Here is a 252,067-nt window from a genome sequence, read left to right on the forward strand (position 1 = left end):
GGAGCTTCCAGTATAATAGAGGAGGCAAGTAGAAATAAACTGCCAAAGTTAAAATATAAAAGACAATAATGTCATTTCTCACAAGTGCTCACTCTGAGGAAAGCACTGAATAAAGCATTAAGGTTACTTCTTCAGATCCATTCCCTGACCTTCAGGAGGCTCACAGTCTAAGGCGGGGGAAATAATACTGCTACTAATAGTATTTGTTACACACTTACTGTGTGACAAGCATTGTTCTAAGGACTAGGGTTGGTTCAAGACATCCAGGTTGGACAAAGTTCCTGTCAGTCAATCAGCGCTTACTGTATGCGGAGCACAGTACGGAGCAGTTGGGAGAGTACAATTTAACCATATATTAGACACATTCCCGTCCACCACAAGCTTACGGGTCACATAACAGGATTAGAACCCAGCTCCTCTGATTTCAAGGCCCATAACCTTTCCACTAGGCCCTGCTGTGGTATTTGTTAAGTGTTACTACATGTGCTAAGGGTTGGGGTAGATATAATGCAATTAGATCTGGGCCCATCTCTGTCCAACATGTGGCTAACAATCTTAGGCGAGAGGCAGAGAAGATATTTAATCCCCATTTTACAGAAAAGGAAACTGAGACACAGAAAAGCCAAGTGATGACAGATGTTCAGGAAAAGTAATAATTGGATAAATACCTCAAAGCCAATAAATCAGCTAGAGCAACAGTGAGCTGCAGGACATTAATCTTGAGAAGAACTATTTTCAGGCTCTTCACCAGCACTGTACTATTACCTGGAATCAGTAAGCGATGGGTACAGACGGGTGCCATCCTACTCTTGAGTTTCCAATACTACCTTTAAATTTCAGGGATATAATAATAATAATTGTGGTATTTGTTAGTGTTGGTATTTGTTAAGCATTTACTATGTGCCAAACACCGTTCTAAGCGCTGGGGTAGATACAAGATAATCAGGTTGTCCCACGTGGGACTCACAGTCTTCATCCACATTTTACAGATGAGGTAACTGAGGCTCAGAGAAGTGAAGTGACTTGCCCAAGGTCACACAGCAGACGAGTGGCGGAGCTGGGATTAGAACCCACGGCCTCTGGCTCCCAAGCCGTGCTCTTTTCACTAAGCCACGCTGCTTCTTTAAAAATCAATAATCTAATAATCTTTTTCTATAATCAAAGGAGTTATCAAAGGTTATTTAAATACTATATTAAATCAAAATCACGTTAACCCATTTTTTATGACGTTCTATGGAACTGACAGCTTCCACAACCTAGGACACAAGCATAGTGATCAAGGCTACAGAGAACTGAAATTTAGGGCTGGAAAAGATAGCCATGGCCATAAAACACATTCAGTAATAATAATGTTGGTATTTGTTAAGCGCTTACTATGTGCCGAGCATTATTCTAAGGGCTGGGGTAGATACAACTGCCGAAACCATATTGATGGCAAAGAGCTGTCACTAACATACGTGATGGTTACCCAGTTCAGGAGCAGCGTGGCCTAGTGGAAAAGCATGGGCCTGGGAGTCAGAGGACCTGGGTCCTAAAACTGGCTCTGCCACTAGCCTGCTGCGTGACCTTGGACAAGTCACTTAATACCTGTTCTCCCTCCTCTTTGGCCTGAAAGCCCCATGACGGACAATGACTGTATCCAGCCTGGTTAACTTGTATCTGCCTCAGAACTTAGAAAAGTGCTGAAAATATAGTAAGCCATTAACAAACTCCATTATTATTATTAATATTACTAATTACTACTACAATAATAATGCCTCTGTGTCGATCACAGTGCTCAAAGTAGACATGTCACAACCTATTATATCCTCTGGACCTACCAGGAGGCATCTCTTGACCTGGGAGAGGAACCTGCTAAGATATTTGGAGCCCAGGAATAAACTGCACCACAAGGAACTGAGTTCGACTAAATATTGGTAAACGTTAGGAGTGAACATCAGACAAATAGAGGGACTACATCAACTGCACCTCAGCAAGACCCCTCTGATGTCAGTCACGACGTCACACTGCCAGGATCTGAGCCACAGGAAGGAAATGGGGAAAAGAATTATAGAAATTCCTACTTTCCATCTCCTCCTCACAGAGCTCTGGCTCCACACTGAGCTAGGGCACTTTTCCATTCAGGGCACAAGGTCGTGATGCTCGGAGGCAGGAAGGCCCACTCTGTTCCTCTCTCAAAGAGCTAATCGGTATCCCAGAGAGGGGACCCGGGAGCTAGAATTCCTCAGCTGTCCTCACCCGGTTTAAGATATTAAAGGCAGGGTGCTCTGTGTTGAAATAACTCGTAGGGTGTCCCCAGCTACCAGAGGCTCTGTGTGAGATGCTCAGTCCAAAGTGTCAAAGAGAAGTAGCATGGCCTACTGGATAGAGTACGGGGTTGGAAGTCAGAAGGATCTGACTTCTAATCCCGGCTTTACCACTCGTCTGCGGTGGGATCTCGGGCAAGTCGCTTCACTTTCCTGTGCCTCGGTCACCTCGACCGTAAAATGGGAATAAAGACTATGAGCCTCATGGGGGACATGGACCGTATCCAACCTCATTATCTTGTATAACCTCTGTGCTTAGTACAGCACCTAACACACAGTGAGTGCTTAACAAATTCCATTAAAAAAAAAGTGACCAAATATGTCATTTTGGAAGAGATGGTCAAGAATATTTGGAAACTGCCTCCCCAACTCTACTGTGGTCATCAGGACAGATTAAAGTCCTGCTTTTAGCTAAAGGAGCAGACACAGTGACAACTGTGGCAAGGAACCTGGCCTCTGCCCTTTCAGCAGCCAGGAGGCCAGAGTGGAGGAGTCCACAAATGCAATAAAGTTGTGACCGTGGTGCGGCTTTCTTGCTGCTGATGGCAATTTCTCAGGTAATTTCTGCTGTGACTTTCACGGAGCTGTTGTCATGAGAAAAATGATCTCAGAAGCTGAAGAGGGAACCCAAAAGCAGCATGCCAGCAACAGGGAAGGTTGCCCATTTTTTTACCTGGTATTTAAGTGCTTACTATTTTTTTAACTGGTATTTAAGTGCTTACTATTTGCCAGACACCATACTAAGGGCTGGGGTATATACAAAATAATAATAATAATGTTGGTATTTGTTAAGCGCTTACTATGTGCAGAGCACTGTTCTAAGCGCTGGGGTAGATACAGGGTAATCAGGTTATCCCACATGAGGCTCACAGTCTTAATCCCCATTTTACAGATGAGGGAACTGAGGCACAGAGAAGTTAAGTGACCTGCCCACAGTCACACATAATGAAGTTGGACACAGTCCATGTCCCCCATGGGGCTCACAGCCATTATCTCCATTTTACAGATGAAATAACAGGCACAGAGATGTTAAGTGACTCGTCCAAGGTCACACAACAGACAAGTGGCAGATATGGGATTAGAACACAGATCCTATGACTCCCAGGTCCTTGTTCTTCCCACCAGGGCTCACTGCAATAACTATCTCTGCTACTCCACCTGCTCCAATGAAACCCAAGCAGTGACTGCAGGAGGGAGCAAGGAGGGAGCAAGGAGGCAGTAAGGAGGGAGCAAGGCCACCCACTGCCTGCTGCTTCTTTCCCATCGTGGCCAGTTGCCCTCCCCCGAATCTGCTCTCCCTGATTCTGACTTGGAGCGCAGTTCCTCTAGCACCACAAACCCAGGAAGAAAAGAGTCCAGAATTGGCAACAAACCACTATATCTCAACAGCTTCAGGTTTCTTGAGTAGGACTAGGACTATGGTTGCCACCTGTGGGAGAAGGGGACGGGGGAGAAGGGGACGGAGGAGAAGCAGCCTCACCCTGGCTCTTGGCTGAACCGAGAAGATTTCTCTGAATGAGTGCTGTAGACGTGCATGTGAGGGCTTTGTGGGCCTGGGTTTGTACTTCCATTCATTCATTCATTCAATAGTATTTACTGAGCGCTTGCTATGTGCAGAGCACTGTACTAAGTGCTTGGAATGTACAAATCTGTAACAGATAGAGACAGTCCCTGCCCTTTGACGGGCTTACAGTCTAATCGGGGGAGACGGACAGACAAGAACAACAGCAGTAAATAGAATCAAGGTGATGTACATCTCATTTAGCAAAATAAATAGGGTAAAGAAAATATATACAGTTGAGCGGACGAGTACAGTGCTGAGGGGATGGGAAGGGAGAGGGGGAGGAGCAGAGGGAAAGGGGGGAAAAGAGGACTTAGCTGAGGAGAGGTGAAGGGGGGGTGGTGGGGGAGCAGAGGGAGCAGAAGGAAAAGGGGGGCTCAGTCTGGGAAGGCCTCTTGGAGGAGGTGAGCTTCCATTCCCTCTGCTTGTCTCGGTCCGCTGCTCCTTATCAACCCTCCTAACCTTATTCTTGTTCGACGGCATAAGACCAGGCCACCTTATTCTTCCTCTTAACTTTCCCACCCGAGTCAACCCCACTACGACTTGACCTGTCCCAGAATCCCACAGTTCTGGTCTCAGCTTTGACTCTCCACACTCTCTCGCTAAATCCTGACAGTTTCTCCTCCACATTATTTCCCAGATCCTCCCCATCCTCCCCACCCAGATGGCGAATAATAATAAGAAGAATGGTATTTGTTAACCGCTTACTATGTAGTAGCAGCATGGCTCAGTGGAACAAGCACGGACTTGGGAGTCAGAGTTCATGGGTTCGAATCCCGGATCTGCACTTGTCAGCTGTGTCTGTGGGCAAGTCACTTCACTTCTCTGTGCCTCAGTTACCTCATCTGGAAAATGGGGATTAAGACTGTGAGCCTCACGTGGGACAACCTAATTACCCTGTATCTACCCCAGCTCTTAGAACAGTTCTCTGCACATAGTAAGCGCTTAACAAATACCAACATTATTATTATGTGCCAAGCCCTGTTCTAAGTGCTGGGGTAGATATAAAGTAATCAGGTTATTCCACATGGGGTTCACAGTCTTAATCCCCATTTTACAGATGAGGTAACTAAGGCCCAGAGAAGTTAAGTGGCTTGCCCAAGGTCACAGAGGCTACAAATGGCGGAGCCGGGATTAGAACCCCTGACCTTCTGCCTCCCAGGCCCATGCTCTATCCGCTATGCCATGCTGCTTCTTGAATGGATAATAATAAGCATTCACTATGTGCCATTCATTCATTCATTCAATAGTATTTATTGAGCACTTACTATGTGCAGAGCACTGTACTAAGCACTTGGAATGTACAAGTGGACAACAGATAGAGACAATCCCTGCCCATTGACGGGCTCACAGTTTAATCGGGGGAGGCAGATGTGCAACAACAAGACAACTTAATCACGATTAATAGAATCAAGGAGATATACACCTCTTAACAAAATAAATAGGGTAATAAATATATATACAAATGAGCACAGTGCTGAGGGGAGGGGAAAGGAGAGGGAGAGGAGCTGAGGGAAAGGGGTCAAAGGAGGCTTAGCTGAGGGGAGGTGAAGGAGGGAACGGGGGGAGCAGAGGACGGAGGGTGGGCAGAGAGGGAGCAGAGGGAGCTGTTCATTCCCTATTACCATCTCTCTTCTTCTGGGGAAATTACCTCCCATGAACCTCTCCCCTCTTCAGTCTACATGGCCTTCTGCTGCATAGACTATTTTTGCAAAACGTCATTTTGCACACATTTCTCAAAAACCTCCAATCGGTACTGATTTTCCTCTGCATCAAGCAGAAACGTTTTAGTCTCCCAGGTCTCTCCTCATCCTTCAGTTGGTCTCTTTACCCATCCCTCCCCAGTTCATGTTCCCCTCTCATCCCAGAGTAGTTCACTCTCACAGGGCCCAGTCCAACCATTCGGTCATGCCCTTCACCTTACCTGGTACCGTCTCGCCTTTCTAATCCCCCACCCCTTAGACCCTCCCCATGTCTACCAGCCTTCTGAAAACCAACTTCCTTCAGGCTGCCTTCTCCAGTTATTTCCACCACCCCAGGCCACGTCAACCCAACAACCGCTGTTAGCAATCCTTGACATTTAAGTATATATTACTTTACATAGACTACTTGATTTTTCCCCTCGTTTATTCATCTATTTGTCGTTCCGTACTTCAATTATTAACAACTGTAGTTTTGTTCTCCCTCCTGATCCCTCCATTTGTAAATAATTTGGGTCTGGATGTTTCCCCATTCAGATGAGACATTTCTTGAGGGCAGGGACTGCTTCTTTCATTTTTATTATACTCTCCCGAGCATTTAGTAGAGTCTTCTGCACGCTGTAAGTACTCAGTAAACATACTGAGGACAACATCCCTGACTACCTCTATTCTGCCTCCTTTCCACTCTTTTTCTTCCCATTAATCTCTGATTATTAGCCCCCTCCCATGGAAGGCCTCCCCCTGTCCCTACAACTCAAAAAATATAGTGGTTTGATCTTACTCCCTCTGGGATGCAGTCAGTGGGCCTCATCCCTTTATCATCAAGTCTAAGTTGAACAGAGAAAACCAAGTTTTGTAAGGGAACAAAGCTCTCCACAAAATAAAACAGTCTGCCAAAAGGATCTGGTTTGGCTAATCAGACAGTTTTAGGTCTGCTAGCTTGTTTTTGTGGTGCCATACAGACCCAGCCCTAGGTCCATGGGGAACTGGTCAGAGATCTTTTAATAGATTCTTTTATTGCCCATTTCTCTAATTCCCCAGAATTATTTGACTTTAAAACACCTAGAGATTCTTAAGGGCCTAGGACATGCTAAGTCTTATTATTACCACTCACATACTACTATGGTACTTTCAACGCATAGTGGAATCGGAGATAATTACATCGTGTGCTTATATAAAGCTCTTTGCCTCAAAAATAAAATAACACTAACAAATGTTATTTGTCAGCCCCCGTAGAATTCCAGAGGTATGTAAATGTCGGGTATTTGGATCAAAATAGCGACTAGAGACAGAGTGCTAACAGCAAGTTGTTCAAGCCCGCAGGAAATTGCATCTGAGCTGGGCTAGGAGGACAGAACTCCTGCTCTCCACTCTTAATGCGTGAGCCCCTTAACCAGGCTGCCTCTCTGGAGAACTCCTAATCACACTCACGTGAGTGGTTCAGTCCAGTTCTCATTTTGATGTCTATTTGGCAGCCTTTAGTATATAGAGTTAGCAGCCTGAATCTGGCTATTGTGGCTGCTAGTAGATGGCCCCACAGATCCCAGGAGTGGTTTAGAACTGGCTCCTCTGAAGGGTTTTCCCTGCCCACTCCCCCCACCCCCACCCTCCTCCGACCCCACTAACAAGAAACCAAAAATCGAGTGGAACGAGGAGATGGAATCCCGCTCCCCCATTCAAAGCAGTCCATCCAAGTCAGGAAACAATCTAGGGGAATCTTCAGTATGATTGACCACACTGAATTGCTTATCTGTTGCCGAATTGAACTTTTCGAGCGCTTAGTACAGTGTTCTGCACACAGTAAGCGCTCAATAAATACGAGTGAATGAATGAGTGAATGAATAAACAGAAGATTAAATACTCTCAAACCTCACACTTGCCAATTTGCAAATCCCCCAAAATATTTAAATGCTGCTTCCAATACCAACACCTATTAAGATAAACATCTTTCCATTTCTTTTTTCCTGTTTGGACCATAGGAAACCTGCAAATTAAACATATACAGGCACTGAGGCAACAAGGCAGGCAATATCCAGCTAAGAAATTCTATAAAAAAAAAAGGTAGCGAAGGAAAAAAAAATCATCCTTTGATGAAATAATTGCTTCTGCTGTTATTTTTTGCTATTGCTTCAGAAATGTTCTCTCTCTCTCTCTCGCTCTTCCTTTCTTGTCCCTATAGTGAGGTGCCCTGCTGTTGTGCAGATGAAAGGTCCAGTCTCTTTAAAATTTCATGCAGGGCTCTTCACAACATCACAGCTTTAAAGGCCCATGGCAAATTCAACATATTGTAACACTTGATGGAAGTAGATATAAAAATTACATTCAAAATATATCGTTCAACCACTGCGTTTTTGGAACTACATATATGTACGTGTGTTTGTATGTTTACCGTGGCTCGGTGATCCATCCTACATTCCTGATGATAGAAAATATTCGAAGATAGAAAAAAATACACGTAGGGTGAATAATGGGATTGAGGGAGTTCCAGTGACATCATGGTAGCCAGACTGAAAATCTAATCTTCAGAGATTAGATGAGGACTTTGAGGTGTAGACATTGTTTTATTCATATTTCTCTGATTTATTTTAGAGAGCTGAAAAATATTCAAAACATATCCAAAAATTCAAGAAAAATACAGTTTTAATAACCTCACATATGTCATATAGCCCTCTGCCCTGAGCCCACTTGAATATTAAATTTTTTATAAGTCTGTTAGAGAAACCCAGAAAGTGCAGGGGAAAACGTTCTGGTGTTTGAGTGTTGTTGCTTTAATTTACAATCTGATTTCAATGAAGTTGAGAGCTGTGGGACTACAAAGGTTGAATGGATGTGAAGTGGGATTGTAATGAGATTATTTTGCTAATTATCATTTAGTGCACTTGAGTTCAAAGGAACAGTTTTATCATTCTAATTCATAGGTCCAGCATAACCGTCATTAATTACAAATTTAAGACCCAACCTGAAGTCTCTGGTACCGCAGCGCGGTTTATAGGGTGCTATTTAGCAGACATTAAAATGAAGCTGCTTAAGCCACACCAGATCAGAGTGGCCTACGTGGAATCTCGAATGGTGCCAACACCTATCACCCCATTCCAGCTGTGGATACTGTTCACAGAGAAGCAGCGTGACTTAGTGGAAAGAACCCGGGCTTGGGAGTCAGAGGTCGGGAGTTCCAATCCCAACTCTGCCACTTGTCAGCTGTGTGGCCTTGGGCAAGTCACTCAACTTCTCTGTGCCTCAGGTACCTCATCTGTAAAATGGAGATGAAGACTGTGAGCCCCGCGTGGGGCGACCTGATAACCTTGAATCTAACCCAGCGCTTCGAATGGTGCTTGGCACATAGTAAGTGCTTAACAAATACCATTGCCATTATTATTATTATATAGGTTTTGAAATGGCGTGCTTTTCTTGAGTGCCAAACTCAAAAATATTTTTTGCTCATAAGGAAGTGGAATAAGCATTACTTTCATGGCAGCGTCTTGCTTACTCTAAGTCCTTCCGTTATCCTAGATTCCAAGCCAGCTAAAGTTAAACATGACTTCCATCCAAGAACTGCTCCACCACTTATACTGTGGTGCAAAACCATTCTTCAGCTTTGAAGATGATTCTACTGATAGTGAGCCACACCTGAATGAACAGGTATAGCTACACTGCTTATGTTTAGGGGTTGTGACTAAGTCCCCTAACTTCTCTGTGCCTCAGTTCTCTCATCTGTAAAATGGGGATTAAGACTGTGAGCCCCACGTGGGACAACCTGATTACCTTGTATCCCCCCTAGCGCTTAGAACAGTGCTTGGCACATAGTAAGCGCTTAACAAATACCATCATCATCAACTTCATTATTATTATTACTAACTGTACTAAGTATTATTATTACTGAACTGTACTTTTCCTAATTCTTGGTGCAGTGTTCTGCACACAGTAAGCATTCAGTAAATACCACCGCTTAATTAGAGGAGAATGGCCTTTTTTCTACTCTGCACACATATAGATTCATGCATTCATTCATTCAATAGTATTTATTGAGCGCTTACTATGTGCAGAGCACTGTACTAAGCGCTTGGAATGTACAAATCGGTAACAGATAAAGACCGTCCCTGCCCTTTGACGGGCTTACAGTCTAATCGGGATTGACCGCCTTGAGCAGATGGGGGTTGTTTTGATTCTGCTTCTTGGACACATAAATTACTGAAAGACTTCGTTCAGATAGAATGGCCACTCGTTGATTACCTCAAACCAACTACCACCCTCCACCAGTGATGCCTCCCAGAAGTTCACAGCTCTCCTATGCCTCATTAAAAGCACATCTCCAACAGGCTTTCCCTGATTAAACCCAGATTTCCTCTTTTCCCACTCCCATATTACCCGTGTTCTTGAATTTGAACCCTTTATTCACCCCTTCCTCAGCCCCAAAGCACTGTGTCCTTATCTGTAATTTATTTGTTTATATTTATGCCTGTCTCTCCCTCTAGACTGTAACCTTGTTGCAGGCAGGAAAGGTGTCTACCAACTCTCTTGTACTTTTTAAAACTCTTAGTATGTGCTGGACACCCAGGAAGCGATAAGTACAATTGATTGATTGATATATGAATGGATGAGATCCCAAAACAATGAGCGTGGAGTACGATGAGCAGAGAACTTAGATCAGAGTGTTGTGGAGCACACAGAGGGTATAAAGAGGACAAAGGATGTGTAAAGGAAACTGAGGAGTGGTCAGAGAGATAAGAGAATCAGGCGATAACAAAGTTAATCAAATCAAGGCCAGAGAGTTTCTAGGAGGAGGAAGTTGTCAGTGTCCAATGCAGACAAGAGGACAAGAAAGAATAGGAGGATAAAGCTGATTAGGCTGTCTATAGGTCCATTAAAAGTCAGCGCCCTACCCAGTGACAGCTTTCAGCTCTGCAGTGCTAATTAAAATCTTTGGCTGGGACTATGGTTTTTCTGGTGAAGGCTGATTCAGAACCTCAGATTTCTTCAGGCCTAATCAGGAGGCCATAAGGCCATAAGTGTACAATAATTCATGATCAAATGCCCACATTCTCTTATGTGTTGCTTTCATAGCACAATCATCTGCATACATCAGCTTTTGGATCAATATCCCAAATTAAGAAAAAGATAAGTAAAGAGAAGAGGGGCTTTTTAAGGAGAAGTCATGTCACTACCCCCATCTGCAAGTTTGAGTCCCCTGAATATATCTTCGGGACCAAGATTGAAAAACTGTATCTATTCATCCAAACACACACACACTTCCCCTATTTACAGACATGCTCAGACCAACACATCCAGGCCTGTATTTTAGAGGAAAAAAACTCTGCCTATTCGCATTTCTTTCCTTGACATTTAAAGACAAGTTTAGTGAGCTGCATTGATAAACCTTTTTCAACAAGCATTTGGCAATTCATTTCATTTATTCAATGTCAGGTGAATTCTGCACCCATATCTATAGTCAGGCAATCATGGAGAGCTGGCAGATTTTATCACCCAAGTGTTCTGACTCTTTTTCTAAATCTCTCTTGACTGGTGTTAATACATACATTAACATTAAAGGTTTAGGGTCCAAGCTAATCTAAGTGTAACACGGAAAAGAATATCGTTTGACACTTAGAGGGAAAATATTCAGGTACAAATCACTTATGCAACACTATAATTAAATTAGTAACATAATAGTTGTTATTTGTTCAAAACTGCCCTTTAAACTAATCAGATTAATTAAAAGAACTCACAACAAGAACATCATGGAAGTGGCATATACCACTGTGTCACTCCAGGAGGAGGAAAAAATCAAAATCTTCTGCTGGATGAAGAGAAATCCAGGATTATTTTATTCTAAATCAAAGAAAGGGTATTTAGGTTATTCTTTTAACCTACTTGAGCATAATGATCCTTCATATTAATCATACCGTTTAATAGAGCATTATTATTAATTAGACATGTCATTGCTTAAGGCAGAAAATTATTAGAAGGTAAAAGTAAAAGATCTGAATTCCAATGGAATAGAACTGATCGTTTCATCTCAAGTATTGTGTATCTTCGGCGGCTTTAATTCACTCAAAAGTCGCTCGCAGCCTAACCAGATGTTATTTAGTGATAGTGCAGTTTACTACTCCAAAATATGAATGTATAAAAGTAGTATGGCTTTATAAAGGGGATATATTTTACTAACTTCTTTATAATTGATGGCATTTCTCTTAGTGGGTTTGGAGAAGGATGAATTCAAAATTATTTGGGTTTTCCCTCCACCAAAATCTCCTTCCTCTGGGCGGCCTATATATGATATTTAAAATTGATATGAGCAAGAGGGGTTTTTTGGACCATTCACTAATAAAATATGAATTTGAAGGCAGGGTGTCTGAAGGACTAAAAATTAGACTGAAGCCTCAGGGGCTAAGAGTACTACTCTCAATCCAACCATTAATTTGCTCAAAGACTGGGAAAATGACTTTAATCTCCCTCCACCTCAATTTCCCCTTTAGTAGAATGAGGACAGAGAGGGTGAAGCACTCTTGATAAATTAGGCAGCTTCCTGGAATGGTGCTGGACAGTGATGTCTCAGGAGCTGGGTTGGTCATCAAGAGTACAGAGTGACCCAGGACCGGGCAGCAAATTTAGGGACCAAAAAGACCCTGAAAAAAATACCTGAAGATTCAAATGGTCCAGGATCCCACGGGACAGAAAGGTCACTACAATTTCTCTTCCCTAGCCCCCTCCAACCTACCTCAATAAATTCCCAAACAAAGCAGCACAGTAGGGAATATAACCGGATCTGTATCTGATATAGATATTTTTGATATTTTGATCAACTTTAAAAATATCTCTTGACCCTCAAAGACGGGCTTGGTAGGCTGGTTAGAGTCTTTTTCCCCCACAAACAGTTGGTCTGAGGAGAGGGGGAATTGAGGCTTACTGCTTCTGATTCAGATAACTTCCTTTTTCTGAGTTAGCGTCACCATTGCTCAGCTTTAAAGGTAGCCTGTTCTGCTGTTGACAGTTACCTGGCTCCAACATGGATTTTGTAGGTGACCTTAAACAGGTTGTACCTCAAGTTCCCTCACCTGTTAAAAGGGAATGAATAAACCCATAAGAATGATAGGTCGCAGGTATGTTAGGAGGGCTCCTGAAGTAACTCAGGAAATGATCTTGAGCAGTGCGAAATAGGGCAGACATATCAAATACAACCTATACACTCTAATGTGTATATTTATTTCTCTAATTCTATTTATTTATATTGATGCTATTTATGCCTGTCTACTTGTTTTGTTTTGTTGTCTGTCTCCTCCCTTCTAGACTGTGAGTCTGTTGTTGGGTAGGGATTGTCTCTATTTATTGCCAAATTGTACTTTCCAAGCATTTAGTACAGTGCTCTGCACACAGTAAGCGTGCAATAAATACAAATGAATGAATGAATAACGCACTAATGTACTGACAGATTTGGGTATTGCAGAGGTTGATCAAATTCCATCAGATGGCAGGTTATTTCCTCCTTTCTGACCAGGATTACTCATCTGAAATAACAGCATTCACGTCAGAGATCTCTCTATCTTATTCAAAAAGCAGGTAAACTATTCTGGAGGAAATCATCACAGAGATAACAACGATAATGATGGAATTTAAGCACTTACTCTGTGTCAAGCACTGCCGTAAGCGCTGAGGTAGATACAAACTAATCAGGTTGGATACACTCTGCTAAGGAAGGTCTAGCCATTTCTTACCCCACCCAATTCAAATGGAGAGTCAGAAAATCCAAGTTCGAAAATTGAGAACTGCATAATAGTCTATCTTCCTGAGACCTTCAGTTTCTGCCTACTTTGTACAAATTTAAAAGAGAACTGAATTTTCAGCAAACTGGATTCATTTTTATAGCTACCTTGAAAATCGTTTTACTATGGAATTCATACACTTCCAGTATAAGAAGTTCTCCCAGACAAAAGTTGCCAAAGCAGGTACTAAAGAAATATTTTCTGGGGTTGATGATTGTAACCACAGACTACCCACCCCTGTCCATTCTGTTACAAAACTCCCCCCTCCCTCTACACAAAAAAAGTCCACTCTTCCATTAAAATGCTTGCCTTTAAACCAGAAAGACAAGTGATTTTATAATCTGTCAAGAGAGGAGAAAAACAAAATAGAAAGAGAGTTTCTAGCAGGGGTGTCATTTCCAGAGACAGAATCCTAGTTTGGGTCCACAGTTATCAGGAGGGAGCTTTTCTCCCTGTGAGTTAGCCCCTTCATGGCATCTTCAGAGTCCTAATTTGTCTTTATTTGCACATCAACATATCAGATCTTAGCTTAATTTTTAAGAAAGTCAAATAGAAAACACAAAATTATTTTTAAAGATCCCGAAACTGCTCTTGAAAAGGTAATCACCATCAAAGCTAAGAAGAGCAAGATGTAGGGGTTACTAACTGTATCCACGGTTTTTTTGTTCTGTTTTTTTGTTTTATGGTATTTGTTGAGTGCTTACTATGTGCCAGACACTGTACTTAGGCGCTGGGGTAGATCAGGTTGGACACAGAACCTGACCCACATAGGGCTCACAGTCTTAATCCCCATTTTTCAGATGAGGTAACTGCAGCACGGAGAAGTTAAGTAACTTTCCTTAGGTAACACAGCAGACAAATGGGGGGATCTGGGATTAGAACCCAGGTCTTTCTAAATCTCAGGCCTGTGCTCTATCCTTGCCGTTTCTCTGCAGGGCTGTGATAAACCCCTTTGGGTCTGGGGCTAATATGTTTTGCAGGACCCTCCATGTGATACCTGATATCAATATATACTGTGCAAGTGTTGAAATTAGAGGCATCTCCCCTACTTAACTGAGCAGTTATACAGCAAGGAACCTCCACCATTCCCACATTGCCTTCCCTTGTCATCTCCCATTCCAGTGGGAACCGCCCACGTGTGTCTAGGCTCCAGGCATCACTCCCATTAACAATCTTTAATCCCCCATCAATTGCTTTCTCGAGGCACAGCTGGTCTGCCTTCTTCTGGGGTGGCTGCTGTGACTTCCTCCCAGCCAAGAGTTTTAAGACAGGGGAAGGGGAGGACAGGACAGGACAAGACGGGACAGGTCAAAGAGTGATCCTCTGCCCCCTCCTCTCTCCCGGCGGGTCTGGGGGTGGTTTTTCCTTCCCAATTTGCTGCAGCCGAGCCAGGGTCTCCGGAGCTCGGTTGCCCAGGGCTACAAGCTGAAGTTCCCACACAGCTCACGCAAGCTGTACCTGACAATAAACCAGAGTGGTGGGAAAGGACTTACGCCACGGGAGTGGGGGGGGGGGGGGGGGGTGATGGGGAGAGGGTGTGTCCACATTTGCGGGAGTTTTGGTGAAGCCTGGATTGGCAGTGGCAATTTTTGTGGCTGGAGGCCATATTATAGGATGTTCGGAGATTCCCAATCTCCTGGAGCCCTTGCGTTAATCCCGCCCTGAACGGTTGGCTTGGAGGAATGAAAGGAAGGGACAGCACTTCTGTGACGTAAGCCCCCAACCCTCACTCTTCCCTGTCTTTTTAGGAAAGATTCACCAGATGGGGTAAGTGGCTCGTGGTATGAAATAACGGCCCACCCCTTAACCCCAAGCCTGTCCTGGTTGTTTAGTGACAACTTGCAATCTAAATACTGTGGAATACTATCCGCTTTTCCCTTAAATTTTGAGGACAAAAAAGATGTTCATTTAAAGTTGGGTCTTTCCCTTCACCTGGGGTCCCTATCTCTATATCTGAATAGCATTCCCAACAAACAACGAAATGAAAGACATGATAGAGCTTTTCAAACTTATTCCTATCGATGGGCCATATATGCAGTGATACGTTTATATATGGGCTGTGCTTTTAAAACAGAAAATTACTAATAAATACTTTTATTGAAAAATTGGTCCCCTCACACATCAATGGAAAAAAGGAAATTACTTGGGGGAAGAGAATTATTTTCTCCCTGATGGGGGCTTCCATGGAGCAGGACCAGCAGTCTAAACGCTTTGGGAGGAAACGGTTGGAAAGAGAGAGCGAGACCGAGGCGAGACCCAGAGACAGGACACCGAGATGAGAATGTCAAGAGATGGACACCCGCTCTTTCACACTCATAAACACACTCATTTACCCACACACACTCACAGATGATTTTTACCTCATATAGGGATGGTGTAGCGGAATAGGGATGAGCAGAGAGTCCCCTACCCTGTGCTACAGGCTGGGGGTGGGGGACCCTGAGACTACAGTTGTTCTCTTGGGTTTGCGGGAAAACTCCAGCAGTAGGGCCCTTCAGTGGAGAGCGGGAGTCTGGAACCGAGCTGCCAGAAGTGTGGGGTGGGTATCTCAGCTGTCTTCTCCTTCCTCCCATTTCCCTGCTGCTTCCAGCTGCTGTGTAAGGCCACATAGAACATCACAGCAGGCGGCATGGGGCCCTGGAGTTTCACATATCTGTGGTAGAACCATTTCCAAATCATTCAAAATACCTAATTTTTAAAAGATAACGCAATTTTTCCATGAAAAATATTTTGTAATTAAGGGCTAGCCTTCAACAACGTCAAAACATTAAATACCCACGAGCGTCGTCTCATGTTTACCTTCCTTCGTGTGAACCGAACTACAGGAACCGGGGCAGATTCCTCTTTATTCTGATATCAAAAGCAAAATAAATTTAGTCAATGTTTCCCTAAACAATAACTTCGCAAAGTTGAAAGTCTTTAATTCAAAAGGATACTTTGTTATTATGAATAACTAAAAACAGAGCTATGGGAGAACCTTTGTGAAGCTATGGATTAGAACATATAACATTAAAACTGATATACATACATATTAAAGCATTTTATATATGTTTAGGTATTTTCTCAATTGCAAATAAGATGACTATAAACAGACATTCGGACTATTAAACTTTATAAGCGCCCGTTATTAAATAACCTGACCTGCCATAACGCATGTTTTCACTGTGCCTTTTGGCTAGAACCTTGTGGGGGAATTAGGGAATGTTCATTTGACATTGAGAGCGGGTCTGGATACGGCACGCCATGACGTCAGGGCAGTTGGCCGACACTCACAGGGTGTCAGAATGGGTAAGTGTCACAGTACCTGCTTGCCAAAAACACAAAAACGACGTTATAGAAGAACCCGGAGAGGAAGGACATGGGAATGTGCGTGTGTGCATGTATGTGCGTGTATGTGCGCATGTAGAAACCCACGCACATACTGTGGGCCATTCATTTACTTTTTATTTTCACTCTACAATTCATGCTTCGGTATTCACACTTCGGAAATCTAGTTTCAAACTATACGACGGCATCCTAAAGTAATTTAAGACATACACACTTTGATCACTTCTACACACCCAGAAATATTTTTTCCACTTGAAAAATGTTTTGCTTCAGTCAAGCACACGTTTCTTTCTCTGAAAATAAATCATTTCTAATATAAACATTGAAATCAAAATCAAAAGTAATATTGATTCTTTTGGCCAGCGAGTTGAGACATTCTCAGACATTAACTTTTCTTTCCAAATATGAAAAACATATTAAATATCTGTCTCGCAATAAGATGTTTTCCTCCTGCTTCCTTTGGTCTGTTTAGTGGATTCCTTTTCATGTTACAGCCGTCTAAGGCAGGTTTGTCCTTCTTCCATATGCAAAAGGCTGGCTGCTGGAAGGAGAAGAAGCCAGATCTGCCTTGATAGCCCTCACTCAACTAAGACTAACCATGTTAAGCACAAGGTAAGGATGTACACCAGTGTTAAAAATACTTTTAAAAATTAAACTGCATATTGTACATACGCACGCCAAAACCCCTCCCATAGTTCCACACCGAAAACAGGCAACTTCTCTTCGGCCTTTTTGGTTTTGAAAAGGAAATCGACTGGGAAAGTAGACCTAATCTCATAAGGAATGCACAAAAATGGAATGAAACTTGGGGGCGATCTAAAATTTCAACGTCTTATATTTCTTTTCACACCTAAGGAGCCACGTGTATCCGCAATTAGAAGTAAAACAAAACTGATTTCAAGTAAACCTACAGCCACAGACTTCTTGAAAGAAATATTTCAAATAACTTGCTTGTTTCTAGACAATAATAACATGCAGTGTGTGTGGGTGGCCATATTGCATTTATTTTTGGTATCGGAGGGTGTATTAGTCTGCATTAGTTACGCTGTAATGCGACTCGTATTTCACGGCTACAAAAAAGTCCCTATTGTACTTCTCTGATATCTTTCTCACATATCTTTTTGCTATGCTTATCACCAAGCTATGTCAATTGATTATGTCTGTAGCAGTCAATAATTTTTCCATATAACATCCTCTTTGAATCAAGCTTTTGCCACCTGCATTATTCCACTTCACGTCATCTTAGCATCACTAACTACTTCTACGAGACAACTGCCACCAAAAACATGGAACTGAAGCAATCATTTGGTTCTGTGCACACATTTTAATTTCATGCCCTACAGGGGGGGAAATCTCTATCGGCCTTAAACAAAAATTGAGTCTTTAATGCTGTATTGTTTTACATTATTTATCTCTTCAACAGTACAGTTGCTCTTTAAAAAACTACAGTTTGCAATTCACGCTACTAGCCTATCCAAAGGGCATTCACCACTCCAATCCGAAACAGGCAGGTATTTCAAAAATGGCAAAAATAAAAAACAGCTGAAATGCGCATATCACTCTTTGCATACACAGCCAGTTGTCATCACAGCACTGCTGGATATAACATGTCCAGATCCTGCAGCACTCTCCACAAGGTAGAATTATTCTGCTTCGTGATTGTAGATCTAGATCGTTTCGTATCATAGTCTCTAACTGACGTCTCACATAAATGGAAGCATAAAGGATAAAAGGGGAAACAATGCAGTGGAGCCAATAAAAATTCATTATATATACGCATCTATCAATACCTCTCTTTGTGTGTGTAAATGTATACACACACATAGATATTGATATATAGACATCTTTATATATCTTTGTATGCATATGTATTTATGGGTGAATATTAACACATATATACACATATATTTATATAAAGCTGGTGATCAGGGTTAGTCTTCAACCTGTAATGTAATTTTCGATTACCTTCTGCACAAGCTTTATTTTCATTTTGGCAAAGACAACTGGTGAAATGTTGTCTTTTTCGCTTCCCCTGTGTATGCATTAAGAGCCTAAAACCATGAGTCAGTGGAAATGAGCTGCCTCAGGCATCGAAGTTACAGTAGCGCAGCAATATTAAATCCAGCAATTAGAATCTATTATTAGGATCTTGAGAAGGGGTGAAGAAGTGATGATCAATGAGGTACATTGACTGTCCAGAAAATAAAGGACCATTAAGAACATTCCTTCTTGGAACTTTTTTTAAAGAAACGATGTATTTTTAAAAAAACACGGGTTTTTATTTAAAAAAAAAGGAGGTGAAGTGAAACCTTTTTAAAAGACCTTTATTAAAGATTGCATGGATAGTCCTTTGACAGACTTTTCTGCCCTCTTGTGGGGAAATTCCAATAAGCTTTTCGGCTACATTAAGGAGGAAGGTTCAACTATGCAGATGGGTTTGTTGGCAGTTTAATGCCACTGATTGTCATATTTCCATTGTCCCTGACATGCGAATAATTTAGAGCAAGAACTTGGATAGGAATTTGAAAATGGTGGCCCACTAAAAAGAAATCCAGTTCCTGAAGGACCTAGGTATACAACATCAGACAACCCAATTTGGGACAGGGGGGAAGTTGAAGAAAAGGTGCCTAAAATGGCGACTTAAATATATTCTAAATAATATGAAGAAATTTTTTAAAAAGATGGAGAAAGAGAGGAATTTTCAAAGCAGCTTTTGAGAGATACCTTGTACTGTTTCCGGCTCTCCACTCAGAGAATGGGACTGTTGTCTCTCTCTGTGGGGGCTGCCATTATAATGATACGGCATTGTACTGCTCAGCGGGCGGCCCAACCTCATGAGGCAGACCAGGACGGAGACATTTATGTCCCATTAGAAACCTCTGGAAATAAGAGCATTTCCCAGTCGGTTTACAGTGTTTGTCAATGGAGCAAAAGGTTCGATTCGACAAAACTTTTTACCCCCTTAATATGGAGGGGGGTAGAGCAGGTGAGTGTCGAGAGCCCGAAGTTTAATTTTCGGTTCCATCCTGCAGGCTTACAGAATGGTTTGGACAGATCACTTAACCTCTAAAACCTTAACTCGTATCTCCTTTATCCTTTAACTCCCAGGGGTGCGAAGGAGGCTTAATTAAAATTTCCCAAATGCACTGAGATTCTCAGATGAAAAGGTGCGTTAAGAACATCAAAGTATCGAAGTCAGTTGGACTCGCACGTATTTATCTATTTGTGCTAATTATTTTTTAATGGCTATAAAGTCTGCCCGTTTTGAAAGATGCGGCGTGGTCATAAAAAATGAAAACTTTTCAAGTCTGATTTAACAATCTGGACAGACCTAGTGGAGTTATATTTCTTTGTTTAGGAGCACAGTATTTGGAAAGTCATAACAATTTATCCTTTAATCTGTACAAACAACCGTGTATCACTTTGGGTAAATGGTTAACTACTGTAAATATTATGGGGATCATAATGTTAGCCATTCGGAATGGTGAAAACAGTCACAACTGTGTACTGCCTAGTCCACTGTGGTACTTGATGGGAGAAAAAGCTAAATGTCTCAGTTTTCTAAGAGTATTTTATTAAGCACAAACATTGAGAAAATACAAGTATTTTTCAGTTGTATTTCCAGTGCCTAGGTTTATCATACAACTAAGCAGTCAAAATAAGGAAGAGAAGCAGCATAGCCTAGTGGATAGAGCACAGGCCTGGGAGTCAAAGGACTTGGGTTCTGATCCTAGCTCCGCCACTTGACTGCTGTGTGACTTTGGGCGAGTCACTTAAGTTATCTGTGCCTCAGTTTCCTTATCTGAAAAATGGGTATTAAAACTGGGAGTCCCATGTGGGACAGAGAGTGTGCCCAATCTGGTTTTCTTTTATCTAACCCAGGGCTTGATATAGCACCTGGCACACAGTGAGCCCTTAACAAATACCATTAAAAATAAATACAAAAATAACTAAAATAAACGGACCTCACTTCACAGCTGGGTTCGAGAAAGAGTCAGTAAATTGAATTCATGTATGTAATGGTAATGAATGTTTAATGCCTAGGTCTTTATAAAATTTTAACTCTTATATTAACAATTCTACGCGGGTGGAATCAAATTCAGCAAGGCAGGATTCAAAGAGGAGAACAAAGATCCGCCACCCCTTTGGCGTCCCCCGCCTTCGGTTTAAAAACAGTGGTGTAGGTGGTGAGATAGCATCCCTAAGCAGTGAGTGTCATTGAGAGAGACTCTCTTATTCACTGTGCCCAGAAAATACAGCCCCCGCTCCGCCCCATCGTTGATATGAGCTGCGTTCGAGCACTAAAGTTGCTGTCAAGTGATCAGCAAGAAGTCAGACAGGCTGAGCCTTGCCTACGTTTCCTAGGATTGATATGTGGACTCTGGAGGAAAAGAGAAGAAAGGGAAATCCTACCATCAGCAGGAACTTGCACTCAAATTGTTTTCACAGCAAAGACAGTGGTTTGGGCAAAGCCGTCCACACTCGCGCCCAAATCCTCTGTGCCCAGGGGCACACACACGTTGAGAACTGGCTGGCAGGAAGAATCAGTCGATCAGTCCTACTTATTGAGCATTTACTGTGTCCAGGGCATGGTACTAAGCACTTGGGAGAGTACGGACATAACCATATGCCAGATGCAGTCCCTGTCTACAATGAGGTGACAGTCCAAAGGAATTAGAGTTTAGTGAGTAGAGTAGAACGAGTAGAATTTCAGCGTGAAATGGAATGTATCTGAGACCTCATCCACATCAGATAGAAACCACTGTACCTTCATCCATTTTGTAAACTATTGCTGAGCATGACATTCCAAGTGGCTTAAAAGAGGGGTAGGGGAATCTTTTCTACTTTCTTGTGCATACCAAGAGAAAAGTCAATACCAAAAGCAAGACAAAGAACAACAGTAACAACAAAATATGCAGTTATCTTTCGCCCAAATAGATAGAAAGCTGCCGGAAAATGTCAAGAGCATCAGGACTTGGTTATCGTGGACAAGGGAATGTTGTTTCAGGGAGCAAAGTTGCTTCACCTCATGGTCATTTCTATCTCTGAGCAGATTTGGAAAACCAGCCCTAGTGATACGGATAGAGGAACCATCCCCCGACAAAATCTCCGACTAGGGAGGGTCTCTCCAAGGGAAGGTATGTCCAGCTAACGCACACATTCCATGTTAGGTAGGAAGGATGGAGAAAGAGAAATCAGGCTTCCCCAAGAGCCCCATTTTCCGGGGCCAAGTAAGTGGAAGGACACGGAGGCTGAAAGAAAAACAGATAGAGAGAAGGCCTAGTTACTCTGCTTTCTATCCTCCTGTGGGTCTGAATCCAAAGTGGGTTTCTTCTTCCTTTTTAATCCAGACCTACCCTCTAACCCACAACCCTCTGCCTGGGGAGAAACCATCGGTTAACTAATGTGAACACAAAGACAGCTATGTCCTCTACTCCAGTTTAGCGTGGGGGTAGGAGGCAAGATCAAATTAGTGGAAGGACATGGAGGTTGAAGGAAAAAACAAACATAAAAGGAAAGGTTTACTCCGCTCAACACCTTTCTGGGACCTAGATCTGAGTCTGGGTTACCGAAAACACAAGAAATTCGGGGGCACCTGCCCACTAGGAGCAAAACTGTAGCCTCACTCTCCTACACTGACCATCGGTACATCAGTAACAGTGTCCAAATATGGAAGAGAATCATGCTATACAGGTTTAAGAGAAAACTTGAAAAAAATGCAAATTTTTTCCTAGTAATTCAAATACTAGCAGATTAATGTTTTTTAAAAGATAAGCAAAAGTAGTATGCTTCAGGTGAGCATGACAGGGGTACCCTCAAAAGGCACCCACATGCAGAGATCCAGAGATGCGCAGATTCACACATCTTCCAGAAGAAGTTCAGCTATATACAGGAGACAAGGGATAAGAATCCCACTTTATAAAAGTGCTGAAGCTGCAGTAGGAGGGGTGGGAAATTGAGCATTAATCAGGGAAGGCCTCCTGGAGGAGATATGATTTTAGGAGGGCTTTGAAGATGGTCGCCATATGTGAAGGGAAAGGGAGTTCCACACAGGAGCAAGAGATCGACGGAAATTTCTACACCCAGATTCTCAGTAACAAACACTACAAGACCGGCCCGGGTTTCACTGTCATATATTATTGGGAAACTTCATCATTATCACCATCATCATATATGCCGAGGGAAGATAGGGAGATGAGCCTGAGCCACAAACCTAAAAAATATTTTGAAATTCAGAAGGAAATATCTTAAAATGCACCTTTCTCTTCTACGGGTTTGTCCTTCACAAATCTCTCTCACACTCTCCTTCAATTTTGCCTCTAAAACGCCACATCGGAAAGCATCAACGTATGAAAGGCAGTTTCTTCCTAAAATTTTCTCTCACATGACAAGGAAAGAGCTAGCCAGAAAATTATTTGAGAATAGTGGTTCGGCTTTTAGAGCTTTAACACAAATTCTCAACTTAATGATGCCCCTGGTGGCAAGTAACATTTAATTTTTCTCTATGCCATTGAAAAAAATTAGATGTAAAACTCAGGTAAAAGATTAATATTTTACATCCTGAGGCTAAATATTTTAATATAAATATTCATCAGAGCCTATGCTGAATGAAATAAATCCCTTGTGGATTTAGATTATAAATTCTTCGTCTCTTGCACAATTCGGAGGCTGGCCATTCCGCTCCACGGAGAAAGCCAGAGTTCAGTTACCTACCATGTCGGATCGAAAAGAACTCACAGCTGTGAATTTCAAGGAAGAACATGCCTGTAAAGCAAAATCCTGAGGACTTACATGACTTTCTCACAGTTTCCTGTCAAAAATTTTAAACCGGATGGTCCTTGACTTCCACTGGTGATGATCAGCATCACCGATATTTACTAGGCAGCATCTAAAGGATTTGGGAATCTCCCGAGATACAACCAAGACTGTTCCTGCCGTAAATACCTCACAATCTAGGGGTGGGTGGACAGCAAGAAGGGAGGAAGACCAACAGAGGAAACAATTAACCACCAAATATAAAAAATTACATTTCAACATTTAACATCTCTCCTCCCTCCTCCTCAGTTCCAGTATCCCTCCCGTTGCTGGGAAACCACGGTGCTGAGAGGACCTAGTGGAGGTAGGGGGTCAAGTCTTCAAGCAACCTGTCCATGGTGATAGGCAGTGCTCGCTTCAAGAGGCACATCAGTAAGGCAACCACTTCAGGGCACAGCATCAAATTGGGTGGTATCCTGGCACAGCAAGGGTGACTCTGGGGACACACCATTACCAGGGCTGTGGGAGAGTTGGAGTGACACCATGGGTAAAATATCAGAGGTTGGGGCATTGGAAAAAGGGCTGCAGCAGCAGTTACACATTTGAAAATGTCCTGCTCTTCGGAAACAACACCTATTTGAACAGGAACCTGGGATTGGAAGGCCAGGTACATTTACCCATTAAATAAAATGGAGGCGGAAGACACTGCAAAAGAAATTTAGAAGAAAACCTTGTAGAACAAAACATTCGGAAACACGGGAAAAAGGAAACAGTCTAGGGAGGCAAGAAAGGAGAAATGTAAACTTCCCATCCTCCCATTGTTTTCTTGAACCCTCCAATCTGGTTTCCGCCCCTTTGACTCCAAGGAAACTGACTTCTCTAAGAACCCAATTGACTGTCTTCTTGTCAAATCCCATAGCCTCTTCTCCAACCTAGTCCTCTCGGCTGCTTTTGACGCTGTGGATCACTACCTTCTCCTCGAAGATTATCGAATCTTTGCTCAGTGACACAGTCCCCTCCTCGTTCTCCACCTTTCTCTCTGATAGTTCCTTCTTAGTCTCTTTGGCAGGCTCCTCCTCTGCCTCCCACCCTCTGATAGGGCTGGGATTAGAACCCATACCTATTCAATAGTATTTATTTATTTATTTATTTATTGAGCGCTTACTATGTACAGAGCACTGTACTAAGCACTTGGAATGTACAAATCGGTAACAGATAGAGACAGTCCCTGTTCTTTTTTCGGGCTTACGGTCTAATCAGGGGAGATGGACAGACAAGAACAATAGCAATAAATAGAATCAAGGGGATGAACATCTCATTTAAACAATAGCAAATAAATAGAATCAAGGCGATGTGCATCTCATTAACAAAATAAATAGGGTAATGAAAATATATACAGTTGAGCGGATGAGTACAGTGCTGAAGGGATGGGAAGGGAGGGGGGAGGAGCAGAGGGAAATGGGGGGAAAAGAGGGTTTAGCTGCGGAGAGGTGAAGGCGGGCAGTAGAGGGAGTAGAGGGAAAAGGGGAGCTCAGTCTGGGAAGGCCTCTTGGAGGAGGTGAGCTTTAAGCTTGTGCCCGTTCCACTGAGCCACGCTGCTTCTCTACAAGGTAATCAGGTTGTCCCAGGTGGGGCTCACAGTCTTAATCCCCATCTTACGGATGAGGCAACCAAGGCACAGAGAAGTGAAGTGACTTGCCCAAAAATTACACAGTTGACAAGTTGTGGAGCCGGGATTAGAACCCAGGACCTCTGACTCCCAAGCCCGTGCTCTTGCCGCTGAGCCAAGCTGCTTCTCCTCCCTCCTCCCTCTGACCTGGAACCACCTCCTCCTTCATATAAAGCAGCACGGGAAGCAGCATGGCCTAAGGGATAGAGCCCGGGCCTGGGAGTCCGAAGAACCTGGGTTTTCTGCTGGTAAAGCATGGGCCTGGGAGCCAAAGAGTCTGGGTTCTTATAATAATTATGGTATTTGTTATCCCAGCCCTGCCACCTTCCTGCTGTGTGGCCTCGGGCCAGTCACTTCACTTCACTGTCTCTCAGTTACATCATCTGTAAAATGGGAATAAGACTGTGAACCCCAGGTGGGACAGGGATTGTGCCCAACCTGATTATTTTGTATCTACCCCAGCACTTACAACAGTACTTGACACATAGTAAGCACTTAACAAATACCATCATCATTATTAGTATTATTCAACAGACCGCCATTCTTCCGACCTGCAAAACATTACTAAAATCCCATCTCCTCCAAGAATTTTCCTTAATCCAGGACTCTTTTCCCCTACTCGCTCTCTCTCTTGTGTCTTCTATGCACTGAGCTGTGTAGTCTTTGTGGACTTCATTTTCCCCGCACCCTCAGTCCCGCAGCCCTCATGGATATGTACGGTACTTAAATGTACAGTACATACAGAGCTTATGCTGAACTATGCAACATGTACTTCTGGACCGTAAACTCATCCTCTAAACGGTGGACAGCGTCCGTGTCTACTAATTCTATGGAACCGTAGGCTCCCAAGCGCTTAATACAGTGCTTTGCACAAAGTGTTAAATTAATACCACTGATTGACATAGACGGCTATAATGTCCTTATCTCTTTATTTATATTAATGTCCGTCTCCCCTTCTAGACTGTAGAGAAGCAGCGTGGCTCGGTGGAAAGAGCCCGAGCTTGGGAGTCCGAGGACATGGGTTCGAATCCTGGCTCTGCCACTTGGCAGCTGTGTGACTGAGGGCAAGTCACTTAGCTTTTCTGTGCCTCAGTTACCTCATCTGTAACATGGGGATTAAGACTGTGAGCCTCACGTGGAACAATCTGTTTACCCTGTATCTACCCCAGTGCTTAGAACAGTGCTCTGCACATAGTAAGTGCTTAACAAATACCAACAATAATAATATAAATACCAACAAATACCAATAATATTATTATTATTATTATCAAGCCCCTTGCAAGCCGGGAACGTGTCTAGCAACTGTGTTGCATTGTACTCTTCCAAGCACCTAGGACAGTGCTCTGCACATATTGAACACCCATCAAGTACCACTGATTTACTGAAATGAAGACCTAGAAGGGTAGCTTATAAAAAACAGGGCCCTCGAATATGAAATATTCTGTCTAAGCAATAACTGAATTGATTAGAAAACCATAATAATTTGGCAATCCTTCATGATTTCATCCTTCTTTTAGCACTCTGGCATGATAAGGTCTGTTGAATTTTAATAATGTTATTACAGTGTTCTTTCACTAATATAAAGCTGAGAAGGTGACCTTGGCTTAAACACCTACCTTTCCCTCCTTCTGAAATATTTTGACTGAATTGAATAGAGTGATCAGAACCCATTTCAATTTAACATTCTATTACGACACCTATTTACCAAAGATGTTATTAGTTCTTTAGCACTTGGAAGCTTTTCACTGACTAGAATGTTAAAGGTAACACTTTGAAAATCAACTATTGTCTGTACAGATGTAGCCAATAAAATCTAATTCAAAGTTTTTCCTGATTATTATGAATTTATGTTATTTGATCTCGTAACTGTATTTATTGGATTTTTACACTTCCTTAATGTACTTAGATTGTTTGTTCAATTTTTTTGATCTTGGGAAGGCAGCAGTGCAGTTTACATTGTTTTCTATGGAAGACTACTTCATTTAGTGATCTTCCACTTAACACTATTTTCAGTGAACCAATGAAGAGTGCTAACTGAGATACAGGAGTCGTCTGCAAATTGTAGAAGGTGTTAATACCGGAGAGGGAAAAGTTCAACAGAGGTGACAATTTGCATTCATTAAATAAAATTTAATGGAAAGAAGGTAATAGATTTAGAGAAACTTCCTCGCAGACCTAGTTTGATGTGAAATAGACTTCCCGATTCCTATGATGAAAGTTTACTACTTAACATTTAAGATAAAGCTGGAAAAAAGTCTTCATGTGGGCTGCTGGAAAGAACATGGATCCTGGGTTCAGAGGATGTGGGCTCGAATCCCACCTCAGTCACCTTCCTCCTTTGTGACTTTGGGCAAGTCACTTAACTTTTCCATGCCTCATATGTTAAATGGGGATGAAGACTGTGAGCCTCACGTGGGACCATCTGATGACCCTGTATCTCCCCCAGCGCTTAGAACAGTGCTCTGCACCTAGTAAGCACTTAACAAATACCAAAATTATTAAATGGGGATTTAATGCCTGGTCTCCCTCCTACTTAGACTTTGAGACCTATTTATTCATTCAATTGCATTTATTGAGCACTTACGGTGTGCAGAGCACTGTACTAAGTGCTTGGGAAGTACAATTCAGCAACAAATAGAGACAATCCCTGCCCACAATGGGCTCACAGTCAGGGACAGTGTCTAACCATCTTGTAACTACCCCAGTGCTTGACACATAGTGAGCCCTTAATAATAATAATAATAATAATGTTGGTATTTGTTAAGCGCTTACTATATGCCGAGCACTGTTCTAAGCGCTGGGGTAGACACAGGGGAATCAGGTTGTCCCACGTGGGGCTCACAGTCTTAATCCCTATTTTACAGATGAGGTAACTGAGGCACCGAGAAGTTAAGTGACTTGCCCAAAGTCACACAGCTGACAAGTGGCCGAGCCAGGATTCGAACCCATGACCTCTGACTCCAAAGCCCGTGCTCTTTCCACTCACTGAGCCACGCTGCTCCTCTAATATTGTTAATAAACATCTTAACAACTGTAGGCAACATTCTGAGAAAACAAGGCTGCCCTAGCCCTCATCAAACCCTCAGGCAATGGAGTTGGGTTAAAAGAATTTTTCAAACTCTTTCCATATCTAACTTTCACGATGCATATTTCCTCTCTTCTTAAGTGTGGCAGGCTTCCGCTTCATGCATGATGGCAGCTCCATTAATGTTCCGAGTCCCTGGGAAAAATACTTTATGACACCTTAGCTATAAATGTCTAGGATATAAATTCTGGGACTGCCAAGGGGTTAAGTGGCAGAGGAAATATACCTCCTCTCAAGAGATCATTTGGAGTTTTGAGTTATGTTCCAGGTATCTTGCCTCTGTGTCTATAGTGGTATGGAAGGACACTCCAAGTAGAACAAACAATGCAGTGGCTATCTCATCACAGAGAGATGTAAGGTCGGAATCATGGAATTTAGCAGTATGGTGGGGTAAAGGCCAAGTTGCAGACACCAGGTCAAATTGAGGGAGCGAGGTGGGACAGTGCTCTCCGTCAAGCCCAACCAGCCCACGTTCCTCTCAGTCTTGCCACAGGCAGGCTTGAGTCAAACAATCGATCAAACAACTGTATTTATTATGGGCTTACTGTGTGCAAAGCACTTGGGACGGTACGGTATAACAGAATTGGTCGACACGTTCACTGCCCGCGGTGAACTGACAATCTAGAGGGGGAGCTAGATATAAATAATAATAATAATGTTGGTATTTAAGTGCTTACTATGTGCAGAGCACTGTTCTAAGCGCTGGAGTAGATACAGGGTAATCAGGTTGTCCCACGTGAGACTCACAGTTAATCCCCATTTAAAGATGAGGTAACTGAGGCACAGAGAAGTTAAGTGACTTGCCCACAACCACCCAGCTGACAAGTGGCAGAGCCGGGATTCAAACCCATGACCTCTGACTCCCAAGCCCGGGCTCTTTCCACTGAGCCACGCTGCTTCTCTAACATAAACCAATTATGGATCTGTAAATAAGAACTGGGGGGGCTGAGGGAGGGGTGATTAAAGGTGCAAATCTAAGTGCAAGGATGACACAGAAGGGAGTGGGAGAAGAGGAAAGGAGGGCTTAGTCAGGGAAGGCGTCTTGGAGGAGATGCGCTTTTAATAAGGATTTGAAGAGGGGGCGAGTCATTGTCTGTCAGGAAGAGGGAGGGTGTTCCAGGCCAGGTGCACGATATGGCCGAGACTACGGCAGTGAGGTAGACAAGGGTGAGGTACAGTGAGTAGGTTGGCCTTAGAGGAGTAAAGTGTGCACCCTGGGTCATAGTAGGAAATCAGGGAGGAAAGGTAGGAGGAGGAGAGATGACTGAGTGCTTTGAAGTCTACGTAAGGAGTTTCTGTCTGATGTAGAGGTGGAGGGGCAACCACTGTAGGAATGGGAAAGCACAGACTGAACAGTTTCACTGAAAAATGATCTGGACAGCAGGGTGAAGTATGAAGTGGAGTGGGCAGAGACGGGAGACAGGGAGCTCAGCAAGGAGACTGATGCAGTAATCAAGGAGGGATAAGATAAGTGTTATCAAAGTTAGAGATTCATGGTAGTCAGAGCCGTGAGAGATGGCAAATGATTTGGACGCAAGGGCATACCCGCTGAGACCTATGAGCGTGGAGGGGAAACTCCGCTAAAAGACGCAAGTTTTTCATCAACTTTTGGCGATGTCACACTATCTCAAAGAAGCCGCCATTCATTCATTCAAACATCTTTATTGAGCACTTACTGTGTTCCGAGCACTGTACTAAGCACTTGAGAGAGTACATTTCAACAATACACAGTCACATTCTCTGACCACAGTGAGCTAAGAGGAAGGAGGGTGAAAAATTGTATTGCTGCAACTCTCGAGTGCATCTTACTACTCTCCATTGCCAGTATGATATTAGCAAGAGTCCTAACAGACCATCTGATGAAGGTTACCCACCAACCACATATTCCCAGAATAACGATGTCTTCAAATCACAGGAGGGCCAAACCGATCATAGGTCTTAGAAAACACATATGCTCCTCTAGGAAATTCTTTCTACACCACAGCCTTGAAAAATTAGCTGAAGTCCAAGAGCCAATTGCTATACAAATGCTATTCAAATTTATCCTTTCCTGCCTTAACTCTGCCCTCTCCTCCGCCAGGCAAAGCTTCTTCTCCTCCCTCATCGACACCCATGCCCATCACCCCCGCCGATTGTTCCAGACCTTTAACTCTCTCCTTAGGCCCCCTGTTCCTCCCCCGCCCCCATCTCTCACCCCCAATGATCTGGCCACCTATTTCCTCACGAAAATCAACACGATCAGTTCTGAGCTCCCCAAAGTCACCCCTCCGCCTCTCCCCTCCCCCCCACCAACCCCCTCCCCTACTTTCCCATCCTTCCCTGCAGTATCCTCAGAGGAGATCTCCTCCCTCCTCGCAAGTGCCACCCCCTCCACCTGCGCCTCGGACCCCATTCCCTTTCACCTTATTAAAACCATCACCCCTGCCCTCCTCCCTTCCTTAACTTCTATTTTTAACCACTCAATCTCCAAGGGCTCCTTCCCCTCTGCCTTCAAACATGCCCACGTCTCCCCCATCCTAAAAAAACCCGCTCTTGACCCCACTTCCCCCTCCAGTTATCGTCCTATCTCCCTACTACCCTTCCTTTCCAAAATTCTAGAACGAGTCGTCTACAATCGATGCCTAGAATTCCTTAACTCCCATTCTCTCCTAGACCCCCTCCGATCTGGCTTCCGTCCCCTCCACTCTACCGAGACTGCTCTCTCTAAGGTCACCCGTGACCTCCTTCTTGCCAAATCCAATGGCTCCTACTCCATTCTGATCCTCCTTGACCTCTCTGCTGCCTTTGACACTGTCGACCATCCCCTCCTCCTCCATACCTTATCTCACCTTGGCTTCACGGACTCTATCCTCTCCTGGTTCTCCTCTTACCTCTCTGGCCGATCATTCTCGGTCTCCTACGCCGGAGCCTCCTCCCCCTCCCATCCTTTAACTGTTGGAGTTCCTCAAGGGTCAGTTCTTGGCCCTCTTCTGTTCTCCATTTACACTCACTCCCTCGGTGAACTCATCCGCTCTCACGGCTTTGACTACCATCTCTACGCAGATGACACGCAGATCTACATCTCCGCCCCTGTCCTCTCCCCCTCCCTTCAGGCTCGCATCTCCTCCTGCCTCCGGGACGTCTCCACCTGGATGTCGGCCCGCCACCTAAAACTCAACATGAGCGAGACTGAGCTCCTCATCTTCCCTCCCAAACCCGGTCCGCTCCCAGACTTCTCTATCACCGTGGATGGCACGACCATCCTTCCCGTCCCGCAGGCCCGCAATCTCGGTGTCATCCTTGACTCGTCCCTCTTGTTCACCCCACACATCCTATCCGTTACCAAGACCTGCCGGTTTCACCTCTACAATATCGCCAAGATCCGCCCTTTCCTCTCCACCCAAATGGCTACCTTACTATTACGGGCTCTCGTTATATCCCGGCTAGACTACTGTGTCAGCCTTCTCTCTGACCTCCCTTCCTCCTCTCTCGCCCCGCTCTGGTCTATTCTTCACTCCGCTGCCCGGCTCATCTTCCTGCAGAAACGATCTGGGCGTGTCACTCCCCTTCTTAAACAACTCCAGTGGTTGCCTATCGACCTCCGCTCCAAACAAAAACTCCTCACTCTAGGCTTCAAGGCTCTCCATCACCTTGCCCCTTCCTATCTCTCCTCCCTTCTCTCTTTCTACCGCCCACCCCGCACGCTCCGCTCCTCTGCCGCCCACCTCCTCGCCGTCCCTCGGTCTCGCCTATCCCGCCGTCGACCCCCGGGTCACGTCCTCCCGCGGTCCTGGAACGCCCTCCCTCCTCACCTCCGCCAAACTGATTCTCTTTCCCTCTTCAAAACCTTACTTAAAAATCACCTCCTCCAAGAGGCCTTCCCAGACTGAGCTCCTCTTCCCCCTCTACTCCCTCTGCCATCCCCCCTTTACCTCTCCGCAGCTTAAGCCTCATTTTCCCCTTTTCCCTCTGCTCCTCCACCTCTCCCTTCCCATCCCCACAGCACTGTACTTGTCCGCTCAACTGTATATATTTTCGTTACCCTATTTATTTTGTTAATGAATTGTACATCGCCTTGATTCTATTTAGTTGCCATTGTTTTTACGAGATGTTCTTCCCCTTGACGCTGTTTAGTGCCATTGTTCTTGTCTGTCCGTCTCCCCCGATTAGACTGTAAGCCCGTCAAATGGCAGGGACTGTCTCTATCTGTTGCCGACTTGTTCATCCCAAGCACTTAGTACAGTGCTCTGCACATAGTAAGCGCTCAATAAATACTATTGAATGAATGAATGAATATACAAACAGTGCTCAAACTTAAAACACAATTGGTTCTTAAAAATGATATCTTAAATGGAAACTAAGGCACAACTAAATTTCATGAGATAAATGGGAGATTGGTTCCCTGAGTCGAGAGAAGCTGTGTGGTCTAATGGATAGAGCATGGGCCAGGGAGTCAGAAGGACCTGAGTTCTAATTCTGGCTCCAGCACTTGTTTGCTGTGTGACTTTGGGCAAGTCACTAAACTTCTCTATGTTTACACAACTACCGCATGTGTAAAATGGGGATTAAGATTGTCAGCCCTATGTGGGACAGAGACTGCGTCCAACCGGATTAGCTCGTATCTATCCCAGAGTTTAGTACAATGTTTGGCACGTAGTAAGCACTTAAAAAATACCATAAAAAGGTCAGTTGTCCTATTTTTATTGAAATGACACAAAATTGTGTACTTAGAGGTGAGTAATATGGCTACATTAATGCATTTATATCAAGTCAAAAAGATAGTCAACTTCTACTTTATCTGAAATCATCCCTAGGGACTCTGCCAGGTGATCGGGTTACGTCTCTCCTTCTTTCCAAATGCCCTCGGTCTCTCGCGTGTTCACCATCTTCAAATTTTTCTCCCCTTTCCCCAATCGTGGCTTTTAAAAATAGTTTCCCCCTTTCCCTGTAGGTTGTTCATTCATTCAATCATATTTATTGAGTGCTTACTGGGTGCAAAGCATTGTACTGAGCACTTGGGAGAGTACAATATAACAATAAACAGACACATTCCCTGCCCACAATAATAATAATAATAATGTTGGTATTTGTTAAACACTTACTATGTGCAGAGCACTGTTCTAAGTGCTGGGGTAGATGAAGGGTAATCAGGTTGTCCCTCGTGAGGCTCACAGTCTTCATCCCCATTTTACAGATGAGGTAACTGAGGCTTATGAGAAGTTAAGTGACTTGCCCACAGTCACACAGCTGACAAGTGGCAGAGCTGGGATTTGAACCCATGACCTCTGACTCCCAAGCCCGGGCTCTTTCCACCGAGCCACGCACAATGACTTTACAGTCTAGAGGACTGTACCGTCTAGCTCCAGGGTGCCCTCTACCCCCACCCTCACCCCTAGAACAATACTGTAAAGAAAAATGAGTCAGGTTGAAAATGGGTGTAAGTTAGAAATGTCGTAAAAGCCATTCAGCATCACTCAAAACGTTTGAAATTCATTCATTCAATATTTATTGAGTGTGTGCTGTGTGCAGATCACTGTAATAAGTGCTTGGGAGAGTACAATACAACAATAAACGGACACATTCCCTGCCCACAATGAGCTTACAGTCTAGAGGTGGGGAGACCGACATCAATACAAAGAAATAAATGACAGATAGGTACATAAGTGCTGTGGGGCTGGGAGCCGGGAAGAGCAAAGGGAGCAAATCAGGGTGATGCAGAAGGGAGTGGGAGATGAGGAAAGGTGGGGCCTCTTGGAGGAGATATGCCTTCAGTGATGTTCCAGCAGCCTATCTCATTTGCCATTCATTCATTCATTCAATGGTATTTATTGAGCGCTTACTATGTGCAGAGCACTGTACTAAGCGCTTGGAATGTACAAATTGGCAACAGAGACAGCCCCTGCCCTTTGACGGGCTTACAGTCTAATCGGGGGAGACAGGCAGACAAGAACAATGGCAATAAATAGAGTCAAGGGGAAGAACATCTCATAAAAACAATGGCAAATGAATAGAATCAGGGTGATGTACATCTCATTAAACAAAATAAATACGGTGATGAAGATATATACAGTTGAGCGGACGAGTACAGTGCTGAGAGGGTGGGACGGGAGAGGGGGAGGAGAGGGAAAGGGAGGAGAAGAGGGTTTAGCTGCAGAGAGGTGAAGGGCGGGGGGGTAGAGGGAGCAGAGGGAAAAAGGGGGGAGCTCAGTCTGGGAAGGCCTCTTGGAGGAGGTGAGCTTTAAGTAAGGATTTGAAGAGGGGAAGAGAATTAGATTGTCGGAGGTGTGGAGGGAGGGCATTCCAGGACCGCGGGAGGACATGGCCCAGGGGTCAACGGCGGGATAGGCGAGAACAAGGGACGGTGAGGAGGTGGGCGGCAGAGAAGCAGAACGTGCGGGGTAGGCAGTGGAAAGAGAGAAGGGAGGAGAGGTAGGAAGGGGCAAGGTGATGGAGAGGCTCGAAGCCTAGAGTGAGGAGTTTTTGTTTTGAGCGGAGGTTGATAGGCAACCACTGGAGGTGTTTAAGAAGGGGAGTGACAGGCCCAGATCGTTTCTGCAGGAAGATGAGCCGGGCAGCGGAGTGAAGAATAGACTGTTGAGGGACGAGAGAGGAGGAAGGGAGATCAGAGAGAAGGCTGACACAGTAGTCTAGCCGGGATATAACGAGAGCCAGTATCATAGTGAGGCTACTTTTGAGGCCCTGACCACTAGTTGCTTGAACAGATTCAGGATTCCAGATTACATTTTTAAGTTGATTTAAAACTCTTATTTCCTTCCAACTTTATTTTCGTTAAGGCCATCCTAATTTTTTTCAGACCCCGGGCCTGTCAGCCTGATTAATTCACAGGACTGTTGTGCGATGACCAACCCCTCCTCAGCTAGAAGGATAAATCATCTTCCATCTTCTGCTCTCTCTTGCACTGTCCTATGCCGTCGCGTCGTATCTGACCCATAGTGACGCCATGGACTCATCTCTCTTAAAACACCCCACCTCCATCTGCAATCTTTATGGAAGTGCATCCATAGAGTTTTCTTGATGAAAATCCAGAAGTAGTTTACTATTGCCTCCTTCTGCGCAGTAAACATGAGCCTCCACCTTCCACTCTCTCCCATGCCGCTGCTGCCCGACACAGGTGAGTTTTGACTTGTAGCAGATTGCCTAGGTCTAGATCACTTTTCTGTCAATAAGAAGCTGGAAGTGGGAATGGGAATCATTCTATAGGATACAAATGCTTTACCTTCTGGAGAGACTGTGAGGTCTTAAAAGCATCTCCACGTTCCCAGTTCTAAGCACCAGTAGTAACTCCGAGAATAAATTTCGTAAAGTCACTCCAAGAATCAATGTTATACGAGCTTTTGGAACCAGTGGGAAGCCTCAGTTTCCATCTTCCCATGCCAGGAAGATCTTCCCATGCTGAATAGAATTTGATAGTGTCTTGTCCCTCCAAAACTTGGACAGATAGGGGAGAATCCCGAGGACAGATTCATCCGTAAATTCCACACAAGAGGGTATATTCCCACATCTCTCCGAACTGATCCCCAAGATTAGAAGTCTAGACTGTTGCGCATCTCTAGTGGTGATTTTGCCTTATATCAGTGTATTTCATTATTTAATCTTCTGTTACACACTCGTCATCCTTACCTGAACAAATTGTTGACACAGGACAGGGCTGCTTACATTAACAACCACCAAATGTTCTCTACAGCTACTACTAATAATAATAATTGTGGTATTTGTTAAACACTTACTATGTGCTAGGCACTGTACTAAGTGCTGGGGTGGATACCAGCAAATTGGGTTGGACACAGTCCCTGTCCCCTGTGGGGCTCACAGTCTCAATCCCCATTTTACAGATGAGGGAACTGAGGCACAGAGAATTCATTCAGTAGTATTTACTGAGAGCAGAGCACTATACTAAGCACTTAGAATGTACAATTCGGCAACAGATAAAGACAATCCCTGCCCAGTGACAGGCTCACAGTCTAAATGGGGGAGACAGAGAGCAAAACAAAACAGAACAAAACAAGACAACATCATCAAGATAAATAGATTCAAGGAGATATACACCTCATTAACAAAGTAAATAGGGTAATAAATAATATATACAAATGAGCACAGTGCTGAGGGGAAGGGAAGGGGGAAGAACAGAGGGGTGGGGGGGAGGGGAGGGGAAACAGAGGGAAGGGTGCTCTACCTGGGAAGGCCTCCTGGAGGAGGTGAGCTCTCAGTAGGGCTTTGAAGAGGGGGACAGAGTTAGTTTGGTGGACGTGAGGAAGGAGGGCGTTCCAGGACAGCAGTAGGACGTGGGCCAGGGGTCGACGGCAGGATAGGTGTGATCGGGGGACAGTGAGGAGGTGAGCGGCAGAGGAGTGGAGTGTCCTGGGTGGGCAGTAGGAAGAGAGAAGGGAGGTGAGGTAGGAGGGGGCAAGGTGATGAAGAGCCTTGAAGCCAAGAGTGAGGAGTTTTCGTTTCGTGTGGAGGTTGATAGGCAACCACTGGAGGGTTTTGAGGAGAGGAGTGACATTCCCAGATCGTTCCTGTAGGAAGATGATCCAGGCAGCAGAATGAAGAATAGACTGGAGACTATAGAAGACTTTAGAGACTAAGAATAGACTAGAGAAGTGAAGTGACTAGCCCAAGGTCACACAGGTGACAAGCGGCTGAGCTGGAGTTACAACCCATGACCTTCTGACTCCCAGGCCCGTGCTCTATCCACTAGGCCATGCTGCTTCATTAATAACATCAAAGAAAAATTTAGGGGGAGAATAGGGACACACATTAGTGTTTTATGCTCTGTGCCTACTGTAATTAGAAGGTGCTTTGGGAAGCCTCTTAATATGGTCTCCCTCTGCCTGTCGATACTTGGAAAAACAAATTCAGGAAAATCACCATCAGTAACATCTTATTTGATTACAATTGTTCCTTCTATCTTGATTCGCATTAAAAAATTCCACATGAACATTGTTAGAGTCTAAATCGTGTTCCTTCCCCATTGTAAACATTTTCGCCCCATCTGTATTTTCAGACCTATTTCTTTATTGCCCACCAAAGAGAAACTTATCTACCTTATTCTCTCCAAAGAAAAACCTAAAAACATTGTCCTGAGTCACCTACAAGGGAACTCCAGACCAAGAACCAACAGCAGTGCCTTCAATTATTCATCGATATTATTCCGTCCTGTTCCACGCCCCATCTTTCCAGTCAGGTCATCCCGTCAGCTTTCTTAGCTTTCATATGTTTACAAATAATTAGATACTACCTCTGTCTTTTATATCTATTATCTCTTTTACAATTGGATATTTGTCAATTTAATTCTATTATTTCTCCCTTCGAGGGCAGGTTTAGCATCTTTTTTTCTTGTGTAAGTTCAGATCAGTGACAGAAAGGCATCTTTCACTTGCTATCTCCAGTAAGCACACTGTAATTCACTCTGTAGCTGACACCCAACACCTAGGTAAGCCATTTGAAACTTTATTTTCTTTATTCACCTTTTTTCTTCCCCTGCGACTTCCAAGGTGAGAAATTCCAAGGCTACGACAGCCTAGTTACTGCTCCGATTGCAAAGAAACTAAGGACATTTAGAATCCAGGGCTGATTATATTAAGAGCAGAAGAAACCGGCTATCGGGGCACAGGGCAGAAGGAGGGCCACGGTTGCCCAAACGGAGAGCCATCTGGAGTGGCCGGGTGAGTGAGAGCAAGTGACCTTAGGGAAGTTCTTGTATGTGTTTAAGGTAGTTAGGTTTTATTGTGAGGAAAGAAGAGTTTTACATTGGAGATTCTGGGAAACAGGCTATAATACTATTAAGATATATATGTTAGGCACTGCTCTGTTCATCTTGACGCCCGTGATAAATAAGAGAGCCTGGACTGACTGAACATCCTGGAGAGGAACTGAGAAAGTTATTGCCAGACCCTCAACCATACTATACTTTTTAACTTGGAAATTTTATAAAGATTCATCGGTGAAATTAGATGAACCTAGATTTGAATAACTGGACAGAAAGAAAAAAAAAAAACAGCCCCAACCGCAGATGCAGGTGATTAACAAAACATGGAATAAATGAAAACAAACCAAAAAATATATATATAGCAGGGTGAATCATAAGCAGGTTCAGAGAAGCACCATGGCTCAGTGGAAAGAGCCCGGGCTTGCGAGTCAGAGGTCATGGGTTCTAATCCTGCCTCCACCGCTTGTCAGCTGTGTCACCTTAGGCAAGTCACTTAACTTCTCTGTGCCTCAGTTCCCTCATCTGTAAAATGGGGATGAAGACTGTGAGCCCTAGGTGGGGTAACCTGATTTCCTTGTATCTACCCCAGTGCTTAGAACAGTGCTTGGCACATAGTAAGAGCTTAACAAATACCAACATTATTATATAGAGAAGAGCTGCGTATTTGAATTAATACTGATTCTCATTTGTTTTCTCCATTTTTCTAATGTCGCTGCTGTCACGGTGTTGTCTTCCTATACTAGCCCTGAAGCATCTGTGGAAATAACCCGGAAAGATCATTTCAATTGTCCCTTCTTGTTCAAAAAAGGGAGTCGTTTGGAACACTTCTGAAAGTTGAAAATAAAAGTAAAAATGATAAAGAAAAATGGATTTGAAAAAAGTACTATCTACCAGTATTTTTTCCCTTGTGTTGCTTATTATTTGAAAATGAGACTAGAACTACAAAACATCTATCTTCTATGCACACTGGACCCCGCACTTCATAAATCAATCCAAAACTGAAATCAAGAAGTCTATCTTTCTTTAAAGATTCCTTCAATGTGAAATGACCTCTGGGGCTGCTAACCCAGCACAGAAAAGTTCATACAGGGTACTCGAATTTTATATCTCTGGAGGATGGCTCCATTCTGATAAAAAAAAAAAACATTTAAATGTCTACCAGGTGGTTTTTCAGCCTCATCACTCCCTAGTGTAGCACCTGCTTTTCTTCATCCTGTCGCCACAGGTAACAACTATTTACACAAATTTAAAAGATGCAACTAAATCTGTAATTCTCACCTTCGCATTTTTTCTGGCACTTGGTATTTTGCACATCATAGGTGTTTGATAAGTACTGCTAATAATAATATTGGTATTAAGCACTAACTATGTGCCAAGCACTGTTCTAAGCGCTGGGGTAGATACAAGGTCATCAGGTTACCCCACCTAGGGCTCACAGTCTTCATCTCCATTTTCCAGATGAGGGAACTGAGGGCCAGGGAAGTGAAATGACTTGCCCAAGCTCACACAGCTGCCAAGCAGCTGATCCGGGATTCGAACCCATGACCTCGGACTCGCAAGCCCAGGCTTTTTCCACTGAGCCACGCTGCTACTAAGAGTATTACTACTACAGATATAGTTTATTCACTGTAGCCACGTAAGCGACACGCTATAGTTTTTCAGATTCTTGATTGATCGATTTTGGACACGGCTCCTTCACTCTAGATTGTAAGCCTGTTGCGGGCAGAGAATGCATCTAACAATTCTATTGCATTGTATTCTTCCAGTGCACTTAGTACCGCGCGTTGCACACAGGAAGTGCTCAGTAAATGCCATTGATGATTTTACATTCTGGATACTAATGCAATTTTGATATTTAAAGAATTTCAATTAGTTTATCAGGTGGCATTTTTTAATCTTGTTTGTAAATATCTCATATAATAATAATAATAATGTTGGTATTTGTTAAGCGCCTACTATGTGCCAAGCACTGTTCTAAGCGCTGGGGTAGATACAAAGTAATCAGGCTGTCCCCCTTAGGGCTCACACAGTCTTCATCCCCATTTCACAGAGGAGGGAACTAAGGCACAGAGAAGTTAAGTGACTTGCCCAAGGTTGCACAGCTGACTCTATCTGTTGCCGAATTGTACATTCCAAGCGCTTAGTACAGTGCTCTGCACATAGTAAGCACTCAATAAATACTACTGAATGAATGAATGACAAACAGCAGAGCCGGAATTAGAACCCATGACCTCTGACTCCCGAGCCCAGGCTCTTTGCACTGAGCCACACTGCTTCTCTATAATAATAATGCTGGTATTTGTTAAGCGCTTACTATGTGCAGAGCACTGTTCTAAGCGCTGCGGTAGATACAGGGTAATCAAGTTGTCCCACGTGAGGCTCACAGTTAATCCCCATTTTACAGATGAGGTAATTTAGGCCCAGAGAAGTTAAGTGACTTGCCCACAGTCACACAGCTGACAAGTGGCGGAGCTGGAATTCAAACCCATGACCTGTGACTCCCAAGTTCGGGCTCTTTCCACTGAGCCACACTGCTTATGAATTACAATGTTTAAATCAGAATTCAGGTACGACCAGGGCAATTCATTGCCTGCTGAGAGATGATCCTCTGTCCTGGATGGAGACAAGGGGTACGTTTGTGACTTTTTGGGGGAATAGCCAGGCACATTTTTCCCCAGGAAGGCAGCTCTGGGGAAAAAACATCCAAGGAACACTTTCATTTTACAAAAACACCAAGAAAAAACTTTCTTATTGGGAACAAGAAGTTGCGACTTCTTGGACTGGGCACTGTCAATACCCTTTTGTGGAGGCTCGAAGTAAAATAGGACATCTACCTAAAAAGAGCCTTTCCAGCTCAGAAAGTCCTTAGGATTTCAGGCATGAACCAAGATCGCCAAGGACAAAATGGTGGCAGAAACTTTCTCGAATTCTTAAGAGTCGGTGGGAGTTGGAAAATGTAGCTCGATTTGGCCAAGCAACAAATTCAACCAACCTGCTTGAAGCAGCATGGCCTAATAGAAAGAGCATGGGCCTGGGAGTCCAAGGCCCTGGGTTCTAATCCCACCTATGCCAACTGCTTGCTGCGTGACCTTGGGAAAGTCACTTAATTTCTCTGTGCCTCAGTCTCCTCAACTGTAAAATGGGGATTAAATCCTTCTACCCCCTACTTAAATTGTGAGCCTCATGTGGGGCAGGGACTGGATCCAACCTGAATAACTTTTATCTACCCGGGGCTTAGAACCATGCGTGACACGTAGTTATCGCTTAACAAATGCCATTTCAAAAAGAAAACCTTATGTTGGAGAAGAGTCAGGGAAAAATGCTACTGGTTGACTGGGAGAGAAGATATGAAATGAAACCCTGAAGGCACAGGAATCATGAGCCAAGTCAGTAAATAATAAAGAAACAAGGTCTACCCATGCCTTCCTCACCCCCAAGGACTGGCCTAGGAACTCTTTTCCCTTCCCACCTGAAATCTTCATCTAGAACGCCTAGACTTGCAACGCTAGGTCGCAAATGTGGTTCAAACTGCAAATGGTATTTTTCTTGGAGGATGGGCAAGAACTGCAACTTGCCGCTCACATCATCACTCTTTCTCTGCCCTCCATTTGCTGTGGGAAGCAACATGGCCTAGAGGCAAGACTCCCGGGCTCAGGAGTCAGAGGTCATGGGTTCTAATCCCAGCTCCACTGCTTGTCAGCTGTGTGACCTTGGGCAAGTCACTTAACTTCTCTGGGCCTCAGTTATCTCATCTGTAAAATGAGGATTGAGACTGTGGGCCCCACGTGGGACAGGCAACCTGATTGCCTTGTATCTACTCCAGAGTTTAGAACAGTGCTTGGCACGCAGTAAGCACTTAGCAAATGCCATCATTATTATTATTATTATTATTATTATCACCAGGAGCTGGGGTGGCCACCAAAGTAGCAGTATCTAACCTGTTCCAGTAATTTACCAATTTGCAAGGTATAGTTATGCTGTATTAAATGATACTGTTTTACTACAACTAAGCAAAGAAACTTTACTTCAAAAATTCTACCACCCTTTTTTCTTCCAGAAAACTATATTGAGAGACTCTTTTCCCCTTGCTGGTATCTCTCATGCAATAGCCAGAGGTAATGGAAACCCAAATACTGTAATGCTCCTCAGAGAGTATTACCCCCGGATAATTAAAAAGAAAAAAAAATCTCATGAAATATTCTGGCCTCTTGATGAACAGATATAGTTCCCATTAGGATTCATGGTGCTAATACCAAAGGAAAATGTTCTCTAAGTATATTAACTAATATTGGCATCCTCTTCACATAAGCAAAATGCCGGCTATGAAAAGACAACTAAATATATAAACTGATCCTGTTTTTTAACTATTGGAATCTAGTTAACATGGGTGAGAATGTAAATTAAGAACTTCACTGAATGTTATAAGAAATCACCACCAAAAAATGGAAATTTGATGGTTCAGTATAATAAAATATTTTAAGATTTATTCTAAGTATTTTTATTTGTCCAAAGATAGAGTCATTTTACAGTCTCGTAAAGCATAATGTATCATTATTAAATTGCCAAATTACATGCACAATTAAATCTATTTATTAAACAAGACATGTGCCAACAACATAATAATAATCTTACCAATAACAACTGTGAATTTTCAACTTTAATAACAATGTTGAACAGCTAATACTCAGAGGGCTAATTTTAAAAGTAAGGGTATTCAGTAATTGAAACTGAAATTACACAATTAGGCACTTGAGTAATTTAAACATGAACGTAAGTGTCCTATTTTGCTACTGACATTTGGTCAGATTTACTACCGATGCTTAGACTATCGCTATTTCCATGTTTTACCAAAGGTAGCCGAGCAGGTGAGTTAAAATATTTTCCCAATTTTTATTAGGGTATGTTTTCTGTTTAGGAAAAAACATTCTTAAATTCTACTCCCAATTAAATTTTACACGCTGATGTTTCCTTTTATTAGAGCAGAGTCCAAAGATAACTCAGTTTTGTTTGCACAGCGATAGAGCTGAAACAGAGCAGCAGCACAGGGGAGAGGAATTATCATCTATCTGGTACTGCCCTTCCGTGAAGCTGCTTTAAATTCTCCTTCCCATGTTTTTCCACCAGGTCTTTCCCTCCTCTCCTCTGGAAACAAATTTAGAAATACCCTGAATAATTTCTACTCTTGAAAATAATCCCTGGAACACTCTGTAAAAAGATGTGGGATTTGAAAACACATTTAATTAAGCAAATAGATCAGATTGACCAGAGTTTTTTTGTGTTTTAAAGGGAAAAGGGTTGATGTTTATTAATTAACAGTTCGTATCAGTTTTATGCTACAATATACTTAATTCAGGTTTTTTTCTGAATAAGGGCAAGGGGAAGGAGAAAAATATACAAATTTTAACCAGTTGCATTTTATAAATGGTGTTTGTGATAAAAAACTATATGGGGGCAAATACTAAGAAAGATCATTTTAGGGTCTATTGGCATAAGAAATCTCTCCTATGAGAGTTCTTAAAATACTCTAGGGATAAAAGACTAGCTTAAATTTTCACAGAACTCTCACTAAGAAAAGCAGCATGGCCTACTGGATAGAGCATGGGCTGGGAGTCGGAAGGATTGGGTTCTACTTATGGTCCCAGTGCTTTTCTGCTATTTTACCTTAGTCACTTCACTTCTCTATGCCTCAGTGACCTCATCTGTAAAATGCAGATTAAGATTGTGAGCCCCATTTGGGATAGGGACTGTGTCCAATCTAATTAGCTTGTATCCACCCCAGCACTTAGTACAGTGCTTGGCATATAGTAAGTGCTTAACAAATACCATATAAAAAGAAAAAACTCAGGGGTCCCATTGTCCAAACTCCCAACTCTCTCTTACTTCTGTGTCATCTATGTATTTGGATCTGTACCTTTGGGCATTTGATATTCACCCCACCCTCAGCCCGAATGTACATATCTGCAAATTATTTACTTTAATGCCTGTCTCCCCTTCTCGACTGTAAGCTTGTTGTGAGCAGGGAACATGTCTACCCACTCTGTACCGCATTGTCCCAGTGATTAGTGTGGTGATCTGTGCACAGTAAGCACTCAATAACTACCACCGACTGATTGATATTCTACTTTCTTTCTCCTGAATGATCTCTCAGAACAAACAAAAAAAAGTGATTTGCCAGAAAATGATGGCAGAAATACATCCTTCCATTCTTGCCTTTAAACATTTTCAATGGTGAGGTGAGAGTTCCAGCTGCCCAATTTACCAACCATTTCCCTAGGAATATAACGAATGCCACTTTTGAGTAGCCCATCCATCTTCGTTCTTGACCTCCCCAACGGCAATAGAAAACAAGGACATATTGTGTGATGGCGCCCCCCTTATATCTCTCCTAATAAAGCAAGCTTACCTTCCCCCTTGACATCCCTATCCTTCCTTCTAGGCACATAATAACAAATACCATAATCATCATCACATATAGACCCCTATGGAACCTGCTGATATTTTCAGCCTGCACAATATCCTGTGCTACTGACTTTCACTCATTTTGTCAAGGGCTTCCTTCTCTCTCCAACTTTGGGAAGAAGTGTTCCGTATGTTTGAACCCACCACCTTCAAGATGTCCCCTCATCCTCGTGTTGTAGGATTTGGTGAGCAGTTCTGTACCCATCCCATCTGCCCGCTTCATGATTTCGGACATTTCAATCTCATTGCTTCCCAGCCTACATTTTCCCAGACTAAAGTTGTAATCTTTTCAGTCTACCTTCAGATGAAAACTTCTCCAACTGCCTGATGAACAATTTCCCCCCTTCTCCTCAGGAGAAACTCTCTGGTTTTTTCACCCAGGATGTAGGTCCCATCAGCTTCTTTGAGCCACTGCATAAGCATCAGAACTCAATTCCAAAATTAAGGTAAACAAGCAGTGGCCTGAGCTGTTCTTGAGCAGTTTGCATTGCTCATCCTTTTGGCAACTATACCTCAGTTACCTCATCTGTAAAATGGGGATTAAAACTGTGAGCCCCATGTGGGACATGGACTATGTCCAACCTGATTAGCTTGTAACCATCCCATCGCCTAGAACAATAATGTTGGTATTTGTTAAGCGCTTACTATGTGCAGAGCACTGTTCTAAGCGCTGGGGTAAACACAGGGGAATCAGGTTGTCCCACGCGGGGCTCACAGTCTTAATCCCCATTTTACAGATGAGGGAACTGAGGCACAGAGAAGTTAAGTGACTTGCCCACAGTCACACAGCTGACAAGTGGCAGAGCTGGGATTCGAACTCATGAGCCCTGACTCCAAAGCCCGTGCTCTTTCCACTGCGCCACGCTGCTTCCCCAGTGCCTAGAACAGTGCCTAGCACATAGAAAGCCCTAAAAGAATAGGTTGCTTCTCTAACCCGTCGGCCTGCTTCAGTTACTGGATCCTAAAGCACACCTGCCCTCCACTTATTTTTCTCAAATGTTGATAACATCACATTTTGGGGCACCTGACCAACACTATTCATTTTTGTTTTTACACTAGCTAGAGAGTACTTCCTTTGATTATATATGCAATACAAGGAATTTTAGGCTAGCTGTAAGAAATAATTCTTTGATAGTGAGGGTTGTGAAATACTGGAATAAATAACCAATGGAATTTATACAATCTTCTCTGGAGATTTCTCTTTTTATATTTTTAGGAAAATGCTCGATATCTTTTAAGGGTGGCTCTTTGGGCACGAAGCTGGATTAAGCTTAGTGGCTCCCACAGATAAACCGTGACACTGGTGTGTCAGTGATTTTCAAAATATATCCTGAAGATCACGAAAACCGTCATGTTGGCCTTTATTGAGCAGGCTCATTGTTAAGCATGCCCAACCACCTACAGTGCATGACTAATATTTTGTTCTTTCTGAGGGATAAAAAAGACATAAACAACAGCCTACCTTTCCCACCTCCAAGCAGTTACAAGTTGCAGGGAAGGAAGTAAAGGGAAAGGGACAGAAGGGAGAAAACATGTGCCTTCAGGTCATTCCTCATTTCTTTGGTGTGATTCAGAATTTTGAAAGCTGGAAAGAAATCTACAAATGTCCAATCCTGCCATACCTTTTTAGGTGCTGATTTTATGATTAAAATACTGTGCAATTTTTTAAGCTTCAATATTACCACTACTGAGGATCTAAATGCCTTATTTTTGGCTTTCCGAACTAGGATGGAATCAGAGGGTTTTTTTGAAAATCCTGAAACAAGATTCACAAAATGTGACATTCACATCCTCATTCAAAGGTCATTAAAGTGCATACTGCAGATATCCTCAGCCTACTGCTAAGAAAACTGAATTTTAAACCTGATAAACCTATATGCAGTGGTAATGTAATCTACAGATGACCTTACTAAGCCTTCCTGCCTCCCATAAATTTAAATTAATTGTATCATTTTATTTAAGTTCCCAACTTGCTGTGATGTATTAGCATATTAAAATTAACTCTGCAGGTTCTAATCACTTCATTTTATAAGCCAACTTACCAGGAACAATTTGATCAAAATTATAGTACCCCCTTGTGGTGATACCTTCATACCCCAATAGGACATTCTGTAATACTGTATTTTTTAAAAAATTCATTCACCAAGCTCAGTGGATACCTAATTAACCTTTTCCAAAATCTAATAAAAGCAAGGGAAAACTCAAGAGGTTATCACCACATAGTCAGTGTAAGTGAGGTAGGAATTCATATCACCCTAAACTGAAAAAGAAAGCTCCAGTGTCACTTCATTTTTACTGGGAGAAAAACTAGTTAGAGAAACTAATTTCTAGGGTTTGGGGTCCTATGCAGACAAAAAAAAATTTTTTAGAGAGAAAGAAAAAGCATTAGAGATGTGAGATTACCCAAGGAATTTGAGTGTACCACGCTGGACAACTCAGGGTGTGAGACAGGAATGGAAGCAACTTGAAAAATGAGAAAAATAGCCAAGGCTACTCAGTTAAATTAAAAAGCGTTTTTTCTTCAAATGATCCCAACGTTTTTAGCGCCATATGCTTTATTTTTTTCCATCAGATATGGGTAACCACCATCTGCTCTCTTCAGGTGGGGTAAGGAAAGCAAAGTGGACAGAACCAAGGAAAAGAAGAACAAGAGGAACTTTCCAAACCAAGCCAGGGGCTTACCTATTGCAGTCCAAATGGAATAGGATGCTCGGAGCAATAAACATACTACTGCCTGCTATACTTCAGGTACCAGAGACTTGTTTGGCGTGAACGATCGAGGCAGAATAAGGGAGGCAGGCTGGGTATCTGGAACCTAGCAACTCCTAAGTCTCTGACCCTAAGCCAGTCCTGAAGACCAAGGTAAAGAACCAGGGCAGAGTGAGCTAAGTGGATCTGAAACACAGGATGACTGCTTAGATCCCTAGGATCTAAGGTTGTTCTTTTTTAATGGTAATTTTTAAGTGCCTACTATGTCCAACATTGTCCTAAGTACCAGGATAGATACGAGTTAATTAGAAAAGACAGATTCCCTGTCCCAGATGAGGCTCACAATCTAAGTAGGATGGAGAACAAGTTTCTCCTTCCCCATCTTAACCTCCATATTCCCTGTTACTCCCTTTCTCTTTAATGGTATCTGTTAAGCGCTTACTACGTGCCAGACACTGTAATAATAATAATAATGTTGGGATTTGTTAAGCACTTACTATGAGCAGAGCACTGTTCTAAGCGCTGGGGGAGATACAGGGTAATCAGGTTGACCCACATGAGGTTCACAGTTAATCCCTATTTTACAGATGAGGTCACTGAGGCCCAGAGAAGTGAAGTGACTTGCCCACAGTCACACAGCTGACAAGTGGCAGAGCCAGAATTCAAACCCAAGACCTCTAACTCGCAAGCCCGGGCTCTTTCCACTGAGCCACACTGCTTCTCTAAACAATCGAATTGGACTGGACATAGTCCTTATACCTGGGCGTAGTTGAAGTACTAGTGCTGAAGAGGCAGAAGGCAGATTCCATGTGGGAGAACTGAAATTCATCAGGTAAAGCCTCCGGAGGGAGATGTGAATTCAGAACGGCTCTGAAAGTGGGGACAGCTACGGTTCCACAGACTTGAAGCAAGAGAGAGTTCAAGGCAAGGGAGAGGAAACCATCAGGAAGAGATCAGACATGGGTGATTAGACTGTAAGCCCGTCAAAGGGCAGGGACTGTCTCTATCTGTTGCCCACTTGTTCATTCCAAGCGCTTAGTACAGTGCTCTGCACATAGTAAGCACTCAATAAATACTATTGAATGAATGGGTGAGATGGAGATGAGGAAACATAAGTTAGTTTGAGAGGAATGAAGAGTTTGAGCTGGGGGGTCAGTGGGAAAAGGGAGTAGATAAGTAGGAGGGAGAGTGCCGACGGAGGGCTTCAAAAGCCAATGGTTAGGAGTTTCTGCTTACTGCAGTTACAAATGGGTAACCACTGAGAGTTTATGAGGGATGGGGTATTGTGTGCAGGACATTTATAAAAAATGCAGGCAGCAGAGTGAAGTATGGATTGGAGAGGAGGAAGACAAGTGAAGAGGCTGATGCGGTAATAATAATTAACCATTGCCAGCCCCACAGTGGTTATGTACATATCCGTAAATAAAATATACTATAAATTATGTCTCTCTCCCTCTAGACTGTAATAATAATTTTTAATAATAATCATAATAATAATGTAATGATATGTAATGTAATGAATGTAATTATTATTATAATGATGGTATTTGTAATGATATGTAATGTAATGACATGTAATGAATGTAATAATAATAATTATTATTATTATAAAGAGGTATTTGTTAAGCATTTACTATGTGCCAAGCACTGTTCTAAGCACTGAGGTAGATATAAGGTAATCAGGTTGTCCCATGTGGGACTCATAGTCTTAACCCCCATTATACAGATGAGGTAACTGAGGCCCAGAGAAGTTAAGTGACTTGCCCAAAGTCACACAGCTCCTAAGTGGCTGAGTTGAATTAGAACCCAAGACCTCTGACTCCCAAGCTTTCCACTAAGCCACGCTGCTTATGCTGCTGTAAGGTGGCTGTGGTCAGGGATCGTGTCTACTAACCCTGTTTTACCCTCCCAAGAGCTTCGTGAAATGTTCTACACACAGTAAGCACTCAATGAACAATCAAATATACCAATGATTGATTGACTGATGATTTAAGGACTATGTGCCAAGCACTGTACTAGGCACTGAGGTAGATACAAGAGAGTCAGGTCCCACATGGGACTCCCCATGTGTAGGAGGGAGCACAGGTATCGAATCCCCATTTTTGCAGGTGTGGAAACTGAGGCACAGAGCAATTAAGTGACTGGCTCAGATTCACATTGCAGGCAACTGGCAAAGGTGGGATTAGAACCTTTCCACTAGACCATAGTGCTTCCCTGTAATCAAACTAGGAAATGACAAGTTCCTAGACCTCCAACATGGTGTCCATTTTGATGGAGAGGAAAATACCAACGATTAGGGTGCCTCGATTTGATGTGAAGAAAAATGGGCAGTCGGTCCCAGTTTTCTGAGAAGGGGACCGATGCATTCTGCACAGAGTTTTAGGAAGATTATTTTGGCAGCTGTATGCAGGAGAAATTAAGAAGGTAGACTTGGATGGTTGAGGCCCATGAGGGACGGGAACCATGTTTAATTCCCACCTGTGAATTTTCTCCCTGCACTCAATAAACACTATTAATAATAGTGCTTAATAAACACTATTACTACTAGAGGATGGAGATAGGAAAACCTGTGAGGAGGCTGATGCGATAATCCAGCTGGGAGATAAGGAGGAATTGAACCAGAAAGGTGGCTGAAATGTTGGAGGAGGGGATAAATCCAGGAAATACTGTGGAGGAAAAACTAGAAGTAACTCATTTTCTTGCATGATTCTTCTTTCACTCCTCCCAGTTAGTAAATAGAGGCTAAAATCATCTTAGTTGTAACAGGGAAAATCCTAAAATATCTCCACATAGGCCACAAAAAAAAACTATAAGTTTCAGGGACCCAGCTTTGGAAACCCCATTTTAGATGAACCAGAAAAAAAAAAACACTTTTATTGCAAGGAAAGGTTTTCACTGCTGTATCACTAATTTAGCTATACTGCAAAGGCAATCTTCAAGTGCTGTCCACCTATTTTTGAAAGTAATGGGGGATAAAGCACTTCATTTTTCAATTGAACAACAGTTCCATTTTGGATTCAGCTACGATTGAGGTAATTCCAATTCATCTCTGGTTCAAATCAGTTGACATTGGAAATATTTGTCAGAAAACTCATTCATTTTCATTCAGGTTCAACAAAATAACAGTTTAGGTTGAGATCTGTTGTGTGTAAAATAGCAGTTACTACATTTCTGATTTGTGTTCAATTTGCATTGCTTAGGTCAACAAAAAGCTCCTAAATTTGGAATGGAGTGAGTGCCTTTTTGCCAGCATAGAAACTGGTTAGAAAGTATAAAAAGGGTCAAAAGTCGGAAAAGATGAAAGTAGAATGGCCACTAATAGCCCATATTTATATATATATATCTATATACATAGATATATATACACCAGATAAAAAGATTGGTCAATTGTCTATTATACCCTCCACACAACTGAGGCCTCATATGGCAACCCCACTGATCAAGAAACAAGACAACTGTTTTGTCCTATGAACTGGCATATTTAATCCTTAGCATCACTCCAAGTTACTTCTTATTTTACCACTGTTTTGCTGAAGCTCCATAAGGAGGATCTATATTGGTAAACACTTGTGAGTGCTATTCTTACAGCAGTGTACATTACTATTAATTCAGTAGAACATCGTGGAAGCCTGCGGTTTCTGGGCTGAATTGATTTCAAAAATAAAGTTGTATTTTTTCCCAGAGATCCTTACTAAAGTCACGTTGGAACCCATATAAAGCTACCTACCAATAAGTCAGTGACCCAGGAAGTAGCATTTTTAATTAATTCACCACTCACCGTGACAACAGAGTAAGTGGGCCCTCCCAGACCAAATGCGTAATTGTTTGAAATGCTATATTTCATCTTTCATTGTAGCCATAACCTTCAGGTTATTCTAAAAATATCATTTTCCTCAGGTACTTCTACTAAAAAATACCCTATTTTTCCACTACAGGAAATAAATCGGAAAGCATCTTAACTGCCCTCCTAGAAAATAGTTAGCAAAACTAGCAGAACTTGGTGATCCACTAATAATTAATTGCTCAACCCCTGCAGAAAAGCACAAGCCAATATGGTCTCGACATCTGTTTTTTCCATTTTTGTTTGGCATTCTGTTAGTGTCCCTGGATTCCTTCATACATGACTAATATGAAAGATACAAGAATAATGGGAAACATAACTGCAACTTCACTTATGGTTGGTTTCAGTTAACAGCTGGTTTTTAAACTATCCAACATAAAAGCGTGCATCTTAGTAAAACTGACCCCACAACTGCTTCATAAAATAAAGAATTTCATTTTTTTTTCCAAAGCTTTAGAATTGTTCAAGAGGCTACAGTATTAAAAGGCCCCTGAGTTAAAAAAAAAAAAGTGGGGAAGGGGGAAGGAGGAAGGGGGCGTCCATTTCCATTTGAAAATTTAGAGCCTCAAGATTTTTCAGATGTGTGTGTGTGTGTGTGTGTGTGTAACAGGGGAAAAAAAAATCCAAATTGTTCATTCCAGAGCTGAACTGGAGGGTAAACCTTTTGTCTCGTTTTTTCTTCCTTAGATTTGAACTACCAGAAAGTGACAGCAAACGGGGCTCAAAAGTCTTTGTCATGATGTCTAATCACCCAAGTTAGTCAAAAGTTTCAGTTTTCCAACCGCTTCCATATGCCAGTCCCATTAGGCTTTCTCTGCCATCACAACAGCTGCTTCCTTATGGAGAAGTAATTAAAATGATCGGGCCATCGTGAAACTTGGCATTTCCCCACACTTTTCTTCTTTTGTCAGAAGGGATAGAGCAACTGACAGGCCTTGACATGTACCCTTCCAGCTTACTGCATGTGTGTGTCTGTGTGTGTGAGCGCACACACACATAGCCCGCTCTAAATAGGGTGGGAAATCTGGATGGCGACAAGGAGCGTCATAATAGCACATCAAAATCAAAATTTCCAGTCAAAATGTGTGAATCAAATGAACTGGGCATGACTTCCATGGTCCCAAACCAAGGAGTCACTGGAAAGGTGTAGGCGAGTAGTAGAGTGAAAATCAAGACTTCTGCATCTCAAACCTCACTCTTTCCATATTCCCTAACATTGTCAAACAGATTATTTTAGTGGAAAGAGCACAGAACTGGGAGTAGGAAGATTTCTGAGTTTGAATCCCAGCTCCTCAACTTGCTGCTGTGTGACCTCGGGCAAGTCACTCACCTCTCTATGCTTCAGTTTTCTTTATCTGTAAAATGAGGATTAAATACCCGTTTTTCCTCCCCTTTCAATTGGGAGCCACCTCGGGATAGAGATTATCTGATCTGATTATTATATGTCCTAAACACTAGGGCAGATACAAACTCTTAACAAATACCCCAACTAACAACCCCTAAAGCTCTCAAGTCACTGGGTTTCCTACTGCCAGGCAGGAGTCAAAACTAGTTTAAATTTTAGCTCAATACCAGTGTGCCCTATGCATTCATTCATTCATTCAATAGTATTTATTGAGTGCTTACTATGTGCAGAGCACTGTACTAAGCGCTTGGAATATACAAATCGGCAACAGAGAGAGACAGTCCCTGACCACTGACGGGCTTACAGTCTAATTGGGGGAGACAGACAGACAAAATGTGGACACTTTTCCTTCACTTTTCATGTACTGGATCTTAAAATGCAAATATTTTTCAATTCCCATCCCAACTCTGAAAGAAACCTCTTTAGAGAAGGGGAAAAAATAGCATTTGCATGAGACCGATTTGAAAAAGTTCGTTAAAGACATTGGGGTTTTGGTTCAAAAAAAAAAATCCGAAAAAAAATTTCCAGGTTACTTATGCAGAATCATATTTAATCACCCTTATGATGTCTGCCAGATTTCCTAATAGCAAGAACTGGCTCGTTTCTCCTCTAGCAGCAGTTCTGTAGTCAGTTTCCCTGCAGGAGGACCTACTCCAGCTTCCTCGGAAAAGAGGCAGAGGGTGACAGGAGCCACAAGCTAAAACACAAGTTTGAACTGAAGGTTCCTGTTTGCCAGTGGTAGTGAGGAAACTGGGGGAAGAAATCTAGATGAAGCCTACTGAGTAATCCCCATCCTCATTTAAACCATTATATCAACTTCCTCCCCTACTAAAACTTTTCGGGAACGTCTAACAGACAACAAATCTGGCAACTTCGCGTTCAACTCTTGGATACCATTTATCCCTTGTCGTTGGTGCATTTTAGCAATTCCTCCCTCTTTGGACAGGTAAAGGGGACCTCCAAAACGGTCATACGGCCCCTAGCTAACCGAAAGCTGGCTAGATAGTATAAGGCCTGAGTTGTCTATGTTGCTCCTTCACACTGAGAAAGGCACATCCCATTTTATAATAGAGCTCACGTTTCCATCAACATAAATACTACCAATGTGTGCCGTTCCAAATCACTGACCTCATTCACTGTAGAGTCAATGCACCTAAGAACAGCGTCATGCACAGGTGAGCACTTAATAAATACCATTTGATGATGGATGTGCTCAATTTGAACACCATCCAAATTCTGCTTTGCAGAAAGCACTAACAATCAATGTAGCCACATCTTATGTCCAGATTAACACCAAGATCCACTCATTTTTAAAAGCGCATAAATACACAACCCACGCTTAGTGACCGCCTCCCTTAAAGGTGTAGATATCACTCCTGACCACTGAGAAAATAAAGGGATTTGTGGAGAGAGACGAAACGGCCGATCGAGTCTTCAGCCATTACGTTTGAAAAGACAATTTGATAAAAACAGATCATTTATTAGAAAATTCAGCATTCCGTGATCTTTACTTACAGAAGGAGCCTGTGATTTTCCTCGCCCACCTCCTTAAAAAGCTACGCATTGGGAAGCACTTTGCAAAAGTGAAATAAAAATTAACTCCGCCAAAAATGTTATTGGTTACTCTGGTAAAGATAAATGGGTATCACTCAGTTGACCTGTTCTTCCAGATGCTTCCTCAGCATCTACATCTTAGCAATTCCTCATTATGTGAGGATGGTGCATAAAAGGAATAGGGCCAAACTGCACACCAATAAGTCGAACTTGCACAAGTTTGGAGAACGGGGACTAGGGAATGTGTCTTGGTTATAGAACAAAAGAACTCATTTTATCACTTGGCTTTACCGCTTGAGAAAATGGCTCCTGGTGTGCTGAACTCCATGATAAATGTGCCCCCTCTAGTTCTTTATTGCCTCTGTAAATCACAGGACTGACAGCAGTTAATAAGAAAAGCTTTTGAGTGGTTTTGAAGTTTTCCTTTGTACAAATAAAGTCTCATATTAAAGAATTTGCTAGTCCTCAAGGTGTGGAAAATCAGCACAGGCAGAACCCCTATACTTTTAACCATTTACCTCCGTATTTAATTCTCAGAAAAAAAAAGAACCAAAAGTTTTCAGGCATAAACATCATAAAAAAGTATGCATTAATTTAAATTTATTTAGTTTACTGCAGAATTGATAATACCATATCCACTGAAATATCTGGATTTTTTTAAACTGAATGGTTAGGAAAACACCAAAAACCAGTGGTGGGGAAAATGGTGACTCTGCAGTATATTTCTTTCAGGCTTTTGATCATAATTGTATTGCTTTTAGATGAAGTAAAATTTTGGTGTGAGGTCTAAAAATGAGAAATTACAAATTCTTCTCAATTCAGGAAGCGATCAATTCACTTAGGTATTTACTAAAGTTTACTTAATGTGGAACCAAAATACGGAAGTAGGACAACCACGTGAAAAAAAAAGGCATTCTACTGCACTGAAGAATGTTTCTAAGGAACTCAAAGACCTTTCCATACTAATCCTAGCATCTTTGCGAGCTGTAAATGGAGAATGCTTATTCCCTCCTTTTTTTCAGAGAGGAAATGTCAGTGATGGTGATGATGGTATTTGTTAAGCGCTTACTATGTGCCAAGCACTGTTCTAAGCACTGGGGTAGCTACAAAGTGATCAGGTCGTCTCATGTGGGGCTCACAGTCTTAATCCCCATTTTACAGACAAGGTCACTGAGGCACAGAGAAGTGAAGTGACTGGCCCAAAGTCACACAGCTGACAAGTGGCAGAGCCGGAATTAGAACCCTTGACCTCTGACTCCCAAGCCCGGGCTTTTCCCACTGAGCCACGCTGTCGGCACAGAGGGACAAGTCTTGCCCAGTCACATAATGGATCGCTAATGGAGTCGATCAATCATATCTACTGAGTGCTTACCGTGTGCTAAGCGCTTGGGAGAGTACCACGTAATGGAGTCAGTAGACACGTTCCCTGCTCACAGTGAGTTTACAGTCTCGAGCCCCAAAAAGCTGAACCTGGGCATTTACAGCCCAATATTTCTTCTCACAAGAGTGCATCAGTGGACTGGCAAGCTTAGTTTGTCACTGGAAGCCTCTGTACGGGAAATAAACAAGCCCATAGTACTTCAAACTCTTCCTGATTCTACTCCCCTCCTTTTCCCTCTTAGGATCTCCAGGGTAGCTTCCAAAGTCTAATAAGAAGAAGAACGGTATTTGTTAAGTGCTTACTCTGTGCCAAGCACTGTTCTAAGCGCCGGGGTAGAAACAAAGCAAAGGGGCTATACACAGTCCCTGTCCGACGTGGGGCTCACAGTCTCAATCCCCATTTTACAGATGAGGTAACTGAAGCCTAGAGAAGTAAAGTGACTTGCCCAAGGTCATAGAGCAGACAGGTGATAGAAGTAGCACAAAACTGCCAGCCTCAAAGGACATCAATTTCCAACCAGATGGGCTCCTAAAATTAATCAGGAGGTACACCGAAGGATGCAAACTCATTGCTCCCATCCCCTGCCAAAAAAAAAATAAGTTTTTGTCTTAATTATTTCAATAGGAGGCATATCGTTAGCTTAAAAATTCACTGAAAATCACTCATTCGTCGCACTGAAAATGAAGCTGTAAATGTTTAGGCCATTAAGAGTCGCAGTTTCAGAATCTTTTGATTTTTTCGCAAAAAGATGTTCATTTTTGACTCAGCCTGCCTCTTGCAGAGCACAGAATAATTAGTTTGAGTTTATCCTTCCACTGGAGTCATCTCCTCTGTTTAGTAAAAAGGCAATTCTTGCCTGGATGGTAAGCTGAATAAGTGACTTTATGCAACGGAAGGGCTTCTGCTAATCAGATAAGATAAAACAAATGGAACAGTTTATGGTCACAGAGATGAAACTTAACTATGCATTAAACAATAATATTTAATAAGTTATGCTTTCAAGTAATCCACTTGGAATAAAGTGTATTTCTTAATTAGGTAAAGAACAAAGTTAGAGGAACAAGAAAATTGATAATTTAAAAATATTTCCTACAAATGTTCGTACAAAGTTCGGATTAAGTGCACAAATTTAGTACTAGGATTTCTTTGACCGACATTTCACCAAAATAAATTTTACCTAATATTAGGGAAATTGTGTTTTCTTTCCATTATTGACGATTCTGGCCAATCCTTTCCAAGGCAGATTTTCTTATCCTTCCCTTCCAAGCGAACATGATGCCATATTAATTTAGCTCTTAATTATAAGAGAAGTCCTTCATTTTCTGTGTGAATAGGTGGCAATACTCCGCGATTAGCAAATGCAGGTTAATTTAGCACACCGTAAGCATGCTATATGCAAATCATGAGTGAATTACTGAAGGCCTACTTGGGATCCATTTCACACAGATGGTTTTTATACAAGAGTTAGGAGAATTAATGCAATTATTTGGAAAATTCAGGAAAACTTCCTGCTTCTGTCTGAATTACCCAGAGGGTTGTGCCTGAATGATCTGGATAATTGCTTCAATTCTTCACATTGTTTAGCAGTAAAGATCTGGGCTAGCCACAGCACAGTAACTGGGGAAATATGGACTCAGGCTGATTGGAGTGTAGGCCAAATGTTCCATGCTCTGAGGGCTTAATCTAGGCAAGAACATTTAAGGGGCTCCACACCTATCTTCAGGACAGTTCAGAGACAAAAACTGGCTTCAAGGCCCAGCGTTACGGACACTGCTTGAAATTTACTGTGATCCCCATGACAGACAGGGACTGTGTCTGACATAATTAACTGGTACCCACCCCAACTTCACCAATACCATTAAAAAAATGGCATGTAAATTTAGAATCCCAGGGAGGTGGAAGGGATGTAATGATGTTACCTAGACCCATCTTCCCTCCAGGATTCGTCTGAAACCAGAGCAGAAAGAAAGTTGCTTCTCGGTTTCTTAAAAAGAAATTCTTCAACTCCTTTAGTAATGCATTCCCAAGTCTCAGTCTTGCCAGCTGATAATTAAATGCTTCCCAATGTCTGGATGAAAACTCTTCTGACAATTTCCTCCTGCAGATTCAGGTGGAACAACTCCTAATCCTTGCATGAATCTTAGCTCCTGAACTCGAGCCCCACCCTCAACTCCCCAACTGTGATGACCAGTGACAAATGAACCAAGTCAACAAAATTCTAAAATTGTACACCTTCGCTTTTCCTTCAGTTGATGAGCAACTTTGACAGTGTGTTCACCCTTCAGATGAGTGAAGCTTTAAGTCCAGCTCAAAAAGCTGTAGGGAAATTGCCTCCCATCGTGTCCATGGAATCGATTCCTAAAATACCAAAACTTTCTTATGTTCCAGAGCTGATCACTTGAAGTGTGCCTTTGTGATGCACTCCAGGAGCACTTCTGATTCTCAAGAGCCATATTGTCTATTCTAGATAACCAATCTGAATATTTCAGAGAGAAACAAAGACACAAAACCCAGCAGAAAAAAAACAAACGAATGACCTGTTGTCAAAGTCCAAATCATCAAATAATTGCCATTCTTCTACTTTGTGCTATATGACACAGACCAAAGGCTGAAGGAATTTGTCAGTCTCGAGACAGAACACAAGAGGATGAGTTTGTTACTGGACAGTGTCTACTGAAATAGGAAACTTTGAAAGGCCAGGGGTGCAAGGGATATGTCACTCATTCGCCACACCTGTGGATGCACAGATGATCAATGTCTAAGAAATAAATCAAATATTAAAATTGAGAAAGAAGAAACATGTGAATTCAAATGTTCATTTTGGAAAAAGTGAACTTCCATTTTTAGATAAGCATAATTTAAAATGACATTGCGTGACTAATACTCAGAACAAGTCTGCGAATAAAGAAATGAAAACAATCTAAATACCAAAAACAAATTTATTTACTGCTTCTTAACCTTCACAATTAAAATATATATAACTCTCAGGATAGTTACATATGCCACTATTACAAAAATGTAGTTACAATAGGTTAAAATACTCACTTAAAAGTAACTTGCACAAAAATGTCCCAAATATTTTTTTAAAAGAATACTTTCCCTAAATCTGGAATTCTCACTCCTGGAACCCTAGCTAGGACAAAAAAAAAAAGAGCCTCCTCTCCCTCAACTCTCTTATAGATCCACAGACACTTGTAAAGTCCCTCTCCAAGCTAGCATTTATTAAGAGAAAAAAGAAAGCTTCTATTAATGATCAAAACACTTGACTTTATAGACCTATTCCATTTAATGGGAAAAATCCAGTTCTCTCTTCTTGGTTTACTGCCAGGTACTCTTTTACTTAGAGAATCGTTCTAAACTTCTAATCACAGATCAACAATCATCTGCCAAATCACATAGAGATATTGATATTTGCCACCGGACAGTTAAATGACATCAAATGTCAATGCAATCAACTCATTAGTTGGCTCTCATTGAGCTTCAGTGCTCCCCACTCTACTTGTCAATTCTTTGATTCAGGAACATATGGACCGTATAGCTTGTTTATACCTGCCAACAGAGCTTGGCATTGCTGGTGACCCTCTCAAGTTAAACAAACAAACAAAAAAAAGGAAGTAGGTAAAGCCCCAGTGACTTCTTTTATGTGAAATATCAATATTCAACAAGAAAGTCTGACGCACGAGCAAATGAAGTGCTAAAATTATTGTTATTCTTTGACATCAAATCTCACAAAAAGTCACAGCAAGTTATTTAAATGGTCTTTAGTTGTCCCTAAATCAAGTTTAGTTCTTCTTCAGCTCACTTTCTGGCAGCTGGAAATTTTACCTCTCTTCACACTGATCCAAGAACGCAAAATGGAACCTAAGGGTGATCGTCACAAGCAGAATCTAAATGCCAAGGGTCGACACGGCTTACTGGTATCCTGGCCCACCGCTCCAAATTTTATATCTTTTCGTCCCTTGGTTATTGCTTGACATGATTTAACAACTGTAATTCCTTATTTAACGATGTCAAAGGTTTTTAGGAAATTGACTGTATTTCACCAACGATATATTTCTTCTTGATTACGGAGTGGTTAAAATGATTTTAAACCAAGACAGCAAAATAAAGCAGTAATAAAATCAATAAGAGGTGCTTAAAACATTCCTTCTATTAGGTAATGGCATTTAAAATATCCGTAGCTTGTAATGGCACTTAGGATAGGCCCAAAAATCAATGAGCTAAATTACTTATTGAACTAGTTAATTTGAACATTGAGTTTTTTATGTATATTGATAAAAAAAAAATAAAAGCCTACAGAATACTACTGGTAAATCGCCGTATCGCTTTCATGATCAGATATCTCCCTCTGCTGGTAGAGGGAACATTAATGCTGGTACATTCATTCCATCAGAAAGTAACAAAAAGATGACGATTAAGAGCTGTAACTTCGAAAAACTCCACAAGAGGTCCGGGGTCTTAGAAGGTTCCAGAAGTTCAGGAAGTTTTCTACAGAATAATAAGGGTTTATTTGAGAAGAACAAGCCACGCCTAAAGCTTTGTCATCTGTCAACCCCGAACAGAAACAGTGTGGCTCAGTGGAAAGAGCCCAGGCTTGGGAGTCAGAGGTCATGGGTTCGAATTCTGACTCTGCCACTGGGCAGCTGTGTGACTGTGGGCAAGTCACGTAACTTCTCTGTGCCCCAGTTACCTCATCTGGAAAATGGGGATGAAGACTGTGAGCCTCACATGGGACAACCTGATTACCCTGTAAATCTACCCCAGCGCTTAGAACAGTGCTCTGCACGTAGTAAGCGCTTAACAAATACCAACATTATTATTATTATAAATGGACTTGAATTTAATGGGAAAATAGCCAGCCAGAATTCCAGTGAGTTAGATCATATCAAAAATGAATAGCCCCTCTTAGCACCTGACGAAGATTTTGAGGTCAGCTCTGAATTCTTCCCTCCCTAACCTTTATCCACGTATCCCTTCCCCACTGACTCAGAGGTATACCAGACCGAAGATTCCCACGGTTTACCCATACCCGGTCAATCTAAGGCAGAAGTGCCTTTGAATCGGGTCCCCGGGTTGTGTTTAAATGGCACTTCATCATGAATTTAGTATCTTGAAAAGAGAATGCATAAGGGTGGATCCCCAGTGCACATGCAGGAATGTGGTAGATGAGATCAGCGTGCTGAACGCAATGCCGGGGTTTTGCTTGGAGCCAGCTCATAGTTCTCGTGGGACTTGCATTTAACGGGAAGGATTAGGGTGGTCACCGATGGCGCTCGCCAATACCAGGTGCCCCCGGCCAACTGGGTAGTAACGGGAATATATTTGCTTTACGCAGGCTATGCAACGTATTATAATGACACCACCTGGAAGTTTTCACAGAAATTTGCAGAATCTAGAGTGTGCCCTCAGGAGAACCTAGTACATTCACCCCCTATGCTTTACAGCCATTTACATTCCCCTTCCAGGCTTCCGTAAACACTTCCAAGCCCCAGGACTCAATGGCAGGGGCCAAGGTAAAGGGGGACTGGGCACTTAAAATAATGATTCCAGACCTATAGGTGTCCGTTGTCATGTCAGGAACAGACGGGACAGATCTACTGAAACCTGGACTGTCCAGTAGAAAAATCAGATGAATAGTCACTAGACAGGATGGGATGACAACGAAGGCAATCCGAGTGGACCTGGGCTAGGTTCAGCTAGTCTTTTGATTTCCCCAGGCCTCGGTGTGGTGGGAGTAGGGATGCCATGGGTGGATCAGGCCAAAATAGAAACTCGTTTCCGGTAGGTGCTATGGGATTGAGCAGTTGGGCAACTGGAAACCGGCAGTTATACTCTGAGAAGTGATTTCCAAACGAGACCTGATTTGTCCCGGCTAGCTTCTGGTTCAGAGCACTACGGCAGGTTTCAAACTGTGGGCCAGAATAAACAGGGGCCCAAATGATCCCATAAAAAAAGAATCTAACCACTTATGTGCTGCCTACAGCAACCCCCCTCTCTTACTTCCTCCACCTCAGTTCAGGTGGCCGGGTCACTAAGGGGAGGATTCTAAGAACTGATACGTAGCCGCCGCATCCTGTTCTAAGATGCGATTGTAAAAAAACATTCAATTTTCCAAGTCACAAATCAGAAAAGACAAACTCAGATGTTACTATTCTTCTGCTGCATTCATATGAATGCTTAAAATCCAGAAAGAAAAAAAAACCGAGCTATGTGGAATTTTGCAGCTTGGCTTCAATTAAATGGTTTTATCAGTCGTAATCCTCATAGATTTTCACTTCTATTCAAATTTGTTCTAAGCTTCATATATTCAAAACCATGTGTACTCACCCCAAATTTAGTCAAACAGCTTTGCTCAGTTTCAGCCAACTTCTGTAATTCCTTCATTTGTGTGAAGACCAAATCACAGGCAGGGAACTGAAAAATAAAACAATATCCACTTAGGCCGATGGAATTATTCCTACTACTAGTTGAATTCTTGCCAGAGGCAAGAAAAATAAACAAAAAGCCCTCCGTTGTCCATTAGCTCCCTGCTTGCTCAAACTCCCTGACTACACAAAGAGTGATTCTATCTGAGAAAACTTATAAACATTGACTACACATGGATTTTGTTTAGTTCTTGGAAACTGGATTATAGGGCTCTGCTAAACATAACTTCTCACCATAGTATCTAGGCCCAACTGGTCTCATGGATATTTCCTAACCGAGGAACACAAAAGCTCTGCTAGTCGGGAATCAGGAAATTTTTCCATATGCATTTCACCTGTAAACTCTCTCTGTGAACTTAAGTTGAACTCTCCCCTTCTCCCACCCCCAGCCCATCGTGTCACTGTCCAGGAAGGATCAATAAAAACCAAAGATACACAAATACTACCCCTATCCCAGGGTATTTGACAGCAGAAAGTCGAAGCACATGTCATCTGATGTGTTTGGGATGGCCCAGTTGGGTAGCCCTGCATACGGAAAAGGGGGAGAGGACCCAGTGGTTCCTGGAACCAAAAGATTACTGTCTCCTCAGGACCCCTCGGCCAAAGTTGTTTTCCTTAGGGTATCGATCAATCACTAGGTGACATCAGCTGGAACACCGGCCATTACAGGGAAAGGAATCAGGCAAGGAGGAAGGTGCTAGCAAATTTGGGGGAAAAAAAAAATCAAGAGGAAAGGGAGTCCCTGCCAGGTATCTGAAGGAAAGGAGATATGAGAAGCACCATGATCAGGGGTTATTCCTAGGATTAGTTTAAGATTCCCCACATCAGTTCTCTACCTAGCTATAAAGTATATATTTATTAAATTAAATCATTTGGTTATTTAATGTCTGCCTCCCCGTCTAGACTGTAAACTAGTCGAGGGCAGGGAATGTGTCTACAGACTCTATTACACTGAGGCGGCGTGGCTCAGGTGAAAGAGGACGGGCTTGGGAGTCAGAGGTCATGGGTTCGAATCCCAGCTCCGCCGCTTGTCAGCTGTGTGACCGTGGGCGAGACACTTAATTTCTCTGTGCCTCAGTTACCTCATCTGTAAAATGGGGATTAAGACTGTGAGCCTCATGTGGGACAACCTGATTACCCTGTATCTACCGCAGCACTTAGAACAGTGCTCTGCACATAGTAAGCGCTTAAATACCAACGTTATTGTTATTATTACACTGTACTCTCCCAAGTGCTTAGTACAGTGCACTGCACATTATAAGCGCTCAATAAATACCACTGTTTGATTGGTTGATCGATGGACTGGAGATTGTTTCTGTGCTAATATGCTGATAATTTGTACCCTGAACGCTAAATGATACCTAAATTCAAAACCAATTATTTTTAGTACCCTGGAACATCACAGGTACTTTTCAATCCCTAAATAAATTGACTATCTGTTTGTAACCAAAGATTATCAGAGTGATCTCCATGTGTAGAACTTCAAATGAGCAGAATGACTCACCGTCACGAGGTCGGAGTGCGGCATCTAAAATTCTTTCAACCTCAGCAGCCAATCCCTAGGTGCGGGACTGGCGAGCAGAACGAAAATGTTTTCTCTGCCTTTTGGAAGTTCCAAATCTAAGAGTCAAACTCGGGGTACTAACACGGAGCCCTGATCAATCAATTATTTATTGGGCACTTACTGTGTGCAGAGCACTGTACTAAGTGCTTGGGAGAGTACGATATAACGGACAGATTCCCTGCCCACATCGAGCTTACGGTCTAGACGGGGAGACATACATGAATATAAATAAATAAATCAGGGATATGTGCATAAGTGCTGTGGGCTAGGGAGAGGGGACTAATAAAGGGAGCAAGGCAGGGTGATGCTGAAGGGAGTGAAAGATAAGGAAAAGAGGGGTGATGTGCCTTCAGTAAGGCTTTGGAGAGAGAGTAATCGTTTCTGCCTGATAGGAAGAGAGAAGGCATTCCAGGGCACAGGCAGGACACGGGTGAGAGGTCAGCGGCGAGACAGATGAGGTCGAGGTACCATGAGTAGCTTTCCTTGCCCTGGCTATGAATTGTACTATGAGCTTGTCCCTGCCCTCAAGGAGGTTACAGTCTAAAGAGGAAGGCAGAGTCTAAAACAATGCAGTTAAAAAGAAATAATATAATATGTAAGTTACAGACATAAGGGTTACAATGTGGAAGGGGCAGGGAGAGATGAAAATGAGGCCCAGTGAGTAGGCTGTCTTGAGAGGAATGAAGTGCACAAAACTGGAATATAGTGGGATAAGTAGGAAACAGCCGACTGAGTTCCTTAGGACTGCTGGTCCAGAATTTCTGCCTGAAGCAGAGAGGAATGGACAACCACTGAAGGTTTTGAGGAGTGGAGACATGTGAGCAGATTAACATTTTGGAAAAATGATCTGGGGCCCCCTGGACTGTTGTTTAGAAATATGAAATTTTGTTACAGTGAAACTGGATCAGCTAAATAAGGCAGCTTAACTTTAGGGACAAATGCCGACGGACAGACACAATTATATAAATGTGTTTTTTTTTAATATGAGACATTTTAGGGCATTCAATAAAATGAGAGAGAACTCTTCTGCATTTAAGGGAATGGTTTGGTCAAAGATATAGACACCAAACTATACTTAGAGGAAAGTTGGTAGGTTTAAAACAGATCTGGATAAATTCACAGATTAGAAAAAGCTAGGGATGTTCGACGGTACTAAACGTTAGGATGGATGTCAAGGAGGGCACCATTCTTTGGTAATTCCACAAGTATCCCATGGCCATTTTCAGAAACAGAGTATTTGTCTGGTCGGATCATTGGTCTGACCCAATAACAGCATTTCTTAGATAAGGACAATACTTGTAGTCCTCCTTTAATGCAGAGATTGCATTTCTGCAAACTCATGCTGAGGTAGGCACCTCCTTCTTCAATGCATGGACACCCAAAAACAGTCCCCTAGATACGACAGTGCACTGTATCCAAACAGGCCCACTCTCTTAGGCAAATGTTCTGTATTTCCTTAACAACATTCTAGACAAAACACGCAGCGAGAATGCATATGGAGGAGTAGAGGGTACATATTCAGTGCAAATAAAAATAAACACAATAATAATAACGGGACTTGTTAAGCACTTACTATGTGCCCAGCGCTGTTCTAGCCACTGAGATAGATACAAATTAATCAGGTTGGACAATGTCCCTGTCCCACGTGGCACTCAGGCCCTTAATCCCCATTTTACAGATGAGGTGTAACATTTTTAAGAGGCATCAGTAAGTCCAAAGGTAGTCAAAGACCAATAGAAGCTAATGGGCTTACGAGATACCTACTTTTAATTCATTCAGTCATATTTAATGAGTGCTTACTGTGTGCAGAGCGCTGTACTAAGTACTTGGGAAAATACGACAATAAACAGACACATTCTCTGCCCACGACAAGCTTACAGTCTCGAGCCGGGGGAAGCAGACGATAATATAAAAAAAATTACATAGATGAAGCAGGGCTAAATGGGTGGAAAGGGAGAGGTGAAAAAAAGCAGAACAAGCCAGAGGAAGGAGTAAGAAGCAGAAGCTAGAAGAGCCAAACGCTTGCCTCCTCCATTTCTTTGATATTTTATTGTCCCGTGTGTTCATGTGCCAATCTTAAACAAGTGTTTTATTTTAATCGTAGCAGTACCGAAGTCTATTCCTGAAAGAACATTAACTATTCAGATGAGAGACTCCCTGGAGTTTGTTCACCATGATCTGTCTGAGCGGCATCCAGGACAGGTTGAACTGAGCTCCACTGTGTCTTACCAGGCTTTCAAAGCTGAATGGAAAAATAATTTGCAATCTTTTTATACTCAGCCAAGGTTCCTATGGAGATAACTATTTACAGGATGTAAAGGAGAAATTACCATCTTTTTTTAGTTCTTTTTCTTTTGCAGGTAAATAAAATACGACAGAAACGAAGAATAAAATGAGAATTCACTGTGTTATAGAAAAGCAGCCCATAATGTTATCACCGTACAAATACGCAACAAAGAAAATCAGTTTTAAACAGCCAACTGAACAAAACCAATACAAATACGTATCAGGTTTCTGAGAAGGAGAAAGAGAACTGATCTCTGTATCTAGATCTTGTCCATCTCCCGCCAAACCCTTGCCCTCCATGTCCTCCCTCAGGCGTGGAATTCCCTCCCTGCTTCAAATCCAAAAGACAGCCACTCTCCCCTCCTTCTAAGCCTCCCCCAAAATGGCATCTCCTCCCAGAGGCCTTCCCTGACTAAGCCCTTTTCCCCTCACCATCGACTATGCACTTGGCTACATTCCCCTTAATCAATCAATCAATCATTTGCAATTATTGAGCATTTACTCTGTGCAGAGCCCTGTACTAAGTGCTTGGGAGTGTACGACAGACAGACTTAAGCATCTGATAGTCACCCCAGCCCCACAGCTCTTATGTACATATCCTTATACTCTACTATTTCCCCCGTTTGGAATTTATTTTATCATCAGTCTCCCCCTGTAAGCTATAAGCTCCTTGAAGCAGCGTGGCTCAGTGGAAAGAGCCTGGGCTTGGGAGTCAGAGGTCATGGGTTTGAATCCCGGCTCTGCCGCTTGTCAGCTGTGTGACTGTGGGCAAGTCACTTCACTTCTCTGGGCCTCAGTTACCTCACCTGTAAAATGGGGATTAAGACTGTGAGCTTCACGAGGCACAACCTGATTCCCCTTTCTCTCCCCCAGTGCTTAGAACAGTGCTCTGCACAGAGTAAGCGCTTAACAAATACCAACATTATTATTATTATTACTGAAGGCAGAGATCACGTCTCCCAACTCTATATTTTTATTACCCTGTTTATTTTGTTAGTGAGGTGTACATCCCCTTGATTCTATTAATCGCTATTGTTTTTGTCTGTCTCCCCCGATTAGACTGGAAGCCCGTCAGTGGGCAGGAATTGTCTCTATCTGTTGCCGAATTTATACATTCCAAGCACTTAGTACAGTGCTCTCCACATAGTAAGCACTCAAAGAACACTATTGAATGAATGAATTGCATTGTATTCACCCACAGTGCTTATAACCACACAGTACACAGTAAGCACTCAATAAATACTACCATTTGATTGATTAGATATCTGTAAGATGTATAATACTGTATTAGACACTTCTGAAGCACCTATTAAACCAGCTGAATTTCCATTATTTAAGAGATTATTGAGACGATGGGGAGTTCCATCCCTCTCCTTCTTATCTAGATGCTGATCGGTCAGAAAAGCTTTACAAACACCCCAGTAAAAGGTGGGTCAAAGACGGGTTGGGGAGGCTGAGAAGGATGGCGACTTTAATGCCTCCCTTTCAGATATGAAGAGATCACAGGGGGAAGCAATACTCTTTCGAAACAGGCGTGCTCACCTAAGTAAGGAGAGAGAGAAAGCCCATGAAAAGGGCAAGTCAGTGTAAATAAGAAATTAAAAAGGCCAAAAAAGGGATTTTGAAGAGCACTTTACAAGGCCCGCCAAAGCTAATAATAAAAGATCATTCAATCAATACTGCGTATTAAACACCTACTGTTTGAAACTCTACTTGAGAGAGAAAATTAAAGGTAGAAGACATGATCCGTGCCCATGAGGAATTTACAATCTATAGGGAGAGAGCCACAAACAATAATTGACGAATAGGAGGGAGAGATGCGCAAAAAGAGAAGATAAATCAAAAAGAGCAAAAGTCGATTGAGAGGTTGTGGGTGCAAAAGTACTGAGATAATGGTTGGGGGGATGCCTGGCTTAGTGGAAAGAGCATGGGATTGGGAGTCAGAAGCCGTGAGTTCTAATCCCAGCTCCGCCACTTGTCTGCTGTGTGACCTGGGGTGAGCCACTTAACTTCTCTGTGCCTCAGTTACCTCAACTGGAAAATGGGGATTAAGACCGTGAGCCCCACGTGGGACAACCCGATTATCTTGTATCTACCCCAGCACTTAGAACAGTGCTTGGCACATGGAAAGCACTTAACCAATACCATAATTATTATTATTATTATTACCTAGGGAGAAGAAAAATGAATCAAGGAGGGCGTCATGGAAAAGACAGGACTTCAGGAGGGCTTTTGAGATGAGGAGAGCTAGGGTCTGGCAGATTGTCCAGGTAGCAGGACAGGCATGAGCCAGGGGTTCATTCAGTAGTATTTATTGAGCAATTACTATGTGCAGAGCACTGTACTAAGCCCTTGGAATGTACAATTCGGCAACAGACAATTCCTGCCCAATGACGGGCTCGCAGTCTAATCTAATAATGATGGCATTTGTTAAGTGCTTACTATGTGCAAAGCACTATTCTAAGTGCTGTGGGGGGAATACAAGGTGATCAGGTTGTCCCACATGGGGCTCACAGTCTTAATGCCCATTTTACAGATGAGGTAACTGAGGCACAGAGAAGTTAGGTGACTTGCCCAAAGTCACACCGCTGACAAGCGGCGGAGCCGGGATTAGAACGCATGACCTCTGACTCCCAAGCCCGGGCTCTTTGACACTGAGCCACTCTGGAACTGCACACAGTAAGTGCTCAATAAATAAGACCGAATGAATGAGTCAAGAACCAGACAACCTTGGGAGAAATGGAGCACCCATTTCCTAAGAGAGTGGTTAGGAAAGATGGAGGGAGCCGATGGAAGGCCTGTAGGACAATGGTCTGGACTTCTTTCGATGTGGAGACGAATGGAGATTTTTGCAGCGTAGAGAGATGTGTGTGATAGCAACAGTTTACTGAGATGATCTGGGCAGCAGAGTAAAGTACAGGCCGAGGAGGGGAGAAACTAGAGGCAGGAAGACCAGTGAGGAGGCTGATACAGCCCAACGTACGTCGGGCTGTGGGCTTCAGAAACCGGATGAGTTCCCTCTAGTCCGTGAAGTCCTTGAGGGTAGGGATCGTGTCTACCAACTGTACTGAACTGTACTCTCCCAAGTGCTTCGTATAGAGCTCCGCATGCAGTAATCACTCACTAGGTACCAGTGATTGATGGATTGATATTGTCAACTGCAAGTGGAAAGTTTTGTGGAGGAGGGGTTGAGCGGGAAAACTCTTTTCCCTACTACTCTTATCCCTGAACTACATTCAGTTCTGCCAGAGTAAAAGTGTTTTCAATGCCAGTTTGGCTGATACCTTGTTAAGGAATTAGGATAAGAATAACGGTGGTATTTGTAAAGTGCTTACTATGTGCAAAGCACTGTTCTAAGCACTGGGGGGATACCTTGTTATGGAATCAGGACAATAATAATGGTGGTATTTGTAAAGCGCTTACTATGTGCAAAGTGCTGGGGGGATACAAGGTGATCAGGTTGTCCCATGTGGGGCTCACAATCTTCATCCCCATTTTACAGATGAGGGACTGAGGCACAGAAAAGTCAAGTGACTTGCCCAAAGTCACACATCTGGCAAGCGGCGGAGCCGGGATTCGAACCCATGACCTCTGACTCCCAAGCCCGGGCTCTTTTCACTGAGCCACGCTGCTTCACTAGATCCATCCCACCACACAAGCCTGTTCGGATACCGTCCACCACCATGTCAGAAAAAAGACCTCACGCACACGCACGTAGCTACACAACGGATGAGCACGGCAGCACGATCCCGGCATTATAAGAGAACTGGATGTATATAAAAAGCAGAAGACGAACCAGGTAATCGAGGCCGGGGCAGGAGGGGGATCAAATTGACCGTCACTGGGGTAAAAGGTGCTTCCAGGGTTGAAACGGAGATAACCAAAAAGTTCAATGAATTCTTTAGCCCAGTTTTTACTGAGGAAGACGTAGAGAGATTCTCACCCAAAGATTTGTGGTTTGGAGGCAGTCTGGTCTGAGGGAGTGGCTCATATCGAGGTGACCGAACAGGATGTTTTAAAGCACCTGATAAACAGAGGGAAAGCAAATCCCGGCACCTCTAGCAAACAGAAATGAGGGCTCTGCTGCACAGTCACGTGGCCTCCACCTGGTCTCTAAGAGCAGCTAAATGAGGAGTCCTTTTGTGATAACTTTCTAGCCGGTTTGCATTTCTGAAAACAAACCCAACTCCCCTTTGTACCCCAAAGGGGTAAAATGGATCGCACTCTTCCTGAAGCATATTTTTCCAACTGTCTTCTTTACACCCTTCTATCTCATTGTCATTGAAGTGTTTCCTTTGAGTTTTGGTAACCTGCTGATTCCCGGCTTGGGAACATATGGGAAAAATAAAAATCATTCTGTTCTTACTTGCAACTAGATCTTACATTATACATGCCAGGGGGAAAAAGAATCCTTCCAAGCTATTTCCATAATTACACAAATGACCCCATTGTGCTTAAGGCCATAAAGCTAGAAAGTATAACAGACATGATACTTATCCTGAATCGAGTAGGAGAAACAGCAACCGATTCATTAAATGCCACCGAGCGATCCGTAAGTCTACAGGGCTGTCTTTAATTTTCTTCATGTGAAAGGCCCGCTGTCTTAGGGGAGAAGAAATAGCCATCTGATACCCAAATCAAATATTGTAAGGTATGTGGAAAGTTTAAATCTATATTCCACATAAAGGTGGGGGTGTTGAGAGAAGTGGTGAAAGAAAGCGGTGAAACCCGGAAATAGGTATGTAAGGCGGCACCTTGGCCCAGCTAAAGCAAACCTAGTCCCAGTGAATACGAGGGCAGAGGGACCCTTAGAACCACCCACGACCCCGTGTTCCCGAATGAATCCCTGCTTGTGCCGGTCAGAGACAGTGGAGATGGAAAGAAGAGGCGGGGGTCGACGAGGAGGAGGCTACCGAGTCTCATCAAGGGCTTAGTACAGTTCTTTGCGAATGGTAAGCGCTCATTAAATAGGATCGCCGAAAGATGGAATGGCGTTCCGGGCCAATGTCAGACGCTTGGTCACCTGAGGCAGAGAAAAATGCATCATCCTTTCTTGTTCTGAAGTAAGTCATGACTTCATGCAACACAGCATCATGGAAAAGATATCATCTGCAAGATTTTGTGGGAGATGGAATAAAGATTATTACTCTGCCACCCACCCCTCCGTCCCTGGGCCACTGAGCCCACCCTCTGATGGTGGGCCGTAGGCAGCTTGGCTCCATCGCCCTGACTCCCACCCTTCTCGTGAATCACTTCCATCCTGTGTGACACGCAGTCCCGCCGTCACCCTTTTTGAAAGGGGCAGAGAGCCCCAGAGTCCCCACTTCCACCACCCTTGGGGGGGGTCTGCTCTGTCACCCGCCACCCTCTCTCACCACGGGCCCTGAAGCAGCTCACTCACCACCTGAATAATAATTATGGTATTTGTTAAGCGCTTAACTATGTGCCAGGCACTGTACTAAGCACTGGGGTGGATACAAGTGGATATAGTCCCTGTCCCACGTGGGGCTCACAGTCTCGATCCCCATTATACAGATGAGGTAACTGAGGCCCAGAGAAGTTAAGTGACTAGCCCAAAGTCACACAGCTGCCAAGTGGCGCAGCTGGGATTAGAATCCATGACCTCTGACTCCCAAGCCTGGGCTCTTTCCACTGAGCCACGCTGCTTCTCCGTAGGCAGCCCTGGTGGAGCGGGGGCCTGTTCCTGCCACTAGGAACGTTTTTCCAACGAGAGCCTGAGGGAGGAGATCTCGAACGTGGAGTTCCGGGGGGTCCGTGATGAAGTACCTCAGGATTGTCGGAAAATCCGCCCCCTTCCAAGCACAGGTCCCACCCCACCGGACTGCCAAGCCAAGACCAGTGGGAGCCTAAGCTACTCCCACACCATGCCCTCCTGGACCTTTGCTCCCATCCTATCTTGCACCAGTGGGGTCGCGAGCTGGAGCGGCGATGCTTCTCCGTTTTTGGGAAGGTTGGGACTCTGGACAACCTTTGGGATCACACCGTGAACACCCCTTCACCGCTGGGCCCCTTAGAGCCCAGATCCCCGAGAAATCTGAAAATGTGTTCCTCTGGTCTGGATACGGCTAAACGCTCAGTGACGTATTTCCTCTATAATAAACCTGTACTACAATGTAGTTGACTATAAGTAGTGGAGTTTAAGGTAGGGTTGGAAGCAGCGTGGCTCAGTAGAAAGAGCACGGGCTTGGGAGTCAGAGGTCATGGGTTTGAATCCCGGCTCCGCCACTTGTCAGCTGGGTGACTGTGGGCAAGTCACTTCGCTTCTCTGTGCCTCAGTGACCTCATCTGCAAAATGGGGATGAAGACTGTGAGCCTCACGTGGGGCAATCCGATGACCCTGTATCTACCCCAGCGCTTAGAGTAGTGCCCCGCACATAGCGCTTAACAATAACAACATTATTATTATTATTATTATTATACGAATGGAGACATATACATAGCTGGCCCTCATTCAATCAGTCGTATTTATCGAGCGCTCACTTTGTGCAGAGGACTGCACTAAGCACTTGGGAGCGTATACTACAACAGAGTCAGTAGACATGTTCCATGCCCTAAGGAGTTTACAGTCTGGAGGGGAAGACCGACACTAAAATAAGCTACAGATATGTAGGTATGTGCTGCGGGGCTGAGGATGGGTGAATAAATGATATTCATTCATTCAATAGTATTTATTGAGCACTTACTATGTGCAGAGCACTGTACTAAGTGCTTGGAATGTACAATTGGGCAACAGATAGAGACAATCCCTGCCCAGTGACGGGCTTACGGTCTAGTTGGGGGAGACAGACAAAAACAATAGCAATAAATAGAATCAAGGGAATGTACACCTCATTAACAAAGTAAATAGGGTAATAAAGATATATACAAATGAGCACAGTGCTAAGGGGGAGGGGTATAAGTCCAAGCGTGTGGACAACCTAGAGGGAGAAGGGGAAATGAGGGCTTTGTCGGGAAAGACCTCTTTGAAGAGACACAAGGTGGGACGAGTGATCATCTGTAGGACGTGAGATGGTGGGGACAGGGGGAGTGGAGAGGTTCCGGGCCAGAAGTGGGAAGTGGGAGAGGGGTAGGCAGTGAGATAGACAAGATCGAGGTACATTGAGTAGGTTGGCATTAGAGGAACAAAGTAAATGTGCTGGGTGAAGGAGGACGTCGGTGAGGCAATAGAGGAAGGGGCAGGATGACTGAGTGCTTCAAAGCCAGTATTTAGGTGAAAATCGTCCTGTATGTGTAATAATAATAATAATGATGTTGGTATTTGTTAAGCGCTTACTATATGCCAAGCACTGTTCCAAGTGCTGGGGGAGATACAAGGTATCAGGTTGTCCCACATAGGGCTCACAGTTTTCCTACCCATTTTACAGATGAGGGAACTGAGGCACCGAGAAGTGAAGTGACTTGCCTAAGGTCACACAGCTGACAAGCAGCAGATCTGGGATTCGAACCCATGACCTCTGACTCCCCAGCCCGTGCTCTTTCCACTGAGCCACGCTGCTTCCAACCCTGCCTTAAACTCCACTCCAGCTCACAAGCGGCGGAGCCGGGATTAGAACCCATGATAAAGGCTCCAACGTAAAGGGGGAAAAAACCTAAAGGACACATAAAGATATCTGACATTCCTGCAGCTGGCTAACGTGGGCAGAGATCACATAGGGACTTCATGATGCATTACGCTCCTGTCCACCTACTCGCTCACTGCTCTCCAGGTTCCTGGGGTAACATGCCCGGCACGGAGGAGAAAATGAGGGTGAGTTTAGAGTCGGGGTTTTTGGGTATATCCCTCCAGGAGGGAGACTTGAACACATGAACTACAGAACCAAATCAATAATTTACGATACACATCTCTGGGAGTAGTAATAATGATATTTATTGAATTTTCACTTCAGCACCACAGAAACACAAAATCTGCTCCCTGCCCATCAAAGACTTACACTCTAAAAGGGAGATATTCAAAAATATTCACACGTAGAGGAATTAGAATAACTTAACAGACTGAATGCATACATATAGACATAACCGCTGAGACAGCGACTGGAAAGCAGAGCAGCATCACCACTTGGCCAATGTTAGACACACGATCGATTCTTCCTGCACTCGATCTACCTGAGCGAACGTGGGGGCTGCATTATACCACGGCAGTCTTAAATTGGGGGAAAAAATGGTCATTAATTCTTCCATCATATACCCAGATCACGAACTGCTAAATCTGAAGTTTACCTTGATCCGCTCAATCCAGCCTCAGTACAACCTCCCTCTAGTGTATTTTAAAATTGCTGCTGCTGCCCCGGAAAACGAGAATTTGTAATGGTGACTTTAAACCTGCATGGCTTGCATGATGGGAGGGCAGGCAGCTGAGGGGACACTGGCATTTAGAGATCGATGAGGTAGGGAGTACTATAATGAAGAGGATAGTGGCATTTTATAAATAAATTTGCACCCACGATCGAGAATGGTGGGGGAGTTTGCCGGACTGGTACCTTGCCTCAAGATCAGAAAGGCTGGAAGCCTGGAGCAAGAAGACCATGAAAGTGTTCCAATTTCATGCACACAGTACTTGTGACTCTTAGGGTGTCATTCCCCATCGCTTTATGATGGTTTGCTACCTTTCAGGAGTTAAAGCGGTTTGGACTGAACTATTACACTTCCCTGTTTCCACAAATGAAACAATACACACAAATCACTCCTTTCTGCATCAAGCCATTCGTTTAGAGGTGTTCAATCATTCTACTTATCTACTCTCTTCTGCCACTATACACCAGCTCACACTCTTCATTCCTCTGAGTGAACCTAATCAGGATGCCTCCATCTTGTCACTGGCCTCTTGCTCATGTCTTCTCTACTGCCTAGCACTTCCTACCCCTTCATATCCAACCGAGCACTGCTCTCACCATCTTCCAAGTCTTTCTGAATCAAATCTCCTATGGAGGGCTTCCCTGATGAATTTCTAATCTCCTCACTTTATACCCCCCAACTACCATTCAGCACTTTGCATCCCCTAAGCGCTAAAGTACTAACATATCCCCACAGCACTTTTGTTCATATCTTTATACTTTAATACTTCCTCTTATCTGTAATTTAGCTAAATATAGGTCTCCTCTGCTAGACTGTAACCTCCTTAAGGACAGGGATCACTAATCCTATTAGAAGCTCCCAACCCTCCACAGAGAGTGGGTGTTCAATAAATATGGATGTATGAACGCTTGATTGAATGAGCTCCTTTAAATTAAACAGAAAAAGTCTGCCTCTCAACTAGTTGAAAGAATACAGCATGACGTTCTAAGGAAATGTTATTTCCATTCCACCAAGAATGTGGACATCTTCTCTTTTGTACTCTTGGAATATAATGCTCCGCACATAGAAGATGCTCGATAAATACCACTGATTGAATTGTTTGTCATTTCTGAGTTTGGCTAAGACGCTTTCATAAAAAACTCCATCCCCAATCAAAAGAGAAAACACAAAGGCAAAGTCACTCTAAAAGAAAAAAAAAAAGGAAGCCTCCCCATGGCTTTCTTGGTCCGGGGCACCCAGGGGGTTGCAAAAGAAAAGCAGCAGAAGGAAATGTATTAAAAATGAGGTAGAAACGCAGTAAGTTATAAACAGGCATAATTTATAAAGGATGCACAGCCACACCTGCAAAAGCAAACAGAGGCAGAGACAAAGCAGGGAGACTCGTGAGAAAATAAAAGAAAGAAGGAAAGAAACAGAGGCAGAGAAAAAGAAGACCAGAGGGAAAGTCAGATGCAGAGAGAAGATCAGAAAGCCACCATGGAGAAGACAGAAATACCGTAGAGAAGTTAGAATAGAAATAGCGAGAGTCGGAAAGGCTGAGAAATGGATCTAGAGAGATGAAGCACAGAAAGGCAAGAGCGGAGACACGGAGAGTTAGACACAGTCAGATTTAAAATGGTGGAGACAAAAAGACCAAGTCGGGGACAGATGAGGAGAAACACAGAACTCCAGAAAGACTGAGAAGCCAGGAGACATAAATTAAGATATATAAAGATGTATAAATTAAGATATACATCGACAGAAACTTAAAGAGACTACAAATCAGGGCCTCAAGAGGGGAAATGAATAGGATAGAGCATATGGTTTTCTTGCTGAAAGCTGGGGTTGGTTAAAAGATAGGTTAGAATAATAATGATGGCATTTGTTAAACGCTTACTATGTGCAAAACACTGTTCTAGGCGCTGGGGAGGATAGAAAGTAATTAGCTTGTCCCATGTGGGGCTCACAGTCTTCATCCCCGTTTTACAGATGAGGTAACTGAGGCACAGGGAAGTGAAATGATTTGCCTAAAGTCACACAGCTGACAAGCGGCAGAGCCGGTATTTGAACCCATGATCTCTGACTCTGCGGCCCGTGTTCTTTCCACTGAGCCATGCTGCTTAAAGATGGAGCTTCTCTGGTTTCTGCTGTTCTTGTTTTCAGTTTACCCATTTATTGAATAAGAATGAAGACTATGAGCTCCCCATATATTCACTTTGAATGATACTGGTGGGAATCCCTTGCCTTCCGGACATTGTGACAACAGAAATTTAAGAAAAGGAATGCCAGTTTCTATTACTTTTCCTATTGGATAAATGAGGCTGCAGGAAAAAATAGGTGGAAAACTGTATTGAAAATACTAGCAATTTTAGCTAAACTGATTTCACTAGCACCATTCTTCACCAGGTCCCAGATAAGAAATATTGAATTATTGATAGATTGGAAATATTTTTCACCTCTGATATGCATACTTGACATTAATGAGCGATTCTCTCTGGGAGTCTAACAACGAAAAAGAGTGGAGGAAGTAAGAATGGCCAAGGCGATTGTGATGATAGTGTTGTTAGGATCACTTAGGATTACTGGAACCCCAGCTCTTAACGGAGCTATTCACGGACGTTCAAGGTCAGGACCTGAAAGATATCAATGGATCGGAAGTGAAAGTGGAGCAGAATTAATTTTAGCAAGATTAACCTCTCTCTCCAGATCAGTTCTCATCCCTCCTTCTTACTCATTCCCCTAACTTCTTTTTCCCTGTCTCCTTGCCTTCCCATTTCAATGAAGTAGTGTATGAAAGGCCCCTAGCTATTTTATCTCATTCATTCATTCATTGCTCAATAGTATTTATTGAGCACTTACTATGTGCAGAGCACTGTACTAAGCGCTTGGAATGTACAATTCGGCAACAGATAGAGACAATCCCTGCCCATTGACGGGATTTTAGACGCTACCCTTGTCCTTGTGAATGAATGGGAGGCTCAAGCCAATTTACGTTCTCAGATTTAATGAGCTCCCTGAGAGTAGGGACGATATCTACTTTATTACACTCTCCCAAGCGCTCTCAAGGTCATGGGTTCGTGCCCCAGGTTGGGCGTAATCCTTAAGAAGCGGAGTGGCTTTGTGGATGGAGCTCGGGCCTGGGAGTCAGAGGACCTGGGTTCTAATTCCGGCTCCTCGGCTTGTCAGCTGCGTGACTGTGGGCAAGTCACTTCACATCCCTGGGCCTCGGTTACCTCAACTGTAAAATGGGGAGGACAGTGGGACCCACCTAGGTCAGGGACCGTGTCCGACCTGATTAGCTTGAATCTACCCCAGGGTTTAGTACAGTGCATGGCACGTAGTAAGCGGTTAACACAAGATCATGAAAAGGCACTTAGAACAGTGCTCGGCACAGAGTAAATGCTCAAAAAGTGATGAACCTGAATAGTTGTAGTAAATGCTCAGTATAGGGCCTGGCACATAGTAAGCGCTTAACAGCCACCATAAAAATGGTGGAAGGGTGGGTAAACTATCTGTAATTTTTGCAGTTGAAATAGGATCTCTGTTTGGGAGCAAATACCACTCAAGTACAAGAAAAGAGTAACAGCTCTCCAAAGACTGGGACAGGGATGGGGAAACGGAGAATCACGGTGGCGTGAGAAGCAGCGTGGTGTAGTGGAAAGAGCAGGAGGCTGGGAGTTCAAAGGACCATGTTCTAATCCCGGTTCTGCCGCTTGTCAGCTGTGTGACCTTGGGCAAATCATTCATTCATTCATTCAATAGTATTTATGGAGCGCTTACTATGTGCAGAGCACTGTACTAAGTGCTTGGAATGTACAAATTGGTAACAGATACAGTCCCTGCCCTTTGATGGGCTTACAGTCTAATCGGGGGAGGCGGGCAAAAACAAGTCACATCACTTCTCTGGGCCTCAGTTCCCTCATCAGGAAAATGGGGATTAAGACTGGGAGTCCCATGGGGGACAACCTAATGACCCCGCCTCTGCCACTTGTCAGCTGTGTGACCGTGGGCAAGTCACTTCTCTTCTCTGTGCCTCAGTTCCCTCATCTGTAAAATAGGGATTAACTGTGAGCCTCCCGTGGGACAACCTGATGACCCTGTATCTACCCCAGCGCTTAGAACAGTGCTCTGTACATAGTAAGTGCTTAACAAATACCAACATTATTATTGTTATTATTGTATCTCCGCCAGCGCTTAGAACAGTGCGTGGCACAGAGTAAGGGCTTAACAAATAACAATATTATAATTATTAAAGAGGGGAAGGGACCCTAGCGTCGAGAGGTCGGGGGCTTGAAAGAAAATAATAATAACAATGTTGGTATATGTTAAGCGCTTACTTATGTGCAGAGCACTGTTCTAAGCACTGGGGTAGACACAGGGGAATCAGGTTGTCCCACGTGGGGCTCACAGTCTTAATCCCCATTTGACAGATGAGGTCACTGAGGCACAGAGAAGTTAAGTGACTTGCCCACAGTCACACAGCTGAAAAGGCCTTCAGGAGGGGCTAGGGAGGCCTGCTTCCTGACAGGAAGAAGGGGGCCGAACGCCCCAACTCGGCCTGGCCTCTCCTCGCCATCTAGGCTTCTCACTCTAGGCTTCAAGGCTCTCCATCTCCTTGCCCCCTCCTACCTCTCCTCCCTTCTCTCTTTCCACTGTCCACCCCGCACACTCCGCTCCTCTGCCTCCCACCTCCTCACCGTCCCCCTTTCTCGCCTATCCCACCGTCGACCCCCGGGCCACGTCCTCCCGCGGTCCTGGAATGCCCTCCCTCCACACCTCCAACAATCTAATTCTCTTCCCCTCTTCAAATCCTTACTTAAAGCTCACCTCCTCCAAGAGGCCTTCCCAGACTGAGCTCCCCCCTTTTTCCCTCTGCTTCCTCTACACCCCCACCCTTCACCTCTCTGCAGCTAAACCCTCTTCTCCCCCCTTTCCCTCTGCTCCTCCCCCTCTCCCGTCCCCTCCCCTCAGCACTGTATTCGTCCGCTCAACTGTATATATTTTCATTACCCTATTTATTTCGTTAATGAATTGTACATCGCCTTGATTCTATTTAGTTGCCATTGTTTTTATGAGATGTTCTTCCCCTTGACTCTATTTATTTCCATTGTTCTTGTCTGTCCATCTCCCCCGATTAGACCGTAAGCCCGTCAAACGGCAGGGACTGTCTCTATCTGTTGCCGACTTGTTCATTCCAAGCGCTTAGCACAGTGCTCTGCACATAGTAAGCGCTCAATAAATACTATTGAATGAATGAATGAATGAATGAATGAATGAATGAAAAGTCACTTCACTTCTCCGGGCCTCGGTTCCCTCCTCTGTAAAATGGGGATGAAGCCTGGGAGCCCCACGTGGGACCACCTGATTCCCCTGTGTGTGTACCCCGGCGCTCGGAACAGGGCTCTGCACATAGTAAGGGCTCAATAAATACTATTGAATGAATGAATGAATGAATGAATGAATGAAAAGTCACTTCACTTCTCTGGGCCTCAGTTCCCTCCTCTGTAAAATGGGGATGAAGCCTGGGAGCCCCACGTGGGACCACCTGCTTCCCCTGTGTGTGTACCCCGGCGCTTGGAACAGGGCTCTGCACATAGTAAGCGCTTAACAAGCACCAACATTATTATCCTGCTCCGCCTCGCCGACTAGGCCTTTCCAAGATGGCGGCGGGAGGGGGCGGGCGGGGCTGAGGAGGAGGGGGGGCGCGGTGCAGGCTGGGAGCGGAAGTGGCGGGCGCGCGGCGGCGGCGGCGGCGGCCGGAAGAGGAGGAGCGGGGCCTGCAGCCGCCCTGAGGAGACTCCGCCGCCGTCCTGAGGAGCCTCCGCCGCCTCCTCCTCCTCAGCCGTTCGCCATGCCGGAACTGGCGGTGCAGAAGGTGGTCGTTCATCCCTTGGTGCTGCTCAGCGTCGTCGATCACTTCAACCGGTGAGAAGGCGGCGGCCCCCGGGGTGACGGGCCGGGCCGCGGCGCGCGCGCGCTGCTGAGTCACGGGGCCGAGGCCGCCACGGGGCCCGCTTACTCTCCCTGCACACAGTCATTGATTCGGTCCTATCTGATGAGCGCTAACTGTGTGCAGAGCACTGGGAGGACACACTACAACAGACCCTTTCCCCGCCAACGTGTCCGCAAGCCTAGTTACGGTGAACTCTCCCAACCGCTTACTACAGTCTCGGCACACATTCATTGATTCAGTCCTATCTATTGAGCGCTAACTGTGTGCAGAGCACTGGGAGGACACACTACAACACACATTCCTCACCACCGTGTCCACAGGCCTAGTTACAGTGAACTCTCCCAACCGCTTACTACAGTCTCGTCACACATTCATTGATTCAGCCCTACTTATTGAGCGCTAACTGTGTGCAAAGCACTGGGAGGACACACTACAACAGACCCTTTCCCCGCCAAGGTGTCCACAAGCCTCGTTACAGTGAACTCTCCCAACCGCTTACTACAGTCTCGGCACACATTCATTGATTCAGTCCTATCTATTGAGCGCTAAATGTGTGCAGAGCACTGGGAGGACCCACTACAACACACATTCCTCACCTCCGTGTCCACAGGCCTAGTTTCAGTGAACTCTCCCAACCGCTTACTACAGTCCCTGCACACATTCATTTATTCAGTCCTATCTAATGTGCGCTAACTGTGTGCAGAGCACTGGGAGGACCCACTGCAACACACATTCCTCACCTCCATGTCCACAGGCCTAGTTACAGTGAACTCTCCCAACCGCTTACTACAGTCTCTGCACACATTCATTTATTCAGTTCTACTTATTGAGCGCTAACTGTGTGCAAAGCACTGGGAGGACACACTACAACAGACCCTTTCCCCGCCAACATGTCCACAAGCCTAGTTTCGGTGAATTCTCCCAACCGCTTACCACGGTCCCTGCACACATTTATTTAGTCCCCTCTGTTGAGCACTAACTGTGTGCAAAGCACTGGGAGGACACACTACAACACACATTCCTCACCACCGTGTCCACAGGCCTAGTTACAGTGAACTCTCCCAACCGCTTACTACAGTCCCTGCACACATTCATTGATTCAATCCTATCTATTGAGCGCTGTGTGCAAAGCACTGGGACGGCACACTACAACAGACACTTTCCCCGCCAACGTGTCCACAAGCCTAGTTACAGTGAACTCTCCCAACCGCTTACTACAGTCTCTGCACACATTCATTTATGCAGCCCTACTTATTGAGCGCTAACTGTGTGCAAAGCACTGGGAGGACACACTACAACAGACACTTTCCCCGCCAACGTGTCCACAAGCCTAGTTACAGTGAACTCTCCCAACCGCTTACTACGGTTTCTGCACACATTCATTGATTCAGTCCTACTTAATGAGCGCTGTGTGCAAAGCACTGGACTCAGCGCTTTGGAGGACACACTAAAACAGACACTTTCCCCGCCAACATGTCCACAAGCCTAGTTACAGTGTACTCTCCCAATCTATTGAGCGCTAACTGTGTGCAAAGCATTGGACGCAGCGCTTGGGAGGGCACACTAAAACAGATGCATTCCCCACCAACTTGTCCTCAGCCCTAGTTATACCGTACTCTCCCAAGCGCTTAGTACAATCTCTGCAACACATTCATTTTTTCAGCCTTATTTACTGAGCTCTTACTATACGCAAAGCACTGGACTCAGCGCCTGAGGAGACTCACTGAAACACTTTCCCCCGCCAGCGTGGCCACAGCCTCCTTGTAGCGTACTCTCCCAACCGCATAGTACGGTCTTTGCACATATTCATTTATTCAGCCCTATTTGTTGAGCGCTTACTGCGAGCCGAGCACTGGACTCAGCCCTTGGGGAGGCACACTGAAATAGACACACTCCCCCGCCAACGTGTCAGTAAGCTTAGTTATTTCCTACTCTCCCAACCGCTTAATACAGTCTCTGCCATACAGTCACTTATTCAATCCTATTTACTGAGCGCTTACTATGTGCAAAGCACTGGACTGAGCACTTGGTAGGGCACACTGAAACAGATACATTTCCCCACCTGTATTGTAAAGTACAATATAATACAAGCCTAGTTATAGTGTACTCTCCCAAACGCTTAATACAGTCTCTGCCATGCATTCATTTATTTAGTCCTGTTTACTGAGCACTTACTATGTGCAAAGCACTGTACTAAACGCCTGGGAGAGCACACTGAAACAGACACATTCCCTTCCATGTCCACAAGCCTAGTTATAGCGTACTCTCCCAAACACTTAATACAGTCTCTACACACATTCATTTATGTAATCCTATTTACTGAGCGCTTAGTATACGCAAAGCACTTGGAAAGGCATACTAAAAGACATTCCCCACCGTGTCCACAAGTCTAATTATAGTGTACTCTCCCAAGCGCTTACTACAGTCTCTGCACACATTCATTTATTCAGCCCTATTTATTGAGCACTAACTGTGTAAAGCACTGGAGCGCTTGGGAGGGCACACTAGACCACATTCTCTGCCGTGTCTTTATGCTTAGTTATACTCACCCAAGCACTTAGTACAGTCTCTGCACACATTTGTTTATTCAGTCCTATTTATTGAGCGCTTACTATATGCAAAGCACTGGACTAAGCTTTTGGGAGAGCCCACTAAAACAGACATGCCCTGCCAATGTGTCTACAAGCCTAGTTATGTCGTACTCTCCCGAGTGCTTAATACAGTGCCCTGCGCACATTCATTTATTGAGCGCTTATTGTGTGCAGAGCCCTGTATTAAGCGTTTGGGGGAGTACGATATAACAGACACATTCCCTGCCCACCACAAACTCAGCCAATGAGCGCTCAGTAAATACCACTGAGTCCAAGTAGTGGAGAGGGTGACAGAGGGGTGTCAGAGCCCCCCGTCGTGGCTTAGTTGTTCATCGTGCCCACTATGAGGACAACGCTGGGCCTGCTGCGCCCGCATCCCTTTGAAAGCCATCGCAGGTAGCTTGGCAGCTCCTGCCAGTCGTGCCACCTTTGTTTCTACGAAGCGGCAAATCTGCAGGAGCAAATCTGCGGGAGCCGGGCTAATTTGCAGGGCGTCGCCTGTTAGGAAGAAGAGATGGATCCTTTAAAAAATGGTATTAAGTGCTTACTATGTGCCAGTACTGTATTAACCATGGGGGCGGATCCAAGCTAATCGGGTTGGACACGGTCCCTGTCCCACGTGGGGCTCACAATCCTAACTGTGCCTTAGTTCCCTCATTTCTTAGGTGACTTGCCCAGGGCCGCACAGCAGGCAAGAGCAGCGTGGCTCAGTGGAAAGAACCCAGCCTTGGGAGTCCGAGGTCATGGGTTCGAATCCTGGCTCTGCCACTTGTCAGCTGTGTGATTGTGGGCAAGTCACTTCACTTCTCTGTGCCTCAGTTACCTCATCTGTAAAATGGGGATGAAGACTGAGTCTCACATGGGACAACCTGATTACCCTGTATCTCCCCCAGCGCTTAGGACCGTGCTCTGCACATAGTAAGCGCTTAACAAATACCAAGTGGCGGAGCAGGGATTAGAACCCAGGTCCTTCTGACTCCCAGACCCGTGTTCCACCGACTAGGTCACGCTAGTAGGTGGCCCCTTTGTGGCACGTGTCATGAGTTACAAAAGAAATCACTTAGATTTTTAAAAAACGGGGCAAATTTAGGAAGAGGAGTTGGCCCACTTCTAATTTGTGATCTTGATGAATCATTATGAAGATTCAAAAGGGAGTAAACATTCCATAGAACAATCCATGAGTCTGAGGTAAATTCGCTTCCTTATAACTCAGCAAGATTGGCAGCTGTTTTGGTTGTACATATTCATACGGGATTACTGACGCGTTCTCCGATGGCCTCCATTTACCCTTTTACATGCCTGTCCATCTCAATCTTGCCCATTTTAGGCCGAAACCTCCCCAAGTGGCAGGAAGTATTATTTTAAACTGCTCTGTATCGGATTTGGTACAGCACCTTGAGAAGTTAAGCATAACTCTGGGAACGGGAATGATCGTTTCATCGAAACAGCTCAAAATACCTGACGGAGATTATTTCAGTAACTTATTAGGCAGAGAAGAAGCGGTACCTTTCCAGTTATACAGATGCGAAAATTAGGTGCATATAAATGAGGTGACTTGGCAGATCTGGGATTAACGGATCCCAATTTTGTATCCGTCTACATTCCTCCCGTTTATCAATGTTGTTTCAAAAACTGTAAATGAGGGAAAAGTAGAATTGTAACAACTGTCTCTGACAGAGTGTTTAATAATGTAGGCATTTGTTAAGTGCTTACTATGTGTATAGCACTGTTCTAAGCGCTAGGGAGGATACAAGGTGATCAGGTTGTCCCAGGTGGGGCTCACAGTCTTAATCCCCATTTTACAGATGAGGTAACTGAGGCCCAGAGAAGTTAAGTGACTTGCCCAAAGTCACACAGCTGACAAGTGGCGGAGCTGGGATTTGAACCCATGATCTCTGACTCCCCAGTCCGTGCTCTTTCCACTGAGCCACGCTGCTTCTCTAATATGACAGTCACCGGACTGCTAGTCAACAGATGTGGATTTTATCAGCTCCGCCTAATTTAATGTGTGAACAAATGATCCGTGGGGCTAATTACCCAGGTTGTGTTGAAACGGGCATGCGTGATTGATTGATTAATGGACCATCGGGGTTCTCTCTCCCCCACTCCAGGCCATATTTCAGTTCAGTGCCTGGATCATTTTTCTTAAAAAAGTTCAGTCCATGTTTTCCCCCTCCTCAAGAACCTGCAGTAGTGGGTTGCACATTCACAACTGAATAAATTCACTTTTGCATCTAACAGAAACTCCTCACCTTTGGCTTTAAAACAATCACCTTGCCCCCTCATTCTTCCGTTCATTCGTATTTATGGAGCGCTTACTGTGTGCAGAGCACTGTACTAAGCACTTGGGAGAATCCAGTACAACAACAAACAGACACATGCTCTCTCCCCAATGAGGATTTCCTAGTACAACCCAGTCAACACATTTTGCTTCTCCATCGCCAACCTTTTCGCCGTACTTCCATCGCATGAATCCCGCCACCGACCCTTCGCCCACTTTGTGTCGCTGGCCCGGAATTCCCTCCCCTTCCACATTTGGCGACTGCCGGTCTCCACACCTTCAAAGCCTGCTTAAAATCGCATCTCCAAGAGGCCCCTAACTAAACTGTCATTTCCCCCACTCCCGTCCGTTCAGTCACCCTCGCACTTGGATCTGTATCCTTTATTCATCCCATCTTTAGCCCCACAGAGCGTAATCCGTAATTTATGTTAAATCCATCTCCCCTTTAAACTGTAAGCTCCTTGTGGGTAGGGAACATGTCTACGAACTCTGTTGTATTGTTCACTATGGGCTTAGAATAGTGCTCTGCGCCCAGTAAGTGCTCAATAAATACGAACGAGTAGGTAGGCAAAATACTTGGGAGAAGGGAACTTTAGAAAATACAGTACTTTTTAAAAAAATATATATTTTTTTAAGCACCAGGCACTTTACTAAGCAGTGGGGTGGAGGCATGCAAATTGGGTTGGACACAGTCCCTGTACCTTGGGCTCACAATTGTAGTCCCCATTTTACAGCTGAGGTAACTGAGACCCAGAGTAGTGAAGTGACTTGCCCAAGGTCACACAGCAGACAAGTGGCAGAGCTGGGATTCTGACTCTTGGCCTGTGGTCTCTCCACTAGGCCATGCTGCTTCTAATGTTACTAGAAATCCCAATTTAGTAGGCCCCAAGAGTGGTTCCAGCTGCCTGTCAGAGACTTGGTTCAGCCTGATACCAGGACTGGGAAGCCTTTTTTATATTTTGTATATATTTTTTTTTTGGCATATCCCTGGTTTACTACTTTATATGCCTCTCCTTTTTATAAGGTGCCCAGGGGTAGGCTCTGTGGGAAGGCCAATGTGAGATAGGAGTGCAGCCCATAACTCTGAGACAGAAAAGTTGTGTGCCCAGTGAAGCAGCAGACACAATTGTGTCTTCGTCTATCTTATTATCGAGTTTGGATTAGTCAAAGTTGACGCTACTGAAAAGCGAAGCTTACCTCGTCAGGTGTAGACCCCTGCAAGTCCCGCACTCGGGGATCTGCAACAGAAATCAAAGACTTCAAAACTTTCAAATGAGATCAGTTTAAACTTCCCGAAGATAAACCATAGGTTTAAAAGAAGCCAAAGCAACACGCGAGAAGAACCTTCTCTGGTATGACATGATTCAAAGGGAAGGATGGCAGCGTGCACCTCTTGGATGTCTACGTTGAGGCTCGAGTTGTATCTTTCACTCTGTCTGCTAGGGTGAGTCAAGTAGGGAGAGCAGAAGAGAGCAGGGAGAGCGACGAAGCCAAATATTCTGTTTGCTGGTGCACTGTGTGCCCGGCCTTCCTGGAAACTTTAAAGTCTGATTTAAACAAGACACCACCGAGTCCCAAAAGGTGTCGGTCATAGCCTTCTCGGGACTATAGCCCTCCAAAACAAACGTGAAACCAGCCCAGGAGTGTCCAGAAGGATTTCCTGACCTGTTTCTAGGCCACTTGGGCAATGGCAGAGAGGAGGAAGTGGCAAGCAGACCAAGTGATTTGGGCGTGGGTAACATTTAAGAGTATTTTCTGAGCAATGTGAAGACTCTTGGACGCCTGGGAAACTAACAAGTTAGAAATGTCATTTTTACAATGTTTTGTTTTATGTATATTGCATGTTTTTCTCAATAACTGATAGTCTCCATGCTGGTGAGAATAACCAGACAGTGCTAGTATACCCTATTTCAATAGTGTTGTGTGTTTTTTTAAAATCATTAACACCTTAGTCACCTTTCAGAAGCTCGACTCAAGAGCTGCCTTTCCATAGCTTTCCTGGCACATGGTAAGCCCTTAACAAATACCGTAATTATTATTAGGCTTCAACTTTATAATAACTCCCCAAAGAGGTTGGCTCGAGTACTAAATGTAAGATTGTTTGATCTTGCTTGGCTTCTACTTATTTCAACTCACAGGTCCTCTTGTTCTTTCAGAATAGGCAAGGTGGGGAATCAGAAGCGTGTGGTAGGAGTGCTGCTGGGATCCTGGCAGAAGAAAATACTCGATGTATCCAACAGTTTTGCAGGTGAGCGGTAATTCTCCCCTTTTAGACTCAAAGTTTCACAGGCACAGTACCTTTCTTAAAGTGGTTTTGTCAAGTTGACATCCCACGAACGTAACCCATTTCAGAACCGCTAAGATGATGCACCCCCGTGGCATAAACGGACTATAGTGATTTGATCATAGAAAAATATACAGACTAACGAGCCGAGAATAGTCGAGGAGAAAGAGAAGCGGCTGAGGGCTGCTTTTGACCTGTTGCGTTTACTTCAAAATCCAGACTTTCATTAACTCTGACACACTGAACTCAATCTCTTTGGTTTTTTTCCTCTAGTTCCTTTTGATGAGGATGACAAAGATGACTCCGTCTGGTTTCTAGACCATGATTATTTGGAAAACATGTACGGAATGTTTAAGAAGGTCAATGGTATGTCTGTCTTATTCGGTGAATATGCGGTACTTTGTACCGTAACTACGATCTGGCAGTTACCTGCACCATTATTGGTAGAGTACCGGAGAATTCTGGCCAGGGATTGGGTTTCAAAGGTTAAAGGTGCTCAACTCAACAATTGAGAATTTTTTTTTTAATCCCATAACCCATCTGTAAACATTTATAACTCTGATCTCTCTCCTGAAAACTGTGGGAGAACAGGAAGGTGGTTCAAGGGCTGAGGTGATCTAGCAGGCAAGAGGAAAGCACCTTCAATGATTGGCAACGATTGAGGGGATCACTAGCACGTGGGGACACTAGGCAGAAAGAAGCCTGACGGGCCATCGGTAACCCCTCTCTTCCGCTTTTTGATGCTGTTCGGATATCTTTTGATATTTTCTGTCTTTTATAGATCTTAGTTGCGAGCAGATACCTAGGAGCCTTTAGGTTTATCAGCTCTGTCTCGTACTAACGTCGTTAGTAAATGCTCTGCTCACAGTAAACACTGCTGAGTTATATACTTATTCACACTTTGCATCTTTGTCTATGAATGTTAAAGTGCACATTCAGTTATTTATCTTTTGATTACGCTAGTTGTTAATATTTTTACGTCTGTCCCGTTCAAGGTAAACCTGGCGGGTGAACAGTAAATACTATTATCACGCCTGCTGTAAACAGAATAACATTTTCAAGTCCCTCCCTTTAAACCATTTGCTGTTTCGGAATTAATAAACACTTCAGTGATCAATCATCACTGATTTGGTGGTTTGAATATATTGGTTTATTATTTCTTTCCCAGCCAGAGAAAGAATAGTTGGGTGGTACCATACAGGCCCCAAACTGCACAAGAACGATATCGCCATCAACGAACTCATGAAAAGATACTGTCCCAACTCGGTAAGCTGCCGTTACTAAAATTTTGTACACCAAGTGCTCCGCAGAAACCAGTCGTGCCTGCGAGCTCGATCGAGAAATTTCTGGGTGTAACAACAGAAATAAAGGTTGTATACCAAAGCCAGAGACATCAGTTAATCCACCAGCCCCCTTCTCTTTTTGTAGAACACCAGAGCGGGTGATTTCAGAACATTTTCTGGTTTCTTCCTTTAAATTTTTTTTTTGGTTCATTCACTGCAAGCAGATGCCAAGGACCTTCAGAGACTCCTCTAAACCAGAAGAGGAGTGGGTTTTGTGAAGGGGCATAAAGCAGGTGTCTTGGATTAATTGCTCCCTGACTGAATTTGTTTTTCCAAATCTGACTTTTGTTTTTCCAAACATGCGGTGTTTGCTAAGCTCCCTTTCTCCATTAGGTGTTAGTAATCATTGACGTGAAGCCAAAGGATCTGGGACTTCCCACCGAAGCTTACATATCTGTCGAAGAGGTTCACGATGTAAGTAGTCCCACCATAGTTGGTTTGGAAGCATCGTGCGTCTGTTTCTAGCTTCGTCAGACATCGTGCGCTCGAGAAAGAGACCTTACCGGGATGTAATTTTGAATGACTTCTCGACTGTAGAGTAAACCGAATCCTCGACAGCCTTCCTTTGAAGGATCTTCCCTTATTCCCATTTAACTTCTTTGGTCCATTACAATTCAGGAAAAGGTTGTTGGACTCTCTTGGTTTTGTTTTTTTGTTTGGTTGGTTTTTTTTGAGAGGTCAAATGATGCAAATGGACCTCTCCCGGCATCAGTGTTTTGGGAACAAGTATCCTTCAACAGAGAAGAGTCAGATAATCAGAAAACTAGACCCTGCACTCTCATGCACAGTAGAAACTTGCTCTGACCTCAAGATGGGTGACTTTAACGGAAACTCTCCTGATGGTTCTTGACTTCTGCTATACCCCCAGACGGTGCGAGGAAGCACGGGCCCTGGAGGATTAGCCCCATTCGTTCTTCACGGTATATTAGAAATGTATTTGGGCTCCTGGCGGGGGTAACTAATAACTATTGAACTAAAGTCCACTCTTACGGTGCACTAAATTGCCCGCATACACGAAATGTGTGTGTTTATTGCGGGAATTCAGATTCATGAGCAGTTGTCTTCTTCCCAGGATGGAACTCCAACCTCAAAGACATTTGAACACGTGACCAGTGAAATTGGAGCCGAGGAAGCAGAGGAAGTTGGAGTAGAACACTTGTTACGGTAGTACCTTTCATCTTCTGTAGAGACTTCCCTAGGACAGGATTTGAGTGGCTTGCCCTGTGACGATCATGGGATTTGTCAGGTTGCCTAGAAGACTGTGGAGCCTAGTTACTACAAGAAATCTCTTATCACTTCCGGGGGAAGTTAGCTGGGGAAATAATTGTGAGTTTTGGATTTCCCCTTGTTTCTAATACTTTAGCCCTCGGGACCTTATTTCTCGAGGAAAACCAGGAGGGATACTCCTAAAGACTTAACTAGACAAGTGGCCTGGTTTTTAAATGATTGATGGAAGGAGTCTTCAGTTTCACGTCAAAAACAGTATCTAATAATAATGTTGGTATTTGTTAAGCGCTTACTATGTGCCGAGCACTGTTCTAAGCGCTGGGGTAGACATAGGGGAATCAGGTTGTCCCACGTGAGGCTCACAGTCTTAATCCCCGTTTTACAGATGAGGGAACTGAGGCACAGAGAAGTTAAGTGACTCGCCCACAGTCACACAGCCGACAAGTGGCAGAGCTGGGATTCGAACTCGTGAGCCCTGACTCCAAAGCCCGTGCTCTTTCCACTGAGCCACGCTGCTTCTCTAGAAGCACTAGGCACTAGCACTTGGCACTACTTGGTACTAGCACTCTAGGCACTCACTTGGTAGAAAATTGAAGTTTTTCTTAAAGTCAGAGCAGGCTTCTGTTAGATACACTGTCCTAATGCTCTTCCCCTTTTCTGGACCGGGCTCTTACAGTGATATCAAGGACACTACAGTGGGCACCCTCTCCCAGCGCATCACAAACCAGGTCCATGGTTTGAAGGGACTGAACTCCAAGCTTCTGGACATCAGGAGCTACCTGGAGAAAGTGGCAGTCGGCAAACTGCCCATCAACCACCAGATAATCTACCAGCTGCAGGATGTCTTCAATCTCTTACCAGATGTCAACCTGCAAGAGTTCGTCAAGGCTTTTTACCTGAAGACCAACGACCAGATGGTGGTGGTATACCTGGCCTCCCTCATCCGTTCCGTGGTCGCCCTGCATAACCTCATCAACAATAAGATTGCCAATCGAGATGCGGAGAAGAAAGAGGGGCAGGAAAAAGAAGAGAGCAAAAAAGAGAGAAAAGATGAGAAGGAGAAAGAAAAAGAAAAGGAAAAGAGCGATGCCAAGAAAGAAGAGAAAAAGGAGAAAAAATGAAACTTGTAGCTTTTTTTATTTGTAAATTAAAATCTTGTAAACTAAAAGTGCTGCTAGAGGGTTCTTTACACTCTGAAGTACTTGTTATAAACAAGCAGATGGGTGGTGGGGAGATGCCTGACTTATCTAAATGGACCGTCGCAAGAGGCATTTGGGGATTTTAAGGGCCGGAGAGATGGGTGGAACAAAGATAAGGTTTCGGAGATAGTTCATACGATAGTTTGCGAATACCGTGGGTCGGCAATCTCCTCGGATACTCTTCCCCCATCCGAAGGGCCAGTTCCCCATAATGCACAACCGATGCATGAGAGTGTGGCCTCTTTTTTATGAATTTCGCCCCCCGTCCCTGAGCTCTGGCTAAAGAATCCTTCACAAAATGACTTCACTGTCCCAGCATATGGCCCAGGTAAGCTCAGGGATTGGGATCCGACTCTGGCCATCATTTTCCTTGGAAACGGTAATTAAATTGATTTATTATAAGTGTGCGTCCTAGTCATTTTTGAGGGGGTGCATTACATTTCCTGGGGGACTGTTGCAGCACTGTATTGGGACATAAGAGTTAAATGAAACCCTCATGAGGAGTTTAGAAACCTAAGCAAGAACACACATTGGGTGCAGTAAGTGTGGATTCTTTAGAGGAATTGGACATAAAAGAAAAAGATAGGGCTCTCCTTGACCTAGATGCCTGATTTGAAGGGCCTTTTTTTTGCTTTTTTAGAGTATTTTTTTCCCTGTGGAAATTAAGCGCTTACTGTATGCCAGGCACTGTTCTGTGCGTTGGGGTAGATTACGAATTAAGTTGTACGCAGTCTTTATCCCCATTTTGCAGGTGAGGCAACTGAGGCGCAGAGAAGTGCCTCATACAAGAGCACGGCATTGTCTGAAAAAGCTCACAGACACATTTGGATCATTTGTTAGCCCATAACTGGTCCCTAGAGGAAGAGTTAGGAATGTTAAATGGTATACCCCTAAAGCATTAGGATTGCTGTCCAGAACAATGGCCATCGCTTTTTCTCGAGTATTCTGCTCCCATGGTCAGAATGGCAGGGAGGGAGAGGGAAGCTGGATCCATTGCTCTGTCCTAGTAACCACTTTTTTTTTTAGGTTCTAAGGGGAAGAGGGAGGATGGTGGGCTGCAAGCAGGAAAGGGAAGGCTAAACAGGGTGGAGTGTCCAACGGGTGAAAGGATCAATTAGGAATAGTATTAAATGCTTCCTGGGGGCAGCCCAGGGATAGGGATCTGGGGGTCCAAAGGAGGAGGTTTGCAGAGGTGTGTAAGGAAACTATTCTTACAAACTGAAGAAGGCGACTTGAGGTGTGAGCTAGAGGAAAGTAGATTCATTCAGGGGAAAAGAAATCACACCCAAGACAAGCATTCAGGGATGGAGTGACAAGGAAGAGGGAAACATGAGAGTCTGGAAAAAGGGAGTATCATCTGTTGATAGGATGAAGGGAATAGCGGTGCAGCCTCATGGAATTGGCCTGGGAGTCAGAGGACCTGATTTCTAATCCCAGATTTGCCACTTACCCGTCGGGTGACCGTGGGAAGTCACGGAACTTCTCCATGCCTCGATTTACTCAACTGTAAAATGGGGATTAAAAACCTATCCTCCCTCATGAGCCTGCTGAGGGACAGCGAATCTGTGTGACCTGATTATCTCCTCTACTCTGGTGCTTAGCCCATAGCCCATAGCATAAACAGTGTGGCTCAGTGGAAAGAACCCGGGTTTAGGAGTCAGAGGTCATGGGTTCTAATCCCAGCTCTGCCACTTGTCTTGACTTTGGGCAAGTCACAACTTCTCGGTACCTCCATTACCTCATCTGTAAAATGGGGATTAAAACCGTGAGCCTCATGTGGGACAACCTGATCACCTTGTGTCTACCCCAACGCTTAGAACAGTGCTTGGCACATAATAAGCGCTTAACAAATACCAACAATATTATTATAGTGCTTAAAGAGAAGCAGCGTGGCTCAGTGGAAAGAGCCCGGGCTTGGGAGTCAGAGGTCATGGGTTCGAATCCCTGCTCTGCCATTTGTCAGCTGTGTGACTTAGGGCAAGTCACTTTTCTGTGCCTCAGTTCCCTCATCTGCAAAATGGGGATGAAGACTGGGAGCCTCACGCGGGACAACCCGACGACCCTGTATCTCCCCCAGCGCTTAGAACAGTGCCCTGCACATAGTAAGCGCTTAACAAATACCAACAGTATCATTATTATTACTACCAGCATCATCGTTAATAGAAATTAAGAATCTACAAGGCTGAGACGCAGAGGATAATAATAATAATAATGTTGGTATTTGTTAAGCGCTTACTATGTGCAGAGCACCGTTCTAAGCGCTGGGGTAGACACAGGGGAATCAGGTCGTCCCACGTGGGGCTCACAGTCTTAATCCCCATTTTACAGATGAGGGAACTGAGGCACAGAGAAGTTAAGTGACTTGCCCACAGTCACACAGCTGACAAGTGGCAGAGCTGGGATTCGAACTCATGAGCCCTGACTCCAAAGCCCGTGCTCTTTCCACCGCGCCGCAATATGCCAACAATCGTGGGGGAACCGGTCAAGAGAAGAGGTGATGACTAGAGTACCCAATTTGAGAGAGGTGACTGTGGGGAGAAACCAAAAGGACGCGGGAACCCAGCATTTTATTGGGTGTCCGGGAATGTCTGGCCTTTCTACGCTACTGCGTTTTCCAGGAGAATTTTCATTATGCTCTTTTTGAACCGAAAGGAGTGTAACTTGGGTAATATTGGAAAAGTCCTTGCCAATCAACCGAGGTCAACCGTGACGATATCAGTAGAGGCGGTCAGTACGAAAATTCATGCTATTTTTAGGACGAAATCATTGCCAAATGGAGCCCGATTTAGCGGCACTAGATGGCAGTAGTGACTTAGCCCTTTTTCGGAAACATGAAGAGCGCTCATTCTACCAACCACCACCAGTTTAATACTACAGAATCCTGAGAAATTCATTCGGTCGATCGTTTATTGAGGGCTTCCTGTGTGCAAAGCACTGTACTGAGCACTTGGGAGAGTACGATAAAAACAATCAACAGACGAGCTCCCTGAAATTCATTCATTCATTCATTCCATAGTATTTAATAATAACGATGTTGGTATTTGTTAAACCCTTACTATGTGCCGAGCACTGTTCTAAGCGCTGGGGTAGACACAGGGGAATCAGGTTGTCCCACGTGGGGCTCACAGTCTTCATCCCCATTTTACAGATGAGGGAACTGAGGCACAGAGAAGTTGAGTGACTTAAGTTACTATGTGCAGAGCACTGTACTAAGCGCTTGGAATGTACAAATCGGTAACAGATAGAGACAGTCCCTGCCCTTGGACGGGCTTACAGTCTAATCGGGGGAGATAAAACAATAGCAAATAAATAGAATCAGGGTGAAATGCCCAGGATTGCTGCCGCGACCATCTTTCCATTCATTTAATAGTATTTATTGAGCGCTTACTATGTGCAGAGCACTGGACTAAGCGCTTGGGATGTACAAATCTCCCTCATCCCTTCTGGCTTTGACTGCGGACAGATAAGCAAGGGCTGGAGAGAGTACTGAGAATTGCAGAGCGCCTGCTGCCGCTTCTCATCTCATCCACGAGAAGCAGCTTGGCTCAGTGGAAAGAGCCCGGGCTTGGGAATCAGAGGTCATGGGTTCGAATTCCCACTCTGCCACTTGTCAGCTGTGAGACTGTGGGTCACTTCACTTCTCTGTGCCTCAGTTACCTCATCTGGAAAATGAGGATTAAAACTGTGAGCCTCACATGGGACAACCTGATTACCCTGTATCTACCCCAGCGCTTAGAACAGTGCTCTGCACATAGAAAGTGCCTAACAAATATCAACATTATTACTATTATCTGTTCTGCCCACCCCACCCAAGGTAGCTGGGTGGAAAAGGCTTTCTCTCTGCACAACAGGAGCCCCGTGGCCCAGTTCTTCCCCTCTCCCCGATCTCAGCAATCCCTTTGAAAACTGAATTCATTAATCTTCCACCAACCCATCCTGAGCCTGGTCTCTCTGTACTCCCACCCCTGCTCTACTCTTCCTACATCTTAGTCAATCAGTAGAATTTATTTAGAGCTTGCCGTGTGCAGGACACTGAACTAGGCCCTTGGAAGAGTACAACTAAGTAGACATGATGCCTGCCCTCGTGGAATTCAATACCATTTTTTAAAAGTTTAGGATGAGTAGGAGAAAGTTCTAAAAAAAGGGCCCATGGTTTAGTCCCTCTGGTTACAATCTAGCTGCTCTGGACTGTAAGCTCGTTGTGGGAAGGGAACGTGACTGTTATATTGTTCTATTATATTCTCCTGAGCGTTTAGTACAGCGCTCTGCATGCAGTATGCACTCAATAAATACGATGGACCCACTGGTTTAATTTTATTTGTCCCTTTGCAACAACTTCAGTTTCTTTAAAAAGCCAATCCACTTTACATACATGATACCAGCATTTTTCTAGAAGGAAAAGAGCAAGCCAATCCTTTGATAGTGAAAAGTACTCCTAAAAATCTTGTTTGAAGAGGTATTTAGCTGTTTGTCCTCTGGTTTTAAGGTCCTTAAATAAGGCAGGCAGCCTGACGCTGGAAGAATCCTGGCTCAGGCAGCCCATAGGACCTGAGGAGGTGTATCTGGTTTTTGCCAAGAACCTGTAAAACCAGTCCCAAGTCTCAGCAACCCACAATTATCTGTGTCACGTAAGTGCCAGGAAGTATCTGCAAATTAAAACGCGTGGCCTCAATCACTGACTAAAAACCGGCATTACAAAAATACATTGATAAGCATAGAATGAAGGAGAGAACTACACATGGAAGCTACTTTGACTATATCGAAAGCAGTTGAGAAAGTTGAGTAGTGAAGGTATCAAATTGGTTGACAAAAATGGAAACTAACTTTCAGAACTTTCCTCGTTTAAAAAACCCCACAAAACAGAGGACTCCACAACTTCCCCACGCTAGTGGAGTCACCAGGGCAAACCCCAAGGGATAGAGAACACAGAAAAGGTTTTCTTAGGATGTTAGACTTGGTCCTGGAAATCAGGACCGTCTCACCAAACATCAGTCAACTGATCACCTACAGGAGGCCTTTTGAAAAAAGAAATATTTCAAACTGATTAGCCACCCAAATGACTTGACTTAGATTAGCCTATGTTGGACACATAATCAGGACTCATTCTCCAGAGACGACATTAATGCTAGGAAAAGTCCAGGAAAAATGTAGAAGAGGCAGACTGGCAGCTAGATGGATAGAGACTATAACCATGATTACGGAAGAACCATTAGAAAGGTTGTGGACTATGGCAGAGGACAGGACGTTCTGAAGAAAGTATATCCATGGAGTCGCTATGAATCGGAAATGACTCGACGGCACTTAATAAAAATAATAATAGTAATAGACACCCACAATGTGCTGGAATTCGGTTACCCTGAAGAACCTTCTAGCCTTGTGTTCTATTCAATCTTAAATCAGTGCTTAACAGGATATTTTGCACACCATAGGTACTTAGCGAATACTTGTGAGTGAATGAAATGATAGAGAAGCAGCGTGGCTCAGTGGAAAAGAGCCCGGGCTTGGGAGTCAGAGGTCATGGGTTCGAATCCCACTCTGCCACTTGTCAGCTGGGGGACTGTGGGCAAGTCACTTAACTTCTCTGTGCCTCAGTTATCTCATCTGCAAAATGGAGATTAAGACTGTGATCCTCACGTGGAATAACCTGATTCCCCTGTATCTACCCAAGGCACTTAGAACAGTGCTCTGCACATAGTAAGCGCTTATCAAATACCAACATTATTATTATGTTCAATTTTCTCTTGCTTCCCTTTAGCTCTCCAAACCTCATGTGAAGAACCCCGAAGAACCTTCTAGCCTTAATTGTGTTCTATTCAATTTTAAATCAGTGCTTAACAGGATATTTTGCACACCATAGGTACTTAGCGAATACTTGTGAGTGAATGAAATGATAGAGAAGCAGTGTGGCTCAGTGGAAAGAGCACGAGCTTGGGAGTTGGAGGTCATGGGTTTGAATCTCCGCTTTGCCACTTATCAGCTGTGTGTCTATAGGCAAGTCACTTCACTTCTCTGTGCCTCAGTTCCCTCATCTGTTAAATGGGGATGAAGACTGTGAGCCTCACGTGGGACAACCTGATTACCCTCTATCTACCCCAGCACTTAGAACAGTGCCTGCACAGAGTAAGCGCTTAACAAATACCAACAATAATAATAATAATGTGCGATTTTCTGTTGCTTTCCTTTGGCTCTCCGAACTTTAAACGCTCCACATCTAGGAGGAGGTACGGTGGGGGCAGAAAGAGAATGGGAGTGAGAGAAAAGATCGCTGACTAAAAACTGGCATTATAAAAATACGTTTATAAGCATAGAATGAAGGAGAGGATGATACATGTGTGCTGCCTCGCTGGGACTCCAGTGCAGGTTTTACCTTCTACCCCAAGATATACATTTCCTCAAGAGGCAAAAGCTGGGAGGATTCTCTCAGTCTGACCATGGACCAATCCAAGGGGAGAAGCAGTGGTTCAAGTCTCCCCTCCCCTCCACTAGGAAAAACTGTGCTGTCCTTGACTTTTTCCGACACTGGGGCAGTGTTTAAGTTTGTTGGTCTTTTCTGTTCAAAATAATTGGAAAGGAAAAACCTTTCTTAAAAACAGAGAACTCCGCTTACCCGTTTTCCACACTGCCATCTCCCATCTTCCTGGCCTGTATCCGGCAAACTCTCATCCTACTGCATAAAAAGAGAGATCTAAGAGAAGGTGAAATACTCAGGGTCCTTCCAGGGCTGTAAGATCGATTACGGGCACAGTTATGTTCTACTGCAAATTGCCCTCAAGCGCCTGCCATCCAGAGGGTGCTCAATGGTTATGAGAATAAAAGGAGGTACTTTACCAGTCTACACGGCAGTTCAGGAACAGGAGAGGGTGAATCACGGCCAGAATAAAATCTTCAGGGTCAGGATGCCCTAAAAGTTATTCAAATGAGATGGCCCAATCCCCAGTAAGTTTTTTTTCTTCTTCTTTCACTTTTTTTTGTATGCTTTTACTTCTATTCTATGCAGTGAAATACCCGGTGGAGTGTTCTGCTCCCCTTAGGAATTCAATTAAGCCTGGAAGATGAAACAATTGCCATCTGGAGAGTGGTTGATCACAGTGGTTTGAGTCTACTTAAAGTCATCATCCCATGTGCCAGTACCTGGCACTTGGTTAGAACTCTGGTTAGAACGAATTGTATGTTCCAAGCGCTTAGTACAGTACGCTGCACACAGCGCTCAATAAATACGATTGAATGAATGAATGAACTTCTCTGGACTGAAGGTTAAGGCTAAGCGAACCACGGTAACATTTTAGAAAGAAATCACTTCCACCGGAAAAAATGTTGCCAGGACAACCTTCTACCGTCCAATTCTACGGACGGTTTTCCCACGTCGGATCGGACGCGGGGGCCTTTCATAAGACGGCAGGCTTCCAGGGCCACTGAGTCCCTGCTCTGAAGCTCCCTTCAGACTAATTGATAATTGTAATGGCACCATCAGCCCCTGCCTCTCTGCCCTGTAATTATAGAGGAAAGAGTTTAGAAACCAGTGATCAGACTTGACTCTTGCCAAGTGGGCTTGGCCTCAGACACACTCAAATACTAATGATATCCAGAACCAGCGCACCGTAGCCAACGAACATGCCGGGCCAGACGGTCTTTAACCGCTGCTGGTGTGTCAAAATGCATCTGCCCTTCATTCTCGGCGCCTCAGTGACCTCCTCTGTTAAATGGGGACGAAGACTGCGAGCCTCACGTGGGACAACCTGATTAGCCTCACAGCTTAGAACAGTGCTCGGCACATAGTAAGCGCTTAACAAATACCAACATTATTATTATAATATATAATAAGGGAAGCAGTGTGGCTCAGTGGAAAGAGCCCGGGCTTGGGAGTCAGAGGTCATGAGTTCAATTCCCGGCTCTGCCACTTGTCAGCTGTGTGACTCTGGGCAAGTCACTTCACTTCTCTATGCCTCAGTTCCCTCATCTGTCAAATGGGGATTAAGACTGTGAGCCTCACGTGGGACAACCTGATTACCCTGTGTCTACCCCAGTGCTTAGAACAGTGCTCTGCACATAGTAAGCGCTTAACAAATACCAACATTATTATTATTATTTAGCAGCACAGTGGAGAAACAGCATGGCCTAGCAGAAAGAGCACAGGCCTGCGAATCGGGGACCCGGGTTCTAATCCCAGCTCCGCAGTTTATCTGCTCTGTGACCTTGGGCAGGTTATTTGACTTCTCTGTGCTGTGAGACATCCTCTAGAAACCGTAAGCTCCTTGTGGGAAGGCAGTGTGTCTTTTTATTGTCATATTGTACTCTCCCAAGCGTTCAGTACAGTGCTCTGCACACAGTGAGCACTCAATGTGATTGGCTCACATGGACTGTGTCCAACCTGATTAACTTGTATCCACCCCACCGCTTAATACTTAGTACTTAGTAGAGAAGCAGTGTGGCTCAGTGGAAAGAGCACAGGCTTGGGAGTCAGAGGTCATGTGTTTGAATCCTGGTTCTGCCACTTGTCAGCTGGGTGACTGTGGGCGAGTCACTTCACTTCTCTGGGCCTCAGTTCCCTCATCTGTAAAGTGATGAAGACTGTGAGCCTCACGTGGGACAACCTGATTACCCTGTATCTCTCCCAGTACTTAGAACAGCGGTCTGTACATAGTAAGCGCTTAACAAATACCAACATTATTATTATTATTACTGTGCCTGGCACATAGTAAGCGCTTAACCAACACTATTTAAGAAAAAAACAACGATGAAAATTAACTCCATTTCCCCCATTTCTTTCCCTTATACCAAGACGGAGTTAAAAAGACCCAGGGATTAAGTGCTTCGCTGTACTTGTTATTGTTTCTTTCTAGCCAATCCTTCATTTAATCCTGTTGCAAAGGAAAACCTGCTGCAGGAAAGGAACTGTGGGCAGCATCTGTGCTCTTAGAGCAGTATCCTAGTTTCTGTGGAGGGGCAGAGGCAGAAAGCGGGTGAGGGGAGACTGGGAGAAATCTAAGAAGAACCTTAGTTCCAAGGACATCGCTTTGGGAAATCCTGTCTGTAGCCTAAGAGGTGGTGAGAGAACGGGACCCGCAAGCAGCCTCCGCGCTTACGGCTTTGTGGTGCTGGCAAAGAACGAGCTGCTGTCAGCACGTTTTAGTTAAGAACGACCCAGTATCAGACTTCCTTCCCAGAGCGAGGCAGGCCCCAAAGCCTCGACATCAGGAAAGGCTGACATGATTTGCAGCCTATAGTCTATTTGCAACAGATTTGGTGATGGCATTTTGAGCCTCGTCAGCCCTCATCGGGTTTTCCACACTGGGTTGATTCAGGGCCTTTATGTAGTTGGCGAGAAGGAAGTTTTTGAAAATGCTAAATCCCTCCTCACAGGGATGCTCTGACACTTCAGTTGGGAGAGAATAAAATTAAGTCCAAAGAGGAAAGGCTTCATATCCCAACTTGTATTTTGATTTCGCTTGCCCAAAGGCAAGGGAACCCATGTCTATTTTAGTGGGATTTCTCCCACATCCCTTCATCAGCAACGGCATTTTTCAATTCGGAGTTCTAAGACTTTTTCTGCGAGCACGTTAATTCTGGGTAAAATTGTTCTATTTACTCAGATGACATAAGAATTTTGAACCAGACTCCTTGGAAGCAAAGGGACTCAGCATGGCTAATAATAATAATGTTGGTATTTGTTAAGTGCTTACTATATGCAGAGCACTGTTCTAAGCGCTGGGGGAGATAGAGGGTCATCAGGTTGTCCCACGCGAGGCTCACAGTCTTCATCCCCATTTTACAGATGAGGAAACTGAGGCACAGAGAAGTGACTCGCCCACAGTCACACAGCTAAGTGTCAGGGCTGGGATTCGAACCCATGACCTCGGACTCCCAAGCCCAGGCTCTTTCCACTGAGCCACGCTGCTTCTCTGTACAGCGAGCCCCTCAAGGGACAGGGTCTGTGTCTAATTCCCACCTCCGTACTCTTTCCCCGGCATTTAATACGATGCTTCGCACAGAGTAAGCACTTATAAATACTATTACTACTCGAGAAAAATTCTGCTAAGCCAAGGCAACCAGGGCTTAAATTAAAATCTATAGAGGATATCAGTGGCTCTGTAAAGTAACTCGGGCAGCAACCAATCGAGCTAGCACTGAACCGTTTCAAAGCATTCATTATTGAGCCAAGCTGAGAGAAAGGACAGATTTGCTTGTTCTCCTTTCAGCTGAGACCAGGAGCCCCATGTGTGACAGGGATCGTGTCTGTCCCGATTAGCTTGTGTGTCGCCAGCACTTGGAATAACGCTGGACACGTAGTAAGCGCCGAGAAGCAATGCGGCCTAATAATAATAATAATGTTGGTATTTTTTAAGCGCTTACTATGTGCAGAGCACTGTTCTAAGCACTGGGGTAGATACGGGGTAATCAGGTTATCCCACACGAGACTCACAGTTAATCCCCATTTTACAGATGGGGGAACTGAGGCAAGAGAAGTTAAGTGACTAGCGGTCTAGTGGAGAGAACACGGTCCTGGGACTCAGGAGGACCTGGGTTCTAATCCCAGCTCTGCCACTTGTCTTTTGTGTGACCTTGGGCAAGTTGTTTAACTTCTCTGCGCCTCAGTTAATTTATCTGGAAAATGGGATTGAGACTGCGTGCCCCATGTGGGACACAGATTGGGTCCGACCTGATTAGCTTATACCTACCCCAGTGCTTAATACAGTACCTGGAAGCAGCATGGCGTAGTGGATAAAGCACAGGCCTGGGAGTCAGAAGGTCATGGGTTCTAATCCTGGATCCACCACTTGTCTGCTGGGTGACCTTGGGCAAATCACTTCACTTCTCTGGGCCTCAGTTACCTCATCTGTAAACCAGGGATTGAGACTGTGAGCCCCATTTGGGATACTGTGTCTAAACTGTGACTGGCACATAGTAAGAGCTTAACAAATACCACAATCATTATTAGTACTTTTAACAAATGCCACAAAAAAACCCATCGCCGCAAAAACCAAATACCATACTAACAACTGCCGATTCACAGAATGGGCAGTTTTCTAGGGAAAAGGATGGCACGTCTGAACCAGACTCTGTGTGTATCACAGTAAAACACGAGTTGTTCCGTGACTGCGAGAGCCGTGTTCCCAAAAAACGCCACGTTTAAGGAAAACTTACACTGTACTACTCACTTGCTCTGATGCCACGCACGTGCGCCCCAGCCGTTTCTTCGATATCACGGGACGCCAAGCCCCAACGGGCTCTCACCGAAGAACTAATTGCATTCTAATTCCCTCATTCCCTAATCGAAATCTAGCCAAAACGCGTGTCGAAATCACATGCGATAGGAGAAATCAGCATACTTGCGGCCAAGGTCAAAACTGATCCTGGCCACCAGTTATTTACTATCCAGCCCCTCAATTTCCCCAATTATTGAATAGAAGGTGGTTATTTTTTAACAGCGTCCCTGGGGCGTGACCAACGGAGATGGGAAGAGCAAGCCAGTCCCTGGAAGCTCAGACAAGACCCAAGTTGTCTGCTTCCTGACGGCAATTGCTAGTGAGGGCAGTGGCCAGTTTCCAGAGCAGCTGGCAACACCCCGAGATGGAGGTAAATAAAAGAAAGGGAGCAAAACACCCCTCATGTTTACAAACAGTGATGCCTATTGCCTCTCGAGCCACTCATGTCAATGAGCTGATTGAATGAATACAGAGTCTCTTAGCTCCCACCCTGGGGCCAGGGGCCAGCTGGAAAGAAGGGAGCAGACCAATTCCAACTTGGGGCCTAAGGAGAATAGGCACCAGTCTTTCCTTCTGGATTGGTGCTCCGAAGAGGGCCTTTGAAGACGGCAGAGCGCTCGTCCTCGATTAAACCTCCTAGCTATCTGTGAAGCCAAAGAGGAGTACTGGGTTCCTAAATCCCCCAAGCTTTCTAAAGCAAGAGGCGCTGTTATCTGGGGCTTAGAGAGGTTGGAACTTGCCTCATTCCTCCTTAGTGGAGTCTTTAGAAAGACCCATTCACTGAAGGGAGATGGTATCCCGAGGGTAAGAAGGAGACGTACCATTTTGAAATATTGTATCTTGCTGTAGGAGTCTAAAACCCACGCAAGGCCTGGGGCAGGAAGATTTCAACAACCGCTGCTCTTGCTCCCACAGCACCAAGTGCTTCTAGTGGACTACGGTGGCCTCATTTGGGCCCCCAAAAGGAAACTGGGGAACAGGATAGGGAGTCCATCATCTATTATCATAACATATAATAAAAAGACGTGACTTTTCTCCTGGGCAAATAGGAAAAAAAAATGCTCATTTCATTTGGTTTATTTCTTGTGAGAAGTCGGTAAAACATCTTGTCCTTATTTGCAAGGCTAATCTACTTCTTCCCAGATGAGGAAGGCAAATGAAGACGGAGAAAAACACCCCTTGTATTTAAAATTCCCTCATGTTCTGAAAAGCCAGAACATGAGAAACTGTCACATCCTGCTCCCTTGCCACTGAGTAAGAAAATTAGCCCATTTCAACCACCCTGGGGTACAAAGGCCCAGGGTCAGTGCTACCCACTGAGGAGAATATCCACAAACCAAGAGTGGGCTAAAGATTTAGAATCTTAATTAAAAATTAAAAGGACTGCCTAGAATGCCGCCCCCAGGAGAAAGAAGGCAAGAAAGAGGACACAGAGGAGTCAGCCGAAAAGCCCAAAATGGGAGGAGGAGATCGCCCATTCCCTCTTTCAAACACGTCAGGGCCATCAAGTCCCCAGCAACCTGCTGTTCATGTCATCGACACCCTTCGTTTCCAACCCTGGCCTATTACAAAAGTTATACGAAGAGCTCTGCAGACTCCAGAGAGCTACCTCCCCATCTCTCCAGAGTCAAATACACCATCCCCAGGTGGGGCTTAGCACTTTTACATCAAAAGTTGTCTGGTAAAGGAATTCTGGGGAGCTGAGAGCCTCTGAAAGGATGATGAGCGAAAGCCGGGGGCCATTGGAGGCTAGACTGCTAAGCAATTCCTGGACGGCCATTTCCCCTCGTTTCCCAGAAATGCCACATTTTGAACAATAATGCTCCTGTATCCCCAAAGAGGTGAAATCCCGGAACTCCCACCTCCACACCCGTGGTAAAGGGAAGTCCAGAAGGCCTGGCGAGATGCTGAGGCCCCCTCGGAGTTGGGCGGAGGTAGAGATCTGCACACCAACACTAGCCCTGGCTGCTGATTGTTTATTGCACAAGAAATTGGCATCACCGAGGCAGAAGGGGGTGTTACAAAACGAGCTGGTTGCCAACCCAATGCTTCCGCAGGGTGTTTTTATACAGACACTTCATTTATATACACATATCTACACCCGCACCTACACACTCACACTTACATGATTTTGACACTCTGAAGCCTGGGAAGGTGGGCCCCCGCATCCCACCAACAGCAGCCTGTGTGGTGATAACACGGTGAACGTCTGAGGAAAGAAAGGTTGCTCTCCACTGAGCTACACACCGTCATTCAAACTACACTCACAGCACTCCTGGATACATGGCTGCCGGCTCCCATTGGAGAGAGGAGGTCAGGGAGGAGGATGGTGCCGGGGAAGGCACTTTGCTGGTTTGAAAACCCACCTGGTAATCCTCCCAGAGGCTGTGCCCATTTGCAGCTGCTGCCCTACTTTAAAGCTAGAGCCCCGGGGCCCAGGTTGGGGAAAGGAAGAACAGTCTGGGCAACAGCCTAGGAAATAGGGCCCGTGGAGCAGGGCATTCCACTGGATCGTTTAAGCGAAAGGCCCGCTGCGGTCCGAAATCAGAGCAGAGAAGCGCTCCAAGCAACTCCAACCCTTCCTGGGATTTTCCTAGTGGTCGTCTCACGCAGGGACTGAGCTTCGGCCAGGACTTGGGAAAAGAAACCCCAGGCTACCCAGGGCACAAATTACTAACACAAGAATCACCGAACGTAACCAAAGTGCTAGGAGTGGGGTATCCACCAATGTGGATAAGACGCTCACGACTGTACTGAGTTGGGGGCAACCTGTCAAATCACCTGCCCCGAGGGGCAGCAACCGTCTCTATTTGTCTTTGCCAAGTTTGGAGTGGCTACAGTGAATTAGCTTTTGAGTGTCTGGCTTGCCTTTCCTTCTCTCTGCACACAGTTTTTCTGAAGCCCTGACAAAAGCTGGGCCCCGGGTCTAGAGGAAAGAGGCAGCAAGACGCATAAAAACCACAAAACAAAGTGCTTTAAGTGAGGGGGAGAAAAAAAAGAGGGAAAGAGAGAGAGCGAGAGACCGTAGAAAGTTGGTGGGTGTCCCCCCCCCCCCCGCCCCAAACAAGTTATCAAGTTTTATTTACTAGAAAAGAAACCAACCGTTAAATGCAAAGGAAATCCTACTCAGCCACTATCTCATGTCCCCCGGCCTCCATCGGGGCTGAAAAGGAATTGGGTCAGGCGGGTGTCCAGCTTAACCTAATCCTAGCACTCACCAGGCAGAAGAAGTCCCACATTCAGACATTCCAATTAAATGGATCATACTTTTTAAGTTCTATTTAAAATACTAAAATATTTTCTCTAGGCGCTAAGAGAGTGGGCCTCTCTGGTGTCGAAGACTTGCGTAGTCCGATGACACTCAATCTCAAGGTTAACAATTGAGGAGAGGACATCAGAGAGAGTGCCAGCCCTCCGATCTTTGTCAAGAATTCTCTCTCTCTCACACACACGCACGCACGCACACTCCCTCTCTCTCACTCACATGCATACCAAGGAATGGGGCCAATGGATAATACCGGGCATCATTCAAACTCTGCGCCCGGTTTGTGTACAGAGACGTGACATGGAACCTCTTGGGGGGTCAAACTCTCCTGTGTCTCTGCTGGAGAGTTTGCCAAATCCAAGAGAGCTAAAAGCCCACCCCGACTGCCAGGGGGCCTCCTGAGAGTCAGATGTCCAGCTGCTCCACGGACAGGACATCAAGACTGAATGTGTGCTGGGGACGTTGGAGAGACAGTGCGGGCCACTATTACTCTTGTCCAAAGCCTTCTGTCTCTTCAATGGCATAGAGCAGCTTCTCCTTCAGCTGTTCATAGCTCTTGTAGGGAGGAAGATCCAGGCGATTGAAACTGAGGACGACAGAAAAGTGACTGATTGAGCAGAAAGTGACCGAACGATCACCCCCACCCACATCTGAGAAAAGGAATCGACAGTTAAATTTGCTCAACACTCTGAGCAATTCAGCCCCCTGGGTGTTAAAAGTTTCCCGTTCCACCTACGCAAGCCCCAGTACCTTTAGCATCGAGTTCCAAGAGCGGAGTTACTTAGCGTCGCACGGAAAGGCCAAATGAGAGTTTGTCCCACTCCCAAGGACACGCTCACCGTCTGAGCAGCTGAACTCCACCGGGTCAGGATTTGGACAACGCTTACCCCGTCTCTAATTTAACACACTCACCAGGTGTGACTCCGAGGAAGCCAGGTTTCTTTGCCCACTTTGTCGATGCAAAACTTCTGAGGCCCATTGCTGCCTGGTGGCCAGGACAAACACACACAGACTTACTAGAGGGGACTTTCCAGGACTTTCCCCTTCCCCAGCCCTGCTACCTTGAGGAACAGAGGCCATGGCTGCCTCAATCGGCTCCGACTCTGGAGCTGGTGGATTTTCTAGTTTTCATCTGCTACCAAGACACCCTACAGGTGTGTCTCCTCCATATTTACAGGGCCTCTCTACTCTTCACATCATGCCTCCCCGTGCCCTTTCCTCCCAGACTTTCCCGTGGTACTCGGGATAAATACCGATGAGTTCCGCAAATCCTCCAACGGGAAGGCGGCAGGTGCCGGTGACAAACTGCAGGAGCCGGATCCTCTTTTCATTGTCCATCTCCTTAATCACCTGAAATGAATGGACCCCTCATCATAAAAGCAATTCCATCTTAAACCCTGAACTCCAACCAATATTTTGGCCAAGGAAGGTTGATGGTCAGGGATGAGCAAATACCACTCTTGTCCAAAATTAAGCTGGGCAACTCAACTTCATTCATTCACTCAATCGTCTTTATTGAGGGCTTACTGTGTGCAAGGCCCCGTAGTGAGCACTTGGGAGAGTACAGTACAGCAATAAACAGACACGTTCCCTGCCCAAAATGAGCTTACGGTCTAGGGGTGGGTGGAAAATCAATCCCAACTCAATTCTCAAATAGTGGAAAGAAATGAATGTGAATATATACAATTCTAGACTGTGAGCCCGTTGTCGGGTAGGGATTGTCTCTATTTGTTGCCAAATTGTACTTTCCAAGTGCTTAGTACAGTGCTCGGCACACAGTAAGTGCTCAATAAATACAACTGAATGAATGAATATATGTAATGGTATCTGTTAAGTGCTTACTATGTGCCAGGCATTGTTCTAAGGGATGGGGTGGATACGACCTAATGGAGTTGTCCCACGTGGGGCTCTCCGAATGACCGGAGTCGCAGGATTTTATTAATGGCCTACAGGAACATTCTAGTCAACCTTTAGGTCACAGTTGAGCCTCTCGTCCCAGAAGCACCACTCTATGAAACTAGAAGGCAAACTCAATCCACAGTCTTTAGGTCACTAAATGGGATTCTGAAAATTAAAATCAACTGAACAACCTTACACTGCAGAGCTCATTCAACTTTCCTAAAATGAGGTTGGTTGGTTGGTTTTTTCCCCTCCCTACCTCTGTGTCTGCTTTACAAACAGGATGATCTGACTTCTGAATACTTTATTTCCGGCACTGAACCATCTCCTTCCGCTCCACCTCAACCACTGTAGCGTGCATTGCTGAAACAAGCCTAACCGCAAGGCTGACCACTAACTACAGCCTACCATTCTTGTTCAGCCATGCTGGAGCCCCTCCAGGCCACGAGGGATGTTTTCCTCCTTGGGAACTACATCACCGTCTCGTTTGGTACGACTAGAGGCCTGGATCCCCGCACGGAAAGGTATAGAAGTGAGGAGTGGTGAGGTGGAGGCCTAAGCAGCTTGGTAACTGGGATTTAGATCGCCCTGATGGATGCCGGTGATGAACATCACCTAAATACAGACCCGTGGTAAACTCCTAATCCTCTTGGAACAGCAGAAACAGCTGCTGAGAAGCAGAGTAGCCTAGTGGATAGAGTACAGGCCTGGGAGTCAGAGGGACCTGGGTTCTAATCCCAGCTCCGCCACTCGTCCGCTGTGTGACTTGGGCAAGTCACTTCACTTCTCTGTACCTCAGCTGCCTCATCTGTAAAATAGGGATTAATAATGTGAGCCCCAAGCACTGTGAATCTACCCCAGCGTTAGTAAAGTGCCTGGCACCTAGCAAGAGCTTAACAAATACCATTTAAAAAAAAAAGAAAAGAGAGAAAGAGCAGAGAGGAGGCTGTTCCGAGGCTCACCTGCCAGAACCACTGGATCTGCTTGCTGTTCTTGGTATAGTGTCGGTAAATGGTGTTCTTCTGCCAGTCATTCATGTCAATTTCCTGCATGCCACACAACATCAACTAGGAGGCAATGGGACAAGATTGCCATCAATTTACAAACTTTATGCTTCTCTACCCTTCCGGGCCTCCTCCTACTCTTTATCCCTCCATGACCTCAGATAACCTCCTCACCTACAGATACACCCACTTCCGCTCTGCCAGAAAGCTCCTCGTGGGAGATCGAGGGAACAAGGTGGATACGATGCACTCCATAAATACTATTAATTGATTGATAGATACACTATTACCCTATTAGCTCCAGCAAGAGATCTGCTGGGTCAGGTCCTGAGAGCTGCCAGGTTAGGACGGAGCAGTTCTTATCTAGTACAACTTCTTTAGAATCGGTACCTTCCCCTCCAACTCCCCAGGTTCTCTTTCCTACCAAAGGTCTCAATGTGACAGATTCTGATGCAGGTATGGTCATTCAACAAGGAGGCTCCCATGAAGCAGGCCATGTTCTCTGCACAAAACAGCTCCAAAAAGGGAGCCATGAGTTAAACCGCTGTGATCTAAAGGATCTTACCTCCAACTCTTTCTCGTCAAAGTAGCGCAGCCACTCTAGTGGGGCCACTTCGTTGAAGCCATCCAGGAAAGCTTTGGTCTGCTCCTCCACCCCTCGAGTGAACCTCCAATCCGTCAGCAGCCTGAAACCACAGCCCCGTCACATTCAACTCATCCTAAGGAACACCGAAACCTTTTCCTGGGATTCCCTGCCATCCCCAAAGGCCGTGGATTGCTTTTTTTTCCCCTCCCCATACAGATGTTGATTCCCAGCAGCAGAAGAAATGGAGTTTAGAAAACTGAAGAAGCTGAACTCAGCCCTGCTTTTGCCTTGATTTTCTTCATCCTGCCTCAGAGGATGGTGTATGAATGGAATCCATGAAGAATTTGGAGTTTCTCTGCTAGTAGATGCCATGGACACACTGGGAAGAAGCCAACCCCTTCCATGGCTGGCACCTGACAGAGTCAGTGGCCCGTTAAAGGGGAAGGGGGGGAGCAAAATAAGCGCTGTGTGAGCCCAGCAGGCTTCATCTCCTGGACTGAGGGCTCATCGCTGGATATAGAAGGGGAAAGGCAAAGTGGGAAACTATCTGATGGTAACTAGCTCACAGTACGTAGGTTGTTCCCCACTGGGGCATCAACCTCCATGGGCAGTGGATAGACTTAAATGGGGAGGGGGAGAGGGCGGGGGGCAGTGGGAAGCTCTGCCAGGACCAGTAATCCTCGACAGGCACAACTCCTGACTCAGAGTCCAGCTCGTCTCCCCCATCCTCAATCCCGACCCCCCCCCAACAACTGGGGGTGACCCTCCCTTCCCAGCCTTTGGGATTTACATGATATACTCCTCTTTGTTCTCCTCTGTGACTCGAATGCTCTCTCCTCCTTCCTTCAGCTCATGAGTGGTCACCTTGCCCAAGATCTCCATGTCCTGGATGAAGTACAACTCCAGCCCACATTCCTCTAGGTTATTTTCCCTTGGCAAAGAGGATAGGGAAGGAAAAATGATCAAAAGAAAATATTTCACTTAGAAATATCGTCCCCTGAATCCCGCGCCCGACACGCCTAAGAACTGGAAATTCATTACGTAATGTAGCCCAAAAATAGTGACAGAATCAGGCAAAACAACATCTCCGGAGGCAGGTGAGAGGGGACTGCTGAAAGGGGTACCCTCAGTCCCACATTCTAGAAGAGCTCCCTTTGCTCCTACGGCCTTTCCCATTCCCATCCCCTGGGATGCTGCAGAGAGGGCACGTAGGGGAAAACTCCAATATCGTGATTCACGCCCCGGTGCATCACACAGTAAGCAATGTCATTACAGGTTCAGATCATGGTCTACCCAACTCTGTAATCTCCCACCAACAGGGGCAAAGGGATGCTTGAAATAACCATGTGTCAGACGCCCTCCTTGACAGTCACCCAATGATTACAGATGTCCCATTTAATAACCCTACCTTTTCCCTCTGGTAATACACTATGGACCTCCTTCTCCAACAGATCTCAGAGTGTATCACTGAGGTGTCAGTGGGACAGGGCACTGCAGGCTGCCCCTAGGCCCAACTCCACACCGCCTCTCCCCCAGTCCCCATTCAGATGTCATGGCTGAACAGAACACATTAGGGACTTGCTCCAAAGTAGCAGAAATTGCTGGCCAGGAGGAATGATGCCCAGTCCTGGGTCGAGACCGTATCAAGTGAACGTGGTCCTGGAAATCCCTTCCTCTCCCTGAATTTGTGCCAGTAAGGAGAAAGGGGTAAGGTGGGGACTGCCCCAGGGCAGGGAGCTGTACCAGGCGAGGCGCTGGTTCCCTCTACGACACCCAGGTTCGCACCACTATTTCCCTCCCCCGCAAGGAAAGCCACACTCTGGGGGCCAGGGCAGATGAAGGATGGGAGATGCAAAATGGGCAACGTTGCTCCGACACTAAACTAAGCTGTTCCGATTCTACCCAGTCCCTTGTAGGTGGGCGGTGGGAGCCTCTGTAGACCATCATCAGACCATTCTACTACAGAAAAGGAGGGCCCCAAGTTGTGCTTCCTTGGAAAGCAAATGGGATGTCAAAGTCCAGCCTATTATACCAGGTAGTGGCCACAGGCTGAAGCCTCCCAAAGGAGCATAAGAACCTTATCTCAGAATCCAGCTTTTGCCCCTGCTGGAAGCAAAAGGCACTCACTTGATCCAGACAATGGAGTTGTAGAACTCCGGGTCAATGGATTCCAGGTCTTTCAAAGTGGGCCTCTTGTTCAGCATTCGCTTGTAGAAGGGGAGTGTGAAGCCAGTGTCAATGAATTTTCCATGATACAGAGCCTGGGGAAGATAATAATGGGGAAGTCATTCCTACCTTAGGCTGCGGTCTGGCCCCTTCTCGGAGCCCCAGAGTCTTTACGACAGAGAAGGGCCCAAGCTAATGCGATCTCAATGAGCGGGGCACTCTACTCCACGTGGTCCTAGCAACCACATCCTGAACACCATGGAGTCGGCGCCTGGGACAGAGAGTGGAGAAAGGTCCACAGAGCCCAGCCCAAAGAGTCTCCCCGGTCAGAACTGGACTGTAAAAGGAAGCTGAAGAGGAAGACCAGAAATTGAAGGATAGAAAAATGTGCCCATTTCCTAGGCCTGACTCTCGAGGGCTTATTCCTGACCCTGACGGTGCGGCTTCTCTCACAGGAAAGGACTTCCCGAGCTGCGAATTGAGCCCGTTTTCCATTGGCTACACCTGAGGAATCTGTCCCATGGCCCCGATCCCTGGGGTCTAGGGAGCACAGCTGCTCGGCAGGCTCCCCCTGGTCCAGTGGAGATTTGCCCCTCTACTTCCTGAGAGCACATATTTAAACAGCTCCAGCCGGCTGCCCTGACTCACTGGCTCTGAGAGCTTGAAAGCAGAGGCAGCCAAAAATAATGCAGACACCAGTGAGAGCTGGCGGGCCAGTTGTGAGTAATAGTCTGGGGTTTTTACTGGTCTGTCCTGTCGGCTTTTAGCCCTTCGGGAGACCTATGAGGAATGTGCCCACTTCCTGAGCCCAGCACCTTGGCCAACAACCTCCCAGACAAGTGGGGGGGGAAGCTTCAAGCATAGGCACCGAAGGTCTTGGGTGGGGCGGGGGTGGAGGGAGGGAGCGGGCGCAGGGGCAGGACCTCCCTTGGAGAAGAGAACTGAGAATGGGGAATATTCGAGAAATCAGAGCTCAATATTTCAAACTGCTAGAGCTACAATATTTTGAAAATCTGCATTTCCTAGGGGAGACGCCTGTGACTGCTCCAGGTGCGGTTTTCACGATCTGTACGCCCAAATTCTTGGGGAACCCAACTCCCTTCATGATCTCTCACTTCTTACCGGGATTCTCACCAGGCACTAGCCGCCTAAAGTCGGGGGAGAAAAGACACTTTCGGGGTCGTATTTAGCCGAGTTACCCTACATATGGCTCTCATGTTTGCTTTAGTCAGTCGATCGAATTTACTGAGCGCTTACTCTGTGCAACCTCCCTGATATTAGACAGGGTCACTGGGTGCATTGCGGGCATTTAGTAAGTAGATAAAGACAATATCCACCTCTGGAAGGAAAAGTTCCCAGATCATCCCGGGATCAGACAAAACACAGATGCCCAGACCCTCTGCCTCGGCATTCCCTCTGGGTGCCAGATAGGCATCAACAGATTTAACTGGAGAGTAATACTGATCCCTGGGTAAACACCAAACAGCTTCCTTATGTGGGAAGCCCTCCCTGAAGACCCAGAGGGAACACACGACACAAAATTAGGGAATTCATACAGAAAACCCGCTCTTCCTTGCAGCTCCATCATCGTTCTACACCCATCCTACGGCCAGGAATGAGAGGATGGAATGAGAAGGCCAGGGATGGCCAGGAATGAGACGGAGGTAGGGAAAAAGGAAAGGAGGGAGAAGAGTTGGCAGGAAGTCTGGACCCCTTCTACCATGGCTACAAATTCTTACCATTGCTATGAATCTGCCAATGAAGCGGAAGTAGGTGAGGTGATCAGGGTTGATGGAGGAAGCTGGGTTGATCTGCAGACAGTAGTTGTTCTTCCCAGCATATTCAAATAAACAGTACATGGGATTGAGCACCTCATGAGAGAGGAGAAAGAACCATTCTCTGGGAGGGAAAACAAAAAAAAAACCAAGAATGAAGGGGGGAAACGCTCACCTCTGGTTACTTATCCAGGTGCCTGTCTTTCTGCTTTTGTCTCTTTGGAAAGCTGAGGATAAAGCATCCCAGAAGCGGTTTGGACCTTACAGAAATTTATAATTCATTCAATAGTATTTATTGAGCGCCTACTATGTGCAGAGTAATGTACTAAGCTAATAATAGTAATGATAATAATAATGTAATAATTGTGGTATTTATTAAGCGCTAACTAGGTGCCCGGCATGTACAGAGCACTGGAGTGGATACAAGCAAATTGGGTTGGTCATAGTCCCTGTCCCATACGGGGCTCACAGTCTTAATCCCCATTTTTCAGATGAGGAACTGAGGCACAGACAAGTGAAGTGATTTGCCCAAGGTAACACAGCAGACAAGTGACAGAGCCGGGATTAGAACCCAGGTCCTTCTGACTCCCAGGCCCACGCTTTCTCCACTAGGCCATGCTGCTTCTCAACTTTTCCCCGGGGAGGTCTGTCTCTATGTCCGACTGTGAAGAAGGAATGGGGTCAGATCTCGTGCGCAGAAGCCCATACCCGTGTTGGGCCAATCAGTCACCATCACACTGAGCTGATGTTTCTGGAGGCCCACGCTCCACCTGGACCATGGAAAGGAGCTAAAACACAACCATCTTGTTGCCTCGTCATCAGGGAAGCTTTTTTCAGGATGAGGTTTTTCACCCAACAGACCCACGGTTTACAGGCTGAATCATAATCTGACGTGAAGGGAGCCATCACAGTTCAGTGCTCTGGAGCCTGTTGGCCCATTCCAAATCCTGCCGCTCTACAGGCCCATAAACAATCCCACTCCTGGTCCGACCACTGGTCCATCCACCTCGATATTTGTCTCTGACGGCGGCGAAGGATGTACGGAGCAACCGTGCGACAGACACTCTTCTTGAAACGGATTCTAACATGTACAATATAGCACCTAACGTCACTAACGTTTCCCTCCACGACCCTCGCGTTCTCTCTAGCAATCCATTTTGGATTGCTGGTCCCTGAATTTATCCAGATCCCCCTTGAGCCCACTGACATTTTCAGCCCACCCAATTTCCTCTGGTAACAAATTTCATATAGTTACCACCCACCGTGGGACATTATTTCCTCTGTTTGTTTTGAAACTACCAACCTCAGGCTTCAGTGGGTGTCTGCTCACCCTGGTGCTGTGGAATCTGGTGAAGAGCAATTCCGTGCTCACCCGAGGCACACCCTTCATGTTTTGGAAACTTCCATCACGTCCCCAGTGACTTTCCAGATTGAAGAGTGGGCCTACTCTTGTTTTCTCCAGCAGCACTAGACCTGTACTAAGATGTGGCGATGAAAACTGCATAAAGATTTAGAGGTGCCTGGCTTTATTTATAGGCAAAATCGGGTCTGATGATGCCCGGCATTTCGTCGGACTTGCTGGCTAAGGCCACAGACCGACAGATGACTTAACAGCTCATCGTCTAGACTGTACGCTCCTTACGGGCCGGGAACATGTCTGCTAATTCCGTTCGACTGCATTCTCCCGAGCTCTTAGTTTAGTGCTCTGCACATAGTAAGCACTCGATAAATACCACTGATTGATCGATTAACAGGACCACCAGCAGAGAAGGGATTTCAGCTTTGGCCAGCTTGGCACCGGGCACCCATTCCCTCCCAGCCCCAACATCCATGCATTCCACAATACATTATCCAGATTCCACATAATCTTTCCTCCCTGACCCAATAAGTGTGCTGCATTTCAATACCCCTTCCAACTCAGTTGTGGATATATAATCAGTCCCCATCATCCCAGGACTACAGCTTGAGCTCCCACTGCTCCCGCCCTGCACTGGTGCTCTTGTTCACTATTCTCTTATGCGCCCCCAAGCACCCCATCACTTCTCCCCCACCCCCGGTGCCCCTAGGCACCAGTATCATCCCAGTCACGACAGCCCCTCTGGGCCGCATCTAAATCCTCCTTCAGAGAGAGTCACTATGGGTGGACCAGTTCCTTCAGTCCCTCCTCCCTGGTTTGCTCAGCTGTCTGTATCCAGGGAGACGAGGATTCTTCCGATGCAGAGAGCGTCCCGGTATCCTGTCCGTGGTTCTACCCTGTGGTAGAACAGCATGACGTAACCTACCATAGGGTAAAACCACTGGCAGGACACAGAGAGAGACACACACAGACACAAAGGGCAGGAGCCAAACTGGAAGCCCACAAACCAAAGCCTGGAGGAGGGTCACCATGGAGAAGGAACATTAAATCTACAGTGGACAAACATAAGTGCAACATGAGGAGGAAACGCGGGCAAGGACATAGAAAGTTAACCCAGCTCCATAGCATCTAACGTAGCAGAAACCTTCACAGCAGCAAAGAAAATCATCTGAAAGGGCAGGGTCTCTCAGATGACAAAGAAGCCTTCATTTCGCCCAGTGTCGATAATGCCTCATCCCCCAGTACTTTCATAGCGCCAGGGTGCGGGAGTAGGAGAGGTGTGTTACGGAGAATGGAGGGAATCCTATTTTTGGCGGAAATGGTTCCTTTCCCCTACCCATTTATATCCTGGACCCTCTGGATTAGAGTCTCCCGAAGTGCAGTGTACTCAAATTACAGAGAAATATTACTGTGGCCCTCAAGGAAAATCAGACCGGAGGCCATTCTAGAAAGACAGAGGGAAACCACATGGAGAATTAGCTACCGCCACAGAACCAAAGGGATCCTCAAGTTTCTGAACGGAGCTTATTTTAAAAAACAACCTTAGGATATGGCTACTTTCAACTCCGAAGAAAACTTCAGAATGTTTTTCATCAAGCGCTTAACAAATGTCACCACGATGATGACGATTATTGTCGTCAAATACCAACCTCCTCAAGTCAATGCAGGGTTACTGAGAGAAGGCATCTAGTATTGAGCCTCGTAAAAGGAGAGGGCCCTTATCTGATGCCCAACAAGGTTGGTCTCATGTGGCTTTTAAGGTCAGTAATTCAATGTCTTTTCTCTGCCAACAGGACCTGTTCGGGTGTGGGCCCCAGTGGCTGGGAAGAGGGGATGTGGGGAAAGGAACGGCCACTCTCACGAAGAGCTCGGGCATCCTCCGCAATGCTAACCTGGCAATGCCACCGTAGTCCAGGCCCTCCTCCCCTCGCATGATGATGTACAGCCGGCGGCGCAAATCATACGGCTTCATGTTCATGATCTGAGGGGAAAAGGAGAGAGTCACTGCATAGGTCTAAGTCACTGGCACCCCAGAGATTCCACAGCTGTGGCCTCAGGGAATAGTACCCGGACATTCCAGCTCCTTCCCTAGAAGCCCAGCCGGGACTGTCTGTTTATAGACTCTGGCGCAGCCCATTCTGGAGAAGACGAGCTGCCTCTCTTAGTCCTCGGCCTAGTGACAGGAGTAGATCTGGCCACCCACTCCCTTACCTGCTGGAAAGAGTCCTCAAAGAGCGTCTGTCGGGAAACGCTGATCTTCACATGGCTGGGCAGTGCATTCGACTGGAAAGAAAACACCCGATGTGAGAACTTGAGCGATTACCAGGACGGAGACACTCACCCCGCTCCCGACTCTAGAACCACCTGCCGAGCTGTGGCACCCGGAGCCACCGGCTTAAAGCCTGACCTGAGAGCTAATCCTTCTCCCCCAGGTACAGACCGAGTCCAACTCTACCTCGAGGTTCTCAAAACCAACAAACTATATCCTCAACATGCCTAAACTCAGTGACTGACTCGACTTGATGTTTCCAAAAAGTACCCCCCACACCCTTTCTTGGGCTCAATTATGGCACTGAAAAGACCAACAAGTGGTCCTGGACCGGAGATTGACGACCCACAGGCTGTGACTCACATGGCATAAGAAACGGAACTGGTGATACTTCCAGCGAAAGCTGCGATCGTAGGCTCCAGGAGAACCACCTTGCTTATTGCTAAAAAAGAGGAAATAGACTCAATTGTAAGTATCACCCAAATGATAACAGATTGCCCTTCAGCAACACTAAGTGATTTAAAGACTTCATTTCGGGAAACATATCTTAACTGAACTTTGCCCATGGAGAAACTGAAGCACTGAGATGGAAAAGGATTGACCTAAATTTGCTCTGTGAGGAAAAGTAGACTTCAAATCAAAATTCGGGACTTCTATTTCCCAGGCTATGAGGGTTAGGCTTATACTTGGGAAATGATATTAGTCCAAGTCACCTGGAAATTTGTTGAACTTTCCCTTGTGCTTCCCAAACCTCTCCCTTTCTTTCCCTCTTTCTTTTCCGTTGCGTTCCGTGGCGCAATTTGGGTATTCTTCCTAAAGGCTTATTAGCTTTGACAAACCCTAGGGTATTATTCACCCTTTACTAATAGAAGCCTTAAAGATCTGGACAGTGACCTCGAAAGTCATCTGTGCCTACGGCCAACTCAATAGTAGCTTTCAGCACTGTTTTGCTATTAAAAAAAAAAAAAAAATCACCGCCTGGCAGAGCCAAGACCCCAAGGTGAACTATTAGCCTGGAAGAAATCTAGCCTAGGATCTTCAAGGCAATTTTCAGCCCATCAACCCTCTTTCAGGCAGCTTAAATTCAGGTGCAAATTCTATCACCAGGGGGAACTAAAGAACAGGAAATGAACAACCAAAACCTAGACCCAACCCGGCCACTCACACCAGGGAGACCCGCCAGCCCAAATCCCTCCCTTTCATCTGGTCTGGATGCAAAATCCTCAAGGGACTTGGCCCAAGAGATGGAGACTTGTAAAATGAAGGGGCTTAGTGGACTAAACACGCCAGCCCTTACCCGGTCTCGAATCCAGGGCGGGGGTCTTTGAAGGTAGTAGTGCGTGTGTTGTGATCCACAAAGTAGCGCACCCCTTCACTGGTGTATTTCATCTCCCATCCCGGCGGTAGGGCTGGCTCCTGGATCATTCTACACAGCACAAGAAAGACAGGTCGTTGTTGGGGGAGAGGGAGAGGAGCGGCGGCCAATCCATTCCTCACTCATTGCCTCTCCCTACCATAGCGGGGCCTACTGAGAACGAATCGGTCCCCCGGGATGCACATGGATCCCAAATGCCCAAGTCTCACGTGGTCTTCTTCCTTCAAAAGCTGCAGCTCGGAGGAGCCGTTTCTAGAGGGTCAAGGAAGCGTGCACCTGAGCCTGGCCAGTTAAGAGAAGGGGCCTATTTAGAACGGGAAAGGGTTGTTCCCTACTGGACAATCCTGAGAGGACATTTGAAAGAAGAAGCCTGGGAGGGAGTCTGAAGAATAAGTTCCATCTGTCCTGGGACACAACAGGGGAGAGCAAGGCCCATCCTTTTGTTTCCTGATTAGGATCCTGCCTCCCCGAAGGTTGTGAGCAGCAGCCCAGCCCACCTATCCCATAGTTTGGCCCCTGGCATTACTGAGTCGCTTGCCGACTTTAAAGCAGGCTCTGAAGAGGCTCCCTAGCAGCAGTGGTATTTATTAGGCACTTACTGTGCAGACAGCACTCTAGGAGGGTGTTCCAGTAAGTGCTTCTGACCGGAGCCTCGGCCCTCTTCTGAACCCTAAAGCCCAGGTCCCTAACCCCAGTCCATACCCCTGCGTGCGAGGATCCTCCCACTGGGTGGTACGAGTGTTGTGGTTCACGTAATATACACGGCCATTGTCCTGTCTCTTTTCTGAGAGAAAAGGAAAAACAGAAGATGTGATTTAAGTATTTCTCAACCTCTCCTTTCCCTCTGGCCCTCCCTTTGAAATGGTCCTGGAAATCCTCTTCTAGAACCAGTGAAATTGAGCCCTCCCCTTTTCTCCGGTCCTTACGCTGCTCAACACCGAGAAAGGAGGAGGCAACTTTTTCCTGTGGGTTTAGTTAGTGAGGGAAGGCAGGGATAAGAGTCACCTCTCATTTGTCATGGTTTGCGGGGGCAAAAGCAGCCAAGGTGAAGCCTGGGTAATGACATCCAGTTGAGCAAAAAAAAAAACCAAAACAACAGCAGCAAAAGAAAACATACAACGGACTTGGTCCTAGACCACTTCCCCAGACAACTGTCCTCACCCGACCACGTAGTAATCCTCCTACACAGTTTATGGACTCAGGAACCCAAAGGTCCCTGATGGAACAAGAAGCTAACGGCCTCTGAGCCTGATCAATCCAGCTCTAACCAAACGATGGAGAAGTAGCTCGGCCTAGTGGAAAGAGCCCGGACCTGGGAGTTGGAGTACCTGGGTTCTAATCCCAGCTCCGCCACCTGTCCGCTGTGGGACCTTGGGAAAGTTACTTCATCTTTCTGGGACTCAGTTTCCTCAACTGTAAAATGGGAGTACAATACCTACCCTCTAGACTGTAAGCTCGTTGTGGGCAGGGAACATTGGTGGGCAGGGAACATGTCTATCAACTCCGCCGTATTCTACTCTCCCAAGCCCTGAATACAGTGCTCTGCCCCCAGTAAGCGTTCAATAAATATGATTGATTTACTGACTGGAAGCTTTACACAAGCATACACACCACCCATCATTCACTTAACTGGATAATGAAGAGTTCTGAGCCATTTCTGGGATAAATAAGCCTTGAGTAATTAGAAGGATATCTTCATTCCTCCCGCATCTGAACATTAACACTTACCTTGTTGTCTCTAGGCATCCCTGGATACTGCAGATAGGAGAAACTACATCCCCAACAACAACCCAGACGAAACCACATCACAAACCTCAGAATACACAACCCTCACCATATGTGGCGCTTACCTCTCCAGAAGCAGGAATCCACATATTTATTCTAACGCACACAGCAGATTAAGGATAAACCCAGACTAATCAGGAAAAAAGGAAGTTGTTTGGGGAGACGGGGAAGAGTTTTTGCTCCTTTAGCTTCCTCTTCTCATTCCTTAAACTCCTTTCCAACCTTGTGCTAAATTACTCTTAAAGCAGCTTTTAGCATAAATCGAATGGTTTATGGGGTAGCTGGGGCCCTACCTGCTATGCCGATTCATTATCTTCTTGGACTCACATACCTCAGTTAAAAACTAATAAATCTTGAGAGGTTTCTTGGGACAACCAAGCCGGTTCTGAGAATGAAAGCTGAAGACAGAGAGCTTTCCTCCTGCTTGGTTCTGCAAGTGTCAGGTTGGGCGCCTAGAAGGCGAACACCTCCCTGCCAGCACCTCTCTGGCTTCTCCCTGGGACTCGAAAAGGAAAAAATGGCCCAAGCTCTAAATCTCAGCAGGTCTGCAAAAACTCTCACCAACTCCCTGGTTCTTGAGGCAAAGTCACTGGAAATTTATTCCCAGATTATGACATGCCAGAAGCTGCCTCTTTTCTGTAATGCCGCGGCATGATGAAAAATAAATCAGATCCAGAAACAATAGGGAGGCAGAATACTGATCAGGAAGTAAGGAGACTGGAATAAAAATATGACCCCCACTTACACCCACAGATTCAAAGCTTCTGACAACTGATCCAGGATCCATTTCCCAACAAAATCGGCCTTTCCCCCTCTGCCTTAAATGGCTCAAGTATTTCTTCCCATTTAGTTTCCTTCATTCATATAAGCACAGACTGGGGGGAAAAAAAAGAGGCAGGAAGGCAGAGAGGGCCCAGTAGCTGCTTAGTAGTTTGCAAGCCCCTCAGAATGTTTCATTAGCTCATGCCAAGAAGACAAGTTTTTCCAGAGGCTTCTGCGTGGGGGAGGAGGCTCAGAAACTACTGCTGTTGCCTTGGCATGAATCTTTCATGTCTGCTTCATGGAGGCCCAAAGCCAAGCTAACCACTGGGTCCTGGGGATCTGTCCCGCCTGTTTAATGCTTCTCTTTGAGCCCCTGGCGCTGATGACTGAATCAATTTACCTCAGTTCAGGGCATCTGCTCCTGTGTTTTAAAGAGGGTCTTTTCTGCTAAGAGCTTACATATTTTCTTCCAGGCAGCACCGCAGGAACCAGAAAAAGGGGTGGGGGACCCCCAAAGCATCCTGACAACCTCCTGAGACCAGGACAAAATGAATGGAATTGCTCTCTGTTGGATCTTACTGCCTTGTTCACTTGCTATTAAGCATCTCTGCTGAGATGCTTCCCAACCACATCCCCTGAGAAACATCTGCCTAATCCCCTAGATCTTCCAATTGGGAAACAACTTCTGAGATTTAGCCAAAAGTTTTCCTTTCTTTGATTTTATTACATTATTTGTCATTTCAAAATTCTGAATTTTTTACCTCTAACTTCACACTTGCGAACATCTATAGACATTTTTCCCTCTATCTTGAGCTACTCCCATCGGTATATTTTATCCAAACTTTCTCAGTTGGTACTTTTAGCTTTTTCTATGCCTGAGATGTTTTTCTCTGGTGTTTCACTTCACCGATCCATGACATCTTTCCAGCCTAAGATCCTCATTAATGAATGCCTCAGGTGGGGGAGTATTTCCTCCTTATCAGAGAATGAAAAACCCTGGCTCCAGGTCACAAATTACTCAAATTACATTACCCTTTTGGCTGTCACACAGCATTACAAACTTACACTTAATTTGATGCCCACATAGATTCCTAGGACTTGATTTTATCTTTGGGCTATTTCCATTTCTCCAGCCTCTCCAAAACCTGGGATCCAGATTGCCTTCCACCACTCTCCTGCCCCGTTTTTATACTTGTGTTATTCCCTGGAATAAATCAGGTGTGTCTGGGGTGGGGGGGGAACCTTTTAACTCTTCCAAGGCCCTAAAGGGCTACTAGAGTGTCCCTGTAGTGTACTGAATGGTAGCCAGTCAAATGACATCATAGTGGCCTAAAAGAATTAAAGCAGTTCTTAACCTACACCCAGTAAGTAGCTTATATGAAGGGAGAATCAGGTTCCGCAGCTGAATTTTCTAAGTTAATGCTCATACTGTCATTTTCCATCCTTCCAAATCCTCAATTGTCTGTCCCAGGTTTAATACAATCTGGGAGAGCGACACTAAAATTTACTCTCTCCTCCTAGACTACGACATTCACTAAATCCTTCCGCCTCCACAGACAGCTATGTCCTAACTTCTTCCTAACATCTCAAAGGACTTTTGTGTTTCCTAGGATGGCCCACTTGGCCCCGGCCCACCAACCCTCCAAACTAATGATTAGCAACACTCTCTCATTTCAGAGTGTAGAAGAGATACCTCTGCTTCCCAATTACATTCTAAAGGATAGTGGGAGGGAGAAATCCTCTGTGTTGCTTAACCATCCTGGCTAAAGAGAACCTGGAATGCACCAAACCTGCTGATTATTTTGCCAACCACCCACTACTCTCCTGCTCCCCGCATACTGGTATGACTCCCAATCTCTCTCTCTCTTGCTACTGGCTGCATTCCACTTATTATTCCCTACTGCTCACTAGGAGAACAGCTCCCATTCCATCCCATAACCCTCAATCACTGGTATGATCAGGGACTTGCATCATGTAACATGACGGGCGAGGTAAGTGGTAGATGCCAATAGACAGTACAAATTCAAAGGATGGTGTATTCCAAGCCAGCCTGAAGTCTCAATGATCCACACCCATGGCTCCCCATCTTTTGATCCTCTGGGGGTGAGTCTTTCAATTGCTGCAGCCCTGCAAGGGGAGCTGGGCCTGAAAATAGCAAGAAGAGGAATTTTCCCAGACAGTGCCAGGCTGAAGAACCCAACAACTCAGATGGGATAAAGTGTTTGTTCATCTGACTCAACCCCTCCTTAAGTTCAGAGACTAAAAATAAAAATGCTTCATCTGAAGCAAGAGGGAAAACCACAATAAAGTACATAGATAGCCTGAAAACCCTACATAGATAGCCTGAAAACGCCCTTGTCAAAACAGGGATCAGACTGGAGGCCTGGGATGGCATGGACCTGCAGGGCAGCAGTCTCACAATCTTTTGGGAGGACCACCCCTCGCAGAACCAAGCTCCTAGCACAAAGGTTAAGGGGAACTGCAGCAAAGGGGAGAATCAACCGACCGATTTTTCTTTTTCCCTACCCTCATGACCTCCCCCGCAAACTGCTCTGAAGAAGGAAGTGAGGCTAGGGAAAAGTATCAGTGACGAAAATGCTGGAGGAGCAAGAAGTGGCTACACGTGAAAACGTAAAGCAGGAGATGGACAAATAGCTGGTCTTCTACAGGTCAGGACGGGAGTTGAAAAGTAGGGGAAGGTAGGTACCGAATGGGGGGACAGAAATCCGAGAATTTGGGTACTTACCCCAGCCGGAAGGAAGAGGGCCGAGTGGGTCATGGTCAGACGAGGCGCCAGAAGACTAAACACGACAGACACGGCAAAAATAACACACACACAGAACACAGAGCAGGTTAAAAAAAAGGTCTGTAAAAAAAGAAAGTGAAGCTGACTTTTGGTCTCTAAGTTCTTAGCCATCAGGTCTCCTGTGCTGCACTCCTCTCTGACACTTAAGGGGCTAACGCAGGGCCTGGAGCTGAATCTGTTTCTTCAAAATCCTAACTACCCCACTCCCCCCCGGCGAAGAGCATTGAGGGAGTTAAAAGTCAGGAGGGGGAAGAGTGGGACGAGGGGTAGAAGGAGGAGATGCCCGAATGAGCTGGATCAGGGCAGCTGAGGCTGGGGAAAGGGGCTGGGGACTGGCGGGAGGATTCGGGAGCAGGACTTGCTGGGAAGTCCAGACGTGTGCTTCTGCTCCGCTCCCGCCGGCCAAGACGACTGAAATCACCACCACTTCCAACTTTCTCCAAGAACCACACACAAGAGGGGAAAAAATATCGCAGGCCTTTCCAATGAAATCATTCCCACAAGCCCTGCCCACGCCCAGAACTTCCTGGCTGCAAATTGCGCCCTCCTCCCCTCCCCCCCTTCTCAATGTGCTGTGAAAGTAAGCAGCAGTGGTGCAATATTAACTCAAACTGAAGGAACATTCATGCCCTCTCAGACAGGCGTCTCCCCCCTGAGCCCCTTCACCTCCCACCCCCTTGTGCCCCCCCCGGGAATGTTTTTATTTCTTTTCACAAAGCACCTTTATTCCTGCCTCTAGTCAGAGCGAGCAGAGCAGTGGCTCCTTATCCAGACTGAACCTGGGATACACAGGGTGCGTGTGTGGGAGCTTACCTCTCTGTGTGTGTTTGTGTGTGTGCCTCACCAGGGGAGGGTGGGGAAAGGAAGGGGGCCGAGGGGAGAGGGAAGGGGCAAGAGGGAAGAAGGGAAGGCAGGGGAGAGGAGAAGGGGAAAATGGCCCAGGAGCTGGAATGTCAGAGCTAATATTAATTCCCTTGCGCTAGGTCTCCTCGAAGGTCTATATGGAATGGCATTGCCAGCCTCAACATTCAAGAATCTTGTGGAAATACTGGGGGGTGGCGGTGAGTGTTCTGAGGAGGGGAGGCAGGAGAGGACAGAAGAGGGAGAAGGGAATGAGAAGGAAGTGGGAGCCTGTCAGATGCTTTTCAGAGTAAAATAAAAAAGCATTGTTACTTAAAAAGACCTTCTTATTTCACCTAGCAAAACTAAATTATTGTATTAGGGGATCGAGTTCCAAACAGCAGACTTTGGGATGCCTAGTTTGCCGGCTTGGGGGAAAGAGAGTCGCGCTCCAGGAAGAGAAACATGAATGGAGCTCAGTCTGGGCTTGTGAAAACATTGGATGATTTCAATTGCTGCCCACCTTCCCCCGGCCCCCCTAACCACCACTAAGAAGACAGAGAAACCTTATTTCCACGGTGACAACGCAGGCTCCCAGAGCCCTCTACTCCAGAGGTTTCAACAAAGAGGTTTAGTCAGAATTTGGGGGCCCCTTGGCGATCAAGTCCTAACACCTCCCAACAACCTAGTGTGGGATAGCGATTGGCCTGTCTCTGGACTTGATGGCAGAGGGGAAGAAGTCGGAGATGGCCATTAGTAATTAATTGGGACCAAAGGAATCACTTTTAAATGTGACAAACTGGGCAGAGAAGTCTATGACTTCGTTTGGACAGGCAACTACAACCCCTAGGGCTCCTCAAAATAAGGCTACGATTAACTGCCTCATCGGGACAGTGATCCACACAGGCGTACCCAGGTGGTGGCAAGTTCTGGTTTAGAGAGAACAGGGAACTGTGACTGCCTTTGTGGGTGGTTTTTTTTTACTACAAAAGTTAGTATTTGGAGATTTTTCCTGAAAGGCATTGATTTGGGGAAAATCTCTTTATGTCTACTTTAAATTTGAAAACGAACCTCAGAAAATCACCCTGAGAACAAAAGCCTGCAGGTTGCTTATTCCTCAGATAAAGACCTGGCAGAGATCCATTTAAAAACCGGAGAGTCCCATATTGAGGCTCTTGAAGTCACACAAACGCATGACACCAAGAAGAGAATTTTAATTGGTGAGGTAGCTCATGAAAACTGAGTCCCCAAACCTCTGCTTAGAAGCGGTACTTTATAGTCAATTTTAAAACCTTGGGAAGCAGAGGGAGAAAAACTATGATAGATGTGAAAGAGAAGATATTTTTAGATTGCAACTGAAAATGGACAGAATGCTTCCAAGTAGAAAATTGCAGAGATGCTCTGGAAGTTCACTGGTGGGAGAGCCTTTCCTCCAATCAAATCGGATTTACTGAGCGCGGAGCACTGTATTAAGCACTTGAGAGAGCAATAATAATAATAATAATAATGTCATTTGTTAAGCGCTTACTATGTGCAAAGCACTGTTCCAAGCGCTGAGGGGGGGATGCAAGGTGATCAGTTTGTCCTACGTGGGGCTCATAGTGAATCTCTGGAAAATGGAAATCCTCTGGAAAATGGGGATGAAGATTGTGAGCCCCACGGGGGACAACCTAATTACCTTGTATCTACCCAGTGCGCAGAACAGTGCTTGGCACATAGTAAGCACTTAATACCAAAATTATTATTATTAATCCCCATTTTACAGATGAGGCAAAGAGAAGTTAAGTGATTTGCCCAAAGTCACACAGCTGACAAGTGGTGGAGCCGGAATTAGAACCCATGACCTCTGACTCCCAAGCCTGTGCTCTTTCCACTGAGCCACGCTGAGTACAATATAACGCAGTCAGAGAGACATTCCCTGCCCACAGTGAGCTTACAGTCTACAGTCCACAGCTCCTTAAAGCTGGGAAGGGCCATTAGAGGAGAGAGATGGCAGCTGGAAAGGAGTCCCATGCAGAAGAATCTGGAATTTCTAAAACATCCAGTGTCAATGCCACAGGCAATATATCAACATGCCAAACATTAATCATTATCTGGATTTGCATGTTGTGTAGCAGACCACACCCTTCTACAGAGAAGCAGCGTGGCTCAGTGGAAAGAGCACGGGCTTTGGAGTCAGGGCTCATGAGTTCGAATCCCAGCTCTGCCACTTGTCAGCTGTGTGACTGTGGGCAAGTCACTTAACTTCTCTGTGCCTCAGTTCCCCCATCTGTAAAATGGGGATTAAGACTGTGAGCCCCACGTGGGACAACCTGATTCCCCTATGTCTACCCCAGCGCTTAGAACAGTGCTCAGCACATAGTAAGCGCTTAACAAATACCAACTTTTTTTACAGTACGAAATGGCATTAAATAATCTAAGCCATAATTCAAGTGAAAGGTAAACTCGTGGAATCGGTACCTTTGATAAGGTAGAAAATAGCAATAGGTTCAAAAAGGGTTTGGACACATTAACGGGTGACGGGTCCACAGTGAGTTAAGCGGGGAAAAAACACAGAAACGTGAAGGGAAAAGGCAGGGATATCAGATGTCGATTCCTAACCATTAGGATAGATGTCACTGTGGGCTGGTCTGTGTGAACAATTGGTCCAAACCTAGTAATTGCATCCCTGGTGTTCTGTTTCGTTCCTACCTACCTCCTACCCAGCATTTTCTCAGAGCAATCCTACACACATTCCTAAAAGGGGTGGAGAAAAGATGGGAGAGAGCAGTTGAAAGAGGTGATAAGAGGGTTACAAAGAGGGAGAGGGCACAAATAAAGTAAACAGCAGGTGAGATGGAAGGGAAGCAGACTGATGAGCTTAAGTTCATAATGACAGTTTTTGTGGAAACGTAAAATTCTGCATAGAGTATGTGGCACTTTTAAAAATATGTTAAGGAACCTAGAAAAGAAACAGGAGTAGGAGAACAAAAATAGAGTAGTAAAGTTAAACTAGAAACAGCAAAATTTAGAAACTACTGCATACCAAAGTCTGACCAAAAAAAAAGTAACTGCTCTTGTATCTGTTTCCCGGCTCTCCTCTTTATACTCCCTTGCTGTTTCCAATTCTCTTACACTTCCCAGTGGAGTTAGGGAAAAGAGAGACTAGAAATGGCTTCTGTAAGTGGCTCACAGAAGAGTGAACGGGGGGGAAAAGCAACGAGAAAAGCAGTATTGTTCCAACTCTCAGCTCCCTCTGAGATGAATTAATATCCTCTATGACTGGTGGAATAGCCTCTAGACTATAAGCTCCTTGTGGGCAGGGAACGTTTCCACCAAGAAGTAGGATTGCCCAGTGGATAGAGCATGGACCCGGAAGTCAGAAGGACTTGGGTTCTAAACCTGGCTCTGTCACTTGTCCGCTGTGTAACCTCGAGTGAGCCATGTAACTTCTCTGCACCCCAGTTACCTCATCTGTAAAATGGGGATTAAGACAGTGAGCCTCTTGCGAGAAGCAAAGCAGTCAAAACTCTGCAGGGGGGGAGTGGAAGGCTGAACGAGGAAGGCAGGGGAGTAAAAAGAAATTTCAACTCAAATTTTGCCTTTTACAGTATTTCCACATTAATGCTTTTGACTCGAAAAATGCAATTCAGAAAGTGGATTCAGGTTCAGCTTGGATAGCGAGGGAAGGGGGAGTGCTGCTACTGAAGTACCAGCTCTTACGTCTACCAAATCGTGCCTTGAGCAAGAGCCAAACTCCAAACAAACTTCACAGATGCAACTCTCCCAGTTTCAACTCGGACAACTGCAACGCAGTTGACTGGAGGGAAAATCCAAATGGAGCCGAAGTCAGAAGCCCCAAAAAGGTTAAAAAAAAAAAAAAGGTCTAATTTTCCAGCAAAAATCCTACTTCACTCAGAAAAGCCATATCCTCACCTCACAGGACTCCAGTCCCTGCCAGTAGGCAGGGAATCTACTTAAAGAATTTTAAAAGGGTCACTTGACTTTTCCCCCCCCCTTAGGGAAGCACTCAAGCCTGGCTGCCAGATCTGGGTGCAGTTCATGACATCATTGATGCTAGTTACGCAGATATAGCCAAGAAGAGAAAAACCCCATTCTTCCCTCATTCTGTGACCCAAGCTTTTCCCTCTGCCCACTGCAGGTCCCAAGCCAGTGCTATCAACCCCTAGCCCAAGGGAGGATCCAAGAGGTGGATTTGGCGGGGTAGGGCAGGAGAAGGGAATAGACCGTCCCTGCAAACCAGAGGAGCCAGGTCAGCAGTGGAGCATTCTGGCCTGTTCTCCAGATGCCGAGGCTCATAAAAGGGGCGTCACTCAAGAGCCCCCACCCTCTAGATCCAGGAGTCGGCGGAGTAGGAAACAGAATAATATCTGAGAACTCCCTAGAACCACCTCATCCCAAGATACTGCTATAGCAAGGCTCTTCAGACTCTTCACTGATGAGGAATCTTGGTCTTAGTGAACAAAGAGATTCCATTAGATTGGAGATCCTAGCTACTGACTGGAGATCCTGGCCACTCTGGCTTGCTCGACTCAATGAAAGATTGTGGGCAATCATCTCTCCTTTGCCAAATCCTGCCAGTTTTTCCCAGCGCTTTTCCGTTTCTCTCCAACCAAACCGCTACCAACCTGGCACGAGCTCTGGTCTTGCCATGGCTCTACTATTGCCATTTCCTCCTCACTTATCTTCCAGGCCCCTCCTCCTCCAATTTATCTTACACATACCTTCCCAGCACCCTGATGCCCTAGTAAGCATGACGCTGAAAGGATCGGGGAAACTATCAACCTTCTTTCCCATGGTGTCCTAAACTGCGTTCTGACCTCATCTCCACTGAACCTTTACCTTATTACACATTCTTCTGCCTACCCTGCTGCCATTATATACCAGTTTGACTTTCCATGGATCATCCCCCTGAAGTCTCTTCCTCGACTCAAAACTCTTTCCTGGCTTCCTGCATCTCTCCCCATCAAACAAGAACACCTCACAGTAGGCTTCAAGGCTCTCAATCATCTTACCCCATCATAACTACCTTCTCTCTTCCCTCACTATTCCCCAACCCACTCTTCATTCCACCCAAGCCGATCTTCTAGCTGAATCAGCTCTCGCGACTCCCCCACCTCCATCCTCCAAATATCTCGCTATTTTCCTGGCTTGGAGCTCCCTCCCTCCCAACATCAGACATCAGTTCTCCCCAACTTCAAATCCCATCTCTACAGTAAACTTTCCCGAAATAACTTTCCGACACTCTGAGCCATATCACCCCTTCAGCCAAATATCCACTTTCTTTTTGACCTCCTAACTGAAAATAGTGTATGTTTTTCTCCCCTATTACAGCCTAAGCTCCCCTGTGGGCAGGAAGCATTACTCTGTCCTATTCGAGAATCTCGTACAGCGCACCACACCCAGTGGGCATGGAATAAATACTACTACGATTACGAGGTGGAACTTCAGCCTGGATGGAGGCTGGGACGAAGTGATCTGCCATGACAGTCCATTATAAAGGCTCTAAGACAGAGTTTTCTCTGGCTGAAGGTGAGATGGGGGAGGGGAGAGAGGAAAAGAAGCACGTAAGGAAACATGAGAATCTTCGAGAAAAATGTCAAGTCCGGATACGGTGTGCGGAAGTGAACGGATATTTTCACGATCCCGCTTTCTAATCTTGCACCATCATACAAGCTACGTGAAGCAGGCACTCCGCTGTTAGAAGCTCTCTTCGTCTGAAAGCTCTCCGAGACTCTTACCTGATAGAGAAACCTCTGACTGAACTGCTGCATGGCTCCTTGGAGCTGGTTGCGCTGGGACTGCCATTGTTCGTAGTTTCTCACATACTCCTCTGTCGGGCGCTGCCACGTGGTGGTTCTGCTGTTGTGATCCACATAGTAATACCTGCCTCGGGGATCCACACGCTTCTCCCAGCTAGAAACATCAAACCCCAAATGAGTATGACACGGATGCTAAATTCTACGGTCACCTAAGACAGGAGGTGGAGGGGAGGCTGAGCAAATACCTGCCAAGACAGAAGAGCCTGGGACCTTCCAGGAAGCTGGGCCCAAGGGGGAAACAGAATACTGAAAAGTAGCGGGACCTAATAGAAAGAGTCCAGGGAGAGGAGTCAGGAGACCTAGATTCTGATCCCAGCCGCCTGCTGCGAGACCTTGGACAAGTCACTTAACTTCTCTGTGCCTCAGTTTCCTCATCTGTAAAGGTAAAGCATGGCTCAGTGGAAAGAGTCTGGGCTTGGGAGTCATAGCTCATGGGTTCGAATCTCGGCTCTGCTACTTGTCAGCTGTGTGACTGTGGGCAAGTCACTTAACTTCTCTGTGCCTCAGTTCCCTCATCTGTAAAATGGGGATGAAGACTGTGAGCCTCACGTGGGACAACCTGATGACCCTGTATCTCCCCCAGCACCTAGAACAGTGCCCTGCACATAGTAAGCATTTAACAAATACCAACATTATTATTATTATTATTATTGTTTAGACTGTGAACCCCATTAGAGACAGGGGCTCTGTCTGATGTGGTGGCAAGGAATCTACTCCAGGGAATCACACAGTGCTTGGCTCTGAATAAGCAGTTAACAATAACAACAATTATTATTGTTGTGTGAAAAGCAGTGGCGTGAAGGTCAGTGAAAGAGGGGAAGGAGTGTGGTTAGGCAGAGGAGAGGGCTGGAGTTACAAGGAGGTGAGGATCAATTTGAGAGGGCCCAAGAAGGTCTGGTTCCTGGATCTCTGCTTGCCAACAATACTCCAAAAGTCCAAGAGTGGGGGAAGCATAATGGGATGGTGATCCAGGACTGGGAATTACTGATATGAGATCAAAAGAAGTATGGGGGGTGAGTTGGATGGGGAGGATGAAGTTGAGGGCATGGATTTGACAATCAAAAGAGGGAAGGTTAGGGCAGGGACATCTCAGCCTAGGATAAGCGGAGAGGGAAAAGACACTGGAGGGCTCTGTGGAAGCAGAGGATAGGTCTTCGGTGAGAGGGATTGCGGGAGAAAAGGCAGGATAGGAGGACGTGGTCAGTGTGGGATTTCAGAGATGATAAAGTTAGAGATTGTACAATGACTGGTGATGAGGAGATGCAGCATGTGTTGAATTACAAAGAGAAATAAACACATATAGAGTCCGAATAATTACCTCCCCTTTTTCTGCAACCCAGATACAGAAAAATGGAGGTCTCCAGCAGAAGAAATGCCTCATTTAGCGTTGGACTTTGAAAATAAAGCAGTTGCATTTGAGTTGTGAGAGCTCTCACAGGAATTCAGCACAGGAGTGAAGGAAAAAAATAATTACAAGAGTCAAAAATTAGGAAGAAAACTATCAAATTAAAGTTGAGAGAAACCCATTTGCCTAGAGTCCTCATCTGCTGGACCTTCAAGGTGAGGGTGAAAGCACTGAATGACCTAAAAAAATATATATATAACCCTCCCAGTACAATTCTTGGCACCAGCACCTGGAATGAAGATTTGAAGAACTGTACCTAGGCTGCAGTGACTAGAGCTGCTGCAGGAATAGGGATGTTGTCTGGAGAAGCCCTCTCCCACCCAGGAAGGATAAGAAAAGGACCAGTCTGGTCACCGAGGGGCTATCATCTCCTACTCCCGCAGAGGCCCGGAAGGAAGCAGAGAGACCAAGTGTCAACTGAGAAGATTATCTATCACTCAGCCATCACTCTCCAGTCAGATTTCTGGGAAGGTGTCACAAAGTTACCCATCATCAAGTGTTTGTGACTGCTCTTTAAGAGACTGAGCGTTAATGTGGCATTTAAATTTTGCAAAACGTCCCTGGAGAGAGAAGAATAGAAAAGGAACAGTAGTTGGGCTCATTTAAGTCAAATGAACGTAGAAAGAGAAGAATCTTATTTTCCTTCTTAGATGGAGAAAAGTCAAGAGGGCGGGAAAGGAGGCTTAGCTAGATGGACTGATTACTTGTCGAGATGGGTTGCAAGTCCATTGGGGAAGACCCATCCTGCAGGAGTGGGCAGAGGCCGGAGAAGCAGTCACACGACCCGGAGCTTGCCGACACTGGGGCTTCTGGGTCCACAGGATGGCACCTGAGACTCCAGCGCTTCCTCTGAGCCTGCCCACCTTCCCCAGGGAAAAGCTTCATCCCAGAAGACCAGCGAGTGGAAAGAGCACGGGCCTGGGAGTCTGAAGACTTGGGTTCTAATCCCGGCTCTGCCGATTGCTTGCTGTGTGGGCAAGTCGCTTATTTTCTCCGTTTCTCAGTTCTCCTGTACTCCCTCCTACTTAGACTGTGAGCCCCAAGTTGGACAGGGACTGTGTCTGATCTAATTAACTTGTATCTACCCCAGGGCTTAAGCAGTACTCGACACATAGCAAGCGCTTAACAGATATCACTAACAAAAAAAAGACCAAAAAAAAAAAAGAATAGGGAAGGCAGGAAACCTACCCTCCAAACTGTATGACTATTGGGAAGATCGTGACTGTTCAAGCCAAGGATGGCCCAGCTGGGAGTGGTGAGGAGCCCAAAACTTCACCACCACCCACGATAACAGTCTACTGTTTTACTCAGCACTGTTATTGATTTATTTTTCACTGCATTTGGTCATTTCATTTCTTTCCCAGTCTATCTGTCCTCTGCACCTGCTTTCAGACAGAGAGCTATCTGGAGCTACAGCACAGATTTGGGAGTCAGAAGGCACGGGTTCTAAACCTGGCTCTGACACTTGTCTGCTCTGTGACCTTGGGCAACTCACTTCACTTCTCTGTGCCTCACTTACCTCCTCTGTAAAATGGGGATTAAAACTGTGAGCCCCATGTGGGATAACTGGATTACCCTATATCTACCCCAGTGCTTAGAACAGTGCTTGGCACATAGTAAGCACTTAACAAATACCATTATTATTATTATTATTATTATAAGGGACCTCATTTGAATCAAATTCCTTGAATCTTTTCCCAGTGCTTAGTACAGGGTACTGCAAAAAGGCCCTTAACATATGTCAGAAAGAATTATGATATTGCAGCCATACATCCCGTGCAGCCAAGTCTCCATATTCCTTTATTCCTGGGTTAAAAAAAAAAGGTTTCCATTTGGTTGGAATAAATTGGGGCCAGAAAGTGAGCACTCTGACTCAGTCTTCACCTTAGGATAACTTTTCCATAATTTTCAGGACCCTTTCAGCCACTGAGGTACCAATTTCCCTAAGAAGCCTATTCTTCCTTCCATTAGGTAGTCGAGAGAGAACAACAAGCGCACGGCTTTCCTCTGTCCCATTCAGACCTGGCTATTCTCTCATTTTCACTGCAAAGATTGGTCCAGGGCAACTGTTTTAAATCTCCTTTGAATAGAATTCACGAAGAAACTGTGGGAAACGAAAGTGGTTAGGGTTTGGATGAAACAGAAGAAATATCTCCCAGGAAAAGGCCACCGTCTTTTGAAATAAAGAAAAGAAATCCTACTACCAGTGCTCATCTAAAGTGCAAGCCTACACCACAATACTCCTGGGTTTTGGTCCTCAAAACTGTGACAGTAAAACCTGTATTGTGGGGTACATTTCCCCCCATAAGATTCCATGCAATTTGATTCTATTCCAGAACCAGCCCTATCACAAAAGTAATTCTAAGTCCCTTCCTGCTCCCCATATTTTTGATCCCTTCTCCTCTCTATTCCTAATGGCTTTCCTCATCTTCCCAACATCCCAAATTTGATCCTCTCCTTCCCCATCTTTACCAGGCCTCAGAATGCAGGGGGAGGGGAGGAAAACTGTTGGGAATTGCGGAGAGCAAGAAAGGAATGAGGCAAGAAAGAGATGGTGGAGGGAGTGGTGGGGTGGGAATTTATTTACAAATAAATTCAGGATTTACAAATGCTGGGGCAGGACAGCAAGTAGCACAGGACGTATCCCCATGTTGCAAATAATGTGGCGAGGCGGCAACTCGGGGTACCCCTTACAGTCCTGGAAGGGAGAAGGCTCTCTATGCCATTCCTGAAGGTCCTTGAGTTTTCCTCAGGGACAATCCATTCAGGTACAAGCCTGGTCTGTCCCTATTTAACTACGAGTCCTAACAGGTAGAATGCAGCACTGCAACTGTTTAGAGCATCCCTGAAAGGCTTTTATTGTCCTGTGTCACATTTAGGCACAATTTTCATATTTGAAGTGTGTCCTACCAAGATTCAATCATTCTACAGCCAAAAGGGAAAAACAGACCAAAGATTATAGAGTTTATTTCCTCAGCAGGGGAAACTGGGAAGGAAGAAAAGAAGCGACATCCACTGGAAAACTCCGAGCTAAGGAGAGGATCTGGAAAGTGGTGGCGAGCTGTATGGAGAGAAAGCTAGGCATCATTTGTCAATCATATTTACTGAGCACAAGATTGATATTTGCTCATCAGCACAGCTCAGGAAGTTTCAGGTATTCCATTAATCAATCAATAAAACGTACTGAGCACTTCCTGTACAGAATACTCTATTAAAGCACTTGGGAGGGTACAACAGATTAGTAAATACGAGCCTTGCACTCAAGCAGTTCTAAACCTAGTAAGTGAAACAATGAATTACAAGTAAGGGGAAGCAGCAGAGTTAAAGATATGTATACAAATACTTGTGGTGGAGGGCAAGAGAAGTACCCGATGCTAAGGTGACATGGAAAGGCTGAATACAGGGGCAAAAAAGGATGGGGAGATGAGAGATTAATCAGGGAAGGCCTCTTGAAGAGATGTGATTTTGTAAGGACTTTGAAGATGGAGATAGCAGTTCTCTTCTGTCCGCCGGGCGTAAAGGAGGAGAGAGTTCCAAATAGGAGGGTGGGCGTGAGCGAGAGGTCGGTGGCAAAAGGGACGGCGACGAGGCACAGAAAGTAGATTGGCTTGAGAGGAATGAAGCCTGCAAGCTGGGGTGAAATGGGAGAGGAGCAAGGATAAGAAATGGGGAGAGAGCTGATTGAGTGTCCTGGAGCCAATGGTAAGGAGTGTCTGTTTGAATGAGAGAAGAATGGCCAACCAGTGGAGGTTTCTTAGGAGTGGGGAGACTTACGCATGTATCCTCCCTTTTGTTGGCATCCCTTACCACCCCACATTCTGGAAAGAAGTTATATGAGGAGCGGGCAAGCCCAGTTTTCTTAGGAAGGTTTTGCTTTTACTGAGTCACAGAAATTCCCTTTGAAGAGCTCTCAGGGCATACAGCCATGTCTAGAAAGAACTTTGTGTTCCTGGCATGCGGGAAACCACGTCACCTTACCTAAAGTTTCAGAAGACACTCCCCTCGGTGCCCCCCCAATTATGGTACAAATGTACCCTTCCCTGCCCTGTCCAGCAATAATGGGGTGTACTGCTTCTTTCAGTGACTGGGCTAAGGTAGTGTAATATACATCTCAACTTGGCCACAGAGCTCCCCCGACTGTCTTGATAGATACAAACACACACACAAAGAGACACACAAAGACTGAGGCAAACTGAGTCACAAAGAGTGAGAGTGTAAATGTTTTTTAAAATATAGTAACTCCAGTTATAATCTGAGTTTTAGGGCTGAAGAGCTCCTTATAGATAGACTAACTGTGGTATAAAGGAACTGGAGACAGGGAATGCCTGGATTTCATTTCAGGCCCTGAGATGAGATTTAAAGGGCCAACTGAACCCTACCACGGGGTCAGGAAATGAGTTCTTTGTCTCCCGTGTCCTATTCTCTGAAAATTGACTGTAGTAGCCCCTTTGAGGTAACAGAATGGGACTACAGGAGATCAAGCGACTGTCTGCTTTTCTGACCCTGAGGTGGAAACCCTGCAGATCACCCCTTTCTCTCTTCCAACCTCAAATCCTAGGCAAGAAGAGCTTTAAAAATATCCCTCTCCTGTTCAGGACCAGAAAAACGGGAACCCTTCCCCAATATATTTTAAGGGATATTGTCTTATACTATTTTTCAGAACAAAGCTATCACACCCAGGGGTAGAACTGAAGTTTACTGTGGTGTGTACATTTCATGGGTTTCTGTTCAGTTTCTAATCACTTCCCAAATTTTTAAATGCAAAGCCCCCAAAATGCTGTGTAGTTACAAATGGAGTTGCAGAAAAAAAATTTCAGAGAACCCCGATCTCATCCCATTTAATTTCTGTGACTCCTCCCAGAACACTACATCTTCTTCCCTCGTTTTTTGAGTGCTACCCAGATGAGAACCCTAAAATTTCCATGTCGACCTTTAAAATGAAAACAGACTGAGGAAAAAGAATAAAAATTCGAAGAATTCAACTGACCCACAGTGGAAGTTACTGTACTTTCCTAATCCAATTGTAGATTAAGAGCCTCCTTGGAAAACAGAGGGTTCCTCTTTAATATTTGCCACTGGGAGTCAATCTCCTGGGTTGCAGTCTGGCCCCTAGACTCCCTGACTTCCCCATAGGATATATTCTCTCTTAGTAACAGTCAACATCTTACCCTGGAGGAAGCGGTCTCTCCCACGTGGTGGTCTTCGTATTGTGATCAACATAATAGACCCTTCCATTAGGCAGCTCTCGCTGTTCCCACCTGAAAAAGGAGCAAAAGGAGTGTAAATTCAGGATGGGCACTCGCCCTCAGTCAAGAAAAGCCGTTCCCAATAGCTGGGGGAGCCAGTTACAGAAGCAACAATACGTATGTGGATCAAATTCACTTTCATCCTATATCAAACATTTCAATCACCCTTATTTATTGAGCACTTACTCTGTACTGAGTGACTGGGAGAGTACAAAGTTAACAGACATGAGTTCTGCACTCAAGGAGCTTACAATCTAGCCTGTGTCTGACAGGAAAACTGGTGTCAGGGAGTCACAATTTTTTTTGGCCCCTGCTTCCCTCCCAGGAGTTCTAAAGAAGGTTTATGTCAACCCAATCCTACAGTGTACATGGGCCAAGCCTAACGCTACCCCCTGCCACACTTTTCTGCTTCTTCTTATCCACTCGCCCCCTTTTCCCACTCCCTTCACCTTGGGCCTCCTTCATGGGACTAACTGGTGAGCCCAAGTCAGCAGATACCAATGTGTTTTTACTGATGATCATAATAATAATAATAATAATGATGATGGCATTTGTTAAGCGCTTACTATGTGCTAGGCACTGTACTAAGTGCTGGAGGTAATTATGGTATTTGTTAAGCGCTTACTATGTTCCGAGCACTGTTCTAAGCACTGGGGTAGATACAAGGTCATCAGGTTGTCCCACGGAGGGCTCAAAGTTTTAATCCCTATTTTCCAGATGAGGTAACTGAGGCACAGAGAAGTTAAACGGCTTGACCGAGATCACAGAGCAGACAAGTGGTGGAGCCGGGATTAGAACCCATGTCCTCTGACTCCCAAGCCCGTGCTCTTGCCACGAAGCCAAATGATGGATAGCACAAACATGGCAGGACGGTAGGTGCCCTCAGGACACAACAGCGCATGTACAATCCTGAACCCTCGGGAAAAGGCTTGACACTTCTCGGACTTGATCCCACCAAACCTGGGTCAAGCCACGGTATTTCAGTCCAGGCAGACCTCTACGCACCAGGGCTCCATTGTAAGGATTAAAGGGAGACGGGCATCCACCTTCAGTAGCTCAGGTGATCTAATCAATCAATGACATTTACCAAGTGTTTACTGCATACAGAGAACTGTATTAAGTGTGTGGGAAAGTACAATACAACAGAGTTGGTAGACATGATCCCTGCCTACAAGGAGCTTACAATCTATGAGGGAAGACAGACATTAAAATAGATTTGGGATGGGGGAAACAGTAGAGTATAAGAATATCTACATAAGTATTATGGGTCTGGGGTGAGTATCAAAATGTTTAAGGGGTAAACAAAGTTCATAGTCGAAGAGGGGAGGGCGGATAAGGGAGATAAAGGGCTTCGTCTGGAAAGGCCTCTTGGAGGAGATGTGATTTTAGGAGGGTTTTGAAGGTGGGGAGAGTGATGGGCTGTCAGATATGAAAGGGGAAGGTGTGTTCTGTGCCCGAGGGAGAACGCAGGAAAGGGACTGGCATCGAGAAAGATGAGATGGAGGTACAGAGAACAGGTTGGTGTTAGAAGAGGGGAGTGGGTGGGTTAGGTTATAATAGGAGATCAATGACATTAGGTAGGAGGGAGCTGATTGAGTGCTTTAGACCATATCGGGAGGGACTTCTGTTTAATAAGGAGGTGGATGGGCAGCCAGTGGAGGTTTTTAAGGAGTGGGGAGATATGTACTGAAAGACTTTTCAGAAAATAATCAGGGCAGCAGAGTGAACTCTGAACAAGAAAGGGAAGAAAAAGGATGCAGGGAGATCAGTGAGGAAGCTGATGCAGTAGCCAAGGCAGGAAATGATGATTTCTCTGATCAGCATGGTAGCAATTTGGATGGAGAAGAAAAGGTGTATCCTAGAGATGGTGCAAAGGTCGAACTGACAGGATTTTGTGACAGATCGAATGTGCAAGTTGAATGAGAGAGATGAGTCGAGGATAATCCCACGGGTATGGGCTGGTGAGACAGGGAGGATGATGGCGTTGTCTACGGATGGGAAAGTCAGGGGAGGATGGGAAGGAAGATAAAGGGTTCTGTTTTGGACATGTTAAATTTGAGGTGTCAGCATAACATTCAAGTAAAGATGTCCTGGAGGCAAAAGAAAACGCGAGGCTGCAGAGAAGGAGGGAGGTGAGATTTGGGAATCTTCCTCATAGAGACAGTAGTTGAAGCTGTGGGAGCAAATGAGTTCTGCAAGGGAGTGGAGTCCCAGGAAATTCCCTGTCCTCATTTCCAGTTCAGGGTCCCTTCCCAGATGTTCCCTGAGTATTCGGTAGAGAGGCGCAACGGATTTTTCAGCCAAAGACTTGGAAGTAGAGGAGGTTTCACCCAGCAGTGCCCTTGGACAGGTGAAGAGTGAACTTTGAAAAGTTCACCATAGCTGGAATTTGAGGTTTTAAAGATTCTCCACTACAAATCTTGCAATTTGACAGCAGATGTGAATATCATTCATCTATTATTAGAGCATGCCCTTTCCTAGATCGTCTCCTGTGCTTGGCCTGACTTTTAAGATTATCCTACTTTAAGACATGGAACCTTCATCTACTTTCTTTCAGCTGCAAACTACTTTCCAAACCTAGCATGTGCTGTCGCCTGAAGAAGATGATGGTAAGTTTCTTGACAACATTATGGGGACTGGGCAGGCCTTCTTCTGAACCCGGTGTTAAAGATAATGTTCAAATCATTGACCCCGACCTCATTCTTGTGAAAAATTCCTCTGCATCATAAATGGAAAGACAAAAAGCAGAGTTTCTTAGCCTGACGTGCACTGTCAGCAGCCCAATAAAATCCTATTTCTATCTTTAAATGTTTTCCTTCCATTCCATCATAACTCCCTTCAGAATCAGTCTTTGTTCACTGTGGTATGAAAGGACTCTTCAAAAAAAGTTACCGGGATTAAACCCAATCAACTCTGAAGAATCAATAGTAATTTACTGAGTGCTTACTGTGTGTAGAGCACTGTTCTAAGCACTTGGGAGAGCACACTTTAACAAAACATTAGAGTGGGTAGACACATTCCCTGCCTACAATAAGCTTACAGTCTTGAGGGGGAAATGGACAATAATATAAATAAATTAAGGATATGTATATAAGTGCTGTGGGAGTGAGGGAGAGGTGGAATAATGTAGAAGGGAATGGGTATGTTGCCTTGTTTTTGTCCGTCTGTCTCCCCCGATTAGACTGAGAGCCCGTCACTGGGCAGGGGTTATCTCTATCTGTTGCCAAAGTGTACATTCCAAGTGCTTAGTACAGTGCTCTGCATGAGAATGAGAATAGGAAATTAGGGCTCAATCAGGGAAGGCCTCTTGAAGGAGACATGCCTTGAATAAGGCTTTGAAGGTGGGCAGTGTAATTTTCGGTCAGATATGAAGGAGGAGGACCCGAGGCAGAATGAGGGGAAGGGGTGGAGGGTGAGCTAGACATGAGAGAGGTACAGGGAGTAGGGTGGCATTAGAGGAGTGAAATGTGCAGGCTGGATTGTAGTAGGAGAGCAGCGAGGTTAGGGAGGAGGGGGCAAGGTGACAGACTGCTATAAAGCCAATAGTAAGGGGTCTGTTGGTTGTAGGCAGGGAATGTGTCTGCGTGTCATCAGCGTAGAGATGGTAGTCAAAGCCGTGAGAGCGGATGAGTTCACCGAGGGAGTGAGTGTAAATGGAGAACAGAAGAGGGCCAAGAACTGACCCTTGAGGAACTCCAACAGTTAAAGGATGGGAGGGGGAGGAGGCTCCAGCGTAGGAGACCGAGAATGATCGGCCAGAGAGGTAAGAGGAGAACCAGGAGAGGACAGAGTCCGTGAAGCCAAGGTGAGATAAGGTATGGAGGAGGAGGGGATGGTCGACAGTGTCAAAGGCAGCAGAGAGGTCAAGGAGGATCAGAATGGAGTAGGAGCCATTGGATTTGGCAAGAAGGAGGTCACGGGTGACCTTAGAGAGAGCAGTCTCGGTAGAGTGGAGGGGACGGAAGCCAGATTGGAGGGGGTCTAGGAGAGAATGGGAGTTAAGGAATTCTAGGCATCGATTGTAGACGACTCGTTCTAGGATTTTGGAAAGGAAGGGTAGTAGGGAGATAGGACGATAACTGGAGGGGGAAGTGGGGTCAAGAGCGGGTTTTTTTAGGATGGGGGAGACGTGGGCATGTTTGTCCTCTCCCTCTGTCCTCTCCCCTGTTTGCCCCTGTCCTCTCCCCCTCCCTTCAGGCTCGCATCTCCTCCTGCCTCCGGGACGTCTCCACCTGGATGTCGGCCCGCCACCTAAAACTCAACATGAGCAAGACTGAGCTCCTCATCTTCCCTCCCAAACCCGGTCCGCTCCCAGACTTCTCTATCACCGTGGATGGCACGACCATCCTTCCTGTTCCGCAGGCCCACAATCTCGGTGTCATCCTTGACTCGCCCCTCTCGTTCACCCCACACATCCTATCCGTTACCAAGACCTGCCGGTTTCACCTCTACAATATCGCCAAGATCCTCCCTTTCCTCTCCACCCAAACGGCTACCTTACTATTACGGGCTCTCGTTATATCCCGGCTAGACTACTGTGTCAGCCTTCTCTCTGACCTCCCTTCCTCCTCTCTCGCCCCGCTCCGGTCTATTCTTCACTCCGCTGCCCGGCTCATCTTCCTACAGAAACGATCTGGGCATGTCACTCCCCTTCTTAAACAACTCCAGTGGTTGCCTATCGACCTCCACTCCAAACAAAAACTCCTCACTCTAGGCTTCAAGGCTCTCCATCACCTTGCCCCTTCTTACCTCTCCTCCCTTCTCTCTTTCTACCGCCCACCCCGCACGCTCCGCTCCTCTGCCGCCCACCTCCTCACCGTCCCTCGGTCTCGCCTATCCCGCCGTCGACCCCTGGGTCACGTCCTCCCGCGGTCCCGGAACGCCCTCCCTCCTCACCTCCGCCAAACTGATTCTCTTTCCCTCTTCAAAACCTTACTTAAAAATCACCTCCTCCAAGAGGCGTTCCCAGACTGAGCTCCTCTTCCCCCTCTACTCCCTCTGCCATCCCCCCTTTACCTCTCCGCAGCTAAAGCCTCATTTTCCCCTTTTCCCTCTGCTCCTCCACCTCTCCCTTCCCATCCCCACAGCACTGTACTCGTCCGCTCAACTGTATATATTTTCGTTACCCTATTTATTTTGTTAATGAATTGTACATCGCCTTGATTCTATTTAGTTGCCATCGGTTTTTACGAGATGTTCTTCCTCTTGACGCTGTTTAGTGCCATTGTTCTTGTCTGTCCGTCTCCCCCGATTAGACTGTAAGCCCGTCAAACGGCAGGGACCGTCTCTATCTGTTGCCGACTTGTTCATCCCAAGCGCTTAGTACAGTGCTCTGCACATAGTAAGCGCTCAATAAATACTATTGAATGAATGAATGAATGAATGTGTCTGTTATACTGTTGGGCTGTACTCTCCCAAGAGCTTATTACGGTGTCCTGCACACATTAAGCACTTAATAAATACGTCTGAATGATTGGGTGGGCAACCAATGAGGGTTTTGAGGAGTGTGGAAATGTGGACTGACTGTTTTGTAGAAAAATTAACCAGGCAGTTTGAAGGTATTAAATATCAGTAGTAGCATCAAGACCGTAAGCCCGTCAATGGGCAGGGATTGTCTCTATTTGTTGCTGAATTGTACATTCCAAGCATTTAGTACAGTGCTCTGCACATAGTAAGCGCTCAATAAATACTACTGAATGAATATTAATTGAGTCTCCACTTGTACTAAGTGCTTGGGGAGTAAAAAGCATATTTCACATCTACGAGGTGCTTAACTCTAATTGAGGGGACACACTAAATACAGTCAAAATAAATAATTCAGTGTACAGTTAAACATATATGCAAAATTGCCAAGGAGGGGTATAAACGAATAAAAGGACGGCTTTCCTTTTGTGGAGAGGAAGGATGTGTGCTGAGTTACCCTTCAAGAAGAAGAACCATGTAGAATAGACTGGAGGACAGAGAGGCTCGAGGCAAAGAGATCATCCAGAAAGGATGCAGTTGTGTGAAATACGACCACACTTTGTACCAGGGTAGGAGCAGTTTGAGTGAAGAGGAAGAGTCAGACCCTGGAGATGCTGTACAAGAAGAACTAATAAGATATGATAGTACATTGATTCAGAGACTTGAAAGATAGCAAGGAATTGAGGATGACAGCTTTCTGGCACAGTAGGAGAGTGGTGTTTTCACCTGAGAGGAGGAAAATCAGGAGAAGAAGATTTAAGGGTAAAGATGAGCAGTTCTGTTTTAGACGCTGAGTTTTAGGTCCTTTGGGATATCCAAGCGAAAGAGCCCTGGAGTCGAGAAGAGAGGTGGGATTAGAGGTGAGATGAAGGGGGTCGTGGCTAGAGTGTGAGATTTGGTAGTCAAAGGTATGTGAGCCAAGGCGCTCCCGAGAGTGAGTGTAGCAGGAGAAGACCAGGGGATCTGGAACAGTCTTGCAGGATGCCCTCAGAAACAGAATGAGGCAGAAGTGGAGCCTCCAAATGAAATTGAGAAGGAGCAGTCAGGGAGGAGGAAGCAGGCTAGTAATGTGTCAGCCAAATGCTTTGAGGAGGAGGGAGTGGTCCACAGTATCAAAAGCAGCTGAGAGGTCAAGGAGGATCAGTAAGGAATATGGCCTTTGCCTACAAGAAGGTCACTGTTCGCCTTAGATAGTGCAATCTAGGTCAAGTGGCTGAAAGCCTGACTGTAGCGGGTCAAAGAAGAGAGTTGGTGGGTTGGAAATGTAGGCAGCAGATGTATACTACCTAACCTATAAGTTTAGATAGGAGTTATTTAGAGTTTCTACCGGGAATTACATTTAGTGAGGACCTCTTGTATCTCCATGTCTTTCCCCACCAAAAATACACACCCATAAGGGGAATAGATTGATGAGTCATCAATACACTGTGCTACACTGCTTGCATCAAATGATAGGCGTTTGATGCTCCAATAGGCTTATCCCATATAGGGGTCGTCTCTTTTCAGTTTCCTATATGTATACCACTCCTTTGCTAGACAGTATACTGACTGGTAGCAAAACTCAGAGATAGCTTTAAGTTCTGTATTAAGTTCTTCCAGTTGGGTCCAGGGATTCCGAGATGAGGGTGGTACAAAAATTCTGTTTTCTTCAGATTAATGTTGACTCAGAGACGTGAAAAGCACCTTGGCCCAGTGGAAAGAGCAGGGGTCTGGGAGTCAGAGATCCTGGCTTCTAATCCCAGCTCTGTTAATTACTTGCTGTGTGACCTTGGGCATGTCACTTAACTTCTCTGGGCCTCAGTTACCTCATCTGCAAAATGGGGATTAAATCATCCTCCCTCCAATTTAGACTGTGAGCCCCATGAGGGAAAGGGTCATTGTCTAACATGATAAACTTTTATAATAACAATGCTGGTATTTGTTAAGTGCTTATTATGTTCAGAGCACTGTTCTAAGCGCTGGGGTAGATATAGGGTCATCAAGTTGTCCCACGTGAGGCTCACAGTCTTCATTCCCATTTTCCAGATGAGGTAACTGAGGCCCAGAGAAGTGAAGTGACTTGCCCACAGTCACACAGCTGCCAAGTGGCAGAGCAGGGATTCGAACCCATGACCTCTGACTCCCAAGCCTGGGCTCTTTCCACTGAGCCACGCTGCTTTATCTACTATAGTGCTAAGAAGAGCGGTTGGCCCATAGTGAGCATTTAAATACCACTAAAAAACAAACTGTGCTGGAAATGCAAAGTGATTCACAATCATTGGTATGACTTAGCATTTCTAGAACTGTCAATTTATGTTCCTGGATAGTTCTGCCTCCTTTCAAATCCAGATTTTATATGGCAGCATTCAAAATGAGGCACTTTAAACCTTTCTCTTTTTAATGCCCCTCTGGGAATTCTTTGGTCATCTTTCATCACCCTCCCATCTGCAGTCTTTCCTTGGGGGCGGTTAGTGCTAGAATCTCCCTTGTGGTTCCCCTGTTTTGGTAACCTTCATTCCAAGTATTCAAGCTATTTTAATAGTATTGAGATTTATTTTTTAAAAAAAGAAATTTAATTTTTTAATTTTTTTAATTAAAAAGAATTAAGGATTAAAGAATTTAAAAGAATGGGTGTGTATTTATGGTGAGGAAAGACATGGAGATACTAGACGTCCTCACTAAATGTAATTTCAGTAGAAACTCTAAATAACTCCTATCTAAACTTCTAGGACAGGTAGCATACATCTGCTGCCTTCATTTCCAACCCACCAACTCTCTTCTTAAATTAATTTAAAATTAATTTTTAAATTTAATTTATAAAAATGAAATTTTGAGAAACACCATCAAGGCAAATAAATGAATGTCTTCAACTCTCACATAAGGGCATAAACCCTTTATTCTTCCACTTCCAAAGAAAGAAAATGTCTTGCCCTTCAGAATTCCAGATCCTTCCCCATATATTCATGAACCACAATCACTACAGTAAGATGCATAACATCTTTCTACCTAATCTCTAATCCCATCTGACTCTAGAAATAGAGGTTTTTCTCTTCACTTACTGGAAGTTGTTAGCACCCTGAAACTCAATGCTGTTCTACAAAATTAACTCTTTCCTGATTAAGTTAGGGAAAACAGCGCAACAGAAGGGGGACTCCACTTTTTTTTTTCCTCATTCCCAGTCTATCCCTTTAGTATTGAACTCCTGCTCAGATCAAATGCCCATTTTGGCTTCCTCTAATCAAAGTCTATAGCTGGCTCTCATAGTCTTCTCGCCTCCTCTTCTATTCAGTCAGCTATTCACGGTTTGTTCAAGCTTTTCATTGCATTTTCCCTGTAATATATATGTCAAACTCACCAATCTAAACAAGACCGGTGATAGTGAATACTCCTCTGTAACAGTTTAAATCAATCTTCCCGTTTAAAGGTTTGACCTCTCGTTCATTCAATAGTATTTATTTAGCGCTTACTGTGTGCAGAACACTGTACTAAGCACTTACACTCCACATTCATATCCCTCAAAGAGGCTATTTATGCACTGTGGTAATCTTCCCACAAACACGATCCTGTCAGATGTTGTATCCGAATTCCTTTTCTACTACGTATTTCACACAGACAGTGATAGTTTTCTATCAAATTATCATTGGATTTAAATTTTACATTTTAGTCACATGGGTCACTTTTACCCCACATAGATGGCTCTTTTAAAACATTATTTCTGGGAGAAAAAAAAAAGTGAGTTTCAGATTCCAACCTGGTATATAGTTCTTTGGTCTACTTTGAAAGATATTCAGTTGAAACTTTAGACCCCTGGCTTTGCCTATCTTAACTGCCAGTTAGGTAGCTTGCCAATCCAAAAGCTGCATTCCTACCTCTATTTTCATATATCCATCTACAGTCTTTTAAACGTTTAACCTTACATTGCCTAGGTGGCTTTCCCCTGCTTTTTCAGGGGTCTTGATAGGACTACTAAATTAATGTCTACCACTGAGCTCTTACTGTGTGCCAAGCACTGTACTAAGCACTTGGGACAGTACAAGGCCATGGAGTTGGTAGATACGTTCCCTGTTCTCAAGGAACTTTCAGTCTAGTGGGAGACAATGCCTAGAAAGCACTCTAACCATTTTATGAAAGTCACCATACGATAACGCAGCAGCTATGCAAACAGAAACTTTCTGCTCTCCGGCGGTAATACCGACCTGTCTGGGGCTCTGAAACTAAATGACTGTTTTTCGATCCATTAAGCGAGAGACAGGGTCCCCTTGATTCTGAGCTCCTGTTTGCCATGCTTATGCCAACCCCTCATCCTATCTCGGTGCCTCTGAAAGCCCCTTACAGAAAAGCACATTTTCCAAGCAATCTTCATGACTGTAATCTAAATATATTTTACTTTTTCACTTCCGAACCCAACAAAGCATCAGGGAAGTGAAATTTAACATTCTAGCATAAAAGCCTGTAGGCAAGGCATCTTCATGCAAATTGCTATATGAAGTTATTTGCTTGATCTCTTTTCTTGCTTTTCAAAAAGCCCTTCCCAGGTATTTCTTAGGAAGCTGCGGGCGTTACCTACGTTCTAGGGAACTTTTTCAGATTTAAGATTAAGCTGCCAGGTGAATCTCTGTTAAAAGGTATCTTAGGCTCATACATTTTCACTGCTCCTGATGTTTCTCTGTAAATTTGCGTTAGGTTCTGCGGTTACCTTCCTTTTTACGAGCCATTCACGTCTGCATTCCTCCGTTGCCTTTTTTGGCATTTCAATATGTTTTTTAAACTTAAACCCACTGGGAACTCTTTACAAATAGAGGCAATGAATGTATCCTTCTTATGTCCCAGATGCTATGTCCCCAAGCTCAGAGATTGGAGGTAACTTTTATTTTTCTTCAACTACTACCCATCTTCTGCCTTGGACAATTATTAAAAGTTTGCGATGAAAGCCAGCGGGGTTTACATCCACACTCTTGCTGTGCTGGTGGTGGCTGTGAATGGGGCCGGCGACTGAAGATGTGTATATCTGTGGATATCCACAAAAGTTTTCCAGATGCAGATAAAACTAAAAATAAACCAGTTTGAACAGACTGTGGTTGTGGATGGGAGGTCTACAAATATGGATCAGATGTAGCGTCAGTGTTTATAGGGATGCACAACTGGATGAACAAAAGCCTCCCTCAGAACTCCATCTACGAATTCCAGAGCCAACGGCCACAGGTATTAGTGAGACCTTGGTAAATCTTCAACTAAAAGGAAAAGACGGCAGTCAAAAGGCACATTAAGGGCACCGTCCAGCAGCTCATGGGCAGTCTTTCCCCCGAAAGGGTTTAAAAGGCAACAGCACAGCTCCTCGAAGTTAACCGTATATGATCAAAATCAACTCTTTCCCTGCCATAGCGGTGGATAGAGTAGTCGGGGGAGAAAAATATATAGATGTGCCTTGTAAAGAGCTTTACACTCTTCAGCTCTCTAAAGTCATCTATTTGACAGTTTTACTTATGGAAAAATATGGCTAGTCTATTAAAATGAACTTTGGAGTGAAATGAACCAGGAGGAGCTGGTTTATAATTTAATAGGAGAGCGCCAAATCTGAACTTTCACCAAAGCGTCTCCATTGCAGACGGCAACACGTTACCGGTTCCGAGAAACCAGCGTCAGCTTTGGTGGGTCTCGATGGCTACCTGGGGAAAGTGGCTTCAGACCTTTAATCTAACCACCTTTAGACGGACGTCACGGACGTCTGAGCGGCTTGGAAAACGACCCTCTCTGGTGCACACCCAAATTAATTCTGCTCTGACTGCAGGAAATGGATGCAGCGGCCAGTGATTGTGGGGAGAAAGGGACGGTGTGAAATGGCAGTGCTGAGGTAACTAGGCAGTCCAAACAAAACGCCCTCCCTTATGTAAGAAACCACAGCAACATGCTGTTTGCCAGGGCAACATAATGTGCCTCTGTGTGAGAGAGACAGAGTGAAGAGTGTGCACACTCCCAGAGTTTATCTAAGTGGTGTATACATGCAGTGTTAATGAGTGCTCTGTCCCCAAAGCAGGATCACTGCTGATAGGAACCAGATGTAGGATGAGTGGACTCCAGCTGCCTTGCCTTTCCATTATCAGCTGCCCGAGACACCAATGCACGAAGAAAGGGGCTCCATCCCCACATTAGGCAGGCTCTCTTTCTCTCAGTCTCTCTCCCTAATCTCCCTTTAACCAATGCTTTTGGACTGAAAAAAGAAAATCACATTTTCTTCCATTCAACTCTCAAGTTACTGAAGCGAAAATAAGGTCGCGTGGGTTGGGGAGACAGTACGGATACCTTATGTTTGAAATTGTTCAAACCAGCTTTTAGAATACTCTCACCCCCAAAATACAGGATTGTGAGACTCCTGTGGGCTCACCACATCTGCTGCAAATGTTTAGACACAGGGCAATCTGAAGAGAATAAATACTTCAGCATCCCCAGATGAACCCAGCCTGCCCAGACTCAGTAAAGGAAAGCTCAGAGAGCCCAAAAGATAAAACTAGGAAGTCAGAGACAGCTGGAAAGAAAAGTTTGTAAACATTCAGATATACCAAGCGAGGGAACAGATAATGGTCCATAGTCTCTCCCTAAAGACAAATGGTTCATCTCTCTAAGTGAGTTCCCTGGGCAGTGAAAAGGCTTGGAGTTCCTCTTGGAAATAAAAACATTTTACTTAGATTGATCCAATTTACAGGCAATAATAATAATAATAATTATGGCATTCGTTAAGGGCTTACTATGTGCCAAGCATGGTACTAAGCACTGGAGTTGATACATGTTAATCAGTTAGGCAGTCCCTGTACCACATGGGGCTCACAAACTAAGGTAGAAGGACAAGAGATATGGAATCCCCATTTTACAGATGGGGAAAATGCGGCCCAGAGAAGTTAAGTGAATTACCCAATGTCACACCTAAGTGGCAGAGCTGGGATTAGAACCCATGCCCTCTGACTCCCCAGTCTGTGTTCTGTCCATTAGGCCATGCTTCTTCTCCCAGTATTGGTGGCCTGGACTCCACCTCTCTAGAACTCAGAACCACAAAAATTGCCCCTCTGATCTACTATGCCTGGGAAATTGTGAAGAAGCAGACATCATTCATACTAAGGCAACAGACACTACTTGATAGCTCCCCAGCCTTCGTAGCTCTGATTTTCTAATTCCAGTCATCACCATCACTACTCACATACTACCTGTAAATATGATGCCTGGCACAGGAGTAGAAGAACAGAAGTCTTTCAGAATCTGCTGAAGATGACACTTGGAAGAAAGATTCTATATAAACTCAGAAAAGCAGGAAAATAACCCGACAGTGATTTATATATAGTTCTATTTCTATATAGCCATCAACCCATTTTTGATGGACAGCACGAGAAGACTCAAATCTCTGATTAAGGAAAACAGATATCAGGTTTCATTTCACCCCTAATACCTTCAAGCCTGGAGTCAGAAAGCTGGCACAGATTCTCTACAGATTTCCAACGCGTAACAATGCAGAAAATGACTCCTTTAGATTTTACCTCTCAGCCTCCTCTCCGAAGAGGACAGGTCTGCTCACTTCCCTGCTGGACACTACAGCAGGCCAGGCACCCAAGTGTGGGTTCGAACCCCACCTAGCAGTTAAAGACACCGACGGTCTTAATCCCCACTTTACAGACGAGGTAACTGCAGAGAAGTGATGTGACTTGCCCAAAATCACATAGCCGACAAACGGCGGAGCCGGAATTAGCATCCACATCCTCTGACTCCCAAACCCGTGGTCTTACCATTAGGCCACGCTGCTTCCCAACCCCAGCGTGTCCCGACTGGGTGGCTAAAAGCCTGCTTATCTTAGAGAACTGGCTCCACAACACCCTGCTCCTGGCTCTAGGCATTTATGGAATTGGGGGTTAATGAGGATCAGAACCTGAGAGAGCCTCCGTGCGCCTCTGGAAATGGTTTTCCTGTGGTGTTCTAATACTACCAGGGAGAAGATGCTACTCAAGATGGAAGACAACTTCAGCCTGCATCAGGACGAAGCAGGCCACGCAGGCTCACTCCGTTGCTCAAAGAGCTAGGGCTGGAATAAAGAGCTTTTTCAGAGCCTAGACTTTTCCAGCTGCCTGGAAACAGGAAGCGCCCAATCCCCGAGAACAGTAACCCTCACACACACCCTACATAAAGACATACTGAGCTGTTAACCCTAATTACCTGTGACTGACACATGAGTGAGGCCCTGACCTTCCAGGCATTGCTTAGCGAAAGGAAAACAAACAGCTCACAGTGAATGCCGGCAGCCATTTTCCTTCGGAAACCAGCTTCTTCCCTCCATCAGATTTGCTTTCATGCTCCCCACCCCCAAAATGACAACACATAGGACTGAAATGAAAGAAAAAAGGAACGTATTTTCCTTAGGTGTTCACTTCCACATGGGCAAGACAAAGTGCTCTACATTGAACAGTTGGGGCTTGAAAAAAAAAGAAGACAGTCACTTATTTAGTCATAAGATCGACAGTCACAGTAACAAGTCCGTGTCTTTTTCTCGGTCCTTTGCTATACCAGCCAACATCTTCCTACACAAAGTTTAGGTACTACTGCTCTAAAAATATGTATGAGTTGGAACTGCGTGTTCTTGCAGACTTGGACTCTAATTCCAATTTTATTTTTGGGCAGCTCTGCTAGAAAACACCACAATAAGTTAATTTTAAGGGGGAGGCCACTTCTACGTCCTTTTTGCTGTTGGAATTACAAGTCAAAAGAGAGACGAGTTTCACCCTACAACCAGTACTCCATCTATGCAGAGGTTCTGGGGACGAACCTCTGGTCTACTAGAGACCGGACTGATCTCAACTGTTTTCCTGCAGGACCACCTAGACTGCCATTAGGTTGGTCTAAATTTCAGTCATTTCCAATCTAGATCGCAATCAAGTTTATCTTGACCCTCTTGGGGGGACTACAACCAACCCCAGGACTTAATGGCTAAGTGGCCAAATAATTACATATCACAGCACTGTCAGGGACATCAAGAGATCTTTTAGCTATTTTCAACCTCCAAGAAAGACTAAACCATACAAGAGAAATGGGAATAATATATACATGTATATATACATACATGTTTAAAGATCTCCAGGAATGGAGGGGCCACCCTCAGTACCCATTTCATGGTTTAATCACCCTGACGTGTTTCTCTTTTGTGTAAATAAATTTTTTATTAATCAATGGCATTTATTGAGCACTTACCGGGCACAGAGCATGGGATTAAATTTTTAGAAGAGTACAACAGAGTATGGAGAGACATTCCTTGCCGACAACAAGTACTGTGGCCTAGCGGTTAGAACACAGGCCTGGGAGTCAGAAGGACCTGGGTCCTAACCCTGGCTCCGCCACTTGGCTGCTGTGTAACCTTAGGCAAGTCTCAACTTCTCTGGGCCTTAGTTACCTCACTTACCTCATCTGTAAAATGGGGATAAATACTGTGAGCCCCATGTGAGACATGGACCGTGTCCAATTAAATTAGCTTGTACCTCCCCCAGTGCATATTACAGCGCCTGGTACATAGTAAGCATATAACTAATACCATATATTAAAAAAAGGAGAGTATAGCGTACTGGTCAATTAATTTTCTCTTGTTACGTCCTCTGTGGAAAGAATGAACTGGTGATCCTTTCCCTTGTATAAATTAGCAGTACTTAGCAGTAGTGATTAACTCACCCCTTAGCCTCCTCTTCATCAGCCTAAACCACCCCAACTCCTTTAACCTCTCCTCCTAGAGACCGTGTCCTATGCCTTTAATCATTTTTAAACGCTAACCTTTATGTTTCCACTGGCTAATCGAGGCCACTTCTTGCTTCCTCCAAATGTTCTGTCAGCTAGGAGTTTTCATATTAAGAAACTGACAAACTGGCAATTGGTGGATAGCTCCAATCATGGAGAGGTAGGTTCCATGTACAGAGTCTGCCCTTCGTTACCCTAGAATGAATTCCCTAGCCATCTGGCTTCCAACTCCGGGCTGGTTTTCTTGCAAAGAAAATGCCATGAATACCTCCGAGACCCTGAGCTGGGTTTGGGGGCTCCTGCCTTGGTCCCCAACAGAACAGCCTGCCAAGCCTAAACGAACTGCCTCCTTCCCAACAAAGACTACGTTTTCAGAGTCCCGCGTTTCTTTCAAGTTTCAATAAATGGCAGCATTCATCACGTCCAGACGATCCAGATTCCTCTTAACCTCCGTGAGGAACAAGAAGCTCTTCTACACCTTCCTTGCTCCTTCGCTCCGCAGCTTTCCCTCCCATCACCTTCCCTCCCTAATTCCCCCCTCCCGCTTCCTCCCCCCCCCGCCACCATCAGTGACTCCTGACCGTTTGGCAATAAATAACCATGTTGTTCCTGCCTTGGTGAATGGGCCACAGTTTACTGGAAGGTAACTCTGAGCCAGGAGAGCAAACTGCTTACCCGGGAGGTAGAGCTTCTGAAGGTTGAGCCGCTGCGAGGGGCTGCGGTGCCCCAACATTTGAACCTGGCTCCTCTCCCTCTCCGGGCGCAGCCCCAGTAGGCGGAGGGGCAGAATTGACGTCGGGGGTCCCATTCGACACTGCAGCAGGTGGAGGAGTCACTCCGACCACGGGCCCCTCTTCAGGGTCAATGGCAGAGGTAGAAGCAGGCTCTCCATTTACTGAAAAGGTAGAAATGGTGCAAATTAACCAGACTAAATTTCTTCATTAGGTTTGAGTTTACTTTATTAGCATAATTCCCTAAAATATTACAACACAAAGTTGTTTATGGGCCCAGCAATTACATTTACCTACATGGGCAGCCAGACAAATGAGCGAGCTTACGTGATTAGGGGTTAGAAGAATAATTAACCTCTGCCTCCATTTTCTACTGATTTTGTATCAGACTTTCAAAGGGAATGAGCGTCGAGGGAGAACACTGTCAATCTGCTGCTGTGTCTTAGCTTACAGAAAGGCCCTAGCCAGGAAAGTGAAAGATTGTCAACAAGAGGAGATAACAGGACTATAGTAAATTTTTGCCCCCACCAGAAGTTTTGGGAACTACTTGCAAGAATGTCCTAACACCTCTTTATAAAAAGATACTCCAAGGACTGCTCGCCCAGTAAGGGAGGTACAATTCCTACTCCTTTGCACCTGGGAAACCATCCGTCTTATAAAGAGCTCGAATGCAAGACAGGAAGTAAGTAATGTTAACCTTATGGTCTAAATGAGGGTATTAAGGTATGCAATTTAAGGGACTTGTCTAGGGTCACTTGGTGACAGAGCTGAGACTGGTCAATTCTCAAGCCTGCTGATTTTCCATTCGCCCTTTCCATTAACGACAGAGCTCTCCTTACTGCCTTCTTAGACTGCCTGCATTATGACTGGTTTTGCTAACATTATTATCTCGGCAGCAGGTAACCTAAACACAGCTCCCTGTAGTTTGTGAGGCAAGGCGTTGGACGCTAATGATTGAGGCAGCAAAAAAACAGTTTGATTCATCCATTAATTCCGCAGACGTGGCAACATGGAGATGAGAGATACAGAACTTCAATATGGAGGCTGGGTGAGCCCAACAGTCAAGGCTCCCAATTAAAAAACAACTTCTGCAGGGCAAGTAAGGAGAACAGTGGAACAAAGAAAGAAATCTGGACTGACTTCATGGATCAACAGAGGCCTAGGAAGGCCAACGGTATCCATACTGAATGCATTTATGGGTCTCTCACTGCCATTCTCAATCAGTTGTATTTACTGAATGCTTACTTTGTGCCAAGTACAGTACTAAGTAATAATGTTGGTATTTGTTAAGTGCTTACTATGTGCAGAGCACTGTTCTAGGCACTAGAGTAGATACAGGGTAATCATGTTGTCCCACATGAGGCTCACAGTTAATCCTCATTTTACAGATGAGGTAACTGAGGCACAGAGAAGTTAAGTGACTTGCCCACAGTCACACAGCTAAGTGCTTGGGAGAGTACAACACAACAATATAGCAAACACATTTCCAGCCCACAGCGAGCTTATAGCTATCTTGACTCTTCCTCAAATACAGTTACAATATTCTGGTCAGCCCTACTCAAATCCTTTCGGGTGAAGGGTAAACTAGGTTGGCTAAAGCCAAAAGCTGTATAAAATAGGTACAGTCTGACTTAACATTCAAATATCAATAGCACATTGTGATGGAGTGAGGAAAAAAGAAACATTTCATAAACTTTGAGGATTAAAGATACACATAGATTACACGAGGGTGGAAAAACAGAGACCTGTAATGAGATAGTCTATTAACACCACATGCTACTAATCATACTGAGATGGGTCTCAACGGAGCACATGACAGCTGAACAGCCTTTGAGCTGTGAAATTTTAGCACTTTACAACATACCCACCGTGTTGTTAGAAAACATATTTTTATGAATCAGATTTTCACTCAAGTCTGGGACATTCTCCAGTGGCTAATGAAGGGGCCTGGGATTTGGAAATTTTTCTTCCTAATCCTGGTTCCACTGCCAACTCACTCTATGATCTAGGGAAATGCAAGTCAAAGATCAATATAGATTTTTGTCCTTTGACCATTTAATTGGGGGTCACTTTTGCTCTGCATTTTGAAATCTTTCAAGTAGGGCTTAAGAAAGTGCCTCATTAGCTTCTCCTTCCCTACCTTCTTCAAGGCCCGGAAAAACATTTGAGTGCTTGTACACAGGTGTATGTAAATTTCCTCTCCCACCCTCACTTATTTTAGGTATGCCATACCTATTAGATTGTAGGTTTCCTGAGGGTAGGAATCAACCTGAGTTTAATTATGTAGTTTCCTACCCCACAGCAGATGCACATAAGTGCTTAACAAAGGGTACGATACAAATGCAGTTCACTCTTGGAGACCGCAGCAGTTTCAGAAAACAAAAGTGATTCAACACCAGACATTATGAAAAGTCCAAATATTATTCAACCAAACCAAATGAGAAAAAGTGAAGTTGGCCAGGGAGAAGCCAATGTTATGATAAAGTTATCCAAGGAGGGGAACAGCAATGACATCGGGCAGGCCTCTCACTGGATCCATAAACACACTTTCTCCTTTCTCATTTGTGAATTCTGGCTCTTTTCCACAGATGACCTCTTATTTTTCTAAAAGAACCCTGTTTACTATTAAACATGGTGTGCATGGCTCTCTACAACACTCGCAATTCACAGCTTCCACCAAGCTGCCTTCTCGACAGAGATGGGAAATGCAGGCCAAGCTATTACTGGATGTCCTTGCCTCCAAACTCCGTGGCTCACATGCATGTGCTGGTAGGACAGAAAACCGTTAACTAATACACATTACTACTAGCTCACCTTCATACTCACAAATTCAGCTAAGCCAGGTAATAGAAAAATCATTCAACCAGACCCCACGTTCCAAGAGCAGAAGCCACGGCCCAGGGCCGCTTCGATCTTCTTCGGCCTGGACAGGAGGGACCCAAGACCGAGAGATTACCTCCCTTTGTAATCTCAGAGCCCTGTAAGTAAACTGAGGGGGCTCTGAACCTGGAACGCAGTATTCTACTATAGCAGACCCCTACTAGACAGCAGAAGAGATTCTCATTTTAAGGACAGAGTTATTACAAGGTAATCAGAAAGCGTTCTATAATATCTTCCAAAATTGAGGACAATGAAGGCTTTACACTGGGCAGCATATCCTTTCCTTGACTACAATCATTTTCTTTCCCTAGTCAACATGCTGTTGTGGCTACCCGCTCCTCTCCAAATCCCAAACGTACCAGCACTTCTGAGGGATTAGAATTCTAGTTCAAGCCCCTTAACTAAAAAAGGCAAGTGAGACGCTGACCTCTCCTATGAGGATGTTGGAGGGTAAACAAGAAAAGACCTAGTAAAAAAACCTCACTGTTGAAAAAAGAATGTGAGGGGAGGACTATTACTGAGAAAGATATCAACATCGCAGAGAGACTAGGTTGCTACATTTCTGTATCCTGACCACTGCACCTCTGCCTTGCACAATAATAGATTATATAGAGACTTCTATGCTAATGATATCTACGCTGTCCATTCAGTTCTAGTTCGCACAACTCTGCTCCATTCTCCTGATTTTAAAAACTCCATTCTCCTGATCTCACAAGCCTTCAGATACCAGAAGAATCAGACTCCAAGTGTGTCTGCAGCTGTTCCACCTAAATTTTGGGGTATTTTTTTCCCCTTCTTGGGTCTCTGAAGTCTCCCATTAGGATGAAAGTTCTTTAAAGGCATGGGCTCTGAAGCTTCTCCTGGGGCCTCGAACAATGCTTTCCAGGCAGTGGATCCTCAATCAAAACTGCTGTCTAACTGACCCCTGCCACTAGGCAGGCATCTTTTCCAGGCCAGCATTACTTCCTAATGGCTTGGCTTAGGCTGGGGATTTCCACCAAATGGAAGGAAGGAAAGATGGGACAGATGTCCAAGAGTTGGGGAAATACAGTCAGTACAGAGTCGGGGAGAAAGTTTCCTTTTTTATAGTTCCATGTCAAAGGAAAATATCTCTGGAAGACTCAAAAGGACTAAGATAAATAGCTTAAGGAACCAAAACGTATTTGTCGGTAGGTGGGAAGAAGGAAGAAATGACTTTGTTTCACCAAAAGAACCAACTGGTCCTTCCAGCAACTAAGTCTCCCTCGTCGTCGGGGGTCCTCCTTTTTCCAGACACTGACTGGTACACGACAGGGACAGATTCCCTAGTCGACCCGAGTGACTCCATGTTTTAACTCACCTGTGCCACTGGCAGTGCCACTGTGGCTTTGATTCTTGACTGGCTGCCGGTGCCGACTCCTGGTGCCGGGGCTCTGTTCACCGTTTGCTGGGGTTGCTCTGGCTGCTCCAACTGAATGCCTGTGGGACCTGAGAAGTCAAAGCACAAAACCAACAAAATCCCCGGTGAAAAAGAGTAGTAACCTCACTTGAGGAATGATATTCCTTCCCTCATCCACCCATCAAATTATTTTGCTTCAAGGCCGTACGTAAGCAAACCTATTCCTGATAGGCCCCACTTACGTGGTCCCCAGCAAGGGCCTCAGGTGAATTCCCTTCGCCACCAAAACGCAATTTGATCCATGTCTACGTCTCATTCAATGGTGATGTATTCACCACATCAAGAAAAATACTTTTTTCTGCTGATATCCAGCTCTAGGCCTGGAGAATAACAGTTTCAATTTGATGGGGGCTAGAATGTCAGGGTGCTCAGGAATCCAGACTATCCTAGAAACCGAACACTTTAATTCCTAGGCCTTCTATCCTTTTATCTCTAGTGGAGAAACAGCATGGTCTAGAGGAAAGAGCCCGGGCCTAGAAGTTAGGAGACCTGAGTTCTAATCCCAGCTTTACCATCTGCCTGCTCTGTGGCCTTGGGCAAGTCACTTAACTTTTCAGTGCCTCAATTTCCTCTATTCCATTTTCCCTCCCTCTTGGACAGTCAACCCCATGGTGGACAAGGACTGTGTCCCATCTTCTGCTATCTACCCCAGATTTTGGTACAGATAGTAAGTGCTTAACAAATATCACAATTATTATTTTCTGGACAAACCAACCACCCAGTAAACATATTTATCCACTTCTCTAAAGCCATTTAGGTACCTTAGAACAGTAACAGAGTAGATGTCAAACAGCTTGAGACATCAGCATGTGCAAGTTGCATTCCCGTTATTGGGCAGGGATTGTCTCTACCTGTTGCTAAATTGTACATTCCAAGCGCTTAGTACAGTGCTCTGCACTTAGTAAGCACTCAGTAAATACTATTGAATTGAATGAATTCTACTGAGGAAATCTGGGCAACAGTAGCAAAATGACTTGCTTAAACCAAGAAAGACAACTGGAGAAATAGTTCAGAATTCAAAATCAAGCCAAGAGGCTCTACGTGACTGCAGAAATGCTATTTAAAATCTTCAGAGAACAGCGGGCAATAAAGTTAAAAATAGAACAGAACTCCCAATTTCTTCAGGATTTCCAGGTCTGTTTTGTACATCCAGGGTATAGCTGAGTTTTCATGGAGAGTCAGAACCTACCCTCTTGGATCCTCCAAGAAACTTATTACCTTCTTCAGAATTTGAGCAGCATCATTCAACTCATAGACTGAACTGCTTTAGAAATGTCCCGTGACTAACCATCGTTAGTATCTGAGCACTTACTGTGTGGTAAGCACTGCAGTAAACACTCGGAGAAGAGTACAACAGAATTGGTAGACATGTTCCCTGCCCACAAGGAGCTTAGAGTCTAGAGACGGAGATGGTTGCAATTGGAGAAACTGAGGCAGCACGGCTTTGGTAAGAGACTCGTCCTAGTCCCGTGAGCAGCCAGATTAAGGGCACCTCTTTTTCCATGGCTGCTGTGCAGCAACAACTACAGAACAGTTCCAGAACATCCAGGGAGCAAGGAAAAGGATTCCAGAAATAGGGAGGTAGACGTCCACACACTACCACTGTGCAGCAACAACTACAGAACAGCTCCAGAACATCCAGGGAGCAAGGAAAAGGATTCCAGAAATAGGGAGGTAGACGTCCACAAACTACCACCAAGAGAACCCCTTGTCCTCCGACTGACTAGCGGGAGTACAGGGAAGCTTCCAGAAGTTGGAGGCCTTCCTATCTCCAAAAACAGATGCCTAGTGAAACCGAAGGACAGTCTGATCTGGGAAAATAAAACTTGAATTTAGAAGTTTTTGTTCCCGAGTTGAAGTTTTCTTCAACTGATTTCACAAATCGAATCTGCCCAACCTCAAAAGAAAAAAAATACATAAAAGAGTTCAAAACCTCTACCTCATGGGAAGAAATATTTAGTATCATTAAGCGTTTTACCACACCTTCAGCCGGACTCCCTGCATGGAGGGCGGGAGCGCCTAGCCTACATTCCAAAATGAAAGTCTGTCTTTAGCAACGGCTACAGCAGAGAGGGGAGGAGGAAAGCCGGGAGAGATAAAGTTGGTAGCTGCAGCGCTTATTCCAGCCAAGCTATCCCCTTAAAAGGGCAAAAACCTCACAAACTGTCCCTATCCCAGAAAGCCTCAGGCAAGAACTAGGACTGCAAGAGAGGTACTTGCAGCTCAGGCAATTCTGGGACTGCAACATCAATCGTGTCACAGGCACGGGCTCTGACAAGCCCATGATTACTTCCAGTCGCCTTCCAGTCCGCATCTCCAGGCAGGGCAGCCGGGCATAAGAACAGGGTGGGGTCCGTTACTCTCCCCTGTACCCGGCTCCCTTCCTTTCCACGAAAGGGCATGTGGTCAGAGGCAAAAAAGAATAGCTTAAGAGGCCTTCGACCACTAATGACAGCAACTCACCCCACATGGAAGCCTGGAGGAGGGACTGGTTTATACCCCAGTAAACCATGAGCAGCTGGGATCATTTTGGACAAATTGCTGCCTCCCCACACAAACCCTCTCCCCCCTAACCCAGCCCACCCCCCAACAGATCCCCTCCCACCACCTCATCTGGGATTTCCAATTTTTAACTCCAATATTAGATTTAAAGTAGGCAACCAAGAGAGAAAAAATAAAAAACCTCTCAACAGCTAAAGAGGCAGCCTTTTAGCTTACCTTTCTCGCTCAAAAGCCTAGTGGCAGAATCATCTCTCTGGATTAGAATCTGGCCCAAATGCTGAGATTTTTTTTTAAAAAAAAAAAGCAAAAAAGCAGAGACCTCCTCTTTAGCCTGGTCTCACTCTGCCTCATTCTCTACTTTCGGGATGGGTAGAGGATGTGTTCTTGGTTTTCCTTCCCAGTCCCATCTTCCAGACCAGGGAGAACACCAATATCAGGTGAGGCTGCACTTTACCCAGCACAAGTAATAATAATAACGTTGATGATGGTATTTGTTAAGCACTTATAATGTGCCAAGTACTGTTCTAAGCGCTAGGGTAGATACAAGGTAATCAGGTTGGCCCATGTGGGGCTCACGGTCTTATTCCCCATTTTACAGATGCGGTAACTGAGGCGCAGAGAAGTTAAGTGACGTGCCCGAAGTCACACCGCTGACAAGTGACGGAGCCGGGATAAGAACCCACAACCTCTGACTCCCAAGCCCAGGCTCTTTCCACTAAGCCAGGCTGCTTCTACAAGTAATATGTCTGCAAGCAGATAAACCCAAATTCATCTTGGAGAACAGGCTGAATGGATGCTGATGCTGGATGCTGGATACTGGATGCTGAATGATGGCTCCAAGGCAAAGGAGACTTTTTTCTTAAACATGTCCCCTACTTTCCCACCTCTAAAAAATGCTGAGCCTGGCCTCCACCCTGGAAGTCCAAGTCCGGTAGCTATGCTCACCAGACTCTCCCTTAGCCTTACCAGAAGCAGCCAGACACGGGGGCAAATGGTGAGAGTCCAAAAGCAATAAAGTCCGACCAGCAGGCCGGATGCAAAGTCCTCTCATTTATCCAGAGAGCGGGACCGGAAGAGAAGCTATCTGATTCTGGATGCAGAACTATCTGGTCTGGACTGAGAAAAGAAGTGCTTGAGGACAGAGTTGATCTTGAACTTCCTTCAGTATGAATAAGCCAAATGCTGCAGCTAAATATGTCCAATATTAAAAATTGTACTCTTTTAAACCCTAGACTAAGAAAACTGAGCTTTCCCAACTAGCCAGAAGTTACCAGGAGCAACTGCCAACCTGCTCCTCCTATGATTATCGCTAACTGGCCATTGTCTTTTAATAGAAGCATGGAAACAAAGTTCAGTGGAACCGGGCCAGGTTCCAACAAAACCAACCCGGCGGGAAATAGGCACTTAAAATAGGAGCAGGGAAAAAGTGGGAAGCAATGATGGGAAAAGAAACTGTTTCCACCATCTAGAGAGGCAGAAACAGAGACCATTCCCTCATCTCCACATCCAATAAAATGCAAGTTGGACCCCAGTCGAGAGAAGGCATGAGGGTGGGATGGGGAGAAAAGGTGCAATTAAGAGTTAAAATGGGACCATTCCAGGAATCCCACTCATAATTTATGGCTCCCTTCCACACCCTACCTCCAGGCCGCCGATCTCAAAAATGACAGAGAAGGTAAAAATACTCTGCTGCCAAGCCCACTACACAATGTCAAAAGGATGCCTTTCTGCTCCATTCGTAGCTGGCTTCCAGGATCCAGAAACAAGACTCAAAACAGGCAGAAAAACCACACACAATCGAATGAATAAACTAAGCTGTAATATTGGCTAGATATGAGTGACCAGCACCATTCCAAACCTCCCCACCCATCGACTAGGAAAAGGGCCAGGCAAGCTAACTAAATATGTATTTGTAATTCTGCCTTGGACTAAATCAGGTAGCTGATTCAACAACCAACAGCTTAATGGTATTGGATCCAAATGTGTACAATGTTCCCTTGTTAACCCTTCGGGTTAGGTTTCTGTAAGACCCCGTTGCTTGCATGACCAATCATATCTCCTCCAGAAAGACTTCCTTGAATAATCTCTCATCTCCCTACCCTCCTGTTTCATCCATGCAGTTGAGTCCTTATCCCCTAATCACTTATGATACTCACCCACACCACCCCACCACCCTGACAACACTCAGAAAAGTATCTTTAGATTAAGTTGCTTCCCCTGACTGTAATCTATCCTTCTGTCTCTCCAGCTAGATTGCAAGCTCCTTGAGATCAGGGATTGGGTGTAGTCACTTCTACTGTACTCTTGCAAGTGCTTAGTAAATAGCTCTCCGCACAGAGTAAGCACTCAACAAATATCACTCATTAACTTATTGATTTGTGAACAAATGGGGTTAGAAACTCTGTTGATTCAGTCACTTTGGCCAGCCTCATTTTTCTTAATCACTGTCACGGTGAATTCCACACTAAAATGTCTCTTCACAGATTCCACACACCCTTCATGAGCAGGACAGTAACAATTCCGCTTTATTTTCTGACTACTTTCCTTGTTCCCGTCACAAGTTGCTCACTCACTTTTCCCTTAGAGCCCACGATTAGAGACAACTACAATTAGGAGAAAAAAAATCTGCAACTGGATGTTAAAGGTCCAAAACATAATGCAATGGGAGTGCCGAAGTGGCCGGTGAGAGCATGAATTGATACCAGGCTGATGTACCTGCTCAGAAAGTATAACATGGTAGCTATAATTCATTCAATAGTACTTACTGAGCGCTTACTATGGGCAGAGCACTGTACTAAGCGCTTGGAATGCACGATTCGATGTTATTCGTAGTGCTCTGTGAGAATGCTGTGGTTGGTAAAACCATACTTGGTGAGGGAAACCCATAATGTAGCTACCCTAAGAAAAGAAAAACCACACCTTCTTAGGTTCTGTGATTTGATTCCATTTGAACAGCATTTTTATTTTGCCAGCCGCGCTCTGGTATAACCCGGGTGGAAGAGAGCAAATTCAGTCAGGCCTAACTAGTTCAGAATGGAGCAAAACAGTCAATCCGTGGGGTCTACTGAGAGCCTTCTGGGGACAGAGCACTGTACGAAGCACTTGGGAAAGTACAACACAGAGTTGGTAGATGCAATCTGTTTTCTAACCAACCTTTGCGTCTGAACCAGAAAAGCAGAAGCTCCACAAAGCAAATGGCAAGTTACCTAGAGATCTGAGCACCTGTGTCAACAGAGCAAGAGAAGGGCAGATATGTGCAAACCCAAACACATATATTCCTCCTCTGTAGCTTTCCCATCACTTGGTTCTCTGTCGTACGTCTGACCGACGGTTAAGAGAATATGGTGAGAGGATACTGTCGATGTTGAAGGGCTAGGCCTCCCCAACTCTTGCTGACCTCTAGGAGATAGTGGTAGGGGCTCCATTGGGGGTCCTAGAAAAACAGGTAATCGGGGAAAGCCAATACATCAGGAGAGGAGTCAGAATAAAGGCTCTTTCCCTGCTTTTCTCTCTCCTGATTCGCCAAGATGATCAGTGATATAAAGCATTGAGTTACATGGGAAAATGAGAAATGCTGTATGTGTGTGTGACAGTGAGTGAAAGAGATAGATATGAGGAAGCATGTTTGAGAGGTCTTTGGGCAGTGGCAAATTGTCATGGAAAGAGCAAAGGCCTGGGAATCAGAGGAACTGGGTTCTAATCCCAGCTCTGCCATTCGTCTGCTGTGTGACCCTGGGCAAGTCACTTGAAACCTTGTGCAAACTTTTCTGAACCTCTGGGAGTGACCTAAGGAAAATATAATACAAGGGGCAGAGTACTGGCTTTTTAAAGTGACATCAGAAATGCCCACTTCCTAAAAGGTTATCGTACTATCCAGCTCTACCTCTGTTACACAGGTCCATCAGCTATATCTCTGGAGGTAAGTGGGGGTGGTATTTCTACCCCCAGACATCTGCCTCCTTCAGCTGTGAGTAGAGACAACAGAGAAGCAACATGGCCCGGCAGAAAGAGCACAGACCTGAGAGTCGGAGGACGTGGGTTCTAATCCCAGCTCTGCCATCTTTCTGCTTTGTAACCTTGGGCAAGCCACCTAACTTCTCTGTGCCTCTGTTTCCTCATCTGCAAAATGGGGATTCAATGCTTGTTCTCCTTTCTCCGTGGTGTTGGGTAGACTGCACCAAACCTGATTATCTTATATCTACTCCAGTCCTTAATAAAGTGCTTGGCACACAGTACACACATAAATATTATTATGAAAGGCAATCTGATGACTAAAGCCCAATCAGATAGTGTTAAAAAAAAATCCAACCAAGTTAGTACTAGCAACTTGAGGGAGCCCACTAGGTGCAATTCACGATATTAGGAATTTGGGAAAAAACAAAAGAAATGAGAGATTCTTCACTCTCAAGCAGCTGACATTCTAACAGGGGAGAGAGGTGTATAAATATTTACAGAGAGTGATGATAATTCCTGCTGAAGAGGCCAGGTTATCATCAGAAAGTAGATAGAGAAATATAATGAAATGCTGAGTTTTGCCACTATATGAAAACCATGGTGCGACTGCATGGGGAATAAAGCAAGCAGCAGGGGTGTCACCAGGGCCGGATTATCGCAGGAGTTCACAAGATTTAAGCTGCGGGCTCAAGAGTAAAAGTGGGGGGACTCAGAAGCCCCACCCACCCCTGTTATGGTCCTGCTCTAAGGAAGCCCCACTGCCGGGGTGGTGCGACTAGCGTGGATGACGGTAATGATGTGATCAAGCCCCACATGCATCACTATGCCGTAGTGCATGTAACGTCCCCAGTGATGATGATGATGATGCTGGCATTTGTTAAGCGCTTACTATGCTATAATAATAATAATACTACTACATTATTATTATGTGCCGAGCACTGTTTTAAGCTCTGCGGTAGATACAGGGTAATCAGGTTGTCCCACTTGAGGCCCGCAGTCTTAATCCCCATTTTACAGATGAGGTAACTGAGGCACCGAGAAGTCAAGTGACTTGCCCAAAGTCACACAGCTGACAGGTGGCAGAGCCGGGATTAGAACCCATGACCTCTGACTCCCAAGCCCGTGCTCTTTCCACTGCGCCTCACTGCTTCTCTGCTTCCCCACGCTGCTTCCCCAGTCACGCAGCGGCCTCACGGGACCCCTAGTCCCCAGCCCAAAACATTTCTACATCTGGTCCTCGGTGCCACTTCGGGGAGGGCAAGAAGAGTCATCACCCCGTTGGACTGACATTTAGAAAATGAAGCTAACGGCTATAATGCAAGATTCTATTTGGCTCCACTGAATTCAATGATGCCAGAATGTTGGCTTCACTCCTTTTCCACCAGTCCCTGGCCAGGCTGATGCCTGCAGATTTTCCCGTGCCTTCACAACGTTCTGGGTGACAGTCTCCTATTGCCCCCAGTCCCAGAGATCACTAGGAAACACCAAAGGCCCTCCTCACCCTCAGTTCGGTCCGGGGGATTTCCGGGATGGGATGGACATCAGAGCTCCGGAGCCTCTTCGGTGGCTTCGCAAATCCCGGAAGACGGTACTGTTGTGACACCCCTTCCAAACCCGGAGTCACGGGACGCTCTTGCTCAAAAGGTAGCAACTCTGGCTCAGGCGACCCAACTGAAATACCATCTTCTCTTTCTTCTTTTTGCTCCCTGCTTTTTCCCCATTTTCCCTCAACTTCCCCACTTCGTTCCTTTCCTATCTTTCTCCCCTTCTTCCCTCCCTTTTCCGCTTTCCCTCCCGATCCCCATATTTCTATCCCACTCCGCTTTTGCTCCATCCCCTCAAAACCACAGTCCAGGTTTGGCTCCCCCCACTCAAAATGAAGAGCTGGCATCCATCGGAAGTACATAATACGGATGGCTGAGAAAGTCACTGGGGGAATGGAATAATTTTTGCAAAAGAATAATCTGAAAAATTAGGATTCATTAATCTGAAGGATAGAAGGTGAGAGAAGACATGACTGAAGGAAAAAACCATGAATGATAAGGATAAGATGAACACAGATTTGTTATTCACCAATTGCTGTAACACCGGAACAAAGAGACACCACTGAAAGGTGTTAGATTCAAGCAAACAAAAAAAAAACACTTTCACACTGTGGGTGGTAAACATATGGAATTCATTACCGCAGGAAGTTGCATGTGCCAAAAATATCAGTAGATTCAAGAGTAATTTGAATAAATGCATTAATGAGTAGATCAGAGAGGATAAAACAGTATAACCCTAACTCCTAAGATGGATGTTACGGAGGCTGAACATTACACTATTTCTAAAAGCATCCTTCCTAGAACTCCTGTCAAAGACCAGAAGCAGCGTGGCTTAGTGCAAAGAGCCCGGGCTTGGGAGTCAGAGGTCATGGGTTCTAATCTCAGCTCCGCCACTTGTCTGCTGTGTGACTTTGGGCAAGTCCCTTCACTTCTCTGTGCCTCAGTTCCCTCATCTGTAAAATGGGGATTAAGACTGTGAGCCCCACATGGGACAATCTACTTACCTTGTATCTACCTCAGCACTAAGAACGGTGCTTGGTACATAGTAAGCACTTAATAAATGCCATAATTATTAGTATTATTACCTGTCTAACCCAATAGTGCCATTGTGTCAAAATTTGGGTGGAAGACTTCTTTGAAGTGATGTCTGAGCAGGAATCACCAAGATTTTGCCCCACAAAGAATAGAAACGATGGTCCAGGGAGTCCTGTATTAGTAAGGAAATGCGCCCCAAGAGAAGCAAGGTCTAGATCTAATGACCTTATCTTTAGTGTCCGATAAGGAAAAGAAAAGTCTGAACCCAGCACTCCTGTCATTTCTGGTGTTAATCTTCAAAACACAGATTCTACTCTGTACTGCATTGAGTGACTATTGAAAACTAAGCTCCCTTATAGCCCTGGGGCTATGAAGTTGTATATTTCAACGCAACTCTCCCGTAGAAGGCAAGACACAAACGACTAAGAAAGCTGTTCCTCCCCTAGAGAAGCAGCGTGGCTCAGTGGAAAGAGCACGGGCTTTGGAATCAGAGTTCATGGGTTCGAATCCTGGCTCGGCCACTTGTCAGCTGTGTGACTTTGGGCAAGTCACTTAACTTCTCTGTGCCTCAGTTACCTCATCTGTAAAATGGGGATTAAGACTGTGAGCCCCACGTGGGACAACCTGATTCCCCTGTGACTACCCCAGCGCTTAGAACAGTGCTCGGCACATAGTAAGCGCTTAACAAATACCAACATTAAGAAGCAGCGTGGCTCAGCGGAAAGAGCCCGGGCTTTGGAGTCAGAGGTCATGGGTTCGAATCCCGGCTCTGCCACTTGTCAGCTGTGTGACTGTGGGCAAGTCACTTAACTTCTCTGGGCCTCAGTTACCTCATCTGTAAAATGGGATTAAAACTGTGAGCCCCACGTGGGACAACTTGATTCCCCTGTATCTACCCCAGCGCTTAGAACAGTGCTCTGCACATAGTAAGCGCTTAACAAATACCAACATTATTGTTATTATCATACAATCAATCAACAGTATTTAGTAGCAATATTTATTGAGCATCCACTTGCAAAGGTGCACTATACTAGATGCTTGGGAAGTTCAGAATTAAGAAGTGACACTGACATTCCCAGCCGACAAGGAGCTTATATTGATTGATGTTTGTTTCCCTCATTAATCAATCAGTGGTACTTACTGAATACTTACAGTGGAAGGAGCAGTCTGTTAAGCCCCTCATTCATTCAGTAGTATTTATTGAATGCTTACTATGTGCAGAGCACTGTACTGAGCGCTTGGAATGTACAATTTGGTAACATATAGAGACCATCCCTGCCCAACGACGGGCTCACAGTCTAATCGGGGGAAACAGACGGACAAAAAACAAGACAACGTAATCACGATAAATAGAATCAAGGGGATGTACACCTCATTAACAAAATAAATAGGGTAATAAAAAATATATACAAATGAGCACAGTGCTGAGGAGAGGGGGAGGAGCAGAGGGAAAGGGGTTGGAAGAGGACAATACAGTAGAGTTAGTGGACACAATACCTGTCCTCAGGGAGCTTATAATCTGCTGGGGGAACATAAAAATATTTAAAGTAGTCTAAATAACTAAATAGACGTAGAAAAAAGAATGCTGAGGATTGGTATAAAAAAGTTCATAGAGTTGGCTAGTTGGTTTATATAGTCTAGACCACTGGGAAATTAATGGGGAAGATCTGTTGGCGAAAGTAAAATTTTAGGAGGTCTTTTAATGTGGGGAGACCTGCGGTCCATTGGGATTTGGGAAGGAAGAGAGTTTCGAAATGGGAGCAATGTGTGATCAAGGGGACAGGGGTGGGGGCCTCGGGAGTGAGGAATAACTGGAAGGTTGGCTTGGGAGCAGCAAAGAGCGTGAGACATGGAATAGTAAAAAGGGCATATAGATAAGGCAGGGCAAGTTGAAGGAAAGTCCTGAAACTGTGTGGCATTTTTGTTTGAGGTAGAAGGGCACGTGAAGCCAGTTTGGGGAGAAGAGAGAGATGTCTGAGCAGTATTTCATGAAAATCATCTGTGCATGTATCAGATATATCAGATGAATGTATCAGATATATTGGAGGGAGGGGAAGCTGGGGGTGGGGAGAGCTTTAAGGAGGCTGATACAATAATCTAGCCATGATATGACCGCAGCTTGTACCGAGGTGGCAGCAATTTGGGTACAAAGGAAGGGGTGGATCTGGGAGATGTAAAGGAACTGATAAGATTCAGCAGCAGACTGATTAGGAGATGTGATGGGCAGCGAAGAGAAGATGATACTGCGTTTGCGGGATTCTGGGACAGGGAAGAGGGCAGTGTTATCAACTGAGATGGGAACATTTGGTGGAGTGGATTTTGGGGAAAAGACGAGAAGTTCTCTTCTTAAAAATACGGAATTTGAGGTGCAGGTGGGACATCCAAATGAAGATGTAGGCTGCAGATTAGATAAGGGGTCAGGAGGAGAGTTATAAATCCAAGAGTCATCTGCACAGAAATGACAGCGGGGCCACGTGAGTGGATGAGCACCCTAAGGCAGTGCGAGAAACAGCATGGCGTAATGGATAGAGCACGGGCCTGGGAGTCACAAGGCTATGGGTTCTGATCCCTGCTCTGCTCTGTGACCTTGGGCAAAGTCACTTCACCTCTCTATGCCTCAGTTACCTCATCTGTTAAATGGGGAGCGAGGCTGGGAGCCCCACGTGGGACAGGGATTGTGTCCAACCTGTGCCTGGCACATAGTAAGCGCTTAACAAATACCATAATTAGAATTATTAATATTATTGCTAGAAGAGTAGGGGACCTAGAACCCAGCCTTGGGGGATTTCCACAGTAAGAGGACGAGAGGCAGAGGAGGAGCCAGTGAATTAAACTGAGGTGAAATCAGAGAGGCTGGAGAAGAACCGGATTGATACTGTGTCAATACAACCAAAGAGGAGGAAGCCGTCAAGGTTATGGAAAGCAACTAAGCGGTCAAGGGGGATGACGGGCTCAGTGACGTGAAAGGACTGTGAGAGTCAATTGGTGGAGAGGAAATTAAGGCAGCAGGCAACTGAGTCCCTACTGTGTGCAGAGCAGTGTACTAGATGACTAAGTAAGTACGATAAAAGATACAGTCCATAACCTTAGGGAGCTTGTACTCTTAATTCACATTAACAGCGAGCTCATAATGGGCAGGGAACATGCCTGCTATAATTCTGTTGAATGGCACTCTCCCAAGCTCTTAGTACAGAGCTCGGCACATAGTACGCGCTTGACAGAAACGACTGATTGACTGATCTAATGGAGGAATCAAATTGAAGATGACTTCAGCCCAGGCGACCACCTTCCAACGGGATCTAGGGAAACAAGTCAGTATGACCTACTCCCACCCACCCAAACGCCAACTTGAGGAATTCCATTTAGTCGCCACTATGGTTTTAATAAAATCAAACTCCTTCAGTTCTACCCCATGACTCCAGCTGCATAAGACATGGTATCAGTCTCCAGGGAGGCGGTTGTATTTCAGTGATCCCCAGGCACAGCCTGTCTCATATATTAAAACCGCAAAGCCCTTGGGGAGGCAGTTTGTTATATAAAGACCAGATATTATTGCTTTTTGGGTACTCTTTCTGGGCAGGGTTAGAACACAGCCGCTTCACCCCCACACACACAGAAAGGGACATGCTGACACCACAGCTTATCTCTGATTTCAGTACTAACTTTAAATTTGTAGAGGTTTTGAGAGTATTAGTCACGGGAAAAAGCTCAAAATAGAAACACCATCCACGGTGAGAAATCCGCTGAACCACGCAATCAGGCAAGTTTAAAACCCAGACCCTCATGCATCAATCTAAAGAACCCAAGCGTGGCCTAGTGGATAGAGCACAGGTCTGGGAGTATGGAGGATCTGGGTTCTAATCCCGACTCCCCCACTTGTCTGATGCATGACCTTAGGCAAGTCACTTAACTTCTCTGTGCCTCAGTTACCTCAACTGTAAAATGGGGATTAAAACCGTGAGTCCCATGTGGGACATGGACTGTGTCCAACTGATTAGCTTGTAGCTACCCCAGAGCTTAGAACAGTGCCTGGCATATATTGAAATGCTTAACAAATACCATAAAAAAAATTACAAATAGCACCCGGCTTTTACACCACCTACACCCTGTTCCTCTGGGGAAATTAAAACGTTCATCCTGATTAAGATTTAGATTACCACAAAACACAACTCAGTACTAAAATGCTCTTCTTCTCCTCCCCTAGCTCTGACAAGCAAGAAGGAAGGTTGTCACTCCAACAGCTGGAACAGCAAAATATGACTGGTAAAGAACTTGAGTTCAGGATACTGGTAAAAGCAAAAACAAAAGCATTCCACCCGTTACAAGAAAACATGCCCTATAAAATAAATGTCAAATAGAAGATCCATCTGAACAATATCAGCCAAGGACCCATCCCCACCTCCTCCCTTAAATACTAGCAGACCGATGCTGATCCCCACTTATTAAACACTGAAGTCCTAAAGATCACTATTATATACCAAAGTATAAACCCCAGTAACCACTCTGCCTGACTAGTGAAAACTGACTTCTAAATTTAAAAAGAAAATGATGCCTTCCTCATAGAAGCAAGCGGATGATTCTCTGCCCACAGCTTACTGCAGAATTTCACATACCATTTCCAGAACTGCCTGCAAAACTCAAGGATTACCGGCTCATCCAAAGTAGTACAAACCAGCTAGGTCTAGAGAAGGGGGGGAAGGTTCTTTTAGAGGTGAGGAATACCAAATGTATATCCTGACACTTCAAAGTACCCAATCAAGGAAAAGGTCATTCTGATTACTCTATTAGGAGTATCTTGCTACTAACAATGGATGTAACCTTTGGCTGATGACAAAGTGCCTTAAAATGTCATTATTAATGGGAGGAAAGTAGTAATTTAGGATAAAAAGGTAACACACTATTTTATTAGGAAAACTGCGGTAGTAATATAATTGATTTTTTAAAAATAATATTTAAGTTCATACTATGATCCAGGCACTGTGAACAAGGTCCCTGTCCCACATGGGTCTCCCCGTCTTAATCCCCATTCTAAAGGTGAGCTAACTGCAGCACAGAGAAGTTAAGAGACTTGCCCAAAGTCACATAGCAGACAAATACAGGAGCTGGGATTAGAACCCAGATCCTGTGACTCCCAGGCCTGTGCTCTTTCCACAAGGCCACGCTGCTTCTTATTGATTGAGCACTCATTAGTACACTGCTATGTGCAGCGTGGCTCAGTGGAAAGAGCACGGGCTTTGGAGTCAGGGCTCATGAGTTCGAATCCCAGCTCTGCCACTTGTTGGCTGTGTGACTGTGGGCAAGTCACTTAACTTCTCTGTGCCTCAGTTCCCTCATCTGTAAAATGGGGATTAAGACTGTGAGCCCCACGTGGGACAACCTGATTCTCCTATGTTTACCCCAGCGCTTAGAACAGTGCTCGGCACATAGTAAGCACTTAACAAATACCAACATTATTATTATTATTACTAATTTCTTGTGAAATAGAGAGGTGACATTTTCCCTGCTTACAGAGAGCTAAAGGGAATAACTCTAAAGGGAATAACTGAATCGTTACAGAGTGAGTGGATGAGTATAAATACAAATGAGATGGAGATGGCTGAAGCAAAGTCATGGCCCAGAATAGGTACAGTATCTGGGCAAAAAAGAGATATGGGAAAGTCCTTATGAATATATTACCATTGCCTTATCTAGAACTTTAGATAGTAACCTTATCTAGACTTTTAGATGTAAGTAAATCAGCTAGGTATGGCTGCTGAATAGCTCAATAAAACAACTCCAAATTCAGTACTTCCACGAGCCTTCTGAGAGAGTCACGGAGGGCTTCTCATTAGGGACCAGCCCAGTTTAAGCACAAGAGAAGCAGCGTGGCCCAGTGGAAAAAAGCATGGCTTAGTGGAAAGAGCCCAGGGTTGGGAGTCAGAGGACATGGGTCCTAATCCCGGCTCCACCACCTGTCTGCTGTGTGACCCTGGGCAAGTCGCTTCACTTCTCTGTGCATCAGTTACCTCATCTGTAAAATGGGGATTATAAGTGTGAGCCCCACGTGGGACAACCTGATTACTTTGTATCTACCCCAGTGCTTAGAACAGTGCTTGGCACATAGTAAGCGCTTAACAAATACCATAATTATTATTATAAGCACTTAGTACAGCGCTCTGTACACAGTAAGCGTTCAATAAATACAATTGAATGAATGAATGAATAAAAGAACACAGGCCTGGGAATCAGAGGACCTGTGTTCTAATCTCGGCTCCGTCTCGTGTCTGCTGTGTGACCATGGGCAAGTCACTTAACTTGTCTGTCTCAGTTACTTCATCCAGAAAATGGGGATTAAGACTGTGAGATCCATGTGGAATGTGTCCAATCCGATTATTCTGTACCTGCCCCAGCACTTAGTACAGTGCCTGGAACATAGTAAGCGCTTAATATCATTTAAAAAAAATCCGAAAAATTTAACCTTCCCACTCCAAAATGAAAGCACCAACACTCCAACTAAGCAATTTTCCCTCTCTCAACAGTCACATCTTTCCATCACTATTCGGTAAATACCTTGTAGGCAGAGACCGTGTCTACCAACTCTGTCATAACGTACTCTCCCAAGTGCTTAGTACAGAGCTCTGCACACAGTAAGCACTCAATAAATACGACTGATTAATTCATTGATCACTCTCGGAGCTGGAAGCCAAACAGTTTGGTCTTTCAGTTGTTACTAATAAATCTTTCCTTGCCTATCTATATCCACTTGGTTGGCTACTGTTTGCATCTTTTGAAAAACAGTGATACTTCACCATTGCCCAAGAAGAATCCTAAACTCCACTGCAGTGAAAGAGAACCATCTAACAAGGCACCCTTCTCCCTCCACTAGGTGTCTAAGATTCTTCCCTCTCCCCAGACCAAACTGGAACCCCCGCACCAATTCCGATACCTTCAGTGTTCCCAGGGTCATTCTGGTATGTGTGGGAACCTGAAGCAGAAAGACCCAGGGTTCCCCAAGCCAATTAGATAAAACTGAGTAAATCTTCCCTTCAGATCTGCCCCAACCCACACTTGAATTTCCATAAAGGTTTGGGGAGCTCCAGAAGTTCTCCAAATCTTGGGAATACAGATGTGGGAAGGGGGTGTTCCAGGAAACAATATGCGCTCGAGGGCAAAAAGGCTCTGGTTCCAAGCCGTCCCCTCTGGTCTGCAACTACCTCGGCAAATAGCCATTGGTGAGCACCTGGAAAAACACAAGATAATTATATCAACTTTTCTAGTTCTGATGGAACTGCCACTTTCTGATCCATGATGGAAGGCCTTTTCTGCCCATTACCCAGTATAATCCACCTCATTTGGGGTGTCCTTTCACCTCTGTAGCCTCTTGAGCAAGGGGAAGACCCTGCCCTACTTGTAAAAGTAAAGACATCCAAATGGCCTAATTAAGAGGAGTCGAGCAAGCTAATAAAGGGGCTGGTAAAAGGTGAGAGGAGAAATTGCGGCCAGATGAGTCCAGAAAGGGTAAGAGGCTTGGCTGAGAGAAAACACTTCCTACTCCCACCACCGATATCTTGCCCCCATCATCCTCCCTCAGGCCTGGAACTCCCTCCCTTTCATAACCACTCTTCCCACCTTCAAAACCTTCCTAGAAGCATATATCCTTCTAGAGACCTTTCCCTCATTAGAACAGTGCTTGGCACACAGTAAGCGCTTAACAAATGCCATCATTATTATTATCATTATTATTATTAAACTCTCATTTCTCCTCTCCGCCCTCTCCTCTGCATCACCTATGCACTTGGCTGCATACCCCTTAAGCAGTTTGATACCCAGCCACACAGCGCTTATATAAATATCCTTATATTTTAGAATTTTCCCGTATCTGTACAGCCTCCCCGTAGACTATAAGATCCTTGTGGGAAAGGCTCTCATCTAATAACATTATGACATTGTACTTTCCCAAGCGTTTAGTACAGTGGTCTGCACACAAGCACTCAATATATACCACTGATTGATTGCTGGTGGCTCATTCGATAAGGGTTCTGCCAGAAGGCGTCCTAAGAAGATGCCCATGGCGGGGAAGTAGGACACTGCAAGCCCATCGTGGCCACGGAACGTGTCTACCGACACTGTTACGTTGTAGTCTCCCAAGTCCTTAGTACATTGATCTGTGAACAGTAAGCACTCAATAAATACCGTTGATTAATTTATTGCTGGTCTTGCTCCAATGCAGAGTGGGGAGCATGTCTGGGTACTGAAGTTTTTAAAATTAAAAAAATCCCGTTATTTCCAGTAGTTATAGCATTTAGTCTGCTCAAACTTAAGGATATCACATGGACTGTTCTGTTTCGTCTCAGATATTTCAGTCCTATTGTCCTCTTAAATCTCTGTTCGGATTTATTTTAACCAGCCCTGGGCTTAAGATCAGAGAATCTGCCCTCTAAAGGAAGGGGAGGACAGATGTCTCTCAGAAACCTTACTGTTGAGGGTGGAAACAGAGCTCTGTTCACCCGGTACACTTCAGCAGTTTGCCCCGGAAGAGACCTTGATACAGAAACAAGACCAGCACTTTATCTGAAATCACACTTTTATCCTTGCTTTTCATTCCTTGCTCCTCCCCACAGCAACCTAAAACCAAAGACCAGAACAAGGCTGCAAACATAACAAGCTCTTGAGTGGAAGCCACCCAATGGGAACTAAAAATGTGTTCAAATCGAGTCTATTCCGATAGGGTGCCCATAGCAGAAGAACCGCAACACCAAATCAAATGGCTCTGAGCCACCTCGACCCAGCTCAGAGAGGGCCCGGCCAACAGCTTTTGAAAGAATGGCCCAGAGCCCAGGCATTCAGCTACTTTCTGTTCCCCATCTCTTCCTCCCTGCCATCCCTCCTTCCCTGCCCTCTCTTGGATTACTGAAGTGTTCCCAGAAGGCCCGTGCCCAGATTGAGTTTATTTTTCTTTCCATTCTGAGGCGAGCTGTCTGCAGATTCAGCTGACCAGCAATTTAGGGGCTCTCACAGGCTTTGGGGCTTCGTTCTCTAGTCTTATCAGAGCCTTAAATGTCAGTGGGGCAGATGGGATCTGGCCAATTTACTTCTTTTGCATAACTGGCACAGCAGGACCCAAGGAGGGGACGGACGGATCATGACAACTCAACCCGATCTTCTCGGCCATGCTCCCACCACCCTGGGAACTGTAGCTATCAACAGAATCATTCAGGGAAATGGCTCTGATAAAAGTGGACACCCCTTGTGGGTAGGGGACATGTGCTTCTATTGCACTTCCCCAAAAGCCGGGGGGCACTCGGTAAATACCACTTCAAGCTCTGTGACTCAGTAAGCGCACAATAAATGCCATTATACCATGGATGATGATGAAGATGAATATTACGGCTACTATTCTGGTAATGGGAGATCAAACCAGTCTTCTTTGTTGGCAGGATCTCTGTGGCTATCATTGCCCTTGAGAGAATTTTGAAAATGCTCCAGGAGCCAGGGGTGTCTCGATTCTTCTAACAGAAGGAGTCACTTGGCCAGCAGCCAGAAGAAATCTAAGAAATCGCGGTCAATACGTGGAGAGTTCTATTCTTCCTGGGTCCCACAGTCAGTTAGCCCATTGCAACCTAACCCCCTTTTTCAAGAGTTCTTTTGTATAAAGACTAAAGAACGAGGGCTCCTCCTCAACAGATCCCCTTCACACGGTAGTAGAAGTCACAGGGGACTGAGACCTTGGCTACTAACAAAGCAACTCTGTCAAGTTGGCTTTCCACCCCAGAGCCTATAATTTCACAGTCATTTTCGACTCAGTTTTAGACCCTCTTTTCCACAAGATACCTTTAGACCTTCTCAGTTCTCTCAGTTATCCTCTGCCCCATGCAGGACAGGGATTGTGTCCAACCTGATTTGCTTGTTTCCACCCCAGTGCTTAGTACACAGTGAGCGCTGAACACAGACCACAGTTATTACCATTATTATTGAAGGTAAAGAAACTCTGGGGACTCCTCCGGAGGTCCATCTGGCCAAGGGCCTGAGATAGCTTCTCACTCTTCAGGAGGGAAATTAATGAAACAGCCCAGGCTTATTAAAGAATAATTAGCCGCATGGAAGTTATTTACTGTGCTAGTTCCAGTCCCCCCTCCCACTAGACATCACAGCAGATTAGACGTATAATAATGTTGGTATTTGTTAAGCGCTTATTATGTGCCAAGCACTGTTCTAAGCGCTGGGGTAGACATAAGGGAGTCAGGTTGTCCCACGTGGGGCTCACAGTCTGCATCCCCATTTTACAGATGAGGTAACTGAGGCACCGAGAAGTTAAGTGACTTGCCCAAAGTCACACAGCTGACAAGTGGCCGAGGCAGGATTCGAACCCATGACCTCTGACTCCAAAGCCCGTGCTCTTTCCACTGAGCCATGCTGCTTCTCTAGATGTAGATGTAGAAGCTAGATGTATCTAGCTTCAAGGGATGACCACCAAAAATCCAGGGTAGGAGCAGAGAGGCAGGGTACTGGCACTCACTCATGCTGAATAAATCCCCAAAAGAAGCTAAGCCAAGGCAGCTTCAGGTCCACGAACCATTTGATCCAAAACACCATTTTCAGGAGGTCACGGTGCCTGACGCGAGATTGGTTTTAGTGGGGTTGCTTAACTTTATGATCATGCTAAATCAACCATCACATGCCCTTTCCCCCCACAACTGCCACAGCAGGTTCAAAGTAATTAAATGGGATTTTCTACTGGAGATTTCTAGTAGCTGGCGCTGACGACATCTGTGCCAGGAGTATTGGGAAAGGATCTCGCCGCCAACTACAAGATATAGTATAATAGCCGTCACGGTTTTCCAGCTACCTTCAAGTTTAAAGTGTAACACGCCTCATAGACCCGTCTGCTATGGAATTCCTGCGTTTTCCAGTTTGACTCAATAAAGTGCAATGGTTTGTCTAACCCAAAACTTTCCTTACTGATTTCCTGAAGTCGGGGGAAACCTCTATCTTTTTACAAGTAACTAGATATCCTGACTAATCACAACCCGTGGTAGCCTGCCCCAAACCAAGTCTATCCCATAATAAAAGTGAATTGTGGAGAACCACACTCGAGGCTCCCCACGAGGCAGACTAAAGAGACCAACCAGGCAGTCTTCACTTCTGGTGTTGGTGGGAACGGGAGGTAATCCCATTAGAAAATGGAGTTTTCATCCCTAGCACAGTGAACAACTGGTGGTGACAGAACCCCAGTGCTCTGGGATAGGCCAACCAGGCCACACAACCAGTTAGTCGCGTGAACTCCCTGCACGCTTATGCAAGCTCACTGTGGGCAAGGAATGTGTCTGTTATACAGTATTCTCCCGAGCACTTAGTACTGTGGTATAGACCTGATAAGAGCTCAATTAATTCAATTGATTGAATGAGCATAATGCCTGAGAGAGGGTGGAAAGGAAGGGCTGTCCTAGCCATTCTCCTTTTCTCTTCTGCTCCCAAACTTGAACCACAGACTCTACATGGCATCTGGCAGAGACTCAAGACTCCGATCCAAGAAAAACCTATTCCTCAGGCAGCAAGAATGAGGTATTTAGTCTAGGTGGCTAAGTGCAAAGGCCAATTTTTCACACTGCACCTGAGAGGACAAGCAAGTTTTGTCAATGACCGGGGAAAATTAGGATTCCTTGGGCTCCCTTCTGGCCACTGTAATGCCAACAGCAGTATAACCATCATGCTCATATCACCTAAACTCCATTTGGGAGAAGTACCATCCCAAGGAACACTGCAGACAACTGAGACAATCCATGCAAAACCAAATGTAGGGTCCTAAAGGTTTCTGCAATGCACTGCCTCCTAGCAACGTCTTCAAAATGGTATTCTCCTAAATAAGAGAGAAGAACAGCGAGCCCACGGCACGCTCAGATCATTCAGGCACCCTACTGGAGCTAGGGTTGGTTAGCTCAAGGAAGCAACCAACCAAAGGACTTTAAAAAATTGCTCCAATCCATTGTATTCGATCTCTTCCACAATGTAGACTGTAAACATCACATGGGCAGGGGTCACATCTACCAATTCTGTGATACTGTACCATGCTCTGCACACAGAAAGCAATCAGTAAATTCCATCGACTGAAGAACTGCACCGTGTTTTACCAAATGACCTATAAGTTAATTTGTCTCCCATTAAGGTATAGCCTTTTCTGGGATAGAATGCATCTGTTTTAACCATCAACGATGATGAGCAAAAAGACAGGGCCGTAAAGAGAGCTATGTCGATTTTGCAAGAAAAAAAACTCGAACAAAATGGCAATTATTAAGTTGAAATTTCATCAAGAATGCCCGATTACCTCCCCATTTATTGCCCTTATAAATGATGCCTCTTTTTTACTGAATCAGAAGAAACTTTTTCTACAGAAGAATAATGCTGCAAAACTTCAAGATGCATTTTAGCACTATATAGGTTTACCCCAAGCTTGCTTCAGAATCACAGGCCTGAGTTGAAAGTCTGGGAGGAATAATTGGAAGCTCATCCTGGAAACCAATACGTAAGATTTGTAGCTTCCTAAGGCATTAAATATTAGCTATCAGGGAAATAATAGTTCTTCTGGATTCATCATCAACATCATCAATGGTATTTACGGAGCTTTTGCTCCCTTTATTCATCCCCCCTCCCAGCTCCACAGCACTTATGCACATATCTGTATTGCACATTCCAAGCGCCTAGTACAATGCTCTGCACATAGTGAGAGCTCAATAACTACTACTGAATGAATGAATATCTGTTATTATTTATATTCATATCTGTATTCCCCTCTAGCCTGTAAGCTTGTTGTGGGCAGAGGATGTGTCTGTTTATTGTACTCTCCTACACATTTAGTACAGTGCTAATTGGTAAAGTGTTCAATAAATACAACTGATTGGTTGGTTGGTTTTGTGCAAAGCACTGTGCTGGGTGCTTGGGAGAGTACAGTACAATAGAGTTGGTAGACAGGTTCCCTGCCCATAACGAGTTTATCTTCATGAACCACACAGAGGGATGCTTGTTTGGGAGGGGACAAAGTAGATTTGACAAACCAGCACCACAACACCTGTGGTCTCCCCCGTTTAGACTGTAAGTCCGTTATTGGGCAGAAATTGTCTCTATCTGTTGCCAAATTGTACATTCCAAGCGCTTAGGACAGTGCTCTGCACATAGTAAGTGCTCAATAAATACTACTGAATGAAGTCTCTGTCAAGCCCAGAGCCCTTCAGAGTTCAATTATTCAGTCAATTATTGGTATTTATTGAGTGCTATGTGAACAGCACTGTACCACACGCTTGGGAGAGTACAACAGTGTTGGAAGCCAGGTTCCCTGCCCAAAAGGAGCTCACAGTTGAGGGGGAGATGGACAGTAATATAAATAAACAATGGATACGCAGATAAATGGGGCTGAGGGTGGGGTGACTATCAAGTGCTTAAAGGATATAGATCCAAGTACATAGGCAACACAAAAGAAAGTGGAAGTTGGGGAAAAGAAGGCTTAATTGAGGCACTTGGTTCAATTTTACTCTGAGCACAGAAGTCCATTCCTGTAATGGGAAAACCAAATGATTTGCGTTGCCTTTTTCACCTTTTCCAGAGCATGGTCTAGAGAAACTTGTGATTATTTCTTCCTTCTCTAGATAAGGAATATAAGAAATATCATCTCGGCCCAACCAAAGGTCATCCAATCTAATATGTTCTCTCCAGAAATGGCATCCAAAAAGGCTTGAAAGAAGAGTGTGTTAGTTGTCCTTCTTTAAAGCAATGCTCATAAAAATATAAGTTTTTAGTAATGCTAACTTTTCCTTTTAATTGTCTGACGGCAAAAGGCAGCTCCTCATCCACATTTCAGAAACCAGGGGAAAAGAACACAACCTGACGTTTGACATAAAAGCTAAGCAAATAATCAATCTCCCCTTTCCTATCCCCCTAATCTCATTCACTTTTATAATCTCTGAGACTGGTTAAATGATCAGAGAAGATAGTTCACATATCGGGTTTGCCCAAAAGCTATTGCACAGTTAAAAAAAAAAAAAGAAAAGAAATGGCTCGGTTTCCTACTTCCGTAGGAATGAAGATTACCCAGAATGAAGACTGTGCAACGCAATGGTGATTTCACTTAAAATTACCAAGAAGGTGGTGTACTTTGAGATATCTGCTCCCTGAGGCAAACGTGGGGATCACAGCATCAAAATGGCTCTTTTGCTTAAAATGCCTGGGAACTTTATAAAATGTAGCAAGCATTCAGCGCAACCTTTAAGGCCTTCCCCATCACTCTGAAACTAATACAACCACAACTTTTCCTTGCCCAAATTCCCCATTGCTATGGAATGTGCAGAACGACACCAAGGGTGCACAATTTCACTTCACAGAAAGATCAATGGCAAGAATTGTGGCAGGTAATGCAACAACAGATCCTCAAAGGCCTGAAGTGTGAATTACAAAGGATATCTGACAAGGGAAAAGTAGTGTCAGAAGATAAATGTCACAATATCTTTCAACGAATCTTTTCCTCATAGCAACCAACTAATGCTGCTATCAGATTTAACCCTTGTCTCTAAACTTCCTGAACTGGGTGTGGTTGTGGGATCCTAGGAGCTTCTGAAAGGTCTCCAACGTAAACTGCTCCGAAGCTGCTTCCAAATACTTTCCAAGGGCACCAAGAACTACCTACCAACCTGACCGATGGCCTATAGATGTTGTCGGCAAAGGAAGTCTTACCTAGATCTACTTCCAAAGCAGTTTGTGCTGGAGCCCTGTTGTCTGCTCTCTGGGGAGGGGGTGGTTCCGCTGAGTTCTCTTCCAGGTGTTTGAGACCCTAGAAAGGGAAACAGTCAAAAGGCGAAAGTGAAGATGGACCAGAAACTCAGCTTCTATGACGTGGCCACAGGCATTTTGTGGATTCGACAAAAGACAGAAAAATGTTAAAGAGAATAACATCTCCCATCAAGTCCTGGGATGCAGCCAGCCCGGTAGCCTGCATCCATTACAAGGGAGGATGAGTGGAGACAGACATGTGATCAAGCTTATCTGCCTGTAACCATGGCTTCAAAAGCAGGCCTAAGGAACTGCCCCCTCCAGCCCAGGATAGCTCACAAAAGTCTCCGGAATTCTGCAGGGGAATTTTGCCTGCATTTAAATATTTTCACAGAATGACACTAAAAGGCAGGCATGAGGCAAACAGACAAAGTTCCAGTTTGTTCAGGGTATTTTTGCCAACTTCTCTTCTGATCAATGGCACCCATCACAGAGCTCTGCCACCGCCCAGCAACTAACATTCCACCCTCAGGATCACTGGGTTTCACTTGGGTTTTGGAGGGAGCTGTAATTGAATCTCCAAATAATTTAGGGTAGTAGATTTATATATACTTTTAAATTCCATTTATGGCCTTAGGGAAAAAAAAAACTCTGAGAAAGCTCACTAGACCCAAGACGAAGAGCAGAAAAAGCACTCGGGACTTTCAGAATTCAGTCTGCCCAACATATACATGAAGAGGGAGGAGAAGCCAGAAGCAGAAAGCCTTCCATTTCTACAGAACCAGGCACTTCTGTTCAGTTCAGCATCCACGCTCCCGCCTCCTCCCCCTCGCCCCCCACCACCTCCCCGCCTTGCCACCTCCCTCCCCAGGCACAACTATATGGAACTGGGCGGCACTCACCGTCTGTCACGGCGCTGCCATTAGGCACACTTCCCAGATCAACAGTCAGCCCGTCCAGGAAAATTGTCAGCTCTCCGCCTGAGACAACGCTGCCTTTGTTCTCTGTCTGCAGGTTCAGGGTCAGCTGCGTGTTCTCCACTATTGGATTTAGAGGGTGATATGAACAAACCAAAGCAGAGGCACCGTTAGTTTAGGTTTTTCAAAGGAAAAAAAGGTCCTCTTTTACTTACTCTCCCTACTTCATTTCTAGCCTCTCAGTTTGGTTCAGATAAATCCCTGCAGAAATGTGACAGAAGGGCCAGGTTGTCAGAGAGCCACAGGGCAAGAAGCAGCTAGGAGATCAGCTTCCAACAGTATCCTTCTTGCCTACCTCAGAAACGACTGTAAATGAATCCCACACCTGGAAAGCCTCTGCCTCCCAAATTCGGAGGCAAAACATACAATTATCACCTCCCAGTGATCTATTTTAAGATTAGGGGCAGGCTCCCCAAAATACGGCACCAAAAGCTGAAGTGAGGAAAGAATGCAACGGAGCTATCTGGGATAGTTACCAGGATCTCTGTACTCAAGATGAAATTGGTAACTTTGAGGAAAATACCACACTGACCAAAACTGAGAACACCAATTCCAAAACTGCCTAAGAAAAATTCTTAAAGAGCATGGCCTGGATCGGGAATCCGAGGCCTGACCCACCAGTTTACACCCTGCCTGGTTCCAGCCCTGGGTGGTGATGTCTAAGGCCCCGGCCCTTCCGGATGTAAAGTAAATTACAACAGAAACCTGGGCTCACTTTCAGGTGGCACTGCTATGCATCTGAGGTTGCTCTTGAGTGTTCTTATCCCGACAGTCCAAGAGACAAGTGTGTGTCTCTAGAAGGTAGAATTGGGGAAGGGAGGCTGCTGCACAATCACAGCAATTCCCTTCACCACGTCTGGTTCGACTCAGGTTCCTCTCAGTCCAGAGACACCCCAACCACTCAGCCACAGCCCTTCTAATTGGAAACTAAGAGGATGAGGATGACTGGATAGAGGGGGTGGGGAAAGAAGGGAGCAGTCTAAATGGGTTCTGATTCTGACTCGGTTCAGCCATGTGTTGGGGCCAGCCTGACCAGAGCTCTATACTCTTGTGAACACCACTGGAGCTGAAATAATGGGCCTAGACCTTTTCCGTGCTAAATCATCCCTAGAAAAAGTGGAAGAAAAAGTTTCCTACCAAGACAGGTGTAAGGTAAAGGAAGCAGCACGGCCTAGCGGATGGAGCACGGGCCTGGGAGCCAGAAGGACCTGGATTCTAATCCTGGGTCCACCACTTGTCTGCTACATGACCCTGGGCAAGTCACTTAACTTTAGGTACCTCAGTTAACTTGTTGGTAAATTGAGGATTAATACTGTGAGCCCACTTGGGACAGTGACCGTGTCCAACCCAACTTGCTTGTATCTACCCCCACCGCTTAGTACAGTGCCTGGCACACAGTAAGTACTTAACAAGTGCCACAATTATTAAAAGATCATAAGAGAGCCATCAATCCTTTACACAGCATTCTCTCTACCATCTCTGCCCTCAGCCTCTTACATGGGTAAAAGTAGAAATCAGTTTAACTCTTTCTCCCTTCAGGGCAGCCCTACCTCGAAGTTCTGATTTTCATTTCTTGTTTGCCTGCTATTTGCTTTCAAGGTGTACATTATGTACCAACTGGACGGATACCAGCTTCTGTGCAACTGACAAGGAACGCTTTTACCTCCATTCTACCTAGACTTTTTATTAGCCTCTACGGCTAAAACCCTAAATTCTTCCCTTCACTCCAAGCTCGCATAGCCAGGCACCTAAAAGCACACAGGGAAGCCGATTAACAAATTGAAGGACAGGCAGAAGTATCTAATGGAAACTGAAAAAAGTGTCCCTACGTGGAAAATGTACCTGGAAATCTTAGTTACGACTAGAAACATTCACAAATCAACCCATGGTACCCCTTGAAGACCCTGCGATAAAATTGCCAAAGCCCCTTTCTCCCTTAAAGCATGGGCTTTGGAGTCCGGGCTCATGAGTTCGAATCCCAGCTCTGCCACTTGTCGGCTGTGTGACTGTGGGCAAGTCACTTAACTTCTCTGTGCCTCAGTTCCCTCATCTGTAAAACGGGGATTAAGACTGTGAGCCCCATGTGGGACAACCTGATTCCCCTATGTCTACCCCAGCGCTTAGAACAGTGCTCGGCACATAGTAAGCGCTTAACAAATACCAACATTATTATTATTATTATTAACACTTCTTCCTAGTGCTTCTCTAGCAGCTACTTGTTCAAGAGCCAGTTATGGAAAAATGGAGAGAAAATAAGGGAGCAAACCTACACCTCAACTGGCTAAAAGTCAGATTTAGCAGGGGCTTCTTGGAGTCTCCCATAATGACTCTCAATCCTGCTCAGGAATATTGTATGGAACAGCTTAGACTGGACCTCACTACTCTACTTTCCCTATTATTTGGGACCCTTTGCCAACGTATCTCAACTGTGACCCACAGCATACCCACCCTCTGACTTCAGTCCTCGGGCCTCTCCCCAAGCATCACCACCGGATGGGGCCAACTTTTCCGAACAGTTGGGGGATCAATTTCATTTAGAATAAATGAGACGTGAATATAATGGAAACGCTATGCGGTTTCAACCACTGGCAGCGGAATCCAATTACGCTTGGAAGGGCCAAAGGTACAGGTTTATGCTGGTCTCCAACACCAGCCCACACTCGCTTCTCTATTTATAGCGGAATGCTGAGAATACACAATCCACAGGGGCCCTGCTTTACTTTTTCAACCTGCTTCTTCCTTGGTGGCCTTACAATTAAGTGCAATCAATGGTTCCCTCACAAGCAACCTCAGCAGAGGGATCTTCAACTGAGTGGGCTTCCCCCATTATCGCTCAGTCTTGAGCATTTACTGAACACCTACTGCGTGCAGAGCGCTGTCCTAGCATTTGCAAGAATACGAGAGAGTTGATAGCTATGATTCCCCAACTCTGAGAAGCTTACCATCTAAACACACACTACAACAGATAGGATAGATAAAACAGATGGGAGGAAAAGGAAAAGGTACGGATTGGCAGGTAGGTGAGTCTGTAAACTCCTCTGTAGACTGCAAGCTCTTTGTGGCCAGGGCTGGTGTGTACTGTATTTCCCCCCAGCGTTTAGTACAGTGCTCTACACACAGTAAGCACTCAAATAGACAAGTGAGTACTTAAGCAATAGGGCTGTCGCAAAATTGCTCCAGGTGGTTGGGAGCACCTAAGTACCTGGTTGGCCCAGAAGGGCTTGAATAGGTTGTTGAGCAGAGGGGTTACACTGGGGAGTGAGAGAAACAAGCAGGTGTTGAGAAGGGAGTGTGGGTGGGTGTTTGAGATCAACCTGCCTCTTTGGTCTTCCAAGTGTAATTAGATTCTGCTCCCATTCATTCAATAGTATTTACTGAGCGCTTACTATATGCAGAGTACTGTACTAAGCGCTTGGAATGTACAATTCAGCAACAGATAGAGACAACCCCTGCCCAGTAGCGGGCTCACAGTCTAAACAGGGGAGACAGCAAAGCAAAACAGAACAAAACAAGTAGTCTGGCGCAAACGTCATTGTGATAAATAGAATCATAGGTATATACACATCATTAACAAAATAAATAGAGCAATAAATAATATATAGAAATATGCACTGTGCTGAGAGGAGGGGAAGGGGGAAGAGCAGAGGATGGGAGAAGGGGGATTGGGGCGGGGAGGAAAAGCAGAGGGAAAGGGGGGGTTCAGTCTGGGAAGGCTTCCTGGAGGAGGTGAGCTCTCAGTAGGGACTGGACTGCCAGGGACTGGAGTATAGTGACTCCATTGTATTCTCATCCCATTTATTCTAAAAGCTTTTAATCCTCTAAATTCCAACACTACAAGTCACACCAACCCGACAGCTACTCTTGGAACTTAAGCATTTATACTTTCCCTCAGAACCTAAGAAGCTCGATCAATTAATAGTAACCGAGTGCTGAATTTGTGCAAAGCGCTGTACTAAACACATGGGGTGTAGATTTGTATTTTCAGCTCTATAGTCGATTATTTATTCTAACATTTCATCCTAACATTCACACTTCCACCTATTTTGTTCTTCGTTTCCTTCTGCTTCCAATATTAGTGACAACAATCTATCTGTCTGCCTCCCCCATTTGACTGGAAGCTCCTTGAGGGGAAAGAATGTGGGTTTCGCTTCTGGTGTACTCTTTTAAATCGCTTAATACAGTGAACTGATCTCTGTGGGTGCTCAATAAATACTGTTAATTGATAACTACGATCTCATATCTAGATCAGTTGCAAAGGATATTAGTAGCACAAAGAGACCCCCAGCACCACCGTCTTGTCCCCACCTCCAATATTCTGAGGAATTTTGACATCTTTCTCATCTTCTCCACTCTTCTTCGGGGGGTTCAATATTCACGAGGCTGTCCCTGTTGATCTCCAAGCCTTGCACCTCTTCACCAAAAGCGGTCTGGCTCCCTCTCACTTTAACACATCCCCTTAAGGAACTCGTCTGCTCATGGCTTCATTTACCACCTCACTAGCCCCACAACTTCCCACTTCATGAGGCCTGAGGTCTCTCACTCTCTGTAATTTTGCCTATCTTCCCACCTCCAGGATATCTCTATACAGATGGCCCAAGAGAACCTCTAGATCAGTATGTCCAAAATTGAAATCATTTTCCCACCAAATCCTTTCCCCCACCTAACTTTCCCAACAGTTGACAACACCTTCCCCATCTCTCAAACCCCCAGCCTTGACATTTTTCTCAACTCTTCACTCTTGCAACAAATCTTGTCAAATCGTGTAGGATTTTCCTTCCAAGATCCTCCACTTCCTCTCACCCAAGCGGCCTCCACTTTGGTATGGGCACTAGTCACTTTTCGGCTTGTCTATTGTATTAAACTCCTCGCTAATCTCCTTTGTCTCCAGTCTTTTGCCTCTCTAGTCTCTACTTCTCTCGCCTTCCCAGGTCATTTTTCTAAAATGCTGTCCTCCGCATGTCTCCCCACTCCTTAAAAATCTCAAATGGTTGGCCATTCTTCTCTGAATTTTTTGTGGTTTCGTTAAGCATTTACTATATATCGAGCACTGTTCTAAACGCTGGAATAGATTCAAGATTATCAGGCCAGCCCCAGCCCCACATGGGGCTCACAATCTAAATAGCAGGGAAAACAGGTATTGAATCCCCATTTTACTGCACAGAGGAGTTAAGTGACTTCCCCAAAGTCACATACAGCAGACAAGTGGCAAAGCGAGGATTAGAACTCAGGTCCTCCAACTCCCAAGACTGCACTCTTTCCACTAGGCTATGCTGCTTCTCTTATCAAGCAGAAACTCCTGACCATTGGCTTTAAAGGCACTCAGTCAGACTCTCTCCCCATTAATTATTCACTCTTTTCTCACTCCTTCCAGCTCATGCTCTTTGTTTCTCTAATACCAACCTTCTCACTGTGCCTTACTCTTCTCTCACCATGGACACAGCTCTCCACATCTTCAAAGCCCCTCTGAAATCACATTTCCTCCAGGAAGCTTCTTGTTGTTGTTGTCTTATGCCTTCGAGTCCTATCCGACCCATAGCAATGCTTTATTATTTTAGTATCTCTTCCCTCTGCTAGATTTTAAACTCGATGAAGATAGGGATCATGTCCATAATTCTACTGTACTCTTAAGGGCTTCATACTGTGGTCTACACATAGTGAGCTCACAAATACTGTCGGTGAATCGAACAACTGTGAAAGAATTCTTGAGTGTGGGGGTGGACGGGCACAACGCAGGACGCAGAGGCCAGTCTGCCTTGATGGGCCTGTTCGGGAGATATAAATTTTAATTCCTCATCCGGCACCTTTCACTGCTGCTCTTGTCATTTTAAATAAAGCCTGAAAAGCAGACGCTTGGCTGACTGCCACTGCTGATCTCATTTCCCCACATTCAGGAGAGGGGGATTTGGGGAAACCCTCTGGTTTTCCCTGAATTTCAGGAACCACACCAGAGAATCGGCCAGATCCCAGGGCGACTCCTAACATTCGAAGGAAAGATTTTTACTGTAAATCAATCAAACCCTACCAGTATGCAACACCACAGTTGTAAAGCCAAATATATAACCAGGCAATATAATCTTTAAGTACTTGATCACATTAAGCCCAAAGTATCAGGTTAAAAGCCCTAAGGTTTCAGCTTCCTCATTTCCAGGGAAGAACAAAAGCCTCTGCTACCTAGGCAAATTAATGCTAGTTGGATTAATTTTTGACTGCCTTAATCCAGAGTGAAAATTTGCTGCTTAAATACCTATGTCAGTAGGCAAAGAGAAACAAAATGTCTTGACATTTAAGATTCTAACTAAAAGGAGAAAACCCGCGGGCCGTAAACCACAAGTGTAAAGCCGGTACCAAATCGTTTCAAAACCCTGTAGTATCGTGATTGTGCTTCCAGCTTACGTGGTGATGGTGGGATTTCTGAAAACCGAGATTTTTGCAGGCGGTGTGTGAAAACATTTGTCTCTTTAGAAGTTCTGTGGTTCTTGTAACCTTCCCCCCGAAAAGCACCACATTTCTTTTAAATAGAAAAAAAAGTATTCTCCGAGGTTTCCCATAATTCAAAAAACAGGCACCAGTCAAGAAATAGTGCAAGCTCAGAAAAGAGTTGGCGGAGGGACTTTTGAGCCAAGACTAGCTACAGAAGCTCAACTCAGAAGTTTCTCTTTTAGGAGCAATTATGAAGAGTTTTATTTGCCTCAACTATAAAGCAACAGAAGCAAGTCTCTAGGCTCCTCCCTGAATCTTCCCCCTCCCCGACAGCTTAAACAGACAAAGGACTGGTGCGCTCAGTCCCAGATAAAAATTCTTCATCAATCAATCCATTGTACTTATTGATCACTAATTGTGTGTGGAGCACTGCAATAAGCACTTGGAAAAGTAAAATACAACAGAGTTGATAGACACGTCCCCTGCCCACAACGAGCAGAGTTTGAAATTATTGGTCTTGCAGGAATATTCTGAAAGTGGCCGGAGCTCTGGGAAAAAACAGAGGAGCATGCTGTTCAGTGTAAGCTCGTTTCTAGACTATAAGCTAATTGTGGGAAGGGAATGTATCTGTTTATTGTTGTTTTGCACTCTCCCAAACGCTTAGTACACTGCTCTGCACACAGTACGCGCTCAATAAATACAACTGAATGAATGAAGGAAAGTGAACCGTTTTCCCTTACTCTCTCTCGCGCCTGCCGGAAAACTCGCACCATCTAGGGCCTAAGCCCCTTAAGCTCAATCATGATTCTTCATAGTTCCTTCATGGAGAATGGATGAAAGGACGTCCATGCTCTACCATTCCAAGATTTACATCCAAGCCTCCAGGTTTTCTACTTTTAGTTAGAATCTTAAATGTCAAGACATTTTGTCACTCTTTGCCTACTGACTTAGGTATTTAAAAACCTAATTTTCACTCTGGATTAAGGCAGGCAAAAATTAATCCGAGTAGCATTAATTTGCCTAGGTAGCAGAGACTTTTGTTCTTCCCTGGAAGTGAGGAAGCTGAAACCTTCAGGCTTTTAACCTGATACTTTGTGCTTAATGTCTTTACTGCATTTAACATCTCATTTGTTTCAACTTGACTGAAGAAATATGCTTGGTGCTCTCCCAAGTGCTTAGTGTTATAATTATGGTATTTGTTAAGGGCTTACTATGTGCCAGGCACTGTATTAGCCGCTGGGGTAGATACGAGCTAATCAGGTTGGAACTGTCCATGTCCCACATGGGGTTCACACTCTTAATCCGCATTTTACGGATGAAGTAGCTGGGGCCAAGAGAAGTTAAATGACTTGCCCAAGGTCACACTGCAGACAAGTGGTGGAGCCGGGATTAGAACCCAGGACCTTCTGACTCCTGGGTCCACACACTATTCTGTGCTCTGTACATAGTAAGTGCTCAATAAATACCATTAACGATGATGCTTTTCTTTCCAATCAGTACTGCCTAAAGAACTCCAAATCTCTGTTAACCACCCTCCACCAGTCTATCCCATTTTCTGTTCTCTCCCTATCCACCACAATAGGACTGCATATTTTCTCTAGATCTAATGATCCTTTGAAATTATAATAATAGTGGCATTTGTTAAGTGCTTACTATGTGCCAAACACTGTGCTCGGCATTGCGGTAGATAAAAATATAATCTGTTTAGACAGTCCCTTGTCCCACATGGAGCTCAGAGTCTAAGAGAACAAGTATTTAATCCCCATTTTACAGGTGAAGTACAGAGAATTTAAGTGACTTGTCCAAGGTCACAGAGCAGGTGAGCAGCAGGGCTGGGATTAAATTCCAGGTTTCCTGATTCCCAGTCATTTATTAATTCATTCAACTGTATTTATTGAGCGCTTACTGTGTGCAAAGTTTGGGAGAATACAATATAACAGACAGACAGACACAGTCCCTGCCCATAATGACCTTCCGATCCTGTGCTCTTCCCACCGGGGCACACTTCCCTGTTCATTATCTGTAAACAAACCTTCCCGTCCCTGACTATTTAATGAGGCCTGTTTAACCTCTATAGAATCTCATTTCAGTCAACCAATCAATAAATTATATTCAGTGAGCATTTACTGAGTGCACAGCCTGTTCTAAACCCTTGGGAATGTACAACCAAAGCAAAAGACACATTCTCAGTCCGCAAAAACAACATCCTCGAACCTTCGGACTTCTTCAACTCCCTATATTTCCCCTTCAGACACACTCCTTACAGTACAGAGAGGCTATGCTCCTATCAAATATGACTGTTCTGCATATTATTATTTTTTTATCAAGAGGTACATTTATCCCAATTTATAATTTGGGATCCAAGACCTCTGGAAAAATAATATGAAATTCCTTTCTGTGCTATATACAGCATGACATTATCTATCGCTCCATTCAAAGCAGAATATCAGAATTTTGAGTTAATGTGGAGCTGAAGTCTGAAATGCAATGGGTTCCACACTGGTCTTTTCAGGCACAAACGCAGTCTTAAGTGAACTTCATTCATTCGGTCTTATTTATTGAGTGCTTACTGTGTGCAAAGCACTGTGCTAAGCTCTTGGGAAAGTACAGTATAAGAAAAACAGGCACATTCCCTGAACTTTGCCATCAATGGCACTTTCTTCAGGTACAGAGGGCAGATGTATAGGAAGAACCTCCCTAGCTGCACTCTGCTCACTAGAATCAGGGAGGGAAAGTGGGTGAAATAGCAATCTGGACTGGACCATAAAGAAGATAGACCACCGCCCTGAGGATAAATCCTTGGAGTATATGACAAGCCCTTCTGGGTCTTTATATCTTGCCAATTGAGGAGCAAAGCATAAGAGCACCAATCCTTAGCAGGAGCTTAAAGAGTGGGATGAGCAAAGGGCAGAAAGGTGGAAATAGTTCTTGGGGTTTTGCAAACAGAACCTCTCACTCACATAACCCCAGCTGAGGTGAAGAAATCCTCCCCAGCTCATCCCCCAATGATCAAATTGGAGCAGGAAGCAGGAGGCTGCCATTTTTCGGTCCTAGAGTAGCCTCCTCCCGCTTCCAAAAACTCAGGAAAACCACCAGCACAACCTTGCCCACTCCTACCTCACCTCCCTTCTCTCTTTCTACTGCCCACCCCGCATGCTCCGCTCCTCTGCCGCCCACCTCCTCACCGTCCCCTGTTCACGCCTATCCCGCCGTCCACCCCTGGGCCACGTCCTCCCACGGTCTTGGAATGCCCTCCCTCCTCACTTCGGCCAAACTAACTCTCTTCCCCACTTCAAAACCCTACTGACAGCTCACCTCCTCCAAGAGGCCTTCCCAGACTGAGCTTCCCCTTTTCCTTCTGCTCCCTCCTCCTTCCCCCCTTCCCCTCTCCTCAGCTAAGCCCCCTTTTCCCCCTGCTCCTCATCCCCTCCCCTCAGCACTGTGCTCATTTGTATATATTTTTATTACCCTATTTATTTTGTTAATGAGGTGTACATCCTCTTGATTCTATTTATTGTGATTATATTGCTTTGTTTCTGTACGTCTGTCTCCCCCATTTAGACTGTAAGCCCGTCACTGGGCAGGGATGGTCTCTATCTGTTGCCAAATTGTATATTCCAAGTGCTTAGTACAGTACTCTGCACATAGTAAGCGCTCAATAAATTCTATTGAATGAATGAATAGAAAGGTAGCGTTCTCCTGCAAAGGATTCCATTCCAAAGATGAGACGCACTCAGTGTGCAGAGAGAAGAACCCATTTGTTTATTGAAGCACCACACACAAGAGACTTTAAGTGCCAAAGGCCAGGAAATGGAATGGAAAAACCCTGCTCACCTCCAAGTCTCTGCACAAAGAAGAGGCCAGTCTCAGCCAGAGCTCAGACTCTCAGTTGTAAAGACACTCCTGATTTCTGGAGGTGAACCAGAGACCTTTGCTAGGAAGTTCCAGGCAGTTTAGCTGAACTTAATCCTATGTTCTGTTGGTCACTGTATCCATTCCAAAACTGATACATTTACAAATCACTTCAAATGCTGAAGCCAAATCCCAGAGGAGGGAGAAGGGGCTGAGAGCAGGGGAGAAGGGATTTCAGCATAAACTCTTTTATTCCTCTTTCTGAAAAATGAGGCTTTACAAGGCTGCCTTCGAGTCTACGATACAGAGAGCTGTTTTAACGTCCATTTCAGGGGGCCCGCGTGTTTGCTTTTAAAACTCAGAACTAGAAAGACCTTTTCTTTCTCCAGTTCTACCCCTGATACCGAAGCCGCGAAATGGACCTGATGGCAACTTTTGGGAGGTTGGGGGAAAGGGTAGGGGGTTGGGATTGGCTTCTTTAAAGAATTCCTTGAGGTCCTGGCTCAGGCGCATACGCCTGAGGTGCATGAGGACGGAAAGCAAATACACAGACTGCTTTTCAGAGGCTGTAAAATAAAAAAAATTTTTAAAAACCCCCAAACCCCCAGCATCTGGTGCCAATCAAGAAACAGTAGCCGCTGATGTAACTGCAACTTGATCGGAGGGCAATAAAACAAAGGTTTTCATTTGGAGGCTGTGGGCTGGCAGACACAAGCACGGCTTCAGAGTAGACTCAAGTTCTCCTGCCTGATTCAGCAAGCAGCCCATCTACGACGGCAGCACTAAGCCAACGACAAGGCCACGTTCTCTCTATATCCCTGGTCCCATTGGTCTCTTCCCTGAGGCCTCTTCGCTTATTCCTCCAAAGCGGTTACACTCAAATCTCACAATTAATACCAAACTTCCCTTCCCTCCCTTCTTGAGCACAACTGCGTGGCTGGCTCGTAGATACCTGAAGGAGCCCAGTGGCTCCAGGGCTATAAACTCTGACACTTTAGAAACCGATTGGTCCATTTAGCTATTGGGAACGAACCCTTTAACAAACAGCCAGGACACTACCCGATTAAATCGACCTTCAACTTTCAACGGCACCTTCTGCCAAGAACAGCACATCAGGAACCTCCTCCAAGAAGCCTTCCCTGACTAAGCCCTCCTCTTCTCCCACTGCCTTCTGTGCCACTCTTACTTGCTCCTTCATTCATCCTCCCCCCAAACCCCAGCACATATGTATATATCTGTATATATGTCATTTATCTATTTATCTCTTTATATTAACGTCTGTCTCCCCCTCTAGACTGTGAATTCGTTGAGGGCAGGAATGTGTCTGTCTGCTGTTTCAGTGTATTCTCCCTAGTGCTTAGTACAGTAAGTGCTCAATAAATATGACTGAATGAACAAATGAAGGAATAGGCCCCCTAACTTGGGCTACCGGGGTGACATACAGAATGGCAAACAGGTAGAGAGCAGAGAGAGAAATTTCTCCAAAATACTCTTCCTCTTTTTATCTTCACCTTGAACGTTTCAATGCATTCTATTTTCTTTCAACAAGAAAATAAGAGAAAGAGTGAAAAATAAACAAATTCCTGAACTGCCCAACATGCAGGTCATGTACAAAGCTGACTCACCAACACCCCTCCCAGCCCTACAGCACTTGTGTACATTTTATGTACACAGTTTTATGTATCTGTAGTGATGTCTGCTCCCCCACTCTAGACTGTAAGCTCGTGGTGGGCAGGGAATGTCTACTTATTGTTGTACTGTACTCTCCCAAGCACTCAGTACAGTGCTCTGCACACCTCTGCAAGTGCTCGATAAATATGATTGAATGAAGGAATGAATGAATGGTTGTGGTGCAAAGTTCACGTCATCTGGTTTTGTGATTCCAGAATGCAAAGAAACCAGGAAAAGAAGTCTTTGGTCACGAACGCACCACCTAGTCCCGGCCGAGTTTTCCTGAAGAACCTGCTGTTTCTGCCACAGTTTTGTCGGTCAAGCCTCCCGAGGGGTGCCAAAATCACACACAGCTGTGTGGGTTGCTTCGAGGCGGCTTTTCCAGAGAAAGGTCCTCACCATTAACCCCTCCTGAGTTTGCCCCTGGGCTCCCAATGGCACCATGCTACATTCATCCTCAGGGGATTTTATCAGCCTCCCATCTCTATTCCCCCCTACACTTTAGGTAAGCCTAGGTAAGCTCAGAGCAGTCGCCAGAGGCAGGCAGCATGCAAGGAGGGAAGGCAGGACCACAAACACTCACAAATATCAGCTGCCAATCGCGCAGGCTGTCGGGACAATTAGAAGACCAAAAACCTGCTGCCTTGTCTTAGCAAACCCAACATGCAATCACTCAGGCAAACCATGCTTGCAATTAAAAACACTGCCCCCCCACCAACCCAAATCTCCTTTTGTTCTGTTGAAAAAAAGAGTGGAATTTTAAAGGCCGCTAAGCAACAGGTGGTATTTTCCCAGATTGACTTTTTTTTCCTTAACCTCTGTACTAGACCTGGTTAGTAAAACTTACAGTAAAGTTGTGCTGTTGGTTTCTAAGACGTGAATCGGTGAGAGAGCTTGTTTTAGAAATCCACTTCAGCTTGAATTTAAGCTCCTGAAAACGTAAGATTAAGCAGAAGCCAAAGGTTGTGGTACTAAAGGAGGCCAGAGGGTGTTGTGTATTTTCAGAAATTAGAATTTGCTTCTGAAATCCTTTTGCAATTTCGGTGAGAAAAGATTGCTGTCTCTACTAAACCCTCCCTGAAAGAAACCCCCAGGCAGGTAAGCCAGATAATTAGCCCCCATAGCCAAAGAAAGGCCCACAACTAGTCTCTTTCAGAAGTAATAAAATCAGGTAGTTGCTCAGATCAAAAGCAGCTTTCCTGGTCACTAACAGAAATGGGATTTTAAGAAAACCCTCCATCACCAGTCATTCTGCCAAGGAAAAATCCAACACTTTTTTCATAAAAGTATTAATTAGAAAAAAGAAAAAAAGAACAGAGGCAGAAACTGTCAGTTAAGTTTTCCATTCGCCTTCCACGTGTACCCAGGGGAACGGCAGGAGCTAATGAAAGAGCCAATTGTGCCCTTCGGAGGAGGAAAGCTGCAGGCGGGAACCGCAGTCAACCATCAGATCCTCCTCCCCTGAACTCCAAGAGGAAATGTAGGTTCAGATGAATTAGGACATTTGCATCAAGAGCTAATTAACCAAATACGGCTCCCAAAATACTAATAAAACACTATGTGTCACTTCTTATGGCATCCACTGTTACAAAAATATTTCCAGCACAACTGCTCCTTCAAGAACTGGATGCTGTGAGGCCCAGATTGGGAGCGTAGAGAAGGATGAAGAAGCTGATATATCCCTTCCTTCAAGAAAGCTACACACAGAGTTACTGTTCCATCAACTCGGGAATCCCTACTAACCAGCTCGAAGCTGCCTCCTGCCCCATATTAATCCTACCTCGATTTCTCCTCACCTCTCTCCCATCACCCTTCATTGCCCTAAGCAAAAATGGGGAGTATCTTCAGTCTGGGAATTCACAAAGCCAGCAGCTTTCATGTGGACAAGGGACAGATCACACCAGCAGATACTTCACAGAAGATTCCATGTTGAAGGTCTGATTTCTCATGCTGAAATAGTATTTACTAAGCACTTACTGTGCGCACAGCCCTGTTCTAAGCATTGGGAGAGAATACTCGGTTGGGAATTAGACATGATGGGATCCCATTCAATAAGAAGCTCGCCAAGGAGGCTGTTACCCACCAACCTAAAGAGTCTAACACGCCGAACGTGACGATAAAAGCAAGGTGGGATTTTGAGAAAAGAGCCCCAGATTGATTTTAGTGTAGAAATGACTATTCACACATTTCCAACAGTCCGGCGTCACCGAAAACAGTTGGGGTTTCACCTGCTCTCTGGCTCTGATTAAAAAAAAGACAGAAGGCTCAAAAATCAATGGAGCGGCAAAGGAAAAGAAAGGAAGATGCTGAAAAGCAATGGCACCACAGTAAGCTCTATGCTCTCTTCTCGGGACTGCCCGTAGGGAAGGAGAGGTCCCTCTCCACAGGCTTCTCTCAATCCAAGCCCCACCTTCAGAAAACAGCTCCTGGATGGCAGGCATCTGAGAGACAGAAACAGCCTTCTCTACAGCTCACAGTCAGCGCACACAGCTCCGTTCTGAATGGAGGGCTTTATAAAGCAGAGAGAGGGCTTCCAGCCACAGGCCAGGCCACTGACCACAAATGGCAGTAAATAGCCAGAGGGTTTGTATTTCCAAATGGGCAGCGGCACCTTGGCTAATTAAAGTACAGCTTCCATCACACGCCAACATGGTGTTCCCTACTGCTCGGCCCAGACGTATGCACAATGCTACCTTGTTTTATCCTGGGGTTGATAGTTAAAAAGGGAAAAATATACAGCAGAGGGCTGCCGGTAAGACACATGGCGCTAAGCAGAGCACTCCTACTGAAAAATCAAAGATGGCAGACAGTCTCTCACTGGCCCTGACAAAACACCCCGAAAATACCCTTGGCAGCAGCAGGCAATCTCTCTTACCCTTCCTGCCAATGGGGAATTGTCACTACATGAGCAGAGGCCTAAGGCCTCCTCTTCCCACGGACGGTCTGGTCACTGCATTTAATTGTCTGCAAGTTCAGGAAACCAGGTTTGCAAAGGCAGAGGACTGAAGGTATAGGAACGCTCTTTTCTCCTTCCCACCACACTCTGCCTCTGAGAACCACCGCCACCCTTTCACTGAACGTACTTTTTCCCCCGTTGTTCTTCAGCACGTTGGAAAGGTTGACGGAGGCAGTCCCCAGCAGCTCGTTCCTCAGGGTATGGCAGCTCCACACCTTCAGATCCAAATGACTCTGTGCCGTGACATTCCTAAAAGAAAACGAAGACCTAATTAAATCCCATACGATCAAGCACACCAGCTAATCCTGAGCTCTCCTGGAACTCCAGAGAGAGTAGGAATTTGAAAGGCCTCACATCTCCTGCCACCCACAAAAATAATTCCGCACCTTTCTTTCCTAACCTCCGATAAGAGTCCTTGAATCTCAAAGTTCGTCAAAACTCCTAGTCAGGGGCTGTGTGTAGGTGTGTTTGGGTATGGTGGGGGAGAGGGGGTGTAGAAAGAAAGAGATGAGCAGTCACGGGAAAGAGCACACCCCCACCCCCCCCAAATGATGCTCATGGCATTCCTCCTCTGTTTTGCCCCCCACATGACTATTTCAAGAGAGAGCAAGAGCTAGAGAACTTTTCTTACAAGTTGATGATTTCATTCCAGAGTAACTCGGAGCTTCCAATCCGTTTTCCAGTCTTCTTGGTCTCACTGGGGAGACCATCCACTGCCACCTCCACAAAGGAGTTGATTCGAGGCTGGCGACTATGTACCTTGGGTTTTGCAGACACAACTGTACAGAAAAAGAGATACGGGAAGTCACCTCCGTGCCAAGCCAGAAGGGCTCCCTCAGTCATCTCCCCCACCTTATTCCCCACCCCGCTCCGAGGAGTTTCTAAAGCTCATGTACTTCTAGAAGGCTCAAGAGTCATGGGGCATAAGTTTAGGAAGTGTTAATCAACGGTTCGTACTGGGCCTATGAACCGGGCAGAATCGGAACAAGCACAGTCCTGCTGGATATACTGCCTCCTGAAAAACTGAAATACCCTTGACAACTGTTAGGATGGCGCATCTCCAGCCTTTTTTCATCTTCCTTTCCTCTGGACCAAAGAGAATACTTAACTCCTTCACTTGTGAAAGAAGGAATTGGTGGTCCAGGTTCTTGGCAAGGGTAATGGAGAAGCAGCGTGGCTCAGTGGAAAGAGCCCGGGCTTGGGAGTCAGAGGTCATGGGTTCTGATCCCGGCTCCGCTGCTTGCCAGCTGTGTGACTTTGGGCAAGTCACTTCACTTCTCTGGGCCTCAGTTACCTCATCTGTAAAACGGGAATTAAAACTGTGAGCCCCACGTGGGACAACCTGATCACCTTGAATCCCCGCAGCACTTAGAACAGTGCTTTGTACATAGTAAGTGCTTAACAAATGATATTATTATACAGTGACAATCTGGCTGTCCATTAATAATAATAATAATAATGGTGGTATTTGTTAAGCACTTACTAAGTGCCAAGCACTATTCTGAGCACTGGGATAGATAGAAAGTAATCACTTTGTCCAACATGGGACTCACAGTCTCAATCCCCATTTTACAGCTGAGGTAACTGAAACACAAAAAAGTTAAGTTGCTTGCCCAAGGTCACACAGTAGACAAGTGACGGGGCCGGGATTAGAACCCGCCTCCTCTGACTCCCAAGCCCGTGCTCTTTCCACTAAGCCAGCTCACAGTTTTAAGCAACCTCTCGGGTCATTCTGGTAGGGAGGTGTAGGAATTCAGAACTAATAACATTCTAAGGCTGCCACTCAACTTCAAGAAAAAGGAAGGTAGAGCCCTGCTCTGGCCAAAATCTACAACCAAGCCCAAACCTCAATCAGGCTAAACTGATTTCTGAAAACCGGATAGTGAGGGAAGGATTCTTATCTGTGCATTTAGACCGTACCCTCATTGTGGGCAGGCAACATACCCGCTATTTTATTGTATTTTCCCAGCTGCTTAGTACAGTGCTTTCCACATAATAAGCACTTAATAAATATCACTTATTGACTGAATGGGTATTGACTTACAATTGTGTGGTTGTGCTCCCCAGGATCTGTGGTCCCAAAACTAAAGCAAAGTCTTCTAAGCATAAGTGAGGTGATGTCTTGGGAACCGCCCTGTCCTGTATGCTTCCATGGGCCCAAAGAAGCCAAAAAGAGCTCAGGCATAGGCTACCTCGTCCTTGTCCATAGGCTATAAGCCAATCTGAACCAGGTCTATCTTTCAGTTGCTAGTTCCAAGCCCAGTCTGTGGGCCAGACCCAGACGAAGCTTTTGTGCAACTGGGAAATCAACAGGGTTTGAATTCGAAGAAAGAATCAAATGATAGACAGATCCAAAAAACAAGAATATCGCGCATACACCTCAAAGCAACTGAGGCCACCTGGTGGTTTAGGAGAATTCCACCCATTCGCCTTAGAGAATTGATTCTTTTGGTTTTAAAAAAAGTAACCATCAGGTTATTCGCTTTTTTTAAATCAGGTAAAATAGGGTTTCAATTTCAATTTGCATCAGAAAAATAAAAGCTAAAATACAACCACATAAAACAACATCTTTCTGGCAAGTGTTTCTTTAGCAGCATTTACTCCGTTCTGGATTTCTCAAGGGACATAAATGAAGAGATGCCTGACATCAAGCCTATCGATTATTATACGTGATAATATTAACGCAGATCTGCTTAGTTTAGGGTGTTTAACTCCAATGGCATTCCAAAATAATAGCCAAATCTTAGTTCTGAGGCTCCTCGAAGGAGAGGATTGTCTATTTACTCTATTATATGCTCCCAAGTACTTAGTACAGTGCTCAACACAGGGTAAACACTTAATACCATTGATTGATTGGCTCCAAAATGGAGTAAAAAATGAGGCACTCAGTCTTGGGATAAGCAAAAACGGACCCCAGATACCAGTTACCCAAAAAACTCCAGACTCTTTACAGGGTACAGAACAGAGAAACCCAACACCATATGCATATTTAATGACCCATTTAAAAAAGGCCAAATCTGCCAGAAACCATGATGTTGCTCTTATGGATAACAGTGTGATACTAACTATTCATCATACATGCACTAAATCAACTTCAGTTGGCCATGGCATAATCATGATCGATATGTTAAGAAAAACTGAACCAAAATTTTTTTTAATGGGAATTTTCATCCAAAAGTTATTTTAGTGCATCTGCCCTGCTAGACGATAAGCACCTTGAGAGCAGGGATCGTGACTTCTAACTCCTGTCTACTCCCACAAGCAGGAGAATATAGTGTGCATATACGAGGCACTCAGTAAATGTCACTGATTGATTAATCCAAATTAAAACTAAAAACACTATTCGGGGAAGATGGGGCATTACCCTAGTTACTCTAAAAATACATACCCTCTTCTTAATAAGGAAGGTGGCCACTTGATATGGGATAATATGGATCAGGACTTTCTTTCACCACATAAAGAGGCTGGGTGGGATAGGAAGGATATTCCTTTTCTTTGCCAAACTCAGATTTCTGTTTCTATAGCCAAATTCACCAGCAATAAATCTAACGAACTGAAGACGGAAGAGAAGCCCTGCAACAACCTCATCTTAAAATTACCGGTCAATCTATCGGCTTTTCCCAGGAGGGAGCCTGCAAACAGGCCATTACTACACCCAAAAATTTATCCGCAAGGTTTGTTCATCAACCCATCAACCAATCAGTGGTATTTATGGAGTAATTAGTGTGTAGTGTACTAAGTGCTTAACAAGCTATCCTGGAATGCCTTCTCTCTTCATATTTGACAGATGATCACTCCCCTGACCTTCAAAACCCTACTGAAGGCACATCTCCTCCAAGAAGCTCTCCCTGATTATGCCCTCATTTCCTCTTCTCCCACTCCCTTCTGCATCACCCTTCTCCTTGAATTTTCACCCTTTATTCACCCATGCCTCAGCCCCACAGCACTTACGGGCATATTCATAACTTATTTATATTAATGTCTGTCTCCCCCTCCAGACCATTAGCTCGTTGTGGGTGGGGAATAGGTCTATGAACTCCTATATTCTACTCTCCCAAATGCATAGCACAGTGCTCTGCACCCAGTGCACCCAGTAAGTGCTCAATAAATAGGACTGACTGATTAATCGATGACCAGTTCATAGACCCTCCAGAAATGAAGCTTTGCAGGACCTAAATCTCTAAGAACAGCCCTAACGCCAAGTGAAACTTTGGTAACCCAACCAAGAGATAATTCTCTTTTCTACCTCCTGTCTGACTGGATCTTCAGTTAAAACAGCAAACAATTTCCCCATTTCACTCACCTTTCAGAGTAAGCTGGGACTTCTCAAAAGGCAGGCCTGCCCCTGCCCGACCCGAGCTAGCGGATGCCATGTCATCACCAAAAAACTGAAAGAAGAAGACAAGAGCAGGTTGAAGAGACTATTCCTAGAGTGAAGCAAAAGGCTCTGGAAATGTAAGCCAAGAAAGAGGGAAAGAGGGAACATAAGGTGAGGTGTCTGTAACAAACTACTCCTCTGGCAGATCTCAAACTACAGAAGATCAGGTTCATTCATTCATTCAATCCTACTTATTGAGTGCTTACTGTGTTTAAAGCACTGTACTAAGCGCTTGGGAGAGTACAACAATAAACATTCCCTGCCTACAACGAGCTTACAGTCTAGAGGGGGAGACAGACATTCATATAAATAAATGACTATAAGTGACGAGAAGCAGTGTGGGCCTAGTAATCAGAAGGATCTGGGCTCTAATCCCAGCTCTGCAACTTGCCTTCTGTGTGACCTTGGACAGGTCACTTCACTTCTCCAGGCCTCAGTTCCCTCATCTGTAAAATGAGGATTAAGATGGTAAGCCCCATTTGGGACAGGGACTGTGTCCAACCTGATTAGCTTGTATCTTACCCAGCACTTAGAACAGTGCCTGGCATACAGTAAGTGCTTATCAAATACCATTTGAAAAATGACTAAATTAGAGGTATATACACAAGTGCTGTGGGGCTGAGGGACCAAATCCGAGTGCAAAGATGACCCAGAAGGGAGTGGGAGGAGATGAAATGAGGGCTCCGTCAGGGAAGACCTCCTGGAGAAGATGTGCCTTCAATAAGGCTTTGAAGGTGGGGAGAGTGATTGTATGTCGAATAAGAAGAGGGAGGGCATTCCAGGCTGGAAGGAGGACTTGCTCTGCACACAGTAAGAGCTTAACAAATACTATTACTATTACTTTTACAAGGGAGAAACTCTGTGAGATTACTTGCTTTGATCTAAACTGGCACCTCCTCTCCAAACGCTATGAAGTCTGAGCCCTATGCCCCAGACAGAAAATTAATCCCTTATGGGGGTTCAGAAGAGCACTTCCCGACCCCCCAAGAGAAGAAATTAATCCAGTGCTATAGCAGAATGTATGGAAGAAGAGGGGTCACAATTCTCTATTACTCTAGTGACTTTCAGCTAAACCAATCACTAAGCCTTTTTCTGGGCCTTTTTGTTTGTTTTTAATATTTGCTAATCAGTAAATATTAGTGAGCCCATAATTGGGCAGGAATTGTCTCTATCCATTGCCGAATTGTGCATTATAAGCACTTAATACAGTGCTCTGTACATAGTAAGCACTTAATAACTACTATTGATTGAATGAATATTATTTGGCAAACATTGAGGTGGTCATGGTACCTGAGCACGGGCTTTGGAGTCAGAGGTCATGGGTTTGAATCCCAGCTCTGCCAATTGTCAGCTGTGTGACTGTGGGCAAGTCACCTAACTTCTCTGTGCCTCAGTTACCTCATCTGTAAAATGGGGATTAAGACTGTGACCCCCAGGTGGGACAACCTGATTCCCCTGTGTCTACCCCAGCACTTAGAACAGTGTTCTGCACATAGTAAGTGCTTAACAAATACCAACATTATTATTATTATTACCTTGGCTCTACCCTTTAGTTACCATGAGCATAAAATAAAAAACACGAAAATAAACAGCTCTGAGATGCACTAAGGCCAAAGATTTAAATCAGAAGATTTGATTTAAAAAAAAAAAGAATGATTATGCATGTAACAAATCATGCCAGTTCTCATTAAGAGGGAACATATTTAGTCAATCATTGGTATCACTGAGAAATTACTATGTGCTGGGCACTGTACAAAGTGCTTGGGAGAGTACAACAGAGTAAGTCAAGGAGTTTAGAATCTAGCAGAGGAGAAAGACGTTAAAATGAATTATGAATAGGGGAAGTAATCAAGCGAATATAAGGAAATGTACTTGAGTCCTAGGGGTTGAGGAAGGAAAAGGTGAATACCTAAGTGCTTAGGGGGTAGGGTAAGTTGGTATTGTAGCAGGAGAGGATTGAGGACAGGTTTGGGGGAGAGCTGATTGAGTGCCTAAAGCCAGTGGTGAGGAGTTTCCACCTGATGCAGAAATGGATGGGAAATCACTGAAGATACTGAGGAGTGGGTGATGTGCACAAAACAATTTTATTTTTTTACAATTCGAGAGGTTTTCACTTCTATGTGGGCGAGAACAAGCCCTCGCTTTTTTCACCATTTCTTTAGTTGAGGATCATCACAAAGGGGCACAGGACAGGATGACATATACAAGCTCCCCACACAGCTCATATCCATGGCAGAGAAAAAAAGCGCACAAACTACAGCAGCACGGCTAGGCCATGAAACCACAGGTTCAGAAATAACCCTGCACCTGTATCTGTGGCCAGGCTGAGTAAAAGCAACATGACTATTGCTGATGACTTTTGATAATGTATGCCCTCCAAAATTATCATGAAACTTCCTCTAAATTAGCCCAAGACCAGAGAAAGCCCACTGCTTAAAATGGATTGTACGTGTATCTCGATACATGAATGGTGACTACAACTTAAGCTCTTTTTAAGAATACGGTTGTTTTCCCCCCAAGGTTTCTGTCCTCTTCCTGAAGTATGAAGTATGAAGTTGGCTTAAACTTCTAAGAAATAGGGAAACCCACCCCATCTCATTTTCCTTCGGTACAGTTTTCCTTTGGGTAGGAAGATTCCAGCTTGGAAGTTTATCGCAAACCAACGGACAAAGAAAGGAGAAACACAGGAGAGTCTTTTTCCTATTAAAATCAAGGCCACCAAAGTTCCTGCAAGATGCACTCAACTTACCCCAGGCCCTTGTCTTTGACTTTTCCACACATACCTGCACCAATCAGTCCTCAGGGATTGAAAGAAGTGGAAAACTGATCTTAAATCCAACTTTTTATGCCATTTGTTAAGCACTTACTACATGCAAAGCACTAAACTAAGCTCTGAGGTAGATAAAAGATGCTCAGGTTGGGCACAGGTCCTGCCCCACTTGGGGTTTACAGTTTAAGTAAGAGGGTGTAGGATTTAATCCCCGTTTTACAGATGAGGAAACTGAGGCACAAAGAAGTTAAAAATAATAATAATGTTGGTATTTCCTAAGTGCTATGTGCAAAGCACTGTTCTAAGCGCTGAGTGGATAGAGGGCAATCAGGTTGTCCCACATGAGGCTCACAGTCTTCATCCCATTTTACAGATGAGGTAACTGAGGCACCGAGACGTTAAATGACTTGCCCAAAGTCACACAGCTGCCAGGTGGAGTGACTTGCCCAAGGTTACACAGCAGATAAGTGCCAGAGCCGGGATCAGAACCCAGGTCCTGTGACTCCCAAGCCCATGATCTTTCCACTAGACAAAGCTGTTTCCCTAATGAATGTAATTCATTGGGAACAAATGGGTTGAGCCAGTTGAATGGATTAATCCACTTGAAATGCACACGTCCTAACTTCAGCCCAGTGAACTACCATTCAGTCAATAGCATTTATTGAGCGCTTACTATGTGTACAGCACTGTACTAAGCGCTTGGAATGTACAAATCGGCAACAGATAGAGACAGTCACTGCCCACTGACGGGCTTACAGTCTAATCAGGGGAGACAGACAAAAAAATAGCAATAAATAGAATCAAGGGGATGTACATCTCACTAAAACAATAGCAATAAATAGAATCAAGGCGATGTATATCTCATTAACAAAATAAATAGGGTAATAAAAAATATATACAAATGAGCGGACTAGCACAGTGCTGAGGGGAGGGGAAGGGAGAAGGGGAGGAGAAGAGGGAAAGAGGGGGGGAAAAGGGAGCTTAGCTGAGGGGAGTTGGGGGGGGGGGGTAGAGGGGCAGCAGAGGGAGCAGAGGGAAAAGGGGAAGCTCAGTCTGGGAAGGCCTCTTGGAGGAGGTTAGCTCTAAGTAGTACCACCATCTTCGACAGTGAATTTTGAGATAGAATAAGTGGGCCTTGGATGAGTCCTGGCTCAAAACGGAGCCCACAGGTGACGACAATATACCAGTATCATCACCACCTCCTTTGATACCTGATTTAAGTCTCCCAGGAAGGCTTCCATCTGATCTGGTGCCATTGCTAGGGTTTTCCACGGGAAAACTGGGCTTAAGTCCAACAACAGGCAAAGGCAAGTGTCCTCTGGGTGGAATTCCACTGACCTCATCTGACCAAAGCAGGAAGCTTTTTCATATATCGGCCCCAGTCGGCTGCTACGTCCAACTTCACCACGACTCCTGCTTCCTTCCAGACCCTGAACCCAGCTACCACATTTCCTAAGAAGTAAAACACGGCCAGATGTTTTGATCCGCTCAGAGCGAATAATGTCTGAGTCTTTCTGGATTCTTATAAGCCCTGAAAGAATAACCTTGGATCTAATTCACACTCAGGGTTAATTAAAAAAAGATCATTTTCAAACTTTACAGAACAAAATCAACACCTTTATACTCCTAAATCAAGTTCTTGTGACAAGTTCCATACAGTGAGTCCAACAGAGGTATCAGATGAGAAGTTGTATCCTAACACACTGGTCTGTTGACACAATCACCAAGCAACCATTAAAGCAAGAGGGCAGGGCCTACCTAGCCTTATCTTAAATTCCCAAACACTGACTACAGTATGTTATTTTTCAACAGGAAAAATCTAGGGAGAGCATAATTCTGTTTCCTTTCCCTAGACCATCAATTGGCAGAGTAGCGGGACAAATTCAGCAGCCAAAAAACTGCACACACCTAAAACATCGCTCTCCACCACCACCCTTTAGTGGTTCAGGGGTCACAGAGTTCTCACTAAGACGGCCCAACATATCACACGTTGCTGCTCACACAGTATTTGTGCGTCTGCAAATTTATATCGATCGATAAAGGGCACTTGAAGTTCCCGAGCGGACACGCTCTATCGTGCTTTTAGGCAGCGGTCACCCTCGTTCAGAAGCTTGGGTCAGGGACACTCATCCTTGTGCTAGAAGAGGTCCTTCCAACCAAAATGACCCCACACCAAGGTAGCGGGGGGTGAAACGGGCAGACACAGGGGGAGCATCTGATGGGTCTTGGTGATCAACGGTGAAAGTACCATCTAACCGAAGCACCATCTAAGGCGTCTCAGGTGATGGACGGGCTCAGCAGGAACTCTGAAAATAGTTGGCTGTTAGGGGCAGCAGAGACCACAGTGGATACCGTGGCAACAGCCCGCTGATCTATGATGCTATGGTACGGTCTGGGTATATCCTGTGGTCATTTTGGCAATAAATGGGTTTGGGACTTAAAATTCTCATGTGCACTAATATTAGTTAGTATCAGATTCTTGGTCCCAAACTCTCCGTCACTCTGCTGAGGCTCATCCGGCCTTCACGACTCTACCGTCACAAACGGCAAGGAGAGCCACCCGAACACAGCCTCACCGGTCGAAGTATCATTCCCTGTCCAGATACAAAAACAGTCACCTTACTGACACCCACTCCGAACACCTGATGGGACCTTTCAGATCGATTCATCCTGGCTCCTCAATCACCCAAAATAAGCCCCAGTACGGTGTCATCTGCCATCCGAGTTTCTTGATGGCACCTGATCTGGGTGCCACTTGTTCTCTGGCATCTCCTGCATCTCAGGAATCTGTGTCCCCCTTGAACCGCCAGGTCATAGGTTTGGCTGAGGAGAGGCTACCGAGTGGTAACCTCATTAAGTGACACCTGCACAATGTCCAGAAATCACACAGTTAATGTGTGACAGAAAGGCTTCCTTCACACGAATCTGACTGCAGGAAATTTGATCCACAAGCCAGACCTGTACATCCACTGCCAGAAGGGGAGAAAAGGCATAATCTCATCTGGGCCTTGCGAGAATTTTTTTTTTTATCTCAACCACTTTACCCTCTCCACTCTAATGCCCCCTTCCACTTACCCTACTCCCTCTGCTCTTGATTCAGATTCTCTCTTTTTTACCCAGCACTCTTTCTATAGAAATCACCATCAAAAAGCAAAGGAAATCAAATATTGGCATCCTTTACTTATTAAACAAGTGTAGGCAACAAACAAAGATTAAGGACAAGAAGGAAAGCTTCTAACATTAAATAGCAAGAATTGGTCAAGCAGAATAAAGAGGACACTGGGAAGCGGGTTTAGTGGCAAAATAGAAAGCAAAAACCAGAGGTAGACTACAACTAGTGAGCTGGCTCATTTCCCTTAAAGAATTTACCTACCCTCTATCTGTACCTCTGAAATGTGACATCAGAGAACTAAATAAGAAAAACAAAACCAGGTGTAATTGTTGAAGTCCTCACTGTGCTTTCTCTTGAAATGATCCAGTTTTGCTTTTTCTAAATATACTGAAGACCAGAACATTTGGAATTAACAAGAGTGTTAAATCCCACAAAATAAAGTGTGTCAAAGCACAGCACATCCCAAATTATCAACACAGTGCTCTTATCTATTCGTAAGAGAAGCAGCAGGGCCCAGTGGAAAGACCACGGGCCTGGGACTCAGAGGACCTGAGATCTAATCCTGGCTCCACCACTTGCCTGCTGTGTGACCTTGGGCAAGTCACTTAACTCCTCCATGCCTCAGTTCCCTCATCTGCAAAACTTGTTCTGCCTCCTATTTAGATTGTGAGCTCAATGTGGGACTTGATTCCCTTGTTATCTGTGCCAGCACTTAGTAATAATAACGATGGCATTTGTTAAGCACTTACTATGTGCCAAACACTGTTCTAAGTGCTGGTGCTTGACACACAGTATGAGTTTAAATTCCACAATTATTTTTGTAATGATGGAGCTCTGTTGCATTTTACTGACAAAGTATGTCAGTGATTCTCAGTTCAACACTCCAACCTACGGATCCAATCTCACCATCAGCAGTGCTTAGACCCAAAGGTCAAATCTACTATCTTACAAATAAGAAATAGCTCCCAAACCTGGGGCTCCTATTTTTTTTTTCACTCTGATACCCCAAGAAATCAGGCTAGCTCCCAGCAGCAACTGCTAAAGTCCCTCTTGAAGTCTAACTGGCAAATGTCAATCTTGAAGCACGGCCTGCTCAAAAATACTCAAATATTCTCTGAAAGAAGCTCCTTAAGTTTGGGAAGTGGAAAGAGTTTCAAAGATAAATACTTTGGCTTTGAAAAACATGCTGAATGCAGGTGAGAGGAAAGAGAAGATTTAGGAGAGCAAGGTGGGGAAACGGGAGGTGGGATGAGAGCGAAGGTTCTAAACGCCCTTCAAGGAAACAATTTTCTCTTAAAACAGATACGCTTTATAAGTCCAAAGAGGGTTCTGCCTTTCAAAATTTAACCAATGCCAATAACCTTCTGCCTAGGAAGAGTTAGTAATGATAGGCAGAGGCTCGGTCCTGATCTCAATATTCCCTTCTGGAGTGGTAGATTAATATAATGGAACAATCAGAGATTGCTCACAAAGGTCTGGGGCCCAAAGTTCACTACATCAAGGAAGCCCACCTCAGTCATTCTCCCCATACCCACTTTTGGCCCCAGATACTTTCCTCTGCCAAGGTCACTGCTGGACAGGAAAGTATATGGCAAGCAGGAATAACAAAAGCTCATTCTGAGGTGTTTCGGGGAGGGCCGAATTTTGGCTTGGGAAGACAGCTGGGCTTCCTCTGCCCCAGGGTCACCAGAGTCTTAAGATAACCCGCAGAATATCGGCAGAAAGGGCCGGGCCTGCTAAACTCAGGACAAGTGGAATGCTAGTCCTGATTTTGACTTTTTTTAAAATGGGATATGTTAAGAGCTTCCTATGTGTCAGGCACTGTTCTAAGCACTGGGGTAGATACAAGATAAACGGGTTGGACACAGGCCATGTTCCACATGGGGCTCACAGTCTTAATCCCCATTTTACAGATGAGATAACTGAGGCACTGAGAAGTGAGATGACTTGCCCAAGATCACAGCAGACAAATGGCAGAGCCGGGATTAGACCCCAGGTCCTTCTGACTCCCAGGCCCATGTTTTAACCGCTAGGCCATGCTGCTTCTATTTGTATCCTTGGTCATCTAGCCACTGTATCAGGTCTAGAATACATCTAATCTACTTGTTCAGGTTTTAGTATTCAAAGAGGGCAGAAGGAGAGTGTGAGGGAGTGAGTGTGAGTGCGAAAGAGAGAGAGAGAGAGGGAATGGAAATGAACTCAACAATGAGTTTAACACAGGTACTGAACTTGAGAGTGTGGAGTAATACTAGGGTTCAAGTGCTCTGCGAAGAATCACTACCAAAGATAGGCCTTTATCTTCACCAGAAGATATGGTCACTAGAGAGCTCGGGCTCAATGACAATACACCGTAAGCCCAAGGGAATTATGAGAGAAGATCAAGAATGGAGACCATAATTTGGAGTCATAAAAAGAAGAGTGCGTGCATTTTTCATTTGTATTTTGTAGCTTTTTAACTCTGCAATGGCAAATGTGTGTACACTGGAGGAAGGGAGCAGCATCTATCTTTCCCTTAATGTATGCAAGACATAAAAGAAAAATCCCAGATTTCTAGAATAGGCAAATGAAAAATGGAACCACTGAAGAGAACCGTAAGGCTTATGAATGCTATACAGAAGACCACAAAACGGGAAGAAAAACAGATTACCATATTACTCAGGATCACAACAATGACTACCAGGACACAGGCCTCTGTGTCACTCTACCTACTTACTGCTTGTCAAGATAAGGAGGATCAACCTTAAGCAGTCACATGGTTATAGAGACTAAATAATTCAGACTAAAAGGAAGAAAAAGAGAGAGAGAGAGACTGGAATGGGCAGAAGATTCCCACTCCATATTTAGCCCTAAACTTGCTGAAAATTCAGTTGGGAAAAATCCCTAACCAAGCATTGAAATGAATTCACTCCTACATACTTTTAAAATGACCACCCAAGTAACTTTTGCGTGAGAACGCTATAGGCATTTATTCTGCAAGGCCATACAACCCAAGATGATTTGGCATGCCACACTTAGGGGGGGGGGGGGGAAGTATGGATGGAAGGACCTGATGACTGAGGAAGAAAATGAATTTAATCCTTTCAAAAGTAAAGAGCACGGGCTAAAAGAAACAAAAGCAACTGGGAGAAAAATGATCTTCAACAAAGGAACTGTCCAAAACAAAGATCTAGCAGGGAGCATTGACCTCTCTGCCCTCTCCTTTGAGGTCAACTCGCCACAGATATCCCCCGATTAGACTGTACGCCCGTCAAAGGGCAGAGACCGTCTCTATCTGTTACCGATTTGTACATTCCAAGTGCTTAGTACAGTGCTCTGCACATAGTAAGCGCTCAATAAATACTATTGAATAAATACTACTGAATGAATCTGGAATATGATCACTCCTTGCCTCCCTTCCTGACCAACCTCAAGGAGCCCCCACCCCGTGCGTCACCCTCCTTTTTTCCATTCATTCATTCAATAGTATTTACTGAGCGTTTACTACGTGCAGAGCATGTATTAAGCACTTGGAGTGTACAATTCGGCAGCAGATAGAGACAATCCCTGCCCAATAACAGGCTCACGGCCTAAATGGGGGAGACAGACAGCAAAGCAAACAGAACAAAACAAGCCTGTCTGGTGCCAGACGTCATCAAGATAAACAGAATCATAGGGATATACAGATCATTAACAAAACAGATAGGGTAATAAATAATATATACAAATATGCACAGTGCGGAGGGGAAGGGGGACGAGCAGAGGGCGGAAGAGGGGGGAATGGGGAGGAGCATAGGGAAAGGGGGAGGCTCAGCCTGGGAAGGCCTCCAGGAGGAGGTGACTCTCAGTAGGGCTTTGAAGGGGGAAGAGAGTTAGTTTGGCGGAGGTGAGGAGGGAGGGCGTTCCAGGACCGCGGGAGGACGTGGCCCGGGGGTCGACGGCGGGATAGGCGAGAACGGGGGACGGCGAGGAGGTGGGCGGCAGAGGAGCGGAGCGTGCGGGGTGGGCGGTAGAAAGAGAGAAGGGAGGAGAGGTAGGAGGGGGCAAGGTGATGGAGAGCCTCGTAACCTAGAGTGAGAAGTTTCTGTTTCATGCAGAAGTCGATAGGCAACCACTGAAGGTTTTTAAGGAGAGTGACATGCCCAGAGCGTTTCTGCAGGAAGATGAGTTGGGCAGCGGAGTGAAGAATAGACTGGAACGTGGAGAGACAGGAGGAAGGGAGATCAGAGAGGAGCCTGACACAATAATCCAGTCGGTGACGCCCCTGTTCTCGACTCCCCCGTCTCCTAAGGAGCAGTGTGAGCCTACCTCCCTTTCTGGAGGATTCTCTTGCTTTCTCTCATTCATTCATTCAACCGTATTTATTCATTCATTCAAAGGTATTTATTGAGCGCTTACTGTGTGCAGAGCACTGTACTAAGCGTTTGGAGAGTACAATTCGACAACAGATCGAGACCATCCCTGCCCGACAACGGGCTCACAGTCTAGAAGGGGGAAGGCAGACAACAAGTCGTCAGGCATCAACACGATCAAAACAGATAAATAGAATCAGAGAGAGCGCTTACTGTGTGCAGAGCACTGTACTAAGCGCTCAGAAGGGACAATTTGGCAACAAATAGACTATCCCAACAGTGCTTGGCACATAGTAAACACTTGACAAATACCGTCACCACCAACAGAGAAGCAGCGTGGCTTAGTGGCAAGAGCCCAGGCTTTGGAGTCAGAGGATGTGGGTTCTAATCCTGCCTCGGCCACTCGTCTACTGCGTGACTTTGGGCAAGCCGGCAGCATGGATCAGTGGAAAGAGCCCGGGCTGGGGAGTCAGAGGTTACGGGTTCAAATCCCACTCCGCCACTTGTCAGTTCTGTGACTTTGGGCAAGTCACTTCACTGGGCCTCAGTGACCTCATCTGTAAAATGGGCATTAAGACTGTGAGCCCCACACGGGACAATCTGATCACCTTGTATCCCTCCAGAGTTTAGAACAGTGCTTTGCACATAGTAAGCGCTTAACAAATGCCATCATTACTGTGGTTATTGATAAAATGGGGATGGAGACTGGGAGCCCCACGTGGGACAACCTGATCACCTTGCATCCTCCCCAGCGCTTAGAACAGTGCTTTGCACATAGTAAGCGCTTAACAAATGTCATCATTATTATTATTATTCTCGGTGCTTCAGCCACCTCATCTGTAAAATGGGGATAAGGACTGTGAGCCCCAGGCGGGACAACCTGATGACGCTGTAACTATCAGAACGGCGCTTGGCACATAGGAAGGGCTGAACAAACACCATATTTGAAGCAGCGTGGCTTAGGGGAAAGAGCCCGGGTTTAGGAGTCAAGGTTGTGGGTTCTAATCCCTGCTCTGCCGCTTGTCAGCTGTGTGACTTTGGGTAAGTCACTTCACTTCTCGGTGCCTGAGTTCCCTCATCTGTCAAATGGGGATTGAAGACTGTGAGCTCCATGTGGGACAACCTGATTCCCCTCTAACTACCCCTGAACCTAAAACAGTGCTCGGCAGCCTTGGGAGTCAAAGGTTTTGGGTTCTAATCCCGACTCCGCCGCTTGTCAGCTGTGTGACTTTGGGCAAGTCACTTCACTTCTCTGTGCCTCAGTGACTTCCTCTGTAAAATGGGGATGAAGACTGTGAGCCTCACGTGGGACAACCTGATGACCTTGTACACTCCCCACGCCCCAATCCTTAGAACAGTGCTTGGCACATAGTAAGCGCTTAACAGCGTGGCTAAGTGGAAAGAGTCCGGACATAGGAGTCAGAGGTCATGGGTTCTAATCCCAACTCTGCCACCTATCAGCTGTGGGACTTTGGGCAAGTCACTACACTTCTCTGGGCCTCAGTTCCCTCATCTGTACAATGGTGAGGAAGACTGTGAGCCTCACGTGAGACAACCTGATGACCTTGTGCCCCACCCTCTAGCGCTTAGAACAGTGCTTGGCACATAGTAAGCGCTTAACAGCGTGGCTCGGTAGAAAGAGCCCGGGCATAGGAGTCAGAGGTCATGGGTTCTAATCCCGACTCCACCACCTGTCAGCTGTGGGCCTTTGGACAAGTCACTTCACTTTTCTGGGCCTCAGTTCCCTCATCTGTAAAATGGGGAGGAAGACAAACTGATGACCTTGTAGCTACCCCAGCGCTTAGGACAGTGCTCGGCACATAGTAGGTGCTTAACAAATACCAACATTTTCTTTTTTTTAACAAATGCCATCATTATTAGTAGGAAGCGCTGAACAGCTACCAAAATTATACTGTAAAGGTTAATCCCCACGGGTTGAGAGATGTCACCTTTTCGAGGCCTCGGGCCCTGCCCTTCCCCGTGGGAGGCCGGGGTGGCCCCTCTGTCCCCGTGCCCGCACCCTCTCCTTGCCCCTTCCCAAGGGGAGATGGTGGGTCCCTGGGGGGTGGGGAGAGGAAAGGGGACGCCTCCTCCAGGCAGCCTGCAGGCCTGATCGGCCTGGGGCGACCTCCGGGTCCCCCCGCCCCCCGGCTCGCTAAGCAGCATGGCTCAGTGGCAAGAGCCCGGCCTTGGGAGTCCGAGGTCATGGGTTCGAATCCCGACTCTGCCACTTGTCAGCTGTGTGATTTTGAGCAAGTCACTTCACTTCTCTGGGCCTCAGTTCCCTCATCTGGAAAATGGGGATGAAAACTGGGAGCCCCACGTGGGACAACCTGATGACCTTGTATCCCCCAGGGCTTAGAACAGTGCTTTGCACAGAGTAAGCGCTTAACAAATGCAATCATTATTGTCTGTGCCTCAGTGACCCCATCTGTAAAACCAGAAGTCAAGGGTTCGAATCCCGACTCTGCCACTTGTCAGCTGTGTGACTGCAGGCAAGTCACCTCACGTCTCTGTGCCTCAGTTACCTCATCTGTAAAATGGGGATTAAGTATGAGCTTCACGTGGGACAAGCTGATGACCCTGTATCTCCCCCAGCGCTTAGAACAGGGCTCTGCACATAGTAACCGCTTAACAAATACCAACATGATTATTATTAAAATGGGGATGAAAACCGTGAGCCCCACGTGGGACAACCTCATCACCTTGTATCCCCCCAGCGCTTAGAATAGTGCTTTGCACAGAGTAAGCAGAAGAGAAGCAGCGTGGCTCAGTGGAAAGAGCAGGGGCTTGGGAGTCAGAGGTCATGGGTTCGAATCCCAGCCCTGACACTTGTCAGCTGTGTGCCTGTGGGCAAGTCACTTCAGCTCTCTGGGCCTCAGTGACCTCATCTGTAAAATGGGGATGAAGACTGGGAGCCTCACGTGGGACAACCTGATGACCCTGGATCTTCCCCCAGCGCTTAGAACAGTGCTCTGCACCTAGGAAGCGCTTAATAAAAGCCAACATTATTAGTAAGCGTTTAACAAATACCACCATTATTATTGTTATTACTACCTGCAACAGCCGGAGCGGCACCGCCGAACTTCCCTCTCTACTTCCGCCTTCTCCCGCCACCCCGGACTCACGTGACCGCCCCCACTGGTCACCTGACCCGGAAGAGGTGGGAGCCCCACTGCGCATGCCCCAGATGTTTAAACCGCCCCCCCCCCCCGCCACCTGACCCGGAGGCTGTGAGCCCCACTGCGCATGCTCCAGACGTTGAAACCACCGCCCCCCCTTGTCACCTGACCCGGAGGAGGCTGTGAGCCCCACTACGCATGCCCCCAGCCCTTTAATCCGTCTCCCCCTCTTGTCACCTGACCCAGAGGCTGTGAGCATCATTGCGCATGCGCCGGACGTTTAACCCGCCCCCCCGCCACCTGATCCGGAGGTGTGAGCCCCACTGCGCATGCCCCAGACGTTGACACAGCCTCCCCCCCTTGTCACCTGAGCCGGAGGTTGTGTGCCCCACTGCGCATGCCTCAGACATTTAAACCGCCCCCCTCCCCTTTGTGACCTGCCGGAGGCTATGAGCCCCACTGCGCATGCTCCAAGCTGTTTAAACCGCCTCCCTTGTCACCTGACTCGGAGGCTGTGAGCACCACTGCGCATGTCCAAACCGTTTAAACCGCCCCCCCCGTCACCTGAGCCGGAGGCGGTTTAAGCTTCACTGCGCATGCGTCAGGTGTTTAAACCGCCCGCCCCTCATTTTTCATTCATTCATTCCGTAGTATTTATTGAGCGCTTACTATAATAATAATAATAATGTTGGTATTTGTTAAGCGCTTACTATGTGCCGAGCACTGTTCTAAGCGCTGGGGTAGACATAGGGGAATCAGGTTGTCCCACGTGAGGCTCACAGTCTTAATCCCCATTTTACAGATGAGGGAACTGAGGCCCAGAGAAGTTAAGTGACTTGCCCACAGTCACACAGCCGACAAGTGGCAGAGCTGGGATTCGAACTCATGAGCCCTGACTCCAAAGCCCGTGCTCTTTCCACTGCGCCACGCTGCTTCTCTATGTGCAGAGCACTGTACTAAGCGCCTACAATGTACAATTGGGCAACAGACAGATGCAATCCCTACCCAACAACGGGCTTACAGTCTAACCGGGGGGAGACAGACAACAAAACAAAAGGCATCGATACCATTAAAATAGATCAATAGAATCATAGATATGTCCATTCCAAGCGCTTAGTACAGTGCTCTGCACATAGTAAGCGCTCAGTAAACACCATTGAATGAATGAATGCACATCATTAATTAGACTAATAAATACAAATGTACACAAGTGCTGTGAGGAGGGGAAGGGGGTAGAGCAGAGGGAGGGAGGGCTCAGTCCGGATTCATTCAGTTGTATTTATTGAGCGCTTGCTATGTGCAGAGGACTGTACTAAGCGCTTGGAATGGATAATTCAGCAACAAAAAGAGACCATCCCTGCACAAGAACGGGCTCACAGTCTAAAAGGGGGAGACAGCAAAACAAAACAAGTAGACAGGTATCAATACCATCAAAATAGGTAAATAGAATCTTCGATATCTACACATCCTTAATAAAATAGAGTAATAAATAATATATACAAATATCCACAAGTGCTGTGGGGAGGGGAAGGGAGTTGAGCAGAGGGAGGGAGGAGGGGCAGAGGAAAAGGGAGGGCTCAGTCTGGGTTCTAATCCCCACTCCACTGCTCATCTGCTGGGTGACCTTGGGAAAATCACTGCAATTCTCTGGGCCTCAGCGGCCTCCTCTCTAAAGCAGCTTGGCTCAGTGGAAAGAGCCCGGGCCTAGGAGTCAAAGGTTGCGGGTTCAAATCCCTGCTCCGCCGCTTGTCAGCTGTGTGACTCTGGGCAAGTCACTTCACTTAATAATAATAGTAATAATAATAATGTTGGTGTTTGTTAAGCGCTTACTATGTGCAGAGCACTGTTCTAAGTGCTGGGGTAGACACAGGGGAATCAGGTTGTCTCATGTAGGGCTCACAGTCTTCATCCCCATTTTACAGATGAGGTAACTGAGGCACAGAGAAGTGAAGTGACTTGCCCAAGGTCACACAGCAGACAAGTGGCAGAGCTGGGATTCGAACTCATGACCTCTGACTCCAAAGCCCGTGCTCTTTCCACTGAGCCACGCTGCTTCTCTGGGCCTCAGTTACCTCGTCTGTCAAATGGGGATGAAGACGGTGAGCCCCAAGTGGGACAACCTGATTCCCCCTCTATCTACCCCAGCGCTTAGAGCAGTGCTCGGCAGGCTTGGGAGTCAAAGGTTGTGGGTTCTAACCCCGGATCCGCTGCTTGTCAGCTGTGTGACTGGGCAAGTCACTTCACTTCTCTGGGCCTCAGTGACCTCATCTGGAAAATGGGGATGAAGACTCTGAGCCCCAAGTGGGACCACCTGATCACCTTGTATTGTTCATTCGTTCAATAGTATTTATTGAGCATTTACTATATGCAGAGCACTGTACTAAGCGCTTGGAATGTACAGTTCAGCAACAGATAGAGACAATCCCTGCCCAATGTCCCCCCCAGCGCTTAGAACAGTGCTTTGCACATAATAAATAATAAATAACGTTGGTATTTATTAAGCACTTACTATGTGCAGAGCACTGTTCTAAGCGCTGGGGGGGGGGGTTACAAGGTAATCAGGTTGTCCCACATGGGGCTCATCAGCGTGGCTCAGTGGAAAGAGCACGGGCTTTGGAGTCAGAGGTCATGGGTTCGAATCCCGGCTCTGCCACTTGGCAGCTGTGTGACTGTGGGCAAGTCACTTCACTTCTCTGTGCCTCAGTTCCCTCATCTGTAAAATGGGGATGAAGACTGTGAGCCCCACGTGGGACAACCTGATTCCCCTATGTCTACCCCAGCGCTTAGAACAGTGCTCGGCACATAGTAAGCGCTTAACAAATACCAACATTATTATTATTATTATTGAGAAGCAGCGTGGCTAAGTGGAAAGAGCATGGGCTTTGGAGTTAGGGCTCATGAGTTCGAATCCCAGCTCTGCCACTTGTCGGCTGTGTGACTGTGGGCAAGTCACTTCACTTCTCTGTGCCTCAGTTCCCTCATCTGTAAAATGGGGATGAAGACTGTGAGCCCCACGTGGGACAACCTGATTCCCCTATGTCTACCCCAGCGCTTAGAACAGTGCTCGGCACATAGTAGGCGCTTAACAAATACCAACATTATTATTAATCCCCATTTTACAGATGCTGAGGCCCAGAGAAGTGAAGTGACCTGCCCACAGTCACCCAGCTGCCAAGTGGCAGAGTCGGGATTCGAACCCATGACCTCTGACTCCCCAGCCCGGGCTCTTTCCACTGAGCCACGCTGCTTCCCAAGCGCTTAAGAAATGCCATCATTATTATTATTCAGTGCCTGACATAGTTCGAGTTTAACAAATACCATCTGTAAAAGGGGGATTAAAAAACTGTGAGCCCCACGTGGGACAACCTGATCACCTTGTATCCCCCAGCGCTTAGAACAGTGCTTTGCACATAGTAAGCGCTTAACAAATACCACCATTATGATTAGACTGTAACCCCAAAGGGCAGGGACTGTCTCTATATGTTACCGATTTGTACATTCCAAGCGCTTAGTACGGCGCTCTGCACATAGTAAGCGCTCAATAAATACTATTGAATGAATTTAAAAAAATCGGTGAGGGCGGGGCACCGGCCGAGACTGTGCAGCGGAGAAGGGCAACTGGGCATGCGCGGGGGCGCCGGTGGAGCCTGGGCGGTGGGGGAGGCTCACTGGGCATGCGCCGGGGGGGGGGAGGAGCACTGGGCATGCGCGGGGGCGCTGGTGGAGCCTGGGCGTTGGGGAGGCGCAGTGGGCATGCGCGCAGGGGGGCGGGGAAGGGAGAGAAGGTGAGGAGCACTGAGCATGCGCGGGGGCGCTGGGCTGGGCGGTGGGGAGGCGCACTGGGCATGCGCAGGGGAGGGAGGGAGGGGAGAGAAGGAGAGGAGCACTGAGCATGCGCGGGGGCGCCGGGCTGTGCGGTGGGGAGGCGCACTAGGCATGCGCGGGGGAAGGGAGGGGGGGGGAAGGTGAGGAGCACTGAGCATGCGCGGGGGCGCCGGGCTGTGCGGTGGGGGGCGCACTGAGCATGCGCGGGAGGATGGGGCATACGGAGCATGCGCAGTGCGAGGCTCTGCGCCGAAGATGGCTGCCTTGGTGGAGCACGTAGTGGCGGACGCCGCGGCCTTTCTGCTGAACGTGGCGCTGCAGGTACCGCACTCGGCGGGGGCGGCCGGGCCCCGGAGCCTTTCAGGTTGAAGTTGGGGAAGGGCGTAGGGAGGAACAGCGTGGCTTAGGGGCAGACTCACGGGCTTGGGGGGCGGAGGGCGTGGGTTCGAATCCCGCCCCTTGTCAGCTGGGTGACCCTGGGCAAGTCACTTCACCTCTCTGTGCCTCAGGGGCCTCCTCTGTAAAATGGGGAGGAAGCCTGTGAGCCCCACGTGGCACAACCCGATTCCCTTTTATCTCCCCCAGCGCTTAGAACAGTGCTGTGCACGTAGTAAGCGCCTAACAAATACCAACATTATTATTGTTATCACCCAAGAGAAGGAGCGTGGCTCAGTGGAAAGAGCAGGGGTTTAGGAGTCAGAGGTCGTGGGTTCTAATCCCGACTCCGCCACCTGTCAGTTGGGCAAGTCCCTTCTCGGTGCCTCAGTGACCTCATCTGTAAAATGGGGATGAAGATTGTGAGCCTCTCGTGGGACAACCTGATGACCCTGGATCTCCCCCAGCGCTTAGAACAGTGCTCGGCCCATAGTAAGCGCTTAACAAATACCAACATCATCATTATTATCACCCCAGCGCTTAGAACAGTGTTTGTCCCATAGTAAGCACTTAACAAATACCAACATCATTATTATTATCACCCCAGCGCTTAGAACAGTGCTCGGCCCATAGTAAGCACTTAACAAATACCAACATCATTATTATTATCAACACAGCGCTTAGAACAGTGCTTGGCCCATAGTAAGTGCTTAACAAATACCAACATCATTATTATTATCACCCCAGCGCTTAGAACAGTGCTCGGCCCATAGTAAGCGCTTAACAAATGCCAACATCATTATTATTATCACCCCAGCGCTTAGAACAGTGCTCGGCCCCTAGTAAGCGCTTAAATACCAACATCATTATTATTGTTACTACCCCAGTGCTTAGGACAGTGCTTGGCACATTGTCAACGCTTAACAAATACCAACATTGTTATTACCCCAGCACTTAAACCACTACTGGACACATAGTAAAGCGCTTAACAAATACCGTCACTAAAATTAGACCCTAAGGTGCCACTTGTGGAAAACGGCTCAGTGCGGCGGGGTCTGGGTGCACCCACAGTCCCCGGCCCCTGGAAGAAGAATAATCATAATGTATTTGGTAAGCGCTTCCTGTCAGCCAGGCCCAGTAATAATAATAATGTTGGTATTTGTTAAGCGCCTACTATGTGCAAAGCACTGTTCTAAGCACTGGGGTAGATACAGGGTCATCAGGTTGTCCCACTTGAGGCTCGCAGTCTTCATCCCCATTTTACAGATGAGGGAACTGAGGCACAGAGAAGAGAAGCAGCGTGGCTCAGTGGAAAGAGCCTGGGCTGGGGAGTCAGAGGTCATGGGTTCGAATCTCGGCTCTGCCACTGGTCAGCTGTGTGACTGTGGGCAAGTCACTTAATTTCTCTGTGGCCTGTTACCGCATCTGCAAAATGGGGATTAAGACTGTGAGCCTCACGTGGGACAATCTGATTACCCTGTATCTACCCCAGCGTTTAGAACAGTGCTCTGAAAGAGTAAGCGCTTAACGAATACCAACATTATTACATACACAATTTAGAGAAGCAGCGTGGCCCAGTGGAATGAGTGTGGGCTTGGGAGTCAGAGGTCACGGGTTCGAATCCTGGCTCTGCCACTTGTCAGCTGTGTGATTGTGGGTAAATCACTTCACTTCTCTGTGCCTCAATTCCCTCATCTGTAAAATGGGGATTAAGACTGTGAGCCTCACGTGGGACAACCTGATTACCCTGTATCTACTCCAGCGCTTAGAACAGTGCTCTGCACATAGTAAGCGCTTAACAAATACCAACATTATTATTAAGTGACTTGCCTGGGGTCCCACAGCAGACAAGGGGCAGATCGGGGATTAGAACCCATGACCCTCTGACTCCCAGGCCTGTGCCCTAGCCACTGGGTGTGCTGCTTCCCGTAGAGATCGGGTGGCTGCCAGGAGGAGGAGGACTTCAGGTGGGACCCTCCCCTCAAACATCTCCCCCCACCGACCCTGTCCCCCGGCTCGTGTCTTTCCCAGGATATCGGGAAAACCATCTACACCATCAAAGAAGTGGTCAACGAGATCCGGGACAAAGCTACTAGGAGGCGGCTGGCGGTGCTGCCCTATGAGCTGCACTTCAGAGAGCCGTGCCCAGAGTACGTCAGGCTCGGTGAGTCCCGAACCGGCAAGCGGGCGCCCGCTCTCCCTAGGAGGGGGACGAACTCATTCATCCATTCCATCAGTTAGACCAGAAGCCCATCAGTGGGCAGGGATTGTCTCTATCTGTGCCGAATTGTACATTCCAAGCACTTAGTGCTCTGCACAAAGTAAGCACTCAATAAATACTATTGAATGAATTGTAACTATTGAGCGCTCACTATGTGCGAAGCATTGTACTCAGCGCTTGGGAGTGTACAGTGTAACAACAGACACGCTCCCGCACACAGTTTAGAGGGGGAGACGGACATCAGTAAATAAATTCGGAGAGGACCCACCGACGTTTCCCCTCGTCAGTCAGTCGTATTTATTGAACCGTCACTGTGCACACTTGGGAGAGTTCAATATCACAGAGTTGGTAGGCACATTCCCCTGCCCCCAAAGAGCTTTCACGGATGGTAGGGTCATTTTTGGGTGATCGGCGGTGTCACCCTACACTCGACCAGGCCCTGCTTTTTAAGTATGCGGTATTTGGACCAGAGCCCCTGCACAGCCTACGTGGGCCCCGGGCCAAGATCTGGATACTTGCCCGGTAGAAGAGCCCTGGAAGGGGCTTGCAGCCTGGTGGCTTGTTTTAGGAAGCCTGTAGAGAGGTTTGGACAGTGCTGATTACCTCTGGCAGCATGAGGAATTCTGGGCCCATCTCAGCCCCTTTGGAGTGCCCAAAGCCATATAGCGCCCGTATTTTTCTCACCTCCTCAAAGAGGCCTTCCCAGACTGAGCTTCCCCTTTTTCCTCTGCTCCCTCTCTGCTCCCCCTCTACCCTCCCCTTCACCTCCCCTCAGCTAAGCCCCCTTTCCCTCTGCTCCTTCCCCTCTCCCTTCCCGTCAGCACTGTGCTCATTTGTATATATTTTTATTGCCCTATTTTGTTGACGTGTACATCCCCTTGATTCTATTTATCGTGATTATGTTGTCTTGTTTTTGTCTATCTCCCCCGATTAGACTGTGAGCCCGTCATTGGGCGGGGATGGTCTCTATCTGTTGCCGAACTGTACCTTCCAAGTGGTTAGTATAGTGCTCTGCACATAGTAAGCGCTCAATAAATACTATTGAATGAATGAATTTCAGTGTCTAAACCAGGCATCTACCTAATTCTGGCACTGAAAAGAGGTGGGGACAGAGCAAAATTGTAATCCCCTCTGCCTCTCAATGGGCCACAGAGCTAGAAGGATTACGTCAGCGTGTTTGCTCCCTTAGTAGCAGGGACTGACTTTGCTACTTTGGCTGAAACAAGCCTGAGAAAAGGCATCTCTTTTGTTTTTCATAAGGACTGGAGCCTGGTGAATTCAGGTTTCTTTGTATTATTCATTCATTCATTCAATAGTATTTATTGAGCGCTTACTATGTGCAGAGCACTGTACTAAGCGCTTGGGATGAACAAGTCGGCAACAGATAGAGACAGTCCCTGCCGTTTGACGGGCTTACGGTCTAATCGGGGGAGACGGACAGACAAGAACAATGGCACTAAACAGCGTCAAGGGGAAGAACATCTCGTAAAAACCGATGGCAACTAAACAGAATCAAGGCGATGTACAATTCATTAACAAAATAAATAGGGTAACGAAAATATATACAGTTGAGCGACGAGTACAGTGCTGTGGGGATGGGAAGGGAGAGGTGGAGGAGCAGAGGGAAAAGGGGAAAATGAGGCTTTAGCTGCGGAGAGGTAAAGGGGGGATGGCAGAGGGAGTAGAGGGGGAAGAGGAGCTCAGTCTGGGAACGCCTCTTGGAGGAGGTGATTTTTAAGTAAGGTTTTGAAGAGGGAAAGAGAATCGGTTTGGCGGAGGTGAGGAGGGAGGGCGTTCCGGGACCGCGGGAGGACGTGACCCAGGGGTCGACGGCGGGATAGGCGAGACCGAGGGACGGCGAGGAGGTGGGCGGCGGGAGGAGCGGAGCGTGCGGGGTGGGCGGTAGAAAGAGAGAAGGGAGGAGAGGTAGGAAGGGGCAAGGTGATGGAGAGCCTCGAAGCCTAGAGTGAGGAGTTTTTGTTTGGAGCGGAGGTCGATAGGCAACCACTGGAGTTGTTTAAGAAGGGGAGTGACATGCCCAGATCGTTTCTGCAGGAAGATGAGCCGGGCAGCGGAGTGAAGAATAGACCGGAGCGGGGCGAGAGAGGAGGAAGGGAGGTCAGAGAGAAGGCCGACACAGTAGTCTAGCCGGGATATAACGAGAGCCCGTAATAGTAAGGTAGCCGTTTGGGTGGAGAGGAAAGGGCGGATCTTGGCGATATTGCAGAGGTGAAACCGGCAGGTCTCGGTAACGGATAGGATGTGTGGGGTGAACGAGAGGGACGAGTCAAGGATGACACCGAGATTGCGGGCCTGCGGGACGGGAAGGATGGTCGTGCCATCCACGGTGGTAGAGAAGTCTGGGAGCGGACCGGGTTTGGGAGGGAAGATGAGGAGCTCAGTCTCGCTCATGTTGAGTTTTAGGTGGCGGGCCGACATCCAGGTGGAGACGTCCCGGAGGCAGGAGGAGATGCGAGCCCGAAGGGAGGGGGAGAGGACAGGGGCGGAGATGTAGATCTGCGTGTCATCTGCGTAGAGATGGTAGTCAAAGCCTTGAGAGCGGATGAGTTCACCGAGGGAGTGAGTGTAAATGGAGAACAGAAGAGGGCCAAGAACCGACCCTTGAGGAACTCCAACAGTTAAAGGATGGGAGGGGGAGGAGGCTCCAGCGTAGGAGACCGAGAATGATGGGCCAGAGAGGTAAGAGGAGAACTGGGAGAGGACAGAGTCCGTGAAGCCAAGGTGAGATAAGGTATGGAGGAGGAGGGGATGGTCGACAGTGTCAAAGGCAGCAGAGAGGTCGAGGAGGATCAGAATGGAGTAGGAGCCATTGGATTTGGCAAGAAGGAGGTCACGGGTGACCTTAGAGAGAGCAGTCTCGGTAGAGTGGAGGGGATGGAAGCCAGATTGGAGGGGGTCTAGGAGAGAATGGGAGTTAAGGAATTCTAGGCATCGATTGTAGACGACTCGTTCTAAGATTTTGGAAAGGAAGGGTAGTAGGGAGATAGGACGATAACTGGAGGGGGAAGTGGGGTCAAGAGCGGGTTTTTTTTAGGATGGGGGAGACGTGGGCATATGGCTTGGTGTTCTAAATAACCCTTAAACTGGAAATCTGTTCGTTATAGTGACGGAATTCTCAAAAAAGACTGGAGATTATCCCAGCCTCTCAGCGACAGATCTCCAGGTTCTGGCGCTCACCTACCAGTTGGAAGCAGAATATGTCGGAGTAGCTCACCTAAAGAAAGAACCAGAACGAAAGGTAAAAAAGAATCCTACCTACAAGTGGACTGTAAGGAAATGCTAATGAACTGCTCTTCCTCCTCCAGTTCCCTGTCCCTTTTCAAACAGATTCCGTAATAATGTTGCACTGACCTGAATTTGACTTAATTAAATCAACCAATGGTATTTACTGAGTGTTTACTATGTGCAGAGCACTGTACTAAGTGCTTGGAATGTACAATTCGGCAACAGATAGAGACAATCCCTGCCCAGTGACGGGCTCACAGTCTAAACGGGGGAGACAGCAAAGCAAAACAGAACGAAACAAGACAACATCATCAAGATAAATAGAACCAAGGAGATATACACCTCATTAAAATAAATAGGCTAATAAATAATATATACAAATGGGCACAGTGCTGAGGGGAAGGGGGAAGAGCAGAGGGGAGGAGGAGCAGAGGGAAGGGGGGGGGTTCAGTCTGGGAAAGCCTCCTGGAGGAGGTGAGAGTACAATAGAATCAGTATATGGCTTCTCTGCCCATAACAAGTTTACAGTCTAGAGGGGAGACAGACAGTATGAATAAGTAATTTATATGATTTAAGGATATCTACACAAGGGCTATGGGGTTGGGGCGAAGAGCAGTTGTCCAAAGGTCACAGATCCAAGTGCTTGGCAACACAGGAGAGCAAGCCAGGGAAAAGAGGGTTTAATAGAGAAAACGTGACCTTAATAACGCTTTGGAGGTGGATGGTGTGGTGATCTGGCATATGTGGAGGAGGGGGGACGATGTGGGAAAGGGGTCGGTGGCCAGGCAGATGAGATTGGGGCACAGGAGTAAACTGGTGCTAGAGTGGAGTGTGCAGGCTGAAGTTTAGGGAGGTGAGGTAGGATAGAGCAGGTTGGTTGAGTGCTTTAAAACCAGTGGTGAGGAGTTTCTGTTCGATGCACAGGTGGACGGGCAGTCATTGGAAGTTCTTGAGCAGGGGGGAGACATGGACTGAAAGTTTTCATTGATAAATGATGGGTACAGCAGAGTGAAGTGTGGATTGGAGTGGGGAGAGGCGGTAGTCAGGGCGGGATAGGAAAAGTGCTTGGATCAGCATGGGAGCAGTTTGGATGGAGAGGAAAGAGTGGGTTTTAGCTGTTTTGTGAAGGTTGAACCGACAGCATTTGATGAAAGATTGAGTGTGGGGGTGGAATGAGAGAGATGAGTCGAGGACAAGGCCGCGGTTCTGGGCTTGTGAGCGGGTGGAGGAGTAGTCAAGTTTTGGGGAAGAAATAAGAAATGTTTCACCACCTTTGGTTACGGCTATTGTCGGACCAGAAGCTGCAACCGACGAATGTTTGCTCCCTTCTTAGCAGAAGCTCTCCTTACCAGTTTGTTGACAAGTGCATTTTAGAGTTAATAGTTATGGGATTAAGTGCTTACTATGTGCTAAGTATTGTGCTATGCCCCGAGGGTAGTTAGACAATTGTATTGGACCCAGTCCCTAATCCCACAGGGGGCTCAGAGGGTGAAAGGAAGGAAGGACAGGTGAGGAAACTGAGGCACAGAGAAATTAAGTGACCCAGCAATGTTCTGACTGAAAATCCACGGTTGCTGTTTGGGTCATTACTTTTGGCAAATACTGAATTCGTGAACTGCTCTGCCTGTGGCCATCAATCCCCAGCGGGAGAATTCAGTTGCCGGAAATGACTGTTAGATGAAGTTTTCATCTGAAAAGCTTTAGTGCAGCGTTAGTTGCTCTCCTCATGTTTCTGGGTTTTCTTTATGAACTCTCATTGTGCTTTTTTAGGTTCAGGTGAGCTCGGTGATGCGGCACCCAGAAGCCCCCGTACACGTTGCTGGTTTCCACCTACCTTCCAAGGTAATTTCCACACTGTCATGTGCAAACTCTGCTTTTTCCCTGCCCTTCGACTCCACAGATTGGGGGTCCCAGCTCATTCTTGCAGGTCCTTGCCTGCTCTCAGAGTTTGGAGAAAATGTGGCTCCGTTTGTCCAACTGACTTGCCCTTGGCTCATGAATGATTGCTTTAAAACTTCACATTCTGGAGAACGGTATAAGTCACTTTCTCTCCTGGAAACCTTAGGCCAGAGTTGCGGAGGAAACCCCGGGCCCCAAGACGCTTGCGGCAGAATCGGAGGACCCAGAGTTCAGCTCCTTCCAGTTTTGGAGAAACCCTCTGCCCAGAATTGATGATGATGATCTGTGGGAGCTGCTGGTGAGAGGCAGACTTTTCTGTTCAATTCCCTCGGTACCATACCTTGCTCCCTTCGGCTGCTGCTTTCCCGTGCTGGGTGTTCATTCGCTCCTGAATTTCAGACCGGGGAAGATCGGGACATTTCAGGTGAGGAGGAAGAGGATGGCAGTCTGGACAGGAGATCTGAGGATAGTGACGATGAAGGATGGATAACCCCAAGCAATATTAAGCAGGTGCAACAGGAACTGGGACACTGTGACGTTCCGGACAACGTGCGGGTTGGCTGTGTCACCACAGACTTCGCCATGCAGGTAGGCCTTGCTTGAGCCCACTGACGGGGCCTTTTGAGAGGGTGTAGGTGGGCACTCATGGACTTTGGGTTATGTGCAGATGGGGTCTGGTAATGGCCATCATACTAAGCCTTTGATAATGATGGTATTTGTTAAGTGCTTACTATGTTCAGAGCACTGTTCTAAGCACTGGGATAGATACAGCGTAATCAGGTTGTCCCACGAGGGGCACCCAGTCTTAATCCCCATTTTACAGATGAGATAACTGAGGCCCAGAGAAGTGAAGTGACTTGCCCAAAGTCATACAGCTGACAAGTGGTGGGGCCAGGATTAGAATCCACAACCTCTGACTCCCAATCCCGTGCTCTTTCCACTAAGCGACGCTGTTTTTCTACAGTATAATGGAGTGGGTAGGCCCAAACTTTGCCCACAAGGAACTTAGATTCTAGAGGGATTTTGTTCCCTGTCATATCGTCTTCATCAACGTTTACTGAGTACCTTCGGTATGGAGAGCATAGGCACCTTGGGCCCGTAGAGAAGAAGCCCAAGACCTGGTCCATGCCTTTAAGTGGCTTGCATTGCAAGGAGAGAAGCACACATACTCTGCCAGTAAAGAATGTAAGAATTGGTGAAATAAACGACAAGCGATTGAAGACCGAGGGGATAGCGTGACTGGGACGGCAGGGCGAGTGAAAAGGAATACCTCAGAGGAGGCAGCTTGGTAGGAGGGTTTAGCCCGGTTGTTGGTCAGGAGAAAAGAGAATGGCTGCAGGACTGTGATTCGGGTCCTGCAGGCCGAAGCCATGTCACCATCGGTGAAGCTTTCTAACCGAGGAACTCGGACATTATGTGAAATGGGTAGGCCCAGCGGGAGTCCTGAAAATAATCTGACCGGCCTGGGTGGCCAGGGCAGTTCTGTGCTTGGGTCCTGGCACTGTGCTATTTTCACTTCAGCTGCCAAAGGTCCTCCAGTGAAAGGCCTTTGCGAGCGTTCTGCAGCGTTTTGCCCCCTTGCCCGTCTTCTGGCTCAATACACTCTGTGCCCTACTCAGAACCAACTGGCAGGGAAGAGAGAATTCATGTGGTACCAAGTAACTCACTAGCATTCCTTTGTGCCGGTTCTCGGTCCCAGAGCCCCAAGACCAGAGCTCACCTCTCATTCCTTCAGAGAGACACCATCGTCATTGTAAAAGGGTTTGGGAGTCCAGGGGGACGTTCCAAGATGACAAAAATAATAATAGTATTTAAGTGCTCCCTATGTGCCAGACGCTGTTCCAGAAATTAGGGAAACGACTTAAGCAGTGGGTCGGCGGTGGCAAAGTCAAGAGCGAGGGACATGTAGGGTGAATTGTGTAGGAGAGCAGGAGCTCGGGTGTAGTGGGAGAAATGGGCAGCAGCTAAGGTGAAACCAACCTTTTTCCTCTTGCTATAAAATGTTTCACTGCCACGTTTATGCTGTTTGGGAATTAGAGTAATTGTTTTCTTGTATGAATAAATAGTACCAACCTTCCAATTGTAATGATTGATTTTTCATGAGCGAGAACAAGAGCTGTCACCTCCAGACAGGATTTGGGGCAAGTGATTCCCTGTCCCCATTCAGGTGTCTGATGAATCTAATAGTCGATTAGAGCACTTTGAACAGGGCTTGACCCATAGCACTTAACAAATAACACTAAAAAAAAAAAAGTTAAAAAAAACCTGTGTGAGCAGTGCTTTGCCACATCAATTGATTCATAGGTCAAAAGACAGCGTGCTTGATGAAGCCGTCCGGTTCTCAAAGAACTTTTGCATTTTTGTTTTTGACCTTCGCCTTCAGAATGTTTTGCTCCAGCTGGGGCTCCATGTGCTGGCAGTGAATGGGATGTTGATTCGGGAGGCCAGAAGCTACATACTGCGATGTCATGGCTGTTTTAAGTATGTATAAACTACTGTATTTTGCCTCCTTTGGGAAAAGGGCCCCTCTCTTCTGAAATCATTGTCATAAAATCTCACTCAGATGTTGTCCCTGATCCCTCCTCATTATTGCGAGTCAACTTGGCTGATGAAGCTTTGTGTTCCCTCTGAATAGGTCAGGTACACGACAATTCCTTAGAAAATAGGTGCAGCTCAGTCATCCGGGACCCTGCCTCCCCAAACTCTACCTGCCAGTGGAGTCTGGACTGGAAAGAGCTTCCCTGTGTCCGGGGACTAGCTTAATAAGGGAGATGTGCGTTTCGAGCAAGAAAAGATTGGACCAACCTTGGGAGAACTCATTGAATCAAGTGTTTGTATGGAAGGACACTTGGGGACAAAGTCTGAGAGGAATCTTGCGGTAAAAAGCAATTCTCAAGAGGAAAGGAATGACGGTGATAAAGAAAATGGGTTGAGCTTGAAGGTGGATTGAAAGTTGGAAGTTTAGGTTCTACCTCTGGGCAGCCGAGCTGCAGTTTCACCTGCAGGGTCTTCTGTCCCCTCGGCACCTGTTATTTTAAACTGGTTGCTTACAGTATTTGAGTGCCTACTAGATGCAGAGCGTTGTAGGCTATTTACGGAAGCAGAGGAACTAAGACAGTCCTTGCCCTCAGGGAGAGTGAGGAGAAGCAGACATAAATCAACAAATATAGATACTCTGATATATATACTGATCAAATATACTCTGATCTCGCAATCGCAGGAGAGGGTTTCGTGACCTTGGTGTAGAATGGTGTAGCTCCCCTTCTCTCTCTACTCCCTCTACTGCCCCCCTTCACCTCTCCGCAGCTAAATCCTCTTTTCCCCCCATTTCCCTCTGCTCCTCCCCCCTCCCTTCCCATCCCCTCAGCACTGTACTCGTCTGCTCAACTGTATATATTTTCATTACCCTATTTATTTTGTTAATGTAATGTACATCGCCTTGATTCTATTTGCTATTGTTTTAATGAGATGTTCATCCCCTTGATTCTATTTATTCTTGATTCTATTTATTGCTATTGTTCTTGTCTGTCCGTCTCCCCCGATTAGACTATAAACCCGTCAAAGGGCAGGGACTGTCTCTGTTACCGATTTGTACATTCCAAGCGCTTAGTACAGTGCTCTGCACATAGTAAGCGCTCAGTAAATACTATTGAAAATGAACAGACTCAAGAGAATGAGCCGAGAGAGCAGGAAAGGGCGGAAAGTGGTTGCCCGCCCCTTCACCCCAGTGGGGTACGAGTGACAGACAGCCCCGAGCCGTTCGAACCCGGTACCTTTATTTGCGAGCATTTCCACGTTCCACTCGACCGCAACTCTTCCAGCGCGCGCACCCAAAATCCTACCCAATCCCCTTGCGTTGCCCTTATTCCAGCCCCCAGTCAGAACCCAGTTCTAAGGAGTGGTCCATTTAAGGTAACATAAATGACACGTTGCTCCAAATTTAAAATGATTGCTCTCCCACAGGAAGGAGATAAAAAGGAGACAGGATGTCTAATACAATATTGGAAGGAGATAGAACAGAGACAGGGTGGTCAATCGTCTAGTACAATAGAGGAAGAATAAACAGACGCGAGTGGATATGTACATCTTTAACAGATTAGCATGTAAGAGCACTGAAATGGCTGAGACTAGAATGACCAGTTAAGTGAAGGATTAATCAGGGACTGCCTCTTGGAGGAGGTGGCTTTTTAGAAGGGTTTTGAAGAGGAGGACGAGGTATGGCCGAACTGATCGGGGAGGGCATTTAAAGCATGGGGAAGGGCGGAGGTGAGGAGGAAACAGGTGAGGCATGACTAGAAAGTTGGTGTGGGAGGAGTAGAGTCCCACATGGTACCTGTGAAGAAAGTTGAATTACCCACCTCGTAATTTAGCAGGGAGAACCCATGGGGCGGGTGGAGGAAAGGCTGTTCTCCTTCAGCTGCTCAGTCTTCCTCTGAGACGTGAGCGAGCTGAAAAGGATGACATGGAGCTGTGGATGAGATCTGTTGCTTATGCCTCAAGCATTTCCTCCTCTCTTCTCTAGGACAACGTCTGACATGAACAAAATCTTCTGTGCACACTGCGGTAACAAGACTCTGAAAAAAGTCGCAGTGACCATCAGCGATAACGGCAACCTTCACATGCATTTCTCCCGCAACCCCAAGGTGCTGAGTGCCCGCGGGCTCCGGGTAAGAGGCCGATTCCTTGTTTATCCCAGCAAAGCAGGGCCTGCGGTTTGGTTGGGGGGTAGGTACCCCAAGAAAGAAGCACTCCTTGCAGCAGAATTTAAAATGAGAGGAAAGGACAAGCAGAACAAAACAAACCAGCCACAACTCCAAATGGTTTCCAGATGAGCTCCGTACCATTCAGCCAGATCAGGCGGCACTTGGCAATTTGAATGAGAAATTCTGACTCGATTTCTCAACCAGTCAGCTTTCATAACAGCTATTAATATTCCCTGGAAGTCTGCCTCTGCCCGTCTCATCCGCCCCTTTCCGAAAGCATACGCTTCCGGACCTTTCTTCAGCTTAGCTGTGAAAACAGTGAATGAGTTTTCAACACCCTACTCCCTCAGCAGCCTAAACACTTCCAGGGTATAAAATAACCCTGTGCCCTCTCGTAAGAGAAGACTATGAGCATAAAGGGCACTTTCATACCGCAGCTTAATATGAGAAAACTTTTTTGCTTTCTGGTTACTTAAGATTCTAGAATTTGGTAAAATACAGCTGTTCTTTAAGGATAAGAGGCAGAATGGGACAGAACAAGTAGGGGGTTGGATTTATCGAGTGTTCAGTGCTTAGGTTGCCCTGGCTTTCCCGTGTGGCGGCTTAAGAGGGAGAGAGGGCTGTTGCGATGTTGGGGGATTTATTTTTCTTTGCCAGAGTGATGAACCTGGGTAGTCGTTTTGTGGGGAAGTGTTGGGAGGTCTATCTTTGTGGCTGTGAAATCTTGTTTGATGAAGAGTTGAGAGAGTATGGTTGGATTAGTGCCTTGGGCCTTGTATCTGATACCTCCAAGACAAGACTCTGTTAACTTTTTTTTATGGTTTTTGAGCGCTTACTATGTGCCAGGCACTGTTCTGTGCGCCGGGGTAGGTACAGGTAATCAAGCTGGACACAATCCATGTCCCACATGGGGCTCACAGTCATAATCCCCATTTTTTCAGTGGGGTAACTGAAGCACAGAGAAGTGAAGCAGCTTGCCCTAGGTCACACAACAGACAAGAGGTGGACCCAGGACTAGAACCCAGGTCCTTTCGAGTCCCAGGCCCCTGCTCTATCCACTAGACATGCTGCTTTACTTCTCATTAAAAGAGTTGAGCCACAGTCCTGATGCGCATCTAGCCACAGGGCTACTTGTCCCCATTGTGGAGCACGTGGGTAATCCAGGAATGAGACTAATAGTTCAAGCTACAGATAGCCACAGCCGACACAGGGTCCACATAAACCACATTCACCAACGGGCTCGGCCCTAGCCACGGGTCATCCCCAACTCAGGCCGGGCAGTGCCGCGTGGTTATGCCGTCCCCCCTATATTCTTAACGTCCCCTTGGTTCCCCGTCTTGCAGTATTCGCTTCCTGCGCCCAAAGGCGGAAAACACTCCAACAACCCCCATCTAGCGGAGGACCAGCGCTTCCCCCAGCAGCGGTTATCCCGAAAGGCCCGACAGAAAACCAACGTCTTCGACCCCGCGTACCTCGCTGGCGTGTCTCCCTTCGCCGAGAATGACGTCTACAGCCGGGCGGCCACGCTCCAGATCCGGGATGGGTCACTGGGGGCAGGCCGAAAGCGCCTCAACCCCAATGCGGCAACAAAGAAGTTTGTGAAGCGGAGGTGATCGGAGGAGGGAAGGCCTGAGACGGAGTGATGGGATCACGGCTGGAGATTCCCCCCTCAACCGCCTGGCAGTGTGGAGCTCTGGGAAGAAACCACTAAGACTAGCCAGGGGAGCGTCTCTTACCGGTAGCCTTTCCACGTGATGTAGGATTTCCCCAGCCGTCAGCTAGAGTGGAACTGAATATAGGGATTTGCTTCTAGAAGACTGTATATGACAGCAGGGAGTCACCCCTTGGCAGAAAAGGGGGGCTCTGAAGTACTGAGGAGTTAACATTAAATGGGGCTAACAAAGATAAGTAATATTTTGAAGCACCTTTCCAATCCAGTCCCTCCCCTCCACCTTTTAAGAGGGGAATGTCGCATCCTTTTTTCTAATAAATGTGGCTGTTAACTTATGGGCTTGCTTTTGTTTAAGAGTGATCCAGACCCTCAGGACAACGGTAAAACAAATTTGTAGCCCAGAAATAATCACCGTTATTGTTTAAATAGTCGGGACCCAAGCAGATGCCAGGGAACACTGTATTTAGAGGTGGCTAGGAAGGTAGGGGCCCCTTTTTTTTTTAGAAGCTTCAAGGTGTAGCTAACTATTGGATTCTGTACTACTGCTTCACTGGGATAACCAATTTCAATGACTGGAGGGAAAAACAAGGTTTCATCTTGCCTTCTTCCTGCCTTTCTACATCTTTTAATAGGGTAGATGGAGCAGGTGATAGTTAACACTCCACCTTCCCACTCTAAAAGATCCCACAAATTGCTGCTGTACCACTCTGCCAGGGACCCAATCATTTCAAGGTAGAAGAGGAGCCAAGTGAACTCCAGCCTCTCTGGGCTCGGACGGCACCGTCCCCGCAACTTTTATCACGGGCTTCCAAGTGTGGGGAAGTGTCTCGGCGAAGACGTGGTTGGCAGGCAGGGTCCCGTGGGTGTGAGCGGAAGCTCCGGAGCCTAGCAGTGAAAGTGGGAAAGCTGCTCCGGCTGGTGCCTGGTAAGGGAAGTGTAAAGGGAGAGGACTGTCATAGGTTAGAGGTGAAATTCTGCTACTCGGCTGTTACCCTTCTGCCCGCACCCTTTCACGTCCCTCTTCCGTTGCTGTCACCTTTCTAGGGATCCAGGGAAGAGCTGAGCACCTCGCAGCTCTACTTGCCTTGATTTTTTTTTTCTACTTCCCAGCAACTCCTGGTTTTACCCCCTTTGCCTGGGTAAACTAAGTGAGGGGGGCAGGGCCAGTGGATTTTTTAATACAGGTAACAGAACCGTAACCTCCTGAGTTCCCTGTGCTCCTCTCAGGATCGCACCCGGAGTTTGTAATACTCTACCAGTCTCGGCTATGGAGAGAGAAGCATATCCATTCCTAGCTTGGGCGATGGCTAGCGAGTGGAAGGCCATCTCGTACAAGTCAGAACTCACCTGTGCTGGGGAACGGCGGCACGGGGGAGAGTCGAGGGCGGAGACTCGTTCACTGCGTGGAAGAAGACACGGTAAACCACTTGTGTATTTTTATGAAGAAAACCACGGATACGCTACCAGAATCATCGCAGATGGAGAGTGGGGAGTTCTGGGAGAGATGTGTCCATGGAGTCACTGTGGGTCAGAGACGACTGGACAGTATAAGACAAGGCAACGGAACTCTACCACTGACTCTCGTCTACACATCTTGTCACCCTCAGTGACCACGTTTTAGTGGAAAGCCAAGTGCCTAAAACGGGAAATCCACAAAGAAAACTTTTAGTGACTGATTAGGGTTTGTTATTTTTTCCCCTGTGGTATTTAAGTGCTTACTATGTGCCACTCACTGTACTAAGCACTGGTGTAGATATAAACTAATCAGGTTGGACACAGTCCATTTCCCACGTGGGCTTCACAGTCTTAATCTCTGTTTTACAGATGAGGTAATTGAGGCACAGAGAAGTGAAGTGACTTGCCCAAGGTCACATAGATAATGGCGTAATGGATAGAGCATGGGCCTGGGAGTCAGAAGGTCATGGGTTCTAATGCCACTCTGCCACTTGTCTGCTGTGGGACCTTGGACAAGTCGCTTCACTTCTCTGTGCCTCAGTTAACTCATCTGTAAAATGGGGATCGATTGAGACTGTGAGCCCCAAGTGGGACAGGGACCGTGTCCAACTCGATTTGCTTGTATCTACCCCAGCGTCTAGTATAGCGCCTGGCACAGATGAGCGCTTAACGAATACTATTATTCTGACTACCAGGCCCGTGCTCTATTCGCTAGGCCATGCTGCTTCTCTGTGGGGATATGAGTACCTGAATGCTTGGTGATGTGGAAGTGCTGAGGGGGAGATGGGGAATGGGAAGAGGAGAGATTAATCAGAGAAGATCTCTTGAAGGAGGTGTGATTTTCAGAAGACTTCGAAAATGTGGAGAGCTGCAAGATGTAAAAGGAGGAGAGAGTTCCCAGCAGGAAAAAGGGAGGGAGCAAAAACTTGCCAAGGAAGAAAAAAGGAGCACCTCATAAATCATAGTCAATCAATCAGTGTTATTTTTCAGTGTTTACTTTGTGCCAAACACTCTATTAAGTGCTTAGATGAGTGCAATAGAGCTGGTAGGATCCCTGCCCTCAAGAAGCTTACTATCTCCATGTCCAAAACAGAACTCCTTATCTTCCCACTCAAACCCTGACCCTCCTATCACTATAGACAGCACCACCATCCTCCTTATCGCCCAAGCCTTTAACCTTAGTGTTATCTTTGACTCATGTCTTATTCGACACACATGCGATCTCTCATTCTCAATCTCTTTCTGACTCTGCCTCCCACCCCCTAACTGGGTGTCCCTCAAGGTTCAGTTCAGGGCCCTCTTCTATTCTCCATCTCCCCACTCCCTTAGAGAACTCATGTGGCTTCCACTACCATCTCTGAGGGTGATTCCCAAATCTACAACTCCAGTCCTGACCTCTCTCTGCAGTCTCACATTTCCTCCTGCCTTCAAGACATCTCTACTAGATGTCCTGTCGCCACCTCAAACTTACCATGTCCAAAGCAGAACTCTTTCCACCCAAACCCTGTCCTCCCCCTGATTTTTCTATCACTGTAGACAGCATCACCATCCTTCCTGGCCTACAAGCCCATAACCTTGGCATTATCCTTGACCCCCTCTCATTCAATCCACATATTCAATATATCATGTGGGTTCAACCTTCACAACATGGCTAAAATCCCTTTCTTCTCCATTAATCCAAGCACTCATCCTATCCCACTCCTACTGCATCAGCCTCCTCGCCGACCTCCATGCCTCCTGTCTCTTCCCATTCCAGTCCATGCTTCACTCTACTGTTCACCTCATTTTTCTACAAAAGCATTCAGTTCATCTTTCCCCGTTCCTCAAGAAGCTCTAGTGGTTGCTCATCCGCCTCTGCATCAGACGGAAACTTCATAACACCAGCTTTAAAGCAGTCCATCACCTAGCCCCCTCCCACCTCACCTCTCTACTCTTCTATTACAACCCAGCCCGCACACTTCAGTCCTCTAATCCCAACCTATTCACTGTACCTCCACCTGGTCTGTCTTTCCGGCGACCTCTCGTCCACATCCTGCCTTGAACGCCTGGCCTGGCCTTGCCTGGCCTTGAACACCTTCTCTTTTCACATCTGACTATTTACTCTCTCCACCTTCAAATCCTTATCGAAGGCACATCTCCAAAAGACCTTCCCTGCCTAAACCCTCATTTCCTTTTCCCACTCTCTTCTGCATCGCCCCGCTTTGTTCCCTTTATTCACCACCCCGCCCCCCAACCCCATACACTTATGAAGAGATCCGTATTCATTTATATTAATGTCCATCTCCCCCTCTAGACTGTAAGCTCAAGTGGGTAGGAAATGTGTGTTATGTTGTGCTGTACTCTCCCAAGGCCTTAGCACAGTGTCCTGCACACAGTAAGCGCTCGATAAATATAATTGATGGCTATCTCTAATTTATTTACGTTAATGTCTCTAAATTGTAAGCTCACGAGGACAGGGTACATGTCTGCCAACTCTTTTGTATTGTTATATTGTATTCTCCCAAGCATTTAGTACAGTGCTCTGAACACAGTAAGGGCTCAATAAATACCATTGATTAATTGATTGGGAAGATGGACATTAATAATAATGATAATAATAATTAGGACATTTGTTTAGCACTTACTATGTGACAGGCACTGTACTAAACGCTGGGGTAGATATAGGCGAATCGGGTTGGACACGGTCCCCGTCCCACGTGGGGCTCACGGTCTCGATCCCCGTTTTACAGATGAGGGAACTGAGGCCCAGAGAAGTGAAGTGACTTGCCCGAGGTCTCATAGCAGACAAGTGGCAGAGCATAACCTTCCGACTCCGGGCCCATGCTCTATCCACTACGCCACGCTCCTTCTGCCAAAGATATGTACGGAAGTGCTGAGGTGGTTGGGAAGGGATGAGTATCAAAATGCGTAGCGGGGGTTACGGACCCAAATACCTAGATGACACAGAAAGCAGGGAAAGTAGGGTGGGGGGGAACATTAGTTGGGGGTTAAATATGCTAATTTATTTATGTTACCGATCTCTGATCGAGTACCCAAATCTGAGTAACTGGAGTAAAAGTGGTGTAACCTAATCTCTCGATTCAGGAACCTATCCCCCCATCTACATAATGGCTCCTACAAGAAAATTGGTTTTGACCTAAGTTGCAGTTTTCAGGAAGCAATCGGTTGAAAATTTGGAGGGCCACCTGAAAAGTCTCATGAACTTTAGGCCAAAGATAATGGCAAGGGAAAGTGGTTCTTTTGTGCCGGGCTGCTTGTGGAAATAGTTAAAATCAACGATTGCTCTCAGCTTTCTGGACAGCAGTTCCCCAAGGTGATGAATTCACGCCCAAGGCTAGATCTTTGCCTATGTTCAAGTTCCTTCTCTCTCGATTAAATATCAAACGTACAGGCTGCCGGGCCAGTCCTGAATGTAGTCCTTAAAATCTCTAAATGAAGTCCCTCCATCTATCAGTGTAAAAATCCGTATTCTGGCTTTGTGATAAAACAGGAATATGTTACTGTGAATGAGCTCTAGGAAGGTAGTAAAGGAAGCATTTCAGATAAGGGATTCTTTCGATCCCCACTGTTTTGAATGAATTGCAGTCTTGCATGCCTCTTCCCGCAGACATCTCTGCGTGGATGTCCCACCATGCAGCACTTTAAGCTCAATATCTTTAAAACTGAGTCCTATCTTTCCTCCCAATTCCCCTCCACCTATTTTTTTCTATTTTCACACCGCTTCTGTCTCACAAGCCCACGGCTTTGGCATTATCCTTGACACCTCCTTCTCTTTCAGACCTTATATTTAATCTAAATATAAATCTCCTTTGTTTTTTCCCTGCCACATTTCCCAGCTCTGCCCCTCTCTCTCCGATCCAGATAGGCACCATCCCAGATTCGGGAACTTGTCAGATGCCAATTTGACTCCTGTGTCAGTTTCCTCGCCATCTCCCCGCTTCCAGGCTCTCTCCTCGTAAGTCCATACTTCCCGCCGCCGGTCCGAACGTTTTTCTAAAACACGCCACACACATCTCCCCACGCCTCCGAAACCTTCACTGATTATCCGTTCCTCTCCACAACGAGGAGAAAACCGACCACTGGATTCAGGGCTCTCGATCAGCTCTCTCCCTCTTATCGATTCCGGCCCACACTCATCATTCCTCTCAAGCTCCCCTACTCGCTGCCATCGTTCTGGCCTCTCCCTCCTCCGATCCTTTGCTCCACACCCTTCCTCCCACCTAGAACTCGATTAGACTGTGAGCCCGTCAATGGCAGGGATGGTCTCTATCTGTTGCCGAATTGTACATTCCAAGCGCTTAGTACAGTGCTCTGCACATAGTAAGCCCTCAATAAATACTATTGAATGAATGAACTCCCTTCTCCTTCAAATCTGCCGGACCACAGCTCTCTCGGTCTTCAAAGCCCTCCTGAAATCACACCTCTGGGAAGCCTTCCCTGATTAATTTTCCTAGGTAACATCCCCACAACCACTAGCTTAGAGAAGCAGCGTAGCCCAGTGGATAGAGCCTGGCCCTGGGAGTCGGAAGGACCTGGGTTCTAATCCCGGCCCCGCCTTTTGTTTGCTGTAAACTTGGGCAAGTCGCTAGCAGCGTAAGAGCCTGGGCTGGGGAGTCAGAGGGCATGAGTTGAATCCCGGCTCTGCCACTTGTCAGCTTTGTGACTGTGGGCAAGTCACTTCACTTCTCTGGGCCTCAGTTTACCTCATCCATAAATTGGGATAAAGACTGTGAGCCTCTCGTGGGACAACCAGTTACCCTGTATCTACCCCAGCTCTTAGAACAGTGCTCTGCACAGAGTAAGCACTTAAATACCAACATTATTATTATTATTATTAACTTCTCTGCCTCAGTTATCTATAAAATGAGGATTAAGACAAATAGTAAGTAAATGGTAAGTGCTCTGTAATTACCATTGATTAATCTACCCCAGGTTTAGAGAAGCAGCATGGCTCAGTGGAAAGAGCCGGGGCTTGGGAGTCAGAGGTCATGGGTTCTAATCCTGACTCCACCACTTGGCTGCTGTGTGACCTTAGGTAACTCACTTAACTTCTCTGTCCCTCAGTTACCTCATCTGTAAAAATGGGGATTAAAAAAATGTGAGCCCACATGGGACAATCTGATGACCCTGTATCTACCCCAGCGCTTAGAACAGTGCTCTGCACATAGTAAGCACTTAACAAATAAATACCATAATTAATTAAATTAAATTAGTAGTGTCTGGCACATAGTAAATAATAAATAACATTAAAAAAACCCAGCTCAGCCTTTCTGTGCCATTTATGCCAACACACTGAGCCAGGGCACTCGTTTATATATTGGTTTATGTACTTAATCAATCAGTGGTGTATTTATCGAGAACTTACTACGTGCAGAGCACTGTACTAAGCGCTTGAGAGAGTACGATACAACAGAATTAGTGGATATATTCCCTGCCCATAATATGCATACAGTGTAGCGGGGGACAGACATTAATATAAGTAAATAATTTATAATATATAATTCAAAGATATGCACCTATTACCTAACTATTTAAGCACATTCTCATTTACTTACCCATTTTTCTTTTCTTCTAATCTGAAAATTATTTGGTGATTCCCTAGCTAAACTATACACTCCTTAGGGGCAGCAACCAAGTTGTACCAATTCCACTGTATTCTCGCGAGCATTTAGTAATAATAATGTTGGTATTTGTTAAGCGCTTACTATGTGCCGAGCACTGTTCTAAGCGCTGGGGTAGATACAGGGTGATCAGGTTATCCCACATGGGGCTCATAGTCTTCATCCCCATTTTCCAGATGAGGTAGCTGAGGCCCAGAGAAGTGAAGTGACTTGTCCAAAGTCACCCAGCTGACGAGTGGCGGAGCCGGGATTAGAACCCAGGACCTCTGACCCCTGACCCCGGGCTCTTCCCACTGAGCCACGCTGCTTCTCTAGTACTTCCAATAACTTCTTTAGTACAATGTTCTGCACACACTGTTGCCGAATTGGCCATGCCAAGTGCTTAGTACAGTGCTCTGCACATAGTAAGCGCTCAATAAATACTATTGAATGAATGAATAAATACTATTGAATGAATAATCTATAAATACTATTGATTATGTCACTCTGCAGGGGGAACTCTAGTCCATTTCTATGGACGGATGCCTTTCGAATTGCCATATGAGGCTGTGTCGCTGGGAGGTCATCTGTGTTTTGCAGAAACTGAGGAAATCATGCCTCCAGCTTTCTGCTAGCCGCACCCCATCGATTGGGAGGGAACAGATTCTTTCGTAAATAGGTGAGTCAGCAGGGGCCTCCAAGAAGCCAAAGCCGGGGGAACCTTTCTAACGCAGCCCTTCGCAATAATGATAGGGCTTGCTAAGCGCTTCCTATGTGCCAAGCTCTGTTCTAAGCGCAGGGGTAGATACACGCTAAGCAGGTTGGACAGAGTCCCTTGTCCCCGTCTCAATCCCCATTGTCCAGATGAGGGAACTAAGGCACAGAGAAGTGAAGTGATTTGCCCAAAGTCACACAGCAGACAAGCGGCGGAGCCGGGATTAACGATGTTGGTATTTGGTAAGCGCTTACTATGTGCCGAGCACTGTTCGAAGCGCTGGGGTAGTCACAGGGTAATCAGGTTGTCCCACGTGGAACTCACCGTCTTCATCCCCATTTTACAGATGAGGGAACTGAGGCACAGAGAAGTGAAGGGACTTGCCCACGGTCACACAGATGACGAGTGGCAGAGCTGGGATTCGAACCCGTGACCTCTGACTCCCAAGCCCAGGCTCATTCCACTGAGCCATGCTGCTTCCTTTTGTCTCCCAGGCCCGTGCTCTAGCCACTACGCCACGCTGCTTCTCCTCAAGTGGGCGAGGAGAGAATCGTAATTCGCTACTCAAAACCACTGTATTTTAGTGTCTCTTCTCCCCGCGCCGTGGGCAGAGATCACATCAACCAACTCTATTATATTCTACTTTCCCAAGCGCTCAGTACGGTGTTCTGCATACGGTAAGCAGTCGGTAGGACTGTGTCCCACCCGATTACCTTGTATCTACCCAACCGTTCAGCACAGTGCCCGGCACCTAGTAAGTGCTAAACAAATACCACGATAATAAATCGATCTTCATCAAACCTACAGAAATAGTAGAAAAATTGCAATTATTCCCAATAATCAGGGTAAAAGTATAACTGAAACCCACAGATGACTAAAAGAAATATTCAAAAATTTAGCTCCTAAATTGAATATCCTCCCTCAATCTCCTCCAACCTATGACCAGAGTTATTACCACTTCTAAAATATTAAGATCTTTCCACGTCCTTTCTCATCACATGGTGGAAATGTTAATAATCACTAGAGAGTCACTGAAAGGCCAGAAGTTAGGTGGAGAGCAGACAAAGAACCTGGATGTTGCAGAACCGGGATAATCAGCTCCTAGATAATTTAGCTAATGATTTTATGCCGCGAGAAAAAAGTTATGAATGTGAGAAAGAATAGGCTGTCAGAATATTTCCAAAGACTGTCCAACCTGATTAGCTTGTATCTACCCCAGTGCCTAGTACAGTGCCTGGCACATAGTAAGAGCTAAAATACCACTTTTAGAAAAAGGGGGCAAGTACAGGGCCTCGAATATTGTAGGTATTTCAGTAATAAATTAGCCCAGGTTTAGAAGCAGACCAATCAATCATTCAGTTTTATTTATTGTGCGCTTATGATGTGCAGACCAGTAGCCTTTTTTCCCCCTCTTCCAAAATCCCCAAGTGCTCTCGCTCCTCTAAAGGGGAATAGGGTCGCTGAGCCCCCTGCTTCTGTTATATTTTTCATCTTTTAATAATAATAATAATAATAATAATGTTGGTATTTGTTAAGTGCTTACTATGTGCCAAGCACTGTTCTAAGCGCTGGGGTAGACACAGGGGAATCAGGTTGTCCCACGTGGGGCTCACAGTCTTAATCCCCATTTTACAGATGAGGTCACCGAGGCACAGAGAAGTTAAATGACTTGCCCACAGTCACGCAGCTGACAAGTGGCAGAGCCGGGATTCAAACCCACGACCTCTGACTCCAAAGCCCGTGCTCTTTCCACCGAGCCACGCTGCTTCTCCAAAAAAAAGTCCTTCAAAAAAATTATTCCAACAGTTTTACCAATTGTTTCTGCCTGACTCCTTTTTGGCAGAAAACCGCAAGCAAAGCAAATGGCCGGGAAATCAGGCCGGTAAAAGTGCTTTAGATGCTTTGCAAATAGGAATTAAACAAAGCCATCGGAGGGAGAGTCACACCCGTTCCAATCCTAGCTTGGCCAGTGGCTAGCGAGCGGAAGGCCATCTGCTACAAGTCAAAACTCACCTGTGTCGGGCAGCGGCAACATGGGAGAGAGTAGGGGGCGGAAAGTCAAGTTTACTGCGAGGTAAATCATTTCCATATTTTTATCGAGAAAACTCTATAGATCCACTATCAGAAAGACGGCAGACGGAGGTGGGACGTTCTGGGAGAGATGTTTCGTTAGCGTCTCTATGGGTCGGAGACGACTCGACAGCAGAAAACAAGATTATAACGAATAGCACCTCTTCCTCTAAATCCCTGCTTTGGTAGAGTAAAATATATCCCAGGACTGCCATGCTACCCGTGAGCTAGTGACCAAAGGCGTATGAAGTAACCAAATTTGGTTCATTTATAACACTGGTTCAGGCTTGTTCCTTCTGCTATCAGATTTATTAATGTTTGTTTGGGTAGCTAGCCATCCCCCTGTGAGAAAATTCTAGTTAGATCTGCCTCATTAATTGTTCATTGCTTAAGAGTTCTTTGCTTGGCTTGCTTGTATGGTATCAAGCGCTTACTACAATGCTCCGCAAGTAATAAATGCTCAATAAACGCCAATGATTGATTGATTTCTACTTATTACGGTGCTCTTCAAACTGTAAGCGCTTAATAAATACTATTACTAGTGAGAAACAGTGTGGTCTAGTGGAAAGAGCAGGGGCCTGGGAATCGGAGGACCTGGGTTCTAATCCCAGTTCCGACACGGCTGGGCCATCTTGGGCGGGTCCCTTGACTTCTCTGTGCCTCAGCTCCCTCGTGGAGATTCGATACCTGTTGCCGAATTGTACGTTCCAAGCGCTTATTAGAGTGCTCTGCTCACAGTAAGCGCTCAATAAATACGATTGAATGGATACCTGTCCTCCTTCCTTAGACTGTGAGCTCCACAGGGGACCTGATTATCTGGTATCTACCCCAGGGCTCAGTACAGTGCTTGGCACATAGTAAGCGCTCAACAGGTACCAAATGCCGTAATACTATTAATGAGGTGAACATTTTGAAGGTCAGCTCTGCGGTGTTGGGTGGGACAAAGATTCGTCAACACTCAGCTCACAGGTACATCCCGGTGTGATCCCTTTTCCCCACCCAGCGCCAGCTCACGCGTCCCTCAGAGTTCAGGAGAATGAGGCTCAATAAAAATCTCTACACCCTTAGAGATTTCTGGAAAGATATTCTCCCTCCTCACTGACGAGTTATTAATTCATTCAGTAGTATTTATTGAGCGCTTACTATGTGCAAAGCACTGTACTAAGCGCTTGGAATGTACAATTCGGCAACAGATAGAGACAATCCCTGCCCAATGACGGGTTTATAGTCTAATCGGGGGAGACAGACGGACAGGAACAAGACAACTTAATCACGATAATCACGAGTTAGCAAGGCTTCTGTGTACAGCTGTCACAGCATCTCCCTTATACGTTCTCTTAAATATCCAGAGCTCAGTGAGGACATAATAATGGTGAAGCAGCGCGGCTCAGTGGAAAGAGCCCAGGCCTTGGAGTCAGAGGTCATGGATTCTTATCCCGGCTCCGCCACTTGTCAGCTGGGTGACTTTGGGCGAGTCATTTCACTTCTCTGTGCCTCACTTACCTCATCTGTAAAATGGGGATTAAGACTGTGAGCCCCATGTGGGACAACCTGATTACCTTGTACCCACCCCCACCCCCAGCGCTTAGAACAATGCTTGGCACATAGTAAGAGTTTAGAGAAGCAGCGTGGCTCAGCGGAAAGAGCCTGGGCTTGGGAGTCAGAGGTCATGGGTTCTAATCCCGGCTCTGCCTTTTGTCAGCTGTGTGACTTTGGGCAAGTCACTTAACTTCTCTGTGTCTCAGTGACCTCATCTGTAAAATGGACATTAAGACTGTGAGCCCCATGTGGGGCAACCTGATCACCTTGTATCCTCCCCAGTGCTTAGAACAGTGCTTTGCACATAGTAAGTGCTTAACAAATGCCATCACTATTATTATTATTATTATTTAATGGTAGCTTCATAAGGTCACTGCTTTCCAGGGATAGCCCAAATAGCCTTCTTTCCCTTTTTTCCTTCTTTTCTTCAGAGGGGTGGGGGTCTCACAGACCTCAGAACCCCCACTCTAAATTCTCCTCGATCCCAGCCCCCGGCTCTTCCGGTAGCTGAACGGTCTCTGCCTACATGAATAAACCTTCAACTTGGCAGGATTACGACTGGAGGAGACTGTAGACTCGTTGCGGGCAGGGAATGTGTCTTTTGATTGCTTATCATACTCTCCCAAGCATTTAGTACTCTGCTTTGCACACAGTAAGTGCTCAATAAATACGACTGAATTGAATCGAAGGAGCGGCTGATCCGGTCTCCAAGAGAAATGAAAAAAACCGCTTCAAACAGAACTACATCCATGGCCCAGAAAGGCGGGTATGGCCCGTCACGGCCGTGGTCACAGGTCGGCGCCACGTCCGATTCGGCTTCGGCCTCTACGGGAAGCTCCTCGGTTGGGCACAGAGAGTGCAGAGTCATTGGGCAACCTCAGTGGTGCCGATGACCTAGTTGTCCCACTTGCCGCCCCCTGAGGCGGCTGACATAACACCTCGATTTTTAAATGACACGCTGGGGGGAAGAAAGGGAAAAAGCCAAGTACCTCGCCCATCTCGGGAGCTGGGAGGGGAGAAGCTCAAGCCAACAGTGCCGCATCTCTCCAGTTAGCGCCACACCACTTAATTTTGAGTTCCGATGGTAAAGGAAGGGTCTGCCCTTGGAGATAATCATTTATTCATTCAATCGTATTTACTGAGTGCTTACCGTGTGCAGAGAAAGTACAGTTTGGCCACAGATAGAGACAATCTCTACCTCACAACGGGCTCACATTCTAGAAGGGGGGAGGTAGACAACAAAACGAAACAAGTAGACGGGCATCAATCGTATTTAATGAGCGCTTACTGTGTGCAGAGCACCACAACTAAGCGCTCGAGGCACCATTCTGTCATGATTATTACTGCCGCTGCGTGATCCTTGCACTTGAATTTGCACCCCTTATTCACCCTTCCCTCAGCCCCACAGCACTTAGGTACATATCCGTAATGTATTTCTATTAACATCTGTATCCCACCCCTTCCCCCGCCCTTGACTGTAAACTTGTTGGGGGCACAACTCTGTTAAATTATACTCTCAAACGCTTAGCACAGTGCGCCGCACGCAGTAAGGACTCAATAAACGTGATGGTCTTTGCCCAGTGTCTGCACCCCCTCAATGACTAGGTGTTTTTAGAATCGACTTGGTAGCGTACATTCCCATTCTAATAATAATAATAATAATGTTGGTATTTGTTAAGTGCTTACTATGTGCAGAGCACTGTTCTAAGCGCTGGGAGAGATACAGGGTCATCAAGGTTGTCCCACGTGAGGTTCACAGTCTTCATCCCCATTTGACAGATGAGGCAACCGAGGCCCAGAGAAGTGAAGTGACTTGCCCACAGTCACACAACTGACAAGTGGCAGAGCCGAGATTCGAACCCCTGACCTCTGACTCCCAAGCCCGGGCTCTTTCCACTGAGCTATGCTGCTTCTAAGAGAGGCCAGCCTCTTCCCAAAGCAGGTGGGAAGTGGGGGCTGACAAACAGGAGCAGAGGTGATCCTGTCGCCCAGGAGCTGAGTTTCTAGAAGTCTAAAGGAAGCCCCTCCACCCCCAACCCTCTGCGTACCGTCGGTTCACTGGGGTCGCGGTGCCCCTCACCAAGTCGCCTCCTTCTTAGACAGTCAGCCCCACGTGGGCCGCGGACTGCGTCCGACCTGATTAACTTGTACGTCCCCCCTGCCCTTCGAAGGAGAGTAGCCTAGTTGAAAAGTGCCCAGACCTGGGAGTCAGGGGGCTTGGGTTCTAATCCCAGCTCTGCCTCTCATCTGATGTCGATTAGATTGTAAGCCCATCATTGGGCAGGGATTGTCAAATTGTATATTCCAAGCATTTAATACAGTGCTCTGCACATAGTAAGTGCTCAATAAATACTACTGAATGAATGATGTGTGACCCGGGCCAAGTCACTTAACTTCCGTGCCTCAGGGACCTCATCTATGGATGGGGGTTAAGACTGTGAGCCTCACATGGATATGGACTGTGTCCAACCTGATTACCTTGTATCTATCCAGTGCTTAGTACAGTGTCTGGCACATAGTAAGCTCTTAAATACCATTATTGTACCACTCTGACCCCTGCCTCAGTTCCCTCATCTGTCAAATGGGGAATAAATACCTATTCTCCCTCCTACTTAGACTGTGAGCCCCATGAGGGACCCGATTATCTTATATAATAATAATAATGATGATGACATTTGCTAAGCACTTACTATGTGCAAAGCACTGTTCTAAGCTGGGGGGGACAAAAGGTGATGAGGTTGTCCCAAGTGGGACTCATGGTCTTAATCCCCATTTTACAGATGAGGCAACTGAGGCACAGAGAAGTTGAGTGACTTGCCCAAAGTCACACAGCTGACAAATGGCAGGGCCGGGATTAGAACCCACGGCCTCTGACTCCCAAGCCCTTGCTCTTTCCATTGAGCCACGCTGCTTCCCAGCATGGCTTGTATGAACCGCAGCATACAGTACAGCGCTTGACACGTAGTAAGCCCTTAAAAATACCACAATCATTACTATCATTTGGCAATATCACTGGTGTGGAAAAAGGGATGGAACAAAGATTTGCTCGGAACAGAATAAACACTCAATCGATACAATCGATTGGTTGATGCGCTATGAAACAATGCAAAGGAAAAAAAAGAGATAGAAGAATCCCCTTTAAAAAAAATACGCATCTCCCTCCAGGGAAACTTAGCTGGTATCCACAGGAACCCGTTCAAAGGACAAACAAACACCGGGTGTCCCTAGACACCCCAAACGGACGCTCTGAGCTGGTGTGCGAAGCCTGTCCTTTAGAGCTCTGAGAATAGTGAAGGGACTTGTGGGCCCTAGTCCTGCGTAAGGCGCTTTGAGCTTGGACAGAAAGCCTTGCTTAGTGACTAATGAGGCTGTTTGTACTCTACCATCAGGACGTGAGAGCTCCGGGGACCGTCCCCACCCTGCTTTTTATTTCTGGCTCCAGATAACAAGCGTAACGAGTCAGTCCTTCACGAGGCTTCGGTCCCGAACCGTCCCCCGAGGTGAAGGCCTCCCCAGCCTCCACACTTCCCAGAGACCCCCCCTCAACCACTTCACAGACTAAAAAAAAAACACGGCAGATTGAGAAAACGGTATGGCATCGTGGTCAGAGCGTGGGCATTGGAAGGATCCGGGTTCTAATCCACTCGTTTGTTCTGTGACCTGAGGCGAGTCACTTCACTTCCTCTGTGCTTCAGTTACCTCATCTATTAAACGGGATTAAGACTGTGAGCCCCATGTGGGGCATGGACTGCGTCCAACCTGATTAGCTTCTATCTACCCTGGCACATAGTGAATGCTTCACAGATACCATTTAAAAAAAAAAAGATTAATCTAATTTCATTCTATGAGGCATGATGGTGCAGAAAAATGAAGGGGTGAGGAGGGACAGATTTATGCAGCCGAAGAGACAGCTTTCCCAGGTTGATGTTGGCAAAAGTTGGGCCTCTTGTGAATCGCCTGGGTCTGATGCTTCTCTCTTCCTACAGCTGGAGACGGAGAGGGGAAGAGCGAACCGACCACCTGTTTGAACATCAGCTGTTGAGGAAATTGCAATAACCCTAATGAGGCCATGGGGACCTTGGATAGGGACAGTTCCCCTGTGGCTTTGGGGCCTGAGGAATGCCTGGCCAAGCCCTTCTTGAGAGGCAGAAATTGTAATCAGAACGTTAGAATCTGAAGGCCAGGATCAGAGTGAAGAACATGCTCAAAATCTCTCTATTCCCACCATTCCTTGAATTAAAACTTCACCTATAGAATCTGCAAGGCAACTAACGATTCTCGTTTGAACGATTACCTCTCCGCACTCCCACTCCTTACAAGGACTTGGATTGATGTGTATGGGGAACTGTGCTCTCAACAAACCCGGCCCTGCCATTGACAGAAACTTACAAAAAACCAAACCCTTCAGAACTTTATCACTGTGACATTATATGCTGATATAGAGTGGGGCAGAAATCTCGATAATATATTGCCTGTCGCGAGTGCCCTCTCATTTAACCCATAGTTACATCTAGCTTTTATTTTTTAGATGTGAATTTAAGGTATACAACATGGCCAAATTCGGTGGCACCTCACAACTCTCCATTGCTAGAAAGGATCAAGACGGAATCCTTTTGGGCTCTAGCAACTCTCCCACCATTGTGAACTGCTATATGGAACAACAAAAACAACAATAATAATAATTGTATTTGTAAGCGGTTTCTACATTTCAAGCACCGTACTAAGCACTGGGGAAGATACAGGATGATCAGGACAGACACCCAGGGGCTCACAATCTGAAGAGGAAGGAGAACAGGTATCGAATCCCCATTTTCCAGATGAGGCAACTGAGGCACAGAGAAGGAGCTGGGATCTAATCCTTCTGACTCCCAGGCCCGTACTCTATTCACTAGACTGGATTTTAGTGGAGAGAGATGTTTCAGGTATGAACCAAGGGTCAGGGATGGGAGAAGAGAGAATGTATGAATTTATCTTGAGAGCAACAAACTGTAGGGAACTGGCTTGTAGTGGGAGAAGAGAGCTGTAAAATGAGGAGAGAGCTGATGGAATGCCTTAAAGCCACTGATCAGGAGATCTCTGCTTGAGGTGGAAAGGGAGTTTTTGTAGACCTTCCGTTTGGGCTGAAGTTTAATCTCACCACACACTCTCTGATAAGTCTCTTAAAGGATACGACGGCCTATGGTTTTCGAATTCTTTTAACTATCACCTCAACATTAGAGAAGCAGCGAGGCCTCGTGGAAAGAGCACTGGCCTGCGGGGCTGAGGACCTGGTTTCTCATCCCAGTTCTGCCACTTGTCTGCTGGGTGACCTTGGGCAATTTCTCTGTGCCTAGGTTAGCTCATCTGTAAAATGGAGATTAAGGCTGTGAGCCCTATGTGGGACAAGGACTGTGTCTACCCCAGCGCTTAGTGCAGTATCTGGCACAAAGTAAGCCCTTAACAAATACCATTAAAAAATTGGATAACGTGCTGCTTAGATAAACGGAATCTGGGTTGCCGACAAAGATCTTTGGTTGCTTATAGGATTTCCTTGACACGGGCTGGTGCCTTACTTTGGCTTTCTTTAGATTTAGCTCTATTTCATTTAGCCAAATTTCACTGGGCGGAATCTGCAAACGAGCTACAATTATCTGTGTGTCTTCTGATGACTATGACTCTATCGGTACTTCTCACCTGGTTCTCCACCCAGGAGAGGGAGTTCAACTGAACTGGAGGAAGCAAAGCCATTGAAAAGTTCCCAGAAGTAGGCCCCAGTCCCAAGAGGCCAAGCAAACTTCTCATTTTGATCCCTAGGGAGGAGAGTTTCGAGGAAGTTCTTTGAATTCCACTGCAGGGAGTATACCCCAGGAAAGGACACAAGAGAAAACCCACCCATAGTATTAAGTGAAAAAAAGTACACAGATAAAACAGGGGCCAGGGTTAAGAAATGTCAAAAAAAAACAAGGTGTATGTGATTTATATTGTTGACTGGGTTGCCTTGTGTGTTTTCAGGACAGGGAGTGGTGAGCTTAATCTCTTCATAATTCGCACGTGCACCACAGTTACCATACCAGGCCTACTTTCTTGTTACCTCCTTTTGTTAGATAGGGCTTCTCACCCTCAAACTTTAGCTCTTTCAAACATCTCACCTGGCAACCAACCAATCCTTCCCCTCCCGGAGGTCATACACTAACACTCCACTTTACCTTTCTCTGCTGATTTTGTATCGCATTATCTTCTCTATCCTGCCTATGCATCGCTCTGAATTTGCATTTCCAAAATCCACACCCTATTTTATCCCCCCCTCTAATAAAGACCCAGCCACCAGAGTTTAAGAGGGTGAAAGGCAGGTAGGATGCCTGCTCTCTCCCACTCTCTGTTCTCTGTTTTAAATTCCAAGAGCATAGGAGCTCGCTCCTCTGGGGCAGATTGCTCCCACAGGTTTTTTGAGCATGTTTATCCCAGCTCTCTGACAATAATAATAATCATAATGGTATTTGTTAAGCGCTTACTATGTGCCAGACACTGTACTAAGCACTGGGGTGGATACAAGCAAATCGGGTTGGACCCAGTGCCTGTCCCACGTAGGACTCACAGTCTTGATCCCCGTTTTATGGATGAGGTAACTGCGGCACAAAGAAGTGAAGTGACTTCCCCAAGGTCACACAGCAGACAAGTGGCGGAGCTGAGATTAAAACCATGACTTTCGGACTCCCAGGCCTGCGCCCTATCCACTACGCCATGCTACTCCAAGACCCGGGAATTCCAACGAGGGCTGCTAAAGACACAAGATGGTGGACCCCACACTCAAGATGAAAAGTTAACACCTATGCTCCCAGGGTATTCTGGGGATAAATACTTAATTTGTAGAGTGTGGAAAATTCTCTGAATGCCTCAGAGAGAAAGAGGAGATAAAATTGGGAAACTAAAACAGTCTCTCTGCTTTGCTTCATGGAATTTTTTTTTTTAATAAAGGCATCGCCTCCCCTGATTTGCTTTTCTTTTCTGGGAAGGAAAGCCCGGGCTTCAAAGAAAGCCGAAAGCCACCCCCACCTGAGATATTCGGGACAGAGATATTCAGCAGTTCCGTATTCGATTTCAAAAGAGACATGAAGAATCTCAACATCTCAAATTTGGTCCAATGTGCTTACTCAGTTTAGAGAACCCTAGAAAATCCCGTTCCTGTATTTTTTTTAAACATGCCCTGATCTGAAGCAAGAGATCAGACTAGATAACTTCTCAAGATCCTTTGCCAGTTTAGGGCACAAAAACAAAGGGTAAGGGAATACCCAGCTTGACTGGTACACAGTTGAGGAAGCTCAAGAAACTTGTCATCGGTGCTGATGATGATCTCTGAAACTCAGCCAGCTGCAATTTTAAAGGAGTGTTTGAGTAAATGCCCTGTTAGGAAAGGCTCCCCCACCGCCCACCGTCCTTCTTTTCTCTACCGTAAGCTCACTGTGGGCAGGGAATGTGTCTTCTTGTTATAATGTACTCTCCCCAGTGCTTAGTAGAGTGCTCTGCACACGGTAAGTGCTCAATAAATACAATTGACCAATTTCTCCCCCATCCCCCAGTTCCAGCACTAAGGCCAGAGTTGATGTTTCCCAAGCTTTGGTGTGTTACCTCACACTCATATCCTTATTCCTGCCACTTCCGTTAACACGATTAATTTTGCAAGCCAAGAGTCACTGTGACTCAGCAGGATCTGGGGCCCTAACAATGCCTTTCCAAGCAGCTTGTGCATCTGAAGCAGGGTTGCCCTCACCCACGGCTCCCCCAATTCTGGGGCTACAACGCAGAAGGATGGGTCTGAGATTCTACCGCTAGACCCTGGTCCCTAAGCTTCCTCTCTCTCTCTCTCTCATCCCGGGGGTTTATCGGAGAAATGCTCTAGGAGGGCCCAAGAACACAAGTCCCCTACCCCCGGATGCTCCAGTTCTCCTCCATTTTTCCCCAGAATTCATCAGCTCTCCATCTCTGGGCCCTTCCTCGCAGGGTGGCTCACCTTCGATCTCTCCTCTTCCCCGGTCTCTCTGCCTCCAAAGTCAAGGGCCCTTAGAGAAGCGGCGTGGCCTACGGGCAAGCATCCGGGCCTGGGAGTCGAGAGCCCTGGGTTCAAGTCCCAGCCCTGCTCTGGGCGTGTCGTGTGACCTTGGGCACCCTCTCAATTCCTCTGGGCTTCACTTTGCCCATCTTCAACACTGCGTCTCAAACTGCCTCTTCCCCCTCCTGGTGCTTTGAGTCCCTTGGGAACTGGGTCCCACCTGGGTAGACTACATCTAAGCAGCGAGGCTTAGTGGCGAGAGCCTGGGCCTGGGAGTCGGAGGACGTGGGTTCTAATCCCGCCTCCGCCACCTGTCTGCTGCGTGACCTTGGGCAAGCCGCTTAACTGCTCTGTGCCTCGGTTATTTCATCTGAAAAATGGGGATAATAATAACACTGGTATTTGTTAAGTGCTTCCTATGTGCCGAGCACTGTTCTAAGCGCTGGGGGAGATACAGGGTAATCAGGTTGTCCCACGTGAGGCTCACAATCTTAATCCCCATTTTACAGATGAGGTAACTGAGGCACAGAGAAGTTACGTGACTCGCCCACAGTCACACAGCTGACAAGTGGCAGAGCCGGGAGTCGAACTCATGACCTCTGACTCCGAAGCCCAGGCTCTTTCCACTGAGCCACCCTGCTTCCCCCGTATCTACCCCAACGCTTAGAACAGTGCTCGGCACATAGTAAGCGCTTAACAAATACCAACATTATCATTATTACAGGGTAATCAAGTTGTCCCACGTGAGACTCCCAGTCTTCATCCCCATTTTACAGATGAGGGAACTGAGGCCCAGAGAAGTAAAGTGACTTGCCCACAGTCAGCTGACAGGTGGTGGAGCCGGGATTGGAACCCTTGACCTCTGGTTCTTTCCACTGAGCCACGCTGCT

General features: G+C 45.7%; 3 protein-coding genes and 1 non-coding gene across 5 annotated transcripts; 2 read left to right on the forward strand and 2 right to left on the reverse strand.

The window, feature by feature from the left end:
• Positions 1-79,539: 79,539 nt before the first annotated feature.
• On the forward strand, positions 79,540-91,066 carry PSMD7 (proteasome 26S subunit, non-ATPase 7). Its single transcript, XM_001509869.4, has 7 exons — positions 79,540-79,711; positions 86,768-86,859; positions 87,169-87,261; positions 88,064-88,161; positions 88,572-88,652; positions 89,311-89,402; positions 90,142-91,066. The coding sequence occupies exons 1-7, from the start codon at positions 79,638-79,640 to the stop codon at positions 90,584-90,586; spliced, it is 975 nt and encodes a 324-aa protein (XP_001509919.2). The 5' UTR covers positions 79,540-79,637; the 3' UTR covers positions 90,587-91,066.
• An 11,864-nt stretch (positions 91,067-102,930) lies between these two features.
• WWP2 (WW domain containing E3 ubiquitin protein ligase 2) lies at positions 102,931-213,846 on the reverse strand. Of its 2 annotated transcripts, XM_029075197.1 has the most exons (24): positions 213,767-213,846; positions 200,425-200,509; positions 196,753-196,900; positions 196,249-196,370; positions 181,148-181,285; positions 180,210-180,306; positions 156,379-156,506; positions 152,104-152,323; positions 136,153-136,242; positions 129,499-129,673; positions 122,858-122,912; positions 118,267-118,348; positions 117,487-117,615; positions 116,553-116,631; positions 116,132-116,203; positions 115,813-115,901; positions 112,528-112,687; positions 110,750-110,883; positions 109,413-109,553; positions 108,602-108,722; positions 107,995-108,099; positions 106,387-106,483; positions 106,046-106,118; positions 102,931-105,719 (listed from the first exon to the last, which is right to left on the reverse strand). In XM_029075197.1, exons 2-24 carry the CDS (start codon positions 200,492-200,494, stop codon positions 105,620-105,622), a joined length of 2,625 nt encoding a protein of 874 aa, XP_028931030.1. In that variant the 5' UTR covers positions 200,495-200,509; positions 213,767-213,846; the 3' UTR covers positions 102,931-105,619. The 2 variants fall into 2 exon arrangements, with proteins under 2 accessions (XP_028931030.1, XP_028931031.1); XM_029075198.2 differs by lacking the exons at positions 180,210-180,306; positions 181,148-181,285; positions 196,249-196,370; ... (1 more) ...; positions 200,425-200,509; positions 213,767-213,846 and adding an exon at positions 170,126-170,148.
• MIR140 (microRNA mir-140) lies at positions 114,775-114,897 on the reverse strand. The gene has a single exon (NR_034630.1). It is a non-coding gene; the product is annotated as a microRNA mir-140 (primary transcript).
• Positions 213,847-217,875: 4,029 nt separating the features above from the next.
• NOB1 (NIN1 (RPN12) binding protein 1 homolog) lies at positions 217,876-232,107 on the forward strand. Its single transcript, XM_029075106.2, has 9 exons — positions 217,876-217,977; positions 220,063-220,195; positions 223,378-223,511; positions 225,269-225,340; positions 225,564-225,695; positions 225,797-225,985; positions 227,781-227,878; positions 229,920-230,064; positions 231,444-232,107. Exons 1-9 carry the CDS (start codon positions 217,912-217,914, stop codon positions 231,711-231,713), a joined length of 1,239 nt encoding a protein of 412 aa, XP_028930939.1. The 5' UTR covers positions 217,876-217,911; the 3' UTR covers positions 231,714-232,107.
• The last annotated feature ends 19,960 nt before the right edge of the window (positions 232,108-252,067 follow it).

This window comes from Ornithorhynchus anatinus, chromosome 11, assembly GCF_004115215.2.
Source record: "Ornithorhynchus anatinus isolate Pmale09 chromosome 11, mOrnAna1.pri.v4, whole genome shotgun sequence".
Classification (NCBI taxonomy): Eukaryota; Metazoa; Chordata; class Mammalia; order Monotremata; family Ornithorhynchidae; genus Ornithorhynchus; species Ornithorhynchus anatinus.

What these genes read in the sequence shown, in the direction of transcription:
- NOB1 (XM_029075106.2), top strand. Translation starts at nt 217,912, where the DNA reads ATGGCTGCCTTGGTGGAGCACGTAGTGGCGGACGCCGCGGCCTTTCTG. An exon ending in AGAAAGAACCAGAACGAAAG is followed by an intron (nt 223,512 to 225,268) that starts GTAAAAAAGAAT and finishes GTGCTTTTTTAG; the next exon opens with GTTCAGGTGAGCTCGGTGAT. An exon ending in CCACAGACTTCGCCATGCAG is followed by an intron (nt 225,986 to 227,780) that starts GTAGGCCTTGCT and finishes CTTCGCCTTCAG; the next exon opens with AATGTTTTGCTCCAGCTGGG.
- PSMD7 (XM_001509869.4), top strand. Translation starts at nt 79,638, where the DNA reads ATGCCGGAACTGGCGGTGCAGAAGGTGGTCGTTCATCCCTTGGTGCTG. An exon ending in GTCGTCGATCACTTCAACCG is followed by an intron (nt 79,712 to 86,767) that starts GTGAGAAGGCGG and finishes TTGTTCTTTCAG; the next exon opens with AATAGGCAAGGTGGGGAATC. An exon ending in AATGTTTAAGAAGGTCAATG is followed by an intron (nt 87,262 to 88,063) that starts GTATGTCTGTCT and finishes TTTCTTTCCCAG; the next exon opens with CCAGAGAAAGAATAGTTGGG.
- WWP2 (XM_029075197.1), bottom strand. Translation starts at nt 200,494, where the DNA reads ATGGCATCCGCTAGCTCGGGTCGGGCAGGGGCAGGCCTGCCTTTTGAG. An exon ending in TCAGAAGCTCTACCTCCCGG is followed by an intron (nt 136,243 to 152,103) that starts GTAAGCAGTTTG and finishes CTCCTTTTTCAG; the next exon opens with GTGGGAACAGCGAGAGCTGC. An exon ending in AGTTCCGTTTCTTATGCCAT is followed by an intron (nt 116,204 to 116,552) that starts GTGAGTCACAGC and finishes TTTTCTTTCCAG; the next exon opens with TCGAATGCACTGCCCAGCCA.